At 37.6% G+C, this 212,857-nt stretch overlaps 42 protein-coding genes, 1 long non-coding RNA gene and 2 other non-coding genes across 79 annotated transcripts; 24 read left to right on the forward strand and 21 right to left on the reverse strand.

Annotated features, from left to right (window-relative positions):
- Positions 1-32,169: 32,169 nt before the first annotated feature.
- LOC127240733 (heat stress transcription factor B-2b-like) lies at positions 32,170-34,080 on the forward strand. 2 transcript variants are annotated; one of them, XM_051259558.1, is made up of 3 exons: positions 32,170-32,361; positions 32,438-33,029; positions 33,133-34,080. In XM_051259558.1, the coding sequence occupies exons 2-3, from the start codon at positions 32,775-32,777 to the stop codon at positions 33,778-33,780; spliced, it is 903 nt and encodes a 300-aa protein (XP_051115515.1). In that variant the 5' UTR covers positions 32,170-32,361; positions 32,438-32,774; the 3' UTR covers positions 33,781-34,080. The 2 variants fall into 2 exon arrangements, with proteins under 2 accessions (XP_051115515.1, XP_051115514.1); XM_051259557.1 differs by having other exon boundaries at positions 32,172-32,361; positions 32,703-33,029; positions 33,133-34,079.
- A 1,201-nt stretch (positions 34,081-35,281) lies between these two features.
- Positions 35,282-37,068, forward strand: LOC127240466 (60S ribosomal protein L24). Its single transcript, XM_051259169.1, has 5 exons — positions 35,282-35,405; positions 36,037-36,112; positions 36,238-36,339; positions 36,459-36,607; positions 36,718-37,068. Exons 1-5 carry the CDS (start codon positions 35,395-35,397, stop codon positions 36,866-36,868), a joined length of 489 nt encoding a protein of 162 aa, XP_051115126.1. The 5' UTR covers positions 35,282-35,394; the 3' UTR covers positions 36,869-37,068.
- Positions 36,881-40,657, reverse strand: LOC127240465 (protein IQ-DOMAIN 22-like). Its single transcript, XM_051259168.1, has 4 exons — positions 40,153-40,657; positions 38,282-38,482; positions 38,126-38,203; positions 36,881-38,037 (listed from the first exon to the last, which is right to left on the reverse strand). The coding sequence occupies exons 1-4, from the start codon at positions 40,504-40,506 to the stop codon at positions 37,270-37,272; spliced, it is 1,401 nt and encodes a 466-aa protein (XP_051115125.1). The 5' UTR covers positions 40,507-40,657; the 3' UTR covers positions 36,881-37,269.
- A 1,132-nt stretch (positions 40,658-41,789) lies between these two features.
- On the reverse strand, positions 41,790-46,530 carry LOC127240674 (uncharacterized). The gene is made up of 16 exons (XM_051259476.1): positions 45,971-46,530; positions 44,636-45,035; positions 44,449-44,562; positions 44,280-44,372; positions 44,029-44,185; positions 43,681-43,938; positions 43,550-43,590; positions 43,394-43,462; positions 43,210-43,310; positions 43,054-43,132; positions 42,871-42,969; positions 42,713-42,781; positions 42,559-42,608; positions 42,399-42,480; positions 42,236-42,330; positions 41,790-42,145 (listed from the first exon to the last, which is right to left on the reverse strand). Exons 1-16 carry the CDS (start codon positions 46,285-46,287, stop codon positions 42,037-42,039), a joined length of 2,133 nt encoding a protein of 710 aa, XP_051115433.1. The 5' UTR covers positions 46,288-46,530; the 3' UTR covers positions 41,790-42,036.
- Positions 46,531-51,003: 4,473 nt separating this feature from the next.
- LOC127240457 (probable NOT transcription complex subunit VIP2) lies at positions 51,004-56,333 on the forward strand. 3 transcript variants are annotated; one of them, XM_051259156.1, is made up of 16 exons: positions 51,004-51,084; positions 51,151-51,198; positions 52,122-52,237; positions 52,447-52,555; positions 52,652-52,818; positions 52,935-52,983; positions 53,061-53,204; positions 53,598-53,807; positions 53,883-53,975; positions 54,769-54,881; positions 54,959-55,093; positions 55,191-55,508; positions 55,595-55,647; positions 55,725-55,766; positions 55,918-56,062; positions 56,146-56,333. In XM_051259156.1, exons 3-16 carry the CDS (start codon positions 52,220-52,222, stop codon positions 56,242-56,244), a joined length of 1,695 nt encoding a protein of 564 aa, XP_051115113.1. In that variant the 5' UTR covers positions 51,004-51,084; positions 51,151-51,198; positions 52,122-52,219; the 3' UTR covers positions 56,245-56,333. The 3 variants fall into 3 exon arrangements, with proteins under 3 accessions (XP_051115113.1, XP_051115114.1, XP_051115115.1); XM_051259157.1 differs by having other exon boundaries at positions 55,194-55,508; XM_051259158.1 differs by lacking the exons at positions 51,004-51,084; positions 51,151-51,198; positions 52,122-52,237 and having other exon boundaries at positions 52,662-52,818.
- Positions 52,475-52,555, reverse strand: LOC127240769 (small nucleolar RNA snoR35). Its single transcript, XR_007836361.1, has one exon. It is a non-coding gene; the product is annotated as a small nucleolar RNA snoR35 (small nucleolar RNA).
- Positions 56,334-56,700: 367 nt separating the features above from the next.
- LOC127240461 (uncharacterized) lies at positions 56,701-60,127 on the forward strand. 7 transcript variants are annotated; one of them, XR_007836336.1, is made up of 5 exons: positions 56,701-56,835; positions 57,760-58,000; positions 58,171-58,235; positions 59,124-59,751; positions 59,837-60,127. It is a non-coding gene; the product is annotated as an uncharacterized LOC127240461 (long non-coding RNA). The 7 variants fall into 7 exon arrangements; XR_007836335.1 differs by having other exon boundaries at positions 57,760-57,868; positions 58,671-59,751; XR_007836332.1 differs by having other exon boundaries at positions 57,760-57,868.
- Positions 56,805-59,786, reverse strand: LOC127240458 (cytochrome P450 87A3-like). Of its 2 annotated transcripts, none has more exons than XM_051259159.1 (8): positions 59,562-59,786; positions 58,990-59,461; positions 58,650-58,901; positions 58,470-58,559; positions 58,308-58,386; positions 58,117-58,223; positions 57,888-58,015; positions 56,805-57,802 (listed from the first exon to the last, which is right to left on the reverse strand). In XM_051259159.1, exons 1-8 carry the CDS (start codon positions 59,759-59,761, stop codon positions 57,709-57,711), a joined length of 1,422 nt encoding a protein of 473 aa, XP_051115116.1. In that variant the 5' UTR covers positions 59,762-59,786; the 3' UTR covers positions 56,805-57,708. The 2 variants fall into 2 exon arrangements, with proteins under 2 accessions (XP_051115116.1, XP_051115117.1); XM_051259160.1 differs by having other exon boundaries at positions 58,117-58,247.
- An 881-nt stretch (positions 60,128-61,008) lies between the features above and the next one.
- Positions 61,009-70,127, forward strand: LOC127240455 (plant UBX domain-containing protein 8). 4 transcript variants are annotated; one of them, XM_051259153.1, is made up of 13 exons: positions 61,009-61,146; positions 61,266-61,334; positions 63,966-64,099; positions 65,045-65,106; positions 65,213-65,780; positions 65,867-65,950; positions 66,020-66,138; positions 66,530-66,749; positions 67,217-67,432; positions 67,508-67,639; positions 68,945-69,088; positions 69,527-69,583; positions 69,716-70,127. In XM_051259153.1, exons 3-13 carry the CDS (start codon positions 64,016-64,018, stop codon positions 69,821-69,823), a joined length of 1,794 nt encoding a protein of 597 aa, XP_051115110.1. In that variant the 5' UTR covers positions 61,009-61,146; positions 61,266-61,334; positions 63,966-64,015; the 3' UTR covers positions 69,824-70,127. The 4 variants fall into 4 exon arrangements, with proteins under 4 accessions (XP_051115110.1, XP_051115112.1, XP_051115109.1 ...); XM_051259155.1 differs by having other exon boundaries at positions 63,992-64,099; XM_051259152.1 differs by having other exon boundaries at positions 61,014-61,146; positions 61,252-61,334.
- A 1,630-nt stretch (positions 70,128-71,757) lies between these two features.
- Positions 71,758-72,830, forward strand: LOC127240459 (BAG family molecular chaperone regulator 1-like). 2 transcript variants are annotated; one of them, XM_051259161.1, is made up of 4 exons: positions 71,758-71,941; positions 72,025-72,254; positions 72,341-72,490; positions 72,574-72,830. In XM_051259161.1, the coding sequence occupies exons 1-4, from the start codon at positions 71,758-71,760 to the stop codon at positions 72,691-72,693; spliced, it is 684 nt and encodes a 227-aa protein (XP_051115118.1). In that variant the 3' UTR covers positions 72,694-72,830. The 2 variants fall into 2 exon arrangements, with proteins under 2 accessions (XP_051115118.1, XP_051115119.1); XM_051259162.1 differs by having other exon boundaries at positions 72,540-72,686.
- Positions 72,831-75,374: 2,544 nt separating this feature from the next.
- LOC127240189 (transportin-1) lies at positions 75,375-89,081 on the forward strand. Of its 2 annotated transcripts, none has more exons than XM_051258716.1 (29): positions 75,375-75,782; positions 76,501-76,788; positions 77,185-77,274; positions 77,415-77,492; positions 77,582-77,662; positions 77,826-77,876; positions 78,398-78,483; positions 79,529-79,595; positions 79,682-79,738; positions 79,825-79,854; positions 79,948-80,004; positions 80,192-80,305; positions 80,827-80,940; positions 82,401-82,499; positions 83,215-83,340; positions 83,416-83,490; positions 83,624-83,695; positions 83,814-83,924; positions 84,521-84,604; positions 84,975-85,082; positions 85,273-85,374; positions 85,570-85,632; positions 85,712-85,786; positions 86,274-86,345; positions 86,812-86,936; positions 87,247-87,298; positions 87,395-87,463; positions 87,626-87,685; positions 88,306-89,081. In XM_051258716.1, the coding sequence occupies exons 1-29, from the start codon at positions 75,585-75,587 to the stop codon at positions 88,390-88,392; spliced, it is 2,691 nt and encodes an 896-aa protein (XP_051114673.1). In that variant the 5' UTR covers positions 75,375-75,584; the 3' UTR covers positions 88,393-89,081. The 2 variants fall into 2 exon arrangements, with proteins under 2 accessions (XP_051114673.1, XP_051114674.1); XM_051258717.1 differs by lacking the exon at positions 75,375-75,782 and adding an exon at positions 75,845-76,085.
- Positions 89,082-89,437: 356 nt separating this feature from the next.
- Positions 89,438-91,682, reverse strand: LOC127240190 (protein DETOXIFICATION 49-like). Its single transcript, XM_051258718.1, has one exon. It carries the CDS (start codon positions 91,469-91,471, stop codon positions 89,957-89,959), a length of 1,515 nt encoding a protein of 504 aa, XP_051114675.1. The 5' UTR covers positions 91,472-91,682; the 3' UTR covers positions 89,438-89,956.
- Positions 91,683-95,173: 3,491 nt separating this feature from the next.
- LOC127240464 (ethylene-responsive transcription factor ERF027-like) lies at positions 95,174-96,540 on the forward strand. The gene has a single exon (XM_051259167.1). It carries the CDS (start codon positions 95,180-95,182, stop codon positions 96,047-96,049), a length of 870 nt encoding a protein of 289 aa, XP_051115124.1. The 5' UTR covers positions 95,174-95,179; the 3' UTR covers positions 96,050-96,540.
- Positions 96,541-100,244: 3,704 nt separating this feature from the next.
- Positions 100,245-101,309, forward strand: LOC127240433 (dehydration-responsive element-binding protein 1E-like). Its single transcript, XM_051259127.1, has one exon. It carries the CDS (start codon positions 100,582-100,584, stop codon positions 101,194-101,196), a length of 615 nt encoding a protein of 204 aa, XP_051115084.1. The 5' UTR covers positions 100,245-100,581; the 3' UTR covers positions 101,197-101,309.
- Positions 101,310-102,408: 1,099 nt separating this feature from the next.
- Positions 102,409-105,348, forward strand: LOC127240206 (UDP-galactose/UDP-glucose transporter 2-like). The gene is made up of 7 exons (XM_051258748.1): positions 102,409-103,048; positions 103,469-103,497; positions 103,628-103,829; positions 103,930-104,172; positions 104,251-104,352; positions 104,748-104,855; positions 104,936-105,348. Exons 1-7 carry the CDS (start codon positions 102,923-102,925, stop codon positions 105,209-105,211), a joined length of 1,086 nt encoding a protein of 361 aa, XP_051114705.1. The 5' UTR covers positions 102,409-102,922; the 3' UTR covers positions 105,212-105,348.
- Positions 105,349-105,567: 219 nt separating this feature from the next.
- On the forward strand, positions 105,568-110,415 carry LOC127240207 (uncharacterized). Its single transcript, XM_051258749.1, has 9 exons — positions 105,568-105,799; positions 105,898-106,037; positions 106,625-106,712; positions 106,798-107,029; positions 107,632-107,706; positions 108,197-108,294; positions 108,838-108,963; positions 109,395-109,484; positions 110,125-110,415. Exons 1-9 carry the CDS (start codon positions 105,734-105,736, stop codon positions 110,239-110,241), a joined length of 1,032 nt encoding a protein of 343 aa, XP_051114706.1. The 5' UTR covers positions 105,568-105,733; the 3' UTR covers positions 110,242-110,415.
- Positions 110,416-111,020: 605 nt separating this feature from the next.
- Positions 111,021-113,655, reverse strand: LOC127240205 (calcium-dependent protein kinase 26-like). Its single transcript, XM_051258747.1, has 5 exons — positions 113,519-113,655; positions 112,297-113,025; positions 111,861-112,157; positions 111,412-111,786; positions 111,021-111,286 (listed from the first exon to the last, which is right to left on the reverse strand). The coding sequence occupies exons 2-5, from the start codon at positions 112,883-112,885 to the stop codon at positions 111,021-111,023; spliced, it is 1,527 nt and encodes a 508-aa protein (XP_051114704.1). The 5' UTR covers positions 112,886-113,025; positions 113,519-113,655.
- Positions 113,656-115,237: 1,582 nt separating this feature from the next.
- Positions 115,238-118,314, forward strand: LOC127240127 (protein HOTHEAD-like). 3 transcript variants are annotated; one of them, XM_051258610.1, is made up of 5 exons: positions 115,238-115,352; positions 115,447-116,091; positions 116,189-117,089; positions 117,521-117,593; positions 118,274-118,314. In XM_051258610.1, the coding sequence occupies exons 1-4, from the start codon at positions 115,253-115,255 to the stop codon at positions 117,555-117,557; spliced, it is 1,683 nt and encodes a 560-aa protein (XP_051114567.1). In that variant the 5' UTR covers positions 115,238-115,252; the 3' UTR covers positions 117,558-117,593; positions 118,274-118,314. The 3 variants fall into 3 exon arrangements, with proteins under 3 accessions (XP_051114567.1, XP_051114568.1, XP_051114566.1); XM_051258611.1 differs by lacking the exons at positions 117,521-117,593; positions 118,274-118,314 and having other exon boundaries at positions 116,186-117,299; XM_051258609.1 differs by lacking the exons at positions 117,521-117,593; positions 118,274-118,314 and having other exon boundaries at positions 116,189-117,299.
- On the forward strand, positions 117,085-120,247 carry LOC127240128 (prohibitin-2, mitochondrial-like). The gene is made up of 7 exons (XM_051258612.1): positions 117,085-117,089; positions 117,521-117,593; positions 118,274-118,434; positions 119,061-119,177; positions 119,454-119,624; positions 119,762-119,974; positions 120,058-120,247. The coding sequence occupies exons 2-7, from the start codon at positions 117,584-117,586 to the stop codon at positions 120,226-120,228; spliced, it is 843 nt and encodes a 280-aa protein (XP_051114569.1). The 5' UTR covers positions 117,085-117,089; positions 117,521-117,583; the 3' UTR covers positions 120,229-120,247.
- Positions 120,248-120,656: 409 nt separating this feature from the next.
- TRNAL-AAG (transfer RNA leucine (anticodon AAG)) lies at positions 120,657-120,737 on the forward strand. The gene has a single exon. It is a non-coding gene; the product is annotated as a tRNA-Leu (tRNA).
- Positions 120,738-121,981: 1,244 nt separating this feature from the next.
- Positions 121,982-123,637, forward strand: LOC127240741 (uncharacterized). Its single transcript, XM_051259574.1, has one exon. The coding sequence runs from the start codon at positions 121,982-121,984 to the stop codon at positions 123,635-123,637; it is 1,656 nt and encodes a 551-aa protein (XP_051115531.1).
- A 4,108-nt stretch (positions 123,638-127,745) lies between these two features.
- On the forward strand, positions 127,746-131,537 carry LOC127240229 (hydroxymethylglutaryl-CoA synthase-like). Its single transcript, XM_051258783.1, has 12 exons — positions 127,746-128,017; positions 128,661-128,767; positions 129,298-129,430; positions 129,565-129,708; positions 129,853-130,011; positions 130,085-130,158; positions 130,250-130,325; positions 130,443-130,498; positions 130,577-130,664; positions 130,751-130,891; positions 130,966-131,115; positions 131,192-131,537. Exons 1-12 carry the CDS (start codon positions 127,955-127,957, stop codon positions 131,372-131,374), a joined length of 1,374 nt encoding a protein of 457 aa, XP_051114740.1. The 5' UTR covers positions 127,746-127,954; the 3' UTR covers positions 131,375-131,537.
- Positions 131,538-131,593: 56 nt separating this feature from the next.
- On the reverse strand, positions 131,594-133,080 carry LOC127240230 (homeobox protein knotted-1-like 7). Its single transcript, XM_051258784.1, has 3 exons — positions 132,359-133,080; positions 131,953-132,279; positions 131,594-131,890 (listed from the first exon to the last, which is right to left on the reverse strand). Exons 1-3 carry the CDS (start codon positions 132,638-132,640, stop codon positions 131,594-131,596), a joined length of 906 nt encoding a protein of 301 aa, XP_051114741.1. The 5' UTR covers positions 132,641-133,080.
- A 943-nt stretch (positions 133,081-134,023) lies between these two features.
- LOC127240228 (uncharacterized) lies at positions 134,024-140,875 on the reverse strand. The gene is made up of 12 exons (XM_051258782.1): positions 140,579-140,875; positions 139,778-139,896; positions 139,521-139,627; positions 139,222-139,309; positions 136,695-137,697; positions 136,511-136,565; positions 136,345-136,426; positions 135,909-135,989; positions 135,372-135,464; positions 135,223-135,272; positions 134,708-134,834; positions 134,024-134,506 (listed from the first exon to the last, which is right to left on the reverse strand). The coding sequence occupies exons 1-12, from the start codon at positions 140,802-140,804 to the stop codon at positions 134,414-134,416; spliced, it is 2,124 nt and encodes a 707-aa protein (XP_051114739.1). The 5' UTR covers positions 140,805-140,875; the 3' UTR covers positions 134,024-134,413.
- Positions 140,876-143,251: 2,376 nt separating this feature from the next.
- Positions 143,252-146,176, forward strand: LOC127240054 (agamous-like MADS-box protein AGL19). Of its 2 annotated transcripts, none has more exons than XM_051258490.1 (8): positions 143,252-143,527; positions 143,638-143,943; positions 144,824-144,905; positions 145,248-145,315; positions 145,422-145,518; positions 145,629-145,670; positions 145,754-145,795; positions 145,907-146,176. In XM_051258490.1, exons 2-8 carry the CDS (start codon positions 143,762-143,764, stop codon positions 145,964-145,966), a joined length of 573 nt encoding a protein of 190 aa, XP_051114447.1. In that variant the 5' UTR covers positions 143,252-143,527; positions 143,638-143,761; the 3' UTR covers positions 145,967-146,176. The 2 variants fall into 2 exon arrangements, with proteins under 2 accessions (XP_051114447.1, XP_051114445.1); XM_051258488.1 differs by having other exon boundaries at positions 143,254-143,527; positions 145,419-145,518.
- A 13-nt stretch (positions 146,177-146,189) lies between these two features.
- On the reverse strand, positions 146,190-147,183 carry LOC127240053 (NADPH-dependent aldehyde reductase-like protein, chloroplastic). The gene has a single exon (XM_051258487.1). The coding sequence runs from the start codon at positions 147,107-147,109 to the stop codon at positions 146,321-146,323; it is 789 nt and encodes a 262-aa protein (XP_051114444.1). The 5' UTR covers positions 147,110-147,183; the 3' UTR covers positions 146,190-146,320.
- A 1,026-nt stretch (positions 147,184-148,209) lies between these two features.
- Positions 148,210-149,527, reverse strand: LOC127240050 (uncharacterized). The gene has a single exon (XM_051258485.1). The coding sequence runs from the start codon at positions 149,376-149,378 to the stop codon at positions 148,437-148,439; it is 942 nt and encodes a 313-aa protein (XP_051114442.1). The 5' UTR covers positions 149,379-149,527; the 3' UTR covers positions 148,210-148,436.
- Positions 149,528-150,480: 953 nt separating this feature from the next.
- Positions 150,481-151,663, reverse strand: LOC127240052 (putative expansin-A30). Its single transcript, XM_051258486.1, has 2 exons — positions 151,407-151,663; positions 150,481-151,322 (listed from the first exon to the last, which is right to left on the reverse strand). Exons 1-2 carry the CDS (start codon positions 151,579-151,581, stop codon positions 150,694-150,696), a joined length of 804 nt encoding a protein of 267 aa, XP_051114443.1. The 5' UTR covers positions 151,582-151,663; the 3' UTR covers positions 150,481-150,693.
- A 229-nt stretch (positions 151,664-151,892) lies between these two features.
- Positions 151,893-154,423, reverse strand: LOC127240049 (PGR5-like protein 1B, chloroplastic). Of its 2 annotated transcripts, none has more exons than XM_051258483.1 (10): positions 154,134-154,423; positions 153,924-154,039; positions 153,753-153,858; positions 153,578-153,678; positions 153,237-153,293; positions 152,949-153,025; positions 152,763-152,814; positions 152,568-152,678; positions 152,376-152,473; positions 151,893-152,276 (listed from the first exon to the last, which is right to left on the reverse strand). In XM_051258483.1, the coding sequence occupies exons 1-10, from the start codon at positions 154,315-154,317 to the stop codon at positions 152,207-152,209; spliced, it is 972 nt and encodes a 323-aa protein (XP_051114440.1). In that variant the 5' UTR covers positions 154,318-154,423; the 3' UTR covers positions 151,893-152,206. The 2 variants fall into 2 exon arrangements, with proteins under 2 accessions (XP_051114440.1, XP_051114441.1); XM_051258484.1 differs by having other exon boundaries at positions 153,762-153,858; positions 154,134-154,422.
- Positions 154,424-155,471: 1,048 nt separating this feature from the next.
- On the forward strand, positions 155,472-162,216 carry LOC127240048 (zinc finger CCCH domain-containing protein 45). Of its 8 annotated transcripts, XM_051258481.1 has the most exons (10): positions 155,472-155,648; positions 157,333-157,433; positions 158,801-158,887; positions 158,962-159,030; positions 159,223-159,474; positions 159,556-159,632; positions 159,780-160,137; positions 160,704-160,760; positions 161,783-161,844; positions 161,921-162,216. In XM_051258481.1, the coding sequence occupies exons 3-10, from the start codon at positions 158,822-158,824 to the stop codon at positions 161,973-161,975; spliced, it is 996 nt and encodes a 331-aa protein (XP_051114438.1). In that variant the 5' UTR covers positions 155,472-155,648; positions 157,333-157,433; positions 158,801-158,821; the 3' UTR covers positions 161,976-162,216. The 8 variants fall into 8 exon arrangements, with proteins under 8 accessions (XP_051114438.1, XP_051114439.1, XP_051114433.1 ...); XM_051258482.1 differs by lacking the exon at positions 157,333-157,433; XM_051258476.1 differs by having other exon boundaries at positions 155,473-155,648; positions 157,324-157,433; positions 158,801-159,030.
- A 343-nt stretch (positions 162,217-162,559) lies between these two features.
- LOC127240102 (subtilisin-like protease) lies at positions 162,560-164,907 on the reverse strand. The gene has a single exon (XM_051258569.1). It carries the CDS (start codon positions 164,858-164,860, stop codon positions 162,560-162,562), a length of 2,301 nt encoding a protein of 766 aa, XP_051114526.1. The 5' UTR covers positions 164,861-164,907.
- Positions 164,908-165,029: 122 nt separating this feature from the next.
- Positions 165,030-167,639, reverse strand: LOC127240101 (subtilisin-like protease 3). The gene has a single exon (XM_051258568.1). It carries the CDS (start codon positions 167,582-167,584, stop codon positions 165,248-165,250), a length of 2,337 nt encoding a protein of 778 aa, XP_051114525.1. The 5' UTR covers positions 167,585-167,639; the 3' UTR covers positions 165,030-165,247.
- A 684-nt stretch (positions 167,640-168,323) lies between these two features.
- Positions 168,324-170,622, forward strand: LOC127240291 (copper chaperone for superoxide dismutase, chloroplastic/cytosolic). The gene is made up of 6 exons (XM_051258870.1): positions 168,324-168,687; positions 168,804-168,830; positions 169,240-169,312; positions 169,411-169,545; positions 169,679-169,896; positions 170,046-170,622. The coding sequence occupies exons 1-6, from the start codon at positions 168,412-168,414 to the stop codon at positions 170,307-170,309; spliced, it is 993 nt and encodes a 330-aa protein (XP_051114827.1). The 5' UTR covers positions 168,324-168,411; the 3' UTR covers positions 170,310-170,622.
- Positions 170,623-170,742: 120 nt separating this feature from the next.
- Positions 170,743-173,421, forward strand: LOC127240288 (ankyrin repeat-containing protein BDA1-like). 3 transcript variants are annotated; one of them, XR_007836319.1, is made up of 3 exons: positions 170,743-171,444; positions 171,527-173,194; positions 173,283-173,421. XR_007836319.1 is itself a non-coding variant. In XM_051258866.1 (3 exons), the coding sequence occupies exons 1-2, from the start codon at positions 170,743-170,745 to the stop codon at positions 172,406-172,408; spliced, it is 1,584 nt and encodes a 527-aa protein (XP_051114823.1). In that variant the 3' UTR covers positions 172,409-172,441; positions 172,806-173,421. The 3 variants fall into 3 exon arrangements, 2 of the variants coding, with proteins under 2 accessions (XP_051114823.1, XP_051114822.1); XM_051258866.1 differs by having other exon boundaries at positions 171,527-172,441; positions 172,806-173,421; XM_051258865.1 differs by having other exon boundaries at positions 171,527-173,421.
- On the reverse strand, positions 172,802-173,412 carry LOC127240232 (blue copper protein 1a-like). The gene is made up of 2 exons (XM_051258786.1): positions 173,247-173,412; positions 172,802-173,139 (listed from the first exon to the last, which is right to left on the reverse strand). The coding sequence occupies exons 1-2, from the start codon at positions 173,410-173,412 to the stop codon at positions 172,802-172,804; spliced, it is 504 nt and encodes a 167-aa protein (XP_051114743.1).
- Positions 173,422-173,935: 514 nt separating the features above from the next.
- Positions 173,936-178,797, reverse strand: LOC127240290 (protein TPX2-like). 2 transcript variants are annotated; one of them, XM_051258867.1, is made up of 14 exons: positions 178,002-178,797; positions 177,103-177,223; positions 176,866-176,974; positions 176,352-176,408; positions 175,997-176,094; positions 175,811-175,883; positions 175,671-175,730; positions 175,481-175,567; positions 175,225-175,283; positions 174,828-174,903; positions 174,646-174,711; positions 174,481-174,543; positions 174,225-174,302; positions 173,936-174,064 (listed from the first exon to the last, which is right to left on the reverse strand). In XM_051258867.1, exons 1-13 carry the CDS (start codon positions 178,198-178,200, stop codon positions 174,246-174,248), a joined length of 1,125 nt encoding a protein of 374 aa, XP_051114824.1. In that variant the 5' UTR covers positions 178,201-178,797; the 3' UTR covers positions 173,936-174,064; positions 174,225-174,245. The 2 variants fall into 2 exon arrangements, with proteins under 2 accessions (XP_051114824.1, XP_051114825.1); XM_051258868.1 differs by lacking the exon at positions 176,352-176,408.
- Positions 178,798-179,107: 310 nt separating this feature from the next.
- Positions 179,108-180,333, reverse strand: LOC127240196 (uncharacterized). Its single transcript, XM_051258729.1, has 4 exons — positions 180,139-180,333; positions 179,820-180,056; positions 179,528-179,745; positions 179,108-179,431 (listed from the first exon to the last, which is right to left on the reverse strand). Exons 1-4 carry the CDS (start codon positions 180,331-180,333, stop codon positions 179,245-179,247), a joined length of 837 nt encoding a protein of 278 aa, XP_051114686.1. The 3' UTR covers positions 179,108-179,244.
- A 595-nt stretch (positions 180,334-180,928) lies between these two features.
- LOC127240195 (probable sodium/metabolite cotransporter BASS6, chloroplastic) lies at positions 180,929-183,416 on the forward strand. Of its 5 annotated transcripts, XM_051258723.1 has the most exons (9): positions 180,929-181,071; positions 181,153-181,191; positions 181,324-181,418; positions 181,731-181,849; positions 182,050-182,243; positions 182,318-182,570; positions 182,666-182,919; positions 183,006-183,088; positions 183,167-183,416. In XM_051258723.1, exons 1-9 carry the CDS (start codon positions 180,930-180,932, stop codon positions 183,236-183,238), a joined length of 1,251 nt encoding a protein of 416 aa, XP_051114680.1. In that variant the 5' UTR covers position 180,929; the 3' UTR covers positions 183,239-183,416. The 5 variants fall into 5 exon arrangements, with proteins under 5 accessions (XP_051114680.1, XP_051114681.1, XP_051114682.1 ...); XM_051258724.1 differs by lacking the exon at positions 181,731-181,849 and having other exon boundaries at positions 182,036-182,243; XM_051258725.1 differs by lacking the exon at positions 181,731-181,849 and having other exon boundaries at positions 180,966-181,071.
- On the reverse strand, positions 183,390-189,669 carry LOC127240193 (synaptotagmin-5-like). The gene is made up of 14 exons (XM_051258722.1): positions 188,968-189,669; positions 187,840-187,914; positions 187,616-187,723; positions 187,165-187,197; positions 186,980-187,069; positions 186,757-186,882; positions 186,399-186,542; positions 185,723-186,139; positions 185,452-185,586; positions 184,966-185,181; positions 184,498-184,770; positions 184,263-184,400; positions 183,852-184,157; positions 183,390-183,759 (listed from the first exon to the last, which is right to left on the reverse strand). Exons 1-14 carry the CDS (start codon positions 189,154-189,156, stop codon positions 183,538-183,540), a joined length of 2,472 nt encoding a protein of 823 aa, XP_051114679.1. The 5' UTR covers positions 189,157-189,669; the 3' UTR covers positions 183,390-183,537.
- A 1,935-nt stretch (positions 189,670-191,604) lies between these two features.
- LOC127240100 (AT-hook motif nuclear-localized protein 22-like) lies at positions 191,605-193,328 on the reverse strand. The gene is made up of 2 exons (XM_051258567.1): positions 192,888-193,328; positions 191,605-192,792 (listed from the first exon to the last, which is right to left on the reverse strand). The coding sequence occupies exon 2, from the start codon at positions 192,685-192,687 to the stop codon at positions 191,857-191,859; it is 831 nt and encodes a 276-aa protein (XP_051114524.1). The 5' UTR covers positions 192,688-192,792; positions 192,888-193,328; the 3' UTR covers positions 191,605-191,856.
- A 2,120-nt stretch (positions 193,329-195,448) lies between these two features.
- Positions 195,449-196,507, reverse strand: LOC127240120 (uncharacterized). The gene is made up of 5 exons (XM_051258595.1): positions 196,297-196,507; positions 196,135-196,212; positions 196,008-196,072; positions 195,708-195,913; positions 195,449-195,637 (listed from the first exon to the last, which is right to left on the reverse strand). The coding sequence occupies exons 1-5, from the start codon at positions 196,458-196,460 to the stop codon at positions 195,572-195,574; spliced, it is 579 nt and encodes a 192-aa protein (XP_051114552.1). The 5' UTR covers positions 196,461-196,507; the 3' UTR covers positions 195,449-195,571.
- A 1,164-nt stretch (positions 196,508-197,671) lies between these two features.
- LOC127240121 (ACT domain-containing protein ACR8-like) lies at positions 197,672-200,587 on the forward strand. The gene is made up of 8 exons (XM_051258596.1): positions 197,672-197,709; positions 197,848-198,033; positions 198,599-198,644; positions 198,757-198,871; positions 198,975-199,042; positions 199,149-199,712; positions 199,799-199,903; positions 199,988-200,587. The coding sequence occupies exons 2-8, from the start codon at positions 197,972-197,974 to the stop codon at positions 200,354-200,356; spliced, it is 1,329 nt and encodes a 442-aa protein (XP_051114553.1). The 5' UTR covers positions 197,672-197,709; positions 197,848-197,971; the 3' UTR covers positions 200,357-200,587.
- Positions 200,588-202,935: 2,348 nt separating this feature from the next.
- Positions 202,936-205,884, forward strand: LOC127240122 (AT-hook motif nuclear-localized protein 1-like). 2 transcript variants are annotated; one of them, XM_051258599.1, is made up of 5 exons: positions 202,936-203,684; positions 204,480-204,547; positions 204,826-204,957; positions 205,027-205,188; positions 205,266-205,884. In XM_051258599.1, the coding sequence occupies exons 1-5, from the start codon at positions 203,297-203,299 to the stop codon at positions 205,536-205,538; spliced, it is 1,023 nt and encodes a 340-aa protein (XP_051114556.1). In that variant the 5' UTR covers positions 202,936-203,296; the 3' UTR covers positions 205,539-205,884. The 2 variants fall into 2 exon arrangements, with proteins under 2 accessions (XP_051114556.1, XP_051114554.1); XM_051258597.1 differs by having other exon boundaries at positions 202,938-203,684; positions 204,471-204,547.
- Positions 205,885-207,292: 1,408 nt separating this feature from the next.
- Positions 207,293-208,876, forward strand: LOC127240124 (general transcription and DNA repair factor IIH subunit TFB5). Its single transcript, XM_051258601.1, has 3 exons — positions 207,293-207,470; positions 208,147-208,199; positions 208,462-208,876. Exons 2-3 carry the CDS (start codon positions 208,165-208,167, stop codon positions 208,637-208,639), a joined length of 213 nt encoding a protein of 70 aa, XP_051114558.1. The 5' UTR covers positions 207,293-207,470; positions 208,147-208,164; the 3' UTR covers positions 208,640-208,876.
- Positions 208,877-208,920: 44 nt separating this feature from the next.
- On the reverse strand, positions 208,921-211,767 carry LOC127240123 (protein cornichon homolog 4-like). The gene is made up of 4 exons (XM_051258600.1): positions 211,419-211,767; positions 210,461-210,642; positions 209,331-209,453; positions 208,921-209,239 (listed from the first exon to the last, which is right to left on the reverse strand). The coding sequence occupies exons 1-4, from the start codon at positions 211,488-211,490 to the stop codon at positions 209,194-209,196; spliced, it is 423 nt and encodes a 140-aa protein (XP_051114557.1). The 5' UTR covers positions 211,491-211,767; the 3' UTR covers positions 208,921-209,193.
- Positions 211,768-212,857: the final 1,090 nt, after the last annotated feature.

Genomic DNA, 212,857 nt, shown 5'->3' on the forward strand with positions numbered 1-212,857 from the left:
TTCGCAGGTTCGCATATGGAATCCATGTCAGTAGTTCTCTTTTCTCTAAACGATAAGATTTGTTGGACGTCTCGCGATGACGCATGTCCGTTGGCGTCCCTGCGCGAATCCTCGTTCGCAATATACGGCTGGACGACGGGTCCGTGAACTGAGGACAAGGTCGTCGTTCGGGGTGTTTAGCCGCGACGTGCATCGCAGGAAATCCCTTTTTGATGCCTACATATTCAAAAAAATCCGCGCAGGAGTTTTTTGGGACGCCAACGCTGTCGCGATGGACGGCTGTGCGGCATTCGTACGTCGGGTCACGAGTTCTCTGCTGTCTGCCGGGGCAGACGTCGACAGTGATCCTTTCGCAGGTTCGCATATGGAATCCATGTCAGTAGTTCTCTTTTTCTCTAAACGATACGATTTGTTGGACGTCTCGCGATGACGCGGGTCCGTTGGCGTCCCTGCGCGAATCTTCGTTCGCAATATACGGCTGGACGACGGGTCCGTGAACTGAGGACAAGGTCGTCGTTCAGGGTGTTTCGCCGCGACGTGCATCGCAGGAAATCCCTTTTTGATGCCTACATATTCAAAAAAATCCGCGCAGGAGTTTTTTGGGACGTCCAGTGTATCGCGATGGACGGCTGTGCGGCATTCGTACGTCGGGTCACGAGTTCTCTGCTGTCTGCCGGGGCAGACGTCGACAGTGATCCTTTCGCAGGTTTGCCTATGGAATCCATGTTAGTAGTTCTCTTTTTCTCCAAACGATAAGATTTGTTGGACGTCTCGCGATGACGCGCGTCCGTTGGCGTCCCTGCGCGAATCCTCGTTCGCAATATACGGCTGGACGACGGGTCCGTGAACTGAGGACAAGGTCGTCGTTCGAGGTGTTTAGCCGCGACGTGCATCGCAGGAAATCCCTTTTTGATGCCTACATATTCAAAAAAATCCGCGCAGGAGTTTTTTGGGACGCCAACGCTGTCGCGATGGACAGCTGTGCGGCATTCGTACGTCGGGTCACGAGTTCTCTGCTGTCTGCCGGGGCAGACGTCGACAGTGATCCTTTCGCAGGTTCGCATATGGAATCCATGTCAGTAGTTCTCTTTTTCTCTAAACGATAAGATTTGTTGGACGTCTCGCGATGACGCGGGTCCGTTGGCGTCCCTGCGCGAATCCTCGTTCGCAATATACGGCTGGACGACGGGTCCGTGAACTGAGGACAAGGTCGTCGTTCGGGGTGTTTCGCCGCGACGTGCATCGCAGGAAATCCCTTTTTGATGCCTACATATTCAAAAAAATCCGCGCAGGAGTTTTTTGGGACGTCCAGTGTATCGCGATGGACGGCTGTGCGGCATTCGTACGTCGGGTCACGAGTTCTCTGCTGTCAGCCGGGGCAGACGTCGACAGTGATCCTTTCGCAGGTTCGCCTATGGAATCCATGTTAGTAGTTCTCTTTTTCTCTAAACGATAAGATTTGTTGGACGTCTCGCGATGACGCGGGTCCGTTGGCGTCCCTGCGCGAATCCTCGTTCGCAATATACGGCTGGACGACGGGTCCGTGAACTGAGGACAAGGTCGTCGTTCGGGGTGTTTCGCCGCGACGTGCATCGCAGGAAATCCTTTTTGATGCCTACATATTCAAAAAAATCCGCACAGGAGTTTTTTGGGACGCCAACGCTGTCGCGATGGACGGCTTTGCGGCATTCGTACGTCGGGTCACGAGTTCTCTGCTGTCAGCCGGGGCAGACATCGACAGTGATCCTTTCGCAAGTTCGCCTATGGAATCCATGTTAGTAGTTCTCTTTTTCTCTAAACGATAAGATTTGTTGGACGTCTCGCGATGACGCGGGTCCGTTGGCGTCCCTGCGCGAATCCTCATTCGCAATATACGGCTGGACGACGGGTCCGTGAACTGAGGACATGGTCGTCGTTCGCTAGTTTAGGCCGAGACGTGCATCGCAGGTAATCCATTTTTGCAGCCTACATATTCGCGAAAATCCGCGCTGGAGTTTTTTGGGGCGCCCACTCTGTCTCAATGGACGTCCTGACCGGCATTCGTACATCGGGTCACGAATTCGCTGTTGTCTACCGGGGCAGACATCGACAATGATCCTTTCGCAGGTTCAATTATAGAATCCTTGTTACGAGTTCTCTTTTTTCTAAACGATAATTCTTACTGGACTTCTCGCGGTGACGCGGGTTCGTCGGCGCCCGTGCGCGAATCCTCGTTCGCAATATACGGCTGGACGACGGGTCTGTAAACCGCGGACTCGGTCGTTATTCGCGATTTTTGGCCGTGACGTGCATCGTAGGAATTCCATTTTTGCTACCTACATATTCGTGAAAATCCGCGCAGGAGTTTTTTGGGTGCCTACTCTGTCTCGATGGAAGGCCTGACCGGCATTCGTACGTCGGGTCACGAATTCGCTGTTGTCTGCCGGGGCAGACATCGACAATGATCCTTTCGCAGGTTCAACTATACAATCCTTCTTACGAGTTCCATTTTCTCTAAACGATAAAACTTACAGGATATCTCTCGTTGACCCGGGTTCGTCGGCGCCCGTGCGCGAATCCTTGTTCGCAATATACGGCTGGACGACGGGTCCGTGAACTGAGGACAAGGTCGTCGTTCGCTATTTTTGGCCGCGACGTGCATCGCAGGTAATCCATTTTTGCAGCCTACATATTCGCGAAAATCCGCGCTGGAGTTTTTTGGGGCGCCCACTCTGTCTCAATGGACGTCCTGACCGGCATTCGTACATCGGGTCACGAATTCGCTGTTGTCTGCCGGGGCAGACATCGACAATGATCCTTTCGCAGGTTCAATTATAGAATCCTTGTTACGAGTTCTCTTTTTTCTAAACGATAATTCTTACTGGACTTCTCGCGGTGACGCGGGTTCGTCGGCGCCCGTGCGCGAATCCTCGTTCGCAATATACGGCTGGACGACGGGTCTGTGAACCGCGGACTCGGTCGTTATTCGCGATTTTTGGCCGTGACGTGCATAGTAGGAATTCCATTTTTGCTACCTACATATTCGTGAAAATCCGCGCAGGGGTTTTTTGGGGCGCCCACTCTGTCTCGATGGAAGGCCTGACCGGCATTCGTACGTCGGGTCACGAATTCGCTGTTGTCTGCCGGAGCAAACATTGACAATGATCCTTTCGCAGGTTCAACTATAGAATGCTCGTTACGAGTTCTCTTCGAGTTCTCTTTTCTTTAAGCGATAATTATTACTGGACTTCTCGCGGTGACACGGATTCGTCAGCGCCCGTGCGCGAATCCACGTTCGCAATATACGGCTGGACGACGGGTCCGTGAACCGCGGACAAGGTCGTCGTTCGCGATTTTTGGCCGCGACGTGGATCGTAGGAAATCCTTTTTTGCTGCATACATATTCACGAAAATCCGCGCAGGAGGTTTTTGGGGCGCCTACTCTGTCTCGATGGAAGGCCTGACCGGCATTCGTACGTCGGGTCACGAATTCGCTGTTGTCTGCCGGGGCAGACATCGACAATGATCCTTTCGCAGGTTCAATTATAGAATCCTTGTTACGAGTTCTCTTTTTTCTAAACGATAATTCTTACTGGACTTCTCGCGGTGACGCGGGTTCGTCGGCGCCCGTGCGCAAATCCTCGTTCGTAATATACGGCTGGACGACGGGTCTGTGAACCGCGGACTCGGTCGTTATTCGCGATTTTTGGCCGTGACGTGCATCGTAGGAATTCCATTTTTGCTGCCTACTTATCGTGAAAATCCGCGCAGGAGTTTTTTGGGGTGCTCACTCTGTCTCGACGGACGGCCTGACCGGCATTCGTACATCGGGTCACGAATACGCTGTTGTTTGCCGGAGCAGACATCGACAATGATCCTTTCGCAGGTTCAACTATAGAATCCTTGTTACGAGTTCTATTTTCTCTAAACGATAATTCTTACTAGACTTCTCGCGGTGATGCGAGTTATTCGGCGCCCGTGCACGAATCCTCGTTCGCAATATACGGCTGGACGACGGGCCCGTGAACCGCGAACAAGGTCGTCGTTCGCGATTTTTGGCCGCGACGTGCGTCGCAGGAAATCCATTTTTGCTGCCTACATATTTGCGAAAATCCGTGCAGCAGTTTTTAGGGGGCCCACTCTGTCTCGATCGACGGCCTTACCGGCATTCGAACGGCGGGTCACAAATTCGTTGTTGTCTGCCGGGGCAGACATCGACAATGATCCTTTCGCAGGTTCAACTATAGAATCCTTGTTCCTAGTTCTGTTTTCTCTAAACGATAATTCTCACTGGACTTCTCGCGGTGACGCGGGTTCGTCGGAGCCCGTGCGCGAATCCTTGTTCGCAATATACGGCTGGACGACGGGTCCGTGAACCGCGGACAAGGTCGTCGTTCGCTATTTTTGGCCGCGACGTGCATCGCAGGTAATCCATTTTTGGAGCATAAATATTCGCGAAAATCCGCGCTGGAGTTTTTTGGGGCGCCCACTCTGTCTCGATGGACGTCCTGACCGGCATTCGTACGTCGGGTCACGAATTCGCTGTTTTCTGCCGGGGCAGACATCGACAATGATCCTTTCGCAGGTTCAATTATAGAATCCTTGTTACGAGTTCTCTTTTTTCTAAACGATAATTCTTACTGGACTTCTCGCGGTGACGCGGGTTCGTCGGCGCCCGTGCGCGAATCCTCGTTCGCAATATACGGCTGGACGACGGGTCCGTGAACTGAGGACAAGGTCGTCGTTCGGGGTGTTTCGCCGCGACGTGCATCGCAGGAAATCCCTTTTTGATGCCTACATATTCAAAAAAATCCGCGCAGGAGTTTTTTGGGACGTCCAGTGTATCGCGATGGACGGCTGTGCGGCATTCGTACGTCGGGTCACGAGTTCTCTGCTGTCAGCCGGGGCAGACGTCGACAGTGATCCTTTCGCAGGTTCGCCTATGGAATCCATGTTAGTAGTTCTCTTTTTCTCTAAACGATAAGATTTGTTGGACGTCTCGCGATGACGCGGGTCCGTTGGCGTCCCTGCGCGAATCCTCGTTCGCAATATACGGCTGGACGACGGGTCCGTGAACTGAGGACAAGGTCGTCGTTCGGGGTGTTTCGCCGCGACGTGCATCGCAGGAAATCCCTTTTTGATGCCTACATATTCAAAAAAATCCGCACAGGAGTTTTTTGGGACGCCAACGCTGTCGCGATGGACGGCTGTGCGGCATTCGTACGTCGGGTCACGAGTTCTCTGCTGTCAGCCGGGGCAGACATCGACAGTGATCCTTTCGCAAGTTCGCCTATGGAATCCATGTTAGTAGTTCTCTTTTTCTCTAAACGATAAGATTTGTTGGACGTCTCGCGATGACGCGGGTCCGTTGGCGTCCCTGCGCGAATCCTCATTCGCAATATACGGCTGGACGACGGGTCCGTGAACTGAGGACATGGTCGTCGTTCGCTATTTTAGGCCGAGACGTGCATCGCAGGTAATCCATTTTTGCAGCCTACATATTCGCGAAAATCCGCGCTGGAGTTTTTTGGGGCGCCCACTCTGTCTCAATGGACGTCCTGACCGGCATTCGTACATCGGGTCACGAATTCGCTGTTGTCTACCGGGGCAGACATCGACAATGATCCTTTCGCAGGTTCAATTATAGAATCCTTGTTACGAGTTCTCTTTTTTCTAAACGATAATTCTTACTGGACTTCTCGCGGTGACGCGGGTTCGTCGGCGCCCGTGCGCGAATCCTCGTTCGCAATATACGGCTGGACGACGGGTCTGTAAACCGCGGACTCGGTCGTTATTCGCGATTTTTGGCCGTGACGTGCATCGTAGGAATTCCATTTTTGCTACCTACATATTCATGAAAATCCGCGCAGGAGTTTTTTGGGGTGCCTACTCTGTCTCGATGGAAGGCCTGACCGGCATTCGTACGTCGGGTCACGAATTCGCTGTTGTCTGCCGGGGCAGACATCGACAATGATCCTTTCGCAGGTTCAACTATACAATCCTTCTTACGAGTTCCATTTTCTCTAAACGATAAAACTTACAGGATATCTCTCGTTGACCCGGGTTCGTCGGCGCCCGTGCGCGAATCCTTGTTCGCAATATACGGCTGGACGACGGGTCCGTGAACTGAGGACAAGGTCGTCGTTCGCTATTTTTGGCCGCGACGTGCATCGCAGGTAATCCATTTTTGCAGCCTACATATTCGCGAAAATCCGCGCTGGAGTTTTTTGGGGCGCCCACTCTGTCTCAATGGACGTCCTGACCGGCATTCGTACATCGGGTCACGAATTCGCTGTTGTCTGCCGGGGCAGACATCGACAATGATCCTTTCGCAGGTTCAATTATAGAATCCTTGTTACGAGTTCTCTTTTTTCTAAACGATAATTCTTACTGGACTTCTCGCGGTGACGCGGGTTCGTCGGCGCCCGTGCGCGAATCCTCGTTCGCAATATACGGCTGGACGACGGGTCTGTGAACCGCGGACTCGGTCGTTATTCGCGATTTTTGGCCGTGACGTGCATAGTAGGAATTCCATTTTTGCTACCTACATATTCGTGAAAATCCGCGCAGGGGTTTTTTGGGGCGCCCACTCTGTCTCGATGGAAGGCCTGACCGGCATTCGTACGTCGGGTCACGAATTCGCTGTTGTCTGCCGGAGCAAACATTGACAATGATCCTTTCGCAGGTTCAACTATAGAATGCTCGTTACGAGTTCTCTTCGAGTTCTCTTTTCTTTAAGCGATAATTATTACTGGACTTCTCGCGGTGACACGGATTCGTCAGCGCCCGTGCGCGAATCCACGTTCGCAATATACGGCTGGACGACGGGTCCGTGAACCGCGGACAAGGTCGTCGTTCGCGATTTTTGGCCGCGACGTGGATCGTAGGAAATCCTTTTTTGCTGCATACATATTCACGAAAATCCGCGCAGGAGGTTTTTGGGGCGCCTACTCTGTCTCGATGGAAGGCCTGACCGGCATTCGTACGTCGGGTCACGAATTCGCTGTTGTCTGCCGGGGCAGACATCGACAATGATCCTTTCGCAGGTTCAATTATAGAATCCTTGTTACGAGTTCTCTTTTTTCTAAACGATAATTCTTACTGGACTTCTCGCGGTGACGCGGGTTCGTCGGCGCCCGTGCGCAAATCCTCGTTCGTAATATACGGCTGGACGACGGGTCTGTGAACCGCGGACTCGGTCGTTATTCGCGATTTTTGGCCGTGACGTGCATCGTAGGAATTCCATTTTTGCTGCCTACTTATCGTGAAAATCCGCGCAGGAGTTTTTTGGGGTGCTCACTCTGTCTCGACGGACGGCCTGACCGGCATTCGTACATCGGGTCACGAATACGCTGTTGTTTGCCGGAGCAGACATCGACAATGATCCTTTCGCAGGTTCAACTATAGAATCCTTGTTACGAGTTCTATTTTCTCTAAACGATAATTCTTACTAGACTTCTCGCGGTGATGCGAGTTATTCGGCGCCCGTGCACGAATCCTCGTTCGCAATATACGGCTGGACGACGGGCCCGTGAACCGCGAACAAGGTCGTCGTTCGCGATTTTTGGCCGCGACGTGCGTCGCAGGAAATCCATTTTTGCTGCCTACATATTTGCGAAAATCCGTGCAGCAGTTTTTTAGGGGGCCCACTCTGTCTCGATCGACGGCCTTACCGGCATTCGAACGGCGGGTCACAAATTCGTTGTTGTCTGCCGGGGCAGACATCGACAATGATCCTTTCGCAGGTTCAACTATAGAATCCTTGTTCCTAGTTCTGTTTTCTCTAAACGATAATTCTCACTGGACTTCTCGCGGTGACGCGGGTTCGTCGGAGCCCGTGCGCGAATCCTTGTTCGCAATATACGGCTGGACGACGGGTCCGTGAACCGCGGACAAGGTCGTCGTTCGCTATTTTTGGCCGCGACGTGCATCGCAGGTAATCCATTTTTGGAGCATAAATATTCGCGAAAATCCGCGCTGGAGTTTTTTGGGGCGCCCACTCTGTCTCGATGGACGTCCTGACCGGCATTCGTACGTCGGGTCACGAATTCGCTGTTTTCTGCCGGGGCAGACATCGACAATGATCCTTTCGCAGGTTCAATTATAGAATCCTTGTTACGAGTTCTCTTTTTTCTAAACGATAATTCTTACTGGACTTCTCGCGGTGACGCGGGTTCGTCGGCGCCCGTGCGCGAATCCTCGTTCGCAATATGCGGCTGGACGACGGGTCTGTAAACCGCGGACTCGGTCGTTATTCGCGATTTTTGGCCGTGACGTGCATCGTAGGAATTCCATTTTTGCTACCTACATATTCGTGAAAATCCGCGCAGGAGTTTTTTGGGGCGCCTACTCTGTCTCGATGGAAGGCCTGACCGGCATTCGTACGTCGGGTCACGAATTCGCTGTTGTCTGCCGGGGCAGACATCGACAATGATCCTTTCGCAGGTTCAACTATACAATCCTTCTTACGAGTTCCATTTTCTCTAAACGATAAAACTTACAGGATATCTCTCGTTGACGCGGGTTCGTCGGCGCCCGTGCGCGAATCCTTGTTCGCAATATACGGCTGGACGACGGGTCCGTGAACTGAGGACAAGGTCGTCGTTCGCTATTTTTGGCCGCGACGTGCATCGCAGGTAATCCATTTTTGCAGCCTACATATTCGCGAAAATCCGCGCTGGAGTTTTTTGGGGCGCCCACTCTGTCTCAATGGACGTCCTGACCGGCATTCGTACATCGGGTCACGAATTCGCTGTTGTCTGCCGGGGCAGACATCGACAATGATCCTTTCGCAGGTTCAATTATAGAATCCTTGTTACGAGTTCTCTTTTTTCTAAACGATAATTCTTACTGGACTTCTCGCGGTAACGCGGGTTCGTCGGCGCCCGTGCGCGAATCCTCGTTCGCAATATACGGCTGGACGACGGGTCTGTGAACCGCGGACTCGGTCGTTATTCGCGATTTTTGGCCGTGACGTGCATAGTAGGAATTCCATTTTTGCTACCTACATATTCGTGAAAATCCGCGCAGGGGTTTTTTGGGGCGCCCACTCTGTCTCGATGGAAGGCCTGACCGGCATTCGTACGTCGGGTCACGAATTCGCTGTTGTCTGCCGGGGCAGACATTGACAATGATCCTTTCGCAGGTTCAACTATAGAATGCTCGTTACGAGTTCTCTTCGAGTTCTCTTTTCTTTAAGCGATAATTATTACTGGACTTCTCGCGGTGACACGGATTCGTCAGCGCCCGTGCGCGAATCCACGTTCGTAATATACGGCTGGACGACGGGTCCGTGAACCGCGGACAAGGTCGTCGTTCGCGATTTTTGGCCGCGACGTGGATCGTAGGAAATCCTTTTTTGCTGCATACATATTCACGAAAATCCGCGCAGGAGGTTTTTGGGGCGCCTACTCTGTCTCGATGGAAGGCCTGACCGGCATTCGTACGTCGGGTCACGAATTCGTTGTTGTCTGCCGGGGCAGACATCGACAATGATCCTTTCGCAGGTTCAATTATAGAATCCTTGTTACGAGTTCTCTTTTTTCTAAACGATAATTCTTACTGGACTTCTCGCGGTGACGCGGGTTCGTCGGCGCCCGTGCGCAAATCCTCGTTCGTAATATACGGCTGGACGACGGGTCTGTGAACCGCGGACTCGGTCGTTATTCGCGATTTTTGGCCTTGACGTGCATCGTAGGAATTCCATTTTTGCTGCCTACATATTCGTGAAACTGCGCGCAGGAGTTTTTTTGGGTGCCCACTCTGTCTCGACGGACGGCCTGACCGGCATTCGTACGTCGGGTCACGAATACGCTGTTGTTTGCCGGAGCAGACATCGACAATGATCCTTTCGCAGGTTCAACTATAGAATCCTTGTTACGAGTTGTCTTCGGGTTCTCTTTTCTTTAAACGATAATTCTTACTAGACTTCTCGCGGTGACGCGGGTTCGTCGGCGCCCTTGCGCGAATCCTTGTTCGCAATATACGGCTGGACGACGGGTCCGTGAACCGCGGACTCGGTCGTAATTCGCGATTTTCGGCCGTGACGTGAATCGTAGGAATTCCATTTTTGCTGCCTACATATTCGTGAAAATCTGGGCAGGAGTTTTTTGGGGCGCCCACTCTGTCTCGATGGAAGGCCTGACCGGCATTCATACGTCGGGTCACGAATTCGCTGTTGTCTGCCGGGGCAAACATTGACAATGATCCTTTCGCAGGTTCAACTATAGAATCCTCGTTACGAGTTCTCTTTTCTCTAAACGATAATTCTTATTGGACTTCTCGCGGTGACGCAGGTTCGTCGGCGCCCGTGCGCGAATCCTCGTTCGCAATATACGGCTGGACGAAGGGTCTGTGAACCGCGGACTCGGTCGTTATTCGCGATTTTTGGCCGTGACGTGCATCGTAGGAATTCCATTTTTGCTGCCTACATATTCGTGAAAATCCGCGCAGGAGTTTTTTGGGGCGCCCACTCTGTCTCGATGGAAGGCCTGACCGGCATTCGTACGTCGGGTCACGAATTCGCTGTTGTCTGCCGGGGCAGACATTGACAATGATCCTTTCGCAGGTTACACTATAGAATCCTCGTTACGAGTTCTCTTTTCTTTAAACGATAATTCTTACTGGACTTCTCGCGGTGACGCAGGTTCGTCGGCGCCCGTCCGCGAATCCTAGTTCGCAATATACGGCTGGGCGACGGGTCCGTGAACGGCGGACAAGGTCGTCGTTTGCGATTTTTGGCCGCGACGTGCATCGTAGGAAATCCATTTTTGCTGCATACATATTCACGAAAATCCGTTCAGCAGTTTTTTTGGGCGCCTACTCTGTCTCGATGGAAGGCTTGACCGGCATTCGTACGTCGGGTCACGAATTCGCTGTTGTCTGCCGGGGCAGACATCGACAATGATCCTTTCGCAGGTTCAACTATAGAATCCTCGTTACGAGTTCTCTTTTCTCTAAACGATAATTCTTACTAGACTTCTCGCGGTGACGCAGGTTCGTCGGCGCCCGTGCGCGAATCCTCGTTGGCAATATACGGCTGGACGGCGGGTCTGGGAACCGTGGACTCGGTCGTTATTCGCAATTTTTGGCCTTGACGTGCATCGTAGGAATTCCATTTTTGCTGCCTACATATTCGTGAAAATCCGCGCAGGAGTTTTTTGGGGTGCCCACTCTGTCTCGATGGAAGGCCTGACCGGCATTCGTACGTCGGGTCACGAATTCGCTGTTGTCTGCCGGGGCAGACATTGACAATGATCCTTTCGCAGGTTCAACTATAGAATGCTCGTTACGAGTTCTCTTCGAGTTCTCTTTTCTTTAAGCGATAATTATTAGTGAACTTCTCGCGGTGACACGGATTCGTCAGCGCCCGTGCGCGAATCCACGTTCGCAATATACAGCTGGACGACGGGTCCGTGAACCGCGGACAAGGTCGTCGTTCGCGATTTTTGGCCGCGACGTGGATCGTAGGAAATCCTTTTTTGCTGCATACATATTCACGAAAATCCGCGCAGGAGGTTTTTGGGGCGCCTACTCTGTCTCGATGGAAGGCCTGACCGGCATTCGTACGTCGGGTCACGAATTCGCTGTTGTCTGCCGGGGCAGACATCGACAATGATCCTTTCGCAGGTTCAATTATAGAATCCTCGTTACGAGTTCTCTTTTCTCTAAACGATAATTCTTACTAGACTTCTCGCGATGACGCAGGTTCGTCGGCGCCCGTGCGCGAATCCTCGTTCGCAATATACTGCTGGACGACGGGTCTGTGAACCGCGGACTCGGTCGTTATTCGCGATTTTTGGCCTTGACGTGCATCGTAGGAATTCCATTTTTGCTGCCTACATATTCGTGAAAATCCGCGTAGGAGTTTTTTGGGGCGCCCACTCTGTCTCGATGGGAGGCCTGACCGGCATTCGTACGTCGGGTCACGAATTCGCTGTTGTCTGCCGGGGCAGACATTGACAATGATCCTTTCGCAGGTTCAAGTATAGAATCCTCGTTACGAGTTCTCTTTTCCTTAAATGATAATTCTTACTGGACTTCTCGCGGGGACGCAGGTTCGTCGGCGCCCGTGCGCGAATCCTTGTTCGCAATATACGGCTGGGCGACGGGTCCGTGAACGGCGGACAAGGTCTTCGTTTGCGATTTTTGGCCGGGACGTGCATCGCAGGAAATCCATTTTTGCTGCCTACATACTCGCGAAAATCCGCACAGGAGTTTTTTGGGGCGCCCACTCTGTCTCGATGGAAGGCCTGACCGGCATTCGTACGTCGGGTTAGGAATTCGTTGTTGTCTGCCGGGGCAGACATCGACAAGGATCCGTTCGCAAGTTCAACTATAGAATTCTTGTTACGTGTTCTCTTTTCTCTAAACGATAATTCTTACTGGACTTCTCGCGGTGACGCGGGTTCGTTGGCGCCCGTGCGCGAATCCTCGTTCGCAATATACGGCTTGACTACGGGTCCGCGAACTGCGGACAAGGTCGTCGTTTGCGATTTTTGGCCGTGACGTGCATCGCAGAAAATCCATTTTTGCTGCCTACATACTCGCGAAAATCCGCGCAGGAGTTTTTTGGGACGCCCACTCTGTCTCTATGGAAGGCCTGACCGGCATTCGTACGTCAGGTCACGAATTCGTTGTTGTCTGCCGGGGCAGACATCGACAATTATCCTTTCGCAGGTTCAATTATATAATCCTTGTTACGAGTTCTCTTTTCTCTAAACGATAATTCTTACTGGACTTCTCGCGGTGATGCGGGTTCGTTGGCGCCCGTGCGCGAATCCTCGTTCGCAATATACGGCTGGACGACAGGTCCGGGAACCGCGGACGAGGTCGTCGTTTGCGATTTTTGGCCGTGACGTGCGTCGTAGGAAATCCATTTTTGCTGCCTACAAACTCGCGAAAATCCGCCCAGGAGTTTTTTGGGGCGCCAACTTTGTCTCGATGGAAGGCCTGACCGGCATTCGTACGTCCGGTCACGAATTCACTGTTGTCTGCCGGGGCAGACATCGACAATTATCCTTTCGCAGGTTCACCTATAAAACCCTTGTTGGGAGTTCTCTTTTCTCTAAACGATAACTCTTGTTGGACTTCTCGCGGTGACGCGGGTTCGTCGGCGCCCGTGCCCAAATCCTTGTTCGCAATATACGGCTGGACGACGGGTCCGTGAACCGCGGACAAGGTCGTCGTTCGCGATTTTTGGCCGGGACGTGCATCGCAGGAAATTCATTTTTGCTGCCTACATATTCGCGAAAATTCGCGCAGGAGTTTTTTGGGGCGCCCACTATGTCCCGATGGAAGGCCTGACCGGTATTCGTACGTCAGGTCACGAATTCGCTGTTGTCTGCCGAGGGAGACATCGACAATGATCCTTTCGCAGGTTCAACTATAGAATCCTTGTTACGAGTTCTCTTTTCTCTAAACGATAATTCTTATTGGACTTCTCGCGATGTCGTGGGCTTGTCGGCCCCCGTGCGCGAATCGTCGATCGCAATAAACGGCTGGACGACGGGTCCGTGAACAGTGGACAAGGTCGTCGTTCGCAATTTTTGGTGCGACGTGCATCGCAGGAAATCCATTTTTGCTGCCTACATATTCGCGAAAATCCGCGCAAGAGTTTTTTGGGGCGCCCACTCTGTCTCGATGGAAGACCTGACCGGCATTCGTACGTCGGGTCACGAATTGGTTATTGTATGCCAGGGCAAACATCAACAATGATCCGTTCGCAGGTTCAACTATAGAATCCTTGTTACGAGTTCTCTTTTCTCTAAACGATAATTCTTACTGGACTTCTCGCGATGACGCAGGTTCGTTGGCGCCCGTGCGCGAATCCTCGTTCGCAATATACGGCTTGACTACGGGTTCGCGAACTGCGGACAAGGTCGTCATTTGCGATTTTTGGCCGTGACGTGCATCGCAGGAAATCCATTTTTGCTGCCTACATACTCGCGAAAATCCGCGCAGGAGTTTTTTGGGGCGCCCACTCTGTCTCGATGGAAGGCGTGACCGGCATTCGTACGTCGGGTCACGAATTCGCTGTTGTCTGCCGGGGCAGACATCGACAATAATCCTTTCGTAGGTTAAATTATATCATCCTTGTTACGAGTTCTCTTTTCTCTAAACGATAATTCTTACTGCACTTCTCGCGGTGACGCGGGTTCATCGGTGCCCGTGCGCGAATCCTCGTTCGAAATATACGGCTGGACGACGGGTCCGTGAACCGCGGACAAGGTCGTCGTTCGCGATTTTTGGCCGCGACGTGCATCGCAGGAAATCCACTTTTGCTGCCTACATATTCGCGAAAATCGGCGCAGAAGTTTTTTGGGATGCCATTCTACCTCGATGGACGGCCTGACCGGCATTCGTACGTCGGGTCACGAATTCGCTGTTGTCTGCCGGGGCAGACATCGACAATGATCTTTTCGAAGGTTCAATTATAGAATCCTTGTTACGAGTTCTCTTTTCTCTAAACGATTATTCCTACTGGACTTCTCGCGGTGACGCGGGGTCGTCGGCGCCCGTGCGCGAATCCTCGTTCGCAATATACGGCTGGACGACGGGTCCCGAAACCGCGGACGAGGTCGTCGTTCGCGATTTTTGGCCGCGACGTGCATCGCAGGAAATCCATTTTTGCTGCCTACAAACTCGCGAAAATCCGCGCAGGAGTTTTTTGGGACGCCCACTCTGTCTCGATGGACGGCTGTGCGGCATTCGTACGTGGGGTTACGAGTTCGCTGCGGTCTGTCGGGGCAGACATCGACAATGATCCTTTCGCAGGTTCACCTATAAAATCCTTCTTGGGAGTTCTCTTTTCTCTAAACGATAACGCTTGTTGGACTTCTCACGGTGACGCGGGTTCGTCGGCGCCCGTTCCCGAATCCTCGTTCGCAATATACGGCTGGACTACGGGTCCGTGAACCGCGGACAAGGTCGTCGTTCGCGATTTTTGGTCGGGATGTGCATCGCAGGAAATCCATTTTTACTGCCTACATATTCGCGAAAATCTGCGCCGAAGTTTTTTGGGACGCCCACTCTACCTCGATGGACGGCCTGACCAACATTCGTACGTCGGGTCACGAATTCGCTATTGTCTGCCGGGGCAGACATCGACAATGATCTTTCCACAGGTTCAATTATAGAATCCTTGTTACGAGTTCTCTTTTCTCTAAACGATTATTCTTACTGGACTTCTCGCGGTGACGCGGGTTCGTCGACGCCCGTGCGCGAATCCTCTTTCGCAATATACGGCTGGACGACGGGTCCGTGAACGGCGGAGAAGGTCGTCGTTCGCGATTTTTGGCCGCGACGTGCATCGCAGAAAATTCCTTTTTGATGACTACATATTCATGAATATCCGTGCAGGAGTTTTTCGGGACGTTTGTGCGGCATTCGTACGTGGGGTTACGAGTTCGCTGCGGTCTGCCGGGGCAGACATCGACAATGATCCTTTCGCAGGTTCAGTTATAAAATCCTTGTTGGGAGTTCTCTTTTCTCTAAACGATAACGCTTGTTGGACTTCTCGCGGTGACGCGGGTTCGTCGGCGCCCGTGCCCGAATCCTCGTTCGCAATATACGGCTGGACGACGGGTCCGTGAACCGCTGACAAGGTCTTCGTTCGCGATTTTTGGCCGCGACGTGCATCGCAGGATATCCATTTTTGCTGCCTACATACTCCCGAAAATCTGCGCAGGAGTTTTTTGGGGCGCCCACTCAGTCTCGATGGAAGGCCTGACCGGCATTCGTACGTCGGGTCACGAATTCGCTGTTGTCTGCCGGGGCAGACATCGACAATGATCCTTTCGCAGGTTAACCTATAGAATACTTGTTACGAGTTCTGTTTTCTCTAAACGATAATTCTTATTGGACTTCTCGCGATGACGTGGGTTTTTCGGCCCCCGTTCTCGAATCGTCGATCGCAATAACCGGCTGGACGACGAGTCCGTGAACGGTGGACAAGGTCGTCGTTCGCGATTTTTGGCTGTGACGTGCATCGCTGGAAATCCATTTGCTGCCTACATATTCGCGAAAATCCGCGCATGAGTTTTTTGGGGCGTCCACTCTGTCTCGATAGAAGGCCTGACCGGCATTTGTACATCGGGTCACGAATTCGTTGTTGTCTGCCGGGGCAGACATCGACAATGATCCTTTTGCAGGTTCAACTATAGAATCCTTCTTACGAGTTCTCTTTTCTCTAAACGTTAATTCTTATTGGACTTCTCGCAATGACGTGGGTTCGTCGGCGCCCGTGCGCGAATCCTCGTTCGCAATATACGGCTGGAGGACGGGTCCGTGAACGGCGGACAAGGTCGTCGTTAGCGATTTTTGGCCGCAACGTGCATCGCAGGAAATCCATTTTTGCTGCCTACATATTCGCGAAAATTCATGCAGGAGTTTTTCGGGACGCCCACTCTGTCTTGATGGACGGCTGTGCGGCGTTCGTACGTGGGGTCACGAGTTCGCTGCGGTCCGCCGTGGCAGACATCGACAATGATCCTTTCGCAGGTTCACCTATAAAATCCTTGTTGTGAGTTCTCTTTTCACTAAATGGTAACGTTTGTTGGACTTCACGCGATGACGCGGGTCCGTCGGCGTCCCTGCGCGAATCCTCGTTCGAAATATTCGGCTGGACGACGGGTCCGTGAACGGCGGAGAAGGTCGTAGTTTATGATTTTTGGCCGCGACGTGCATCGCAGGAAATCCCTTTTTGATTACTAAATATTCACGAAAATCCGTGCAGGAGTTTTTTGGGACACCCACTCTGTCTCGATGGACGGCTATGCGGCATTAGTACGTGGGGTCACGCGTTCGCTGCGGTCTGCCGGGGCAGACATCGACAATGATCCTTTCGCTGGTTCACCTATAAAATCCTTGTTGCGAGTTCTCCTTTCTCTAAACGATAACGCTTGTTGGATTTCACGCGATGACGCAGGTCCGTTGGCGTCCCTACGCGAATCCTCGTTCGAAATATACGGCTGGACGATGGGTCCGTGAACGGTGGAGAAGGTCGTCGTTCGCGATTTTTGGCCGCGACGTGCATCGCAGAAAATCCCTTTTTGATGACTACATATTCACGAAAATCCATGCAGGAGTTTTTCGGAACACCCACTCTGTCTCGATGGACGGCTGTGCGGCATTCGTACGTGGGGTAACGAGTTCGCTGCGGTCTGCCGGGGCAGACATCGACAATGATCCTTTCGCAGGTTCACCTATAAAATCCTTGTTGCGAGTTCTCTTTTCTCTAAATGATAACGTTTGTTGGACTTCACGCGATGACGCAGGTCCGCTGGCAACCATGCGCGAATCCTCGTTCACAATATACGGCTGGACAACGGGTCCGTGAACGGCGGAGAAGGTCGTCGTTCGTGATTTTTGGCCTCGACGTGCATCGCAGGAAATTCCTTTTTTATGACTAAATATTCACGAAAATTCGTGCAGGGGATTTTTGGGACGCCCACTCTGTCTCGATGGACGGCTGTGCGGCATTCGTACGTGGGGTCACGAGTTCGTTGCGGTCTGCCGTGGCGGACATCGACAATGATCCTTTCATAGGTTCACCTATAAAATCCTTGTTGCGAGTTCTCTTTTCTGTAAACGATAACGCTTGCTGGACTTCTCGCAATGACACGGGTCCGTCGGCGTCCCTGCGCGAATCCTCGTTCGCAATATACAGCTAGGCGACGGGTCCGTGAAAGGCGTAAAAGGTCGTCGTTCAAGATTTTTGGCCGTGACGTGCATCGTAGGAAATCCCTTTATGATGACTACATATTCCCGAAAATCCGTGCAGGAGTTTTTCGGAACGCCCACTCTGTCTCGATAGACGGCTGTGCGGCATTCGTACGTGGGGTCACGAGTTCGTTGCGGTCTGCCGGGGCAGACTTCGACAATGATCCTTTCGCAGGTTCACCTATAAAATTCTCGTTACGACTTCTCTTTTCTCTAAACGATAACGCTTGTTGAACTTCTCGCGATGACGCGGGTCCGTCAGCGTCGCTGCGCGAATCCTCGTTCGCAATATACGGCTGGACGACGGGTCCATGAACGGCGGAGAAGGTCGTCGTTCGCGATTTTTGGCCGCAACGTGCATTGCAGGAAATCCCTTTATGATGACTACATATTCACGAAAATCCGTTCATGAGTTTTTCGGGACGCCCACTCTGTCTCGATGGACAGCTGTTTGGCATTCGTACGTGGGGTCACGAGTTCGCTGCGGTCTGCCGGGGCAGACATCGACAATGATCCTTTCGCAGGTTGACCTATAAAATCCTTGTTGCGAGTTCTCCTTTCTCTAAACGATAACGCTTGTTGGATTTCACGCGATGACGCGGGTCCGTTGGCGTCCCTACGCGAATCCTCGTTCGAAATATACGGCTGGACGATGGGTCCGTGAACGGTGGAGAAGGTCGTCGTTCGCGATTTTTGGCCGCGACGTGCATCGCAGAAAATCCCTTTTTGATGACTACATATTCACGAAAATCCATGCAGGAGTTTTTCTGGACACCCACTCTGTCTCGATGGACGGCTGTGCGGCATTCGTACGTGGGGTAACGAGTTCGCTGCGGTCTGCCGGGGCAGACATCGACAATGATCCTTTCGCAGGTTCACCTATAAAATCCTTGTTGCGAGTTCTCTTTTCTCTAAATGATAACGTTTGTTGGACTTCACGCGATGACGCAGATCCGTTGGCAACCATGCGCGAATCCTCGTTCACAATATACGGCTGGACAACGGGTCCGTGAACGGCGGAGAAGGTCGTCGTTCGTGATTTTTGGCCTCGACGTGCATCGCAGGAAATTCCTTTTTGATGACTAAATATTCACGAAAATTCATGCAGGGGATTTTTGGGACGCCCACTCTGTCTCGATGGACGGCTGTGCGGCATTCGTACGTGGGGTCACGAGTTCGTTGCGGTCTGCCGTGGCGGACATCGACAATGTTCCTTTCATAGGTTCACCTATAAAATCCTTGTTGTGAGTTCTCTTTTCTGTAAACGATAACGCTTGCTGGACTTCTCGCGATGACACGGGTCCGTCGGCGTCCCTGCGCGAATCCTCGTTCGCAATATACGGCTAGGCGACGGGTCCGTGAACGGCGTAAAAGGTCGTCGTTCAAGATTTTTGGCCGTGACGTGCATCGTAGGAAATCCCTTTATGATGACTACATATTCCCGAAAATCCGTGCAGGAGTTTTTCGGAACGCCCACTCTGTCTCGATAGACGGCTGTGCGGCATTCGTACGTGGGGTCACGAGTTCGTTGCGGTCTGCCGGGGCAGACTTCGACAATGATCCTTTCGCAGGTTCACCTATAAAATTCTCGTTACGACTTCTCTTTTCTCTAAACGATAACGCTTGTTGAACTTCTCGCGATGACGCGGGTCCGTCAGCGTCGCTGCGCGAATCCTCGTTCGCAATATACGGCTGGACGACGGGTCCATGAACGGCGGAGAAGGTCGTCGTTCGCGATTTTTGGCCGCAACGTGCATTGCAGGAAATCCCTTTATGATGACTACATATTCACGAAAATCCGTTCATGAGTTTTTCGGGACGCCCACTCTGTCTCGATGGACAGCTGTGCGGCATTCGTACGTGGGGTCACGAGTTCGCTGCGGTCTGCCGGGGCAGACATCGACAATGATCCTTTCGCAGGTTGACCTATAGAATCCTTGTTACGAGTTCTCTTTTCTCGTAACGATAACGCTTGTTGGACTTCTCGCGATGACGCTGGTCCGTCGGCGGCCGTGCGCGAATCCTCGTTCGCAATATACGGCTGGAGGACGGGTCCGTGAACGGCGGAGAAGGTCGTCGTTCGCGATTTTTGGCCGCAACGTGGATCGCAGGAAATCCCTTTTTGATGACTACATATTCACGAAAATTCGTGCAGGAGTTTTTTGGGACGCCCACTCTTTCTCGATGGGCGGCTGTGCGGCATTCTTACGTGGGGTCACGAGTTCGCTTCGGTCTGCCGGGGCAGGCATTGGCAATGATCCCTTCGCAGATTACCTATAGAATCCTTGTTATGAGTTCTCTTTTCTCAAAACGATAACACTTGTTGGACTTCTCGCGATGACGCTGGTCCGTCGACGCCCGTGCGCGAATCCTCGTTCGCAATATACGGCTGGACGACGGGTCCGTGAACGGCGGAGAAGGTCGTCATTCGCGATTTTTGGCCGTGACGTGCATCACAGGAAATCCATTTTTTATGATTACATATTCACGAAAATCCGTGCAGGAGTTTTTTGGGACGCCCATTCTGTCTCGATGGACGGCTGTGCGGCATTCGTATGTAGGGTCACGAGTTCGCTGCTATGTGCATGGGCAGACATCGACAATGATCCTTTCGCTGGTTCACCTATAGAATCATTGTTACGTGTTCTTTTTTCTCGAAATGATAACTTTTGTTGGACTTCTCGCGATGACGCTGGTCCGTCGCGTCCGTGCGCGAATCCTCATTCGCAATATACGGCTGGACGACGGGTCCGTGAACGGCGGAGAAGGTCGTCGTTCGTAATTTTTTGCCGCGACGTGCATCGCAGGAAATCTTTTTTTGATAACTACATATTCACGAAAATTCGTACAGGAATTTTTTGGGACGCCCACTCTTTCTCGATGGACGGCTATGCGGCATTCGTACGTGGGGTCACGAGTTTGCTGTGGTCTGCCAGGGCAGACATCGACAATGATCCTTTCGCAGGTTCACTAATAAAATCCTTGTGACGACTTCTCTTTTCTTTAAACGATAACGCTTGTTAGACTTCTCGCGATGACGCGGGTCCGTCGGAGTCCCTGCGAGAATCCTCGTTTGCAATATACGACTGGACGACGGGTTCGTAAACGACGGAGAAGATCGTCGTTCGCGATTTTTTGCCGCAACGTGCATCTAAAATACCAGTGAATTGGAAGAATATTATCTATGAAATATAAATATATTTATGACGACTTCAAATAAAGAAAACACAAGAATATATATTTTGAAGGGACAAATATATTCTACTGAAAATTATTATTATTTTTTATTTTAAATATTATATTAAATAATTATTTTTAATCAAAATTTATTATTGATAAAATATCAAAATTAAGGATGTTAAACGGGGTGGGTTAGCCTCGGATGGAGCGAGTTCAGGTCTGAAAAATATGCTTAGGGGTTTTTAATTTTAAATTTTAAATTCAGCCGAGTTGGAGGCAGATTACAAGTTTTACTAAAAATCTGTTATGCACTTGGATTCAAACCCAGATATTTTAATGATTATTAGAATTAATATATATATTTATATAATATAAATTATATTACATATTTATTTAAAACAATTTAAATATAAAACAGAACTGTAATTTCTAAATCAATTTTGTCTTTGGCGTTTGTTTCTTCCTCGTCAATTCTTCTCACAATGTTGTCGCCTCACCTGCTGTCGATCTTCGTGAATGTGGACAACTGTCAATATTTAATTGTTATTGTAAAATTTTACCTTGTCTATCCAACCGTCATCACTGCGAACTATCACAAATATTTGATTGTTCTTGTTTTCATAATTAAAATTTTTAGGATTTAACACTTATATTTTTATTATTAAATTATTAAGATAATTATGTTTTATTTAACAAAATGAGTTTTCCGGATTGACCCTCGAGCGGGGCGGGGCGAGGCGACAAATATTTGATTGTTCTTATTTTTATAATTAAAATTTTTAGGATTTAATACTTACTTTTTTATTATTAAATTATTAAAATAATTATATTTTATTTTAAAAAATGAGTTTTTCAGATTGACTCCGGAGCGGGGGGCGGATCCTAGGACAATTTAGGTAAGTAGGTTTAATTTCTTATTCGACAATAAAAATCGAAGCTTGCTAACTGCTCTTTACTCACCTTCATTATGCATCAAAAACACAAAATCTTTACTCACCTTCATTATGCATAAAAAACACAAAATCTCATCAATGATTCGTCGATTAAACCACTCAATCGATCATCTCAAAATTGATTTGAACTCCATACCTTAAGATCTTCATCAAATTTGTAGCAGGCAAAGTCGAGAAGATAAATACCCCACGGACTCCATATGAAGTAAATTGAAAGAGCGAATGTATGACTTGCAAGAAAATATACTGCTCGAAAATCTGATTCAAAATCGTGATTGAACCTAAAAAAAATAGTCGTATTTGTCAGGCACGATTATGAATTGGACCAAGACTCGATTTTAAAAGTTAAATAAAATTTTAAAAAATAATTTTATAAATATATTAACAAATGAATTTATATTAAAAATAAAAGTATAGTATAATGAATTATTTGGAACATCAAAATTGATTGTTTTTTATTTCAACCGAATAATTATTGATTTCTTTATTAAATACTCTGTATTATTTTTTTATGGAGTATTACTTATAGGAGTTATCTTATCTATTATAAAAAAAAATATTTTAAACTAAAATACTATGTTTAATACTAGACAAACACATATAATATTTTAAACAAAAATTGTTATAATTAAATATTAGTGATAATTGGATTTAAATCTCTTTGCACTAAAATAACTTGTGATTCAGTCCCTATTATAAATTTATGACACTGCAACCCTTACTTTTACATGATAATTGGATTTAAATCCCTTTGCACTAAAATAACTTGTGATTCAGTCCCTATTATAAATTTATGACACTACAACCCTTACTTTTACATTTCAATTGCAAATTACTCCCCATTCTTTATTTTTTCCATTATTATCCTTGATTGTGTGAAAAGTCTTTTATATCCTCATCTCTTTTATTCACATATTTGTTATTTCTTCTGTGATTTGCTTCGCGCGAAATCCACTTCAACCCCAAAATCACTGGTTTTCTCGTAGCCACAACATCACTTCAATCATAAAACGTATTGAAAGGAATCTCGTTGGTTATCATAGCAATCTAATCTAGCCCAGGAAAAATATTTAAATGAACCCACCAATCCTGAAAACAACGCATTGTCGATCTCTTAAATGTCCAAGAGACGACAACAAGCTGCCGGAGACGAACAATCCAGCGTTGATGGAGCCTAAAATTGTCCGCCTGAAGATGCGCAGAGTACCGCGGTAAACCGTTGAGCTGGACAATCTTCGTCATCGGTTGTCTTCGATATCATCGAGTAAAATATATGCAATCGTAAATGAAGTATTTTTCTATTTATTTATTATTTTTGTTTCTTGGTTTCCTATTTCTCAAATTTATATTGTTTTTGTCTTTTGTTCTATTTGTTTTATTTCAGTTTCAATGCAATTATATTTAGTTTAGGTTTTTCGATACACTTCCGCTACTTATGTATTTTTATTTTTTTTTTGACAGGAGTGATTTATATTATGTATTTAATATGGAGTTTTGTTTTTTATTGTAAAGAAGAGGGGGAAAATTTTGATAGTTTAGCTGTTAGTCTCTTGAAATTTTTTTTTTAAAAAAGTAAAAGTTCTTATGGAATACATTAATATGTAGCTACAAAACTTATTTGATGAAATTCCTTAGTAGATTGTGTCATTGATTTGCGGCTTGTTCGATTTGTTTGATGCATATAGAATTTGATGCTTTTATATATGTCAATATAAGTTAGTCTTAAGTTAATTCGATTATGAATTGGATAGATTTATACATATGGCTATTAATATTTGGCATGAATAGCAAACAACTAGCACATGCGACTTGTTGCCCTATTAATTTTTTTATAACTGTCTAAGCTTAGAGTGGTCATCTTCATAATTTTTACATCGATTGAATTGGTTTAAAGTTCCCAAATTGATGATGTTAGAAGAAAATTAGGTAAGCTTTTGGTGAATTTGCATGAGAGATTTTAGTCATAGATAATTTTCCACTGGCATTAATTTGTTTCGAAAATTATTGAATTAAAATTTTGTTGCAACTGTGATTGTGATTGTTCATATTGATTTTCTTTATAAATTGTAACTATATAGCACTCCCACCTTTGTTGCAGGTAAGGACTTTTTGGACAATATTCGTGTGAAGTTGGATCTTATTTTCCCGGCATGCTTGGCAATATCTGATGGTATTGCATTACGTCGACTTGAGGGTTGTTGATATTCATCTGCCAAAGTTAGTGGTTGCCTTTCCATGAATTGTTTTCAACAATTCCAATGTTATTATGGTCTACTGTGCTTCTCTATGAAATATGTTTATATGTGTTGGAGTTCACGTTTGTTTTTGTGGTCATTTAACTATTATTTGTAACTATATTGATATATTAAGGTGGTTACTATCGAGCAAATAGAGGTTTATGAAATATTTATAAAGGAATGTATAATTATGACATACATATATAAAACTTAAATGGAAGTATATGAACAATGAACAAGAGTATATAGAATCATACAAGTTTTGACATATATAAATTTCATTGTTTTTTACATTATTATCGTAATTTTCAATCAATTCACGATATATAGTTTTTTAGCTACGTAGATGACCTTATATGCCAATAGATTGGATCTCAGATTGAAGAATGAATAACTCATGCCAATAGATTATCCACCCAAAGATGTGATGACAAAGGAAAGACAATCACTTGTTACATTTAAATTGTGTAGGTGCATCCATACATAAATAAATTAGCCGAGTCATGCCTCATGCAAGTATGCTCATGACCGAATATTTTTGTGTGTGCTATAATGTAAATTACTATGTAATATGTCCAAATATTTTTAATTTGTGGTAGCAATCATGTAATCTAACAATCAACATAATTCAACTTAGTCATTTATGACTTGTTTAACCATCTACAAATAGAGGTTGAAACTATGATTGTACATATATCATACAATTTAACTAACTTGTTTAGCCATATATACTAAATATGTTTTTTTTTTTACCTTTTCATACAATTCAGGGTGTCGCGAAAATACTATCATGATGAATTCATCACTGGTTACCTATAGTAAACGAATACTTCAAACCGAAAATGGTCAGTTTCCCAAGCACAGGTTATCAGGGTATATATACCCATTACTTAAGCATATGACACCAATATTATAGGTACGTAAGATTTGCGCCAAGGTATGTCGATATTTGATGCAGGTATGTAAGTATGTGCTCTATATATAAACACCAACATTCAAGGTATGAATGGTGGTTGTTTAGATATTATCCGTGTAGTAGCAGATATCCATAAATGTGGTTGATTTCATTCAATACTTTGACGGAGGGACCACGTCACAAACTAAAATTTAATAGTAGATTACAACTTGTTGTTTCAAGTAAATACTACATTTGTCTTGCGTTACTTCGTCAATGTGAATTTAGATTGCATCAACTATTTATTAATTTCATAGCAACACGAATATAGCTTAATAATGAAAAATATTTTAAACAAGTTCTTTATGACTTGGTTTACCATCCATAAGTAGAGGTTGAATATTTATTGTGTATATATGATAATATTCCCCATTTTTATTTTTGTAAATGTGTGGTGTTTGTCATTTCATACTTTCCTGGAAGTTGCAAGAATACTATCGTGTTGAATTAATCATCAATTACCGTTTACAAGTGAGTATATGATACTCAATATGATCGATTTTTTTAGTAGAGGTTACTAAGGTATAAGTACGTATTTTCAGAGTATTTGATATCATAATATAGGTACACAACAAATAAACAACGACATGTTGATAGTGTATGTAGTTACATAACTATGCGTACGGGGTATAAACACTGACAGTAGAGGTATATATAATTGTTTCTAAGGTATTATGTGTCGAGTACTAGGTATCTTTGAGTGTAATTGATTTCTCACAGAGGCAGTCAATTCTCTGGAAATGGAGGGTATAAAGGAACTCAATGAGGGCACACCCTTTTTTTCCTCTATTATACTTTGTTGAAAAGTTCAAGCATTACGTATATATTCAACAAATCATGCCACACTTTCCATGAGATTGCCGTCGAAATTGTAAGACTATTAATACTTATCTTTTAAGTCCATTATATCATCTAACTTAGCTTTAGGTATGGATAAAGTTAAATAATCATAAAATATTAATTTACCACCTCAAAGCAATGTGTGTCATTAAAATTTGGATTGTGGAACAATCATAAACGAACGCACGCTTCATGAGTACATTCACAATATGTATGAGCATATATATTTTATTTGGGGGTATTTTCATGCGTATTATGCCGGTATATATGTTTTTATTGGAAGTACATCATGAGCATTCAGTCATATTTAATCGAATTTATAAAAACTCCAAAAACAATTATAACTATTCACATGAGCATTAGGAAATAAAATAGGAGAACCACCGTAACCTACAGACAAATATGAACTACAATACTCAGTTTATTTCCTCCAATTCAATCCCAACAACCGAGACAGTTCCAAAAAAAGTAACTGGGATCATCAATTCCGCTTAAAAACGTTACATACAAATACAAATTATGAAATGAAGTCTTCAGATGGTGGGTCTTTTAAAATTCAGTCAACAATTTTACCGCAATAAGTTTTCACATCATTGTAGTACCTAAGCCCCTTTAAAGATGAACCGTCAGGTTTGCATGAGCGTAACATTAGACAAACATTTAGACCAAAGGATCGTAATATAGCGTATTACTTTGATGGCGTCATCTTATGAATTCAGGATCATCTCTCACCATGAGCCAGAGATGAGCTGCGTTCAGGTATATGTAAGGTCATCTACGTAGCTCAACAGAAATATAAGAATAACATAAACAAACACACATTTTATGATTATATTGACAAATACGTATGAGCGTATACATTTTAATTAGGGGTATTTTCATGAATATTATGACGGTATATATACTCTTATTGGGAGTATATCGTGAGCAACCCATTATACTTTCGGCGAATTTATAAAAACTCCATGCATAACTCTAACTATTTGCAGAATTATTAAGAAATAACATTGGAGAACTACCATAACCTATAGACAGAAATAAACAACATATACTCTATTTACTTCCTCCAATTTAATCCCAAATACCTAGACAATTTCGAATAAAGTTACTAAGATCATCAATTCCACATATAAAATTTAAATATTGCATTATTATTTACTCTAAAATTTGCCAAAGTATAAAATCCAACTTTAATAATATAGGCATACATTACCAAAATGGAAATGAACACACAACTATGAACAAACATACATATTGCAATATTCTATTGAATCACGAAAATATTCTACTATTCGATTCGATATTCGATTTGTTTCGAATGTTAAAATGATATATGTATTCGATTCTAAATAATTTTTAAATTACTCAATTTGATCCGAGTATTCAATTTGATTTCAATATTAGATATTTAATTTAAGATGTGATTCATTTTTGTCTTATCCGATTCGATTCAAAGCTATTCGATTTAGATTTTTAAATTAAAAATATAACAATAATATTAAGACAACTTAATAATAAAATACAAAATTTTATATTGACACATAAAAGATTTTCGTACTTTAACATAAATATAAATATCATGATATAATTTTAATTATATTATTTATTTATTTATATAAAATTTTTAAATTATTATACTTAATAAATTTAGTTTTTATTTATTTTGAGAAATACATATATGTATGCTACATTTTATACTATGTATGTATTTTTTTTTTATTGTTGAATTGAATATTTACGAATACGGAATCGAATATTAAAATTTTTATCTGTATTCCATTCATATTTGAATCGAATAAAATATATCTATTCAAATTCGAATCATAAATTTGAATCAAATATCAAATCGAACAAAATTATTTGATTTATTTACAATTTTAGCATGAAAAAGAGGTATAATTTTCCGTCTTAATCCACAATAAAATGTGATTGTAATTGTAATTTTTGTTTTTTGTCTTTATTTTAATTATTTTAAAATACATAAACAAAAGTATACATAAGGTAAACAGAAGTATACCGGTGGAACAACTTAGGTAGAGCGAAATGTAGCATATGTAGAGTGGAATATATTATAAGTATATAAAATAATTTTGAGAGTATTTGAATATATTTTAAAGGTACATCAAATATATACCTTTAAAATAAAAAATAGATACTGAAATTAAACCAATATTGAAAAGGAGGGAGTGCAGGTCAATTTTTTAGTAATAGGGACTGAATTTAAATCCAACAGCACTGACAGGGACTGAAAATCAACTCTCCCTTAATTTTTTCAACCTCGTACAATCATGATATAAAAGTTTTTAACGTCGCTTGATTTTACCCGTCATTCATCTCTCTATCATAATTTATAGGTTGTTTTCTCAAAAAGTAACAATAATTCTTACATCATTATATTCGGTAAAATATTATACTCTCTCCGTCCAAACTAAAAGTATACATTTATTTTTTTGGCGCGGAGATTAAAGTGTGTAGGTAAAAGTACTAAAATGACATTTTTGCCCTTACTTTTTTTTTTATAAAAGTAATGATGTGATATAAAGTAGTGGTATTTGTGAAAAAAAATGTGGTATTTAATGGAATGATTACTTTGTAATTGGACGTCCCAAAATAGAAATATGTATATTTTCTAGCTGGACGGAGGAAGTATTGATTAAATTAAAAAAAAACGAAAGATAATATATATTTTTTTATGACATGAAAATCTGTAACTGTTATTTTTCGAATGTACTGTAAATAAATTAGATTCGACAAAATAAATCACATTAGGTGAACTATGTGTGACAAGTAAAATTCGAAAGAATAATATTTGAATTTATAACCTCATGATCACGATTTCACTCCAAATTATTCGATCATCCGTTACAAAACAATTTTAATATAGAGACAGAAGATAAAAAAAGCCCACGAAAATAAGAGACATTCGGTTTGATGGCAGAGACAGAAACATCAGTGTAAACAAAAGAGATCGTACTTTCAATCACGTTGGAGAGCTCACATATATCCTCTTTATCTAAATGAAGGGTGTGTGCATAAAAAATATTGGACTTATCTAAATTTAGTCTAAGGTTCGAATGATTCCTGTAATTATCAATGCGTCTCATCTACCGTATCGAAAATATCCGTCGATACTGATATCGTATCGAATTTTTCGATACGACTAAAATACGTACTGGTATCGTACCGAAATTTTCAATATACCGAAATTTTCGGTACGATACCGATATACCGTTTATACCAAAAATTTTCAATTTCGATACGATACCGATATATATAGCTTATACCTAAATTTTTTATTTAGGTAAATACCGGTTTATACCGAAAATTTAATTTTAAATTTCAAAATAATTTAAAAAAGATTAATAAATATCATTATTCTCCATCATAAAAATATTATGAAAAAATCAATAAATTTTCAATAGTTTACATATTTTTTTTGTTATGATTTTAAAAAATATTAATAATTATTACTTATATTAATAATTAAATTATTTAAAATAATATCGGAACGATATCATACCGAAATATCGAACTTTCCGAAAATTCATATCGATACCGTACCGAAAACTTCGGTACGATATCAATACCGTACCGAAATTTTCAATATTTTCGATGCGATACGATATGATAAATCGATATTTTGATATGTTCGGTAAATTTATCCATCCCTAGTCTAATCATATTCCCCACTAAATGGCGATCAACCCAAGAGAAAAAATGGCATCGTTAGGCAAAACCAAAGTGGGTAATTTCTAAACGCTTTATATCCGGGCCGATTTTTCAACTCCTCATCCTTACATATAATGTTAAGCATACTAGTAAAATTTTTCATACTAATAATAAAGATGTATGATGATAGGAGATCGCCCTACCTTAACTCTTTTCTCATCTCTAAAAAAATTCATAATAACATTAATATCCTAAGGGTGTGTTTGTTTGGGGTTTGGATTTTGAATAGTAAAAATTTTGAATTTGAATAGTTGTATGATGTGATATAAATAGATATTGATGTAATGTTTTGAATATAAAATTGATTTTTAGTATAATATAAAAAATAAAAAATAGATGTTTGATTTGATGTTTTTGGGGAAAAATTTTTGGATGAATAGTAGGATTTTGATAAAATCCTACAACCGAACACACCCTAAGAATAGGAGAAGGTCGTAAACACAAGTCATAATAAGGTCAATCAATCTATAACGAAATTTAAACTCATGAAATACATCTTTCAAGAAATCCCGAATAATAAAGTAAAAAATGTTCTTGATATTTAGCTCAGAACTAATTTTGTATATCATATTTCTACATACATTTAGCCAAAAGTCACATAGGAAATGAAGTGAGACTTTTTGGGATAAACACAAGAATGATGTGGCTACTAATCTTCCTCAAAAGTTTACTATGCTAAAAAAAGGTTCGAAATTATATCAATCATATCATCACCAACAATATCCGAAGCACGGGAAAAGAAACCGGCTAGGAAACCATATGTCCTTGAGGATTTATCAATCTCAATATGCCTAACCACTAGAAGAAAAATAAAAAAAAAAAAAAAAAACTCTTATCGAGTAACATAGCAAGACATGTCATGACAAAAATAATCAAGAACAAAAAAGTTCGAGCGAAAAATCTTCACAATGGATGAAACAATCTCCTAAGGACAATTCAATAACGATAAGTAAAAGTTCAAAATAATCAAAATAACCTCGTCTGTAGAATGAGTGGACGAGCCATCATTGCCAATCAAACAAAGGTGAAGTTTCTCTTAGCATTTAGAGTTGGAACAATTTAATCTATCTATCGCTATGAATTAAGAATCTAATCTTCCTCTATTGTTGTTGGAAAGCTAAGATTGCATTTTGAAGTCTAAAGGCTTCATTTCTAAGTTAGAGCTAAATTTGTATATTATAGCGGAGATACATTTGGATTCTATCACGGACATCTTCGTTTGTTCTCAAGGAATGTAAGATGATCAAATTGATTGTGGACACTTCAGATGGAAGTGGCAAAATTTTCGACTATACTAAATTTGTTGATATTTTATTCCTTAACAAAAGAGGTTAAAATATAAATAAGAAGAATATAAGTCAAGTCGAATAATTGTAACTTCTAAAAAGACACATAAACAGATAATAGAAATATCGAATGAAGTAATAACTACAGTTTTGAAAATAGTAAAGATGACGGCAGCGACAGTTGAAAGGATTAATACGGTACTAAATTCTTGATCATGAGGCATCGATAGGGTGGACCATTGTATCGTCGTCGTAGAATTCATTGATCTTGTAATTTAGATTAAAAAATGATTAACTAAAATACAAAGGGCATATTTCTTCGAAGCAAGTTTGAGGCGCAGCAAAATATTCTAAACTGGGATGTGCCTTGGTTGGCAAACAAATTGGATGGGCTTGCATGTGTTTATTTGTTTTTCTTTTTTTTTTTTTTCTAATTTATTTATTTATTTATTAAAATTATAAATTTAAATTAAAAATTTTATAATAATTATAGTTTAATAAAATATATACAATATATATCATTTTATAGAAATAAATTTTTTTATAATATAAATAAATAAAAATTTAAAAATATATATAGATATAATATAAATTTATAATCAAATTATACAAATTAATACATATTTATATTATTATATTTATTACTTGTCAAATCAATATATATAAAAAAACCCCAAATTCAAACCAAACTTATACATAAAAAAAAAACATTAAAATTCAAATAAAAATTAAACTCAAATTCAATTTTTTTTCAAACGGCATCCGATATATATATATATATATGAAATCTAAACCTAAATATGATATTTCTTCAAAAAACTACTTTTAATTGAACAACCGGCATTTAATTCTCAATTAAAAAGATATTTAATTTATGATTTATATATATATATATTTTCTGGTGGGACCCAACGATGTGGTCAAAACATCATGTTTCGGACACGTACGCCCAAATAACCAAAGCGAGTTGGAAAGAACAGAATCCCCTACGTCTACACCAGCTGCACCTCATTTTTGTTATACGCTTCAAATCATTGTACCTTGAGTCGAAGACTGAAGTCAACCAATGTTGGACAAAGGTACAAGTTTGTGCACAGTATACGTGGTTTAGATAATCAATTCCCAGGTAAGAAAAAGGAGGGAAACATGTGAAAAACAGATCTTTTGGAGAACTTCTGGTACCTTCTCAAACAGCCCCGAAATTTAAGGCGGCCCCGCCCGACCCGATTTAGCTCGCGGAGCCCCGACAACCTACCTATCCTGAATTGACACGTTCCTAGTTTATCTATTTTCTGTATTTCTAAATATCGCCCTCACATTCTCTCCGCGGAGAACCTTCTAGAAAGACAACGCCTCTCCACCGCCATCACTCTGCACCTAACGTTCGCGTCCTCCTCGGTTGATCGTCTCGTTGATTGATCTGACAAACTGGTGGACATCAGAGGGGTTGGATCGGCAGGAGTCGAAGATTTTTCGTCGAGGTAAATTGACAATGATAAAGATTTTTTTTCGTAGATTTGCTTCACGAGATTATGATTGTTGTTGTGTAAACTGCAGTTGTTGTTTTTGCACATCGCTGCATCTCAAATGCCTGTATAATGTTAAAGGTTATTTGAGAATTTTTTTGGAGCGCCATTGTTAGAATACAGGCACCAGGCTTTGTCGTGTTTCTTAGATTGTACGCACGTTTGTGTGGGTTTTTGCCTGATTTAATTACTTGTTCTTTATTGGCTTTTTGTCGGTTTAATGCGATTGTATTATCGAGAGTGTTGATCGTGTCGAGAATGGTTTTGAGATATTGTTCTGATCTTGTGATTTGCAGTACCGCATTCGAGTTTTAGTTTTACCTCATTAATTAGGGTTGGAAGCAGCGGCATATTTGTTTTTATGTGATATGAGCGGTGAAGGCACGGCGGCCAGCGGCGGCGGGAGTAGCGGAGGAGGTGAATCACAGAGGTCAATTCCGACGCCGTTTTTGACGAAAACTTATCAGCTAGTGGACGATCCTTCCGTCGATGATTTAATCTCGTGGAATGAAGATGGAACGACGTTCATCGTCTGGCGACCAGCCGAATTTGCCCGAGATTTGTTACCTAAATATTTCAAGCACAACAATTTTTCCAGTTTTGTACGCCAGCTTAATACTTATGTAAGTTTTCTTTTTCTTTTTTGGAAAACCGCTTGGCGTGTTCTTCAGAAACAAGGATTTTAACGTGAAGGATGTAAATTTCTTGCTTACTGTACTTTTGCAGGGATTTCGAAAAATAGTTCCAGATAGGTGGGAATTCGCGAACGATTACTTCAGAAGAGGCGCAAAGTCGTTACTCAGAGACATCCAACGGCGGAAAATCCATAGTACCACCGTGACATCGTCGCCTGCCGCCGCCGTAGTGACGGTAGCTGTGCCACCGGCGTCTGCCGCACAAATATCTCCAACAAATTCCGGCGAGGAACAAGTCCTATCATCGAACTCATCCCAGGCAGGCACTGCAGCAACCACCACTCAACCATCGCTGCGGCCTTGCGCATCAAATTCAGAATTATTAGAAGAGAACGACAGGCTAAGAAGAGAGAACTCGCAGATGAGCCAGGAACTGTTCCAGCTGAGGAATCTGTGCAAAAACATATGCAATGTTCTGTCTAGCTATGCTGCAAATCGAGGCGAAACGAAGCTGACGGATGGGATCGGGATAGCATTCATGCCGGAGACCCCTACCACGGCGGACGGCGGCGGAAAGTCTGTTGAGGAAGAGCAGACATGCCCTAGAATATTCGGCGTATCGATCGGCGGCAAGCGCTTGAAGAGGGGCGATGACCGGCTGCCGCCGGGGGGTCTGGAGATCAAATCAGAGCCGTTGGATCTTGTGTGCCGTAAGAATCATGACCCTCCAACTGCATGATGTGATAATTTATTAATTTTGAAGGGGTATAATAGGAATAGGATGGATATATGAGGAATGTATTTATTTAATATGTCCAGTAGAGTTGTTTTTGTGGGGTCAATCAATTAAGCGACGCGTTCAATGTATTTTGTTTGTCACTAATTATCTGCACTATTAATTATATAATACGCGATTAAAAAAGCAAATTAAAAAAAATAAAACTGTGTTCTAAATTAAAGAAATCGAACTTTATATAATTATATATATTTGTTTAGCTGGTATAGAATGGGAACCAAATTGTTTTTGATGTGGGCCTTGTTGTGGATATAAACATACTAGTTTATAATCATTGTATTGTATATTTGTATTGATGTAATTTGACATTTTGTATGTATTGATCAGTATTTCATGAACATTACTTGTATACATATTCGTAACATATTAATGCCAACACACAAAGAAGTTACATTCAAAAGATGGCAGTATTGTTTCCAAGCGTTGTTACAAGTTGATAATTCAATAAAGAATAAATAATATTACAAATATAAATTTATTTTTTTAATATAATATTAAAAGGATATTTGATGTAATGATCTTTGTTTTTATGGAAAAAATCGAAGTAAAATATCAACTTCAATCGCATTTAATAGCCAAAACATAAAAAGTAGTAACATCTATCATGTGATAAATATGAATTTGATACATATTTAACGTGCTATAAATATAGATTTGATTGCATTTAAAATCCTCGAATAAACATATTCTTATTTTTTAATAGAAAATTAATTTAATACAAGATAAAGTAAATATTTAATATGATAATCCCCTATCCACTAAATTTATGTGTGTTTTTATTTTTTAATTATCCACGAAATATGTATTTTTTATTTATTAAAATTTATTTATATACTATTTAATTTATAATCTTTAATATTATAGAACTTCCTCCGTCCCGGAACTAAATATCCATTTGGTTTTTGCACGTAGTTTTAGAAATATTAGTATTTTATTATGATATAGTAGGAATAAAGTAGAAATGACTAAAATAACCTTATTATTATGTGTTTGATATAAAGGTAATGACATTGTGTAATATATTGTAAGTTGTAAGGGTATTTGTAATGTTAGGTAAATAGTACAGTTGCTTAAAAAAAATGGATACTTTGTTATGAACGTGCTAAAATGGAAAAATGAATACTTTGTTATGGGAGGGAGGGAGTATTTATTTACATGTGTTATAATGATTTACACATTCCATTCATCAATTTTCATTTACCTTATTAATTTATTCACACGCAATTAATATAATACGAGTATTATCTTAATCAAAATTCATGTTAAAAAAAAAAATATTGTGGACGTTTTTTGTTTTTGCTGAATATGAAAAAATAAAAATAAAAATTGATGAATGATCACTAATTAGAACTCCAAATCAATTACACGTCTAAACAAGTCTCAGTTGGGCTTAAAGCTTTTTATAGGCTCCATAGGAAGTGTGGGCTCAAAAGCCCATTATAAAGAAACCCAATAAACTTCATCAAGTGATATATTGTCTGCTTCAGGATTAGGGTTTGCGTTGCGAGTTTCTGTGGAGAACGGAGCGCAGCGAGCACAGCTACAAGGTCGACAACCATGGTTCTCAAGTAACGTCCTTATCCCGATTCCCTTTGTGTTTGCGCGTGTAGGCTTGCTTGACACCGATTTGATGTTTTTTAGATCTTTTTAGTTCGGTTAGATGTGCCATCGTAGATTTGCGGATCAATTTAGCGTTCGGTTGATGTTTATTTGGGTGATTGTGCTTCGATTTCCATATTCTTGCAGTTATATTTCATTCATATTTAAATAAAGGTATCTTCGGCTGAAACTTTGGTGGTGGCTGTTGCCGGGTTATCCATTCTAAATATTGCAGCACAATACTGTGCTTAAGGTCATCTGATATTTAAATGCTGTTTATGGAGTGTCTGGTTTCTATTTTGTGAAAGGTGTACCTGATCCTGGTAGGGGTTCCCGGACCTCACGAGGCATCCATCATGCTCTGTTGCTATATAGCTCGACTTTAATTGTCTAACAAAACTTATGAATTCTTAATTGTATCCATCCTGAAAGCTGCTAGGTTCTGCCTGATTTAGCAGTAGGATGGGGAATGAATTTTTGTTGGGGGATTGCATTGTGATGACATAAGAGTTCTTTTTTATGGCTTTGGAATTTTGTACTTGATTGAATACTTTTATTTTTATTTGCACATACTTATTAAGTACTGTTACTGGTTATCAGGACGGAGCTCTGTCGTTTCAGTGGTGCGAAGATATACCCCGGAAGAGGCATCAGGTTTATCCGATCCGACTCTCAGGTGCGTCAATGTTGTTGCAACGCAGTTGAGATGTGTCTTTGCCACACTATTGTTTGAATAATTGGTTTTTGACCTTTCAATTGCGTTAGCCCCTTCTATATAATACATATGTTTCCCATGCTTAGGTTTTCCTCTTTGCTAACTCAAAATGCAAGAGGTATTTCCACAATCGCCTGAGGCCTGCGAAGCTCACATGGACAGCTGTGTACCGTAAACAGCATAAGAAGGTAAAAATTGATTTATATTCCTTGTGATGATGCTATTCACCCCCCATTCAGTGAATGCATCTGGATTTGTGTATTCTGTTCAAGTATTCAATCAAACATCTGTTCAAATGATACAATAGGATATTGCTGCTGAGGCTGTTAAAAAGAGGCGCAGAACTACCAAGAAACCTTATTCGAGGTCCATTGTTGGTGCCACATTGGAAGTTATTCAGAAGAAGAGATCTGAGAAGCCAGAGACTCGTGATGCTGCCCGCGAAGCTGCTCTGCGGTATGTTTGGTGTTTAATTGTTAAAAGATCAATACCAAAAACACTTAATTGCATCTTGTGCCTGCCAAAATGTTACAGCTCTTTATAAAATTATATCTTTTGATCTTCAGTGAAATCAAGGAGAGAATCAAGAAAACAAAGGATGAGAAGAAAGCTAAGAAAGCCGAGGTGTTGTCCAAGCAGAAAGTTACCAAGAGCAGTGCACCCAAAGGTGCAATGCCCAAGGGCCCTAAGCTCGGCGGTGGAGGCGGAAAGCGGTGATTTCCTTGCCTGTTGAATCTGTTAGTCTACTTTAAATTTGAACCCTATATGAATAGATGTTTATCTATTCCTTTTATTTTTGGTCTGAATCGATTGTTGACATGATAACGTTTTTGTTTCACTTCCATGCTTTATCCTATGAGACTGTTTCTGTAAGAAATCGGTTTTTCATTAGAAATACCAGTTATATAACAACCTTATCTGGCTTGCTTTTGATATATATACATCAGTTTGAATAATTGATTCTAACAAGTATAGGTAGGTTAAATATTTGCCAATTTGAAGCTAATGAGTAATATATGTTTGACATCTAAATAAACTTTAATTTACCCTCCCAAGGTAGCACAAAGACACTGTTCTGAGTCGAAAAGGTAATAATAGTTACAGTTAGTGACTAAAAATTATGAGCTCAATGCGAACTGCTCTTCACTGATTCCGGTAATGTCACCTCTGGCAAGAATGCCTAGCCTTTCCAGGCGGCCAGATCCCGGATAAGCTTTGTTGGTGAAGTTTGTGTGCAAAGATGAACCTCGCTGGGTGGACCTTGGATCACCAAGTGTGTGGACAGAGTACTTCTTTGTAGAGCTCGAGCTTGATCTCTCGAATTGGGGTCTGAGTTTTGGGGCACTAAGGGACCTGACCTTTGCTTTTGATGATTCAGTGTAAGCCATGTAGTTTGGATGATCAGAATAACCGCTGAGACAGCTCCTCGAGCAGTCACTGCTGGTGGGCGTAAACATCCCCCTCTTAGAGCTTCCCATGGATGATGCTGAATAGAATGTTGGACTGTTGGCGGCAGTGCAGTAGGTGCTTCCATTGTCATCTTTTGTGAAACTCAGAGGGTGGATCAAAGATTCAGCTTTGCTGTATGGGCTAAGTGTTGAATGGCTGGCGGTTGAGCTCTTTGGGGTTGAAAAGCTTCGACAATGTTGGTGGGAGCCTTGGTTGATGTGAGGAGAGTAAATAGGGGTCCTCCATTTGGGAGCAGCTTCTGGTTTCCCGGTATCGATCTCAAGAATCTTATCAGTTTGATAGTCATAACCTGTAGGTCTTGTATAAGCTCCGTGTTCCCATTTTTCGCTTATTCTGCTGCTGTCCTTGCCTGCGTGACTTACATGTGATTTTTCTCGATCATTCTCAACACTTCTGCTTGATTTCGAACTACTTCTCTGCATAGCACGTGGAGTCACCCCATTAGCCATATGGTTCACAGGTTAAACAATTCCCTACCACAGTTCAGATAAGTAGGAGACGAACCTTTAGCAAAGCCAATTGTTCTGGCTTCAAACTTCTAGATCGGATAGAATGCTCGAATTTCTCTGGAGTTGCTGGCCCCTGCAGTTTTGCGGTCAAATTATTAGGTATGTATCAGCTGTATCTAGTGCAAGTTAAGAGAATCATGATTGGTCTTACTGGATAAGTGAAGTGAGATGACTTGATGCTTGAATGTGGTGATTCGGGAACATGAACTCGCCCGCCTCGGGCTCTCCCTTGGGCTCTTACGAGTGCCTGCAGCCGGCGCAAAATGTACGCAGTTTGCTTCCTCACAAGATGTCCTCTCACTAGTGCTTGCAGCCTAACCAATGCTTTCAGTGCCCTCAAAGCTCTTCTTGACTGCACATTGATGATTAACAGAATAACACCAAACAATCAGTCTAGCAGGCTTCCACATTTGGTAATTAATTCGAATAAGAATGACAATGGATCGAATAACAAGATTTGAGACCCAAATCGACTAATTTTGAATAACAGATTTAATCCTTCGGCTCTAATCCTATCAAGACTTGTGGACACAAAGGTTTAAGAAAAGCTAGAAAAAGAGCATCAGAGAAATTAAACTTATTTTTAGGTCGATTCAATACTTGAACAATTAGATTCGATCACAATTAAATGAATAGGGTGAGATCTGTACTTGTACTACAATTGACCTCCCTAAATTCAAGACAGCTAAAGCAATCATGAAGGCTCATGGGACATGGTAGATGTCAAGATGACCACCAAATGAGGGCACAATAGAGCCATATGCCCAGAAATGGGGACAAAGACAGCCATGAAATTTTTTTGAAACTTTGTTGGCGCCTCAAAGGCATTAAAAAGTGCTCCCATGGCAAAAGTCTGCCATTATAGAAGACAGAGACGTCTCATCAGCCCAGTACTACAAAAGTGAAGAAAAAGTAACCCCAATAAACCATTTTCATCTAAAGCCACGAATAAAAAAGCTACCCAACTCAATCCAACTGCTATCCAAAAATGTAGATAAAAAAAATCTTCAAGATTACACCATTAGGCCTGTCCTTGTCTGCTTTCAGTAGAGCATGTAACCCCCCATTTCCAGAAGCCCATCATGGCCTAGAAACCCCCCATTTCTATCTAAGGTAGAACGAACACAGTCCAAACCGAGCTATTACTGTAAGATACCAAAGCCATGAATCCTCTCAAAGCAACAAGAAATTAGACTAACAGCAAATGGTGTAATGCCAAAGTGAAATGGCAGTAGCAGAGTGTAGAACTTTGACATTACACGTATAAAGGCTGTCTACATACTGAAAACAACCCTACCCCCATTGTAGACAAAGCCCATTAAGTCTCTATGTTCCCATCATTCAACATCATCGACAATTTGGAGTCCAATCTCAAGAAAATAACGTTAGCATTTCATAAACAATTCGCATGTTACTATGTTAGAACCTAACCATCACTAAATGACAATTACTATGTTCAGATATTTGCTTTCGAAATAACCTCTGAGCCCACCCCTTTTGTCATACCTAGAAAATAGCCTTATTTGAGGACCACCTACGGCTACGCGGAGGAATTAATATATGCATAAATACATTAAAAGCATAGATACTTTAATATGAGCAGTGCACAGAATACGTCACGAATAAAAGCACAGCAAAGTAATCGTCTCTGCAGAGTAGCACCAAACAGATACACCTGCATTTATTGGAAGAACCATAAGCACTCACACGGAGGGGAAATTGGGGAGAAACTGTGGGGAAGCTTGAAGGGCAATTAAGGAAGAAATATAACGCGTTATGGCCAGCTGTGGGGGTTTGAGGTAGTGTTTGGGAGATCGGAAGCTTGGATTAACCATGAAACAGGAAATTATGTGATAATTGATTATTTCGGAAGAGGTATGCGAGAATTTCAGTGATTGTAGCGATTAACGTGATTTTCAGCGCCACGGAGATTTGATTGGACGAAGGATAAACATGGATGATGTTAAGGCAACTGAATTCAAATAAAAAATTGTGAAAGTTGTTACGCAGTTTCAAACTGACCAGATACGCACGAAAATGTGACTGAATCGTAACCGCCGCCTGCTCCTCGCGGCTGCGGTAACGCGCCACCGCTTCTCCGTCGCCGTCGACGGAAATGTTCCTCCCGCTGCTCGTGAGCCTGACGACGGCCGCGGCAGCCTGAGCCGCGGCGACTGCAGCCTCCGCTGCAGCAGCGGTAGCTGTAGCCACAGCTACGGCGTGCTTGCTAGACTCATCACCATACTCCGGCGGAAGATCCTTCCCCTTCCTCGACGGAACAAAACTCCACTTCTTCCTGAACGCCTGCTTCCGGCTCAAATCGTCGGTTGCCTTCATCCCGAGCAGGCTCCGGAACCATCTGGAAGCCTTCCCCATTGCCGATTACAGAAGAATCAATCGAGATTGAGATTCAGAGCAAATGAGGTTTGCTTTCTGGCACCAAATTCGGAATAAGCTCTGCATTCATTTCATTCTTTTCCATAGCACCATCTCTCACCTCTTTTCTTGTCGCCATTTATAGCTCCTGTTACTGCTGCACTTCTTCCTATTTATTTATTCTAAATAATTGAAAAATGCGACTTTGCTATATTTTTCCCGGATTTATTACAAACCTCTCATTTTCAAACACGATTTTGTGATCTTTTCTTAATAATAAAAAAAAAGTTTCACATTTCCATCCTTATTTATGACAAAACATTACATTCCAACATTTAATCAAATGCGGGCACAATTTCTGTATATCTAAAGAATGTCTTTGCAGTTCCAAAAACTTGACCAAATCAAATTTTCAATACATGCAATTTTTCTTACCCTTTTTTTCTACACTTTGTACATATTTCTGTACTAATTTATTTGTGCTGTTTGGATGATTTGAACACGACAATAAAACAAATAAATGCAAATTATGCACCACTTGCTGACAACCAAACCGATTTTAATTCAATTCAATTCAATTCAATTAATGCTAAATAAATTACTTATGTCATCCTAACAAGAAATTTACCAAATTAATTATATATATATATATATCTATTGTAAAACCAAGCCCTCATTAAATCTTGCCAGTTGTTGATCGCATGTGCCAATTATTTCTTCATATGAATTGAAAGGGTTTATAATTTCCGTACGTATATATAAATAAATTAAAATCATAAACTCAAAAAATGGTTAATTTTGCATAATGGGGCCTCACTGTCGAGCAAAGCCCATAAGTCAATTTTGGTGGCGAAGGTCACACTCTGGCAAGTAGGCCCAGTCGTACCAAACCCAATTAAAGAATCATACTTAGTGGGCCATTGATTAGATTTTGGGCTTTATAATATCTTTCAAATTTTTATTTTAGTTTCACTTTATTATGAAAACATTTTCTTATATATACAACATATTTCACCACAAAAATGGTAACATTTCTTTTATTCCCATATAATTTTTTAAGTGGCTTTTAATTCTAGTAAATATACTGATGGGTAAGTACGGCCGGCCCAATTAGATCTTAGTGGGCCAAAGTAAAAAGCCCAATAATAACATTTCAACTTTCAAAAGCCACAATGGAAAACATCAAATTAATTTGTATAGAACTGAACTGATGCAAAAGTGTTTTAATTATTTATATATTATTCCCACCAAATTTCATTTGCGCATGCCTAAGTCCTACGAAATTAAGCTGTGTAAGTAAGTTTTTCAGAATCCCTTTTTTACAGTAGAATGAAAGCAAAACAGATACAATAGAAGAAGAAGAAGAAGAAGAAGAGTCGAGACATTATAAAAGGATAGGGTAAGAAAAAGAAGATAAAAATGAAAAGCTTCCATGGAGTGTAAAAATCACTACTTCTATTTCGACAAAGGCCAAGTAGAGACACCTGACTGAGGTTAACGTTAGCCGTCGAAACGACGGCGACCAGACCGTCACGGCGCGGCGGCTGGCCGGGCCGGGCCGTTGGCTTCCGACATTTTCTGAATGATCGCCGTCATCCTGTTGATGATGACTTCGAACGAAGGACGATCCTCAGGGTTGCTGCATTAACGCAAGTATATTTCGATAGATCAATAACATGTTCGATCTCTTACATACGGAGATGTTAGAACAGCTAATTCAGATCTTTACCTTTTCCAGCAGTCGGAGATGATGGAAGAAACTTGAGGGTCTATGTTGTCGGGAATGTCCAGCCTGCGATCCATGAATCCGACGACTCCAACAACCTTTTACAAACACGCCCAAATTAGCATTCGACGAGGATTTTACACTATTCTTTAGAAGTAAAAGTTACCTGTAAGGGATTGAGGTTGCTCCATGGGACACATTCGGTCATAAGCTCCCATAGGATGACGCCGAAGCTGAATATGTCCGACCTGTTGGAAAGGAAATTCGATGTTTAGCTAGAGAAATTCAGCGTAAAGATTTTGTCGAAAAGAGCACCGGAGGATTACTTTTCTGTCGAGGGTTCGTTTCGAAGAACTTCAGGCGCCATCCATTGAGGCTGCAGTGTTTCGAAAGATTACAAATGAAAAAGTTAAACAAGAAGGATCACGGGGTTTAATCGAAACAAATTCAATCGGAAATAGTTAGTGTTTAGGTCTCAACTGTGCCTCTCCCGGATTTCGCCGTCAAGAAAGTCGCGTGCTTTAGCTTCGATAAGCCAAAATCTCCGACCTGAAAGCAGATTTAAAAAAGGGCCTTTTGGTAATCATAATTTAATGAAATTGGAAACATGGTTTGGCGAATTATTTAGTTTGTCGTACCTTGACAGTCCAGCTTTTATCTACTAGGAGGTTCGAAGATTTGAGGTCTCTGTGAACTATGGGAGGATTTCTGTGATGTAAATAGTTCATGCCTCTGGCCTGTATTTGATGAGAAACGACAGTCAGCTTCCAAAAATTAGAACGACGTGAAAGGAAAAGTATAAACTTTCGACAAGAACATACCACATCGATCGCCATCCTAATACGCCGCCTGATGTCCAATGATTGGTTGTTCTTATGAAGCGTTTTGAAGAGACTCCCCCTGATCGCATCCGATGCAACGTTTGAATCGTGTATCATCAACCAATTCGATAACGAATTTTCGCAACAAGTAAATACCTGATTAGGTACTCGGTAACCATGGCGAGCTTTTCTTCGGTGCAGACGGCTCCCATGAACAGCAACACATTCGGATGTCTCAGTCTTCTCATAATATCGATCTGATCCATAGTTTTGGTTTTAAGTTTCAAATCAACAATCATATCGAGCAATCGTTGTGTTTTTATCAAAGAGTCGATTTTACCTCCTTTTTATAGTCGAGCAAAGTCTCCTCGGAGTATTGATTACCGAAATAAACCTTAACAGCAACATCCTGAGAAACAAAACGTAAAAGGAACATTCGTCATCTTCTCAATTCTTTAAAATTAGACATTTTTTGTACCGAAACATATCCCCATACCGATCCGTTCCACACTCCACGATAGACAACGGCGTATGAACCTGTAAAATCAGCACATCAGGATAAACAAGATATACAAAAACAATCGAAAACAAAGTTTAGCACATGAGTTGGCGTTTCTTCAACGTTACCTTGCCCGATTTCCTCCTTCACCTGCAGATCTTCCCATCGAATCTCACTATTCACAACCTTGTGCGGATCATTTTCGTTTCTACTCAACGAGCTTTCTCCACTGCCCACACTCTCCCCTGAACTTGGAGTCTTAATCGAACCAGATTGTCGGGCAGGCGCATCTTCTTGCCGAATCACTTTCTTGTCATGCTGGGATGAGTTTGTTCTTTGCAACCTGTCGGGAGATCTATGCCCGTCGAATTGCCCTTGATACGCACCTGAAAAATCCGCTTACGATCACACAAGATCTTGTGAAAACATCACATAGAATCCTGATTAGGATCAAGATGTAGAAACATCACACGTACTTTTCAATGGATCTTTGCGATGACTCGCTTCGTAAGCCGCTTCCTTCTCCTTCCTCCTGAAATTATGGTCAGAACCATTTTGCAGAAGGTACTCATCCACTTCTCTCTCCAAGCTTCTCGCCCCTCCCAAATGCACGTTAGAAACGGGCTTTACTCCCTACAAATATCGAGCACGACACACATCGTAACAAATACACAATCGATCACAGCCTAAGCTTGAAACTGAAGTAAATAGGAAAGTATCATCATACACTTCTTGAAGGTTGAATAAATTCCTTCTCCGAGCTCACCACTTCCGGTCTGCTCGCTGGTCCCATGGAAACGCCGATATGAGGCTTTCCCATCTGCAGTGTTTACGGTTTTAAAAATTCAATTTAATTGCAGTTAGGCTTAATCTAAATCTTTCAAAATAATATTTACAGGAGCCCTCGGCGGTCTATTGATCATGTCGTAGCTATCTACATCAGTGTCGTCATACTCGGGTGTCGCTCTAGGGGCAGCTTCCCCTTGTTTCCGCGGCAGAACCTTTGAAGCCTGATCGATCAGAAGATGAGCTAATTCACAGAAGGCAATAAACACAATTATCCAAAAAAAAATGATCGAGTACCATATTGGAGACAGAGTTTGCGATTTGTGGCACAGCCGAGATGCGCGGCTGTGGTTGCCAGTAAATTTTCTTCACATGTTTACGGCCATCGTAGTGGTCGCTGATTTGATTAGTAGGTCCAGATTTAGTGTGATTGAATATGGCTGCATCGCTCGATACAGTGACGATTGCAGCAAGCTCTCCGTCCTCATACAGCGCACTTTTGGTCACCATTCCCATGAAAATTTGCCCGGATCTCTTCCTCAGAGGGAGCTGGCCGGCCCAGGCGCGCCTGGTGTATAGCTTGTCAACAATTTCTTGAGTCGACAGACTGTTTTCTACCTCAAGATGAAGTTCGGAAATTCTTCGTCCTAATATATCGTTCGCTTTGTATCCGTATAGTTTCTCAGCTGCACGGTTCCTGTAACGTAATAAATTTCATTCATGATACACATATATACAATCAGGCCAAAACTAGCAAAGAGTTCCGGTAGCATTCTTGTCGCCAAATGCTCGATTTTTATGAACTTAACTTCCAAAGGGAAATGTTGTCGGAATGCATAAGTTCAACAAAGGATCTGTTTTTTTTTTATTAATGTTCACAACTTGCAGATGATGATTATAACTCAATCTTGATTATTACATAAGTTGGGAATGCAAGAAATCCAAAATTGGAAATAATCCAAATGTGAAACACGAGGAACACAACAACACAACTTCAAGCTCTTGCATGTCAATGCAAAAAACCAAAATGTCAAAAGGGTTTTCTATAACAGGGAAATTGCTAAATTAAAAGTCAAAACAATATATAAGGGATCGCCATCAATGATAGTTATTATCTACCTGAAGAAACGTGGCTCCATTAGAGATCACAGAAATTACTCTTCCCTTCAATTATTTCCAAAATTAGACCTATTAATAATAATCCATCTTTTGTGGCTCTCGATTTCCAACACCTCTAAGTCAAATCCCTCAAAAGTCATCCCTTTTACCTCACCCCACCCCTTTAATTTTATTTTTTTTTAGAAAAAAATTAAATACAAAAAGAAGTAAGATATCAATGGCCAGAAATGTTGGGAGTCAAAACTGATATTTCCAGAAATGGAATAGCAAAGACTGATACATGAATAGAACAGTAAAAAGATCACCAGTCTCCACAGCAAACTGAAAATGGCAAAATCACAGCAATTTCCAATAACCATAAACAGGCATTTAATTGAATTCCACCATCAATTGGTATCATCTAATTATCAGAGCTTTATCAATCTCAGGTCAAACCAATTCAATTTGCAAAATCAAATCATCAAATAAAACAGTGAGGAAGAAAAGAGGTTAAAATTAGGTTTAACAAATTACCAATAAGTAATCTCTCCGGGGATGATTCTGTAGACGTAAAGTGCATGACCCATCTGCTCCAGCACACGCCTGTACGGACTCTCGACGAAGTAGGCCCCCGGAATGGAGGCCCACCCCGGCAGCCGCCCTAAATCGCCGGTATCCGCCGTCAAACCCCGATTCCTAATATTAGCATTACGGTTGTGATGAATGATGGCCCTCTCTTCCATCAGAACCTGGAATTGCTCCTGGAGCTTCTGGTGGCTCGCTTCCAGGCCCTGGAATCGATCCATAAGGAGGCGGTAGAAGCTCTCCTGCCGCTCGTCGACTCCGGCCATGGCGGAGATGGTGGTGATGGCGATGGTGCGAAATGGGCATATGGGTTGGGGGTCGGGTAGAAGGGGGGGTTTTTGCAAATGGGCAGAGCCCTTTTGTAGCTGGAATTCGACCAATTTTTTTTTCTCTAAATTCAGATTTGGGGAACACAAAATTTTTTTTTAAAGGTTTGTTAAAATCGATTTCCCGATTATTTAATGAGCCAAGGCGTATCGTGGGGCAAAAGGCCGTCAACCACGTGGCGGTTGCCGCCTTCCTCCGGAGGCTGACCTATAGCGGAGGAGGTGAACTTTTGGGAGTTTGCGGTCGGGTCGGATCGGGCCGCCCTGACCCGGTCTCTCGGGATTTGGGAAACTGAACTGGACCTGTCTTAATTTATGCGCCCTTTCGTTTCAACCTCGGATCGTATTTAGCTTACAGCTCTCTTCTGACCAACAATAATATTATAATAATATAATAAATTGGAACAAATAAAAATAAAATAAAAATATTTGAAATTATATGTAGCAGAAATAGAAATTGGCAATAAGGCATTTTCAGTAACGAGCATATATGTGATCTGACAATTCCTTAAAATTCACACAAATTTTAAATAAATAAATAATTATATATATATATATGTGTGTTGAAAATCAAAAATTCAAAACCCAAACCAATGCGGAAAGATATTACTAAAAATTAGGTCATATTTAAAAAATCGATATATGGATTTGCGTTGTGGGAACGAATTTTCATTGGTTTTTATTGCATTATGATTTACAGTGGAATAAAATAATAATTGATAAATATATATATATATATATATATAGCTGTGTATTTACGTTTCGCTTCTATCAATGATTATTTTAAAAATAATTAATAAAGTTCGTGTATTGAAAGTCGTCACGTCACGTATGACTGGAAAAAAATATTAATCCCGAATTGCTTAGCCGTTGGTGATGGGATTTCAGCACGTGATTGACACCCAATAGTGAGGATTTTCTATAAATACATATTTCTTGAGGGATGAGGCAATAAATGAGATGTAACGTAACTATAATACCAAAAAATCTCATATTAAGATTTTAAACAGGCCAGAGAGATATATAGAGACATTCCCTTTTTATTAATACTGACTATTTTTATTGCATATATAAATATATATATAATTTTATTATTATTTTTTTTATAGCAATTAATGTGTGTGTGTCATTTTTTGAAACATTATTAGAACTGAAGCTCCATAGATATATAGCATCGTGACTCTTGTCTACCAAATATCTGTTTGGTTAATCGAAATTAGATAATATTGCTTTTAATGTTTTTCATTCAATATATTTTTTAAACTTTTTTAATTATGTAGGACATATTTACAAAAAAAAAAAAAAATCATTTTTTTTCTAAATAAATTAATGTTAATTATATATTTTTTGCTAAAAGAATATTTACATTGAATAACTATTATTAAGGTATGGTTGTTACTTTTACACATTAATAATAATAATAATAACCAAATATTAACCAAATAAATCTCATTCCAAGTAATACAATTGAACATCTAACAACAATTTGAAGTGATATATTTTATGTAGTATAAACAAGTTTTTTATATAATATTTTTGATGTAAAATTTGTTGTTGGTATAATTTTTCTTAAAATGATATTTTTTAGAGAAAAAAAAATGAATAATAGGAATCTAGACAGCCACATCCAAACACACCCAATGTCTTGGGCACATTACTTAGTTTTGGAAAATCTTGAATTTATTTTAAATTAAAAAGAATTAACATAATGATTTAAATGAATAATCGATTTTGAATATAATGTTATGAATTAACATAAACATTGGATTTGATAATTATATAGTGTGAAAATAAACATGAAGATACAAATAACCGCGCATACATTAAGTGTCGCAAGGTCATATTTGATGAGTCACTTATAGAAATAAATAAATAAAGTCATATATAATGGCAAGTTGACATTGGAGTAATGCACCGCGTTTGCATCTATCTATGTGGTCACAATTATGTTTAATATATATATATATATATATATATTTATGAATATGGTGTTTTAAGAAATATAGATATTATATTAATAGTGGGTAAAAAGTGTGGGTTAAAGTTTTTTTTTTTTTTTTTTTTTACATTGTGGGTGTATTAGTATAAAAAGTAGTAGCAATTATATAATAATAATAAAAGAATAAGAGTAATTTTACAGTGATATGATTATTTATGAAAACAAAGACTATTGTTTTGGAACGGATAAAAATGATAAACAGAACTATTATATTGGGACGGATGAAATATATGTTTACTTACATAATTAATGAATCATTTTGAAATTTGAATTTGGGTATTTTTCTTGTTGCGACATGAACTAATTTAGGCTTTGTTTAGACAAGAGTTCCAAAAATTTTTGAAGATTTTTTAAAATAGTAAAATAAATAAATAAATAAAATATTTTATATAATATTTTATAAGAGAAAATAAATGTTCTATATATAATTTTTTGAAACAACTTTTCAAAAATATATACATCTAAATAATTATGTCTTAGATTTTTTAAATGCGATTCACACTTGTGTTGAAAATGAAACAAGTTGGTTGAAGTCAATATATCTATAATAATAATAATAATAATTTAAAATAATAAATAAATGTTCGATCATTTAATGCAAAAGGCGATGTTAATGATGAATGAAAAAAATCAGGATGATGTTAATAACATATTGTAAAGAAACAATAAGTACAGTCGATAAATAAAAATATCACATGTTGTATTGAGGGTGTGTTTGTTTGGAGGACATTCTTCAAAATCTTCTATTTATCAAAAATAAAAAATAAAAATCTCGAAAAATATCAAATGAAAACCTATTTATATATATATATATGATAGTAAAAATCAATTTTACATTCAAAATATTACATCAACACCTATTTATATCATATCATACAACTATTCAAATTCAAAAATTTTACTGTTCAAATCTCAAACTCAAAATCTAAACCCCAAACAAATTAAAATATGTGTAGAAATATAAAATGATTTTGAAATTTTTACTTGAATGTGTTCAAATCTCTTATTATCATTTGTTTCGTAAAATAGTTGGAATGAATATTTTTACTTTTTACCTGAGATATAAATAATTGTGTAAGTAATATAAAAATAATAAATATATGTAATATATTAATTTTTTATTTTTTTTTGTAAAACACGTGTTTTGCACCCCGAGTTTGATTAGCGTTGATTTGAAATTGAAAATTTTCTTTAAGCTTGATTTATGAAGAACCATGAATTAATTATGCTTATTTGTATTTGAAATAAATAAATAAAACAAACCCTAAATTGAATTCCAAATATCAAAGTTAAAATGTGACTTTTAGAGTTACTATTTGGACTTGAAAATGTAGAATGTTTTACTATTAGATAAGTTTGTAATATCATTTAAATATACATCTATATGATATTTTGAATATATATACATACATTTGTAATTATATATTTTTAATAATAATAATAATAACGGAATCTAGAAGCCAACCCTAATTCAAAACTTCAAATACACCATTAAACTTGAAAATTCAGCCTAAATTTGATTATAAATTTACTATGTATGGATCATATCTATAAATGATTAATATTTCAAAAAATAAAAATAAAAATATTATACATTCACACTATATACTGATACTATACATATTTTATTTATTTATAAAAATAATAATAATTTAATATAAAATAATGAGTTTGTTAATTTTGTGTGTTTGGATAGAAGTATGAAATTTTGTATTTGTAATATAAAAAAAAAATAATATTATTAATTAATTTATTAATTTTTTATGAGTGAGTAAAATATATATAAGTTTTGTAAAATAAAAATCATATAGTTTTTTTTTTTGTGATCTTAACATGAAACAATGCTACTCACTCTACATAGTTACAATAAAAAAATATACAGAATTTAAAAAGAAATTAATATTAAAATTTAAAAAAATAAAAAAACAAAACATGATCAAAACCATTCATTCCATATTATCTAAGTTTGGTGGATTAATTATTTTCTTGATGGATATATAAATATTCACCATGTTTACAATATAATTCAATATAATTTATCTCATTTAATAATATAATTTAAAATTTTTTGAATATAAAATTTTAAAGAACAATAATAGGACTAAGATGCAAAGCTTGACACAAAATGTAATAAAATATGAAAGGGATTTTAAATCAACCTTGGAAGACCCAAATCTTGATACAATGTATTTTATAAACTTGAGAATATATAATAATTATTATTATAAATAATAGATTAACGATGATGGTACGGTCTCATATTCAAGCTACAGCCACCCTTATTTGTTTATGGTTAAATGATTCCACCAATGAAGCAGATGCTTGCGGTACAATTTTTTGTGTTTCATTATTGACCCGCATGTGTTCCCTTCCCTTCCAGATAGAGAAGATTAAGAAGAAACAATTAAACAATTAAGTAGTGAATGGCCATTGGCCAACCCCAGCAAGGAGCTTAAGACCTTCATTGATCTGCTTATGGAAGTCAACATGGCAATTGCCACAAGAATATACTCTTCCCCTTGGCCTGTATTGGAAAACCAAAATGTTCTGTTTTTTTTTTTTTGTTTATGATGTGGGCCTGATAGGGTGGGTGGGGTGTGCTGCAGTTCTGGGCTAGGGGAGACTACGATAAAGGCCCGAATATATGTAAAAGGTAGAGAATGGTTTGGGTTGGTTTTTTTCAGGGACAGTGATACTGCGATTGTACAGAGTTGTTGGTGATGATGATTGATAAAGAGGTTGACAATTGAATCGCTATTTTTTCGAGGAGGATCGTTTTATTTATTTTTTTTTTTTGTGCGTAGATTGATTATCATCGCAGGTCAGCTCTAACTGGTCGGTATCTTCTGAAGGTACTGGATCGCTCTATCTGTTCATAGAATTGAATCTGTTATCGTTTTATTATTATTGAAATTTGAATGTATGTGGGAATTTTGGACTTGGCGTTTCGATCTTGTCTTGTGAGGAATTTAATTGTTGCGTTTGATTGCGTTTCTCGGACTGGTTCCGATTTGAGGATTGTGTACGGAAGAAATTGAGTTCAATGGCTTTCCATTTTTACTTTAGATTGTGATTTTGATCATTTTCATTTCTTTCTTCTTCTAGTTCATGTCGGAGATTGATGAGGGAAGTAATTAGGTGAAGAGGTTGCCTATCACCTGCATTTACGTTTCCAAATTTTTTTGGCATTGGAGAACAAAATTGTGAACTTACTGTGGCTAACTATTGGACGAAGTCCTCTTGTATGCCTAGCAATCAATTTGGCATTAGAACCCTAGGGTTAGAATAACAAATATTGCTGGGATTTGATCTAATAATATCAAAGCCAAGTGTGTTTGAATATGTTATTATGCTTCATTGGAAAACCCAAGTGTAGCTTGAAGAACCAAATATTTCTATCGACTTTGTTCATCAGATGGAAGGATATTGATAGTTATTTTGATACATGAACCAAGAAGTATTGAGAATGCCCAGCTGTGGATGGGTGTTGAATTTAATTTTGTTCACTATAATGTATACTCTCTGCACCTCTTCGAGGTTTATAATAATTTCATCGATATTCCAAGAAAATCCTATACATATGAAGGACCTATAACTTAGTGGCCAAATTTTCCCACATGTTGATCTTAATGGTTTCCTTTTATTATCTGTGCAGTCTTTCGTTAAAGTTGCTAATTGTTATTCAACTAAAGTCAACTTTGAAAATATGTGAATTGTTTCATGAGATCAATTTTCCAGTTGCAGACTCTAATATCTTGATCCCTGATTTTATTAGGTTCTCATAAAAATTTTACTGATAAATTGGTAACGAAGTTAAGAGTTCTCCCTGGAAGACGAATGACCTTTGCCCCCTTTTCTTTTGAGGAATAAAAAATGTCGGGGATTCTCAGTGTAAGTTTCTTCCTTCTTTCACCTGCTTAGTTCCTTTATGTGTGTCACATTGCTACTGTACATATTGGATTAATGAAGTAGAAATCCATCTTTGTCCTTTATTCCTCACAACATGTAGGGATACAGTGTCAAGCCAATTGCACATGGTTGCAAGTTCAATAATTTTGAATATGTCTTGATGTTAAATGTGCACTATAACTCTGATGCAGCCAGGATTGAATGGATCAAATTCAAACCTTCCAGATAACCCTGGAAGAGTTTTTGCAACTTCATTTTCTGTTCAGTCGGGTTCCTCTGGTGCTGTTTTAAATCAGTCTGGTAGGTATATAACAAGTGTTGGGTTAAGAATTATTACAGGAGATGTATAAAAATAAAATAATACGCATTCTACTCATTAACTATGAAACATTCAAGGGCTCCATAGCATGCTTGGTAACTATAACATGACAAACATACCTGGATCTTTGGCGTCAAGAAATTCGATGAATCTTGGTGTTCCTCCAAGTGGTGTCCAACAAACTCCAGGAAGTGTGTCTAATGGGCGATATGCAGTAAACAGTCTTCCTAATGCATTATCTCAGGTATAACATTCTGTCGAGCTTTTTGGTTGACTACATCAATCTTTCATGTTAATTTCTTGCATATACATTAAATTATTTCATGTTAATAATTTGTACAATTTCTACTTCCCATGTAGTTATCTCTTGGAAGTTCACATACTCGTTCAGGAGGTGCAAATACTGTGGGTAGGGTGTTATCTATATTATAATGTAAATTACATATATGCATACATAACCTCTGATTGCGTAATTTGTACTCTTAGGGCCAGGTGTGCTTCCAAATATAAGCGGAGGAATAATTTCAAATGCTATAGGTGGTTTGGGGGGTGGGGGCAATAGTTCTAGAGGTCCAAGCTCTGGTGGGGCGGGATATATTCCTGGCCTTGCATCTCGGCTGAATTTTAGTGGTATGATTTTATTACCAATATTCTTCCTTGCACACCGAAGTTTCTAGATGCGTGCTTATACTTGGTTTTCATGAAGAGAGTAGTTGGGGCTGCTCAAAACATCATCTTACACAAACCAGATAGTTGCTAAAATTTTGAAATAAAAGCCCAGCCAAAATTTATGTATACTGGCTGCTTGTGGGTGCTTATCTTTATATGCTGGTATCAGATGTATTAATGTTAATCTGTACCATACCGAAGATTATTCATTAGAACTTGTGAACTTGGAACCAAGGAAAGTAATGTGGTGGGGTCACAGAATATTCATCCGGAATGTGCTAACTTGGAATCATGAAAAAGTAATGTGGCATGCTACTTTTGTTGCTGTTTTTTTATGATGGGTTAAATTCTCAGGTCCACAGGTCATGTCCATGCTTGGCAATTCTTATTCTGGTGCTGGTGTGCCAGTGTCTCAAAATCAGTTTCAAGCTGGGAATAATAATATTAGTTATATGGCATTACTAAATGATGTGAATATCCATGACAGTGCTAATTTTGATATAAACGATTTTCCTCAGCTATCAGGACGCCCTACTTCTGCTGGAGGTTCTCATGGTCAGATAGGTAATGCAACTAATGGTCGCATCAAATTGCTATTGCCTGTTATTTTTTTGTAGTCTCACCATTGTTAATATGAAGGTTTGCTGCAAAAGCATAACATTGGTTTCACCCAACAGAACCAGGAATTTAGCATTCAGAATGAGGATTTCCCTGCTTTACCAGGATACAAAGGTGCTTATTTTAGAGACATATCATGTGCACTGCAGATTGATTTAATCTCTATATGGTCCATTGTAAATCTACATGATTTGGGGGTCTCCTGAATAATGCTTTTGGCAAAAGATTACTAATTCGATCAATGATTTCCAAATAGATTATTCTGTGCCTTTCTGCTATCACAGACAGCTCCATATCTTCTTATGGTAACCTGTACATTCTATTTTGTATGTCAATTGTCTGAAACAACAGTTTATACTTTCTTAGTCAAGGTGTTCTACTTTTGTTTTGCTTATATTCCATCTGATTGATCTTCTTTTGGTTGGGGGGTTCTTGGAACTTTATTAAAGTTGTAGCATTTGTGTGGATATCATGTTAATGTGTGAATATAGCGGCTGATTTTCCAAAGACATAAAAGTTTTAAGATGCATAGCTGTTAAGGCTTCTTTGTTCCACAGGTAAACTAAATCTAAATAAGGGGGAAAAGCAGAATGAAGTTTATTCTAAATTAGCTATGCTATGAAGAAAGGTGTTAGAATGTATCTATCTCGATGCAACAATGTCGCTAGAGAGTTAAGAGATTATCCAACAGTAGCATATAGTGTGTGACTATGCTTGATATTGGATTTCTGGAATAAACAGCAATATCAGTTTCATTCTTAGCAATCTTTATTTAATGTTTAGTCAAGAGCCAGTATAAACTGAGAATTTACAAGAACCATTGTGCTTTCAGATAATGTCACTCGGATTTATAAATATTGTTTTATCAGGATACTGTAATTGTTGTATACGCCTTTATAAAATACAGGTGGTCTTAATGTTGGCGGTACGGCAGAATATACTCACAACGCACACCCAAAAGAGCCAATCCATGACAGTATGACTAATTTAATGCAATCTCAGCAATTACCTCAAATACCTGTAAGTTATGGTACTCGAATATGGTTTACTTGGGACTTTGTAAACACCTGTCTACTTACTGCCTAGTAATTTTCTAGATGGGAAGGTCTTCTAGTTTTAATTTTGGAACCGCCTATTCATCTCATCATCCGCCACAACATCGTTCTTCATCAATAAGTGGAAGTGGGGTTTCCTATCTAACATCAGGCAACCAAGATATCTATGGTTCTGAGGTAAGCATGTTGATAATTTTCATTATTTTCAAAATGTAAGTCATTGATCTGCTGTAATAATTATTTTGTGGCTTCCCATTGCTTGGGATTTTCTCAGCAGTACCAGCAATTCTTGCAACCTCAGTCTCGTTTTGTCAATCCGTTCAGAGATAAAGAGATTAGATCCTCTCAGGGATCCCAAGCCTTACCTGATCAATACGGTATGCTCAGTTTAGCAAACATTGTAAAAATGGTGAATCCAGCTTTGACTTCTCTCTCACTTGGAATTGACCTGACAACTCTTGGTCTGAGTTTAAACTCGTCCGAGCCTATCCACAATAAGTTTGCATCTCCCTGGTCCGAGGATCCTGTCAGAGGAGAGCCAGAGTACAATGTTCCCGAGTGTTATTATACTAAAACAAGCCCTCCACTGAAGGTAGTTTTTTTCTATGATTTAGTTATGCAGGGTAGGATAGCACTTGAATCACACTCGTACCGTTTGTAACTCATTTATCGGTGCAGCAAGGCTCCTATACAAGATTCCGGCCAGAGACATTGTTTTACATCTTTTACAGGTAACTGAACTAAGGTTTCAGTTGGGTCCTGCAATACGACAATTCTAATCTTTGCTATTATTATGTCTACCCTATAGCATGCCGAAAAGCGAGGAACAGCTCTTTGCAGCAAATGAACTGTAAGTTGCCATATCTTTTCTTATTTCAGCAACACAGTGTTTTGTGCTGATCAAAAGTGTTCAATTGATAACATATGGTCGCTGTGTGTTTATCCATGGAGTTTGCCTGCTATGATCTCACCCAACTTGTTGTACATTCTTCCGTTTGCAGCTGCAACAGGGGATGGCTCTATCACCGAGAGCACCGCGTGTGGCTAACCAGGGCAACAGCTATGGAACCTCTGATCAAGACGAGCACTTACGAACGCGGTTGCTACTTCTGTTTTGATCCCAATACCTGGCAGACAGCAAGAAAGGTTTGTGTTGCTCATGGTCTTGCTTGTCCTGGAACAACTAAACAACAAATTTTGTGGTTGCTAATTCTGTTGTATCTTTGCAGGAAAACTTTACTCTGCAGTATGAAATGATCGAGCAAAGGCCATCACTACTTAAGCAGCAACAGCAGCAGCAGCAGCAGCAGCAGCAGCAGGCTGTTTAGCAGATTAGTTTAAATTAATAAATAAATTGTACTTGTAACATTCACGTTGCTCCAATGTCCAAAGAACTCAACGAGATCTTTCATTTTTATTTTATTTTTTCTCCACCCTGAAAATAATTTTTGCTTTTTTTCTCTCTCTCTCTCTCTCTCTCTATATATATAACTTTATAACTATAATTTGTATAACAAATTTTTGTTCATGGGTCATTATTCATTTTTTAAAAAATATTATATTATATATATTTTTTTGTATAAAATATTAAATCAAATATTAAAATATTAAATCAAATATTTATGGGTTAATTGGTTGTGTGACCGAAATTATATGGGTTGATAGTACTTGGGTTCAATCTATAATAAATGGGTCCAGTTTAGAATTGTATCGAAAATTAGGGGTTAAATTGCAAAACAATGCAGGACCATTCCTAAATTAGCCGCTACCTTTCTCTCGAATTCCGATAAGCCCACGGATCAGCCTACTGGCACCGGAGCTGCTTCAAAAGATAAATTTAAGCAAAATGATGAACACGAACAACGAACAAAGGAAGGAAGGAAGGAGAGAGGCTCATATCAAGTGTAGATTGGGAAAAGGTAATTCATAGTGGCGAATAACTGATAGATGAAATTGAAGATGAAAGTCTATTGTGTGCCAAAAGCCAGCCCTCTGTGTCTCACAGAGGGGGCTGCAACATCGAAACCTTCACAATCTTTCATCTATCTCCGCAACTCTACCCTCTCTCTTTTTAATCACAGCCGCCCGTCCTTCCAGCTTTAGAATCAGAATCAGAATTATAGGAATATAGAAATCGACATGGAAACCGATATGGAGACGGTCACACTACGCACACACGCACGCACTATTGAACTGTGTTCTAGGGTTAGGTTTATATGCCGTACGCACATATTATATAACGATCGTAGGGTTAGGGTTTCTCTGTTACATCAAGCAACTGGGACTGGCGGCTTCGTCATTTCCATTTAAATGCTAAATGGACTGAACCCAAATGCTTTTTGGGTTCGGCTCATTTTGTTTTCACATGTTCGATCCATTAATTTTTTGTGATTTGATTCGAAAAAATAATGTGGTCCAATCAAAACAGTATAGTCATTGATACATTTCGCTAGTGCATCATATTCTGTAGGAAAAGCAAAAAAGTGAAACAGTGTAAAAAAGGTAACAATTAAACTTTACATATTCACAGAGGATATTCTGAATGAATGTTTCTTTCTGTGGATTTCCTTGACCTGTCATTGTCTGTACCGTATATGTTGTGTAAACGTAATGAACCAAAATGTTTCTTGAATCCCCGACTAGTTTCCCTGCATCAATCGCTCCCCTATATGACGGACCATTCATTTACATGTCCCTTTTTGTGTATCTTTTACCTAGTTGATTCTTGAAAGTCCCTGCTTTCACCCATCCAATGGCGTAGCTGTCCATGATCTTTAGTCAGGCTCCTTCTCTTATGGGTCTTTTTTAGTTATTTGAACGTGGAATCCATTTGGAAATTGCAGACCAGGTGTTCGAAGAATGTTCCCTCCCTTGAATGATACCCACCTGGAATTTAGAGGCAAAGGAGGCTAAATATAAATATGCGCCTTCAATCATGCACAAGAAATGGTGGTATGTTTTATATTCTTACTTGTACTTTGTTACGAGGCAATGAAGAAATACAGCCATTTGCAACTTTGTGAAATCTGTTCCAACACAAAACCTCATGCCTCCTCCAAAGGCCATGAAGTTTCTTGATGCACCGTGTGTATTTATTCCCTTCAGTATGCATCCGTATTTCAATTAAGTCATTGGAGTATTTTCACACACACACACACACACACACACACACACATACACATCGTGTATGGAAAACTTACCTCCCATCTCCATGGATTGAAGTCGAGGGGATCTTTATATTTGGTGCTGTTTAGGTGCACAGCTGGAGGACATACCATGACAGCCCAACCAGCAGGAATTGTGTACCCTGCATTGTAAGGTATAAAATCATCTTAGTTTAGTGAAACAGTAGCAAAAGAAACTTGATAAGATTTGAGGTTTGAAACCACACCTTTGAATTTGGTTTCTTGCAGTGTTTTTCTGAAAATCCCTGGTACTATATTGGCCAATCTGACTGTTTCATTGATAACCTGCATAATAATCTTACTAGTGAACTTCATTGTTGCAAAACACTCGCCAAAATCCTTAGAAGATATAGATGTTTATAGCTCACCTGAAATGTGAATTTCATTGATTTGTATTCATTCCATGTCAATCCAGACTCTGAACTTTCCCTCCTTTGAATAATTGTGTTGTGCTCTTCCTGGAGCAAATGTAAACATGTTAGGTTGAATACAACACCAAGGGTCAATCTTAGTTGATTCATAGAGAGTACTCATATTTGCTTACTTACCATAAGTTCTTTCAAAACCAGTGGATGATCTAGCAGAAACTTAACTGCTAAAGTGATTGCTAATGAGGTTGTCTCAAAGCTTGCAAAGAGCAATACGAACATTAAGTCAAGAGCTATTGGCTCTGTGAGAACTGTATCTTCACGCTGAAGTTCTTCCAAGACATAATCAAAGAAATCACTCTGGATTTTCCTTGGGCTTTTCCGCCTTTCTTGTAGCATGGTTTTCAGCATATTCATTGCCTTCTTTCTACCCTGCAGGTCAAAGATAGTAGTGAGATTGCTTCATGTTATGGTGGTTTTGTCATTTATATGGAAATATTACCAAATATAGACAAAATACCTGTAAGCATTTGTGGTAGGCTGTTCCTGGAATGTTCAAAGGAAAGGAGATCAAACCATTTATGAAAGCAACAAAATTCTCCCTTAGATTTCCAGTTGATGTTTTTGCATCATAGCTGATTAGCTTTTTTGCAGTCAGGTCAAATATCATCTGTGCAGTTGCTTCCTTCATATCAATCACATTCTGGTGAGACCATCTTTCCAGGCTTTTCATCGATGCTTTCTCAACCTCTGGAAGCATCTTTTTAAGGCTTTCAGGGCCAAAGAGATTCAGCACCATATTCTTAAGGTACTTGTACATTAAACCATGCTGAGAACCCACATTCTGCCTGCCAAATATTTCAGTGAAGGTCTCAGGATACCAGCTCTGGAACAGCTTTCCCTCTTGCTGGAAGATGTAATAATTAAGATCTGCATCTGTTGATACAATAACAGGCCGTCCCACCAAACTAGTCTTGAATATCGATCCATATCTGAGAAGTTCGCAGATAGGCAAATTATATACATGTGTGTGTGTGTGTGATTAGAAAGATGAAAATGGTTATTTGACAGAAGGATTGCCTGTGAGATTACCTTTGCATTCTCTCCTTTACGAACGGAGGAATGTCGGAAGAAGTGTTGGGAGCAAAGAACTGAAGTGTCTCTCCAACAAGTGGCCATCCCATTGAACCTGGTGGGAGGACCCCATTGCACCTTGGATTCTTCCATTTGTAAATCCAGTTGAAAATGGCTACCAGCAGTAAAGTTCCAATGTAGAAAAGTGGTGAGTACATTGTTGAAATTTCTCAAAGGAAAAATGTACAGAGTATTTCCTGAAGACAAAATTGTTTAATAACCTTTTTTTGCAGGTTTTTGTAGGAAATGAGAAACTCAAGAGGAAAGAGGAGACAGTGCTGCATAGAAGCTGCTGGTCTGATACCCTCGCAGACAACTGCTTATATAGATAGACAGGCAAGAATCTGCAACTACTTTAGTTGACAATTTTTTGTTAAGTTAGTTGTACACAAAAGGTGCAAATAACCAATTGAATAATTCTGTCTCCTGTGCCCCCCTTGATCCTTCGTCAACACTTAATAAAATATTTGTAGAAATTGAGCATGATTAATGAAGGCCACAGGATGCTTTCTCCCCTTCATGTATCTGTGAGCTGTGAAACTTAAACCCACCAATAGGCAGTTGCAATAAGTATTTGTTATGAGCATTCTATATGATTAGGAGACAAACTAGTTCTCATATAAGCCAAAAATGGGCCCCGTTTTGACTTGATTTAACAATGTGCTTTTCTAACTGATTACATTACTGAGAATCTGGAGGATGCTGTCATGGCGTCATCTTATTTCCATGTCCTTGTTTCTATGCAACTACTTCGCTATCAAGAACACCATAATAGCAGTTCCTCATTCCTTGCACCGTTACTCCCTCAATTATTATCTAGATATCTTTTTCTAAAATTGGGGAATGGATCTCATCCTAGATCTTCTTGAGCTGTACATTATCTCAGAATCCAATTCTGAATCTTATATGCATAAGCACAGTTTTTTAAGAATGGTTGCTTTTCTAGATTTCTACATACCTACTAAATCTGCAGTTCAATGAAAATCTTCATTTTAAAATCCTTTTTTAACAAGCTATATGCATGTTATGATAGAGGCATAACAATTGAACTTATTTTTCCATTATAGAGGCACGGGCTCAAACCATCTTTCGATGACTAACTGTAATTTGGCCGTTACCAGGTCAGGTACTATTAGAAATTCTTGCTTTCTTATAAGTTAACTGCAGATTTTCATCTTTTCACCCCAATCGTGGATCAAGATTCATTCTTGGATCAATTTTTAGGCACTAATGAATGGCCGGCTGGCCTTGAGTATTGTCAGCACATTGATCTATAAACTTTGTCTGGTTGTCTCTGTATGAATTCCCTCAACACCCGTGTGCAGTTTGGAGTCTTAAAAGTTAAAATAATACATGAGAATTTGAACCTTACCTCTCTACATACATATATGTAAACTGTTTTAACATCATGGCTTTTGGGCGGTGTTTGTCATTAAACCAACTGCCTGATGAGGATTAGAAGTGTCTCCACAATGGAATGCAGAATAATGACAGCTCAATCAATTCTTGATTACAATATAGAATCCCCTGCAGTGCTCACCAGGTATATTTTAACAAGTAATGTTGAATGATATATATATATATATATAGAGAGAGAGAGAGAGAGAGAGAGTACTTTTAGTCATCTCTGGAATAAAAACCTGTTCAGACTATGTGGTGCAGAGACCTTGCCAGGAGGTGTCATGGCTGCCTTTGCCTGCTGCATCTTGGAATCGTGTATTACTGCAACAGGTTAGAAAACTCTCCTTCTGTTACTATGGATTCAAATTTATTTCTCTGGTGGAAATTCAAATTAGAATTTATTAATTTTGTTCTGAAGTACCAATTCTATGATTCAACTTTGTGATCATCCCATTTCATTATTATTTTAAAATCTTTTGAATAGGAACCCTATATGTGCATGCCACCCACCCACCTAAGTATAGCACAGAACATCCTGAGTTTAAATTGATGTCCTTATTATTCTTCACATATAAATTTTGAATTTGATTATATTCGCTAATCCAACTGTTGAGTCCCATTAACCTGGAGACATTAAACTCGGTCAAACACGTTAGCCTTGACTGCTGTATTTGTTTATGTTATCTCAGTATAATTAAATGATTTTTATATTCCTTTAGTAAATTTTATGTTTCACCTCAGGTTACCAATTATGTTTATTTAATTTACTTAGGCGTAAACTCCCAGAATAAGTGTTTTGTTACTCGCTCAAGTAATTAATTTTTTTTTTTTAAATAATAATTAGGGTTGACCAATTTACAGCCAAGCACGTTTTTTCCTTCGCTGAAATTAAAACGCTGAACGTAAGTGCTGCCACGTTAACACGCTTTTAGCCGTAAATATTTATGGCTGGAAAAGAAAATTTTAAAAAATATTTAGTATGTTGATGATGACTGTCAGGAAGTACTGTTCTATGAAAACAAATTATTCAATAAATGTATTCGATTATTAATTTTATCAGATGGCTCTATAAATATATATTTAAAATTATATGTTTTTATAAAATTAATTTGTATTAATAAAATAAAGATTATTTATTTATCTATTTATTTTTAATATATAAAATTTTATTTTCTATGAAATTATATCTATATTATATATATCATAAATTAAATAACATAGTTAATTAGGTAAGATGCGTTTGTCTGTGTTCTGGAATTTGACTGTGTTTTGAATTTGAAACTTATTGATTAAAAAAATAGTTGAGCAAAAAGTTTATGAATAAGTGATTGTTGTCTTATAATGAGCAAGAAGAAATGTCTGTTTTTTTTTTGTTTTTTGTTTTTTTGCTAAATAAAATGTATTGGACTCGTAATTCAAAAGATATTATTTATGATATTAACAAAGTATTGTGAGTAATTTGTCTTCAGTTCAGTTATCTCTATTGAATTTGATTTTTTTTTCTTCCTATTGTTAAGGTGGAAAATTGTTATCATCAATCAAATCACTTTTTCGATAAATACTGGACATTTAAATTATACAACTAAAAAAGTTTATTCATTGGTTTATTAAGAAAATAGTATTTCATTGTAAACTGTATAATATGAAACCTATGTTTACTTATAATACGTCAAGCTCATATAAAAACCCAAACCTTTGTTTAAATACAAATAAAACCTAAATTCAACATATATGGAGCTCAGAATGAAATCAAAGTTATTATTTTTTAAAAACGTTTATTTACAATAAATATCATTAATTTTATTTTATTTTTATTTAATTTCTAACTAAATTTCTAAACAACTGCAACTATTTTTTATTTTTTTTACATTATTTTAATAAATGGGCTTATTTGAATGGGAGGAGGGAGTAATTTATTGTTTATATTAGATTTGATCAATTTAAATTCTGATTTGATCAGATTCATTAAATTAGGCTGTTTTATTTGAGTTTGTTGGATATGCTAATATTATGCAAAATGTAACCAAAATCATTTCAATTTGGAAATTAATATTGTTGAAATAGATCTAAACAAATTATAATTTGTTGTTGCTATCTTCACTTTGATTAATGAATACTTACCTGAAAATTAAATTAGTGTATATATAATTTAATTGTCAAAAACATAATTGAGTATCTCTTGATGGTACCAATTCATCAGCAACTCTTAAGCATGGATCATGGAGAGTAATCTCAACTGTCATGATTCAGTTTAGATTTTGTTTTTTTTTTTGTGAAATTTTGCAACAACTGAAAAAATTAAATATTTAATTAGATATTTTCATAAAAAAAAAAAAATAAATTAATATACATTTTTAAATGAATACATAGTGTAAAAAATAAAATTTTGGACCCAAATGGTACATTAGTAGTTCAAGGGACCTGGGGCCATAATCCATATTTCAACTATTTATTTAACCTATTTTGAAAACTTTAGATACTATTTATTAATAATATATTTTTTAAATATCATTTTAAATATTTATTCACAATCAAATATTCAAATTTTATTATATTCTTATAGATAGAGATGAAAATAGATGGATTCAAAACATATTTTTAGGGCACAATCCACCTGCAACAAATTTTTAATTTTTAATTTTTTTAAAAGAACATTATCTAACATAAAAGCTTGCAAAAAAATAATAGAAATAATAAATTTATATGAACAAGTTCAGGCGAAAAAATATATATATTTATTTATTTTATTTGTAATTTTGGAAATATTCCTTGATTAATAAAGGGCTAACTTACGCCCCAAGACGAAGAGATATTCTAAAGCCCAGATCGGGAGAAGGCGTGATAGTCTGGAATGCTGTGGAACTTGAATTGACGAATTTACCCTTGACTCGGGCTAATTGGACAACTCAGTCCTCTCTCTTCCTTATATATACCAATTCCGATTTTCCCTTCGTGACACAGCACTGCTTTTGATTTTGGGAAATTAGTAAATTAAAATTGTTCGGCAAGCGATGGCGAGGCCTGATCGAGAAGCTATCGATACTTTCATGAGCATCACCGGCGCTCCTGAAGCCACAGCAATTCAGAAATTGGAGGTAGTTTATTTATTTATTTTCTATGTTTATGGTGATTGTCGTGGTAAATCGTTTCTGTTCGTTAGGTCGGATCAGTTTCCTGGGAATTGGATTGTCCGGTTTTATTTCAGAATGAGTTTCCATTTGGATTTTTGGTGTTTTTTTGGACTTGATGAGCGCAGGGCGTGCAATAGTTGAGCCTGTGAGGAGTTAGGGTTTTTTTTTTTTTTTCATGATATATATTTTTTTGTATATGTAGTGGAGTTGGAGAACCTTTTAGTGTCTTGAATTTGGTGTTGTGTGTGCGAAATTGGGAATGATGTCTGTGGAACTTATGTTCGGTATGGATTTTTGAGCATCAAGATGTAGCGCCAGCTTCGAAGTTCTAAAAATCAGAAATTTTTATTTGGCTTTAAATGTTCTACATTACATATATCTTAGGGAGTTGTTGGCAGTCTTCGAAGTTTAGCCAAAATATTGTTCTCCATCAACACCGCTTTTGTTCGTTCTAATTTGGTTTCATAACTGACTTTAGTGAATCAATAACGATGATGGTTTTTCTCAAGGTTTTCCTCTTTTCTTTTTCCTTTTTTTACTGGGGATACCTGCAATGATGTATGGTTAGGTTGAATAATTAATGAAGGTGAATTGATAATGTGCACCCCTTCTTTCTAAAGTTGGGTGTGCTAGTTTGTGTTTTTCAAACTTGTTTTTGGCTTCGCACCCTCCAACACAATAATCTACCCCCCCTCCCCACCCCCTCACCCCACTAAAATCACATTCTGACACGTTTTTTATTTAAAATATTAGTTTCTATTTAAAACATTACATACACCCAAGACACAAACAAATACCCCTCTTAAGTTTCTTGGAATACAACATGTAATCTGAAGTACTTTCATTGAATTGTATTTGCACTTCTCTTGGTTTTATGTTAACTTTTGTGTCGTATTATTGGTTGAGCAGCAATATCATGGCAACCTCAATGAAGCTATTAATGCGCATTTCAGTGAAGGAGATCGAAATATGTTAGTATATCTTTACTTATTTGGATAGAGTAAATCTCTGATTTTCTTTTGTAATCATCAATGATGCAACTCACATCATATACCACATTCCTGTTTCTTTGTTCAGAGTTCCAGAGGCATCCTTGACTGTCCCTCAGGGGGATGATATGGACATTGATGATCCAATGCAAGTTGGCTTGCGGAGACCACCTCCTTCCCGCCTGCCCTTTTCTAGTGATATTAATCCATTCTCACTATTAGATCCAAGCCTCACCAGAAGTATATTTGATCCTGGTACCAATATTTCATCTCGCTCTCCTTTTGTTTCCCACCCAAGAGAGGTGAGGGAGATTCCTATTGAGGTTAAAGACAGCGGTGGGGCATCTGATAATACTGGTCGTGCTCCTGTCATTGAAGATGTTAGTGAAACTGCATATGATCATGGGCCAGAAGTGCGCGGGGCTGTCACATTAGATGACGATGATGATGACACTACATATACTCCAAACCCAGCAAGTACACATGATAGACATGGGAATCAAGGTAGCCCTGTGCAATCTGGTCCAAGTGCTCCTACCATCGTAGATGTCCCTGACAATGACTACAGCAATGACATAGAAGAAGAAATGATACGAGCAGCCATTGAGGCTTCAAAGAAGGATGCTGTAATGTCAACCCAACAATATAGCAGTATTGTATGTAGTACAACCTTTTAAGGGCTCTCTATTATCCTTGGATGTTGTTTATTTCAACTATTCTCAAGAGCTATGTACCGATGCAGGATCATGAATTTCCTCCTCCCCAGCGTGTGCAGTCTCACCTTGAAGATCCTGATCTTGCACAGGCAGTTTCCCTTTCATTGCAGGTTTGCTCTTACCTTTGCATGCTTTATTTTGAATCATATTAGTAGTGGCTTAACATTAGGTAAATCCAGACTGCAGAGAAAGAAAAGGCACTGAGGGAAGTAGAAGGGGAAATTGGATCTTCAGGAGGTGACGCAAAGAAATCAGATTTACCAGAGGAAATGGGGAAAACAGAAATTTCAAATGGAAGGTAGATACCTTTTTTGCCACCAATCTCTTTATGTTATTTGGACCTTATGACACAACTGATTTTTCTTGCGCTTAGTTGATGTTTTTTGAAAAAAAAAAATGAATGAGATTTTCATGCTATTGTCTGAAGTATTGAAGCCTATGGGGAACAGATAAATCTGATATATCCATTGTAGTATCAATTTTCTATGTTTGAGCTCCAAAACATTAGTCCACAAATTTACATCAATTATTACAAGCCGGAATCATTAGGGTTCTCTGGATCTGGAAATTAGTCCTTTTATAGAAGTGATTCTTCACATAACAAGCAGATGATAAAATAATTGGGTGGTAGGCAATTGCATTTTTTTTCCATCTATAGGCAATTATTTTCTGCTTCATGGTTTCTGCAGGCAATCTCATTTGGAACTTGGAAGTTCATCTATTCAAGATGAAGATGAAGATGTAGAAGACATACAACTGATTAGGCACAGGAGAAGGCGTGTGGCCTCAAGTTCAATAGACTCCCCAGAGGATAATGGAGGAGTAGAAGCCAGTCCACCTTCAAGTCCTCGTCAAATCTATAACAATAATAATTCGCAGAATACCGGAGGCAATTTCCCTTCAGATGAGGTGACTATGAGTGTGTTCATTTAGTGTTTTAGTTTGAAGTACTTTTTCTTATCCGTTGTATGGAAAATTATGTCAGAACAAAGCCTATATTATTATTATTATTATTTTATTTAGTACTCCTGCTGTCATCGATAAATGTGCTCGCCTTTCTGTCATCTAAAACTGTTCCTATTTCTCTTTTTAGTAAAAAAAATCCATATTATCTGTTGTACTTTTTCTACTATGAAAGTCAATATGTATCAAAAAAATACACACCCGCATTAAAGTCTGTGTCCAAAAGTTTGAGCACATTTTTATGTGAAAGAGGTAGTGTTATTCTTATTATTATTAGTATCATTATTATTGACACACACATTCTGCTAAATTATGTAATTTACTTGGTGCTTGTAAGTATCCCTCCTTTTCTAAGTACACAAAATTGAAAATATTTACCAAAGATTCTTATGTGTGTTGCAATCTGTTTGAAGTGGGGTGGTATCTCATCTGAAGAACATGATGAAGCTGTAATGCTTGAGGCTGCGATGTTTGGTGGCATTCCTGAAGGAACTGGATATCATTTTCCTTATGCACCTCATCAGCCCATGGAGAGCGGTTTAAGCAGATCCATGGGCCCTTACTCCAGAAACTTACCTCGTCCTCCATCCCCGTCTGTCACTGCACAGAGATTGATACGAGAACAACAGGTTTGCTTGATGAACTCAAGTGGTGCCTAGACTTTTAAGTTACTGTTGATTGTAAATACACGTCATGTACTGCAGGACGATGAGTATCTTGCTGCATTACAAGCTGACAGAGAGAAAGAATTAAAGGCCAAGGAAGAAGCTGAAGCTGCTTTTGCTGAAGAGAGGCGCAAGGAGGAGGAGCAACAAAGACAGTTGCAGGAACAACAGGTGCTTGTTTTTAATGGGTTCTATCGACAGTTTGTGCATAACCTAATCTCTCACGTGTTTGAATTGCATATACATATTTGATTATTTTGTTATTTGATTAATATTTTTGATGCTATTCTCATATAATGTAGATGGGGTTCCAGATGATGAATAGGCTTAGGGAGCTGACATTTCTTATGCTTTTTGTCTATCCTGCCTCACACTACATAGTACCATATACAAATATTGCGTGACTCAGTTCTGATATTATGTTCAACTTATCTTTAATAACTTATGGAGAATCTTGGGAAATCATGTCATGTAGTTAATAGATCACTGCAAGAAGTTATGAAAGGCCATTAAAATCCTGAATTTTTGTTTGATTAGCACCTAATAAGTTGGATCATGTTCTTGAACTGATTTCTTTTGGTTCTAAAACTTATATTTGTCAAGAATCCTATAAATGTTATCAATCTACTGCCTTTTTTAGTACTGGCAAAACCGTAAGTATTATTTAATGCACTTTCCCAAATGGAATTACAGAATTGTAAATGTTAGCATTAATATGCCTCTGCTTATCTAATTTACATGAAATTTATATAACATTGCCATCATTATTCAGATGATGGTAATCAATGATATAATTATGTTATTGTTTCTATTTTCTTTATTTTTTGCTTTTGTACTTCTTTTCATATGTTCTGTACTTTCTCTGTTGACCTCCCAGAGTGCCACCAAGACCTTCTTGTTCTTCCCCTATTGATAGGTGTTCAATAATAAAAGTAAGAGAACCAAAGCATAGATCCACAAACACAACCATGCAGAGAAGCATAAATACCAATAATCATACATGAACCAATACAAAATGATATGTCCTTAGTAGTTGTTACAGTAAGCCTGTATCCTATAATTGTTCCTGAGATTTATGTACATGAATAGTGTGTTTGTTTGCTTGTCACACCTGAGTGAGCTTGGATGAGGTTGCTTCTGATTCAATATTCTTACCATAATTGGTTCTTTCCTACTAATAAATGCAAGATCCAGGAGGTGAATTATTCCAAACACAAATTTTAGTATGTAGTTTCTGGACCTTGTGGTGTAGTAATATGATTGAATTTGGTTTTTGGCCTTTGGTTGTCTGGTCTAGTCTCTGCAAAATTACCCACATAGAACAGTTGCTTTTGAACGTGCACCTATAAGGAAAATTGCATTTTACAGACATATTTGACTTGATTGCTGTCTATTAAGTTTATGCATGCACCCAAGTGTAACATGGTACAACTTACATTATTTCAAAGACATAACACGTTTCTTGATGTTGCCCAGGAAATTGAGAGACAAATAGCTGCCAAGGAAGCTTCCCTTCCTCAGGAACCAAGACCAGATGATGAGAATGCTGTTACACTCCTTGTTCGAATGCCTGATGGAAGTAGGAGAGGTCGCCGATTTTACAAGTCTGACAGGCTACAGGTAATATGTGGTTGAGTTAGGGAAGCATGAAACTGTTTGGAGTTTGAATAGTGTGCATAAGACACCGATATACTTTGCCTATAGGGTTCTAATACATGCAGTTAGACTTATCAAGGACACACTCCATAATTCATTCAAGATCATAATCAAAATAGAAGAACCAATTAATGACTCGTATACATTAAAGTTCAAATGGAGATGCAAGTGTTGCTTTTTAGCTTAATTCTATGAAGATGTTTCAAATTCAGTAAATTGTTCCTTATATATTATTGACACACTTTATGTTACATCATCCATGAGGGCAGAATATGATAAATTTGTAATGTTGGATGATAATGGGCAACATATATAAGTCCTTTTAGTTGAGCCTGTGATGTGTTGATTCCCTTGTTTTTCATTTTCCTGTGAACTAACTTGATTTTCGGGATTGGTCTACAGCACCTTTTTGACTTCATTGATGTTGGGAAAGGTGTTAAGCCTGGAAGCTACAGATTGGTAATTCATTCACACTGTCTACCAAAATTATTATTTTTCTTCCCGCTCACTTAAATGACAGATCTTGCAAGAAATGTATGTATATACTGAGAATTTTTTATGTCCGACTGTTTGGACATTTCATTTACTCAGGTGAGGCCTTATCCTCGGCGTGCATTTGGCGATGAAGAGAGCAACTCAAGTCTGAGCGACTTGGGGCTGACGAGCAAGCAAGAAGCCTTGTACCTGGAGCTGATTTAACCATACCATAACATACCCTCCTCCCTCATTTGGTATGCAATCAATCAGAATCAAGTTGAAACTTTTGTGTTATTTCTATGACTTGAGATATCAATTTGTTTGCTGGTTTTTGGAAATATGATGGTATTGCCAAGATAGAGTCTTGAGAGGGCAAAGCAGTTGGTTTATGGTTTCATTTATTAGTAGTATTACCTTTCTACATTATATGATTATGACTATTATTATCATACATGGATCCATGTCCACTTGCATAGACAGTTGGTATATATCTGGAATTAAACTTGCAAGTGAAGTTCCTGTGTTATTTTGTTCCTTGTTTGCGAGCAAAGCTGTTGGTTTATGGTGTGTGCCATCAATGATCAGTCTGTCTGCTCCTCCTCATATATCCCCAGCAGCAGCAGCAGCAGCAGCAGCAATGGGAGATATATGGATGGGTGGGGTGTGATGACTACTGGTTTGATGATTGGACTTGACGAGCCAGCGGCCAGGTTAGTTAGTTTAGGTTGAGGTTATTTCCTCATTCCCCACCCCACCCCACCCCACCCTCGGTTAATGCAGTTTGATGACAACAATGATGATATTTGGATCATAGGGGGGTAAGGCTTGGTTGAACCATGCCTGGCTTTCTTTCTTTCTTGTGCATGCATTCGTATGTTTGAATGGAATTGAATTGAATTGAAGGGTGATATATATATATATATATATATATTATATAAATTCATTGAAAGGAGGGCGGGCGGAGGGGTAGTGTAGTCAAAACAGCCTCTAGTTATCTATCTATTCATCAGGACTGAAACACCAAAAACTCAACTTACTCACTATTAACACAATACATAACTCTACTCTCATATGTGGATGTTATATGTATTTGTATTGTGGAATGTGGAATGCATAATGGAACAGCCTGTTAGTTTGTATCCAATTGACCCATCAATTACAATTAATTAAAGCTGTTTCTAATGATCATGAGATGATGATGATGCACATACTTCTAATAAAAGAATTGTGTTCTTTGCATATATCCAATCCAATCCACCCACCAAACATCACTACATCATCTGATTTTGCTTCAAGAAATTGGTTCCCTTCTCATTGGCTTACACCCAATCATTTCTAGGGACCGACAGCTTGATAACAACAAAACCACTTCAAAATTCAACACCGAATTAGACTTAGTTAATCACAACAATATTTAATGAAATAGAGACCAGAGAAACAGTATGCACTAGTAGTAGTACATAACATGTTATTACACACACACGCACATATATATATATAAGTAATGGTTTGACATGTCATATTTTGTAACATAATAATAGTGCGTTGATATATGGCATTATAATTTTATTTTATTTTTTCCTATTATAAGAATATATTTTAAAATTAATAATAATCCAAAACATTCCAAAAGCAGATTCATAGTAATTAATTAATGCAATTTATGGAATGAAAAATTATTGCACGTTGGACTTAATTATTAAGCATTTATTCCCAAAGAAAATGGATGCCACAAACACCAACGCCACCAACAACAGATCATCATCATCATCCTAATAATAATAATAAAAAGTGAAACATAGTAGAGTAGAATATTCCTGGTTTTCAAAAAACACTCATCTTTTCATTAAAAGCATTCTTCTTTTTCCATCAATCTTCATGACATAAAAAATCCATTGCTATTAGCACATAATTTTAAATTTTACTGAAATACACACATATACATACAAAAAGAGCATATGCCCAGATTTATTGGCTTGGCCTGACATATATATATATATATATATATAGCAGTGGAGTATATGATAGTGGGACAGAAACCTGGTTTGTTTGATTGTTTCTTCCTTCAGACAGAGGCATTGTTCATTTGTTCTTAGCTTACCGGACAAGCACTACCCATTTTACCGTACTTCCCTCAATCACAGAGTATTGACCAGATGTTAAGGACGACCAAGTCCAGGTTCGCCGGCGGGTGTTGGGAGGTGAGGCCAGGCGGAATGCTGGTCCAGAAGAGAAACTCCGACGCCAATTTAAATTCGATTCCGGTGCCTAAAATCAGAGTCAGAGTCAGGCACGGATCATCCTCTCATGAAGTAACCGTCAGTTCCCAAGCCAGTTTCGGTAATAAATAATTTTTAAATAAAAAATTCGTACCGCCGCTGTTTCTGTCGGAAAATTGTTTTGACGATGCTGTATTTTTGCAGGGGAACTGAAGAGAATCGTAGCGGAGCGAACTGGAGTGAAGGAGCAGGATCAGAAGGTTTCTTTCAGGGAGAAGGAGAGGGATTCGAACGAGTTCCTCGATGTCTGCGAGGTGAGAGACGGATCAAAGGTCGTGATGGTCGAGGATGCACTGCGCCGCCTCGAGAGTACCGACAAGGCGGCGAAAGCCATCGCAGCCGTCCGATTCGAAGTAGACAATCTGGCGAAGCAGGTGATCCATTGATGTTGATTTGATGGCGACAGTGCACTGGTTTTTTGTCTGAACGAACGGTTGTCGTTTCGATCTGGTTCGTTCAGGTTGCGTCTGCTGAAATGGAGATCGTCGGTAAGGGCAGGAAAGTTGTGGAGACAGATTTGTTGAACTTGATCGAATTGCTTATGACTCAGCTCATCAATTTGGATGGAATCGATGCCCAGGGAGACGTCAAATTGCAGAGGAGAATGCAGGTACGTACATCTATGTTCTTACACTTATGTTTACATGTTGATTTTGAAGTTTTCCGGTTTTGTCGGAAATCGGACCACCGCAGGTGAAGAGAGTTCAGAATTACATCGAAACACTTGATGTTCTCAAGATAAGGAATTCCCGGCAGCCGGCGGCGGCGATTGGTCCTGTCCGGCGGCAGCAGCAAGAACAGGGAGGAAGGTGAATGCGTCCGGGGAAGAAATAAATGGTAGTTAACAACAAAATAGTAGAGATGTAAGTTTGAAGTTTTTTATTTAAATTTTAATTTGATTAATATTTTAATGTAATGTACTGTGAAATGAATGTTTGTTTGTTTTTTTTTTTTGTTTGGTAACTGCCTGTTTTAAAAACTGGTTTGAAATGCCAAACAAACAGAATTCGGATACGTTTTTATTTAGATTTTACTATTTCAATTTTATATTTTATATAAAATATTTTAATATTATATTAAATATTATTTTAATATTAAATTAAAACTAAAATTTCTTAAATCAAAAAATTAAAGAAATACACCCTTGATTCTTATTATTTAGCATTGAGGAATTATATAGGAAACCAGCGTTTAAAATTTAAAGATAATTTTAAATAATATTATTATCAATAAAAATATTGTCAATAAGTAATAATTAAATATATATATATATATAATCAAAATCAAACAAATAGACAGTGTTTCCAAATTTAGTTGAGATAGGAAACATATTTAAGGCAAGTATAATTTATGTTTTAATTTATGGAAAGTAGGCGGCATAGTTATTTTTTATTTTTTTTGTCTCACATAATTTGTTATTTTTTTTTAAATATAATTATATATTTTAACTGCATTTTAAACTTTATATTTTATAATTTTTTTAATTTAAATTAAAATATTTAATTATTTTAATTTTAATTTATAATTATTTTTATTAATATATTTTTTAATTATTTATTAATTATATTTTACCTAAATTGCGTGTGCTATCGTATCACGCCCAAATTATTTTACTTTCCTAATATAAAAAAGCACATTTGATAGGAGATTCCCTCTTCTAATTACTCACCAACAATGACGGTCATAAAATGATTAATTAATAAATAAATAAATAATGCAATTTTTTGACTTTCTAGGACACAAGTCGTTTTCATTTTATTTATTTATTTGCTTTAATTATGCTTTGTGACAGAAGGATTGCGATAAAGTCCGACTTTGATTTAATAAATCACGTATTCCTTTTATAAATGTGATTGCATAAAATTTTAATTTGAATAATTTTTTCTATGAGACATGGATATTACTATTGATAATATAATTTTATATTTTATAAAAAAAATAAAATATATAGGATTTGTACTTCCAATATATTTTTTTCTCATCATGAATTCTAATATATATATATATTTGTATTTTATTATTTTATAAAAAATCAACGCTCAATATAAAATATTATACTTCCTCCGTTCACTTAAAAAGTATACATATTTCTATTTTGGGACGTCCAATTACAAAGTAAACATTTCATTTAAATACTTTATTTTTTTTTCACAAATACTATATATTATAATTAAAATGCTATTATTTCTTAAACACCGCGCCAAAAGTAATTGTATATTTTATGAGTTGACGGAAGAGTATTTAATATTACATACATATTTCTTTATACATGTAATTAATGATATAGTGGTGGGAAGTTGGACTTGTAAACGTAGATTTGGTCAGATGTTTATTTCCTTATGATAATTAGATCGGAATTTATTATTAATATTTTGTAAGAAATAAGCATATATTTTTATTATATTTTCGATTGCAAGAAATATATGTTCAAAAATTTTAAAGTAAAACACTCTAAATTAAACAAATGAATAAGCTAATTATAATATATATATATAATCCATTTAAATTATATATAAATTATTGGAACTTTATCCGCAATTAAATCGATCCAACTATATTGAAATATTTGAGATAAAAAAAAATATAACTTAATCTGATTTTATTAGTATAATGAAATTCAAATCTACAAATACATCGAGAGTAGAGTATTGGTATTATTATTTTCTTTTAATTCAACCTATAATTTATATTTAGAAAAAAATATTAATAAAAACAATAATACGATATATGTATTATACATGTAACTTCAAAGAAAAATATTATTATAAAGTTATACTCTTCTGTCCTATGTCCTATTTACTCTAAACACTATAATTCATGTAAAGTATAATTATTGTATTATAAAATTAATTATAGTTTAAAATTAAGATAAATAAATAATATAATTAAGATTAAAAATAACTATTAATTATAAAAATTTAAATATAGTTAAAATATATGATTATATTTTCTATAAAAAAAAAGAAAATTTAAAATTAATCTTGAGATGTTACTCTATACAATCAATTATTTTACAACATCAACAGCCGAACACTAAGAAATATATTTATACAAATATTAGTCGAGATGTACTTTTTTTGGCAAAGTAAAAAATAAAAATTTATACATCTTTTATGTATAAAAAAATACAAGTAAATATTATAAATTAATTCTAAAATATATAGAGCTTATTTCGCATTTATTTTTAAAATATTATATGAAAATAATATTTAAATAAAAATTTAAATTCACACATAACTTTAAATCAATTTAAAACGCAACAAAACAAACCCTTAATATATGTTTATCATACTAATAATTTTATTGTTTATTTATTAAATATATTTTTTATAATATTTTATTTAAATTTCTTATCTATTACACTTTACTATTCAAATATTATTATTTTTTATTTTAATTAAAAAATTTGGGCTAATAATCTAGCTCAGCCCTAGAAAACGAGGGTGATTGGCTGATCCACACTTGTTTATTCTGCACCTTTGCGCACTAAATAACTCCACCTCAAATCAAGAAACCCCAAATCTGTTCTCTGTTCAATTTTTAGTCGCTTCACTTCGGAACAGAGCCCCCCTTCCAGTTTCGCCGTCGGCTCTGCTTCTGTTCTGTTCCCGCCGTATCTGAATCGTCCTCTCGAATTTCAGAAGGCGTTGCTGAATCTGATCATCATCGGGTGGTTTAAGAATTTTGGTTGATTGAAGAGAAGAATGGCGTCGGCTGCCGGCGGCGGGGAAGCTACGTCTTGGAATCCTCAGGAGGAGGGTCTGCGGGAGATATGTGGGCTTGTGGAGCAGCAGATGGCTCCCACCTCCGATGATAAGTCGATGATTTGGCAGAAGCTCCAGCACTTTTCTCAGTTCCCTGATTTCAACAATTACCTTGTTTTCATTTTTGCGCGGGCTGAGGTTTCTTTTGTTTCCCGATCCTTGATGGTTGCTTATTTTAATCTAGCGGACATCATAGTTTGGATTTTTGATATGACGTAGGTTTCTTTGTTGACCTATGTGCTTTTTTGGATCAATGTTTTATGGGGTTGGTTCATGTGATTTTAATGCGTGCGGAAGGGTTTTACTTTTTTTCCAAAGTATAGTCCTTTTAGGGTTTAAGGGGGTTCACCAAATTTCGTTAAGTCTGGCTGTTTACGAAGCTGATATCAATCACCGGGTCTCGTCGAATCTTTAAATTGCGTGAATGCTGATTAAATATGGGTAATGACCTCGCTGTTTTCTGTAATCTTCTTCCATTTGTCCGAATTAGTTGTAAGTTAAGGAATATGCAGATAGTTTTACTGACAAGTTAATGCTAAGTATAAAAGAGTATATAAACCTTTAGTTACTTTGGAAAGACGTTAGGGAATAGTGGCGGTAAATTTTGTTAATAAAGAGACAAAAGTAGTTGGCATGAGGGAACATATTGAAATCCACACTGTTATTTTAAATTTGACTGCACTATGAAGACATTATGCAACTGTTCAGTAGCCAAGATGGCACAATCTTAGTTATTTATGTGTTATGACAAGAACTTTGAAGTAAAAATATATTCAAGCTTCTGATTCAAGCGATACTTTTGTTTGGAATGTTTTTCATTTAGGAAGTGACAGGTTTAGTGAATGTTATGTAACAGGGGAAATCAGTGGAGGTTAGACAAGCAGCAGGCTTACTTTTGAAAAATAACCTTAGGAGTTCCTTTCAAACTATGCCACCAGCAAACCAGCAATATATAAAGGCAGAATTGTTACCATGCATTGGGGCTGCTGATAGACACATTAGGTCCACAGCTGGAACCATTATAAGTACTTTTGTTCAAATTGGGGGAGTTGCAGGATGGCCGGAATTGCTCAATGCATTGGTGAAGTGCTTAGATAGTAGTGATATAAATCATGTGGAAGGTGCAATGGATGCTTTGTCTAAGGTACGGATTTCTCACCTTTCTGGGTTATACAAAGAACTACATGCAAAACACCTTTTGGTTTTCCATTTATTGTGGGTCTTTTAGTTGACTAATGCTCCACACTACTCACCATGGGCTATTTAGGTTTATTTGAAAATGCTATTATTACCATTGTTTCATGCATATATATATATACACTATATGTTAGGCACACTGTATTGATGTTCTATTGTACCGAGGCTGTTTCTAATCTCTATTATATGATGAGCAAATTCATACCTTTAGGCTTTAAAGCTAGACTTCTGGCTATGTTTTTCCATATGTAGGCATTTGTTCCATGTGTAGTGACTATATACAGATGAATGAAGAGCTTGTACTTTGTACAGTCTAATAAGTTAATCATGTTTTTGGATGTAGATTTGTGAAGATGCGCCGCAAGTACTTGATAACGAAATTTCTGGATTATCTGAACGGCCTATTAATGCTTTTATTCCAAGATTTCTCCAGGTTCTCATGCTTTAGCTCTTTGCCAAATGCCACCCCAAATCTTTGCTTCTGTCCATTAACAACTGAGGAAAGCATTTTAACCTAAAGTCGTCTGATTAATTCTCAGTGATTAATTTTTTTTTCTCCCCATGTAAACACAGCTTTTCAACTCGCCACACGCTACATTAAGAAAGCTTTCCTTGGGTTCAGTGAATCAGTTCATCATGCTAATGCCCATGGTATGTATGTATGCGTGAGTCCTGTATCTGCTTTGAGCAAGTTTTGCAGATGCACCGGAGTTTATTTACTTAATTTGATAAACTTCCAGGTTCTGCAAATGTCCATGGATAAATATTTGCAAGGCTTATTTGTCCTTGCGAATGACCCTGCACCAGAGGTTCGGAAGTTGGTAAGGATAAGTTGTATTGTGCAACTGTCTGTCAATTTAATAACATGCACACATGCATTTTTTTAATTATTATTATTAATATTATTTTTTTCGATAAAGAAACAAAAATGCACACACGCATAATGATAAAGCTACACCAACTAATTTTTCCCCATGTGAACAGGTATGTTCTGCATTTGTTCAGCTAATTGAAATCCGTTCTGCTGTCTTGGTGGTGGGTAATTTCTTGTCATCTATAGACCTCTATTTTTATTTATTTTTATTGTTATAGTGTCCTATAGTCTTAGGCAACCTGTAATTTTTGATACTTATTGTGTGGTGGATCATCGATGGACTGCCATTTTTCTCTTTAGTTTACGGTCACATGTATGTTCTAAGATACTTTGATTCCTTGGAAGCTAAATTTCAACATAAACGAACGCCACCTCTTGATTTGAAAAGTTCCCTCATCATTTTACAATATATCCCTCGTGGTGCTAATGATGTTGTGGATTATTTTGCCAAACATAGTGCAAAAGGAAACATCGAGTTATCTGCTTGGTTGTAATATCATATGAGTCCACTGAGCTCTCTCTTTACTTGTAGCGCTTTCTAAAAAATAAAATCCTATTCTCCAATTTTTTTTTATAAGATACTTATTGCGTGTTAGATTTTGTTTTACTATTTCTGCCTATATTTAGCAATTAATCCATTGTCCGTTGCTGTCCCTGATACTATTTTGATGCAATATTGCAGCCACATTTAAGGAATGTAATCGAATATATGTTGCTAGTCAACAAGGACCCTGATGAAGAAGTGGCCCTTGAAGCATGTGAATTTTGGTAAAATGTTTGCTTGATAGGTTGAATATTTGCATATCTTACTGGTTTGACTTTTTATCTGGAATAATGATTGAATTTTTTGTATAGTTGTGCCTTTAATTCTTGGCAACATTTGGGGTGGTATCTGGACTTGTGTTGGAAACTCCCTTAAATTCGTACTCTGGCTCAAAATTTCTCAAATACTGTCTTATATGCATTCTTGCTGGAGTTTTGGCCTGAATAAACATTTCAGCCCAAATAGCTACAGAATTTCAGAGTATCCGCCTAAATCCATGTCATCTGATTAAATATGAAATTAAAAATACAGTTTAAAACTGCATAGATATAACTGAAAAATGGGATTATAAACTAACTTAAGTGGTCATGAAATCAAAGAAATCACCAAATTAGATAGACAATTCTTGGTTATCATATCTATACATGGGTGCTGAAGGCCAAATTGGCATTTAAAAGGAATCTCCTTATTTAGTATGAAATATAATGCCTTGTATCTTTAGTCTCTTAGAACATTTTCCTTGTCAAATAATACACTGGGCTTAGTCAAGAATGTGGTACTGAGTAATCTAGTTTGAGCTCTTTTTATTTTTTAATTTTTTATCTCTTTGTCTTGAGATCGGATATTTCCTTACGGTAATATCATTAATATCCGGAAATTTGGTTGCATTATGACTTTTTCTATACATGTCTTATTGTCTTGCTTAAAACTGATTTTTTGGACACTGTTCATTTGTGACTTGCTTCCCATGACTCTTTTTCAGTGTCATTCAGTAGTTTACCGTTCTTAGTTGATTGAAAAAATCCTAATATCATTTGGAACTGTGATATTCACTTCCTTTCATTTTAGGGGTGACTTTATGACTACCTATTTACTTTGTACGAAATTTATGTATGGTCTGCTCAGTTAAAACCTTCGTTTTAGATGCTAATGGTTTTGTTTACTTGCAAATTGAAGCTGCAACAGTAGCATTTGATGGACTATTGTGCTTTTGAGACGGTGTTTACTGATTAATATTCCCAAGAATTTGAGATGGTATTTCTTTTACAGGTCTGCTTATTGTGAAGCTGAACTGCCACCTGAGAATTTGAGAGAATTTTTGCCGCGACTTCTTCCTGTATCGTTCTTACTTCATCCAGATATTCATCCACTCTAATTACCCTTATATTTATGATGCATTTTATTATTTTCCACTTCCTGCAGATTTTGCTGTCAAACATGGCGTATGCTGATGATGATGAGTCTGTTCTGGAAGCTGAGGTTTGTGTCTTTCAGTTTCTTATGTTTGTAATTGAACCTTTCTATCTGAATTAATGTTTTTGTTTGTTATATTTTTACTATTACAGGAGGATGGATCAGTTCCAGATCGAGATCAGGTTCTTTTATGGTTCTTCATGCCTTAACTTTGGGTTTTGTTATATTGGTTTACTCTGTATGACTGTTTTCCTTATACCAATTTTATCATCCAGGACCTAAAGCCTCGTTTTCATTCTTCACGTTTTCATGGATCAGAAGATGAAGAGGAGGTATGCACATTGTATCCAAAGTCTCATGGAATCAATCAGGATGGATTCAATACCCTTTGAATTTTTGTTCTGGCTTAACCATACAACTAGATCCGTATTTTTTTGCCTTTTGCCTCAGCTTTTGTGATTCTATTCATGCCCTCATTGCAAGATTTTTAATGCGGCTCCATGGATTTTGTAATGGCAGGATGACAACATTGTAAATGCCTGGAATCTGCGCAAGTGTAGTGCTGCAGCTCTGGATATTATTTCCAATGTGTTTGGAGATGAAATTTTACCTACTTTGATGCCCATTGTGCAGGTTAAATTTCATTTGAAAAGTGTCTTCTACACTTCTATTTTCAGTATGTTGATAAATTAGGGTTTTACATATGTAAGATGTATGCTCTATGTATTGATGGGATATTGTATGATGCAATCCTTCTCTTTTGTTATTTGAGTTACATTGATTTAAAACTGATGGCAGTTGCATGAAAAATGTGAGCATAAATGGTCGGTTTTATCTCAGCATAATCTGTTGAATTCGATTTTATTAATGGCCTGTCACACGGCTGCTGCAAACTTTACTTGTTTACTAAACTAACTAATTTGAATGCATATATTACAATCATAATGGTCTGTATACCCTTTTATTGATTTTTATAGCTTGTCAAATGCCTAAACACCATACATACAACAGTACTCATTGAGAATATTGACATTCCTCCTATTTCATGACATGGTGGGAAGCTCTACAGATATGATATTGCATTTAGTCATTCAGTATAATTATCTTTTTAAAAGGTGTCAAGTTAAAATTTTTTTGTTTGATTCTCTTTGTAGGCAAAGTTGGGAATGCCTGGTGATGAAGCTTGGAGAGATCGGGAGGCTGCAGTTTTAGCACTTGGTGCCATTGGAGAGGGCTGTATTAATGGTCTCTATCCCCATTTGTCTCAGGTATCATATGAGTAAGATTGATCAGTGAATTGCTTTCTTGTCAAATCTAGGCTTCGATTAGCTAATCAAATTGTGGTAAAGCAGGCTCAACACACATGGGTGCATATGTAGTTCATACCAGTTTATACTACTATAACTTTGTTTTTTCACCAAAATTTTTTCTTGTGAACTGTCATTGGCATTATATCATGTTTTTCTTTTGACTCTACTAGGCTTGTGCCTTCAACTGTTTACAAATTATGACTGTTTTGGTAAAGAGCTTTATGCCTCATCTGGAGAATGAATACTTTGGGTTTGCTTGGTTTTGGTTTGAGTTTGGAATTTTGGTTTTATTTTTTTATTGGAAACCGTACAGGTTGAATAGTATTGATTTTGGTTTGGGGCCAAAATCAAACAAACCCCCTTTTTTTTTTTCCTGAATTTACCATTATCTTTCCTTAGATTTCTTTAAAATAATGATTAAGTGCGACTTGATTAAGTGCAGCACTTCACCCTTATATTTGTTTTGGCCTTTCCTTTAGCTGATTGCACCAGCTTTACTTGTGATTAAATTTCCAAATTGGACATTGTTGCTGTATCACATGTCTTTGATAGCTTGTTCTACATTGTAATTTTCTTATATCTATTGCAAAACCACAGGGATCTTGTTTTTGTCTTGTACGATTCGTCACTTTTTTCCCCTTAAAACAATCAAATCAAATATCTGTTTTATTTTTTATTTGTAAAAATCTATTTACATCAAATCAAAAATATATTTTGATTCCAAAAGTTTCTATTCCCAAACTCCAAACTGGAGACGAACAAACCCTAGGTGTTGAAAAACCATGATGACTTACGTAAAAAAAACATTAGAACTTATGAAAATACGTTTTATCCTCTTTTGTTTTCTTACTAACCTTTGGAGAAGCCAGAAATTGAGATATATTCCACATGCCATCAAAGAGCATACAATATCTAAGTTCATCAAATCCAAGTCTCAGATAATTAAAGAGTGAAATGGAAAGTTCATCCCATTTTAGGCCATTGCAATTCTTTAACAGTTAATTTAGTAGGATGTTAGATTATTGTGTGATGAATTACCGTAGTTTACTCTTTCTAAAATACTCTGTTAGCCTTTTTATCAGCCTGCAGGAGCAGTATAGCCTGATGAAAACTATTACCAGTTGTATTTTCGACTTAGGTTTATTTCCAGATAAGGTAGTTAATTCGATTTAATTCATAGAGATTCCAAGTTGTCACATTATACTCATATCTTGCAAATGACTTTCCTTTCAGCTAAATTACATTTTTATATGCTAATAATGTGCCCTGACTTATTTATAGTCATGATTAACCTTGTTCCAGATAAGGTTTATTTCATGATCTTTGTCTTCTTTGACTTACAATGATGAGAGAATATAGCCTTTGTTTTCCTAATGTTGCTTCACTTGAGATAAATTTTATCCTTCTATTCTTGGCAGATTATTGAGTTTCTTATTCCACTGTTAGATGATAAATTTCCTCTAATACGGAGCATCTCTTGTTGGACCCTTTCACGTTTCAGCAGATACATCGTTCAGGTAACATTATGAAACCGTGTAGCATAATGTTTCAAAGAACCATGGTTGCTCTGCATGTTTGTATGGAATTTGCTATCTATTCCTTAGTTTTTTATTTTGATAGTTCATGTGACACTTGAAATTGAGATTTTGTCTGGTCCACGGTGCCCATAGCTGTATACGGATTCATCAATTTAATTCCCAAAGTATTGAATGCTGAATGCGGATAGTATTCTTGTGATCATAATCTCTTAATGAGGATTGAGTTGTGTATCCTGATTTCAAAATTTTGTATGAATGACGCCAACTGTGATTCCAAGTCTCTCTCAAGGTATTACTTAATATGGGGTGTGTTTAGATACATTTTGGAAGTCTTTTAGTCTTCTAGTTTGGTTTGCGAATAGTAAAAAGTAGACTAGGAAATATATATTAATGTAATGTAAATAAGTTGGATGTGATGTTTGAGAACAGGTTTTTTGATGTAATATTTTATATGAAATTAAGTTTTGAATTTGATATGTTTTTGAGATAAGAAATTTGATAGTGCAAAAACATAGTTAAAAGAACAAAAGTACACAATTTTTCAGAAGCCAACATGTTGAAGCAGAGTAGTTCTCAGATTCCTGATTGCTTTCTTCACTGATATGGTTTTTCTCAAAGCAATTCTCTTCAATTATTAATTTTCTAATATTCTGAGGTCATTTATAAATGATTACAATTTATCTGCGTGTCATAGGGTTCTGCTCGTCAAGAAGGTCAAAATATATTTGACAAAATTCTTATGGGGCTACTTCGAAGGATATTGGATGATAATAAGCGGGTGCAAGAGGCAGCATGTTCTGCTTTTGCTACACTTGAAGAGGTCATTTTTAATCATCTTCCTCCTTAATGTACCTAACTTGATTCACCCTGAGATGCAAATGTTTTGTAATTATAGGAGGCCGGAGAGGATTTGGGACCACGACTAGAGATCATCTTGCAACATTTGATGTGTGCCTTTGGGAAATATCAGGTTTCTTATATTACTTGTAATTGATCTTTGACATGTTATATGCTTGGGTTGCATGCCAAATCCACTTGTTTTTTTTTTTTCCTTCTAGTTCCTCCCCAGTTTTCTTCATGCAATAACAGCTTGTCTTGTGCAGCGACGGAACCTCAGGATTGTATACGATGCAATTGGAACATTAGCAGATGCTGTTAGAGGCGAGCTGAATGAGGTAAAGACATCATTCTTGATTTTGTTTGCTCAGCATTGCATTTTTTTTTTTGTTTCTGATGGTGAGGATGAAAGTCAGAATCATGATATTAAATAATTATATTTCCTGATTAATGCAGCCTAAATGTCTTGGGATCTTGATGCCCCCACTGATTGCAAAGTGGCAGCAACTTTCAGACTCTGATAAAGATCTTTTCCCACTTCTAGAATGTCTTACATCTGTTGCCCAGGTATTTCTACATATGAGTATCCTCTGTTTAGTCAATTAGCTATTGTTTTGTTGCAAAAAGTGAAAATTCTCGCTATTAGAACTTCTTGTACATTCCATTGCTTCCTATGATACCTAGAGTACTTTGTTTAGGAGAATTTGTTAAAGATTTAATTCAAGCATTAGACTGCTAGGCTGATGTTATAATCAAGTCTTTGTCTTATTTGTCTTTCAAAATAAAATACTCAGGTGCACATTCCTAATATGTACTTTTTTTAAGCTGAAAACTTGGGTTTATCACAACTAATTAAGAGAGCCAGTGTTTTACTCCATTATTTATTTACATGTCTATGTAACAATTTGTGTAATGACAAAAGATGACAAAGGTGATTGTGTTTGGCTGCTGCTTTTTTAAGAATTGCAGATTATTATTGTTCTTCTTTTGTGTGTGAAAATTTGAATTTGTAGCTTGTGGAGAAGAGTTGTGCTCGTACTGAAATAATATGTTCGCTGCAGTGACCATCAATGACTGATCTTGAATTCTGTGGTATTTTGAGCAAAAAATCATTTCCAATATGTGTATGTGCGCGATGACAGTATCCCAATGGTCTTTTGCAGGCACTAGGTACTGGATTTTCACAGTTTGCTCCACCAGTATTTCAGAGGTGCATAAACATCATCCAGACTCAGCAAATTGCTAAGGTTTTTTTTTTTTTTTTTTTTTATTGACATAAACATCTATACACCGCATAATCAGATTGTGTTTTATGCTGCATGAGATCAATTCAACCTATGTTCAAGCCATTTAGACATCTGTAGCATTTTTATTATTATTTTTTTCTTTAATCATGTTGGCTTGGAGAGAGTTGTTAAGAGTGAGAGATAAACACAGTTGATCTTTATAGGGTTTTTTTTTTTTTTTTTTTTTAATCTCAAATTTCTTGTAGGCTGTCTGTATTGTATCAAGTTGGACATTTGTATGCAATCACTGCTTTAGTTCTTTTTCAGATTCAATTCATACATTCATCTATTTTGAAAAGCTTGCCTAAGTATGAGAAGCTTTGTATTCTAGGTTGATCCTGCTGCGGCTGGGGTACAGTATGATAGAGAGTTTGTTGTTTGCTCCTTGGATCTTCTCTCTGGACTTGCTGAGGGGCTTGGCCCTGGAATTGAGAGTTTGGTACTTTCATATACCTTAGTGTCTTTCTTCAAAATGTAGCATGAATGCTTTGTTCTTCCGCTGGACTGTTCTTGTGCTAGTTGTTTGTTTCATAAGTGCATTTTCGACTTCCTTTGCATCCTTTGTTTTCTCATCCACACTCTGTTTTTTAAAGTGAGAGTTGGTGTTCATGCACTATCTTTTGTAATAGGTTTCACAAAGTAATTTGAAGGATTTGCTGCTAAAATGTTGTATGGATGAAGCCTATGATGTTCGGCAAAGTGCTTTTGCACTGCTGGGGGACCTTGCAAGAGTAAGTTGAAATTGACTTTATCTGAGCTGACTCTGATTCCACTTAATTTGGGTCTGAGGATGCTACTTCCATTCTGAGTAGGAAATGTATGGTAGCTTTTATTTTTCTTGATTAGGCATCGCATGTTTGCTCTGTTACAGTGTGGTCTAATTTCAGGGTGATTCTTTTTTTTTTTTTGCTTCTTCTCCTTATTAGATTTGTCCCGTCCACCTACATTCCCGTCTACCAGAATTCCTGGATGTTGCTTCCAAACAATTGGTAAGTGAATCACCACGGTTATGTCTTAATCTCAGAACTATGGTCTTTGCACTTCATTCCTCAAATCTAAATTTTACAGAGCATTGCAAAGCTGAAGGAAGCTGTGTCTGTTGCAAACAATGCTTGTTGGGCTATTGGCGAGCTAGCTATAAAGGTTAAGTCTTTTTAGCATTATGACCGACTCTCAAAGGACAATGGCACAGTGGCTTTCTGTCTGTATACTTGTTGATTATTCTCTTGTCAGTAGATGAGATGATTTTATGCTTTTTCCTCAAGGAAGGCCTTCATTTTTTATTGGATGATTGTATTATTATGCTAGCTTTCTTGTATCATTCTTGGTATCAGCAATGCTTTACTTCCATATAAACTTAGTACAATCCATGTCTATAATGGATTAATTATGTCTCATTTAATAGAAAGCTCTTTCTGTCATGTTTTGGGCATGATAAATTAGCATAGTAAACGACAATGCTACTGAGGAGGTGGCTATGAAATTGTCAGAGTGGACATCACATGCACTAGTTTAATTTTTTTATGCTTCAGACATACACCCACCTGCTGTCCATTCTCCCCTTATAATCTTTTTGTTTGGCTGTATTTTGGCAAAGCGCGACATTTATGGTTTGCTTTTTGGATTTCAGGTTCACAAGGAGATATCTCCTGTTGTACTGAATGTAGTTTCGTGCTTGGTACAAATACTTCAACATCCAGAGGTGATGATCTGTTCTTTATGTTTGATAGCTGGATCTTCTTTGAATCCAACTCCCCATATAATTGACATAAATTCCTTATTATTCAAGTTTGGAAAATGAAATATGATAGTGTCTTGGTCATGTTTTTTAATTGCACTTTATTGTTTACGGTTTATTCCATAATAAATTTATCTAAGTAATTCTGCAATTTTATCGCTTATCCTGTTTGAGAGAATTTATCTCATGTAATGAAAGAAACATGGTAGGAGACATCTGAAATTTTGTTGAAATATAGGACTTTGTAGAGTTGTTTTGTACCAAAATTATCTTCATTGCTGGCGACCTTATGTGTACTGTGTATGAATGGAGGATCAGTATTAGCATCATGCCGATTCATGCATATGATTTCATTCTGTATAACGCATTGAAGAAAAAGTCCATCTGAACTTGTTATTATGATGATGATGATGGTGCTTTCTATGTGAAGGAACTGAACAAATCTCTCATAGAAAATAGTGCAATTACACTGGGAAGACTTGCTTGGGTTTGTCCGGAGGTTGTTTCACCACACATGGAGCATTTTATGCAGTCTTGGTGTGCGGCTCTGTCCATGTAAGTTACAAAAATGTCTGATTTTGTAATCAAGGTATTTTAGGCTGGAATAGAAGTGCATTTATTGCTCACAGTTTGAGCAAAGTGTGAAACACAGTTGAATTAGATTGGAGTACCGCCAGTGAATACACAACTTTGGTTCTTTCTGAGAAGATTATTGTCTCAGCTTTTTATTAACTTTCATGCCTCTATTGTGTTTCTACCTTAAGATACTACCTGAGCATTGGTATCCTTCTTGAGAATAACAAAATTCTTCGTGAATCTATACCTTAGTAGTCCAACCGGCTAAGATTCTGTAAACCTGTGACAGGATTCGTGATGATATAGAGAAGGAAGATGCTTTCAGAGGCTTATGTGCACTGGTAGACAAATTTACTCATACTTTGAGCAGCTTTATGCTTTTAGACCACAACAACCTTTATATTGTCATTTCACTTGGTGATATTTGTTGCATTCAGGTCAGAGCAAACCCATCTGGAGGTTTGAAGTCTCTTGCATTTATTTGCAGGGCTATTGCAAGCTGGCATGTAAGTGATGAAATTTTATATCCAGCATTCTGCAAAATACGAAATGCAATCTGATGAAATGAACACAAGGGGAAGAAAGAAACCTTATGTAAAATAAATATATCAAGCTTGTCAAATAAAAAAGTTCCAAGTGCTCATTCGTTTTTCTCTTATAATTTTCAGGAAATAAGAAGCAAGGACCTACACGATGATGTTTGCCAGGTTGTGCATGGCTATAAACAAGTAAGTAGTTCCTTGTGTATTAAAAGAGTGTTTGCCTCAGCTTATTAATTGTGTGGGAGCCAATAGATGATAATTTCATTAAGTTTAATAAAATAGGTTATTATATTAAACAAATAAGCTGTTTAAGTCAAGTGGTTATGAAGAAAATACTTGCAATTTTTTGGAATTTTCTTAATCTTTCAACTTTTAAAGCTTTTCATATGACATGCCTATAAAATAATTTAATTAAGGTATATAAGCACTTAATCTTTCATCCTACAAGATTCGAAAGCATTTTACAAATTTGGGTATCTTATGCAAACACTGTAAATTACTTGATAGACTATTTTTCTTGGATATGAATATGCATTAACTACTAAGTTGAAGATTTTTTGTGGTGAATACTGTTGCCCGGATCCATCACCCGCTGCATTGCTTTGGTCGTAAACACAGCTTGGCCAAACACACTTAAAAACAGAAAATGCCAGCAAGATTTCACCATTCTTCCCGTCATTGTGTGATAAAACATGTTGGTTTCTTAGATGAACAAGACCTGCTTGTTGTATCAAAATTGTGTGTTATTGTCATATGTTATATTATATATGTGTTCACACACGTTTATAACTTGAATTTTCGGCCAGATGCTTAACAATGGAGGATGGGAACAATGCATGTCTGCCTTGGAACCCTCCGTGAAAGACAAGCTGTTGAAGTATCAAGTGCTGTAATTCCTGCAAGAAGCAAATGATTCTTCCATATCCCACAGATCATCTCTTACGAGTGCCTGTTTATGAGATGTACATTCAGCCTGCATCTGTCTTAAGTCTTCTTTACTGCATTTTCCAATTGTTGTGGAGCTGCAGCAACCCCCGGCCTCAGATTATTTACCATATAGGGCTGTACTATTTGAACTCTCGTCCTCTTCTCTTAGGCAGTATATAGAAGAAAAGTCAGAAGTCATCGAAGTTTGCATTCATCTATCTATATGTTGGCTTCATGGATGTTGGACCAGCCAAATTCTTGGAGGTAATATCCATTGCAAAAGTTTTGTTAGATTCTTGTCCAAGACTATCCTAGGGTTCTAGAAGTTGTAATTTTATTTGGAGACAGTGTGTGAAATGTCGTTGCTCATTGTGGTGGGGAGGGAGTACCACAATAAATGAATGCCATATGAGGAGAGCCTCCAGTGTGATCGATGTCAGGTATTTCATAGGGATTTGTATTATTATTGATGATCCAACCAATTCTTTGAGTATTTTTTTCTCTTTATGTTGATAAAAACCAGCGTGGCAGATATTCTTGGACACTTGGTTTAAGCTTATGGCTGTATCATCATTAGTTGTTGCTTCAATCTTAAATTTTGGAGAGTGCTTAATTTATTTCCTATTTTGTTGTATCAATGCTTTTCTTGGATTCTTGGATTTGCTATGCTGTGGTTTTGAAATTAAATCCACTGTCATTGTACTGTGAGAACTAATGATGTGTAGTGGGTGGATTATTGTGTTTTGTGTAAGTAATTACACCTTTTATAGAGTTGCTAACTATAATAATAGTAACTTATAGTGAAGATTTGGTAATGGCATATATTCCTTCATCATTTCAAGTCACAAAACTGGAAATCTTGCCATGTGCATCCCCCCAATATATTATTAATAATTTCTATAATTAAATGCTATGGAGCTAGGGAACCATGTCCCTATAGAAACCCACTTGAATGTACCCTTCAACAATCTTATAATAATAATAATAATTCCATTCCATGCTCTGGATTCATTTTCTTGAGAATGTGAAGTAAGAAAAGTCCAAATTCAGGTACAAAAATTTGTTCAGATACATGCAGGTATTGTTGCACAGAGCCCATCCCATTCCATTCCCCACTTGGAATTTCAAACACACATACATGCATAGTTACATAACTCTTTTAACTTCCCATCCATTTGCCTCTGTCGCCCCTCTCATATTTAATTAATATTTCCAAACATAGTATATTCCTTCTTTTTTGAAAAAAAAAAAAAAAAGAAAAAAGAAAAAAGAAAATTACAAACTTTCAAGTTTTGACATGGGACTTTGCTTAATGTGTTAAAATAAAAGTTCCCTGTATTGTAAGGCAACAATCAACAACCAAACAACATCAACACACGACCGACAAAATATCTTTGCATTGTGACCTTACCACAACCCTAAATCCATGTCAATTACTATAAAGTATTTCTTCCCAAAAATCCCTTAATTACCCACCATCCCTTTACACCAAAAAATACATAAAATTAAAAAAATATACATATATAAAAATCAGGGCAATAAATGATGATGATCCATCCCTATGTACTCAAAAGAATCATCTTGATATTGATCTTGATCTTGATCTTGTTGTTCACTAGTAGTAAAACTTGTCAAGTCCTTTGCCTTCAAAGCCTCAAATTCCCAATCTGTCCTAACCAACACAAACAACATTGCCACTGCACAACACCCCTCAGCAGCCAATAATCCCATCCACAGCCCCTTAAAATCATACCCTAAGTACAAACTCACCATAACTGCCACAGGCATCCCCACAATATAAAAGCACCCCAAGTTTATATTAGCCCCCATCTTAGGCCTTGCTGATCCCCTCAAAACCCCGCATCCCGTCGTCTGCGGGCAGTTCCCGAGCTCGCACAGCCCGATCACCGGCAATACCGACGACGTTAATGCCATGATCTCTTCATCCTTAGTGAACAAACCACCCCATTTGTTCCTCACACTCAATGCAAACAAAAGCGCCGAAAATCCCATCACAAAGCTGATGCACAATCCAACTACGGCCGACACTTTTGCTCGATTAGGCCTATTGGCGCCCAACTCATTCCCGACCCTCGTCGACACTCCGAAGCTCAAAGACGACGGGAAAATGTAGATGAGTGACGTTGTTTGGATCAAGATCCCCATCGAAGCAATTGTCGCGCGAGGATTTATCAACACCCCACATAACAAGATCATGATCTCGTACCACCACCACTCCAAGCAAACGCTAATGCAGCTCGGAATCGCGAGCCGCATGAGAGGCCCCCATCCTTGGAAGCACTCGTACGACAATCCGCCCCACGTTTTCTCGTAAATTCCCGACGACACAATGTATGCGATCAAGAACGCGACGAGGTTCGCGTTAGTCCACACCCCGGCCAACGCAACCCCTTTGATCCCAAGATTGAGGGCCACGACGAGATAGTAGTTTATAGGGATGTGTAGAAGCACGGCCAAGCTCGCGCAGCACGTCAACGGCAGCGTCACCGATTGAGCCCTGAGGTATATCCTCAAAGGATGAAGAAACGACTGCGATATGAGATCGGGAATCGAGAAAAGGATGTACCACTCGGCCTCGGTCGCTATCCCGCGATCGTGGCCACAGAGGATCAAGATCCCCTTCATGCTCATCCATAGAAATGCAATCGGGATCGACGCCAGAAGCAACAAGAGGATGGTCCTTTGTAAGGTTACGCCGACAAGTTTGAATCTTTGTGCGCCAAAAGCTTGGCCGCATATCGGCTCCATTCCCATGGCGAAGCCGGAGAGGATGGAGTATCCGGTGATGTTGGCGAATCCGAGGGCCAGAGTGCCTCCGGCGAGGGTGAGGTCATTGCCGAGGCGGCCTAGGAATAACATGGAGATCATCGATCGGGCGTAGAGGACGAGGCCGGTGAGGATCATGGGGAGGCCGATGTTGGCTATGGAGTTGAGCTCATTCAAGGCTAAGAACAGGGTGGATTTCTTGGTGGTTTCATCATTTTCTTGCCATGTTTGAGGTTTCGACAGTAAAGGGATGAACATTGTAGCTAGCAATTCCGTTTTTTTGAGTATGTAATATGAATCTTGAAAATGGGATGATGCATGGATTCTTACTACATATATATATATATATATGATGTATATATAGATGTAAGTAAGAATCTTGAATGGTTTTTTGGTGTTTTATGTAACAGTTTTTAGCATGTAAATATGATATTTAATTTTAATTTAATGTAAAAGGAGGTGGTCTTTTCTTTTTCTTTTTCTTTTTTCTCATTGATTATCGAAAGTAATTAACCTTGTTTGACTGAACAATGAATAGGGTTTGAATCATTCTTTCACATCTTTACGAATTAATTGGTGTTGTTCCAAGATCATCTATCAATTTTTATTTTTATTTTTTTAGTTACAAAAATATCTTGAGAATATATATAGTTTGAAATGAAGAAATTAATAATATTGGGTTTGAGCATTCCAAGAAAGAGATATGGTAATGTTGGCAATGCCATTAATAGCTAACAGTATTATGACTTTATGAGCAGTTAAGATTGTTGTTCTTTGTGAAATGGGCAATGAATCATTCTTATTTAATTATAGAAAACCAAGGCCTATAACAATAATATAAAAAATTTATTTGACGACTTTATTAACAATTTTGGCATTTTATTTATTTTTTTACAATGAAAGAAATATCAATTGAAAACAATGTACAGAAAATGGGTTGGAGTTGGTTTCGCCATAGGAGCTGCCTATCTTTCAAAACAAATTATTCCAGACAAGATTATTTTAAACGTTACAAATTTTAATAATAATAATAATACAAGACTCCATTTTGGGCTAAGTAGAGGTGAAATTTGAGGTACAAGCTTACTACAGCCACAAGAACACTATCAATTGGGCTTGGAAGCCCAAAATATCATTTTCTCATACGGTGAGATAATAGATTCAAACTTCAATATTTTCAAGTTTTATCCAATAAGACCGATACTTCGGATCCTGCTTGGACGAAACGGAAGATATTGTCGATATATAGTAGTACGTCTTGTTCATTAACATCTCAGAAAATATTCCGCCATAATTAGGGCAGTCAAACCAACTCTCATACGAGCTCCCGGCGGTTCATTCATCTGACCGTAAACTAGGGTCACTTTTGATTTCTCTATCTAGGACTTCATTTTCTGCTTTCTACCCTTGCCTTTCTACTTGCTAACCGGTCCTTTACGTTTCCAAGTTTTACTTGTCAGATATGATTTGCCAATATAACTTGTTTTATCGGATCTACGGTTTACTCAAGCCATGAATTCCCATGTTATGAAAAAATATATATTCTCTCTGTCCACTTAAAATAGCCCATTTGGGTCTGGCGCGGGGTTTAAGAAAAATGAATATTTTATTGAAAAAGTGATATGTAGTTAGGGATATTTTTGAAAATTTAGTTAGAAATGAAAATAAATGAAGAGAGAAGGTAATAAAGTTAGTGGTATTTGTTGTAAATAAGTGTTGAATGAAGGGTAATAATTAAATGTTGATTTATTGACTTTGTCAAAAGTAGTAATGTGATAAATTTAGCGGACGGACTAAAAAGGAAAGTGAGAATAAATTTGGCGGATGAAGGAAGAATATATATAAATAAATACTCCCTCCGTCAGATAAATATAGTGTTAATTGGATTGGACATGAAATTTAAGAAATATTGATATTATATTGGTAGTTGGTAAAAAGTATGGGTAAAATACTTTTTTGCCCTTATGAGTGTATTAGTGTAAAAAAATAGTGGCAATTGTGTAATAAAAATGAAAAAAAGTAGAGGTAGTTTTACGGTGATATGATCATTTATGAAAATAAAACTATTGTTTTGAAACGAACAAAAATGGTAAACAAGTTTATTGTATTGGAACTGATGTAGTATATAATAAGGACAATGTTTCTATTTATAAGCAGGAAAACAAATTCTATACATAGATCACTTGCGTACATATATATATATATATATATATTTAGGTTAAATTCAAATGGTAATGTAATTAAATTCCAAGTAGAGGAAACCAAATGAATAGATATGTCTTTAAACAAAAGCATACCTTGCTGGTTATATATGATCCATTCAATTAATAAATTTCAATATGATCTTCCACCACTAGCCAAGAAATATATACTTAAGTAATAATAATAATAATAATTTATTATATATATGTTTTTATATTTAAATTTATTATATTAAATGGTTACTGTTTCCACATGTGCGAGTTGATCTCTGTGTATCATTAAAGATCATTTACAGAGATCATCCTCCTCTATTTTATTATCTCATTTCTAATTGATATACTTGCAACATTCTTATAGGGTTTACTTTTTTTGCTACATTTTTATTGGTGGATTTGGTATCCTATATATATATATATATATATGTACTTTTAATTATGATATGTGTAATAACACTTATAGTTTTGAGTGATTTGATTAATTAATTTGGAGCTATGCTTTAATTAGAGAATCCATGAAAATAATTAAACCCTAAACCCTAGTTAATTAGGTATCTATACATACATATATATATATATATATAGAGAGAGAGAGAGAGAGAGAGAGAGAGAGAGAGAGGGGGAATTAGGCAAACAATGTTGGACTTGATATGTTGAAGTTCATTCAACCCACGTTCAAATGTTGTTGGGAATTTCAAACAAAATTAGAAAAATTAATTAATTGAGGATATTGGTGAGCAAAATAACATAAATGATTGGACGATATATATCTTGACTTCAGTTTAGATGAGTTGCATTGACAGATATATTAATTAATTAAAAATAAAATCCTATTACTGTTAGCTCCGGTGGTGTAAAGGTTGAACTTATGATGAGACTGGTTCCGCGTTGATAAATCTTTCGAGTCACTTGCAACACAATTCTCATGTGATTAAAAATAATAATAATAATAAAAATAATGATAATTCAGACAGTTTAATAAGGAAAAAAAAGAAAAGAAAAAAAGAGCGAATTAGTATAGAGTGGCTGGCTGACTGCAAAATCACTGTGATCAATATTCAATACCTCTTCTCAGTGGAGCGAGCCAGCTACTTGCTCACACAAAAATAAATAAATAAATAAATAAAATAAATATGACGTGTACACGGCGCATACATGGCTACGTGCATTAATTGAAGAACAAACAAGTAGGCAATTTCAATATATGGAATGAGATGATAGAAATAGATATATATATGAGATATGCATGTAGTGTCAATTTTCAATAAATGTTATGTTCTCAGAAAATGACCCACTCCCACTGCACATAAAATCATATATATATATATATATATGTATTGCATTAGCTAGCTAGGTTGTAGTGTACTAGTACAATCACTAGCTGGAACTAACTCCAATTAAACTCTCTCTACAAACCCATTTAATGCTTCTTTTTTTTTTCTTACATAAATTTGCTTAATTGCTGCTGCTTCTCTATGTATAAATAAAATAAATAAACGTGTATGTAATAATAAAGTGGACCTTCACCTCAGCTCCTGCGGTTTTCAGTTGTTCGAATTCCAGTGAAGACCTTAACTACATATATAACGTGTTTGGTTTTGCTACCTTTTTTCATACATTACTACAAGTACAGCTTCAATTCCAATTTTACCCACGATTTCCCCACGGCTTTCCCCGTTTAATTTTAATTACCTTATATATATATATATATAATATGTATTAATAATGTATATGATCATGTCATGTAAGATATATATTATAAATATCCATGGCCGACTCTCTAACCCATTCTAACATGAGTCAGAATACCAATTCTCCACCTTCTCAATCTCACTCAACCCTAAACCCCTCTCCACCACAACCGCCGCCGCACCCAACAAATCCGCAGCCGCGGCCTCCTCCGGCACCGCCGCCGCCGCCGCCCATTCCGAGGCCGTCTTTGAAACATACAATTCATGTGCACCAACTGACGGATCAGCCGTCGCACTTGCAGCCAAGTATTAGCACGGAAACATTGCCGTCGCCGAAGAAGGTCAAGACAACCGCCGCCGCCGGAGCCGCCGTGAGTGCCACGTCATCGGCTGTCTCGTCGTCGTCATCGTCGAGCCGCCCTGGTGGCGGCGGAAAGCACCCCGTTTACCGTGGGATAAGGAGCCGCAGCGGGAAATGGGTGTCGGAGATCCGCGAGCCGAAGAAGACCACACGAATTTGGCTCGGCACCTACACCTCGCCGGAGATGGCCGCCGCCGCCTACGACGTGGCGGCGCTGGCCCTCAAAGGCAGCGACGCCACTCTAAATTTCCCCGATCGGATTAACAACTATGCAGTGCCGGCTTCTCCGTCGCCCACGGACATCCGCAAAGCGGCCGCCACCGCGGCGGCGTCGATGAAGCCCGACGGTAGCGATGAGGCCGGCGCCGCTGTTCAATTACCGGAAAAGCCCGAATCTCCGGCCGGCGCAGAAGCTTTGACCGGAAGCAGCCATGAGTTCATCGACGTGGAGGCATTGTTTGATATGCCCAATTTGCTGATGGATATGGCGGAGGGAATGCTCGTCAGCCCACCGAGAATGGCGGCGACGCCGTCGGGGAACTCGCCGGAAAATTCCGATCCCGAAAACCTATGGAGCTACTTTTGAAATATCAGTGCCTTCAATTCAAATTTATTATCATTTAAGAATTGGCAGAGAGAGAAAGAGAGATAGAGTGAGAAATTTTAATTTAATTTCATCCCAACATATTCTTTTGCTAGATCAGACATTACAAATTCATTTCAGTGCTCCAAAAAAACGTATTACATCAAAGAAATTGTTTTTCAATTCTATCGATCATCAGGGCATTGTCCTAATTTTGGTACGATTCCATAGCTAGGGTTTCTGATCAGAAAATTTCTTCCACTTGATCGATTGCATTAAAATTCACAATAAAGGAATAAATATCGATGCTGCATGAAATTAGATCTTTCATCATCTTCTTTCACCAGCTGCATCTAATTTTGGATGAATATTGAATCTTGGTGAAACTTACAGAACAATGGAGAAGCTAAGGGTTTGAAGAAGAAATTAGAATAGGGAAGGAGAAGGGAGGGGACAAAAAGGTTGAATTGATATTAATGATAAGAAAAAGTCGTGTCCGAAATTTTCTAGTCAAACCGAATCGTTCTCGGAGTTGCTTTTATATGAAGCAATAAACTAAAACCATATACACTAATAATTACTACTCATTATCATCAACTCCGCATTTTATTTATTTATTTATATTTTATTTTTACATTTTTCGACCTTTTTAATTAATTAATTTTCACCTTTTATTACATATCTATAAATTTCAAATTAGGTCTCGATGTTTAGGTTTAATGAAATCGTATTTACCAACTATGCAACCACGTTTGCTCCACTTCGCCTATTTCAGTGTAGTAACTATAGTGATGGGTATCACGTTTTTAATTAATTTATATCAAAATTATCTATTAATTAAACAGTTTAGGAAAATAGTGTAAAAGAAAAAATCTAATAGACTAAAAATTTAGTGTGTCTATATGTAAGGTTGAAATGAAGGCACATTGATTAGTCCTAAAACATTTATTTAATTAAGACTAATTAGTATTTAATAAAACTGTGAGAATAAAACACATCATAATATTTCATACACAAATGCTACATAACGATAATTCACATATTACATATTAATTTATTTTCAATATATATATATATATTGTTTGGTTGGAGCAGTAATGCAAGAATATATTGAATAGTGGTTGTCTCATGCATAAATGGAAGGTGAGGAAGAACAGCCAGAAGAAGAAAGCTTATATAATGGATTTTGAAGATAATAAAAAATTATATGAAAAATACATGTTTACATTAATAATATTTTGAATAAAAATATGTTGATTATAAAATATTTTAAATAAAGATAAATATTAAATCTTTGAAAAATCAATAGATAATTATAAATACATAAAAGGGTGTTTTTTGGCTTGGATTTGGTTATGTGGTTTGTAATTTGTGTCACCCGTGAATTTGTTTTTGAATATTCTCCAAAAGGTCTGATAGTAGTGAAGTTAACTTGAGACTTATAAAGAGTGTGTAATTTTCTTCACAACTTCCAACGTGGGACTTGGATTTGCACCTCAACATATATTTTATAAAATCAAAGAAATATGTGTAAATTTTGTTATTAAATGAACACACCAAATAATATATTTTATTGTGTAAAGTACTTTTGCAAAAATATGGCTAGTTAAAGTTGGAGCCGAAATTTTGTTATTAGATATGTTTGTATGATGAAGAGCAGTTAGAACGTTTGACTATTTGAGCACACATTCATATGGCCGACACACACAAAATTAATCCTTAATTCTTTCTCTACACTTGAAACAAAAAAACACACCTACATCCATCTTCTTCTTCTTGGTGGACTGTCTCTGTCCTCTCTCTCTCTCTCTCTCTAGACATATACATATAGAAAAATGAATATATATATATATATATGAAAGTTGCCTCTTATTTATTTATTTATTATTATTATTTTTTTAAAAAAAAAACCAAATTTAAGTTATATCATTCTTTCTCACATAATATTACATCCAAAATTCTGTAAATATTCATGAAAAATGTTGTCACAACAAAAATAACCATAAAATTTCTTGAAGATTAAGGGAAAAAAAGGGGGGGGGGGGGGGGGGAGGGGGGGAATGTGTAACAGTTAATATAAGATGATTGTATCCTTATGTTTGAATATATTAATTATTAGGTAATAAAATAAAAACATTGTACAACGTTCAGGGTGACAATATTTGAGTTTAGATTAAGTATGAGAATATATTTTGTTAAATATTTTTACTTTTGAAATTACTGATGAGGACTGTATTATTGTATTTATGTTTTTGAAAATATATACCTTATTTGTGGACGAAAATGATTAATACAATAATATTGAAACAGTGGTTGGTATCGTATACATAATTTGAATAAAATAGTAACTGCCCACATAATGGACCATAGCCCTTTATTTATTTTAGTTTTATTTTTTTATTTTTTTTTATTTCTAATATTCCTTTTGTGGAAGCCCATAAGAAAATGACACCATCTTGGCTACACATATAATAATGTGTCTTGCCTTTTTGGGAATAGGAATAATTTGGTTATATTCTTGACCAACTATGGACTAATGTATATACCAAATCACTAAATAGATGATGTAGTGTATATGATTCTTGGATTAAATTAAACCTAACTTAATTGGGAGTATTTTGGGAGTGGGAGAAAATATATACATAATTAAGACATATGGATATCCAATGATTGTACAACCTTAACTTTTGTGATTATAAAATTTTACATATTATCAACAAGTGTCGTCACGAGAAGCATTAATGGCCCACTAAAAATATGTCCCCCAATTAGTTTCAACTTCAATTATTATGTCCCAATTTAGGTCTTAATTCATCAAATCTCGACATTTGTATCAATTTCGTTTTTCTTGCAATTAACAGACGACTCTTTCAATAGTGAATGCAATTTTAAGGTTTAGTTGATGTCACTAGGTACCTCACCAATTCATTCCATGGCCCTGCCCTGCCCTGTTTACTTTATTTTAATTTCTACTTTTTACAGTTTAGTTTTTCACATTCTATTTTTTAATAAAAATTAATTTTGAAGGAGAACCATTTAAGCCTAGGCAAATTGATCAAGTGGTAATTAAATATGGAAATAATGCGTTACATTTTTTTTATTACAATACATGTTGTGGGCCATAATTACATTGGACGAATGTTTCATATTTGTTCACCCATTTGGCTTTTCCAAAAGCAATTTTAATTATAATTCTTCCCAATAATAGATATTCACAATTGTCCTTAAAAGGGAATATCTCTTGATTATCATTTTAGTTATATATTGGGCCGGCCCAATTTTACAATGGGCCGTGATCTAGCAAATTGATGTCCGTACCAAACATGACTAGAGGAAGAGGCTATAAACAGGTTTGAATTATCTTTGATTGAGAGTAGTACAAAATAAAATATTATACCCTTAATTAAATAAATATTAATGTAATATTTTTAATATAATATATTTACATTTACATATAAATAATATGCAAAATACATTTTTAAATTGACATTTTCTTTTCAAAAGAGTGTGGCTATGTTTTATATATATATATATATTCTATCACCGTATTTATGTTTACTTATAAATTTGTTTATGTTTCAATTCCAATATTTGTACAGCATTAAATATATACACATATATTATTTCTTATACAATAATTTACTTACTCTTTCAGTTTTATTTGGAAAAGAATTATATATTTATTATTTTAAAATTTTAATTAGATTAATTAGTAATTTTAATTTTAATTTAAAATTATTTTTATTATATATTTTTTATTATTAATATTATATTCTTTTTGACATGATAGTTGAGATAGAACGAGTATTATTTAAATTAAAGTCGAGACTTTGAAGATTTCGACTTAGAATATTATTTTATTATAATATTTTTTATAATTAATAATATTAGTAGTTTAAAATAAATTTAATATATAGTTAAAAGATTAGAACAAATTTAAATATTTTAGAAATAATTTTATTTATTTATAATTTCATATATTAATTTTATAAAAGATATGAAGTTTTATAATATACATAAAAATATTTAGTTCATAGGAAAGTAGTAATAATTTTTTTTAATAAATATTATTTTATATGTTATATAGTTAATTAAATTAATTTATATTTATTAATTATATTTTAATTTAATAAATTTTATTATTATCAATTGTCATAAAACAAATAAAAATGGAAAAAGTACTGTTATAGGAGGGGGTAAGAACATTCGATCAAAATAATAATAATATGTTCTTTTTGAGGGTCTTATCTGTTCCCATAAAATCCAGTCAAACGGGTCAAACATTGCCACGTCAGAAAAGACAGCACGTTTTGTTATGACATGGGCCCATTGCTCATCGGCTCTTTCAGCCATTCCGTGTGCGCATAGTTGTAGACTTCGCATTCACACTCTCTCTCTCTAAACCGCCGTGGATCGATCCCCACAGTCCTCCCAAATTATTATATATATATATATATAACCGTCGCCGATCATGGATCCCGCCGGCATTGGACCATCCAAGACTACTGGAATTGGCTGATCAATTATACATATCTATGGATTACAACGCACTTTCAAATTTCGATTTTCCGGGAACGTCCGGCGGTGTCGCGGCGGCGGAGGAGCAGGTGATGTTGGCTGAAAGTCGGCCGAAGAAACGCGCGGGGAGGAAGAAGTTCAAGGAGACTCGCCACCCGGTGTACCGCGGCGTGCGGCGGAGGGACGCCAACAAGTGGGTGTGCGAGCTCCGGGAGCCCACCAAGCAGAAGAGGGTCTGGCTGGGGACCTACCCTACCCCGGAGATGGCGGCGCGTGCGCACGACGTGGCGGCGTTGGCGCTCAGGGGGCAGATGGCCTGCTTGAATTTCGCGGACTCAATGTGGCGGCTGCCGGTCCCGGCCTCCACGGAGGCCAAGGACCTCCGGAAGGCGGCGGTGGAGGCGGCGAAGGCGTTTGGTCCGGGAGCTGGGGAGGAAGCTTGTGAGGGTCGAGAGGCGGCGGAGGCAGAGAATTCGGAATCGCAGGAAATGTACGATGGAAGTTTGTACGGAGATTTTGGTGTTGGGGCACTGGCGGAGGCGGCGCTGCTGTCGCCGCCGCCGTGTGTAGGTTGGAAGTTCAGTTGGGATGATGAAGAAAGCGACGCCGAAGTGCAACTTTGGAGTTTCTGATTATTAATTTATGATACTTTTATTTATATACGTATAGATGACTGACGACTCATCATTTTTCGGCGAAAAATAAGTACTTTTTACCACGTATACTGTAATGTTTTCTTTTTTCAGTCGCGCGTGAGGGGTTGAATTTGCGATGGTATCTTGTTTTAGCCGGTGGGCAATTCCTGTAGCGGATTCTTATGTTTTAAAAAGAAAAAAAAAAAAAATTGCTATGCAACATAACACGTAGGGTATGTTTCTTTAGCTGATTTTATCCGAATTTTACTATTTGGATTTTGTATTTCCTGAAATTTTTTTTTTCTTACAAAATATTTAATAAATATTATTTTCATACTAAATTCAAACTATTTTTTTTTTCAAACTCATCATAACAAACAGACCCTATATTTTGTTGCAAGATGGTGTACAAAATATTAAAAATTGAAAAGAAAATATAAGACACTGTTATTTTGGAGTCGAAAATTTGATTTCTATTAACATCTCTATTGTGAATTTTATTTAAAGTCTGGATCACGTCTGGATCCGGTGCTGAATAAAAATATTTAACCCGATGCTAATGTTTAACAACTAGTTACATATAATTATATTAATTATATAATTTAATAATAAAAATTAAGCTGATAAATTTTTAACTGTTCAGTATTGATGCCCGATCTCTTCTGTTTTATTTAAAGAGACCACCTAAAAAACTTCTAAAAATTAAAAATAAAAACTCTACAATTGGGCCATTGTATTTGTTTGCCATATGATCCAATATAAAAGTACTGCAATTAATTAGTTGGAAGTAATATTTTCCCTATCACTTTTTTAGTGTTGGCAAACGACTCCTTCCAACACGCTAACCTTGTTCATATTGGAATTATTATTATTATTATTATTATTATTATCCTTCAAAAACTAATTCAATCTGTTGGAAATAAATTTCTAAAATTTGGAAAACTAGGGCTTACTTACCCTTAATCAGTCCAAATAATATAGAAAATTCCCCCAGTCTCAATCACTAATATAGTTTTTTAAAAGGTAGCTGCCTAATTGTCAATTATATATTGAATCTTCAATTTAAGAGGAAGAATTTGGCCTGCAGAAGTGCAGATTTGTGGTAATGGCACCTATTAATTGCACATTTATTTATTTGAAAAATACCATTACTATTATTTATCTAAAAAATAATTGTAATCGTATTCTCATTCGTACACCACCATCATCTCGCATTTGACTTAAACTCTAAGATTAGTGTTTGGGGTGTGCGCATTCTGCCAAACCCAAACTCCCAATTTTCCCCTTCAATTCTCATTCCTTTCCTCTGTCCCCTGCATTAATCAATCACACAGTGACTTTCATCAGAGAGCGACACGCACTGAGAGAGAGAGAGAGAGAGAGAGAGAGAGAGAGAGAGAGAGACGTATATATATGTATGTATCTTCGTGGCTGTGGGATTTTATTGGAAAACAATCTTGTACAGAGGGGAGGCTGCCGGTCATGTTTTGATACTTTTCTTGCTCACAAAAAAAAAGCCCTTTTGTTTTCCGACATATAAAAAGGATTTCTTCCTCTTTCAGCCCTTTCCATTTCATCTGGTGGTAAAGCGAAACCATGCACTGCTAAAGGGGAGACGTTTGTTCTTTTTTTGGGTCTAGTTTTTTTTTTTTGTGTTCTTGTTTTTGGGGACTAGTTTTGGGTTTTCAGTTTTTTTGTTTTTGGGAGACGAAGAATTTCAGGGATGAAGAAGGAAGATCAAGCCAGGTCTCTCCTGGGAATATCTCTGACTGATAGACCCACTTGGCAGCAGTTCTTGATTTGTTCTTCTGGGTTCTTCTTTGGCTATCTTGTCAATGGAATTTGTGAGGTATTTTATTTATTTATTTCTGGATTTTCTTGTCCTGCTTTCACTTTTGCTTTCATTCAAACGAAATCATTCATTTCTTGTTTGTTATTTAATACATAGATACACACATATACATATGTAGACAGTTACATTTTGGCCTCTGCGAAAGGAAGTTTCATATTAGCCAATCTTGAAATTTATGGTCTTCTGAATTTCGATTCCATATGTTTCCTGTTTCTGCAAAGCTCTAATTTTCTTGATTGCATACTTTGGTTTACCAAATCTTGCAATTTATTTTTCCTTGATTGTTTACTGTGTCATTGATAGTGAGATTTCTGAATTAGGTGGGAGATCTTGCTCATGCCCTCTGAATTCTTGTAAATGTGAATAATGAATTTCCAGAGTTGACTAATTGTGAAATTTATTAATTTTTCTCCACAGGAGTATGTATATAATCGGCTTAATTTCAGGTATGTCCATACCCCACGTCCCCACCAATTTGAGTTAGCTTCGTCATGTTCTTGATTGTTTGAATAAAAAAGGAAAGCTATTTCCAGCTCAAATCTTGTTGACTTCAAGAAAATTTCACATGTCTTGCAGCTATGGCTGGTATTTTACCTTTGTACAAGGCTTTGTTTACCTGGCCTTAATCTATTTACAGGGCTTCACCATCAAACAAATGGTGAACCCTTGGAAGACTTACGGCAGGCTCTCGGCGGTCCTTATGGGTTCCCACGGACTAACCAAGGGATCATTGGCTTATCTGAATTATCCGGCGCAGATCATGTTTAAGTCCACCAAGGTATACAGTTTCTTGAAACATAGCCATTTTTTTTTTTCTGTTTAGTGGTTTAGTTTTATTGCAAGTGATCATTTCTTGAATTCAATTGTTTGGAATCCAGGTTCTGCCGGTTATGGTGATGGGCGCGTTCATCCCTGGTTTGAGGAGAAAATACCCTTTGCACGAGTACATATCTGCATTGCTCTTGGTTGTGGGCTTGATTCTTTTCACCTTGGCAGATGCCAATTCTTCTCCGAATTTTAGTGTCGTCGGGATTGTGATGATTGTGGGAGCCCTCTTCATGGATTCTTTTGTCGGCAACTTTCAAGAAGCGATCTTTACTACGAATCCGGAGACAACTCAGGTACGGTACTGAATTAATGTTCATTTCCTTGTTTAGTAATTTAGGGCGATGATGTTGATGTGGATTTGATTCGTTTAGACGGAGATGCTGTTTTGTTCGACTGTGGTTGGTTTGCCAATGCTGTTGTTGCCCATGATCTTGACGGGGGAGTTATTCACCGCTTGGAATTCTTGCGCCGAGGTGAGTATTTTGTTCGCTTTCGCCTACTTTTATTTAAAAATAAATTCTTGGGATTGGTCCCTCATGTGAGCATATGGAAAAAAGCTTTAGTTAGTGTAAGTTGGAAGACATATATTTTATGGGCACCCCCTAAATTCTTGCTGAAAAAAATAAGACAAATTACCGGTCCTTCGCCGTATCATGAGTTGTCTACATAGCAAGAAACATCCTGTTCTCTGTGCTGTATATCGCGACGACCTCACATGGTACTTATCTTAGATTACACACCAAATGTCATAAAGTTTTGCATTGAATTTGGACTTGTTATGATAATGCAACAAAATCTGTAATTATGTATATGGTACCACTTATTCGAAATCGTGGAATTGTTATATATCTTGTTTACAAAACTGCAGCATCCTTATGTCTACGGCGTGCTGGTCTTTGAAGCAATGGCTACATTCGTCGGCCAAGTCTCTGTTTTGTCACTTATTGCCCTGTTCGGTGCAGCCACGACTGCCATGGTACTGAAATTTCTACTCTGCTACAAAATTCGGTGGGATAAAAAAGGCCGAGTCTAAGTTTCATGTGAATTTATTTGCAGGTGACGACAGCGAGAAAGGCGGTGACTTTGCTGCTGTCGTATATAATTTTTACGAAGCCGCTAACAGAGCAACACGGGTCGGGACTGCTGCTCATAGCCATGGGAATCATTTTAAAGCTCGTGCTCGATAGTAAACCACCGGCTCGAGCAGTTGCAGGGAACCCGAGCACGAGCAGCAGCACGCCTACACCGATGAGGTTTCGACGGACAGAAGAACACATAATGAAGCAAAATGGAGACCGGGAAGAAGATGAAGAGAAGAACCCTTTAGTCTAAATCGAAAAAAGCTTTGGCTAGAATGAATATATAGAATTCATTTGTATGTTCTTTTTGAATTTCTGCAATGGCTCACTCAAGGAATTGGAATAAGATGTAGGCAGGGCAGTGTCTAATCCATGTAATTGATTTCTTCATATTTTGAAAATGACACATCCAAACAAGTCCTTAGCGAGAAAAGTCCACCTGTTACTGGGCTATGACTCTTATAAAGCCCAGCTCCCAAAGTGGGTACATAATATAACGGCTTGCAGCGGTAAGCACGTGGGCGGCACGTGTAGAATATTCTCTTCCAACGACGTCGTTTCGCTTCAGTCGCGTAATCAAACGGGTAGTTTTCGATTTTAAAGAGTTGTGCTGCGCAGAGGATTGCGGTGGAAATAAAATTTAATTCGAATAAAATAAATAGAAAAGAAAATAAATTGTTCGCCTTCATCGTCGGCCATCCGGAAACCCTAAGCCTAGAAATTCAGACTGAGGACGATCGGAAGCAGCGGTGAAGTTAGATAAACATTAGCAATCATGAGAGGGACGAAGCGTATGGCAACCTCCGACTCTGCTCCTGTTTTCAGTTCCAACGACTCCTTCGTAAGTGTGGTTTCTGCATTTTATTCTTACTCAATTGATGTTTTCTTTATCTTTTGAGCTGCGTGTTAATGTGTAGTTTGATTTTTTTTATGGTTCAGATGCAGAGCAAGAGAGTAACGGGTGGATCTTTGTTTAGTGCGGAAAAGGCAGAACCGTCGGTTGCGCAGCCGTCTTTGGACATGAAGAGGGCACAATCATCAGGGCGGCACGTTAGAGCTCTCAATACTCAGTTTGCAAGGTTCTTATGCCTTTCATCTAACTTCTGTGGTGCCTTCGCATGCTATTGACGCGTGTTAGTCTTGGATGTTGGTTTATTTGGTTCTTAATTTGTGCTGGCGTAAGCTATAAACCTAAGAGCGTGAAGTACTTGATTGTTTTCATTGGATTATGTGGTCTAGTTTGTGACGTAAGTACAAATGTGTGGAGCTTTTGCATGGGGATCAATGTTTTTGTACCTGGTTTTTCTCTATTGATCAAATTTTTTCGGTATTGTTGTCCCTTGGCTTCACCCTGTTCATAATTGAATTATTTTTGCAATGCTGCTGATTGCTGCATTACGTCAATGGCAAAAGTTAAAAGCACGCAAATGCCATATTTCGTTGTATCTTTCTATTCTTTTATTCTGGCTCTCTTGAGGTATGGAATGTAATTTCTTAGGTTTGCTTGGTTTAATTCTTTGATGTTCAGTTGTAGACTTGCCAGAGGTTCAGTAAATCTGGAGTTATTTCAAAATAAAAATTCATTCTGACATTGTTCCTATTTCTGTAAGTATTTAATCATGTGCAATTGTTCATTGTGTAACATTAAGAACTCTTAACTGGACAGCTGGGTACAAACCCAATTACAAAACCATCCGGATGAGCTATGGGAAGATGGAGTGCAGGATTACTTAAATCATGCTAAAAGCATCATGGTTGGTTGTAAGCAACTCTTCTGTTGATGATTGATTGTGGATATAGATAGTTTTTAATATTTGTTTGGTTGGCTGAATATTGCAGGAGAAATTTAGTGATGTGGTCAACTGGTTGAAAGCAAATGCTGCAAAAGGAGAAAGTTTAGGCGAGCTTCCTTCTAATGATGGTTTAATGAAACCATCGTTTGGACTTGAGAAAAACAAAGACAAATTGTTTTTCGAGAAACCTGCATTTTCTGCTGCTACAGCTACAAGCTTTGGAACATCATGGAGTCCTGGAATTTTTTCTAATAATAGTTCCCCTTTCACATTTGGAGGTATTTTTGTAATAAAATTACTCTTTTCTATGTGCTCAACTTTCCTTCATGTATATCACTTATTTGATGTAAATGGACATTCTCTACAAACATGTAGCTGCAGACGACCAAGTTTAAATGACCTCTTCTTTTTTGTTGTTATAATTTAGAATAGCTCAACAAATGGCATTCCGAGTCTAATTCTTTTGATAAAAAATCTTTTTCTCCAAATTTGATTACCAAATGCATGACTTAATTTTTGGTTTACACTTAAAAATGGGAAAAAAAAAACAAACAATCCTAACATATCTCTCAATTGGAAGTTAAAAATATAATTGAAGAGCTCAGCAGAACTTAATGCTATATTTGAAGAATTTACTGATTTATTCTTTCTGATGCACTGTGATGCATTGTTTCTAATCTCAGTTTGTATCATTTCATTTGATTATCTCTTTTTCTTGTTTCTCTACGGGATTCAGTAAGATTTTTGTTTATCTATAAAAGTCTTCTCTGTCAATCCTCTATTAGTGGATTTACTTCTTCAGATTGTTTCTGTGGACTATCTTTCGACATGGAAGTTTGATGCAGGATATAATTCATCCTAATTATTCCTTTTCTTTCAGTAAGCCAGGCATCTGCACCTTTCGGTACCAATTCAGCTGTGACAAATCTAGGTGCTTCGAATGAGACAGAAGGGGGTAAGTGGGTGGAATATACTTTATTTGGTCTTATTGATACACTTGTATCGTCTGGAGTCTAACCTGTAATGGGATATAACGTAACCCGTTCTTGATAAATCATCGAAAACTTTTATATAATCATAATCATTCCATTTCTGTATCCTTTGCCCAAGAATTATTTCCATTTTTGTCCAGGATATTTCATGCAAGCATTCATTTCAGTTTCTGTTACTGGAAAATTCCAATCACTTCATGCATCATATACATGTATACATTTATAGTGTGCATATATTCTATGGAAATCTCCTGTATTCTACATAAAAATATGCTCTCACCTATGTCACTTTTCCTGATGCATTTTATTTTATATTTTTTTAAGAAAAACCCAGGGCTTGATGATGCCAATATGCTTGATAATGCATCAGTTGATGTGTATGATCCGTGATTTTCTGATTGTGATCTCTTCAAAAATGTAATTCATTTTATTTGTTAATGTATTGGAAAGCAGAAGATGATATTGAACAACCAAGCAGCCCATCTGTGAAAAAGAGTGAAGAGAAAGGAATTCTTACTGTACATGAGGTTAAATGCAAACTTTATGTGAAGGTGAGCATGCATCTAATTTGATATTAATCATGCCTTTTCAATCCATCCATACAATATAGGTTGACTTCTTTGCTAAAGCATAGGTCATAGGATTATTCATTAATTTGATACTTTATGGGTTCTTTGTCTTGTTTCCAGCTCTTCAAGATCCTTCTGCACCAAACATTCAATTTTAAAAATGCCAATCTTCTCTTACACACTCATACACAATTGTTTTTCATATTTTTCTATTACCCAAAATCTTTTAGAAACCATAATGTTGGTTGTGGTTTAAGTCAATGGGAATCTTTTTATGCTTAGTTGACTTTCATTCACTGTTCATTAAAATTGCACTTGTGAAGTTTCTTACTCTTGTGAAATTTCACTTTATATGTCATGTGATGCTAACATGCCTGATTTCCAACAATGTAATGATTGATTATAAGATGGTTGCTGTATGTATGTCATTGATACGTTTGATCATTGATGAATTTGATTAACTATTTCTATTACCTTTTAAGTATTTTTTGTTTAATATTTTGTTCATTGTTACCTTGTCTTCAGCCAAATGATCCTGCTGACAAAGATGCTTGGAAAGATAAAGGCATGGGTCAACTTAGTATCAAATGCAAGGAAGGTGTTAGCAAGGGAACCAATGAATCTAAACCGACGATCATCATACGCAATGATGTGGGTTTTTTTCTTGAGATACCTGTATTATTATATGTTATTGCTAATGGTTCTATAACCGAAAATAGTCACCTTTTTTTTTTGGGTCTAATTTTCATTTTATATATGTTGTTATTCTGACATCTTGAGTCGTTTATCTCTCTTTATACAAAGTTGTTTAATGTGAACCTATTTATTGACTTGATACACATTCAACTGTAAAATAAAAACTAAAAATGTATAATATTTACTGCAGATTTATACATCTCATTTCCTGATAATACGAGTCTTTTTGTTCTACTTATAATATAGTTGTTACTTTCTTTCTGCTTTGGAACTTTTTTTTTTTTCCCAAATACTTATATATCTTGATAATCATCTACTTGATATTGTCTTGATATTGCAATATCAATTTCATAATATATTTCCCTTCCTATCCTCAATTGTTGCAGGTGGGAAAAGTGATCCTCAATGCTTTGTTATATCCAGGCATCAAAACAAACTTGCAAAAGAATTCAGTAGTAGCAATATTTCATACTTCGGTAATGCTTTGCAGCTTTTTTGATACCTATCATTTCATTTTTGTTTCTCCATCTTGTGATTGTGTGTTTCTGAAGTTACATTTACTTCTTCAATTTCTGAATTTATATTTCATAACCATGGTATCTGAAAATCTGATTTAGGAGTACCAAAAAACAGAGAAGAAGGATGATTTTGCTAAGTTCTTGAAACAAAACATAAGATGGCTCAGAGTAGCATCTGTCTGCATCTTAAATTTGAAAAAGATACATATATATATATTTGGGGTTGTCTCATAACTAGGATTCTCTTATGGCAGATGAATCCAAACTTGATTGTATTGAGTGACTAACTCCGGTTTCATTTGATTTTGGCTGGTCCCATTGAAAGATGAGTTTTAGTTTTGTTCCAAAATATAAATGTCTTGTATAGGATAATTAGTTTTATTGAGTAACTCTCTTGTTCAAAATTTGTCCTCATCTTGAAAGCTCCTATGAAATATGCCAACTGCAATCATGCTAATATGGCAGATGATTTTATTATTAGGATCAGGCCACTTGCATATTGTTATGTCTCAATCACTATGATGGTCAAATGAAATGGTCATTGTTTTATGGCCATCTGAAATGCTTGCTGATAGTCAGTTTCACATTGTTTTTGAAGGGTGATGGCGATGACAGTAATGCAGTTGTTGCTCGGACATTCTTGATAAGAACCAAGACTGAAGAAGACAGGGATAAACTTGCTGCTATCATTCAGGAATATGCACCTGCGGCCTGATATTCATCTGCATACACCGTAAATCATTTTGTTGTACATCTGGTCCACCTGGACCAAGAGCTCCATGGATGCATCCTTGGGATTTTCCTTCCGCTGGAACAACTTCTTCCCAAATATTAAGATGCTAGGAACCATAACTTAAAAAATGAAAAGTGGGAATCCCAGATATCAAATCCACATGATGCCCCTGTATTTTTATGGCGAGCAAAATATCGCTTGAGAACATAATTTGCTTCCTCACTTTTGGAGCTTGCTGGTTCTAAATATGCACATTTTGTTCAAAAGTAACTTATTCATCTTGTTTTAAAAATGTGCTTTCAGCTGGTGATGTCATGAGAGGATGTGTCCTATTCCAATAGGGGAAACTGCTGTGCCGTCATCAGTCTCTATTAGCTTCTGCAATGTTTAAGGAATACTATATGGTAAGCTTTGATCGATAACCTGTCTCTATTATTTTCAGATGGGTTAGTCGTGTTAAGTATTGCTGATAGTTGGAGTGTACTCAGTCAATTAATATCGGGTTAATTGCTACATTATAAGAGTATACAAAAAGGAAGTAAGAAAGTTATTCAGGAAAAATCAAGAATGTATTTAGATGGGAATTAAAGTTATATTGACAAGGCTTGGTCGCTTCTTCAAGATTATAAATCTGTCCAGGTCCTTTTTAGTACACAAACATTTCCTATGTTACTCAAACAATGGCAGCCATTCTATGTGGTGACACAATAAGGTTAATTTTTCTTTTATGTTTAAAGAAGGATTCTTCTCACTTTGATCCTTTAGCAGACAAGGGAGGATCTCAGCGAGGTTGTGCTCGAAATCTGCGTTAGGGATGCCCAACGGCTAACTGATGCAGCCGTAGCTATGACATCCAAATGGTCGAGCTCGCCAACCCCTATTGTGAGGTTCCTCTTGCTCTGCAAGCTCATCGTGGCATTTGAAACGCTTGCTGATGCTTTTGAATGAACTTCTGCCCTGTCATCCGACTTGTGCTCGATGGGGCGACCAGGCTCGGGGGTAAGTATGAGCTTTCTTATACCTGGATCTGCATATGGAAGTGAAACCCCCATCGATCAAGAATCAAAATACGTACTTGTATGTGTAGAGAAACTAGATTGGATACATAACTATGAGTTCTGCAAAGGGGCATTTCAGAGCACAGAAGAATACCTCCATCATCATCAATGGACAACATTTTGGTCTCGAAACTCAAGGATTTGCCACTTGATTCAAGTGATAGGATGGGGCTAAAAAATGTGAAGCTTAGAATTGAAGGGATTGGAGACGAGAATTCCGGCACCGAGGAAGGCGCGCTCTTTGCTACAGCAGATGAAAACGAAGATGTACATGAGAAAACAGGAGAACTTTCTCGGTTGCTATTCACAGCAAGAGGCGATCCATCGTGAAAACTCAAGTCCTCTCCTCGAGCAGCAATCAGGTTAGAGAAGGAACAGCCATCCATCAAATCCAGCTGTGGATGCCGGAGATCGTACTGCCTGCACGGTTCTTGACTACTATGTTCCGTATCCCTCGTCCACGGATGAGCTGCAAAGTACGATCCAAGATTATCGCTACACAATTCTGAAGCATTCATTACAGAGAATATCCCGTGTTCTTACCCAAGACTTGAGTAGCCGTTAGTCGTTTCGAACGGTCAAAAGACAGCATTCCTGCAATCAAGTCCTTGGCTGATTCTGAAATGCAACTCCAAAGATCAGAGTGGAAGCACAGATTCGCCGCGCGAACTGCATCAAAAATCGCCGATTTGGTCTTCCCCCAGAACGGAGGAATTCCGCTGAGCATGATATATAGTATGACTCCGGCGCTCCAAACATCCGCCGCCTGATCGTAGTTTCCGGCCAAAACTTCAGGAGCAATGTAAAATGGACTTCCCACAGTCCCCTTTAGCATCTGTCCTGTTAACAAAGAACAACACTCAGTTTCGTAGAGTCCAAAGATCTTGAGCAACCAAGATCCATTTTGCAAGTTCGTTATTACGGGTACTTAGGATTCGAACATTTCCCGACATGAGCTCCAAATATAAATAAACCTTACCCGGTTCGACATGAGTCGCAAGACCGAAGTCAGCCAGCTTGATAGGCGAAATCGAAGCCTTCGACACAAGGAGTATGTTCTCGGGCTTCAAATCTCTATGCACAATGCCTTTATCATGACAATACATTATGACCTCCATCAGCTGTTTGAAGATAATATGTGCCTCCTGCTCGGACAATCTCCCGCGCTTCTCTATCCAATGAAAAAGCTCCCCGCCGGCGCAAAGCTCCATTAAAAGATGCACGTAATCTTCATCCTCGTACACTGCCTTAAGATCCACGACGTTTTCATGCCCCGATAGCTTCGTCAGTATCTCAATCTCGCGCTTCACACTTCGCACGTCCTCCTCTGTAACTAATCTCTCTTTGGAGATCGATTTGCAAGCCAAAACCTCTCCGGTCAGCTTATCCGAGCACTCCCTAATGATGCCGAATCTTCCCCAACCGAGCTGATCGCCAAGAACATACCTCTCTTTAAAATTAGCAGTCTGAGTTGAATCCAGGATTGTGCTGTTTAAGTCTGAAGACTTGAAACAGATACATGTATGTATCAAAGCTCTGCACACTTCATCCCCATAGATCATTTCCATATCACTGCACCAATACCTCCGGACAAGATCAAATCGATGACGATGGTAAATATTATCCAGCTTGGAGAAACAAGTTCATCACTAAACTCTTCTTGATAATTACTGCCCCTCCCAGCAAACTAAAGGGGCAATCTTTTGCCCTAATTACACAAGAAAAACAAAATCTCAGATTCCACAGCTCTGTAAACTTGCACTGAAAAACACTTCAATAATTTTGAACTTCCCCTCTTCCTTCTCAGGGTTTGATTGTAGAAACTAAAATGTTTGCAAGTTTTTAAATTTGTATAAAACCTAAGACCAACCCATCTAGACAACGTACTTCGAGAATATACCTAAAAGACAGAAAACAGAAAGGCCAAACTATGTTTCCTCTCATCAAACAAAAACGTAGAGCCCCCAAACAACGCATTAAAAAACCATTTTTCTTTTAATTGTTGGTAATAATTTCCAGACAATCCATCGCTTTCTCATTAAGAACAAATCCAGTACTTCAATTCCGGAAGAAATCAATCCATCACAAAAAAGTCCATTTCCACCTCAAAATTTGAAAATCGCTGATTTGGAACAAAAATTAAGCCTGCATTTTTCAACGCCACGGATATTTACGCATAAAAGCGACGATTAGTTAGTTACCTGGAGAGAAGCTGAAGACGACGAGACGAGCGAGTACGCGGTCCGTTGCTTAAATCCCGAAGCCACAACCGAAACAGCTGTTCTTTTCAATTTTCAAACTCCACCGTACAGTTGCCAAGAGATTTCTTCAATGTATTTTCAAACTGTCCTCCGAAGGACAAGATTGTAATTTCAACGACCTTTCCTTAATTATTCAATAACGCATTACACTATTTAATCATTATACTTCTAATTTATTTTTGAAATCATTAAGTCGTGCGCCGGGTGTGATTCGTGCTACTTTAGTTTTTATATTTGTATTTGGTAAATGCAAGATTTTAATTTCCAAAAAAAAATAAAAATACAATATTTAGCATATGTATCATTTTATTTTGTAATTCTGAATTTATTATTACTCTCTCCGTCCACCTACCATATCGCGCTGTTTCTGTCAGTCACACACTTTAATCTCATTTTAAATTTTTAAATTTTTTTTTTTATTTTAATTAAATTAATTAATTATCTTAATTTTAATGTATAATTATTTTTATTATATGATAATTATTTTCACTAATATATTTTTAATTATTTATTAATTATATTTCTTTTAAAATATAATATTTACAGTGTAGGAGGCACGGTATATGAAACGGTAGTATTTCTTTGTAAGCTAAACATGCAAATGGTTTCATTATTGTCGCCAAAAAATAAACCGGAGTATACCGTGTATCCAATGAAGCCTGATTGGTGCCACGTGGACTACATTTAGTGGCTGGACGTGTTCGGTTCTGCTGCGTCGCCCCACTTTGGTGTGATTCCTGTCGACCAATCATATTCCACTAAAAATTAAATTAATGATTGTTTATCTAGAAAAATATTGTAAGTTGTCATTGGGAGACATGCCATGCCAGCTGTATGCCGTGTACTGATGACGTGGACGTTTTTCTAGATATATTCATGATGCATGTATTCGGGAAAGTGCACGAGTTGGGCAATATATATATACATACTTTATTATTAAATATAATCAAGATTGTGAAGTTGACTAAGATTGAAGACAGTGTAAAATATAGAATACAAAATTATTGTTGTAAAAAAAACAAGAAAAACTAGCACTTGATAAATATCGTTGTGGGCCTTTGGTCCAAAGGCCCAATGGGCCTAATCACTACAACATAAGGTGTACGTATTGATACTAGAAATATTTTATAGTATTATATTGCAATTTCGACGTATTTTATTTATATATATATATAGTTTTAGAAATTTTATTATTATTATTTATCCATAGTAAAATATTCCATTAAATATTTTTTTTATTTATAAATATTAAATCAAATATCATTTGTTACTATTTAAATTCTATAATTCCATACATACATTGTTCCTTGATAAATTTGTGTGGGCTATGTATGAATGGGGCTTCTAGAAAACCTCTGGGCCCAGCCCAATTCCTCCTCCTCCTCCTTCCTGCCGATGGAAATCATAAATACATAACAGAAACGCAGATCCAGCCAAGACTGGTTTTTAATTCTAAGTGGTGTGAGTTAGATCGCAGGCAGATAGTAAGATGCCTTTATTTTATTGTATTTATTACACGATGATGTGTTCATGCATGCAAGGCATTTGTCTCATGGTGTATGCTTCCACCTGGCTGTCAAACATACATACACATATATCTATATATATATATATATGTGCAGGAGTGTTTACATATCACTGCCCTTGGATGATCCCAATTTCATTGATACAACAATGGTGGGTGGTTTTTGGAGATTACTTGGTGTTGTAGTTGGCATTCTGATTTTCCTTGATCAATTTGTCTCTTCATTATCTGACGATGATCGCCTGAAAGGTAATTTAAATTCCATTGTTATAATGTAATTTGATTTTATTAAGTTGTGATTTTTTTAAGGATTATATTACATTATAAATCTTTTGTTGTTTAGATCCGAATTACAGCAGCTTCATGTTTGACGCTACGTCAGCGCCGCCGCGCTCTCACTACGACTACATCATCGTCGGCGGCGGCACCGCCGGCTGCCCATTAGCGGCGACCCTCTCAGAGAAGGCCTCCGTCCTCCTCCTCGAGCGCGGCGGCTCACCGTACGGCAACGCCAACATCACCGACCTCGCCGCCTTCGGGAAGGCGCTGGCCGACCTCTCGCCGTCGTCGCCGGCGCAGCAGTTCGTCTCCGAGGACGGCGTCATCAGCGCACGCGCGCGCGTGCTCGGCGGCGGGAGCTGCCTCAACGCCGGATTCTACTCGCGCGCGCCGCCGCACTACGTCGGCGCCGCCGGGTGGGACGGCGGGCTGGTGAACGAGTCTTACCGGTGGGTGGAGAGGATGGTGGCGTTCCAGCCGCCGATGAAGGAGTGGCAGTCGGCGGTGAAGGATGGGCTGTTGGAGGTCGGCGTTCACCCTTTTAATGGCTTCACGTACGATCATTTGCAGGGGACTAAGGTCGGCGGCACCATTTTCGACGGCGACATGCGGCGGCACACGGCGGCGGATCTCCTGAAATACGCCAATCAAAAGAAGCTTAAAGTTCTATTGCACGCCTCTGTCCAAAAAATACTCTTCCGACGAAAAGGTTTTTCTTTTTTTTTTTTTTTTTTTTGAACATTTTAAATTTCAATTTTATTAAAATTTACTTCTATATATATATATATTTTTTTTTAATGAAGCAGGTAAAAAGAAGCCATTAGCGTACGGAGTGGTGTTCACAGACGCATTAGGAAAAAGGCACAAAGCGTATTTAAAACATGGGCCGAAAACTGAGATAATTATATCAGCCGGGGCTCTCGGAAGCCCAACACTGCTTATGTTAAGTGGAATCGGCCCAATGGGCCAACTCAAGGCCCAAAACATAACAGTGGTTTTGGATCAGCCGTTTGTGGGCCAGGGCATGTCAGACAACCCAATGAACGCCGTCTTCGTTCCGTCGCCGTCTCCGGTGGAGGTTTCGTTGATTCAGGTAGTCGGAGTTACGCGCTACGGAAGCTTCATCGAAGCCGCCAGCGGAGAACTCTTCTCCGCCGGACTTCCAGTTGGTGATTTCTCCAAATTTTCCACCGAGGCAAGCAAACACATCCTAGAATCGGCGGAGCCGGCGGCGTTAAGTGGAGGATTCATCCTGGAGAAAACCTTGGGGCCAGTCTCCACCGGCGAGCTGCGCCTGAAATCAAAGGATCCATCGGAAAATCCGTCGGTGACGTTCAATTACTTCGAGGATCCAGAGGACCTCCGGAGATGCGTCGAAGGAATGGAAGTGATCGAGAAGGTAATCGAGTCGAAGGCTTTCTCGACCTTCCGATACGACTACCTACCGGTTCCGGTGCTCCTCCAGATAACCGCCAACGCTCCGGTGAACCTGCGGCCGAAGCACGAGAATGTGTCGACTTCGCTGGAGCAGTTCTGCAAGGACACGGTGATGACAATCTGGCATTACCACGGCGGTTGCCAGATCGAGAAAGTGGTCGACTCTCAGTACAGAGTCATCGGCGTCGACGCGCTCCGAGTCATCGACGGCTCCACCTTTAAACACTCCCCCGGAACTAATCCTCAGGCCACCGTAATGATGCTCGGAAGGTACATGGGAGTGAAGATATTGCAGGAGAGGCGTCAGAAAAGCTTTAGAAAGTGAAGATATGAATATATAAATAATTGAATATCAACTACTTTTTGTTGAAAGCTTTTAGGCAATTAATATGCATAATGTATGTGCGTGCTGCCCCTTGGAATCAAATGCATACATGTAATGTAATATATATATATATATATATATTAATTCAACAATACAATGAGTCTATCTATATTATTCAGTTACATATATTCAAATTTGGGAATTACTGGACTTCAAAGTTAATTAAGGGGTGAAAACGCAATTTTACAGAAATTAAGGACTAAGCTCGTATTACGTGTTTCTCGGTTCAGTAGTCCGTTAACACCGGAGCAGAGCTTAGTTGCAGTTTTTCTGTTATAAATACTCATCGTGTTCAGTGTGATGCCATTTCTCGCAGTCATTGCGCGGGACTTCGAATCTTCAGAAGCTCTTAGTACTTCATTTCTCTTCTTCCAGCAGCATGGTTCTAGGTAACTTTAATTTTCTGTTAAGCTACATGTTTGTGCTTACACCTACCAACATTTACATCTATCGCGTGCGATGTTCGCTTCTTTTGCTGTGATTTTTCGTAATTTGGAGCGTACAGGATGTAGTTCCTTTATATTATAGATTGATGTACGGTATTGGTATAAAATGATTATTTATGTGGATTTGTTTTATGGATGATATGCTGATAAACTGATGATTGTGTAAAATAAATATTGAACTTGATGGTGCTAATTCCTGTATCTTCTGTAGTCCATGTGTGGAACCTTTTCATGTACAAAAGTTGAGAACATTTGCTTCTAGAACCGTTTCTCTACATTCTGTGTTTTTAACTAGGGTCTCTGTTAATCATAAATTGGCTATATTACTGTTATACTATGTCGTTTCAAGTCTATCGGCTTGAAGGACACCAAACAGTGGCTGAGTATGTTGGATTAAATTGGAAATGAGATTATATGACTATTTATCTAGCACTAGATTATGTACTTAATTATCTATTCTGCTGGTGCAAAACATTATCACTTGCTTTCTCTATTGTGAAAAAGAGAAGGATGCATGATATTTTGTTTGACACTAGTTATTGATATCTTATGAGATTATAATTTTCTTCTGCCTCTGAAGCCAAATAAGGTATAGGCTAATAACAATAAGTTTCTGTCCTCAGATGCTGAAAAAGTCAAGGGGAGGTTGTTTCCAAAATGGGACGTGATCAAGATTGCCACTATTGCTGTTGCTGTAGTTCAAACTATTAGGAAAACTTACTTCAATGTCGATGAAGGCCATAGAGCCCTGAAATTCAATCGCATCACTGGGACAAAGCAGAAAGTAAAACATTTATACTTCTCATTTTCTCTGTACTTGTTTTTATGTTATTATATCCCTAAGACCTGTTAGACTTTTCCATTACAGAAATGTGCTTGTATGTCAACATGCGTTGTCTTGTGTGTATATGATCCCTTCCCATTACATACTTACAGAACTTTAGTTTACTAAGCTGGCGTGGATTGTCATGTGTGTGTATTTCTTTTCCCTGCTTCATACTTGTAGAACTTTCAAGGTTTCATTCTTCTACTGTCATGAATGTATATAACACAAATTCAGAATGTCTGATAAATATAAAAGTTTGCTTGATTTTAATCAATCTTCAAAGCATGCATTTGTTTTGCAAGTAATAGTTGATGTACCAGAATGTCATTAAAAACTCTATGTTAATTACCCATTATCTTATAAGCAAGGAGTGTATTGGTTGGAGCAGAAAGCCATACACCACCGTCCTATAATTTGCTTTTGAGGTGAAACTCTTTTCCTGAACCAGTTGTTACTACTATGTAGTGCAATAGTTATTTCACATTGCCATGAAATAAAAATGTGTCGTAATGGTACCCGATTTAAATTGGCATTTTCAGTAGTTAAATTCTCATTCATATGTTACAGAACATAGATTTCTGCAGGTTTATGCAGAAGGAACGCATTTTACCTTTCCCTATCTTGAATGGCCTATTACCTTCGACGTCCGTGCACGCCCTCATCTTTTTAAGGGCACGGCAGGAACTCAGGATCTACAAATGGTAATCTGTCTCATTGTTACAATTTTCCCTTTTCCCATGTTTGCATAATTCTACACACCAACCTCGGGAAAAAATCAAAATTTCTTAAATTGCTTTTAGATGAGTGACAAAAGAAAATGTCACTTTTGAGTTTTTGTTCCACTTAATTATATTACAGTCTCCATGATTTCAAATGAGCTAAGAAGTTAGAAAAGACTTGTTCATGTTTTGATCATTTTGCAGTAGTATAACAATGATCATATGGTTATGTTTGGACCTTCCCATTATGCCAAGCAGGTTGAAATCAGTCTTCGAGTTCTTGCACGTCCTGACTTAACTTACTTAGCATCACTCTACCGCCGTCTTGGGGAAAAGTACGATGAAGTAGTCTTCCCCTCTATTGTTCAAGAAACTCTTCGGGGTACTGTAGCAAAGTACAATGCAAGCCAACTAGTGACACAGAGAGAGGTGACATTAAAACATTTGCAAGCTAATATATGTGTATCCCTACTTTTTTTCCTGAGTTACTACTGGTAAGAATATATATTTATGGAAGTAGAAGTCCTCAACTTGGAATTGATGCTTAATGGTTATTGCTAGTGCAGACTGTTAGTAAGGACATTTGCACCCTGTTAGCGGAAAAGGCTTCATCCTTCTACATTGAAGTAGATGATGTCTCCATCACAGATATTTCCTTTGGTACGGAATTTAATGCAGCTATTGAAGCGAAGCAGATTGCTGCACAGGAAGTCGAGAGGGCCATGTATATTGTGGAGAAAGCTGAGCAAGAGAAGAAGAGTGCTATTATCAAAGCTAAGGTTTGAGGTTTTCCAAGTCAAATTCCATTATGTTTTTGCAAACCCTCTTACCTAATTTTTCCAACCTTCTGTTGCGACTGTAGGGGGAAGCTCAAAGTGCTGTGCTGATAGGAAAAGCAATTGGTAATAACCAATCATTCATCTCTTTAAGGAAGATTGAAGCTTCAAAGGAAATTGCGGAAAGTGTGGCCAAGTCTCAGAACCGAGTAATACTGAACGCGGATGATCTGATGCTCGACGTTAAGGGTATGTGAGCCTTCAGACACCTCTTCTTTTCTGGCTTTTTGACATACATGGATTCTTACGTTCTTTTTATCTGAAATTTTGATGCTTATGACCACTAGGGCTTAAGTGCATATTACTGCGAAACTAGAAGGCATGGAACAAACTTTATAATCAAGAATACTCTTCTCTTAATTGTCAAGATTTGTCTCAGAATCACATCTAAATAGATTTAGTTATACATGCCAATATGCCATGCCATGTCCTCATATATTCATCCAGAAAACGAGTGGAGAGTTTCATGCACTTGTTAGGATAAATACCATATAGCAATATAAGAGAAGCATGTGAAATCTGTAATAACTCCTATCTATCATCTTCTTCCCCTTTCCAGACAACATACCCGACTTAGACCTCGTTAAATAGATTTTATTAAATAAAACAATGATTAATAACAAAAGTTGAGATGGCCGAGTTGGTCTAAGGCGCCAGATTAAGGTTCTGGTCCGAAAGGGCGTGGGTTCGAATCCCACTCTCAACATCTATATATTTTTTCGGTTTTCCTATCTTTTTTTAGGGTTCTTATCTTGCCTTTCCTATCTCTGTTTCCATGTAGAATACTTTGCATATAACACACAGGCAGTCAGGTACAGATGTCTCAATGGTTCTTCAACAAACAATCCTGATAACCTTCCTATTTCGTCCTACAGAAGTATTAGCCTATTAGGGTTCTGTTTCCATGTAGAATACTTTGCATATAAGACACAGGCACTCAGGTACAGTTGTCCCAATGGTCCTTAAACCAACAATCTTGATAAACTTCCTATTTCGTACTACAGAAGTAGTAGGGACACAACTCCAATTCAAAAGTTTTTACATAATATATATGCCACGGTTGTCCCTTCTAGTCTTCTCACAAGTCCACACCATTCTTTCCGAGTGTGAACTGTGAACCATAGGTGTCATTTTCCTTGTTATTTCAAGCTTAGATAATCTTCGTGGCAGTTTGAAAATGGATGCCTTTTGCACCATGACATTTAATTGGTTGGTTGGTTGGATGTGTAGTCGTAGCATCACAATGCTGTCTGTTCAATAGCCTTTCCCTGAGGCAAAGTCTTACTGTGCCTAATTTGCAAATTACAGTAAATGCCACATATAATCTTATTGTCTTACACATTCTTGGTATTCTTGAGAAAAAAAAAACAGTAGATGCCCATTATTTGCTTTTTATGGGGGCAAAGGTAAAAAACACTCAATTGAAAACTACTTGCCTCAACTAGTTTTCTTAACTATACACTTAACTTTGGAGCTAGGCATGTTGATGAAAGGTTGGCTACCCATGATGGTGCCCGCCGCTCTGGAGGTTCTCGCCTTTGCCCTTTTCTGCTTGTCCATTACCTCTTTGATCTTGAGCCACTAATATGCAATCATATGCACATCCTCTTTTATCCCTTATACTTGTAGGCTTGTAGCTACACTCACATCATCACAAGTTCATGTTTGACTGGGAACACATTAATGGTTGAGTAGAAATGTCTCATGGAAGGAAAATTCAAGAGGGTTAAAGGTATAAGCCAAAGATCCTGACATTTTGGTGAATGACTGAGTCAACCTAAGTTCACCATCAGACAAACTGCCTGGTCCATCACATAAAAATAACCTGCTGTGTCTGCAAGGGTATAAACAGGGTTAGGTATGCAGCAGATGATTGTATGGAACAAGAGAATGTCAAGTTGAATAAGGCTTACCAAGCATTATGAGTGTAGGAGAAACTGAAAGCAAATCATGCAACCAAATTGCATCAAAGAGGCATCCAAATCCTGCCTCAGCTCTTGCTGGGTAAAGCCTCTGCCCCATAGCTCCCCTCCCAACTCCGGGACCGATCCTCGCCAAGACTTTAATTCAGCCATACTCTCCTCCATCCAACCAAATACCTATTTCACCAACCATGAATCCCTCCCGTCATTGCAAGAGATGTTCACCAGCCTGAACAATGCAATCCCGAGCTACTCAAACACCGTCCTTGCAGACCATATTCGAGCCTTGGAGTATAGTCATCTGGCAAACCATGTCTGTCTCGACTATACCGGCCACGGGCTGTTTTCATACTCCCAACTTTACGGCTCGGTGCCATATTCCGAAACTGCCTCATCATCATCAAGTGCTGCAGACGCCGCCCCCTTCTTCGACATCTCATACAGCTCAGAGAACTTGAATTCTTACCTGATCAATAGAAGCTGCCAAGAATCAGAATTCCAAAGGCTGGTGCGAAAACGAATCATGAGATACATGAATGTGTTTGAAGAGGATTACTGGTTAGTGTTCACAGCCAACCAATCAACAGCATTCAAGCTCCTGGCAGATGCTTACCCTTTCCACTCCAATCAAGAGCTTCTCACCATGTACGACTACGAGAACGAAGCCGTGCAAGCCATGATCGAAAGCTCCAAGAAACGAGGAGCCAGAGCTCAATCAGCTGTGTTCTCATGGCCTAACCTGAGAGTCAATTCTGGAAAACTAAGAAAAGTCATTGTCAAAAAGAGCAAGCCCAAAAACAGGGGCCTGTTTGTCTTCCCACTCCAATCCAGAATGTCTGGATCAAGATACTCCTACCAGTGGATGAACCTGGCCAGGGAAAACGGTTGGCATGTTCTGCTTGATGCCTGTGCTTTAGGAGCCAAGGACATGGAAACCCTAGGCCTCTCCCTTTTCCAGCCCGATTTCCTCATCTGCTCATTCTTCAAAATCTTCGGACAAAACCCATCTGGATTCTGCTCCCTGTTCATAAAAAAATCCACTGTCCCACTTCTCAATCCATCCTCCACCACCATGGGAATCGTAAGCATTACCCCTGCACTCACCACTAATAATGACCCCAAGTCCCTGCCCCTGCCATTGCTAACGTCTGAGATAGTAGAAATGGGCAGCAAGGAAATCGAATTCCGGGGCCTGGACCACGCGGACAGGCTGGGCCTGATTCTGATCAGCGTTAGGGTTAGGTGCCTGGTGAACTGGCTGGTGAACGCACTGCTCAGTCTACAGCACCCACATTCTGGGAAGGGGCAGGCCCTGGTGACCATCCTGGGTCCCAGAATTATGCTCGACAGAGGCCCCGCCATCGCCTTCAACGTGCACGACTGGAAAGGGGAACGGGTCGACCCGAATTTGGTGCAGAAGCTAGCCGGGCGGAACAACGTTTCCCTGACAATAGGGTTCTTGGAGAACGTGTGGTTGAAGTCGGAGAAGAAGAAGAAGAAGAAGAAAATGAGGAGGAAGAAGAAAGGGGGGCTGTGGGCGGCTTCGATTTGGGTTGGAATGATGAATAATTTTGAGGATGTGTATAAAGTTTGGAGATTCGTTGCCAAGTTTTTGGACGCCGATTTTATGGAGAAAGAGCGGTGGCGTTACACTGCCATTGATCAGTCCACTGTAGAGGTCTGATTTTGGGAAATGAAATGACGACGACGATGGTGATTTCTTAATTATCAACTTATTTAAATCTTTTTATTAATTTTGATTTTATTTAAATAAAAATTTATCAATTTTAGTTTTAAAATAGTTAATAAAATTGGACGGTTGTATTCATGTTCAGTCTTAATCAATTATTTTGAAATTAAAATTAATAAAAAATTTGAATGAGACAAAATTAATAATTTTTTTTTTTTATGAGATTGATAATTATGATATTGAATGTGAAAAAATAATTTTTGCTTTTGTTTTTTTGTAGCTCTCATACTTTGGAGTGGACGACTTTTGTCTTTTGAAGAACAGGTGATTAAGTTATGAAATGTGATTAAATAGTAAAAATTTTAAATTAAAATAATTGTATGATTGATCTAAATATAAATAGGTGTTGACAATGTAAAATTAATTTTTATAATAATATAGAAAATAAAAATAGATGTTTGATGTAATATTTTTAGAGAAATATTTTTTTTGAATAGATAGTAAATTTTTGGCAAAATCCCTTGAACAAATACACCCGTAAAGAAAATTACAGATAATTAGTTAAATTGGCGACAAGAATATACTCGGGATCGAATAACTGACATACCAGCTTGTTTTTTTAAAAGAATTATTTAATAAGCACTCCTCTAAATTTGTAGTTTGTTTGGGCTTTTATAATGGACGCGTTTGTTTGGATGGGCTGCCATGCTAAGGCCCAAATTGAAGACAAATATTGCACATTGATCCAATTTTGATGCTATCTCCAAGATAATCACTACTAATAATATTTTCATTTTCTGAATATATGTATTTAATTTAACTATGTACCGTTCAATAACCTGAAGTGTTAATTTAGATTACAGTTGTATAGATTGACTACTTAAAGTAGAAGATACGGACAAGATCAAATTTTTATTGACAAAATGTGGTATTATCATCCTTAAGAGTATCCTACATGAAGGAAACCAAAAATTACGGAAATAAAAAATGATTAGGTCAACTTTATTTTGTTATTAGCATCTTCTTAAGAAAAGAAAAACATATAAAATTGTCTTGTAATAGAATTGATGGAAATATGCACGTTGGATAATTGTGTTTATTTGTTTTTTGAAAATTCTAAAAATAATAGTAAAAAGTATTTCGTGAATAGATTTTTACCGTTAAACTTGACTTGATTTCTATAGGCATGATATCCGCCATAATTGTTTTAAATCCTTTTATTTATTTTATTTTGAATATTTTTTACTATGTTGGATAAATGAATTTGGATAATTGATAAAAACTAATTTTTCAAAAATAAAAATATATTGTGCATAATGAAATAATTAATTCAATTTGGTTAATTGAGCAATTACAAAGGATGACCAATTAGTTAATTAATGATGATGTAATTAACTAACTAATGGTTGGAAATTTGTCACATATTAGTTAAACACACCATTTGATGATGTATTTAAATATTAATTTCGTATGATAAAAGTGTAGTCGAAACACGTAAATACAAGTAAATCACATGTGCGCCGTCCACCAAACTGAACACAGACACAATATGAATAGGATTTGAAGCTTAATAAATGAATAGTTTGGCGATGCCAAATTTACTCGAAAGCTTAAATATTATATCTATTTTTTTTTCCTTTTTAATTAATTTCAAGACAAGTTTAAATAGTAAAGTCCAACTCGGATATTGATCAAAAAGCAATCTTCATCATACATGAGTGTATCAGTTAAGATGTCAATTTGCGTGATTACATTAATTACGACATAAAATTATGGACGAAAATTAAAATGCGACAATAGCGGCTTATTGTTGTGAAATTAGGAAACAAAGAAAAAAATTAAGGAAATCATGCAATAACACAAATTAAACTTTATTGATCTAATTCAACTAAGATGACCTACATTTGGGAGCGGCACTCGAAAGTCTGAATATATAGTACAATCGTGACTTCAATTCGAGTCTTACAATACATCAGTTATGATCATTAATTCATGTCGGTTTTCATATTTTTTTGAGTAGTGTGCCTATAAAAGAAAATCTTCTTCATTCTTTTAAACATTAACAAACAAGCCCTCATGTTCTTTTCGTCGTTAGCTTTTTGAAAAATTCCTTTTCACTTTTCGGCACATTTCGATTTCATCCTCATTTTAGTTCATTTAAACTTTAATAATTTGAGGTGCAATTTTCATTCAAAATAAAATTATTTTATCTTTTGAAAATAATATGTTATTAATGTAAAACACTATTAAATCATAACTATTTCATGTAGAGAAAATATCTCTGATTCAATTATTATAGTTTATTCATTTTTAATTGTCATGATGTATTATTTTTTGCTAACATATTTATTTTTTTATTTGTATTTTAAATTTTAGATAACATAATTTACGAATATGGTATTTGTACACACATAGTATATATATTCATATGCAATAATAAAGTTACATAGTAAATCTTTATAACTAATCCAATTATGCACAATATATAGTGTTATTATATACTTTCAAATTTGATCTTAAAATTATGCTAATCATGTCTATCTACATAATTTAATTTATTTGTGTCATATATTTTTTACGAAACACTTTACTTTACGTATAACTTTTTAATTAAATTTTAAGTAGATATATTATATTTCAATTATAAATTATTAGACCACCCAATTCAAAAAAAGAGTACTCTTCCATTTTGTAAATATGTATCTATTTTATTATTTTAGGTTGTCTATATAAATAAACTTATTAAAAAAATATATATTCTTTAAATATTCATTCATCATTATTTTTTTTTATCTGTGTTTGTTTGTGGTTTGAAATTATTTTGAAATATAGTGTAATTTAAGTTTTTTATTTAAATAATATTTTGATATAATATTTCATTAAAAAAATACATTTTTATTAAAAAGGGTATGAATTGAATGTTAGTATTAATTTCGATTTTAAATCACAAATAAAAATATACTCTTACATCATTGTTATTATTACTCACCAAATTTTATACTCCATCAGTTTCACCTACCATTTACTGTAGACACGAGAATCTAGTATGAACATAATAAATAAATAATTAATTAAGAATATATAAGTAAAAATAATATTAAAATAATATATATTTTTTTATAAAAAAAAATATGTGATGACTGTACAAAAGATTTTAAGAACACTTTTAGAAAACGAAACAAGTATTTAAACAACATTTTTTTTCTATGATAAACTCTCGGCCGGAGCTAATAACTTGTCATAAACATTTTGCACATATCATGAATAAATAAATATACTCCCTCCGTCCCGTTGGAAGGGTGACGTTTGCTTTTTATACATATATTTTTTAATATTAGTATTATATTAGAATGTAATGAAAAAGATAAAAATACCCCTATTAGTACAGTGTAATATAAAAGTAATGACATTTGTGTAATATATTATAAATCGAAAGGGTATTTATTACGTTAAATAGGTAGTACAATTACTAAATCATGAAAAATGATAATCTTTCAATTAAACGGGGGAGTATATCATTATTTTATTTTGTTTTATTTTATTTTTAAGAAAAGGCAAAATAGTAAAACAAATCCCAAATATAGCCGAACACACGATACCAAAACTAGAGGCAGTTGATGAATTATTGTCCTACCAAAACCCCCAAAATAGGCATCTAAATTTTAAAATAATTTTGTCTAACCACTGTAAGTGTAACAATTTTGGTTCCTTGATTTAAATTTCAAATTAGATAAGTCATTCATTATCATTCCCCCAATTCCTACAAAAGACAATCAGAATTACAAATATATTAAAATATTAATATACATGCCAAATATCATACTATGTAAATTTATTAACGACACGTTTAATGCTTAGTCATTCACTATAAATCATTTATTTAACTTTCTATATTTTGAAAATGAAAAAAATTAAAATCATTTAACATCTAATTTCATTTAAAAGACATTAATTAATCCGCACAAAAAATAAATAATCTTACGAGCGAAAGATTTTATTTATGTAATTTTTTTTATATATATATATAATAGAATTTCTCTTTTAATTGTTTATTAATAAAATCGAGGAAATTTGTAAGTATAAATAGTGGCCGCCATAGCAGCTGCGTCTTATTGCGCCAACGTTCAGCCTACACAGCAGATTTCCCCAAATACAGTTTCGTTTTCGTTGTTCCGTTTAGACGTTTCCCCCTCTTGAATATCTTGGTGTTGTTGGATTGTTATTGCTTGCGTTGAAGATCAAGAATCGAGGAAATCCCGCGGGGAATTTTAGGGAAAATTGTGTATTTCCTTTCCTTGCACAGTCACAGTGATGGCCAAGAATGTGGGAATTCTCGCCATGGAGATTTACTTTCCGCCGACTTGCATCAAGCAGGTAATCGACGGATGGTATTGTATTTTTGGAATTGTTTGTTATATATTTCTCTTCTGACGTGATTCGAATCGAAGCGTCTTGAAGCTTCTAACATGCGGTTTTCGTGCTCTTATGTCTTCCCTCGTTTTGATTGTTCTGTTTCTGGTTTATTTTTTTTTGTTTTTCTTTTGAACCTTTTGAAAATAGAGACTCGGAAATGGAGTGATGAAATTGGAGAGGGGATGTACGGTCGTGGCCTTTTAATTTCCATGTCTTTTTCGGTTGTAATTTTCATGGTTTTAGATTTCTGAAAAATGGACCCACTCGATTGTTTGAGTGCTTGATTGGAATGAAAGTGAGCATGGTCCTATATCTGATGGTTTATTTGCAGCTTCTTTATTCGGATTTTTATTTTTTTTGCCTTGCGTAAAGTCCCTTTCCTTGCGATGTGTTGCTTGGCTGTAATTCTTGTTCGAGAGATGTAGGATGTTAGCTCTCTTTTGTCCACTTTGATAGTGATGATGTTACAACTGATTGGCTTATGGCTATGTTTAGTAGTTTGTTCATCGTGATTGTTTTTGAGAACCTGACGATTTAAAAAGTTTGTGCATCTTAGATCGGATTTGTGTTCTTGTCCTGGTGAGTTTCAATGTGTCCATTGCAGGATGTCCTGGAGGATCATGATGGAGCAAGCAAGGGGAAGTACACGATTGGGCTCGGTCAAGATTGCATGGCATTTTGCACTGATGTCGAAGATGTCATTTCTATGAGGTATTTTGGTCGATGCGAATTGATTGCATCTAGCGAAGATTGATGATGATGATGTTTATTACACTGCACCGGATGAAAATTTAGAGTATCTAATGAAAATTGATTTATATTTAGTTTCTATAAACAGGGAATCATTTCCTTTGAGTTTTGCAAGGTAGACTTGAAAAATCTTAGCTTAATCTCTACACCGATTTGATCTTCATACAGAAAAGGAATCTTTTCGTTTTAGCTGGTTATTAATTACACTTAGCGCGCACATGTGGCTCTTGAGGCTTTGACTTCTAAGTTCCTTAAGAAAGTTTACATTTATGCTTTAAGTTAAAGCTACGACACAGGGAGAAAAACAAATCAATTTGTGGGCACTGCTGAAATATATGGTATGCATGGTTCTTCATGAATGAAAGTTGTGACTTTTAGTCTCAGATATTTCGATAGAATCTATCATTTATTAATAATACTAATGTATTTCACCGGTGTCCTATTTTAAAGTGTTCATTTTGGCGGGCACTTGCTAACACATTGTATTTCAGTATGACAGCTGTTGTTTCCCTCCTAGATAAGTATGAGGTTGATCCAAGTCAGATTGGTCGACTTGAAGTTGGAAGTGAGACGGTGCTTGATAAAAGCAAATCCATTAAGACATTTCTGATGCCAATCTTCGAGGTATTTGCCCCAAAGATCCACATCTACTATAGTAATGGTCATATATATATATATATTGTTTAAATTTCATTCAGGATATGCTTTTAAGTTTATACATTTACTCAATTCTGTTAATTTTCCATGTGAATGAGCAGAAGCATGGAAATACCGACATAGAAGGTGTTGACTCGACCAATGCTTGCTATGGTGGCACTGCTGCTCTATTCAACTGTGTCAACTGGGTGGAAAGTAGTTCGTGGGACGGCCGACATGGGCTTGTTGTCTGCACAGACAGCGCTGTATGAACATCACCAGAATAATATTATAATCTTGTGTTTGTGTTTTTTCTGAAATTGATAAAAATGAAAACCAGGCAAAAAATTATATGGCTTAGGCTCTGTAAAATACATTATGGAATTCTGACTGTTGGCTAAATTTGGCAGGTCTACGCTGAGGGTCCGGCTAGGCCTACCGGAGGAGCTGCAGCAATTGCTATGCTAATAGGACCAAATGCTCCTATTGCTTTTGAAAGTAAGCTCAGAGGGAGCCACATGGCTCATGCATACGATTTCTACAAGCCCAACCTTGCCAGCGAATATCCGGTAATACTCCTTTAATTTTCAACTTATTTGTATGCCTTCGATCATTTGCTATACTAATAATGGTGTTCTCTAGGTTGTCGATGGCAAGCTCTCTCAGACTTGCTACCTCATGGCACTCGATTCTTGTTACAAAACCTTCTGTAACAAGTAAGCTCCTGGAATAATGTCAGCCAGCTTTCGTATATCTCATCTCTTATATAAGTTTGTATTGCATGTTACATATTGTCACATTTGCTAGGTACGAAAAACTCGAGGGTAAGCCGTTTTCAATTTCAGATGCTGATTACTTTGTATTCCATTCTCCATATAATAAGGTAACGATGCCAAACAAGTTTCAGCTAACTTCAGTTCTGCTGCCAAATAGCACTCTCCTTTACATTGGTTTACTAATTGAATATAAATTGAACCAACTTCGAACTTGTAACATGCAGCTTGTACAGAAGAGCTTTGCCCGATTGGTATACAATGATAGTTTGAAGAAAGCCAGGTGAATTATGATTTTCTTCGTAACACCATTTTGTCAAGAAAAATTGTCCGCTTAATTCCCAGTTTTATCAACTTTCAGCTACATTGATGAAGCTGGTAAAGAGAGTCTGGCTCCATTTTCGTCACTGAGCCATGACGAAAGCTACCAAAGTCGTGATCTTGAGAAGGTTTGAGCTATATGTTAGTCGTTATCTCTTATTGATGAACTGCCACAATGAATCTTCGATTGCTTAGAACTTTAGTGAATCCACAGGCTTCCCAACAAGTCGCGAAGCCATTCTACGACGCTAAGGTGCAGCCGTCCACACTCATCCCGAAACAAGTTGGGAACATGTACACTGCATCGCTCTATGCTGCATTTGCATCCCTCCTCCACAACAAGAACACCGACCTGGTAAAATGAACAAACTAACAAACTCTTTCTGTGCTTTTTCGCACATTCTAACGATTGTTTTTCTTTCCCTACAGTCCGGGAAAAGAGTGGTGTTGTTTTCCTACGGGAGTGGTTTGACAGCCACCATGTTTTCTCTCCGCCTCACCCAAGGGCAGCATCCTTTCAGCCTGTCGAACATTGCATCCGCCATGAAAATTACTGAGAAATTGAATTCGAGGCACGAGGTAAGTCCTGTTTAGTTCCATAAACATCTTGATTCAACAGGCCTGGTTTAACTGCCATAAGCGATGTGTTGTGCAGTTCCCGCCAGAAAAATTCGTTGAAACGATGAAGACAATGGAGCACAGATATGGAAGCAAAGACTTTGTTACAAGCAAGGACTGCAGCCTCCTTGCACCGGGCGTATACTATCTCACCGAAGTCGATTCCAAATACCGCAGATTCTATGCTCAGAATGGTGCCGTCGCCAATGGCAGCAGCTGAGGCAACAGGCCATGGCGAATAACTTCATTTTCATTCAGTACAAGTAAAATTTTGTTTGTTCATTTGATATGGGTTTCAGAAAGACCATGGTTTGATAATGGCTGTATCATCATCATCATCATCATCTTCTTCTATACTTCAATAATAAAGGGTTTTAGCAGCAGCTGATTTCTGGTGAGTATTTGAATTGCAATGCAATGCAATACATACATTCATATCTTATCTCCTGCGCTTGGACTTGAGAGAAGTTGTGGTAGACGATGAGGAATTGGAGTTGGAATTGGAATTGGTGTGCCAATTTCGCTTCCTCTGGTTGATGAACCAGTTGTTTATTTGCTTGAGCTGCAATCCCGTCTCGTCGACGAGCCGAGCCTTGTCGTCTTCCGTCGGATAAGGCCACTTGGAGTGGTGGAGCCACCACTTCTTCAGGACGGCGGTGGTGTCACCGGGCAATTTTCCGGCTCTTCTTTTTCTTAGTATCTCCTCTCTCACGTCTTCAATTCTTGATTTGAATCCCTGCATTTAAATTCAATTCATGAATTCAATTAAATGAATGAGATTGGATTGGATTAGATTACCTGTTTGAGCTCGAGCTTGAGCTCCTGCCTCACTCTTTCCATTAAAGACCTCTCTGATTCTGTGGGAATCAACGACCCCAACCCCATCAGCTCATGATCAGATTGATTTTGATGATGATCCATGGTGAATTCCATTTGCAGGTCCTCTTCCTCCTCCTCCTCGTCGTCGGACATGGTTGCCCCGGTGCTCTCACCGAGCGATGCTCCGGTAAGGGATTGTAAGTTTTGCTCGATTTCACGGCAGGCCATAACGGCGTCGACGGCGTGAACTCTGACATGCTGCTGCAGTTGATCTCTGAACGAGCATAACGTCAACAAGTATTGGGTCTGCAACATTCACTAAAGTAATTAATTTATATATATATTAATACTGGAAAAGACAGAATTATATACATATCGTACATACCAAGAAGCTGTCAAGTTCTTGCCTATGGCTATGGGCGGGATTATGATTATGATGAAGATGGTGATTTTGGGCGGCGTAAGAGCGGAGGAGATTATTTGCCTGAGAGAGCTGGGCGTCGATAATGGGGAGTTGATCGATAGGCGTGGCCACACGTAGGCATGCCACGTGGGCTGACAGCACCTGCTCGTACAACGGGTGATTGGCGATCTCCGCCTTCAGCTGGTGGTGGTGGTTCTGATCGCCGCCGGCGATGTCGCTCAGCCCTCCACCACCGCCCATCATGATCAGATCAGTAGAAATGGTAATTGAGAGCAAACCCTTTCTGAAGAAGCAGAAGCTAGCCTGAAGAGTTTCGACAGCGACAGCACTAGGTACAATTACAGTGAGGGGCCAAATTACTATTACTACTTCATATTACACATTGGAAGAAGAAGAAGAAGAAGAAGAATCTACTCTGATGAAATATTATGGAGTAACCAAAGAAAGAAAAAATGGAAAGTGAAAAAGAAGAATGTACAGCATACTGATTTTAGTTTTTGAAAGATGGGAAGTAGGGATGATATGAGGAGGAGGAGGAGGACCAGTTGGGCAAAAAAATTGTCTCTTGTTTGGAGAGGGACATGAGTGAGTGTGACTGTGGGGCCCATACAGATGGATGAATTAATTGAGAACTGGGTTACGTCACCATCCAAGAAAATAAAAAGAGAAAGGGTACTGTACTGCACTGGCATATATGGCATCGGTATTCCATCCTCCCACATAGGGATTAGAGACAACAAAACTTTCTGTAGCATGTCAGATACTTACGCAGGTTAGAAAATCCTGTGAGTGAGACACACACACACACACAACACAATGTGTATTTGTATTGTATTGTACTGTACGTATGAATGCTCTCTCTCTACCAAGACAATGACTACGAATGAGGGCAGGGGGTGGGTGTGGGGATGAAAGAGCAATAAAATCACCCATAGAGTGAGAGACAGACAGACAGACAGACAGATGAGACAAGACAGCTGAGGGGCAGCAGATAAATAATAATAATAATAATAATAATAATAATGCATCGTCCATCATCAATGCCCCCATCTGCCTCCTCATTGTGCATTTATGATATTGTTATTATCTATATCTATATCACTTGATTAATAATAAAAGTAATTATTATACCTACACTATGTCACTAGAGTCATGTATTTAATACTACTACCTAGTATTAATAGATAGATAGATAGATAGATAGGCCGGGTTGGATTTGGCTGAACCAGCCCGTTTAAACCCGGCCGAACCGAAGACTTGAGGAAATTATGGGCCTAAGCTTTTACGCTGTCTCACTCATTCAGGCCCACATTTAAGCAACTACGTCCCGGACACTCCCCCCTAAAATTAAATTCAAAAACACACACGGTGATATTAAAGTAGGAGTACTACTATATTATTGTTTTGTTATTTATTTTTGTAATTTAAAAATGTTATAGAATGATAATAATAGTAATAATAATGTGGTATATAAATTGCAATACGCGTTACATTAACAAGACTACAATGGAAGACTTCCTCACAAATCAAGCACGAAATTGTATAAATTCTTTATAATATATTAAACACAAACTAAGAATCATGCATAAATTTCCACATATATATATATATATATAGAGAGAGAGAGAGAGAGAGAGAGAGATTATAATGGAGTTGAAACTGAGCGTACATTATGTGCATCATCTTCTGCAGAGGAGCTTACAAAGGAAAATAGTTACTGTTAGACTACTACCACTGCTGATAAAGTGCTATCTACCTAAAAGCGATTTTTAAGTAGTAGCCTAACTTTTTATATATATATAAATGCCAGGTAAAACACGCGTTTTTCCTATTTACAGCAACACGTGAGGTGAGGTGAGGTGAGATGCTGTGCTGTGCAGTTAGTATCATAGTGTTCTACAGACATGAGATAAGTGAGCAGAATGGAAGTCAATCAAAGGCAATTAGTTGTTCCACAACACTCAGCAAAACTTGCTTCGATGAATGTTGAAACCTACCTGCAACTGCAAGTAGTCATCACATCAAAATGCACCTCTCCTTTGCTTTCGGCGATTCCTGCTGTTTAGATGAGGAGGAGGAGGAGGAACTCCTCCCACCATTGTGTGATACCTGCCAAGATTTGTGATTTTCTTAGAAGATTAAACACAAGTGCGTGCAGAGACGCTAAACCCGAGTTGAAAATCATATTTAATTGATTGCTTCCCAGCTAACAAAATTTGAGTGATATGCAAGATTAGGTATGTCAGTACCCCTGGATAATGCAAGAATATGCATGGAATTAAACCAATGCAAAGAGTTTTGTAAACCTACCCTTGGACCGGTGACCATCTTTGAACCATCAGTCACGGCTGGTTGCTGCAAGTTACGCTGATTTTGCTGCTGCTGCTGCTGCTCATATTCCTGTTGCTGAAGAGCCATTGCCAACTGCAGATCAGAACTGCCAAGAAACAGCATTTTAAATTACCCCATAAGGTTGCTGTAACAGAGGAATCAAAGTTGGAATGAAATAATATGATGCCAAATAGCGGAGACTTTTGCTAAATAGTTTATCTGATAGAACTGTACCAAAGTCCAAACAGGTCTGTTAAGCTATAAATAAGTTTAGAATAATAAAATGGGTCCATTCATTCCAAACCAGTTTACTTATCATGTAAGGCATTTAGATATGTATATTTCAGTGTAGTTAAAATTCCTTACATAATGAAAAGGAAACAAAAAGCAGCGCTTACACATTAAGTAAAGGTATTCCAATTATGAAATATTCCAATATCTATAAAGAGCAAACAAAGAGTGGAATACAATCAATAAAGTAGATAGAGGATTACTTGAAAGTTGAATTTTCTTGAGTAGTATCAATGCCACCGGCTAGATAGTCCTGAAAATCAAAGTTTGAAATTCAATTCAGAAGACTTAAAGTCTTTACAAAATGTCAGGAGGTCTGAAACGTTGAAAAACTACATTATGCAGTACTTGCCATGGCATTCTGTTCATTCCATGTGTTGTTGGAATTGTCATCCATCTTAAATTCCTTAAAATCGCCCGTCATGTATACACTGTCGCCATTCACCTAAGGTGGACACTCAAATTATCATAAGATATAATGCACAGAACAAAATCCTCACGGACTTCAAGAAAGATTCATTGTTAATGATAAATGTTGTTTTCCAAACATTATCGCAATAAGACCAAAGCTATTAAAAAATTGGTTTAATATCTATTTCCATGATGATTATCAAACATCAAATAAATGATAATTAAGGGATACGAACATATAATTCCCTTAAAAATCCTACATATGACAAAGCAGGGCTGTTGAATTATAGAAATCTCCTTGTATCAACTTTTAATAATAAGAAACTCCTTACATGCCAAACTATAAAAGAAAATGAAAACTCAGATGCTTTCGGATCATACTCATAAGGTGAAATTAACAAATTAAAACCAGCAACGAGGAGACAAGACAATCCCACACATAAAAACCAAGAAATAAAAAGATTCCGGATCTTCTTACCTCGTTCAGCTTTTCCCACACCAGATCTGGCTGATTAATATAACCCTGGTCTGTAACCAAAATGTACAACTCACCTTCATACTGAAAATGACATATATTAGCTTCACGTGCTTAAGGGGAAAAAAAGACAAGAAAAGAAAGAGCATGGAAGCACTGCAACAATAAGCATTAAGACTTATATGCAGAGATCTCAAAAAGGAAATGAGAACTAACCGCTTTTCTAGTAGTAGTAATGAGCTCTTATTATAGTTTTCTCCTTATTTAGTAAGATATATAGATACTTCTTTAAATAATAACTACAAAATTTAAAATAATATGATGATTGTGGTAACATATAACTTTCTAGTCCAACTTTATCTGAGTCACATGTAAAACTTAAGTCATGAAGAAACTTTATATATATAATTAGTATAACTACAGAATCCCATGTACTAACCTTAAACATAGTGTTAAAATGATTGTTTCTGAAAAAGACACAAAGTTCACGCTCCTTCACCCTATCTTGTAAGCAAAACAGCCTGCATTAGACAACTAATAGTCAGACCCTTATCCAGACAAGAGTGTATTCTCAAACAAACAAGAAAAATAGAGAGCATACGAACCCATATACAGTAAGCTGACTAGCACTTATGTTCAAAAAGTTCCTGATTATTTCGCCTAACAAGAATCAATAAGAAGTAATTACATTTATTAGCATCATAGAAAAGTTAATTAAGATAAGGAAATAGTACATCTTTTCCCAAAAATAAATAGAAAAAATGGATACTTTACAGGAGCACTTTTCACCTTGTTTTGCAGATATTATTTCCTTTCCATTAAGACCACCATCCTCCGTATTACTTTTATCTGCTTGTTCTGCAAGAACCACTTCGCCTTCATATACAGGCTCCCGATTTTCATAAATTACATGTCCTGAGTCTAATATACATTCTTCGCCTTCATAAATAGGTTCATTGTTATCAACATTGGAAGGGAAGCCTTGAGGATCTTCTGTATTATGTGTATGGCCACTGGCAGAATCTGGTCCTGAAGGAATAGCCAACAAGTCAGTTGTATCTTTTTCCTTGCCACCATTTTGCTGATTTCTTGGTTCATCTGGTTCTAGGGTTGTAATCAAGTCGTTTTGAGCAAGTTCATCACCCCTTAGTTTATCTTGAGAATTATCTTGATCACATATAACTTCATCTTCAACTGATGAGGACTGAACTTTTCCATTCTTAGTTCCAGTATCTGAAACAACTGCATCACCAACCTTTAGAGATTCCTTGTGGGAAGAATGGAGAGAGCTATTTTCCTGGTCAATTTTCGAGAATGAGCAATTAACTTCTTGTGGAACTGCTTCAGGAAATTTTACATCTGCATGGGCAATGGATGGAGTATTGGTTGTTCCTTTGGAAATATCATCTTCCACATTTCTCATATGTGTTATCAATTCAGGTTCCTTTACAGGACTTACATGGAAACTTATATCATCAGAAACACCATCTGACACTGGGTTGGTCCCTTCTGCCTCTGATATTTTCAAGACTTTTAAGAGCAATGCTTCTTCTTCTACATCCCCCTTTCTTGGCTTATGGGGAGACTCATCAAAAGATTGACCCCTTGAAAGACTAGGAGAAGGTACTCCGAGTGCTGCAGTTGTAGCAGCAACAAAATCAACATCATCATCATCACCATCATCAGTGTTCTTTTTGTGGTCATCCTCCACATTTTGAGTTTCTAATGAAACAAGCTCTCCCATAAGAGTATTGTATGATTTTGAGCCAATAGCATCTGTAGTCTCATAGTCCTGAAGCATGTTTCGTGGAAAAATTAATCAGACACGTGTAAGGATAATAAAGCAAAAAAAGAGTGAGTAGATGTGAGAAATATATCTTGACTAGACTATAATATTTGACCATATCATCATACCACACATGAGAAGATACGCATGGATTTATGGTGCAAAGATTATTCATTCTATGACCAAGAATCACAGAGACAGTCGACCATAATCCTGATACAGTGTCTAGTGTCTAATATTCATCATTTCTTACTCAGTTCCAGAAATCTTCAAAATATTGGCTGGAAATATATCGAAAAGTGGTTTTTGAAGTTGTACATCAGCCGTTGATCCTACTATAGACACTAGCATGCCTCCATAACAATTTCTCAGAAGTTCTCCGAAGAGATCAAAATTCGCGCTCTTCAAGCCAACCAACATGTGAGCTTACTTTAAAAGCTGATATGTTGTTCATGATATATTCTTTCTGATCCTTGATTCAGTCAGCAAAAGCCTTCGTGACATATAGAATTTTTTAATTGAACAATTAATCCAAAAAGGTATGTGCATGAAAATCCAGTGGCTACCATTGTTTGAGATTACCTAATTTACATTCTAAAGGCATAAAAGAGGGATCAGTCATTTTTCCTAAATTTTCCTTTTTAAGCAGGTATGAACGCGTAGAACTACATTCTAGATATGAAAGTGAACTTGTAAATCTCATCTTAACCCGTTAGCCAAAAAAGAACCTTTATTCACCAAGTAACACAGTACAAGCGGGAGTTGATAATTAATTTTCTTAATTCAGAAAGAAAATCGAAAATAACCAAAGCAATTTAACAGCCTTAATTACCAGGGATCCTAAAAAGTTTTTGGATTAGTATGTGCGATTTCACATGTCATGACCTCAGTCACTTAACAGGGCATTGCGGCGCCAGCTGGTTTGTGTTCTCACAAGGTGTGTGCAACTTCGTTCAGTTTATATTAATTAGCATAAAATCTCATGCAAATTTTTGTTCCAAAATGGAAAAATCTTCATTAAGAAAGACATGGGATAGATAAACATGGAGCTAAGGATAGACCACAAATTTCATTATTACGTCGGGGGATCATCAATTCATAATTATAAGCCTTCATTATTACTTTTTTAGTGTATATATATATATATATCATTTCATGAAAATTTGGTTGTGTTCCAGAATTGATGATAATGCTGGAATATAGGCAGTAGATAACACTATAAAAACTTAATTAATTTAAAGACATTTGATGCTTCAATGATTTTCATGTTTTTGTTCCATCCCTGCTTGCTATTATTACTCCAACTAAATGTCACTTTTCAAATAATAGAAGCCAACAAAATAAATTAGAAGCAACAAGCTGTAAAGTCAATTTCCAGAATGCTATGAAAAATACTCAAGTTATATCATACTATTTTCGATTAGCTCCAATGAAGTTTAATTGAGTAATTATAATCTCAAATGAGGACAAAGAACTGTTAAAATGTCAAGTATTAAATATCCTCACTTTCAGCAGTGATGCAATGCATACCTGAGGGTCAACAATCCACCCATGATAGAGTGGAATATCCAATAAATCAAATATTGCACATTCTGGAGTGAACTCAAAATCATCAATTCTGAAACATCAGATACACATCTGTCAAAATTACAAATGGCAGCAGATTCCCTGGTCGTTCAGACACTGAGAAAAATATGTTTTTGTCATTTAATACAAATATTGGAAAAATTTTCAATACAAGCACTGTTGATATATCAATCACCATATACAGTCCCCAGACAAAGTGTACATCTGAAAATATAATGAGTAAAGAAGAAAGTCTAATCCACCTTCTAAATTTTATATTCACATCAATCCCAGTAGAAAGTCTAGGAAGTAAGTCAATGGCATCGGCAATATTCTGCTGCTGATTTTCGACATATCCAGTGTCTTTGTTCTGTACGCCAGTTAACAAGGTCAGAAAATGAACTTGAAGCTTAAACCCAGCCAAATTTGATAAACAACTAAAAGAAGAGTTGTTTATCAGTTAAATCACACCTAAAAAATACTAAAAGAAAAAAGGGACTAGAGTACAAAAGATAGTTACATCAACACTGGAGTTTGAATCAATCAACCGCTCAGCAACAAGGGACAGCAGTTTCTCCTGTGAAACTTCCGGAATATCTGGACTCAAATTCAAGCTGTTCTTCAGTGAAAGAACATTACCTATTAGAAATGCAACTGTGAGTTAATTTGGACACACAATGAACATGGTAACAAGAAGCCAAAAGACAAAATGTAAAAAGTCCACTGCCATAATGGGATTGCACATAAGAACAATGGACAACACAGGGTTCAAGATGCAAACATGTAACCTACAAAACTATATTTTTTCAACAAGTCACATCCTAAACAAACTATATTAAAGTACATCACCTCTTGTGCAGTTTGGCAATAAGCACATAGGAAGAAAAAGCTTTCAGCATATTAATTCAAGACCATCTCTAAAAATTTGGATTATGAGATTTTTCGTCACGAGCTAGCATCTTAATTGCATCCTCCATAAAATGAATTCGTAGTCCAGTACAAACAGTTTCCTCAATGGCGTGTTAGCTGTAGACTTGCCACTAGAGACTAGAGCAATCACCATACTATTACACTCAGATCAAAACCAGAAACATTTTCCTATCATGAATTCATATATTCCCAAATGACAACCAGAAGTGAGATTCAAGCTAAAAATGAGATTGAACAAAAAATCCGTTCCGTCTGTTCATCCTTCCTAAGAATGATATATTTGATCCTAATGTTCAGGCAAACATAAACGTCGCATTAGAGATCCTCAACATATGCACACCGACAGACGGAATTAGAAAGCCTAATACAGAAAGAGAGCCAGAATAATTACAGATAGCGAGGAGAGGGCAAGGGCCATTATCATTTTGGAGAATTATAGGCGTCGTTCGCCCTAAAAATTGTATCGCTTTTGTCCTGTGCACTATCTCCTTGTCTCGATCCTCTGTCTCCGCCGGAGCCGGCGTAGAGGCGGACTGTGAAGGTGGAGGAGGGGGAGGAGCAGCATCCATCTCGCTTTTTTCCAATTTCGCCGTCGAATTGTTGTTTCCAGAGAGCATCGTTAATCGCAAAACAAAAAAGACAGACTATTCACACTATTCAGAGAGGGTGGAGTGGACATAGCAAAATGATAGTAGGGAAATAGAAAAGAGAAGCTGATTTTCGAAATTAATATAATTAATATCCTAAAGTTGACCAATTCGCCGGCAAATAAATACTGTACTACGTGCAAAACAGTTTTAGACGGCAATAAAAATCTTCCTTGATTTATTTTAAATGAAAATAAAGTTATTTCCAAAAATAAATTCTTCGTTTAAACGAGTGTGTGTTGGGCCGTTGGCTGTTTGTTTTGTAATTTTTGGATAATGTATTTTTTATACTATTAAACATGAAAAATACTTATTAATAATATAAAAAATAATAGTATATTGAATTAAATAAAATATGATATTTCCAGTGAGTATAATAATACAAAAAATAAATTTCCTTGAGGACGAACGGATAGAGTATATTATATGTTATGTATAATTAGGTAGGATGTGTTTTTTTTGAGAATTTTTCAATCTTTTACTATTATTTATATTAAATTATACAAAAATATATATATATATTCTTTTTTACTGAAAGAATATTAGTTCATCCCCTAACTATTATTTTTTATTCGTTCTTTAAACTTATGTTTGTCATCCAATAATTTTTTGCCATTTTTTAAAAATGGTAAGAATAACCTAAAATATAAATATGTATATATATTGTTATATGAATAGAGTATATGTTATTAATTGAATATACATATATTCGGATTTCAATGATATACTTATTTTATATTTTCTCCATTTATTTTGTATACTTATTTTTGGCCGAAAATGATCTTCGGTGCCCTGATTTTCAAGGGATTATTTTTTTTATAAAAAAATAATAATTACTTCGGAATTTTGAGACAATTAGAAATACTAATTCATGCGCAGTAATGCTTGCAGTTTCGGATTCGATCTCGAAATTTTTGAAACTATTTTAAATAGTATCGAAATTTTCGAGATTACTGAAAAGACAACGAATTTTATTTTTCGTATGTGTCTCCGATACAAGTTTCGAAGATAAAAAAAAAAAATGTATCCAAGGTAGTTCAAATTCTGAAGCAAATCTCTGAAGCCAATATGAAAATTTTCAGATAACATATTTATATAAATAGTAGGCAAAATAGCAAAAAATCTCATTTTGATTTTTAAAATTTACTGAAAACTTCCTCTAGTCCTAAAATTTCATATTACATACCCGTAGTTCTCACAATATTGCATGAAAACCCTTACTGTTAGTACTTAACAGCGACTATAATTCACTCGTCTAAAATGCGACCGTTGATAAAGGAGAGTACGACCGTTAGAACTTCACGTGTTGAGGTGAGCACGACCGAACAGTACAACATACTTTACGATTATTGCGCTACAGTGTGCAAGTATAGTCAGGAGAACAACCCGGAAAACAATTGTATTTGAGTACATAATTACAATCGTTGTTAAGTACTACAAGAGAGAATTTTTTATGTAACATTTTTAGAATCACAAAATAGATAATATGAAATTTTATGACTACGAAAGATTTCAGCAAATTTCAAAAATCACATAAAGATTTTATATTATTTTGTCTAAACAGTATATATTATACTCATTCAAATTTGTACTCAAATATTTGAGTACGAATTTTAATTAAAATAGATAACAATTATTAATTTTTATCTTTTATAGTGTAAAATACAAAAAAAAAAAAAAAATCATATATTTTTTACTAAATAAAATAAAAGATTTTTTTGGATGATAATCCAAAAAAATATAAGTTTAAAAGATGAAAAAGAATTATGCATGGAAGTTCAAATGAAAATAATAAATATTCAAACTTCACAATCAATATTTATAAATATAAATTGAAGCTTAACAAGAATTATTTCATTATATAATTTTTTTTTAATTAAAACAAAACGATAAATATTTTTTTAGTTTAATTTTAAAATGTTTATTATTTAATCTCCCTTATACATTCAAATATTTACTAGTATTTAAATTAAAAACTAATAAAAATACAAAACCAAATGGAGAAAGGGACAAAAGGAATGGGATGCCGAGAACAAAGGGTCCATGTGACACTGCTACGTGGCGAGAGTTGATTGGGTGGGAATGTTTTAATAACAGATACGAACGGAAGTTGACATAGAGTTGAATAATAATAATAGTTTTTATTTTATTATACGACCTAGAAGCATCACATGGCTCTATCTCCATTTTCTTTTTCTAGCAATTTTTCTAAAAACGGAAAAAAACCATCCATCCATTATTATTACAATTTGTATGATAAAATATTTAAAAGCAAAATACTACAAATTTAATATGATAATGATGGGAGCCTTCCACTATTTCAATTTTATAAAATCACCAAAGTTATTTTAAAAAAAAACGTTCTAAAGAATTGGTCCCTAGGAGGCTATAAAAGGGCAGCCAAGGGTTTACATTCCTCGACGTACACAATGGCAATTATTTAAATTAAAAATTAAATTTTATTTAATCCTCCGCATGTTGCAGGTGCAGAAGAAAGACTTGGATCGGAGCTGGGGCTCTTTCTTATCTGGTAATAAAAATAATTTTACCAAAAGAAGAAAGAAAGAAAATGGCAGGCCATATATATAGATAATTGGTCTGATTCTCTTCTCATTCCACAAAATGGTTGAGACTGAGAGAGAGCCCAGATTTATTTCACCCCACAAAATGGAAAGCTGGAGCCACCAAAAAAAGTAAGTCAGAAAGAAAGAAAGAAAGAAATTGAGCAAATGTGAATCTAGGGTTTCTGATTGTGTTCATTCTTTAACGAACTGGTTTCTTGTTTCTCCTGTAATTTTTGCAGATCTGGTGGCGCTCTCTCTGTGGTTTAGTATTTTGGGATTATATATAGAGAGAGAGAGAGAGAGAGTGGGGTAGTAGTGTAAGAGTACTGTAATTAAGAGTGAGAGGGGAACTCAATTGTAATAATGGTGAGGGGGAAGATAGAGATAAAGAGGATCGAGAATGAAAGCAGCAGAGTGGTGACATTCTCGAAGAGGAGAAGTGGGCTGTTGAAGAAGGCATTTGAGCTGTCAGTTCTTTGTGATGCAGAGGTTGCACTGATAATCTTCTCTCCCAAAGGAAGGCTCTATCAGTTCTCAACTTCCAGGTCTTACTTTCTCATGATTTTTATTTTTATTTTTTGAATTTAAATTTAATTATGCAATGTTTTCATTGGTTTATGGAAATATTTTTCTTGAATTAACCATATTTATTTCACAAATCCCTAATAAGTGGCTGCCTGTATATATATTAGCTCTTGATAAAAGGAAAGGACATCATGTATCATTACAACACCATCAAATGTGCCTTGAGATTGAGATTATAGCGTCACTTCTTCTTCTTTATAGTATTTCTTGATTTCCATGACTTCATGCTTCAGCTATGGTTTATTTATCAAAAGAGAGAGAGAGAGAGAGAAACAAAAAAAAAAAAAAACACAGCAAAATGGTGTCATATAGTATATGATTCTTGATCTTCATATATAGACAAATCTTCTTTGGATGGAAGAAATCATTACATCATATGATTCTGACAAATTCAATGAAGTTAAATACTTCACAAGCAACTGGATTTTACTGTTATTACTATCACCTCAACTGTGTCATACAATAATAATAATAATAGATCATATATAGGTAAGTTTCTTTTCATTAGTTTCGAAAAAAAAAAAAGGTTTGAGATTAGTATTAAAATAATGTTTGATGAGATGTTTTTTAAAAAAATATATATATATATTTTTTTTAAGAAATACAAAGTCCAAATAGTAAAAAATTAGAAATTTTGGTATTTTAAGTACTAATCAACTCCCAATTAAATTTAAATATCCATTTGCTAGCTGTTATATGGTTCTTATTTGAATTTTTTTTTTCTACAGCATATATATGTATATGTAGATATTATTAAAAAAAATAGAATTATGGTATAAGCATATATATATATTTTAATTGTGCAAATTGAAGAATTAATGTTGAATAAATTTGTTGCAGTTTGATTGATGAGACGATAGATCGGTATCAAAGACATTATCTCACCATCAATAATAATATTGTCAAAGAAAATAAAGCACAGGTCAGAAATTGCAATGGGTGTATTTGAATTTTATGCACCCACAATTGTTTTCTTCTTCTTTATATTTCATTGTTTTTTAATTGTATTATATAATTTGTTATTCTCATTAAAAATACATTAAATTTTATATATAGAATCACACATTTAACTATTGTTTAATTTGAAAACAATTAAAATGGAAAATAGACCTATATAACACCTTACCATAAGTCCATAACACACCCAATGTTAGTATACTTTTATTTACAATTATATATACATAGATTGGAAGAATAATACTAATATAGAGATGGATATATATATATATATATTTGATGTATATTATTATTTAATTTATTGCAGCAACCTGAGAAGGAGAACGAGATCGGTGCATTGCATAACAAATTTAACCTCCTCGAAGAATCTAAAAGGTAACCAATTATAACCACCACCGCGGATTGAATTCTGTGTCGGCGCGCCGCCATTTTATTACGGTGTTCTTAAAGTATCCAATTTATTCAATTCTTGTTGCAGAAGACTATTGGGAGAGTCTTTAGATTCTTGCTCCATTTATGATTTAAAGAAACTTGAATCACAGTTGGAACAAAGTTTATGCAGAATCAGAGCTAGGAAGGTACACACACACATACTGCATTATTATTACAACCTTAGAACTATATAAGATATGTCATGATTTTGTGTACATATATGCGTTGCTGATATTGATGTTTGATTAAATCCCAGAATGCATTATTTTGTGAGAAAATTGCTGAGCTTAAGGAACAGGTAACTGTGTGTGTGTGTGTGTATTTTAGAAGTATATCTGAAATATAAGTCATTACATTGATGACTTATGTCTGCCTGCACAGGAGAGGAAACTAAAGGTAGAAAATGCAGAATTGACAAAAATGGTAAGTTTATTTGATTTTTGTGCAATAAGTTTTTATATATACCACAAGGCTTTACAAAAACTGATATATATATATATATATATACTTGTATTTGTTTTGGTATAAATCTAGTTCGAGGAAGAGATGCTGCCGCTGCAATTGTCGCTTGTTCCGACAGTATTTGATCTGTGAGAGACCTTGAAGATCGATCAGCAAATTAAGATGACTATATACAAGATGATAGGCTCACAACCACAACCATCAAGACATTGAACATTTGGTTTTATATATACAGATGAACCATTCAATTATCTCTATTTAATTACATTATCCGATAATTATTAATTCAACGATTGATTTCTCTCGCCGTTAAATACATTAGTTATAATGTTATTTTTAATTTGACAAATCAAAATAATAAAAATGATATTTTGAATTGAAATAAAGAAAATATTCATTCCCCGTGTCACACTAGATCATCCCTTGTGTAACTATATTATTATTAGATCATCCTTATGGTAGCAATATTAGAGTAGTCAAACTAGTCTAGACGTAACCGCCGTTGACCCGAATGACCTGACCATTGACCCACTCGCCGGCGTCCGTCGCCAAGAAGCCCACCAGCGGCGCCACGTCCCCCGTCTCCCCGAGCCGCCCAAGCGGGCAGTCGTCCACCGCCTTCTTGATCGCCTCCTCCGTCTTCCCGGCGAAGAACATCTCCGTCGCCACCGGTCCCGGCGCCACCGCGTTGGCAGTAATCCCCGTCCCTTTAAGCTCCTTCGCCAGGATCTTCACCATCGTCTCCACCGCCGCTTTCGACGGCGCGTACGCCCCATACCCAACCTTCAGCGACGCCACCACCGACGTCGTCAGGCATACGATCCTTCCCCCGCCGCCGCGCTTCAATCTGTTGGCGGCCTCTCGGCAGCACAAGAACGCCCCACGCGCGTTGATGCTGAAGGTCCGATCGAATTCTTCGAGCGGCATGTCGGCGATTGAGGGCAACTTCGAATCGAGCACGCCTGCGGAGTTTACGAGGATGTGAGCCGGCGCGCCGAAGGCCGACTCCGCCGCGTCGAAGAGTGACTTGACCTGGTCGGGATTCGACACGTCGGCCTGCACGGTAATGGCGCGGACATTGTCGGATTTAGCGGCGCTGTTGATTTGGGCGGCGATGGAGTCGGCTAGGGCGGCGTTGGATGCGTAGTTGATGACGACTCTGGCGCCGAGGGAGGCCAGGTGGAGGGCGACGGCGCGGCCGATGCCGCGGGAAGCGCCGGTGACGATGGCGACTCGGTCGCTGAGTTGATTTTGGGGAGCAGAAGCAGCCGCCATGGAAGGGAAGTCGAAGAGATATGAAGGGTTTGGATAAGCATGATCAAAATGTGTGGGTGTGTATAGAAAACGCGAGTAAAATTTAGGCTACGTTTCTTTAAATGAATTAAAAAAAAAAGAATTTAATTTAAAGTTAATATTAAAATAATATATAATAAAATATTTTGCAAGAAAAAAAAAATATATGCATAATTTAAATAGTAAATTCATCAAATTTTGAGCAAAAATACATACCCTTAGTAAATTCCAAAAACTGATGAATTCGATCCGCCACCTGATGAAAGACGAAAGATGATGAGATTTCTAGCTGCCGACAGAATTACTTTCCATTTTATTTAAAATAATAATATTTAATTAATTATTAATATTAATAATTTTAAAATAAATTTAATATTTTCTTTATCCCACGAAAATAATGGTGTTTGTTTTTTTTTTTAATAAACTTTTTAATATTAGTATTATATTGAATAATAATAAAAATAAAAATAAAAATAAAAACACTCTATGGTAATATAAAAATAAATAATGATATTTGTATAATATATTGTAAAATAGAAGAATATTTATTATGTTAGATAGGTACGTATTACAATTACTAAATTAGAAAATAATTACATTAATTTTTTGAACGAACATAAATGAAAATTGACAATTTTTTAATGGGACAGAGTAAATATATATAATTAAAAAATTAAAATATATATTTAAATATTTTAATAATATAATTGAAATAAAAAAATATATAATATGTATATTATTTTGTAAATTTTTTATAATATAAATAAATAAAAAATATATTTATTTGTTTATATTTAATATGAATTAGTTTTATAAAAAATATAAAATTTTAAATATAAATTAAAATATTTAAGTGATGTTCTTTTACTAGAAAATATATTTTTTTTTAAAAAAAATAATATCTGATATATTATCATTATTTTTATATTATTTATTATATATAATGAAATTAATTAAATTAATTGATATTTATTAAATATATTTTGATTTAATAATTTTATCCAAAAACGAAGAAAAATATATGTTGTCATGCGATACAAATAAAAATTAAAAATGATATCAATTACTCAATATAAGGACAGATGGATTAATTCGTCAGCATTTCCACAAAAATCCTACACTTGAAATGAATCGGATTCAGTGTCAATCTTTCAGTGCATTGATGTTCCTAAGCTCCAACATTCATACAACAAACCCAAAAAAGGCAAAAGATTCAGACATGAACTAACAATCTACACTAAAATCCAAAAAAAAAAAAAAAAAAAAAAAAAAAAAAAGAACTTGATGATCATCATAAAATCAAATCGAATCAAATAGGAGACTCATCGTGCTCAATTGCAGGCAGAGTTCTGGTGCTGGTCGCCGTAAGAGCTCTGACATGTCCAACCATGGACACCTGCAGAGCCTCCTCTTCATAAGCTCTCCTCTCCATCTCCTCCATCCTCGCCTTCTTCTTCGCATTCACCAGCATCGCAACCGCCAGCAAGCTCAACAGAACCGCCGCCATGGCAGCTCCGATCGTGCTCCCAATCGCGATCTTCCACTTGCTCACCTTCCGTCTCAACGGTATCAACGGTGACTCCACGACTAGCCCGAAATGTCCATCTCTCGTCGCGACACAAACGTTAGGCCTCGCTTGGTTTGACAGCGTGACTTTCCCGTCCAGCGCGAAGTTCGCGCACAAAGGAATGATCCCCGGCGACGACGACGACGTGTTGATCAGATCAGTGCCGCCGAAGTCAATGATAATTGGCTTTTTTCCGGCCTGGATTTCGAGCTCGGAGGGAACGGTGGCGGCGGTTGTAGCGCCGACGTTGTATGCGAGTAGGCCTAAAACAGGGGAGATGAGCTGATAGCCCGAGAGTTCGTAGTTTTCGTAGTATAAGGAAGACCAATTCGATCCGAGGTTTTGTCGAACCAACATGACTCTTTTGGTGCAGGCGCGGACGGAGACGCCGACGCCTAGCCGGAATTCTTTGATCCGGGCGCCGTAACGGCGGAGGCTGCCGCAGCGGAACCTAGCGGTGAGGACGTCGATGCCGGAGAGGTTTGCGGGGAGATTGATTTTGTGGAGCTTCCCTGTTTTGAAGTTCTTGTTGTATGATCGGAAAGTGTAGTCTCTGATGACGAGGTCAAGGAGGCGCGCCGACTTGATCGGCTGAGGTTCGACGACGACGGCAGCGGCGGGTTGCGGAGGTGCGAGGAGGAGGAGGAGGAGAATGAAGAAGGAGATGGTGAAGAGAAGGGCCATTTAAAGAGTGATGTGCAGAAGGTGTTTTTGGGATGAAACATGAACATGAGAGGAAAAGGGATGAATTTTGATGAAGTGTTGATGAGGATCATAACAAGATTGGATGCAAGAAATTTGCTTGAGGCTTCAATTTCTGATTTTGTTTTTGTTTTTTTCTAGAATATTTAAGAAAAGTAGTAGTGTTATAATATATATATATATATATATATATTTATATATTTATATTGGCATTGATGGGTTTAGAATGCTTGGCTTGGAATGCAGAGGTAATGTATGCAGGCAGATTAAAGGTGTCTTTTTTTTTTTTTTTTTGTTTTGGAGGGATTAATGATTCGGGGAGCGTGGGAGTGGTAATGATTGGTTGCAAGTCAAAAGGGATAAATAAATTAGGGCGGAACAGAAAAAAGGGATAATGGCGTGCTTATAACGAATATGTGTACTAGTACTATAACGGACAAGTACAAATAATATACTCCATATAATATACTAATTTGTAAGAAAGTAGAGAGTGAACTACTGATCGTGAGGTTATGGGTTCAAATTTTGAAGTTTTTAGATCTATGTGTGATTCGTCACGCAGAGTCTAATTTGCATAATAATTTTTACGGCTACGAGTTCTCGTATTATAAAAATAAATAAATAGATAATATGATAATAATATTTGGATTTTATCTTTTTCATTACATGTAGCCCACTTTGCTTTGGCATAGGTTGCATCAATGTTGCTTGCAGTAAGGGGGACCTGTGATTATTATATAAAAAGTGTGTATCTTTATTTATTTCAAATTTCTGGCCAATCCTCTAATTTGAATGAAATTGGATGAATAATAATTTGTTTAAAGGTTAAGAATATTAAGTGGACACATGAGTGAAATCATTTTGCAGTAATGTCGCACGTCCTTGATATGAGAGTAATTAATTTGTGGGACTCGGGGAACCAAGGCTGGCTTACACCAAAAATGATTGTTAGATTAGTACATTGCTACCAATAAGGCTTGCTCACTGATTTCTCATTTTTTATTTTCATTTCCAAGTTTATCCATTTATAGAGAGTTTTCACTTATTACAACTTTTAAATGTATTAAAATTATTTATTCTTAAAAAAACGATAATCATGGATTAATTAACCTAATTCATTAAATCTTGGTACAGTTAACCCACCTCAATCGTGACATGTAAAATTGCCACTTCTTTGAATCAGCGACACAAGATTTATATATAGAATTCAAAACCAAAAAAAAAAAAAAACGATATGCAATAATTATACTTGTGAATATGAGACGATCGATCCTGAGTAAAGAAGAGAGAATCAGGGTCAACGGAAGTTGACATTGGCAGTGTAAGTCAACCCCACCTGCCAGTTCGCCGGCGCCACGTTGTTAGCGACGATGGTTTCATGGGACGTATACGAGGTTATCTTGAAGGACAGTGGTTGTCCGGCGAGCGTGGCGAAGGCCTGGTAAGAAGCTCCCCAGTTGTGGCTCATGCTGATCCACGCGCCGCCGCCGCCCTTGACCCACATGTTGGCGATGTCGCCGCCGCCGCCGACGTTCATCACGTACACCAGCAGCCAGTAGCCGTTGCCCTGGAAGCTGAACCGCACGCCGCCCTTGCGCGTGCACGGCACGCGCCGGAACATGACGGGAACGATCCCGGCCTTCCATTCGGCGATCTTCATGAAGGCCGGCTTCGCCATGTCGAAGTGCGTGCGCGGCGGGTTGCACCACCCGCCGTTGTTGGAATCTTCCGACCAATTCGGCGGGCAGAGGTTAGTTCCGGTGACCGTCGTGACCGGCGACCCTTTGTAGCACCACTTCGAGTTGGCGCACCGGATCTGGAAGCACTGCCCGCACCCGTACCCGTTTTTGAACAGAACCGAACTCAGCGCAGCCGTATCCGTCCCATACCCGGTCTGGAACAAGTTCCCGTATCCGCAAGCCCCGCCTGTCACCCATAAAAAAAAAATTCGCACAATTCAGTATAAACCCGACCCGACCCGATATTGTAAAATAATGGCCTACGACCTACCCATAGTAGCAGAAGCAGTTTCGTCGCCGTAAAAAGTGGCATAGGCAAGAGTCCATGGGGTGGGTTGAAAACCCTTTACCGCCGGGCGTGAATATCCACCGGCGGCGACGTTGCCGGCGGCCATGGCTAGTGCTAGGAGGAAACAGAGCTGCCATGAATGAAGCAAAGAAGCCATAGATGGGTGTACCTGTCTTTCTAAGCAAAATATGTATTGTGATACTGATCGATCTATGTAGGATTTGCAGTGTGATGTTTACATATATATATATATATATATATAGTTTGAAGGACATGGACTTGTGATAGTCATCGTGGCCTTCAGTAACATATTGGATTGCATGTTTCTCATCAGTCAAACGTATTTGCCACAGACACGTACGAGTTGTATATGACAACGTGCGGGCAAGTTCTTGGTGTTTTGTTTTATACCTTAGAAAACTACGAGGGTAGGCAAATCAACCCACAAAAACGTATGTTCGATTAATCTGGACAATAAAATATGGATTATGAATGAAATCATAACATTTCAGGACAACAAAGAACCATTGCCTGAATCTTACAAAAGAACACAACATAGCACGTACAATACAGCGACAGCCCACAGGCATAGCTTTAGTATCGTCTATGGATCCTCAGGCTGTTTGCAGAGACTATTTCGATCTTCTTACGTGTAGCTCCAGATGATATCTCTGAGCTTCCATGGACAGGAATGACTCAGAAGGTGAACGGTCAGAATTATTTGGATCAAGGCATGTTCTTTTTCGATGGAATGGCGGAGGTTACAAACTAACTGATTGAACTTATCCTTCACCGCCATCAGGAAGTGTAATTAACCGAGCCTTAGAATCATACACCATCTCTGTTCCACAGCTGTATAAAAATGCGACATTTTCAACAACATTTAGTACAGCAGAAAGCGGATTGAATTCTAGCAGGAAAGCATTGGAGCCTCAAACTGCGACGACTTACCTGGAGCATTTTACTGTGTTGACAGAACCCCCACTGGGTACAGACAATATGGTACCAAAGAATGAATTGTTTTCTGTGCCGCAGTTAGGACAGCGTCCCTGAAAGATTGGATGCAAGTGCAAGGAGAAATGAGTGTTCATGTTTAATTGTTTGGATTGGATGCAAGTGTTCTGGGATGGTCTTAACTCTTACCACTAGTATCAAGAAATCTTTCACGAAAAAGTTTGTAATTGTGAAAGATAACCAGAGTAGTAATGGCAAGGCTGCAAACCATGTGAAAATGAAACTGAACGGCTCCGGAAGCTGCAATGACAAAACTCCATAGTTACTGCAAAAGGATGTACAAGCAAAACCCCAACTATCGCTCCCCAAAGGGTATTTCATTACCTCTAAAAGATAGGTGATTTTAAATCCAGTCAAATCATCAAGAAAGAAGAACCTGCAAAACAAAATGAAAGGCTGAGACTTGTTGTGTCATCATCGAATTGAAGATCATACATGGAGCTGTTTTGGTTAATCTGAATACATCACTTTAGTTTGATCTCCTGATACAACAATCATAACACCACTTACAGTACTAATGCAATGAGTGCAGCCGGGACATTGAGAAGAAACATCTTAAGATAGTCGACAGAGAGGTCGCTGTAAATCTGCAGGTCAATGAAGACGAAATTTTAGAAATGGATGGACATACATATGTATATATATATATGATTTAAGCGCGAACAATTAATTCAGTAAAAAGGAGTATAATTTATTGAACTTGTGTACATGGTGAACCCAAACTTTTGATTTGGAATTCATATGTGATTTCAGTATCATGTATTAGTAGTACAGTCGAAGACGACGAATACCACAAACCTTTCTACTTCGAAGACTGCAGCGAGGGCCCTCAACCACAATTGCACTGCCATCCATCTACAATAAAATATGCTCAACATTTTAATACAAATTAAAGAACGGCATGAAAACGAAGAAAAAAGAAGCCAAAGAACACGAAACTTAAGTAAGCTGGACATACACAGGGAAAGCAAATAGCATCACTTAACATGGCATCCCTAAAATGGCACTTGTTTAAACATTTCACACAATATAATCGCAAAAATGCCAGGCCACGCCACCGCATACTTTAATTAAACAACTTTTGTTTTCCAATTTCTCAGGTATTGGAAACTTTGCCAATTATATTTTTGATAACTTGCCTTAAGCTTTTGCTTAAGTCCATCATACTCTTCATCTGTCATAATCGGGCTTCCAGATGCATAGGCCATGGAAGCTTCCAAAAAACGCTGCTCATCAGGGCCTGCATAGATCAGATCACAAACACAAAGATGAAGAGCCTCGTCAAACAAGAAAGCATTTTAAAACACACACTACTTCGATTACTTAGCATCACAACACTGCTTCCCTCCCACATGAGCTCTTCCTTCAGGTTATCGAATTCTTCATTCGACATGATAGACTTCCCTTCGAAGTAGAAGGCCTGTATAAACTCAACCCAGGAATCAGGGTGCAATCAATTTGTTGGTAAGAATTCCCAACTTCTACCTGGAGTGCTTGAAGAAACTCTTGCTCCATCTCCCCCAGAGACTTCTTCTGATCCCTATCTATGTTGCAATAGGGCAAGACATTGCTATCAACGATTTCGTCTTCTCGGACCTGACCTGCAGCAGACACGATGCAAACTCGACCAATGCTCATTTTTTAGAAACAATTTTGATCTGATCGCCGTTTGTTTAGGCAGCGGATAAACCCTACCTGACTGATCGGGTGTAGCTTTAGGTGAAATAACCAAGAGCTCGCGCGGAAACGACAGTCTCTTAGCACCAAAAGTAACTCCGGAAACAGAAGACTGCGATGAAGAGACGCATAATGATGGATTCCTAACTCGTGTAGGGAAGACTCTCAGTCCTGCGAAAGTGGGTCCAAATTTGGAGGCCATTGGGGCGGAGGGGTTTTGGAAATGGTGGCATTTGAGGTTTAAGGTGCCAACAGGCAATCGGAAATTGATGATGGGTTATGTCCAAAAGCAGACATGAAGATAAGGCGGTTTCCAGAATGCGTGAAGGATTAAAACCATTATTTTATAGTCCCTTCTAAGTTGTATATTTTTATCTTCGTTCATTTATTATTTTTAACCTTTACTAATTAAAGATAAATTTATTAATTCATAAAAATACAATTACCTAATCGTACAAATATACTGGACAATAAATTGAACACAAGGAATATTTATCTTTAACTTATTTAATTTATCAAACTCTTTTATATTTTTCGTACATAATTTATTATTTTTATAAAAACATAATAATATATTTTAGTCGTATTTTACTATTCATAATTTATAATTATATTTATTAAATCATAATTATTTTTTTTTAAAATATATATTAAAAATTAAATACTTAAATAATAAATAAAATGACATGTTTTGTAAAATTAAAATAATACTATAATTTAAAAAAATTATAAAAATTAAATGGTATTAAAAAATAAAAATAAATATAATGATCAATATTAAATTAACTGTATTATGATTTATTTCTCAATTTTTTATTATCTAAATCAATCAAATAAAAGAAATAAGATCATTTTTTATTTCTCTAACCTCAATTTTCAGAACTAAACATATCTTTAGGTTCAATTGATAGAATTTTGTCATTTTTATTTTTGTAAGCACATACGATTGTTAGAACTAAACTTTTCAACCAAATAAAAGTAAAATTCAAATATGATTTCTAACTTGATTTTTTGGATTCTAAATAATTTATTTGTAAATTTCGAAATTAAAGCTCACTAAATACATTTATTTTAGAGGAAAAATATATAATATTAAAACATATTTACAATAGTGTTGTAAATTATAATATATAAAAAAATATTAACATATCATAAGGTTTTTTTTGTTGTTAATGTTTTCTAGGATTTTGATTTTTTAATGAAATAATTATAATAGGTGATGCAAGGATTTTAAAAAAAATTACTCATAAATTTATATAATAAAGCAATAAAACCAGTAGTAATTATTGGTATTATCTTGGCATTTGAATAGTACTTTCCAAGCTTTATAAATGATTTTGGACAAATCTTTTTTATTTATTTATTTTAGGGTAAAAAATATTCGGCAGACGACTGAATTCTTTCTCTAACCTCTCCAAAGCCATATTGGCTCTATCATCTCTCCGAGTTCCTCCCCCTCTCCCCGTCGGTTTCGCAGCGCATGCTTTTTTAACCAATTTCAGACACCGCGCGCGTTCCGCCGCCTAAAATGGCGTGAGTCAACCTTCTGATTGTGCACGAACGATGTTGATAGTTCTGCTTGTAGCTATGTGTTTCTGCGCATTTAATTTTTACCCAATTTCTGTCTGTTGTTCTGTTCTTTTGTTGAGGCTGTGCAGTGACTGTGAATACTCTTTGTTTTCGGTTTGTTCTGTAAGTTATTAATAGATGTGGTTCTGTTAGTCGAAGCGTGGCCGTGGAAACATGGTATACCTTTTTTTATTCACTTCGAATTTCTCTATATGCGATGGTTTTAAAGTTGGGAATTAACTGAGGTTTTTATATTCGCTGCATATGTCATTTAATTGGATTCTAGTAGATATTGTGTATTTAGGAAAGTGGGTTTTATGTGTAGAAAATCTGAGGTGAAGGCATTGCGAACTTGGTGGGTTCTTTAAATTGTTTTGAAGTATGGGAAGAAAGTCAGAAATAGTGCATGAGAGAAAATTAGGTGTTAAGTTCATAAGAAGCCAACAATATTTCATTCACACATAATGGGGGTAGGCAGAAACAGTAAGTATGGGAGAAACTGGCCAGAAAAAGGGCCAGCAGGTTGTAGTTTAATGGGGAGTCCTTCTGACAGTAAGTTCCTATTGATACTCTTACCTTTTGAATCCTTATGAGTGAAAGGCATGGCTCAAAAACTAGCACATATTTCAATCCAGTAGTATTAGTGGCAAAAACACATAGGTATAGATGGAAAGCAGATTTTAGAAAACCTCTCTGGACAAGGGTTAAATTAAGGTTTAGTTCATCAAAATTTAGAGTTATGTATTTATTTATTTTCTTTGCTTTTTTATGCTAATAATTAACATTGTCTACTTAATGCATGTAATATGGTTTAGCATATGTAATTGGATGTTCTTTGATGGTTATGTGGGTATTGGTTTTAATGGTATTACTTAGAGCTAGAGCTCAAGTACAGACTACATAGCCTAAGGATAAAAGAACTTGTCTCTATAAGGATCTTTGTAGTTGCTTTTATTACTTAGCATCCTAATTATTGTCTGATTAAAACTCCAAAGATTATCTTTTTTGGGGTCATGCTCTTGTGAACCCATAGTTTCTGTATTTATGAATATGTTTCTTCTGTTCTTTTGTTTCCTTAATGTTGGCCATTCTAGGATATATTAGTGCTTGGAGTATAGACCAGTTTTTGATATTTGTTGATATGTCAAGGATGTTCAAACTTAGTTCAAGAGCAATTGTGGGGCGGAAATGTAGTTGTCTTAATACAGAGGACTTATCTTTGCCAAAATTAAAATAGTACAAGGGGCAGCCTTGGTTGACAGTGAAGCTGTAACCGAGATTCAATCTCAAGTTGACATACTGTTGGTTTCTGCCCTTCAACTGTTGTATTATATCCCTTGTCGATTTTTTACAGTAATGTATTGCCATTATTGAGTATTTTAACTGTATGTATATATATATATATATTTCCTGTTGGACGTAGTTTTTTAGCTGAGCATAGATTTCATGGGTAATATAAATTATTTATCTGCATAATGAACCAATAATATTAGCTTTAAAGAGGCATTTAGTGTTTTCCGGTTGAATTCTGCTCAAAACAACTTTTTTTGCTGTTTTGCCCCCCACCTCAACTCTTGGTAGGGGATTTGTGCTGTAAATGAATTCCATATTTTCCTTCTTCTTTATGTTGTTCTGATAGATTTTGTAGGTCTCAGTAGGGTTCGGCTGTTCTGCTTCCTCAGAGTTTGGAAGCTTTCAGTGCATTCATCAGTGACTGAATAAAAAAGGACATGAACTTGCATGATTCAGGTGGAGTTCTTGTTTTTCTCTATATTTACAATCTCGAGCTTGTAATTGTTCTATGGTAGATGATTGCTATGAGTTTCTGGGACCTTCTTAAGTCCTAATTGCTGCTGTCAGTGAAGTTCTATGTTCTAATATTGAGTTTGTCAATTTTCCTGATCTGGGATTGATGCCTAACAAACTCATAGGTCATCGATTAATGATTGTAAATTTAATTAGGCTAAAAACCCATAGTGGCCAGGGAACTCTTAATCAACTTATACAGCTAATCTTGCTTCATCTCAAGTAACATATTTGTTTGAGATGTATTGGATCATTGCAAAGAGCTATCAGAGTGGGATTTCCAGTTCACCAAAGGTATACCCTGTGCGAGTGTTTGAAGTAGGTTTAGCTTAGGGAGGAGGTTCACATCACATGAGTTTATGTACTTGTCTGTAAGTTGGATGGCAAAGAATGTAATGGTCCATGTGATCCTGCATAATTCCTCATTCATACCTGTAATACCTGTTTCATACTTTCAACGTGAACTGGATCCTAGTTAATCAACTGCTTTAGGGTGCTTGTTCGGTATTTGCTCATTAGATTATGTACAGTTATACCTTCCCAAGTGAAAGTCTAGTTATTGGAATATTTATAACAAATAGTATTATTGAGAAGCAGTAGATTTGTTGAATTCCGTGTTCTGAAAATATGGTAATGGGTTGCTCACCATCAAGTTATTTTTGTCGAACTAATATAATTCAACATTTTTTGTATTTCATAATTGTTTCTAACATACATAGTTTGGCACTATAATTTGCCTTACATGTAAAAAAAAAAAATCATATTGCATTCAATGTCTATGGAATCATATAATATTTGGTGCCTAAGCATTCATTTACGGTGGCATTGATATTGAGTTTTTAACTAAACTGTGGTCTAAGTAGAGTTGAGTTAGGTTGGCTGGTAGACTGGGGATATATCTTGTCATGGCATTATAAAAAGTGAATACATATCCTATAAAGATCTCCAAGATGTTTCTTTCCTGCTGTTTTGCCACTTTTTCTAATGCACATAAAATAGTACAATTTCACTTTGAACTGTTTATTTTTAAATTTGATTACTGCCTGCCTTATCTGAAGCAATTTATTTAATAGTAAGTTATATTTCTACAATAGATATAAAAACACAGTGCTTGTGGACAGTTCAATGTAGATGACTATAGTCTGATTAAGGATGCCTATGTTTGTGAGATCAGACAATTATAGTATTGTTGTGGTGCTGATTTGTAGCTCCTGTTGCAGTTACTTGTTTACTTAGTCTCAAATCACAGTTACTGAGTTATGATTTATGAAATGATCTTTCTAAATGATATATATGGAATACTTTTGCAGTGATCCCAAAGGGTAGATCAAATGAGACAATGTGCCGCTCAGGGAAAGAAGAGAAAATGCATTCCCACGATCGGGTGGAAACATCAAGTGAGATGAAGAAGGATAAATTGAATAATACAAGATATTTTATTATCAAGAGCTTGAATCATGAAAATATACAGTTGTCTGTAAAGAACGGCATTTGGGCAACTCAGGCAATGAATGAGCCCATTCTTGCAGAAGCTTTTCAAGTAACGCTGTCTATTTATTTTTATTTCTTCAGTTCATGTGATATGATTCTTAGCAGCTTATTTTGAACCTATATGTACTATACATAGCATGAGCTTATATGAATATCATACTGTTTGAAGTGCTAGAGTTATTTTCAACTGAAAAGTGGCTAGAAACAATCGCACAGTAATGTAATTTAAGTGATTATGCAGAACTCTGGCAAGGTAATTCTTATATTTAGCGTCAACATGAGTGGGTTCTTCCAAGGGTATGCCCAAATGATGTCTTCCATAGGTAGGAGGAGGGATAATATTTGGAGTCAAGGCAGTGGGAAAAATAATTCTTGGGGACGCACCTTTAAAGTCAAATGGCTGTGTTTACATGACTTACCTTTTCAGAAGACTCTCCATCTGAAAAATCCATTGAATGGCTTCAAACCTGTCAAAATCAGCAGAGATTGTCAGGTATCACATGTTCCAGCTCTGAAGAGCCTTAGGATTAAGGACTAAGTGAAGGGAGGTATGACCAGGTTATTTATTTTCCAGGAGCTGCCTGAGGATATTGGTAAAGCTCTTTGTGAACTTCTTAATGAGGGAGGTGATATGGAAGTTTACTTAAAAAGGTGTAGTTTTTGGCTAATTATCTATTTAATTCATTGTTATTCTGGCATAATTTAAAATTTAATATGTAAGGCATTACTATTCTGTATATAACTGGCTACCTTTACTTTTTATTTGTTCATTATTATAATGTATATTATTTAATGAAGGGATGAGATATCTGGGGAGAATTTTTCTGCAAGAAGACCTTATGAAGAGCCTTGCATAAAAGATGAGGATTTTAATGGGCCTCCTATACAAATGGCACCCTTGCTTTATCCGTCTTTATTATATCAACTTCAAGCTGAGGAAAGTAGACTTCAGTTGCCTCACCAGAGTGCCAGTGTAATGTATAGTAATTCCTCATTTGTTCATGCGGCAATCAATGTAAAACAATCAAAACACTGTCAAATTAATGGAAGCATGACAAGCGGGATTGACATTACTTCTCAAACTAATAGTTGGGGCTTGTCAGGGACAAGAATCCCTGTTACTGGAACTCTCACTGAAGATGATATACTCGAAATGGTATCTATATCTCATGTTCAGCTTTATTAGTCACCATGTTGCTGCATTAGAGCTCATTGCTTATAATCGTGTTTATTGGGTACTGTTTTATGGCATGGTCTTTGGACCTTTCAGTTCAGATTGAAAGTATTTTGGATCAGAATTTAATATTCTATCAATTTTTTCAACAATATTATTTGTTCTTCTCTTCTGATGAGTTAATATTTCCGTGGATTGCATTTCATGTTTAATGTTGCAAGTAGAAAATTCATCGTATCTCTACCTTTCTTTTTGTTTTGTTGTTGTTATTTTTATAATTATTGCATGGCTACTTTGTTCTCCTTGTTTGATCTACTTACAGTGCCTCAACGAAAATGATGCATTTTGCTTTCTGTCTTCCATTCCTTTGGTGATAAATTTGTTTATTTATGCTACACAATTCCTACATTATGTTGTGGTCTTGGCTGATGTCTGCCGTAATTTACCTGCATTTCTGAGTTGTCTTTAGTGCGCATTGTTGACTTGCCAGGGTTAAGGATTTGAGATGAGATCTGTCTGATGATTGAAATTTATGTTTTATGATGCAGACATATGAAGAATATCTAGAAGCTCATGCTCAAGGAAGCAAAAGATTTCTTCACTCTGTTAGTATATCTATACTTCTTATTACAGTTACTCTTGTAATCATTAGTGTTCTTTCTCAATGACAGTTCTGATATTTATCACCAGTAAAAAAAATTGGTTTGGCATTATGATCTCGGCTATTCTATTCCATCTTTTAGAAGACAGAACTTAATCAAAATATTTGTAAGCCTGGTGATGCATATTACATAAACTTCTACTTTGATCGCATGCAATGGAACTGTAGAGAGTCAGGTGAAGTGCAGTACACTAAATAGTATGATCTATGGACAGCATCGATATTTGTTGGTAAAGGTCATAATACTAGAGGAATCATTCTGCAAGGCATAGTGGAGTTCCCAAGCCACTTTGTGCCTAAATATATTTCGAATTTAATGACAACTTTTGAATCTATGATCTGTATAGTTTGTCTCAGATATGATGGAATATTGATTTGTTCAATGACGATCTTGTTTCATGTCTTCTGGAAACATGTGTTCAACCCAAAGCAGTGGGTTTGACCATATCAATAGTCTGAATAATGTTCTTGCGTGGGTTTTATCATGGTTGTTGACTTACACAGGAATGTTGAGGTTAAAGTGTGTAATTGGATGAACTGGTACATTCATATCCTATCATATGGTTTGATTGCATGATGCTCTTGCGATATAGGATGAATTAATTCAATTTAGAAAATGGCATAACATAGCTTATCCCATTGATTAAAGTAACATGTCCCTAGAGCCAATAATTTATATGCTATGTATAACGCATGCCTATAAATGGATTCTGGAAGAAGCAAAAGACACACTTTGGTTAAAAACCCTGTCTGCGTGTCTCAATTTTGTGAATGTTCTTTAGTGTGTAGAAGATGAAGTTGCAGACACCTAGGTTCTATGTGAATTTCAGGAGCTTATCGTATCTATCGGTCAAGAAGATCAGGATTTACCTCACTGATAATGTTTTTGGAAGCACGATCAAAATCTTAAGTAGAAATTTAAGCTGAGCATGAACTAACCAGTTGATGTTGATGCCTATTTTACAGGCCTCTGGAAGGTCATCCAGCTTGCAGAAGTCATCATCAAGTAAAGAACGCTCTGAGGATTCGTAAGTACGAATGCAGTTGTTTACTATGCTCACATTACAAAGTAAATGAAGATGATGACTCGATTACCATATTCAGCAGGCACACAGCCAGCAGTTCAAAGAAAAGGAATTACAGCCAGTCACTGGAATGAAGGAAATAAACAGGAGGGTGTCTCGATCAAATTTGTTCTGTACTATCATTACCTGCAATGTTTCATTACTCTTCAAACTCTTATCACCTTTGAGCCCTGAAACTTGGAGGAGTTTGACGCTTAATTCTTGTATAACATAACTAGATCCGCAGCACCTGCGCTATATGTCCCCATTACTTTGATCATTGTGGTAAGCAATGAACTTTGTACATAAGAACATGTATATCTCCTTCTCTGCTTAGCTTGTTGGATTCATCTGCCAATTAGTTCCCTCCCTCCTACATATATAAAAATAGTCTGCCTTGCCTTTTAAGCCCTTGTTTGTTTCTGTTTAACCTCATCTTCTACTGAATAATCACCCCATTTTGTTGAGTATGCTCTCCCAAAATGATTTTTAACTCGTGTTTTTTCCTTTTTTTTTTTTCTTTTTGTTTATGAATTAATACTATAAAAAGAGGAAATGAGCATTTGCGAGAAGGAATCGTCACATTATTTTATTTCTGGTTGCAAATGTGAAATGGCTATGGAAATAAAAAAACCATGTCTGAATCTTTCTTCAATCAATCAATCAATCTTAGTTATGGTCAAACTATCTTCACTGATATGGGAGCCCTAACATCACGCTTGGCGGAGCGCCATATGAGGGCGCCTTGGACGAAAGTCGCATTCGCCGTCGGCGCACCACCGACTCTGTTGAAGCTGATCTCGTATGTTATCTTTTCCCCCACTCGACTGAATTCCAGAGTCCCCGGCGCTACACTCACACCAAATCCCGGAACCGAATGCACGTCGATCACCGAATCGTACCTCGATTTTGCTTCACCAACATTTGTCACTGTTCTCGTGTACGTTTTCACAGAATCCCCCAGCTCAAACGAGAACGACGGGTAGTTGAGCTCTGCCTCGGATATGCTCGTCCCATTCGCGCACGAAACTTCCTGCTGCACTATCACTTCTATCTCCTTGTCCGTGTATCCTAATCCGCACAGGTATGGAATGTAGTCTTCTGGCTCGAGATCGTAAATCAGCCCCGGATCGCTTGCTTTCGCCGGATTCACGTGCCCTGATCCGACGGCGAATACGTCGGCCGGAAGGTGTCGCTCATCCATTATGGCGGAAGCGTTCACCGTCGTCTGAGTGGCGGTGGTCATGATGGCGGATTTGATCGCCGCGGGGGACCAGTCGGGGTGCGCGCTTTTGAGCAGTGCAGCAATGCCGCTGAGGTGAGGGCACGACATTGATGTCCCTGAAATCACGTTGAAGGTCGCCTTCTCGTTAGTGAAGTTGTCGACGGACACAGGCCAGGCTGCGAGGATGCTGACGCCGGGGCCGATGATGTCGGGTTTGAGGATCCCCGGACTTGCCAAATTAGGTCCTCTGGAAGAGAACGACGCCACCATCGGCGCCGTCGGATCGCCTATCTTCGTGCCGTGGAACACGATGGCAGCCGTTGGATTCGTCGTCGAGTTTATGTAGGCTCTGATATTTTCTCCGGCAGCGTAACTCACGTGAGTCGCCGGAAGCACATGTGGATCGGCTATGGTGGAGTAGCCGTCGATCTCGTCGTTCATCAGAATCATGGCTGCGCCGCCGGCGTCCTTCACAGTCTGCCCCTTCTCGATGCGTCCGAACCCACCTCCTCTCAGGCACAGCACAGCTTTCCCTTTGACATCAATGCCGTCGAGCGATCCGGGCCCGCACAATGCGGTGGTCGCATTTCCGCCGGCGCCGCCGGCGTAAACCAGAGGGAGGTACTTCACCGACGAAAAGTTACCAGGCTGGAAAAGTGACTCCCCTTCGTATGTCTCTGAATTGCCTAATGCTGCTGAAGCTACTACATCCCTATCAATGGTGCTTGCGCCGACGGTGAGAATCCACGGCGCCTCGTTGGACAATGAGGAGCTGACAGGCCCTCCATTGCCGGCTGAGCAGCTCACAAAAATTCCCTTCTGAATGGCGGCGAAGGCGCCGACAGCAATGGCGTCTTCGAAGAAAGCAACCGAGCCTCCGCCAAGGGACAGGGAAAGTACATCAACACCATCTTCGATTGCAGCATCCATAGCTGCTAAAATGTCGGACTCGGCGCAATCGATTTCAGAACATACTTTGTAAATAGCTAGATGAGCTCGGGGTGCCATGCCGACGGCTACACCATTGTCCAAGCCAAATACACTGGCGTCAAGAACAAAGTTTCCGGCAGCGGTGCTGGCAGTGTGAGTTCCATGGCCATCATCGTCGAGTGGTGGACCTGGCTGTCCGCTGACGAAATTCTTCGCACCGATGAGCTTGTTGTTGCACGCATCTCTGAACTGGCACGTCCCCTTCCACTTGGCAGGTGGAGGCGGCATAGCTTGATCATCGAAGAATGACAGGTGACCTGGCGCGATTCCGGTGTCGAGGACACCAATAATGACGCCTTCGCCGTAGTTGGAGGTGTTCCAGAGTCCGGAGTTGAGGTGCAGCCCCAAGAAATTAGGGCTATGAGTTGTGTGCAGAGGCAGCATTCGCGGTCGCCTGGCTGCAACAAATCCGTCCTTTTTCTCCATCTCTTTCACTTCTTCAGGGGTCAGCTTTGCAGCGAAGCCAGCCATGACATTGCGATACGAGTGAACCAGTCGATCCGAGCTCTCCGGGAGGAAAGAGTGGTGCCAGCTCTTTAGCTCATCAGAGTCAGCAAAAACATGGGCATTATTTGGAACTTTCAGATGAACAATGTATGTCTCTAGGCTACTCTTTTCTGCACTTTCATTACTTATCTCTTCAGCCATTGATGGATATGAAAACAAGAGGCAAATGGCACAGAAAGTGCCTATGATCAGAGCCATGCTTGAGAATGATCTAGACATGGTTAGTTGCTCACAACTCAAGAATGCATGTATCCACATATATATATATATAGCTGTGTGTGTTTGGTGTGGGGGAGGTTACAAAGAGGTTTTGCCAGCATCAAATAAATTGGAATCATCGCTGAAGATAATGATGGGGATGATGATGATAACAAGAAGGATAAATTGATAGATTGATTGTTCTTAGGTAACAATGATGCAGTCTTGTGTTTGTTCCGTTATCTGGAATTACCATATCTGCAGTCTGTTGATATCCAATTTTACAACACTTTGTGTCTGTACAAATGATTCAGGGCTAATATTTATTTAGAACATACGTACATACGTGAACAGAAGTTGCCAAACAGGGATTTATTCTTGTGATGGAAACAAAAGGTAAGCTGACAAAACATGATCGAAATTCAAGCCCGGCCTGACCCGATCCATTCAGTCATCCATTATTGCAACAATGGGGCTCCGAACAGCGTACTTCCCCATCGTCCACACCAGAAAACCTTGAGTATAATCCACGGTTTCATTCAATGGAAGTCTCGTGAATGTCACTTGGTATGGCAGCTTCTGGTTCATCTCTGTGAATTCAAGTTTCTCAGGAATCACACTGACTTTAACTCCTACAGGTGCAAGAATCTTGACAGTGTAAGTCGAGGTCGCTGGGCCAACATTGGTAGCCATCCTGGAGTATGTCTGAACTTCCTGTCCAAATATGATGGAGAACGAAGGATAATTAAGCTGGGATTCAGGTATAGCCTGCACCTCCGAGCAGTTCACCTTCTGTTGAGTAATAATGGCGACTTCCCTGTCCGTATACTGCAGTCCACACAGATACGGGATGTAGTCTTGTGGTTCGATGTCGTAAACAAGCCCTGGATCGCTAGCCCTGGTTGGATTCACATGTCCTGCTCCGGCAGCAAAAACGTCAGCCGGTTTTAGTGTCTGATCCTCGATGGGGTTTCCGGCGAGGTTCACAACATCAGCAGAGGTCATGATTGCGGATTTAATGGCCGCCGGCGACCAATCAGGGTGCACGCTTTTGAGCAGAGCGGCTACGCCGCTGAGATGAGGGCAGGCCATGGAAGTGCCGGAAAGTAGAGCGAATCTGAGCTTGGTGTTGGTGTTGTTTTCGAGGGAGACTGGATAGGCAGCAAGAATGTTCGATCCAGGGCCGACGATGTCGGGTTTCAGAATCCCCGGGCTCTGCAGGCTTGGACCTCTGGAAGAAAAAGAAGCCACGATCGGAGCATGGCTGTCCCCGATGACAGTCCCTTGAAAGGACAGCGCCGCCGTGGGATTGGCGGTGGAATTTATGTAGGATATGAGCTTCAAGCCGTCGGCGTGACTGATTTCTATGGCGGGTTCGAGAATGTGCAGCAGCAATTTGGTGACTCCATCTTCCTCAGGAGCTATTAGAATAAGTGCTGCACCATTGACTGCTTTAATGGCTCTGAGAGTGGCCAGAAGTGTGTAGTCGTCTTTCTCGCAGACTGCGATTTTCCCTGTAACATTGGCTACGGTCAGAGCCTTCAAAGAACAAGAGTCGCCGGGGAAGACGAGAGGCAGTTGTGACTGCGCGAAGTTGTTGGGTTGAACGATGCACTCGCCGTCGATCTCCAATTTGTTTCCCAGACCAATTGTGGCTTTAAACTTCCGGTCGACGGTGCTTGCTCCGACTGTCAGAATCCACGGCGCCTCGTTCGACAGCGTTGCCAGCGCCGGGCCGCGGTTCATAGCAGAGCAGCTCACGAATATGCCTTTCTGTGCGGCGCTGAAAGCGCCAAGCGCAACGGCGTCAAACGCAAACGGGACTGAACTCCAGCCGAGGGAGATGGAAAGAACGTCGACGCCGTCGTCTATGGCAGCGTCCATGGCGGCAAGGACGTCGCTTTCCGAACAGTCCCTTCCATCGGTGCAGACTTTGTAAACAGCTAAATGGGCTCGTGGTGCGATTCCAGCGGCGGTGCCATTGGCCTGGCCGAAGATGGAGGCGCCGGGAACAAAGTTCCCGGCTGCAGTGCCTGCGGTGTGCGTACCATGGCCGTCGCCGTCCATCGGCGTGCCTTCGCCGATGGTGAAGTACCTGGCGCCGATGAGCTTGTTGTTGCACGCCGTGAAATTGAACTGGCAGGCGCCCTTCCATTTCGGCGGCGGCGGCGGCATTCCTTGGTCGGCGAAGGAGGGGTGGTCGGGGAACACGCCCGTGTCGATGACCCCGATGACTATGCCCTGTCCAAGGTTGGAATCCTTCCACAGGCCGGCGCCCTGCTGCAGGCCGAGGAACGCCGGCGTGTGGGTTGTGTGCAGCGGCAGCATCCGCTGTGGGCGGGCGTGCATCAATTCCTCGTGGTCATTAATGGCGGAGAATTCCTCCGGCGTCAGCCTCGCCGCAAATCCTCTGATGACATTCTTGTAGGTGTAGACCATTCTAGACTTGGCATTGGCATCCGATTCCGAAGCAGGCAAGCATTTGGCAAGAAATGAATGGTACCATCTTTCCACGTCATCCTCGGAGCTCCCAAACAGGATGTTGTCGGGAATGTCCACGTGGACAATATACGTGTCCAGATAAGCATCACCATTATTATTATCATCTTCCTGATCTGCTGCAAGTGCCAATGATCCTCCTCCTGCTTGTCCTTGCATCAACAGCAAGGCCAAGAATGCAAAAATTAGGACAATTCTAAATTCCATGTTTTTAGTGCAGTGATGGTAGCTTAATTTCATGTGCAGTTTAAAGTCGTAATATAAATATATAATAGTCCTGTGCATTGTATTGAAATGGTAAAAATTGTGTTCATGAGGTAAGATATTGAACTGGTATTGATTGAACTTCAGGGATTAAGTGAGTGGAGATTAATTTATTTGTTGAGTACGTGTGTTAGTTGGTGACTGGGTATTTTGTGCAATTGTAAATTGCAATTTGAAGGTTAACAAGTCTCTTATGTTGGATTTGCTGGAGTCTTTTTTCATAATTTTATTTTATTGTTCATTTGAAATAGTAATAATAGACTTTGGTGCAAGATGTGATCAATTTAGTTTATTAGCTTAATACTTTTTATAAGTTTTTGAGTCATTCGGACGAATTGTGTTTGTTTATGTTTTGAATTTTGTTTATGCATCACCTAAATTATAATATAAATATTTTTTTATCTTTTAAAAATAATTCTTTAATACATATGTTTTTCTTGAAGTTTTGTCAAATTCAAAATACAAGCAAACATCACAATCTTAGCTTAGCTAAGTGCATTATTATTTCTAATGTCAATTCTTAAAATTTCCAAGTATTGAAAGAAACTTAATTAATAAAGACCCCAAATCTAATTATATACAATTAAATTAACGTAGATAAGAAAATTATATCATTAGGTAACTTATCCAAAGTAAAAGCTTGAACTATAGATATACTAATAGTAGTCTAAGTACATATTAAAAATTATGTTATCTATAAATAATGTCAGATTGAGACAGAAAATTGAACACTATCTACCAGCCCTTCTAGAAAATTCCAACACCACAGAGTGGAATAGTCGAGATTCTGAACATAATATGAAATTCTTGTCCCGGGGGAAATAAAATCAAAGCGAAAGGGGTAAAAAATGGCATTTTGGAGGTCAGTGGTCACCACGAAGACTACAGCCATTGCTGCCACTGTAGCGATTCCAGCGGCCTTCGCTGTGTCTTCCGTCTGCCCTTCTTCTTCAGCTTCACGCCCTTCTGTTAATATTCAAAGGTTGTCCAAAAGTCTGTGTGGTGCGTCTCTCAGTTTTATTTCTGATTCGAATCTTAGACCGGAGAAGCCGGGTCTTGTGAAGAGTTTGGGGAACCAATCGGTAGGCGCTGTTCAAATGGATAACACACTTCGAACCTACCAGGTAATCAATAACTACCTTTTTGCCAGATGTTAAGATTGATTTAGGTTTTTTCGCTGCTTTACCATATTAATTTAATTTCATTTGTTGGTGTTGTCTTGTCGTGTATTGGTTTGCAGAACGGCGGCGCCTTGCCGGAGCTGCTGGTACGCTGTAATTTCACTTTGTTTTTGGTTAAATTATGTATCTGTGTGATTATGATTGACAAATTGAGGTTTATTGGTTTTTTCCATTCGACCCCTAAATTTTTAAAACTTAGATAGTTGCATTGATGATAGAATTGGGTGCTGGAATGTTATCGTCAAGCTTTGCTGTATGATTTGATTGCTTTTTAATATTATTATAAAGTTTTCTGAGTGTATCTTGGTGGATAGATTAATTGTCCATATGCATTATCAAATTAGTTCAGTCTGTGATATCATATCGAAATTTAAAGTAAAATAAGTGTCAAGGGTAATTGTTGTGCTTTTGTGTGAGCTGAACTCTGCATGAGAATGTTTATGAACTAACTAACTGAATGTTTGTAAATTTAATTTACCTCTGGTGTGTGGACAGACTGAATTTATGGTGGATATGAAATGCGAGGGCTGTGTTAAGTCTGTCAAGAACAAATTGGAGACTGTTGATGGTGAGCTTTTAAAGCAAACATTCCTCTGCTTGTGTGTTGTCACTTTGAGATCTTGTTTTTATCAATGGCCAATCTTATATCTCATTCTTGACTTTTAGGTGTCAAGAATGTGGATGTGGATTTGACAAATCAAGTTGTGAGAGTTCTTGGGACTTCACCTGTTAAGATCTTGACAGAAACACTGGAACAGACTGGTCGAAAATCAAGATTGATTGGACAGGGGATTCCTGACGGTATGCTATAATTGTTTGTGCTTACTCTGCTTCTTCTATGGGAATTCATTAAGTTCATGTAGAAAAGATGATTATTTATTTTGTATTATTTGTAAGTGATGGTGGAGTGACACTTGATGTTTGTGCTGTACAGATTTTCTAATCTCAGCTGCTGTTTCTGAGTTTAAGGGACCTGTTATATTTGGAGTTGTTCGCTTAGCTCAAGTTAATATGGAACTGGCCAGGATTGAAGCGACCTTCAGTGGGTTGCCGCCCGGGAAACATGGTTGGTCCATCAATGAGTTTGGTGATTTGACGAAGGGTGCAGCAAGCACCGGAAAGGTGTTCAATCCAAACAAGAGCGAAAAAGAGGTCTGGTTTCATGTATCTGAATTATCTAGCTAAATGTGTTTTCGACTTTTTTGCTTTTAGATCTTCAAACAAGACGTGTGCATATATATATATATATATATATCTTTCAATTTGTAATTTTCCCCTTATTCAATATTTCAAAATGTCAGCCACTCGGTGACCTGGGAACATTGGATGTGGATGAAAAAGGTGAGGCCTTCTTCTCCGGCGTCAAGGAAAAGCTGAGAGTTGCTGACTTGATTGGACGATCCATAGTGGTGTATGGGACTGAAGATAAGTCAGACGAAGGAATTGCAGCTGCAGTGGTGGCCAGAAGCGCAGGAGTCGGAGAAAACTACAAAAAGCTCTGCACTTGCGATGGCACAACCATCTGGGAGGCAACCAATGCTGATTTTGTGACAAGCAAAGTTTAATTCCCCCAGCCAATACACCTGCATAGCCACTCGTCACATCCAGTCCAGTCCGGCAGGTCCCATTGTGAGATGGTTTTGTTATTTACTGCTGTATCATTTTCTTTCATAAAAGTTGCATGAGTTTTAGACTGAAATGACTGCGACAGTATAGTGTGAAATAATTCCCTATATTCAATCTTAGTAAGAAATATTGGCCTACAAGCCAAGAAGCTAAGGACCAAGGTAGCTGGTTGTATTTAAAATAGATACTTAAGAAAAGAATTTTCTTTTCCAAACGAGAGAACATATGCAAAGTAAGAAATCTTGGCCTACATACTGTTGATTGAGAAATTACTGATCTTTTATATCGAATACTTCTTGCATTAAATATTCTACTGTCCTGACAGGCAAGTGAAATAGGTTTTGAACAATACTTTGAGTAAAATATGCTTAAATGGAGAGTGAATGGGAAGTCCCTCTTGTTATATATAAATGTGTGTGTATAAGATATTGTGCATTGTTTAGCATTATATATACAGAAATGGAAAGAAGATTGATGGAAGCTGCGTGCTCGGGGGACTTGAGAGCTGTTCATGATTCAGTTGGAGAAGATGCTGCAATCTTGCAGAAGCTGCTGCAGCCTGGGGCAGGAACAGAAACGCCTCTTCACTTGGCATCCATGTTTGGCCATGCCGAGTTTGTGAGAGAGTACATCAAGCTTGGCTCAGTCAGTGTCCACCAGCTTTCCCAACTTAATGGAGCCGGTTACTCCCCATTCCACCTGGCCTCAGCCAATGGCCATGCCGAGATTGTCAAGCTCATGCTGGATATCGCAAGGGAGAAGGGTACTGCTGCGGAGCGCGATCTGTGCCTGAAGATGGACAAGGATGGGAGGACTGCGCTACACGCAGCAACGGCTGCTGGTAAAACTGACGTGATCGATGTACTTCTTGCTGTGGACTATTCTAAGGAGGCAGAAATACAGGCCAGAGTTAACGGCGACAGTGTTCTTCATGTTGCTGTGAAGCACCACCAACACGAGGCTCTTGATCTGCTGATTCAAAAGCTCGGCTCGTCGGCCAAAGATCTGCTTAACCAGGGCGATCGGGAAGGAAACACACTTCTGCATTTAGCAACTGCTCAAGGACAACTTCAGGCAAGACAACATACATACATTTTTCAATATGATAAGAAATCCTGCTGTTCTTACAGTCTCTTTAATTTCCGGATATACGCAGACAGTGGAGCTCTTGTTGAAGCAGCCTGACTTGGATGTGAATGCAAAGAACTTGTATGGACTAACTGCGTTGGACATCATCTTCGCCTGTGGTCTAACCAACTCCAACAACAACAATGTCGCATATCTCCAAGAGGCGATCATCAGGGCCGGAGGTTGCAGGGCATCCGACCCAACACTTACCCGTTTAACAAGTTCCCATCCTCCTGCAACAGGTCCAGTCGCAGCGGGCGCCATGGAGCGGCTAGACACTGGATTTTACTACTCCAAGGAGGTCAGGGGTGGCATCATAGTAATGGCATCAATAGTTGCGACTGTGACATTTCAAGTAGTCCTAACACCCCCCGGCGGGTTGTGGCAAGACTGGCCGGAAAACACCAACACGACAGCGTTCCCACATGAGCACAGGCCCGGACATATAGTTCTCTATGATCTATCTCGCACGGAATTCACTGCTGTCATGGTAATTAATCTCGAAACCTTCTGTGTTTCAATAGCTACCATTCTACTTTCACTGCAGCCGGTGGTTTCCTCGGTCATGGACGTGGTGATCACACAAAACATGCTCCCGCTTTTCGTCCCCCTCACCTTGATTCTAACAGTGGTGGACTTTCTGGTGATACTGCACATCACCACAACCGGCCCCAAGTCGGGGCTGCTACGAGATGCCAACTTCCTTTGGCCTCTTGTTCCTTCTCTACTCTTGCTGTTCCTCGGCCTACTCGTCTTCAACATAAGCACCAATCGGTTTCTAAGCAATATGTATACGCAGTATGTTAAAAAAGTTTCGACGATGGTAGCTAAGTGCTTTGGCCAGGTTCCAACGGCGGGTGAACTGCTCTGCGGTCGGGCTCCAGCGGCAAGCGAACCGGTTCGAGCATAGTCTTCAATAACCAGCACCAGCTCCTTCCATGAGGTACTCCTTTTGCCATTGAAAATCTTTTGGGTTTTCTTATTGAAAGCTCCATTTTTCACTGCTCTGAACTGTTATTAATTGATTGTTGCCTGAGTGATGGATAATAAATTATGATCATAATAATCGTACTTCAGCACTTGTTATATAATTCTTTCCCTCTAACAAGACTTTAGATTCTAAGCTTTTGATATGGATGTGTAGAATGAATGATCTGTGGATGAACAAAACCTTAATAAAATTTACCAACACTCATAAATTCTTACAGTCAATCGTACAAAAGACTGTCGAAAGATTAAAAATTACAAAATAAGTGAATAGTAGGAGGCAAAACTGCATGCATGCAGATGTACTCTCTTTTTTTTAGGCCCAAATCATTTTATATGCTGCAAGAGAAGTAGCTGCAAGAACCCAAGCACCCTGCATGCTGCCGGAGAATCCAGAGGCTGCTGAAACTCCGGGCGAGGCAGGAGATGGACTCGGAGCCAAGTCTGCGGTAGTTACAGTGATGGCAAGCTTCATCCCTCTGGTGCAGTGGTCTGCAAACCCACAGATGTACCATTTCCTCCCTGGAGAGGCGAGGACGATCACATCATTTCCGCTGCTGAGAGAAGTCACATTGCTTGGCACAGCACACTGCCGGAAGTCATCAGCAGTGGTCAGTCTGAAAACATTGTGAGATCCTTCTGTGTACCGGAAAACTGCACAAAATGAAGTGTTAAGAATAACTTGTGCCAAGAAACTTCAGAGACCAGTGTAAGTGCTGATTTAAGTGTTCCATTTAGAGGAAATAAATTGAGTATTTTACTCAGCCTGTCTCCGACATGGAAATCCTTCCCCTCAGCCCAGGCAGTGTAATTGAAGTTTAGTTTCCAGCCCGATCCATCACCTACAATGTAATCTGTTGACAATGCTGGAGTGGAAATAACCACCATTGTCATCACCATCAGTGTTGCCTTGAGCAGCTGGGCCATAATATTTCTCGATGACTCTTGAAGTGCAGGAATTAAGCAGGTTTATTACAGCTCTTCTTTCCTCTGTTGGGAAACTGCCTCTTTGATGAAAATGGTTTTCTTGGTGGTTCCAGTCACATTTCATCTTCTATATATATATACACATATGGGCTTTTGGGGAATGGGAATATTAGTTTAATTAAAGTTGCAACCGGCTTCTAGCGGCAATGTGGGAGAAGGTTAAGCGTGGAGTTGTGGGTTCTTGGCAATTGGCATAGACAGCTGTTGGGACCTACAAAGACCAAGTCAGGACAGAGAGTTAAAAACAAATGGCTGCATTGTTATTTCAAACTAAGCAAAAAGACTATGAGTTTATTTATTTATTTATTTGATCGGAAAAAGGCTATGAATATTGGTTGCAAGTGCTATGTAATTCACCATTTTCTGGTATGAAACTGCCGCCTTTTCTGTAGTCCCGAGGCCTGAAGAACTCATCAAAACACCTAAATAATGCCTACAGATTGTTTAACACTCATCCACGTCCCTGCAAGCACTTATCTCCCATCCATGGTTTATTTATTTGACCTGCAGCAACGGCTAAAGTTAAGGATTAAGCATTATGCACACCTCCTTATCTCATGGGAAGCAACCATTTTAGTTGTCTTCAAGGCCCCTGTATTGAAAAACTTTATCAAAATATGAAAACACCAAATAAAATTATTTAAAAATATTAAGGGTGTGTTTACTATATGGAAAAAATTGGGATTAAATAGTCCCATCTAATCCTCCATAGTAAACACACTCTTAAGTGTACTAAAACAGTAATGAGGAACCTTTTTCCAGTGCAGGGCGGACTATTGTTCTTTTATATCAGGATTAGCAGCTGGTTGTGTTTCAGATTCCAGAGAGAGCTATTTGCGAGAAAGAGAGAAGTGTCACAGACAACATTATCTTTGATGATACTAATTATAGGCATCAATGGTATAGAAAGCACAGACAACAGTTTGTAGTTTTTTCTTTCTTTTGGAAACATTTATCAGGGTGTAAATACCAAAACAGTAGCTTGAATATTCGATGATAGTTGTTTACCTTGTTGAAGAGTTCAACTGGGGGAATGGTATTGAACCTCTTCTCTGTTTGGAAATTAAATTCCTGTGAATAAAGGGGATGATACAGTGTTAGTGCGCCTTGTTTCAAATGAATCAACTATCTCATATAAAATTAAACCAGAATAAAAATTTATATGCACGTTACCATTGGGGTTGTGGTTTCCTTCTTACTATTTTTAAAAACTCCTACACCCCTTTTGCTTGGTAAGATCTGCAATTGAACATGTGTTTTAAGTTTGAAACATATTGAGAAGACAATTGGTGCATGCAGACATTGTAATAACCCTTACAATGTATTTAGCATACAAATGATATTGAGAAGAGTACCTTCTTGTTGAAGGCCCGAGCTTTGAAGCTGTGAGATGACTGACCACCATTTGTCCTCGAAGCAATATTCATAATGCTGGGTATGAAAAATATGGAAACTTATACATAAGATACAAACATGTTACAGGACATGAATGGTCAAATGGTGGTAATAAAACTCTTATAGAACAGAGTCAACAGACTGAAAGACCAAACATAATGGTGGAAAAAACGAAATTGGCATATGTAGACAAGAATGAGATGAATGGAAATGTCCCCGAACAACAAATACGAAAGAACCTAATGTCTTATCACCTCAAAAAACTAAAAGATTTTTCCAGTCGGGCATGGATAAGAAGTTAATTTTAAATAAAAAAAAAATGGCATTATTAACATAATCCACCATTCAAAAAACTACCTTCCAGGCTCAATGCTTCCGCATTCTGTTGTTAAATCAGTTGAATATTTGTTTAGTACCTGCTCCAAGATTTTAAAAAAAAGAACAAAAGAAAAAAAGAAAGAAGCAATATTAGTAACAATGAGTGGATTTCTATATTTAACTCGGCACTATTTCTCCATATGGAAAATGAACAGACGGGTTTACGTATCACGAAGATTTCACAGATCGTATAAACATTTTAATAACCCTTACTAGAATCATGTCCAATTACAACCTTATCGGGATGATTGGAAGGAATGGTGGAATTTAAAACTGATGAGCTATGCTGTGCAGCCCTCTCTGATGTCTTCAAGTGAAATTCCTGAAACACCAGTCACCCAATATACACACATATACATGCATATCAGTACAAAACCATGTCAGTCAAACGTTCCTAGGAAGGAAACCTATTCTAGCACACTCACCTGAAAATCAGGAGCCTGAGGAGTGCTTCTCTTTGGGAACAATGGCGTTGTTTCAAGGATCTGAAAACAGAGTAGTTAAATCTTAATTATGTGCTATGAATAAAAAATATGCAAGATCATTCATAAACATAGATACTAACCTTTCTGTTTAAGGGACGAGCTTTGAATCTATAGACAGTTGAAGTCACATTTTCAACTTTACAACTCCTTTCCCTGATATTCAACCATTAAGCGGGACAGTCAGAAGTCCATCAGAGTAACTCTTCAACAGCAACATGAATCTAGAGCAATATAAGAACAGAAGCTCCAATAGTAATTGAACAAACATTGCTCTTTGGGCCCTGCGTGCTGTTTCAAGATTCGGATCTCTAGGAATAGTGGTCCTGGATCTGATGGGAGTTGCATATTCATACTGGAATTCATCCTGTCAATCCATTTTAAAGATTTTAGATCAGAGGTACCATAGTCACAAATCAAGGGACTGTCTTTTATGGTTCCATCACCCATAGCAATAGAATTTAAGCAAGCACAAAAAATTCATTGGAGATGTACATTGCAAATTTGCAAGTGTCTTTTTCGTTTTAAAACTCTAAGAGACCAACATCATAGTTACCTTATTCAGACTAAATTGCTTAAGAATGCTAACATCTTTGTACTTATTACCATATGTAAATGCCATACCCGCTTGGGATCCTTATGCACAAAATTAGCCTGATCCAGATGCACCGCACCCATAACCTATTTCACGTATTAACAAACTTTATAAACACTCATATAGGAAAAACAGCTGTGTAAACTCATAATCAACAATGCAATATATTGTGAAAGACAGCATAAGACTACTAAAGCAACTCCAGCAACATTTGTGGCAGCCAATCAAGTGACAAGTTGTAGCTTTCCCTTCTAGATAGCATCTTTTTTCATCCATGAAACCAAGAATCAAATTAGTACATACAAAGTAGCCGTGCATTCTGATTACCAAAATTCTATCTGCGCTCCTCAAGAATATATCATCTATCTTTCATGCTCAAGGAACTCTATTCAGGGGCATTACAAAATTCATGAATTATTCTCATCAAATGCTATCAAGGATGTGCGTCTAAAATATATGACCCACTGAAGAATGGTACGAGAATATAGAATAATAGACAAGTGATAAAAAAGAAACTTGTATATGAATAGAACAGTAATATACCTTCCTCAGAAGACCACCCTCAAGCTTTTGTCTTTTGGCAGCTTGATTCTCAATCACACCACTGCTTGTTGACGACTTGGATGTTTTATCTAAAGCAGATGAATTTGACCTAGTATTTTGAAGTGACGAGGATATTTTACTATTAAAATGTTGACATTGGCTGATTACCTAAGGTCATGATTTGTTGATACATTGTATTAAGAAAAAATACAATAAATAATAAGACTAAATAATCACCTCGAGTATCCAGCATGCAAAGGACGAACTTGTTTTGCCAAATAACTTGCTGTTGGCTTCATATGACTTGAAGTCCTTTCCATCAAAGTTTTCTCTCTCCAAACTAACCTTGCCACATAAGCTGAAAGAAGAGAATATCACCCACTTTGTGAAGTTAAACACGTAAGTAAGATAACCAAAGGAGTGGAATACCATAAAATGAGAGTGAGCATGCACATTGTCAGTTTACCTATAAATAACAAAGAAAAAATTGTTTACTGGTTTCTACTTGCATACAATGCGGGAAGCAAAAATAATCAGACTTCACTACCACAATCATCTTGATTTCAATGCACGTCTTCTTAAGCTATAATTCAGTGCAAGTTTTTAATGATTGTATAACTCTTAAAATCCCCATTTCTTGTAGCCAGTTTCACCTGAATAAATAAGCACTATCAAACCATTGATAATGTGTAAAAAATAAGGCAGGCAACTAAACAGAACATTATAAAACACAGATTTTGATATTTTCATTGCCCAACCAACTTGAGCACAGGCGCAGCTTCAGCCACGGCAAGGTGAAGAACAAACCAAAAATTGAAAAACTCTAATTCTAATAACACGTGTTGGTACAAGAAGCAGCGGTCAATAAAACACAAGGCTCGCTAGCTTCGCTACAGTGCAATGTCGCTCCGAGTACCTCAAGATCCAAAATTGTGCCTTGGACGGCAGTTTCACGAAACATAGCCAACAAAAATAAAAAATAAAAATGAAAAAATGACAGCTTAAGAAGAATGCATCACGGAAACTGCATTCAACAGAAACAAGCAGGCAAACGAGAGCGTACAATAAAAACACGTCATTATTCAGAGTTCCACTCATCGTTCTGAGCAGGGAAACAATAAGATAGAGCGTATTACGAGAAGGAGGATGGCTTCCGGCGGAGGAGAACCAAGCTTCAGTTCGGCAGACCTCAAGAGGCGTCTCTTCTCGGCTAAAGTCGAAGAAGCGAGGTGCGTCGAACTCATAGTCGAGATCAATCTCATAAGCCGTGAAAATGTACTTCACCTCATCGTTCTCGGCGGTAGTGTCCACCATTTCTTCTTCTCCTTCCTTCATTCCTTCCTTCCTGTCCTCCTCCGCACAGTTTCCCACACACACAGCCACACGCAGAAGCAGACAGTTGAGCCTTCTTGAATGACGAGAGAATGAAAATACAACGTGGATATGAGCAAGAGGTTATACTTATATGTATATACATACATACATACACACGTGTATATCTATATACATTCACGCGCGTCGTTTCACAGTAGAGGATCCGAAGTTTGAATGGGTAGTAAAAAACGCGGATATGGGGGGATCCGAATAAGGAAGCGCTGCCCGTACCCAAATTAGCGGAATTTATGTAATGATTTGAAAATTGATTTTTTATTTTTATTTTTCTGAAAAAATTTAATAATAATAATTTATATAATGGTGATTGTTCGTGTGCAGAGACGTTGAAGGAGGAATAGTTGGGAACATTTCAAAGCTATCTAACCTCTATCTATCTGTCTGTGTTGGTTCATTTTCAGCAGCATTTCTGCAACAATCACATTTATGATTGACAACTTTGTTTCAGATTCTCCCTCTGTCACAGTTTCATATATTTGGACGTGTTTGAAAAGCCAGCTTTGTATACAGAGAGATTTTTAAAAAGTTTTTAAAATTTTGAGAATTTGAAACTAAAAAAAATTATATTTAATTTAATATTTTGTAAAAAGAAAATATTTAAATATAATATTTTTTAAAAAATAAATAATATCAAATAAATAAAAGTGTGTCGTGTAAACAAGCACTCCAGTAATAAATTGTCGGAAGTGAAAGGCATTAAATTGTCTCAGGGATAAACTGGTCATTTCAACTCCTTCCCTCTGTATAATACACAACATAGGTAGATAGAGGTATGAATGAACAATTATAAAACTAGCCCTGCCCTGCCCTGCCCCCCGACCAGTGACCAGCCATGCCCACACATTCTCGGTTCACCCAACTTGCATCGTGACAGTTCATTTAATATAATGTCCATTTATATACATAATTTTTTTATATTTTTGCAAATTTTAATAATCTAACATAACATAATTAAACTAAATTAAATTAAATGCGTGTTAGAAAATTTTACAATAATGCTACTTCTTGTTGCTCTTGAGCCTGCAGATTCTCGAGACGCCTCTTGCCGTATACGGCGATCACAACCGTCGCCGCCACGATGACGCCGAAGACCGCCACGTCCACCGCAATTTGCACCGGCGACAGGGACTGCCCGCTGTACGAAGCTTGAGCTAATGTCTTGATGAGACCGCCGCTGCACTCCAACAAAACCGTGTTCATTTAATTTGAGCTATCGACGATACATACCTGAAAGGAAAAAAGAAGACGAGCGACCGGCGCGAGTCCTCACGTGTAAAGCCCGAAGAGTATGTCCGGCACCATTCCGACGAGTGTCCCCAACAAATAAGGACCATACTTGACGTCCGTAGCCACAGCGCAGTAGTTGTACAGAATGTAAGGGAAACTGGAAACCCTAATTAGGGCTACTGCACGGAACTGACTCAACCAGTTTCCGGCGCCGCCGACTCGGATTAGGAAAGCTTCCTTCGGATACTTTTCTAGCCACACCTACAGCCAACAGAAGTCTCGATTTTATGAAGAAATGTGTCGCGATGTCGAAGAACGAAGATTGTAGTACTTACATGGATTCTGCGCCGGAAAAGTGATCCGACGAAGTATGGAATGGAGGCGCCGATGGCGACTCCTGCAAGGATTAGCAGAAATCCAAGTCCATATCCGAAGGTCATCCCTGCTATCCACATGGATGGTTTCGAAGGAAGAAGAACAGAGGGAAATATCACCAGAGAACAGAACACTATCAGTGCGCGTGCAGATTTGCTGAAAGTTCTTCTCTCCCAATTTATTATGGGAATGATTTCCTGGAAAAATACGAGAGGCAGATGTTGATTAATTCAGTGGTAGCCATGGATGGATTGAATTTTCACGAGGATCGAGATTGACCTTGTCCATTAGAACGGGTTCGATCCATATGAAGAAAACCACAGCCAACACGACGACTGTCGACACGACCGCCAGAATTTTCGCCCACCACCACCAGCGGACGCCGGACATCGACGCTTCGGCCCCATCCGCTTCCTCCAATTTCAGGTAATCTTCTCCGTCTACATGATCCTCTCCGGCAGCATTCGTGTCCATCCTATTCCTACCTCTGCTAAAAATCGAACAAGCCTGATGCGTGATGAAGGGATTTTACGGTCTGATCTTTCGGATTGGAGAAAATATCGCCGTCGCCGTCCAGATTTTGATTTCTACCTCACATTTAAATATAATGGGAGAAAAGGCAGCTCCGGCGGCACAATCTGGTGGGGTATCGAGAGAATGCGTTGTCCGGCGGTGAGCCGAACAAGTAAAAAACTGATTGTACGCGTATTGTTCCGCCATAGGTATACGTGTCGACGTCGTTGTTGATGACGACGATCTTGAAAGTCATGGCAGGCAAAACCAGTAGTTTACTCTACCCTGTAGATTTTAATAACAAATTGCCAAGCCAATTAAAACTAGGAATACTTGAAATTGGAATCTTGAAGTGCAAAATCGAAATTTTGGATGAAGATCTAACCAAACCCATTGGACTTAATTAATGTACACCTCGTGGAGTTCGTCACGACAGTAGTAGATGTCTGGAAGATTGAAATGACCCAAATGCCAAAAAAACCCATAACAGCTAATCACCACAACTCCAGCCATTTGGGTTTTCCCTTTAGCAAAATTGCAAGATACGAACCAGGAGGATGAGCGCCACGGGATACATCCTGCATCTTCGTCTTCCCAACCACTTCCATGGCCGTAAATCTTACCTACAAACGGAGTGCCCACGGCTCAACACCAAGGTTCCCCGTTTTTATTGCCCAGAAGATTGCGACACTGTTTCAGGTTCCTTTTTCTTCTTTCTTGCAATCACTTATTTACGTCTTTTGAAAAGGATAGGTGATAAAGATTTTACTTCGATTGCAGGGTTGCGTTTGCCGAACGTTAAATACCACCGGCGATCGAGTGAGTCTTTTATGCATATACTGCAGTAACTTAACTCTAAGCTGGCATTACAATGGAATTAATCCTAGGCACCCTATTCTTGTGTAGATTGTTGTTCTGTTATTTTGACCTGAAAATTGTAACTGTATGTAGGCGGGATTTCTAGATTATTACTGATCGGCAAGTGTGCGGCTTCGGACAATTTATCACCAGAATGGCCCTCTGAACATGCATCAAACTGTCCTAAGGTATGAATCGCCTAGCAGTTTTGATTGATTGGTGTGGTGTCTGCAAAAGAGGGACTATAAAAGTTGTTTTTGTTAATTACCTTTTTGTGGTTTCCCAACGCATAGTTAGGCTAATATTTGTTTAAGACTATGATACAATAGGGTGTGTTTGGTTAGGTGATTAGGTTTTGGATTTGGATTTTGAATAGGAAAAAGTTTGAATTTGCAATATAAATAAGGTATTGATGTCATGTCTTTGAATTTAAAATTAATTTTTAATATAATATAAAAAATAAAGAAATAGGTGTTTGTTTCGATGGCTTTGGTGTTTAGGTTGTTTCTTCCATCGTGGCGATTTTGAAGGGAGCAAACTCTTTTCTACCTCAAGTTGTTCTAGCAAGTACAATTTTGGCTCTGATATACCCACCTTCATTCACTTGGTTCACCAACAGGTTCGATACTGCTTATTGCATGAACCATGGGTTGACGTAATTACATTGAAAAAGGTTGTGAAATGGAATATCAAAAGTGTGATGACATATGCATACGGGGACTACTAATGGTTGAGCTACAAAACGCTGAGCACACATAAAAACTACTTGAACTTTTCTGCCCCTTCAATGCTTAATAATGATTAGGTTGTGATGTTCAGGTATTATGCACCAGCATTAGGATTTCTGATGTTTGCAGTAGGAGTTAATTCAAGTGAAAAAGATTTTCTTGAAGCGTTCAGAAAACCAGGAGCCATTTTTGCCGGTTATGTTGGACAATTTGTTGTGAAACCCTTTCTTGGTTATCTTTTTGGCACATTGGCCATGACCTTACTTGGTCTCCCAACTTCCTTGGGTAATTTTTTCTCTTTGATTTTTTCGAATATCTTGTGGGAATTGAATGTCGACTAATGCGGTTGTTTGTATCAGCTGTAGGCATCATGTTAACATCTTGTGTGAGTGGAGCACAGCTTTCCAATTATGCCACTTTTCTTACAGATCCACAAATGGCTCCCCTTAGCATTGTCATGACATCTATATCTACTGCTACTGCTGTTTTTGTCACCCCGCTGTTGTCCCTGTTGCTAATCGGTAAAAAACTACCCGTTGATGTGAAAGGAATGGTTTCCAATATTTTGCAAATTGTGGTCACTCCTATTGCTACCGGTCTACTTTTAAATAGGTAAACTTAGACTGTGTTGTAGTTATACCATTGCTGCTGTACGTTGGTTGTAGTGCGCCGTAAGTTTCTTACCTTTTGCTGACTTGCTGCTGCAGATTCTTCCCGAAAATTTGCAATGCAATTAGGCCACTTCTGCCTCCCCTTTCAGTTTTTGTGACAGCCCTTTGTGTTGGAGCTCCACTCGCTATCAATGTGGAATCTGTAATGTCCCCATCCGGGATTTCGGTGCTCCTGCTGGTGATTGCATTTCATTTATCAGCATTTGTTGCTGGTTATTTTCTCACTGGTTTCATCTTCCATAATTCACCTGATGTCGATGCTCTGCAAAGAACTCTATCATATGAAACAGGTGATCTCAATTTCTTTTATCATATCAAAGAGTCTTCCGACTACTAATGCCAGTGGCTCCGAACTGAGCTCATTTATTCATTGCAGGTATGCAAAGCAGTCTCTTGGCTCTTGCACTTGCAAACAGGTTTTTCCAAGATCCACTCGTCAGCATTCCTCCGGCTATTTCTGTGAGTCCTAAATTTTCTTGCTAGAACCCGACAAACCATGCCGAATAGAATCTAAACATGTTCGGGTTCAATTTGCAGACGGTCATGATGTCACTGATGGGATTCGCCCTTGTATTGCTTTGGGCACGGAAAGAAAAGAATGGTGCTTAATCAGATGAAGAACATAATGATCGTTTACATTGTTAGAAACATCTGTTAACTATGATGTCTGCATTTTGCCATTTTAGCCTAACAGAGAATCAGGGATTCATTATTTTTATTGGAAGGCAACTTATTAAACAATGTATTGACTAACAATGCATTCTACAAGTAACTGTACAGTTCCATTCTTCTTTCTCCCAACCAAAACACAAACCAGCAGGGAACAAGATTGTAATAAGATAATACATATTCTAGGGCACACAAGTTTATTCTACATGTCACCAGTGCTAGGGAGTTCTAATGTTGATTCAATTTATCGTAGCGGTTTTTTTCAAGGATGGCGACGAGTTAATGATTTCCTGTCCGAGCTCGTTTATTTTGTCTAGCAGCAGCATTTGCTCTGTCTCGAGTTGGACCATAACCTCTTCTTGAGTATCCTGGAGGCTCTCAAGCTCACTCAGTGACTTTGTAAACTCCTCAAGATTGTCGCTGTTCACCTGAGATCGAAGCTTGATGATCATCTCCTTCATCTGTGGTAGAAACCGGAGACAATTCCTAGTTGTTAGAGCCATCAAATGTATTCAATCCAAGAAAAATTGTTGAACAGAGTATGATCAATCACCTGATTGGAGACGCGCTGGCGAACTTTAGATGGCGAAGACTCAGAATCCGTGCTCGGTTTCTTCTCCAGCTCCGGGATTTTTCTTGTAACCTGGATGTGAATCTCTCCCTTCTTCACTCCTTGCAACGGTATCCATTTATCAGCCATTTGATTTGGAGGCAGCATCTGATATTCGACCACGCAGTCTCCTATGCTGGACGTAGGCAGCAATGTGTTGTGATCTTTCAAGTGCAATGTGAGGGGGCTGCCGTCGTCTGGAAACTCAAAGGTTTGATGCCATTTCGGATGCAATGTTTTGTACATAACCTGTCAAGAAAATGGAGTTCTGTAATAATAAAACACAGAAACACTACATCGAATGGACAGAGACACTAAAGGTATACAACATTTGGCATATGCACACTATCTAACCTTAGTACTTCTCTTCAAGTTCCCATAGTGTACCCTTACATAAGGATCGCTGGTCCCGCGTAGATCGGCAGCAACAAGATCTCTTGCTTCTATAAGAACAAGCTCAATCCAGCCATTGGTTGAACTTGCCTGTGAGCCCTGAAGAAGATGACAAGAAAAATGAATTTACTTGTCATATGGCTATTTCAACAAAACCAGAAGATTATAATCTTTTAGGCTAAGCATATGTGATTACCTTTGAACTGCCATTACTATAAACTGTATGAGCTTCAATCTGAAGCCGCAGCTCTCCAGAATTGACTTTCTCAAGGGGTATACGCACATCTCTTATAGACCCTTCTACAAGTCCCTCCAAGTTCACCCGTGCACTCCCGATGAACTCATCGCTAAATGTTTCTTCAGTAAAGCACTTAACCTTCAAATATTCCCCACCTATTTCATCGAACTCAAACTTCTGATTCCAAGTTGGATTGGGAGAATGTGAAACAGCCTTTGTTCTTTGAACAGTCTGGGGGAAATATACACATTGAAATTCAGCATAAGCATGAAATCCTTAAATACCCACAAATGAAAATCTAATGAAATGTAAGAGATTCATTAACACATTATATGATCAGATTCCTTGCTAAGTAGGCAAAACAGAGGATGCATCAAATGGCTTATTGCCAGCAAGAGGAAACAAAGGAGGAGTTATGTAATGTACCTTCCCATAGTGCAACTTGACATAAGGGTCGGACTTCCCCATTTTGTCGGTCACAAGAAGTTCCTTGCCCTCTACTACAGTTATGCATATTTTCCTACCAGTAATGGAAAAGTAATTCGATGACCCACTTAGCGAACGACCAGAACTTGACCTGGAACTGGAACTATGTGATCCATCAGCAAACTGCCACTCTTTAAGTTCAAGCTTTACGGTCAACTGCAAGGTTTTTTACCAAGATAATCATTAGCAAAATGTTCTATGTCCTGATGCGTGAGTAAAGCTTTTATCTTTGGCCAATTCTTCAGTTAAGTTGCATGGTTTCAGTCATCAATATACCTATTCTGAATATTTGGTAATAGAAATGAAAATTCTTCGAAATAATAGCAAATGACAGCAGCTCATTCCTTGAACATCTCCAAGAGAGAGTGCTGCCACAAATTAAATAGACCTACATGAGAACTATGGAGGATAGACAATGAGAAGTACCTCTCCATAGTTATCCCCCTCAAATGGAACTGTCATAATGATTTCTTTTCCACAAGACTCAGCATGCTTGGCAATCACGGTCGAGTCAGGACCAATGGCCCAGAATATGGTTGAATCATCCAGAACATATCTAATCTGCATCACAAGATTTGTCATGCGTTATTTACAAAGTAATAAGATATTAATTGTATAAACATAACCAGCACTTGGTACTTTATTAACAAACAGAAAATATAAGTAGCCATGGAGACATAAGTAAAACAACACTTACCTTAACTTCACAGTAAGTAAGATAGTTATATTTCATGCTTCCAGGAGGACATTCATAGAGATGGAATTTGAGAATTCCTGTGTCGTCATGCAGGATCAAATTGAATGTTGTGTCCCAATTAGGATTAGATCCTGCTCTCACATCTGTTCTTCTTGTTAGCTCCTCAAGTTCAACCTCAACGAATGTCTTAAGCTCAGTGTCATTGTAATCTTTTGTACTACCTTCTGTTGATGAATTTGTGTATTTCGTCGAACCACTACCTCTCGAGTTACTGCGAGAAAGTTTCCTAGCAGAGAGCACGGTAACATACAATATGCCACCTACAGCATACTTATGCAAGTCTACAGCTGGCAATGATAGACACTGGCGTCGAGGTTCAACCATCCGCTTATTCAATGTTTCATTGGCAACTTTAACCTATCATTCAGATAGAGAGAATCCGGGATTTATATCTTAATTGATGGCAATGACACTAACACCAGAGACCTTTAAAAGTGAATTTGTGGTGCTTTGAAGAATATTGAACATTTCAGAAAAAAGCTAGAATCCCCATGTACACAATCTGTTACAGTTTTGCTCATTTCATTGCAACCTACAGCTTAAATTTTCTATTTTTTATTTTTGTAATGATATTTGCATGCCCCATCACTATGAAATAGAAGAATAGTCAGCATACCAGCCATGAAGAAACACCTGGTAGCTCTGTTGCAGGCAGAGACTGGCTACCACCACTTCCGAAAGCAACACCAATTCTCACCTCAGGGGTTGATACAAAAGAGTATGCTATGGCTTTCCCTTCTAATATTGGTTTCAAAAGAAGCTACAAAATGAAAACAAGCTGCCATGTTTGAGAGAACGAAGTTTCATGCCCACTGAGAAACAGGAATAAATGGCAGTCAAGATTCCTAATTAGATCTTCATAAGCTGAAAGAGAACATGTACATACTAGAAAATTCAATGTGGTGTTAAGTTCACATTTGAAATGATATGAATCCCAAAACTAATCAGAAAGTAAGGAAAACTTAAATGCATACCTCACCCTTGACGTGGACACTGTTGATAACAATTCTAGCTGTTCCCATTAATGGCGAAGCCAACTTAGCAAAAAGCATGATGTTTAGATCATCTGTGTCCCAATCAAAACTCAAGCGCATGATCCTCTGTGTCATATGAACGTGTTATACTACATTTTCACTTGGTTATCCTACGGGTTAAAATCCTGATAGAGTACAGATAATAAGAAAACACGATGCATACCTGATTACCTACAGTTAACCAGCGAATGCCATGCTGCCCCAATAGAGGAGGATGTGAACCCAGTGAGAATTCTTGAAGCTCAACCTTCTCCTGAAACAACATCATATTATTAGTCAATCTGGCCATGTACTTAGCAGTTCAATATAAATTTCTTTACATGATGAATATGGAGCATCAGAGCTTACAATTAACCTTGGTTTCCGTTGCTTCATGCGCCTCTGTACAATTAAGAGCAGAGAATGATCAACGTCAGCTTTTTTTTACATCCAAATGCATGTACATATTCAAAGGTCAATAGTACCAGAACATGCTATGTTTCTCTCCTCTTTATATAAAATTGTTACAGTAACTTTTCTTGAGAATATCAGGGGATTCCAGTAAAATTGGTCTAATTTTATTTGGTATACCTTTTTGGATCCTGTATTGGACAGTAAATTTCTGAATTATCGAGAAATTGATTTATACTCATGTCTATGGACAGTATGCATGTGATCCAGCTCTTACAATGAAGCATTTGAACAAACAGATATACGAAGAAACAATCAAACAAGTAATGAATAAAGAAGTCTGAACATTTGGGAGAAGAGAAAAAGGTAATGGTGCCGATGCAACTAATATGTACTAGAGAGCAGTTACCTCAACAATTGATGCAAACCGTAAAGAAAGCTTTGGGTTGATATAATTCAACCAAACTTCACTCAAAAGTTTGTTCAGCCATTCACACTGCTCTAGTGGTGTCGTTAACTGCATATATAAGAGAAAGAGTGAAGTCTAGAATGTATTACAACAAGTGCATAAAAACATATAAATATAGAGCAAAATAGCCACACACAAATAACCAAGATGTACTGGACAATTACCGAGGCCTGTAAAGTCATTTGCATCCATTTCTTGTTCAAGTCTTCCACGGTTTTTCTTCTCTGATAACTTGCATACTGTTAAAAGCACATTACAAATCATTGCACAAAATACGGACATATAGTCCTGGATAGTTATCTCAACCAGGAACAAATCTGTAATACACCTGGATACTAACAGCTTATCATCGAATGTTTACTTATGTTTTCAACTCTATTTACACTGTTCACCAAAAAAATTTCCCTAAAGCAAATATCATATTCAAAACCTATTTTGTATTTAAAATATTAAATCAAAATTCTATTTTCAGTTCAAAAGATCTCATCTAACAGCTATTTTCTATGTAACTTTTTCCTATTCCCAAAACACCTCAAAAACATATCTATACAGTATACACACCTGTTTTTGATAAATTTATTATTCTATATAACTTCATCTTTTAAATAGTTTAAATTGTGACAGAATATGAGCACATTAGGTCACTAAAATGCTTCATTAAATGCCATGAACTAATGAGTAAATAGAAGCCAAACAAATTTGAAGTAACAATAGCCTCACAGACTGAAAATAATTTAGTCAGATTCTGATACAATATTAGCCCGAACTTGTTTTCTCTAGGCACATCGCATGCAATCTTGAGGGAGAAAAAGAAAAAATCAACCGTACATATACAATTCCAACATTAAAATTTCAAACTTCTCCATAAAAAAAAGATAAAAAAAAAAAAAAGTTCTCAGAGTAAAATGCCATAAAAATGCTTTTCCCAGATTATCAACTTGAGAATACCTAATGAGCATGCTGTCTAAGAGAGGTATATGTTTGTTCTAGGGATAAAAATCAGACACAACCAATTCTTGTCCAACCCTGTATTAAAGATAGAATTCATAATTATTATTACATCCCACTGTGATATAGCCTTTGCATGATGATCTAATTTTCCTCTAATAGCAGACAAAGAATCTGTCCATTCCAATGCTGATTAATTGGATTCCACCCACATTAATTGCTAGGAGACATAACTTCACAAATTTCCAAAAACAGAAAACAGATAGGAAATCACAATAGTAGCATTCATCAAATGAAAACGATCATAGTTGCAAATTCAAAGCCGTATCCGAAAGAAAATTCACCTGAATTGTAGCGAACACAGCGAAAACAAGAAGAACCCAACTCGACATGGAGAAAAACCACTTCTCTATGATCCAAAGAATCAGGAACACAGGAATTACAAATGGAAGCAAAGGCTGATCCTCCAACAACTTGTCCGATGATTTCACTGCCTCGTTCCAGTCAAACAGCTTCATTTTCTTTCCGTCCATCTGAAGATTCTCACTTTCTCCCCAAACTGTTGGCGCCTCTGTAGGAGATGAAGCGACCCAAGCCCTGCCCAGTACTTCAATTTCTCAGAGACGAACGATCGAACAGGTCATGTGCACTTCTTCAACTCACTAATTAAACACTGAGAACGACACCACCAACTCAACCTTTAGAGGCATTAAAGCGGGGTTTCGAATTCCATACTCCTTGTGGTGATCGTTCTTGTTTGGCAGCTCAAAGAACAGTGGGAAATTTTTAATAGAAATCTAGTGGATCATAAAATATGACAAAAATATGGGTGTTAGACCATACAAACAACAGGGTCAACGAGATATCACTTAAAAAACTCCATTGAATTATAGAAATTTGGAAGAGACGTTGTAAAAGCCGACGACGACCACTATCAGAATATAAAAATATCTACTTTTTCATGGGGACAATAATCAAAGAAAGAAAGCTTAAATACGGACCCACACCCTTTTCCTCCCTTCAATCAATCGGATTTTCACCATTTTCTAATTCTCAACCAATCAAGAAAAGAAAATGAGGTTCCTAGATTTTCGATCCCGACATTTGATCTGGAAAATTGACTGCTGTTGAATTATCAAAAACGAATTCCAGCAGAGTTTATTGAATGGGATGGTGACATTCGGACAGCGTCGCAACCTCCAACTCTTAATGGTCGAAGTCGAACTGAAGACAGTTGGAGAGAAAGAATAGAACTAACCAAATATAAACCTAGTAATAAATGGATATGTTTTTTAAGAAAACTTCTATAAATCTTCCGATTAATTTTTTAATTTCATTATTATAATAATGCCACGTTCTTTAATTTGTACCATAAGTTGTATAAGTAGTTAACCTAAGTATGAAACCTACCCGATATTGATGAGGGTTTGAATAATGTCATGCAATGTATGATTAACAGCTGGAATTAATTATAGTAATGGGAATTTATTGAACATGTTGCATTTGTTTCTATAATTTTCAAATAAAATAAGTGATAAGGAAGCCCGTGACAAATAGTAAGATCCGTGCAATTTATTGTATAAAAATATAAACCATTTATCAATTGGATTAGCCCAAACAAAGTTGTGAAAATAAATTAGCCCAATCAAACTTTGGCAGAGCCCAAAGTATTATTATATATAAAGAGGGAAATTAAATTATTTAAAGGATATACATGTGTGTAAATTAATTAATAATGGTGAGGAGGTAGGGTTCTTGAAAAGAGAAAGGGAAAAAGAAACAAGTTTGGAATTGGAAGTGTGTTCCAAGAATGGAATGGATAAGCTTAACAAGCAACTTGTCAAACCCTTACCCACAGAACATATGGGTTGGCTGTTCCTACTGCTTCACTTAAAGGAACCAAACCAACCCAACCCCCATCACCATGCATCAAATTAAATTTTTAAAGGGTTTTACTTTCAGTTCAATGAATCTCTCTCTCTCTCTGTCTCTCTCTCTAGCTCTCACTCTCACTCTCTCTCTCAAACTATTGCCATGTAGTATGTATGTAGATATATGTAAGATGTGTATGTGGTCCTTTATTTTTCTTGATGTAAGGAAAACCTCAAATTTCAAGAACCCCCGGAAGAATCGCTCAAGGCATGCTGCACTTTGTCCCTCCCAGCTGATCTGATCTGATCTGATCTGATCTGGGCTGCCTTTACTTACAGTCACTGTCCCTCTGATTTGTTTATGTGTATTATGCCTCGAAAAAGAACTCCCTTCTCACAGCCCTGCACGTGTATGCCAATACCTCTAGGCGTCTCTGATCCATTGGACATACATAACTCTAATACAAGAAATAAAAATGTATGTATGGGAAGATATATGAATGAAGATATAAATATATATATGTATATATATAGATGCCCATAACAGTGTGTCTATGCATACATATATATATATATATAATTTGGTTATGAGACCAAACCATCTGAGTGGCTTTAATGAAGCCCAGGTTCTTCCATCTATCATGTACACATGTTAGTCAGCAGTTACAGTGATTTCACTGATTACCATGGAAAATAATTAGCTAGTCCAAGATTTCAAGACCAACAGCAGCTGCACTTATAAATGTAAGCAAAGAGTGTACGACGACGACGACGACCCTTGCTAATCATATTAGATGTACTACAATTTTCGCACTCCCACAAGTAATCATCTCTTTGGTTTCAGTTTGCTGACATACAATACCAAGTGGTGCAATAAATATGCATTTGACTTGAGTTGCACACAATACTTGTTTTGTTTGCAAAACAAACATACATATTAATTATTATTATCATTATTAAACAAGTAGTATAACTTAAATCAACATTACCTTTTTGGATTTGTTATTTTGAGTTGTGGGTTTTGGAAAAACTTTGATTTGATTGTATTTGTACAAGACTATATATATATATATATATATCAGAATAAAGAAGATCAGTAAAATCAGCATCAGCAGCAAAAAAGAAGTCATGAGATCAATCCAAATTAACAAATAAAAATCCCAAAACATGGTCTCACTTAACAGGGAAATTGTAGAAAAGCGCGAGTTCTTGATCATCATCATCATCTTGCAAATACATAATAGCAAAAACAACTAATGGAAAATTAAACTAATTAAGACAGCAGTAGAGAGAAAGAAATGGAAGAGGGGTTGGGGTGGGGTTCGTTACCTGCCATGGATTCCTGCAGAAGCCAAATTGAAGTTAGAATGGCGGCCTGCCGGTGGCCCAAAACGCGTCGTTTTGCATCTGGATGGAATTGACCAAATTTGGGGGCATCCCTTGAAACATGGAAGGGTCTCCCATTACCGGCGGTTGCCCGCCGCCGACCATGGAAGGATCGAGTGAGTTCCCCGGAACTTGCATTCCATTGTCGTCCTCTTCCAGGGGCAATCTCTCATACGCAGCGTTGCTGAACGACGCCGCCATTATCATCACGGGTCCGGCGGCAATTAGCTGCCCTACCACGCTGCCGCCGACCACCTGGCCCTGACCGCCGGCCAGGTATATTGTGAGGCCCGTTGCAGCTGGCGGAGCCGGCGGTGGGAGGAAGGACCCCGCCAGGGAAAGGATCTCGAACCGGCCGTGCAACGTGAGGACTGCGCCGGCGGAGGCTGGCTGGCGTAGTGTTACATTGGTGACATTTCCATTGCCGCTCATAACGCAGACGCCTCTCTGGCGGCTCCGGGCGAAGCTGGCGACGCTCTCCATGATGTCCCCGCCGTCGGCGATCTCCATGACGTGAGTACGGAGGGCGTTAGCGCTGTCCCGCGTGATGATGATCGGCGGCTTGGGTTTGTTCTTGGAACCGGCAGGGCGGCCCCTCGGCCGTCTGTTGACGGACATTTCTCCGTCGGCGGATGCTCCGCTGCCGTCCTTTGTGGCGGAATCGGGGTGGCCGCTGCCGTCGTCCAGGTTGAGCTTTGGGACCATGTTGAGTCCGGTGGTTTCGCTCTGCTCGTCTTCCGAGTGGAATTGATGCTGCAGATTGAAGTCCCTCGTGTTAAATGGCGGTGGAAGCGAATGACTGTCCATCTTCTTCTTATTCAAATTAGGGCTTTTTTCACAGAATTCCTCTTTTGTCTTGTTCTTCACCAGTTACCTTGTTCGTGCCAAAATTCGATGCCTTTAATTTCTTCTCTGCGTTATTCAATGTAATAAAAACTATAAATTTCTTATCGTCTTCAAAAGAGGGAAACCTGGATCGGAGAAGTGGTTTTCGTGGCGCTACGTACCTGTCAGATTCTTGAATCCGCCATCTCTTCCCGAAACCCAATTGAGAGTGTGTGTATTACGTCGTCGTTTTGAAGCTAATTAGTGAGTGCTTTGGAGCTGATTCAACTCCTAGAATTGATTCCCCATCTGCACAACAACGAACACCTTTCCAAACCAATAATTCTCTGTAGATTTAACTACAGATTTGGTCGTCTTCTCCGCAAATCAAGCTGATGAGGCAGATCGAACTGATTTCACCTTTAATTTCAAATCAAGGGTTTCGATTAGGGTTTTGCTTCAAAGAATCACCAGCTCCCTCCTCTCTCTCTCTCTATCTGATTTCACGTCTTCTTTCAAATCAAGGGTTCGATTAGGGTTTGGCTAGCTAGCTCTCCCTCTCTCTATCTCCCCCTCTCTCTCTCTCTCTCTCTCTCTCTCTCTCTCTACAAACTTATTTTATATATATCTATATAGAGATATAGATAATATATATATATATATATAATGCATTCCAACCCACATCATCAAATAGCTCTGATTGTGGTTAATTAATAAAGAAATTGAATATGTAAACTCAAGGGCCCCTCTTTCCAAATTCAACTTTCTGCAATTGTCCTATGTACATATATACATATATATATATACATATATGTATTGTATCACAAGGTTTGATCATACAACTAATCTTGTAATTTTGTCGTCAGTGTTGGAGCTTGATTTCTTGCACTGAACCAACTGCATCATTCGTGATCGCCAATTGGTTAAGGTTTCCTACACTTTGGGCAATCTAATCGATCTTTATGTGTATCTAATATATATATATATATATATCTATATTGATAATTTTGAGTCTATCAACGTTAGTTATATTATTAAATGTTTAGATAATGCTAATATTGTTAAACTTGCTTATAATTGGCAAATTATTACAATTATTCATCACCAACATATAATTGCCGTTTCCAGTGGACAAGACAATTGACCACTTGATGTTTCACATTATCCTAATTAATGAGTAATCAATTGATGATGATTAAAAAACACAAAACAGAAAAATGAGGTTGAACAAATTAAATTAATATGGCGACATTCAAATCAATCACTGTGATAAATAATTTAAAATGACATTTTATATATTATATGCGTATTCAATCAATTGTCGAAAAGGATCATTAGCTAGCTAAGCTTGGGCCCATTAATTAAAATAAATATTATATTAATACCGACTATATAAATTTAAACTTACTCCAGCCAAACTCGATTAAGGAAGAATATCATTATTTTTTTCAAACATGTTATCCATCAATCCAACACATAAATTAATCAACTATATATATATATATATAGAGAGAGAGAGAGAGAGAGAGAGAGAGAGAGAGAGAAGGATTTAAATTAAATTAAATTAAAGAACAATAATAGAGTAGTTGCAGATGGGTGTGGTGCATACATATTAATTAAACTGTCTTAATCTTGATTAGATGCAAAAAGATGTGCATTGAGACATGAACAGTAATAATTTAATTATCAATTGGTTTGTGAAATGATCAATGCTACATGTGCTGATCATGAGAAAAGATTAAATGACAGTGGGTTACTTCTTTTTTATTTTTTGGCGTGTGTAAATTTTCCCAAGATGTAAATTTAATGCACCCCCCTAAGTCTAACGATTAATATATTATTAATAATTAAAAAAGAATATAATTATAGAAAAAAGTGGGGACCGCATGAACACTGAAGTCAACACGTGCCTGATCATCCCCCATGTTTTGTGGATCTCTATTGCAATATGGATTAAACTAAAAATTAATCAGGAGTAAATAATTATATTTCGTTTAGACGATTGATGTCACATGTAAATACTGGACTGGACTCCACTGGGCTGACATGACCCGACCCATCCAAAAGATTCCTCAAACCCAAAGTTTCAAAGCCACTATATTTAAATTAAGAGTAACTATATACCTCATTCATACCTTAATAATCTTTCAATTTTTCGATTTTGTTCTGTCATATAATAAAATATTTATTTTTTTAATAATTTTATTATATACCTAATATTATAATTATCTTTTTCAATTTACAATATATTACACAACTAACATTGATTTTATATCATTCAATATACTACAGAAGAGAGTAATACCCCCATTATATTTTAATAAAAATACATAAAATATCTCATATTTTATTTGTTGTGTAAAACCTTTGTATTAATGCAAAATTTTTACTAAACATCGTTTTTGTCCAAAAATAATATTTGATTGTAAATATGAATTTCATAATGTAAGTTTTATATAAATAATTGATTAATCTTTTATTTTATAATTTTTTGGAGATAAATTGTTATTTAATTTTTACAAAAATTATAAACCATAAATTATTGATCAATTATTTATTTATTTAAAAAAGTTATTTAAGATATTTTTAAAAAAAAATGTTTTTTTGCAAACTTTAAAGTAACACAATTCGATTTCACATAATAAATAAAATACATCATGTTTTGTGCAATTTTTTTCTAAAATCACAACCATAGTTATATAATATATAATTTACCCTTAAATTAATGCACGCAATAATAATAATAATAATAATAATTCTTGCAATATATAATCTGAAATTGGGTGGTGAAGAAAGAGATGTGTGTCTTCATAGAATTCCTGGAAGAGTAAATAAAATTTGAGTCTTTGTAATAGAAATACTACAGTTAGTTCCCGCTACTATTGTTCTTATTGAACATCACCTCGTCCACCTGATCCTCCAGCTCCTCCACCTGCATTACCAATTTATCCTCATCTTCAAAATTAGATTCTAGTTTCATTGATTGATTGATGGCTGTGTACCTTATGGATCAGATCATCGACCTTCTCCTCGTACTCCACAGTTTTTCTGACCGAAACTTGCACGATTCGGACAACCTTGTTCAGCCCACTTGTCAGATCTACAAGTGCTTTGTTAATGTCTCTCCTCGCTCTCTCCACGTCCTCCGCCGCTCCCTCCACCGTGCGCTCTATCTTCTCCACCGCCCGCGCCGCCGTGTCAATCTCCTCTGCTCAAAATTCCGTTGATTAATTCAGCTTTTCCAAAATGGCGGAGTTAGTTACACTTTTGCATAATTGATAATTGGATTTGGATGAGCTTACTCGTGAGTGATAACAGCTTCTGGATCAGAGGTGCTGCTACAAACACCGCCGCGATCAAAGACAACCTGTGCGCACCGGTAACTGTAAAACCCTAACGTTGTAAGAGTTTGTCCATGTAAGAAAGTACCATGAATTGTCTGCGTGGAACAAGGAAGGCACAGCATCTCCTGCTTTCTCCGGAACACCATTCACAGCAACAAAATCTCTGCACTTGCATCAAACAGTTTTAGAATTCATCAATCGCCATTTGTGTCTGAAATTGAGGATCCTAATTCCTAGCCTAGCTTACTTTTTCGTCAATGATTTGCCGACTACTTTTCCTGAAGCAAATCGGGGCAAATTCCCGCAGCAAAGGAAAACGAATAATCTCTCGGAATTACTACCAGATGCTGATCGTAAATTTTGAGGAAGAAAGAATGTACGTATAGAAGAACCGGCCGCCGCCATCGCCATGGTTAGGTTCTTACTGGACGGCCGTCTGTAAGAAAAAATGCGAAGCAGGGTCAATTGGCACTGCCAGTTACAGTATTTCCTCGTTGTCATAAATGGGCTGGCGCAACGCATTTTATTGGGCCTTAGTCCAAATTATTAATGGTCGAAAATAATCGGCCCAAATCATTTAAATTTGGCGCCAGTTCTGTGTGAATAGTAGAAAAGGGAAAAGGATGTGGCGGTGGTATAAATAAATCATAAATATATCCGAAAAAGACACGAGTAACGACTAAGTCATGATGTGTCGTCCACGTGCCCCGTTGATATTTTTATTTTTATTCTTTCAGGAATACAAACGTAGAATCCAAGTTTACAATTAGTGATCACAGATGCATGAAAATTGAAGTAATGAAAGTTGGATAAAAAGAAGCCGACCTAAAATTATTTTTGATTAAATTTCAACTTGTTTGGTTATTTATTTTGTTGTCACGTTGGGTGTCCAAATTGGTACTGAGACATGGCATAATTGTGAGGTGTATTGATGCAAGGCAAGGATCATGGCTTCGTACAACATAAATTAAAAATCATATTAAATGCCCACTACATACATCATGGACCTTGTGTAAGTGTGAATGGATTAATAAATTGCTCGATTCCTTTTCCTATTAAAAAAAAAAAATGCTTTATCCTTATCTATCTGGTATGTATCATGAAAGTAAGTGCAAACTATTGCATAATCCAACTGCTTTATCTCGTAAAGAAAATTCCAAATATATTAATTAAATTAACTAATTTAATTATAGGTAAAGTAAGAACAGACCGATTTAAGGAGGAGCGTTCAGCCGCTGACTCTGGTCAAACTAATGAATAGGCGGAGACAGCGAGCGTGGGTTGTGAAGATTTGCATGTGAATATTGTCAGCACACAAGGGACTGAACCAAGCACGCTTTTGTATGTCGCATTTATTTTTCACACTTTTTGTAAAACGCGCTTTTATTAAATTTACTGAAAGCCAGAAATCACGTACACCGATATCAAAAAAAAAAGGTGGGAAGGGCGCCACTGACCAGTCACCATTGAGTCGAGTACACGCAAGGCATAATTCCAACGACACGTGGTGTCCAGCTGGCATCACCCACTGGAAAACACGTGTCAGAAACGGGTAGTTGACTTGTAGTAAACAAGGATTTTTGAAAATATATTCAGGGCAGAAATAATACGATGGAAGAATGAATCCTGCGAAATCCGGGCACCCCGGGCAGAACGTACGGTCAGTCACAGTCTCCGTATATTTGGAATTTATTTATTTTGAAAGAAGAAAAATATCCGGGAAATTTATGATATAAATACGGCCGTTCGCCGTTGAATGGGAAAATCACGCCGTGTTTGGTCATTTCTGTGGAAATAGAAACCCGGAGCTTCTGGAGAGAGCTGAAGGGCTGAGATTTTGATCCCGATTCAGCTACAGAGAGAAGGTTGATAAGATCATTTGCTGGGGTGCTGCGTCTGATCTGATTCTTGTTTCGGAAAATATGGAATGGCCGACGAATTTGGATGAATATGAAAAGCTTCTTATTCGTATGTCTACGCCGAGGTTAGCTTCCTTCGAGTCGTGTACGTTATTTGTGGATTTTGCTTCTCTGAACGCTCGATTCCGTGAAAAGAATTGCACGAGTTGGTTAATTTCTTTCGGAGTTTATGAATATTTGTTTGGGGGTAGTTTTGAGGGGAAAACTTCAGAGAAATCCGGTGAAGTTGTATTCCGAACGGCAAATAAATTGTTTTTGAAGATTTGTATTTCGTGTTGTATATTCGTCTATCTTGCTCTTAATTTGGATGGACTTTTTGCTGTTCGTATTTCAGAACTGTGAGGTTGATTTAGGTTTTTGGTTAATAATCCTAAAATATTTGCTGAATCCGGTTATCAATGTATTCTCGATCAGCGCAATTTCACACAAATTCCCGCCGTTAATCGTGTTTTGTTTACAATTTGATCACGGCCGATTTCTTTGATTCCAAGTTCATAAGACTCAGTCGACATTTATTTTCCAGCTGACAGTTGTCGCATTGACTTTAGATGACTCCTTCAAAACTCTGCTCTTAGTGCTTGATTAGTTCCTTAACGCCCTCTTTGACTGTTTCTCGTCCTCCTCTTGCAGGGTCATGATCGACAACGCGGGTTGCTCTAACGCGACGCGGCTCACGGTAATTTTAACCCCTCCTTAAATATCTTTTTACTTTGCGTTGAGATCAAGGTTCCAGTAATTTAATCTGAGCAATTTGATTTTAATCGGTTAAGTTTACGTCTAATTTGCAGATCGACAGTGCAAGAAAACATGGGATACTTCTAGAAGCTGTTCAAGTTTTGACAGATTTGAATCTGTCCATTAAAAAAGCTTACATTTGTTCTGATGGCCGGTGGTTTATGGACGGTGAGTAGTTGATGTGTTCCATCCTTGTTGGTCAAGATAGCTGTTGTATCGTGCAGTTGAATTTCCATTAATAATTCTGCCGTCGAATTTTGTGAATCTACAGTTTTCCATGTCACTGACTTAAATGGAAACAAAGTAACTGATCAGAGTGTGATGGGCTACATTGAGCAGGTAACTATTAAGCACCAATCCCAGTAAAATTTAACAAGAATAGTCTCTAGCACACTCTCCTGTTAAAAAGAAAAAGTCATTATGGTAACTGTGAGTTTCATTGCAGTCTCTAGAGACAGTTCATTATGGGAGATCAAGAAGCTTAGAGGGCTTAACAGCTTTGGAGCTAACGGGTACTGATAGAGTAGGCCTTCTTTCGGAGGTTTTTGCAGTGCTGTCAAACCTGCGTTGCAATGTTGTTGATGCAAAGGTTTGGACTCACAATGGTCGAATCGCAGCCTTTATATATGTTAAGGATGATGATTCAGGATCACCAATAGAGGATTCACAGAAACTAGGCATTATAGAGGCAACCCTGAGGAATGTACTAAAGGGGGACAATGATATCCGGAGTGCCAAAACCTCGGTTTCTTTGGGGGTCACGCACATGGAGAGGAGGCTTCACCAAATGATGTTTGCAGACAGGGATTACGATAGAAAACCGAACATCAATACTTGCGATTCCCCTGTTGTTTTGGTTCAAAATTACTTGGAGAAGGACTATTCCGTGGTAAATATCCAGTGTAGAGATCGTAATAAGCTCCTTTTCGACGTCGTTTGCACATTAACAGACATGCAATATGTTGTCTTCCATGCCACTGTAGATACAGCACAGAACGAAGCATCCTTGGTATGTTCTTACATCTTCATCTTCAATTTTAACCCTTTGGTTTTGCTTAGTGAAAGTTGCTTAAACCAGTAACTGTTTTGGACCAGGAATTCTTCCTCAGACACTTGGATGGAACACCTATAAGCTCGGATGCCGAAAAGCATCGTGTGATTCTGTGTCTACAATCCGCAATAAAAAGAAGGGCATCTCAGGTGAGTTGTAAATTGACATCCTTTACAACCTAGGCTGCTCTAATATTCTTATTCATCATCGTCTTTTAATCTAATCGATGTCAGGGTGTGAGCCTTGAGCTCTGTACAGCAGATAGAAAAGGTCTCCTGGCCGACGTAATGCGAACAATTCGAGAAAATGGCTTAAACGTTACGAGGGCAGAGATATCTACCACAAGGGACACAGCTCTAAACGTCTTCCACGTGACAGATGCATCCGGGAATCTTCCAGATGCAAACATCATAGAATCAGTTCGACAGAAGATCGGTTTGAGTAAATTGAAAGTTAAGGAACTCCAGTCGTTCCATCGGAAAAAGGCTGAGCGGGACGACCCCGCCATGACAGGCACTGGCGGGGGGGCCATGCTGCTATCCCTTGGGAGCATCTTGAGAAGGAATCTATACAATTTGGGATTGATCAAATCTTATTCCTGACAAGAAATCTTAAAGCGATCGAACCGACACTCTTAAAAGTTCATTTTGTTTGGTGGCATATATAATTGGTGAAAGGCATTTTACAGAAGGAGATTTAGATTTAAAAGAACAGGTATATCATCATGCTTTGATGTATGACACACCCATCAATTCGTGTATGTATATATATATATATTTGATTGAATTGAATAGAATAGCAGGTAAATATAGATGGGAAAATTGGAAAATTTATTGATCATGTTTCATTTACCTTACCTTGTAGCAGGTGCATTTTTATGTGTATATATGTGAGATTACCTTTTACTTATTCTTTTGAGTGGGGGAATTTGTTTGTCTGCTTAGATAAAATTTGAATGCATCTTAATGTTAGAAAATTTAGGGTATCTTCCCTTAAAATATGTTTAATGAAAATAAATTTTTAGATGTTACGAATATATTTAAAATAATTTTACTTTTTCTTGTTCAAGGCATTCAATTATATTTAATTGTATTAAAATCATTATAAATACATTCTTAATTTTAAAATAGATGCCCGTACAAGCAAAAAACATACCTTGCTTAGATATAATCATTATAAAAGCAGGATGGAAATTACGGTCCCTTCCACTAGTGGGCCTAGAGCCCAAGTAGCTTGATAAATAATTAAATATTTATTTTCAATATAAAATATAACAATTTTAATATATATAACTTATAGTAGGCCTTGAGCCCAAGTAGGTTCATCATTGTGGATCAAGAAATAGTAAATAGTTATGGGAGCAACATTATATTTTTCTATTTATATTTATATTTAAATATTTCATTATAAATATATTTTGAAAGTATTCAAATCTATAACAAAGATTTGAATATTCAAGAGGAGAAAAACATCAAAGAGGAGAAAAAAGGGCCCAATCCGATTATACCGAAATACTTCTAAAGATGGGCTTAATAAGCCCATTGGACCCAATCATCTTTATATTTGATCTTTTACCAAATGCATTTACCATTAAAATTTTTAAAAATTATATTATTAAAAGTTTGTGGCAGAAACAAAAAAAAAAAAAGTTTTGAAATCATTTTGAATTTTCTAAAAATATGCAGGGGGGATTTTTCGTAAAAGGAATAAATTACAACTTTTATTAAAACAGAATCGTTGATAAAGAATAAAAAGAGTATTTCCATAAATTAATATTTTCTCACACTTAATAATTCGATCAGAAATAATATTTATTTTCCGTGTATATACAATTTGATTTATTGACTAAATTCATTGCATCGTTTTTTTTTTTTTAAATCAAGGTATATTAATGAATAAATACATTACTGCAACTTGTCCATTACAATACATATATAATTTGATAAATATATATATATATATATAAGCGAAATATAAATATAATAATAATAATAATAATAATAATAACAACGCACTAACCTTCACAATATTTAATAAATTCAAAATAATTAAAATAACATGATGAAATAAAAAAATTAAAATAAAAAAACAGCATCGTTCTTATCTAAACCTACTGTATAATATTATATTGTGTAATGTTATTTATTTATTTATTTGATAGTAACTCATTAATTAAATAATTTATTGAATTCAATAAATTAGAATAATTTATTATTGGCATAAGTGTCAGCATAGTGATGGGGTTGCATTTCTTTGATTGTGGACCACATAATTTTTTTTTTAAGTTTATTATACAAAAACTTTTTAATTTTAAATTTAAATTTAAATTTATAAGGCAAGTAAACACTTAAAATAAAAATAAAAATAAATCATTCAATTTGTATGAGCCACCTAACTTTATTATCTAAACTTTTTCACAATAGTTGCGCTTTGAATTTTATTGGAGATAAATATAGGTTAGGGTTTCTTGTAAAGTTGGTTTTTGTTCGATTAACAATTATTTTAATTATTTTATTATTTAATTTACATTTTTTAAAAAATATATTCATAAAATATTATATATCAAATAATTATTAAAATAAAAATTACTACTTTAAAAAAATTAACAACTATAAAAAGTTATATTAGAGGGGAAAGTGAGCAAATAATAATCCTTCATGTTGTCTTGACAGCCAAAGTTTATTTTACTCTTCCAATTGCAACTAATTTATTTTTAAAGTTTATTTTGTTCATACAGATTTTTTTAGAATTTTAAAAATAATAAAAATAATATTTAATTTTATATTTTATGGGATAAAAAATATATTTAATATGATTTTTTTTAAAAAAAAAATATAATACCAAATAAATAAAAGGGTATAAAGTAAACAAAGCTATATATGATTGAAATTTTTGAGTGGATCGCAATGCAGACATTATTATTTATTTCAAACAATTAATTAATAGTGAATATTTAATACTAGTGTATTCTTACAACTGTTTAAAATATAATTTTATTTTTTGAATATAAATCCAGACAGTCTGGGGAACCTAAGTTTGCTTTAACTCCAAGAAAATAAAGAATTCATTTTTATGTCACCTACCGAATAAAAAACAAAAGAACAAAATAAAATAAAAAAATGGAGGAAAGAATGAGGTAAATCTCTCAAATAAAAAAAAAAAAAAAAAAATCCGCAAAATTTCCTCAAAAATCAGATTAATCTTTTAGTAATTTTCTTTATTTTCCCTCTCTCCCTTCCCAGGCTGCTTTTGCTGTACTGTCTGAGCTCTGATAAATCTCTTTCACTTTGATTTCTCAGCGTTTTTCCTTTTTTCTTACATATATGTGTATATATTTACAACTTTGTTGAGGGTTATTAAATTAAAGCTTTGTGTCGGTGATGAAATTGAAGTTGTTGCAAAATGGGTTTTCTTTCTACAGATTGGGTGGGTGTTAATTTTAGAATTTTGTAGAAATCTTGGGAGGTTTATTTCGATTTTTCCAGAAATTAATGGGCTATTGAAGAAAGGGGTAGCCGTACTTGTTTGTTGGAGTTTTAAAGATGGAGGTTACTAATGCCTTGAGCGGGAGTGGAGGAGTGACAGTGGTGGGATCCGATGTTCCCTCGGACTACCATGTCGCTTCCAGGACAGCCAATGAGAACCCGCCGCGGCTCGCCGGATCAGAATCCCTAGCCGTGACTCTATCTACGCCGCCACAGGCAGCTGGAGTGGGAAGCGGCGGCGCTGCCTTGATGAAGAAGAAGAGGGGCAGGCCTAGAAAGTACGGCTCCGATGGCTCAGCGGGTAAGGCCCTGTCGCCGAGGCCGATATCCTCCTCCGCCCCGCCGCCGCCGGTGATTGATTTCTCAGCTGCCGGGAAGCGGGGCAAAATCCGGCCGGTGATCCTGACGGCGAAGCCCAGAATGGAGACTGTTGGTGGTGGCCTAGGTATTGAACTGTTCGATTTTTCGTTTTTGGTGTTTGTTGAGCTGTAGATCGTATAAGGGATCAATGGGGATTTGTGAATTTTTTATTTATTTGTTTGCTCTTACAAACCTGTGCTCAAAATATCTGAATTTTAGAATTAGTCTCTGGGAATTTATGGACATTAGTGATGATGGGACCTGTTGGGAATCTTGAAATTAGGTCATTTTCATTGTGAAATATGAGTATGTGTTGAAGGGTGTTTGATCTTTGTTGCAATCTAGATGTCCTGTTTTCGACCTTCTTAATCTCTAGCTTTAGAATGGATTAAAGTCACTGAATGTAGTGTAGTTTAGGTTATCCTTTCGATGTTTTGGTTGACTCATGGCAAGAATCCGAAATGTCGATTCATGATGGTTGAGACAGTTCCAAATTACGGTGATTGTGGTTAATGTTTGTGAGTTATGACTTGGGAATGATTTCAATTGCAACTCTTTACCCTAAAGATAGGTGAATTGTATCGATGTTTGACTTGAGTTGCTACATTGTGATGTTGATGGGATCCGTTAAATGGAAGACAGACCGGCTTATTATTTGCTCTAGTATCTTGAGTTTTGACAAAAGGCGAGCACGACTGGCTCAATGATTGGAATATTTGTTAATTCATTGTTCTGTGGTCCGGTGCTTTTATGACAATCATATACCGTATAATACTTCCCCAAAGAATTGCAATTTCTTTAAATGGTTTTCTTGTTTGAGCTGATGTATACGAGTGTCTCGATCAGAAATGACATTTCTTTCTTTCTTTAGCTCTTGCAGGTGACTGGTTTCCGACTTCCGGAGGTGCCAGTTTTACCCCACACATTATCACTGTTAATGCAGGAGAGGTAAATAGTTATGAATATCGACGCTTTCTCGTATATTGCTTGGCAGTATTTCTTCCATTCTTATGTTGCTTTTTCTGCTCTAGCTAATCCCAATCAAGTTACTTCCTCCGGCACATATTTATTGTTTGATCTACATGTATTTATCTTGGTATGATCTAAATACATTGTTGGCTATGATGTCGAAGTTGCCTTGACAGTTGTATAATGTATGATCTACAACAAATGCCATTTGATCAATTTCTCTGAGGTATTGATAGGCGAAATTTTTGTGATTTTAGGATGTGATGAAGAAGGTTATATCTTTCTCTCAACAAGGGCCTCGCGCAATATGCATTCTATCAGCCAATGGCATAGTATCGAGTGCAACTATTCGTCAGCCGGATTCTTCTGGCGGCACATTGACATACGAGGTGCTCTATTCGAGTTCTCTTTCCTTATTAAACTCAAAAACTGTATGATCGAGCTTCTTTTGCTATCAGGGTCGGTTTGAGATACTGTCGCTGTCTGGATCATTCACGCCTACAGAGACGGGAGGAATGCGAAACAGATCCGGCGGCATGAGCGTTTCTTTGGCTAGCGCCGATGGCCGCGTTGTAGGAGGTGGCGTTGCCGGCTTGCTAGTTGCAGCCACCCCCGTGCAGGTATGCGCGCCGTCCCTGTGTTCTTCGATCTTCTTTTGCTGTCTTTCAATCAAACAGTGTTTTCATTTTTCCGGCAGATTGTTGTGGGAAGTTTTCTGTCGGGGAATCAGCAGCAGCAGCCGGAGCCGTTGAGGATGAAGAAACACAAGACCACGGAGGCGGTGACAATGATACCTGCGGCTTCCATCCCGATTCCAATCCAAGCGATGGACGACGAGGCACATTGTGCTTCATCTGGATTCCGCAGCGGCGATGGATGGCCAACGATGACCTCGGACAATAGCGCCATTGCTCCTCCTAAACCTAAGGTGAAGCCGGCGACGGACATTAACATGAGCCTAGCAGGGTAGATCGAGCGAATTGGATAAATGGCTTGTTGTAGAGCAGAACAGAACAAATGAGGGGAGTTGATTGATTATGGCAGAGCGTGCGTTGTAGAGTGAGTTGTAGACTTGTAGTTGTTGTTTATTTGTAGCATTTACAGACGGCTCAGTTGCGCGTGTAGACGACAGAGATGGTTGCAGCGCCGCCATTGGAGCTACTGTTGTGAAATTCCTTTTCTACTTTCAGAAGAGAGTGGCTGTGCTGCTTAATCAGTCTACTGGCTTTTAAACGTGTGCATGGCTTTTAAACCGTGTGCTATGGGCGGATGGTTATATTTAAATTTAGTTATTATATTATTTTTATTTGATTTTATGAATATTTAAAATAAATTAAAAAATATATATATAACTACTAGCGTTTAAATTATTATAATTAAATTTAATTATTATATTATTTTTATTTAATTTTATAAATATTTGAAATAAATAAATATATATCTTTAATTAAAAATACATAAAAATAAATTATTTTATAATTATAATTTTATTGTTAATAATTTATCAAAAAAAATTTGTAAAAGAAAAATGGATCATATTAACTATAAAAATACATAGTAAATTATCTATACAATGTAGATACTAAAAATAAAAGCTATAAAATTAAAGTAAATTTTTATTATATTTTTAAAAATTTATTGTACACAATTATAATATTTTACCTAGAGGGGGAAAATTGAGTAAAAAATGTGAAAGGTTAATTTTATTTATTTATTTATTTATTTATAAATTTAAAATTATTATTTTATATGACATGATCTACATAATTTATCAAATATTATTTCTAATAAATCAATAATATTTTTCATAAAGTCACTTAAATATAATAATAAGTTAGTAAAAAAAATACAATAGATTATAGTAATTAATAAAAAATATATAAAGCAAACTTATAAGATATAGATAAAAGGCAAAACAGCAAAAAAAATCCAAATTTGCTGAATCCCTCGTAGTCCTAAAACTTCAAAAAAAACCTATTCGTGGTTTGTAAAACGGCTGCACACTCTCCCCGCTTTTAAATAACACTAGCTTTATTAGATTGTTATACCCTGTGGTTTTTCTCTCTTTCTCTTCTGTTCTTTCTTCTTTTCTTTTCCGCAACTTCTTTCTTCCATCTTGTTTTCTTCCCAAAATTCTTCTTCACATATTTTTTTCTCAATTTTTCTCTTCTTCTTCTTCTGCAGACTTATCTCCCGTAATCTTCTTCTTCTATGAGAATTTGTTTTTAAAATTAAATCTAAAATCACTCACTATCTATTATTATAAATTGTTAAACACTAATTTCAAAACAAAAACTATCTATACTTTTTTCCTCCAAAAAAAACTTATAAATAAAAATATAATTTATAAACTCCAAAAAATAGAAGCCAAAAATTTGAAGTGTGAAATGACGTGTATAGTTATATATAGGATATGATATAGGATGCTATGTATTATGAGAAGGTGAAATGACGTATTCGGTAGGAATTTTTTTATTTTAGGCCTCTTCTAAAAGTTCCAGAATATGGGCCTAGCTTTGAGATTGGGCTCAACTAAGCCCATTAACATTCGTCGGTTCTCCTTGTCTTAATTGGATGGATTTCAAATTCGGTAGTGTAGCTGTAGAGCTGTGAAATGGGTTACACAGATCGGACCCACAATGGTTGCGGGTACGGGTCGACCCGTTAAGATATCTGAATTCGGCAGCGACACTGTTTTTGTTACTCACAGTGAATTTGTTTTGGGAAATTTTAAAAGTAGGTTGAATCGAATCCTCTGCCCTGCCCTTTATCTGTTAGCTGTTGGCATCCAGCGCGGTGTGAGTCTCGAGCGACTGGTGGATTACATTCTCAGCAGCGCAGCCTAGAAATTTAAGCGATTGAAATCGTTTTGCCGATTAGACTAGGATTCTATTGGTACGAGGTGGGTGGTAACTTAAATTTTTATCTTCCTGTATCCAGGGACTTATTTTATTTGAATGTGGACTGATAGATTTCATTTTGTTATCGCGGGCTTCTCTGGCAATTTGCTTGAATCGATATACGAATTTCTTTTATCTTTTAAGAAAAATTGTTTATAATTTGATACTTATTCAGAGCCAAGGTGAGCATCATCACATTGACTCAAGTTTATTGATTAGAAAATGCAGTATTATTGTTTCGACCAGATCAGGTTATGTAGTTTATACAAAATCAGTGGTGCCTTATATTGCATTTTGCTATGACAAGAATTCCTGGCTTAAAATTCATCTTTTACACCCCTTCGTGCTGGTTTTAGTTTCTGTAAACTTATTTTTGTTTTGATTTCATGCTCATTGAAACTGTTCTTGGTGCTTTGTTGGAATTGATTATCTTTTAACTTGTGTTGTGCCCATATCAAGTCTCTCCAATTACATTTTTGCTCTCTGGTTTGCTGAGATTGTAATAAGCACCAAGTACTTCAAAGTGCAACCCTTTCCTACAAATAAATGTCGTTATAGTTTGCCAAAGTTGTTAACATAGTGAGATCTATTGCATCCACCACAGCAGGATATTGTAGCTCTACTACTGGTTCTCAGAAATTTGCCAATGTCAGTAACAACCTACTTTTCATTTTGCAGGTCAAGAGCTTATCTACTATGGTGAACGCCATCAAAGGATTGTACATTTCATGGTGAGGCATCATTTGAGTCAACGTTTTATACCCTTTATTTCCTTTCGAAATTGGTAGATATACACACTTTATGCCAGATTAGTTGCATTGGTTAATTGTAGAAACCAATATAAAAAGGCTTTAGATAGGTAAATAGCTGTTGGTAGATTTTCTTAACCAAGTAGTAGTTTTATCTTCCAATTGTCATGATATTCGCCCACCTGATGATCCACATAAATGTGCATCTCAACCATGCTAAACCATGCTAATCTTTCTTGTGCAGTGACATTCCCATGGCACAGTTCATCATCAACATGAATGCTGCACTACCTCAATCTCAGAAGTTCATTATACATGTCTTGGACAACACTCATCTCTTTGTTCGCTCGGATGTGGCTGGTATGATAAGGAGTGCCATTGCAGAATTCAGGGAGCAGAACACATATGAGAAGCCTTCTTGATTTTGTACATACAACCCCTTTACACATTGTATGGCTTTCGGTATTTGGCTGAAACCATTTAGTGTGCAGCGGAACTTAAAGCTCTGACATTGCCCTGTTTGTGACATGTACTCTGGCAATTTTCTACCCAAATAACACTTTTTTACCCCATTGTTTGAACAGAGGAATGCCTTAATATTGTTATTTTGAAGCCATTGTAATATTAAGAAAGAACAAATAAAGCTCCTTGTGACTGCAGAGCCTGTTGATAAATCATTAGCTTATCTAAACAACATCAACACTGCATGGTGTGGCAAAATTCAATAGAAATTGAAGTGATAAAGTTACAACATCGCTGCGAAGTGTGGCAAAAATGCAACAGAAATGTAACTGAATGAAATAGGCCCCGTGCAAGAATTCACAGGTTCCACCGGATCAAAGGAGCCTACTTTCTTAACAAACTATCAAAAGGTTAAATTACAATGAAATAAGAGCAATTCCAAGAGCCATTGAAGCAATTCATCCAATGCAATGTTGACAGCAGCTGGCAGCACTTGAATGGTACTTGACTGAAACTAAAAGTGATGCTCTTCATCATCTTCGAGTGCATTGTAAATCAACCTATGAATAGGAATTAGTCAAAAGGTGAGATTATCTTAAGAAATTCCAAGTTGCTTGCTTTGATGATTGAAGATTAGGTTGATTCACTCACCAGAACAAGCACATGAAGAGTAGAAGTATAATATAACCAAGTTTGAAGAGTCTCTGCTTCTTTTCCCAGTTGAGCAAGTTGAAGATCTCAGTTACATCTACAAAGTGCTGTCTTCGAAGGTACCTGCCATAAATAAGTAGCAGCTTAGATAATATTAGGACATTCTAAATCTCCAGTCATCTAAATGGCATTGCCAATAATTATGGTTTGAGTTTTCCAAAATTACACTTGAAGTGAACCCCCATGTTGCAAAATTGCTAAAAGCCATCTTCCAAATTAAAGTACAAACAGTATGCATAAAATTTTAAGGCATAATCATAAAAGAGCAATGTTTGACCAAACATCGTCAGGGAGGCATGTAGATTATCCAAAGAAAGATAATTCACATAGGTTTAAAAATACTTCCGCTGTAATAAATTAGTCCTATACATTTTAAAAGTGAGTTAAAAAATAAAACTGTGTCCTGTTTTGTAAACGTGGTGGAAGACCTATACATACAAAGCATGGAGATGCAAGGATAGTTGACACCATTGTCTCATGTTTTAAAAGGATGAATATCTCCATTTTGGAAACCATACACCGTACATAATTCTTTTGTTCTATCATATTTAACTATCAGCGACATTGACATAAAAATAGTATGAATCGAAAATTTAGTGAAGTGTATCTTCTGTCCAACTGTTATTAATTTAACATAATTCTAGATCCCTATATGTGTGTGTATATATCCAGTAGAGGATCTTTGTTCATCCATTTCCACATTCCTCAATATATTGCTGTTGTTTGGTTATTATTATCATCATATCTCAAACCGCATACTTACTCAAGAAGCTATCATATCTCCCCAGGAATATGAATAGAATCATGAATTTACTACAATAAATGAAAGAACAGATAAACATGGATAACAATCGATTGTATAAATGAAAATATTTAATCTAAGCTCAATATATGCCAAATGATCATTCATGAGATTGTGAAGATATCACAGGCGGTAAGCACCGTGAGATAAGAGCCACAAGACAATAAATTGGTTACAACAGGGAAACCAACACCATTTATGAGTATGTAAGCATCCAAGTGATTAAGGAAATTAATTCAAATGCGAAGGATAGTATAAGAGATCTTACAGATTCACATTGTAGTACAGGTATGGAACACAAAGAAGGGACATAACCCAATGCCCTGTCACAAGGAACAGGAGGCATAGAATTCCTTGCGTGATGAATTCAGGCAAAACCACTTTATTTATTCGCGAAGCAGAATCGTAAGGATTAATGTAATCAAACTCTAGATCCGCCAAGCACATGAGCTGCATAGCATGCAACAAGTGTTAAATTATCCAAACACGGAGCTGTTATGTTAGGTGAAGACAACTAAAAACTTCAGTGAAAAGCACCAACAACCATGAAGTGTGATATGCCAATAAAACTAGATTAAGTGACATACATTTGATTGGCACTGTGAGCCACCATGAAAACCACTGATCTACTTAAGAATATCAGACCTTTTAAGCATCATCATAAAAGCCAATCACATAATTTATACAAACACCAAGAAGCCTTTTTTCCAAGTACATAGCACAGTTAATGCCAAAAAAGTTCAAAAAGTACTACTTCCTCCCTCAAAGTATGTACATTGGGACGGTCAACCAATCAACTAGAGAAAGTGCCATAATTATCTCACTCATTGTTAGATTCAATCCATTTGGGGAATTCTCATAATATACATTTAAAAAGCATGAGAATTTGTCACAATACTGTTTTCATCGAATCAAAGCTCGTTTTTGTTTTGATATAATACCAAACAAGCTAAAATAGTGACAAGATACTAATTTCTTATAGGTGAATAAAAACATAGCAAGAATCAAGCATCCCAAAGGAAAATAAAAAAAGTAACTAGATGAAGAAGAGTTTTAAGTAAATCAAAAGAGACAATTTTTTTCTTCTAAAAGTAACAAAGAAGTTCACCGCAGCGACTCCCTAAATTCAGTGGAGAAAATACTCCTTAACCAAATATCCCAAATCGAAGCCCTAGAAATTACAACATTAATTAACTTTCATCAGCATCGTTTGAAAGAGCAATAACCTGGAAAACGATCATGACGAGAAGAGCAATGAGTATGAAGAAGAAGAGCAGCCATGCTAACACATCCCCCATGCTCTTTCTATTTCTGATTCAAATTGCTCAGCTTTTTGCAGATGATCGAGAGGAACGACAGGGAGATGCGCCCCAGGAGCGCCAGGTGCGTAACGCCCGCCCTGGTGCTCGAATTGGCAAGAAACGAATCGGGAAATCGATCTGAGCAGAAACCTAGGAGGAGACAATGATCCGGCGTTGCTCGTCGTCTCGCCTATGGGCGACCTGACCTACCTATCTCTCCCATTCCGAAAAAGTATATAATTAAACGAATCTCAATTTTGTAAATATTTCCATACTAATGCATATTAATAAATCTTATCTATATATATATATATATATTGCCTTTATTTATTCTATAATTTATTTAAATGCTTAAAATTGCGATCTGTTTAGTGGCACAATTTATCTCAAAATAAAAAGTGGAGTATAAATTAGTGAGAACAATTGAAACGTCATGGAATAATTTAATTCAGATTATGCAGACTATTAATATCTAATATTCCAAAAATAAATACGACCCAAATTGGATTGGATAGGTCCGAATCGATGATCCATTCTCCCTTTTTAGACCCATTTTACATTATCTACTTGCAAGTGAAGTAATTATTAAATTTTATGTTCTGAATAGAAATTTAATATTAAATAAATTTCAAAAGAAAATTGAATTCGTCCATATCAATAAAATTGTCATTGTAGCTGAATAAACTTTTTGAAATTAATTTCTGCAAAAGAAAGAACAGATGTGACAATTTACTATGCATGCGTAATTGTAAATGGGCCTCCAGAAAAATCTACCTCAACTACTTTATAATTACAATGATTATTTGTGGATTTTATTTTATTTTATTTTATTTTTTGGGATGATTGGTATTCATCAAATCTTGATAAGCATAGCTTTGTTGATGCATATCTAAACTTGTTACCAATTTTCAAAGGCTATACTTATTCACATGATTTGCTATCTATCGATTACATTATCATGGTATATATATATATATATATAAATTTATATTTCATGAGCTTGCAATTCGCAACTCAGATAAAATTTTGAAAATTTGAAATTTGAACTCATAACCATGTAATGATCATTTTATTGTTCGATCATTTAGTTTTTTAACAAATAATAATTATCATGTTGAAATAAAAATTTTATTACACTCTTCATATTTTTTATTATTATTATTTTTTTTAAAAAAAAAAACTTCAATAATAATAATAATAATAATAATAGTGTTTCACAGTGCAGTCAATGAAAGGTGCAGTGTAACTCATCTTTTAATAGTTTTAGTATATATCACGCCATGCCATCATGATGCTTACTTTTTAGTATATCTTATTTCTCAGTCAGATCTTTCTCGTTTTCTCCCTACATATATATATATTTG

Source organism: Andrographis paniculata, unplaced genomic scaffold, assembly GCF_009805555.1.
Source record: "Andrographis paniculata isolate CXL003 unplaced genomic scaffold, ASM980555v1 Contig79END, whole genome shotgun sequence".
Lineage (NCBI taxonomy): Eukaryota > Viridiplantae > Streptophyta > Magnoliopsida > Lamiales > Acanthaceae > Andrographis > Andrographis paniculata.

What these genes read in the sequence shown, in the direction of transcription:
- LOC127240733 (XM_051259558.1), top strand. Translation starts at nt 32,775, where the DNA reads ATGAGCGGTGAAGGCACGGCGGCCAGCGGCGGCGGGAGTAGCGGAGGA. An exon ending in TACGCCAGCTTAATACTTAT is followed by an intron (nt 33,030 to 33,132) that starts GTAAGTTTTCTT and finishes GTACTTTTGCAG; the next exon opens with GGATTTCGAAAAATAGTTCC.
- LOC127240466 (XM_051259169.1), top strand. An exon ending in ACCGTAAACAGCATAAGAAG is followed by an intron (nt 36,340 to 36,458) that starts GTAAAAATTGAT and finishes ATGATACAATAG; the next exon opens with GATATTGCTGCTGAGGCTGT. An exon ending in GCCCGCGAAGCTGCTCTGCG is followed by an intron (nt 36,608 to 36,717) that starts GTATGTTTGGTG and finishes TTTGATCTTCAG; the next exon opens with TGAAATCAAGGAGAGAATCA.
- LOC127240465 (XM_051259168.1), bottom strand. Translation starts at nt 40,506, where the DNA reads ATGGGGAAGGCTTCCAGATGGTTCCGGAGCCTGCTCGGGATGAAGGCA. An exon ending in CATCTCACTTCACTTATCCA is followed by an intron (nt 38,204 to 38,281) that starts GTAAGACCAATC and finishes GCAAAACTGCAG; the next exon opens with GGGCCAGCAACTCCAGAGAA. An exon ending in AACAATTGGCTTTGCTAAAG is followed by an intron (nt 38,038 to 38,125) that starts GTTCGTCTCCTA and finishes CGTGCTATGCAG; the next exon opens with AGAAGTAGTTCGAAATCAAG.
- LOC127240674 (XM_051259476.1), bottom strand. Translation starts at nt 46,287, where the DNA reads ATGGCCGGAGTCGACGAGCGGCAGGAGAGCTTCTACCGCCTCCTTATG. An exon ending in CCCGGAGAGATTACTTATTG is followed by an intron (nt 45,036 to 45,970) that starts GTAATTTGTTAA and finishes ATTACGTTACAG; the next exon opens with GAACCGTGCAGCTGAGAAAC. An exon ending in TGCTCGACTATAAAAAGGAG is followed by an intron (nt 43,311 to 43,393) that starts GTAAAATCGACT and finishes ACTATGGATCAG; the next exon opens with ATCGATATTATGAGAAGACT.
- LOC127240457 (XM_051259156.1), top strand. An exon ending in AAGATATCTATGGTTCTGAG is followed by an intron (nt 55,094 to 55,190) that starts GTAAGCATGTTG and finishes GGATTTTCTCAG; the next exon opens with CAGTACCAGCAATTCTTGCA. An exon ending in AAACAAGCCCTCCACTGAAG is followed by an intron (nt 55,509 to 55,594) that starts GTAGTTTTTTTC and finishes TTATCGGTGCAG; the next exon opens with CAAGGCTCCTATACAAGATT.
- LOC127240458 (XM_051259160.1), bottom strand. Translation starts at nt 59,761, where the DNA reads ATGTACTCACCACTTTTCTACATTGGAACTTTACTGCTGGTAGCCATT. An exon ending in GCAAGAAACCAAATTCAAAG is followed by an intron (nt 58,248 to 58,307) that starts GTGTGGTTTCAA and finishes CACTAAACTAAG; the next exon opens with ATGATTTTATACCTTACAAT. An exon ending in TCAATCCATGGAGATGGGAG is followed by an intron (nt 58,016 to 58,116) that starts GTAAGTTTTCCA and finishes TGCATACTGAAG; the next exon opens with GGAATAAATACACACGGTGC.
- LOC127240455 (XM_051259153.1), top strand. Translation starts at nt 64,016, where the DNA reads ATGGCGAGGCCTGATCGAGAAGCTATCGATACTTTCATGAGCATCACC. An exon ending in CAGCAATTCAGAAATTGGAG is followed by an intron (nt 64,100 to 65,044) that starts GTAGTTTATTTA and finishes TTGGTTGAGCAG; the next exon opens with CAATATCATGGCAACCTCAA. An exon ending in ACAAGTCTGACAGGCTACAG is followed by an intron (nt 69,089 to 69,526) that starts GTAATATGTGGT and finishes ATTGGTCTACAG; the next exon opens with CACCTTTTTGACTTCATTGA.
- LOC127240459 (XM_051259161.1), top strand. Translation starts at nt 71,758, where the DNA reads ATGTTAAGGACGACCAAGTCCAGGTTCGCCGGCGGGTGTTGGGAGGTG. An exon ending in TAGACAATCTGGCGAAGCAG is followed by an intron (nt 72,255 to 72,340) that starts GTGATCCATTGA and finishes TGGTTCGTTCAG; the next exon opens with GTTGCGTCTGCTGAAATGGA. An exon ending in AATTGCAGAGGAGAATGCAG is followed by an intron (nt 72,491 to 72,573) that starts GTACGTACATCT and finishes GGACCACCGCAG; the next exon opens with GTGAAGAGAGTTCAGAATTA.
- LOC127240189 (XM_051258716.1), top strand. Translation starts at nt 75,585, where the DNA reads ATGGCGTCGGCTGCCGGCGGCGGGGAAGCTACGTCTTGGAATCCTCAG. An exon ending in GCCCTGGAATTGAGAGTTTG is followed by an intron (nt 85,083 to 85,272) that starts GTACTTTCATAT and finishes CTTTTGTAATAG; the next exon opens with GTTTCACAAAGTAATTTGAA. An exon ending in ATGTTGCTTCCAAACAATTG is followed by an intron (nt 85,633 to 85,711) that starts GTAAGTGAATCA and finishes TAAATTTTACAG; the next exon opens with AGCATTGCAAAGCTGAAGGA.
- LOC127240190 (XM_051258718.1), bottom strand. Translation starts at nt 91,471, where the DNA reads ATGTTCATCCCTTTACTGTCGAAACCTCAAACATGGCAAGAAAATGAT.
- LOC127240464 (XM_051259167.1), top strand. Translation starts at nt 95,180, where the DNA reads ATGGCCGACTCTCTAACCCATTCTAACATGAGTCAGAATACCAATTCT.
- LOC127240433 (XM_051259127.1), top strand. Translation starts at nt 100,582, where the DNA reads ATGGATTACAACGCACTTTCAAATTTCGATTTTCCGGGAACGTCCGGC.
- LOC127240206 (XM_051258748.1), top strand. Translation starts at nt 102,923, where the DNA reads ATGAAGAAGGAAGATCAAGCCAGGTCTCTCCTGGGAATATCTCTGACT. An exon ending in CGAATCCGGAGACAACTCAG is followed by an intron (nt 104,173 to 104,250) that starts GTACGGTACTGA and finishes TGATTCGTTTAG; the next exon opens with ACGGAGATGCTGTTTTGTTC. An exon ending in CTTGGAATTCTTGCGCCGAG is followed by an intron (nt 104,353 to 104,747) that starts GTGAGTATTTTG and finishes ACAAAACTGCAG; the next exon opens with CATCCTTATGTCTACGGCGT.
- LOC127240207 (XM_051258749.1), top strand. Translation starts at nt 105,734, where the DNA reads ATGAGAGGGACGAAGCGTATGGCAACCTCCGACTCTGCTCCTGTTTTC. An exon ending in CTCAATACTCAGTTTGCAAG is followed by an intron (nt 106,038 to 106,624) that starts GTTCTTATGCCT and finishes TTAACTGGACAG; the next exon opens with CTGGGTACAAACCCAATTAC. An exon ending in TAGCAATATTTCATACTTCG is followed by an intron (nt 109,485 to 110,124) that starts GTAATGCTTTGC and finishes TTGTTTTTGAAG; the next exon opens with GGTGATGGCGATGACAGTAA.
- LOC127240205 (XM_051258747.1), bottom strand. Translation starts at nt 112,885, where the DNA reads ATGGAAATGATCTATGGGGATGAAGTGTGCAGAGCTTTGATACATACA. An exon ending in TGCGACTCATGTCGAACCGG is followed by an intron (nt 112,158 to 112,296) that starts GTAAGGTTTATT and finishes CTTTGTTAACAG; the next exon opens with GACAGATGCTAAAGGGGACT. An exon ending in AACGGCTACTCAAGTCTTGG is followed by an intron (nt 111,787 to 111,860) that starts GTAAGAACACGG and finishes CGTACTTTGCAG; the next exon opens with CTCATCCGTGGACGAGGGAT.
- LOC127240127 (XM_051258611.1), top strand. Translation starts at nt 115,253, where the DNA reads ATGGTGGGTGGTTTTTGGAGATTACTTGGTGTTGTAGTTGGCATTCTG. An exon ending in TGACGATGATCGCCTGAAAG is followed by an intron (nt 115,353 to 115,446) that starts GTAATTTAAATT and finishes TTTGTTGTTTAG; the next exon opens with ATCCGAATTACAGCAGCTTC. An exon ending in AATACTCTTCCGACGAAAAG is followed by an intron (nt 116,092 to 116,185) that starts GTTTTTCTTTTT and finishes TTTTTAATGAAG; the next exon opens with CAGGTAAAAAGAAGCCATTA.
- LOC127240128 (XM_051258612.1), top strand. An exon ending in GAACTCAGGATCTACAAATG is followed by an intron (nt 119,178 to 119,453) that starts GTAATCTGTCTC and finishes TATGCCAAGCAG; the next exon opens with GTTGAAATCAGTCTTCGAGT. An exon ending in AACTAGTGACACAGAGAGAG is followed by an intron (nt 119,625 to 119,761) that starts GTGACATTAAAA and finishes TTGCTAGTGCAG; the next exon opens with ACTGTTAGTAAGGACATTTG.
- LOC127240741 (XM_051259574.1), top strand. Translation starts at nt 121,982, where the DNA reads ATGCAACCAAATTGCATCAAAGAGGCATCCAAATCCTGCCTCAGCTCT.
- LOC127240229 (XM_051258783.1), top strand. Translation starts at nt 127,955, where the DNA reads ATGGCCAAGAATGTGGGAATTCTCGCCATGGAGATTTACTTTCCGCCG. An exon ending in CGCCGACTTGCATCAAGCAG is followed by an intron (nt 128,018 to 128,660) that starts GTAATCGACGGA and finishes TGTCCATTGCAG; the next exon opens with GATGTCCTGGAGGATCATGA. An exon ending in AAAGTCGTGATCTTGAGAAG is followed by an intron (nt 130,665 to 130,750) that starts GTTTGAGCTATA and finishes GTGAATCCACAG; the next exon opens with GCTTCCCAACAAGTCGCGAA.
- LOC127240230 (XM_051258784.1), bottom strand. Translation starts at nt 132,640, where the DNA reads ATGATGGGCGGTGGTGGAGGGCTGAGCGACATCGCCGGCGGCGATCAG. An exon ending in AAGAACTTGACAGCTTCTTG is followed by an intron (nt 132,280 to 132,358) that starts GTATGTACGATA and finishes TGAATGTTGCAG; the next exon opens with ACCCAATACTTGTTGACGTT. An exon ending in TCAAGCTCGAGCTCAAACAG is followed by an intron (nt 131,891 to 131,952) that starts GTAATCTAATCC and finishes ATTTAAATGCAG; the next exon opens with GGATTCAAATCAAGAATTGA.
- LOC127240228 (XM_051258782.1), bottom strand. Translation starts at nt 140,804, where the DNA reads ATGCTCTCTGGAAACAACAATTCGACGGCGAAATTGGAAAAAAGCGAG. An exon ending in AGTCAGCTTACTGTATATGG is followed by an intron (nt 136,427 to 136,510) that starts GTTCGTATGCTC and finishes TGTCTAATGCAG; the next exon opens with GCTGTTTTGCTTACAAGATA. An exon ending in GGAATGAACAGAATGCCATG is followed by an intron (nt 135,273 to 135,371) that starts GCAAGTACTGCA and finishes TTTGATTTTCAG; the next exon opens with GACTATCTAGCCGGTGGCAT.
- LOC127240054 (XM_051258488.1), top strand. Translation starts at nt 143,762, where the DNA reads ATGGTGAGGGGGAAGATAGAGATAAAGAGGATCGAGAATGAAAGCAGC. An exon ending in TATCAGTTCTCAACTTCCAG is followed by an intron (nt 143,944 to 144,823) that starts GTCTTACTTTCT and finishes AATTTGTTGCAG; the next exon opens with TTTGATTGATGAGACGATAG. An exon ending in TCAAAGAAAATAAAGCACAG is followed by an intron (nt 144,906 to 145,247) that starts GTCAGAAATTGC and finishes AATTTATTGCAG; the next exon opens with CAACCTGAGAAGGAGAACGA.
- LOC127240053 (XM_051258487.1), bottom strand. Translation starts at nt 147,109, where the DNA reads ATGGCGGCTGCTTCTGCTCCCCAAAATCAACTCAGCGACCGAGTCGCC.
- LOC127240050 (XM_051258485.1), bottom strand. Translation starts at nt 149,378, where the DNA reads ATGGCCCTTCTCTTCACCATCTCCTTCTTCATTCTCCTCCTCCTCCTC.
- LOC127240052 (XM_051258486.1), bottom strand. Translation starts at nt 151,581, where the DNA reads ATGGCTTCTTTGCTTCATTCATGGCAGCTCTGTTTCCTCCTAGCACTA. An exon ending in AACTGCTTCTGCTACTATGG is followed by an intron (nt 151,323 to 151,406) that starts GTAGGTCGTAGG and finishes TATGGGTGACAG; the next exon opens with GCGGGGCTTGCGGATACGGG.
- LOC127240049 (XM_051258483.1), bottom strand. Translation starts at nt 154,317, where the DNA reads ATGGCCTCCAAATTTGGACCCACTTTCGCAGGACTGAGAGTCTTCCCT. An exon ending in AGTTTCTTCAAGCACTCCAG is followed by an intron (nt 153,859 to 153,923) that starts GTAGAAGTTGGG and finishes GAGTTTATACAG; the next exon opens with GCCTTCTACTTCGAAGGGAA. An exon ending in GCAGTCTTCGAAGTAGAAAG is followed by an intron (nt 153,026 to 153,236) that starts GTTTGTGGTATT and finishes ATTGACCTGCAG; the next exon opens with ATTTACAGCGACCTCTCTGT.
- LOC127240048 (XM_051258476.1), top strand. An exon ending in GCAAAAGATTTCTTCACTCT is followed by an intron (nt 160,761 to 161,782) that starts GTTAGTATATCT and finishes CCTATTTTACAG; the next exon opens with GCCTCTGGAAGGTCATCCAG. An exon ending in AAAGAACGCTCTGAGGATTC is followed by an intron (nt 161,845 to 161,920) that starts GTAAGTACGAAT and finishes TACCATATTCAG; the next exon opens with CAGGCACACAGCCAGCAGTT.
- LOC127240102 (XM_051258569.1), bottom strand. Translation starts at nt 164,860, where the DNA reads ATGTGGATACATGCATTCTTGAGTTGTGAGCAACTAACCATGTCTAGA.
- LOC127240101 (XM_051258568.1), bottom strand. Translation starts at nt 167,584, where the DNA reads ATGCACAGGACTATTATATATTTATATTACGACTTTAAACTGCACATG.
- LOC127240291 (XM_051258870.1), top strand. Translation starts at nt 168,412, where the DNA reads ATGGCATTTTGGAGGTCAGTGGTCACCACGAAGACTACAGCCATTGCT. An exon ending in ACACACTTCGAACCTACCAG is followed by an intron (nt 168,688 to 168,803) that starts GTAATCAATAAC and finishes ATTGGTTTGCAG; the next exon opens with AACGGCGGCGCCTTGCCGGA. An exon ending in CAAATTGGAGACTGTTGATG is followed by an intron (nt 169,313 to 169,410) that starts GTGAGCTTTTAA and finishes CTTGACTTTTAG; the next exon opens with GTGTCAAGAATGTGGATGTG.
- LOC127240288 (XM_051258865.1), top strand. Translation starts at nt 170,743, where the DNA reads ATGGAGAGTGAATGGGAAGTCCCTCTTGTTATATATAAATGTGTGTGT. An exon ending in CTGCTCAAGGACAACTTCAG is followed by an intron (nt 171,445 to 171,526) that starts GCAAGACAACAT and finishes GGATATACGCAG; the next exon opens with ACAGTGGAGCTCTTGTTGAA.
- LOC127240232 (XM_051258786.1), bottom strand. Translation starts at nt 173,412, where the DNA reads ATGGCCCAGCTGCTCAAGGCAACACTGATGGTGATGACAATGGTGGTT. An exon ending in CCATGTCGGAGACAGGCTGA is followed by an intron (nt 173,140 to 173,246) that starts GTAAAATACTCA and finishes CATTTTGTGCAG; the next exon opens with TTTTCCGGTACACAGAAGGA.
- LOC127240290 (XM_051258867.1), bottom strand. Translation starts at nt 178,200, where the DNA reads ATGAAGGAAGGAGAAGAAGAAATGGTGGACACTACCGCCGAGAACGAT. An exon ending in GGAAGCATTGAGCCTGGAAG is followed by an intron (nt 174,904 to 175,224) that starts GTAGTTTTTTGA and finishes TTTCATACCCAG; the next exon opens with CATTATGAATATTGCTTCGA. An exon ending in CTCGGGCCTTCAACAAGAAG is followed by an intron (nt 174,712 to 174,827) that starts GTACTCTTCTCA and finishes GTTCAATTGCAG; the next exon opens with ATCTTACCAAGCAAAAGGGG.
- LOC127240196 (XM_051258729.1), bottom strand. Translation starts at nt 180,333, where the DNA reads ATGGACACGAATGCTGCCGGAGAGGATCATGTAGACGGAGAAGATTAC. An exon ending in TTTTCCGGCGCAGAATCCAT is followed by an intron (nt 179,746 to 179,819) that starts GTAAGTACTACA and finishes TGTTGGCTGTAG; the next exon opens with GTGTGGCTAGAAAAGTATCC. An exon ending in ATACTCTTCGGGCTTTACAC is followed by an intron (nt 179,432 to 179,527) that starts GTGAGGACTCGC and finishes GTTGGAGTGCAG; the next exon opens with CGGCGGTCTCATCAAGACAT.
- LOC127240195 (XM_051258723.1), top strand. Translation starts at nt 180,930, where the DNA reads ATGAGCGCCACGGGATACATCCTGCATCTTCGTCTTCCCAACCACTTC. An exon ending in AGATTGCGACACTGTTTCAG is followed by an intron (nt 181,072 to 181,152) that starts GTTCCTTTTTCT and finishes CTTCGATTGCAG; the next exon opens with GGTTGCGTTTGCCGAACGTT. An exon ending in AACTCTATCATATGAAACAG is followed by an intron (nt 182,920 to 183,005) that starts GTGATCTCAATT and finishes TATTCATTGCAG; the next exon opens with GTATGCAAAGCAGTCTCTTG.
- LOC127240193 (XM_051258722.1), bottom strand. Translation starts at nt 189,156, where the DNA reads ATGGACGGAAAGAAAATGAAGCTGTTTGACTGGAACGAGGCAGTGAAA. An exon ending in AGGGGGATAACTATGGAGAG is followed by an intron (nt 185,182 to 185,451) that starts GTACTTCTCATT and finishes AAAACCTTGCAG; the next exon opens with TTGACCGTAAAGCTTGAACT. An exon ending in ACTTGAAGAGAAGTACTAAG is followed by an intron (nt 184,158 to 184,262) that starts GTTAGATAGTGT and finishes TTTTCTTGACAG; the next exon opens with GTTATGTACAAAACATTGCA.
- LOC127240100 (XM_051258567.1), bottom strand. Translation starts at nt 192,687, where the DNA reads ATGGACAGTCATTCGCTTCCACCGCCATTTAACACGAGGGACTTCAAT.
- LOC127240120 (XM_051258595.1), bottom strand. Translation starts at nt 196,460, where the DNA reads ATGGCGATGGCGGCGGCCGGTTCTTCTATACGTACATTCTTTCTTCCT. An exon ending in GGCAAATCATTGACGAAAAA is followed by an intron (nt 196,213 to 196,296) that starts GTAAGCTAGGCT and finishes ATGCAAGTGCAG; the next exon opens with AGATTTTGTTGCTGTGAATG. An exon ending in GAAGCTGTTATCACTCACGA is followed by an intron (nt 195,914 to 196,007) that starts GTAAGCTCATCC and finishes AATTTTGAGCAG; the next exon opens with AGGAGATTGACACGGCGGCG.
- LOC127240121 (XM_051258596.1), top strand. Translation starts at nt 197,972, where the DNA reads ATGGAATGGCCGACGAATTTGGATGAATATGAAAAGCTTCTTATTCGT. An exon ending in ATTCGTATGTCTACGCCGAG is followed by an intron (nt 198,034 to 198,598) that starts GTTAGCTTCCTT and finishes CTCCTCTTGCAG; the next exon opens with GGTCATGATCGACAACGCGG. An exon ending in CACAGAACGAAGCATCCTTG is followed by an intron (nt 199,713 to 199,798) that starts GTATGTTCTTAC and finishes GTTTTGGACCAG; the next exon opens with GAATTCTTCCTCAGACACTT.
- LOC127240122 (XM_051258597.1), top strand. Translation starts at nt 203,297, where the DNA reads ATGGAGGTTACTAATGCCTTGAGCGGGAGTGGAGGAGTGACAGTGGTG. An exon ending in TCACTGTTAATGCAGGAGAG is followed by an intron (nt 204,548 to 204,825) that starts GTAAATAGTTAT and finishes TTGTGATTTTAG; the next exon opens with GATGTGATGAAGAAGGTTAT. An exon ending in GCGGCACATTGACATACGAG is followed by an intron (nt 204,958 to 205,026) that starts GTGCTCTATTCG and finishes TTTTGCTATCAG; the next exon opens with GGTCGGTTTGAGATACTGTC.
- LOC127240124 (XM_051258601.1), top strand. Translation starts at nt 208,165, where the DNA reads ATGGTGAACGCCATCAAAGGATTGTACATTTCATG. An exon ending in AAAGGATTGTACATTTCATG is followed by an intron (nt 208,200 to 208,461) that starts GTGAGGCATCAT and finishes TTTCTTGTGCAG; the next exon opens with TGACATTCCCATGGCACAGT.
- LOC127240123 (XM_051258600.1), bottom strand. Translation starts at nt 211,490, where the DNA reads ATGGGGGATGTGTTAGCATGGCTGCTCTTCTTCTTCATACTCATTGCT. An exon ending in CTGTACTACAATGTGAATCT is followed by an intron (nt 209,454 to 210,460) that starts GTAAGATCTCTT and finishes TATTTATGGCAG; the next exon opens with GTACCTTCGAAGACAGCACT. An exon ending in CTCTTCATGTGCTTGTTCTG is followed by an intron (nt 209,240 to 209,330) that starts GTGAGTGAATCA and finishes TCCTATTCATAG; the next exon opens with GTTGATTTACAATGCACTCG.